This window comes from Argiope bruennichi, chromosome 1 (genome assembly GCF_947563725.1).
Source record: "Argiope bruennichi chromosome 1, qqArgBrue1.1, whole genome shotgun sequence".
NCBI lineage: Eukaryota > Metazoa > Arthropoda > Arachnida > Araneae > Araneidae > Argiope > Argiope bruennichi.
This window is the reverse complement of record NC_079151.1, coordinates 24,923,302-25,211,659: the sequence shown is the minus strand read 5'-3', so window position 1 is coordinate 25,211,659 and position 288,358 is coordinate 24,923,302.

The following is a 288,358-nucleotide window of genomic DNA, read 5'->3' as shown; positions in this document are numbered from 1 at the left end:
TAAAATTGTTTATTAAGCTTTTTTCACCGAATATCTGTTGATAAGGCATATTTTTGGTATACTTTTTGAACTATCAGAGCAGTTCGGAGAAAAAGTTATATCAGCCAAAATTATCTTCAATTATTATTCAAAATAATGATTTGTTTTTTTTAAAATAATTTTTATTTCATACTGAGGATGTATAATGACATTTTTTATGCCCTGATCTTTTATACTTATGTTAAATAAACCACTTTTGCATTGGAACATTTTTTTTTCTAGAAATTTGGAGCTTTGCAATTCTTTCTGATTTTTAATTTTATTATTCAAAGAATAAAACTATTTTTATACTAATTTACTATTATTCTAATACCAGGATAACCTCACCTTGTTGCTTAATATTATTTGTTTAGTATTATTAATATTGTTCAATATAATTAAAACATTATTAAAAGTAATAACTCCAATAAAAACTTATCAATGTATGTCATTTGGAAATCTTATCTAAGTCATTATTCCCAAATCAGAAATAAAGTTCCATAACTCTAAGATTTCTATGAAAAGAACTATAGAACTGTAGAAAAGAGCAACCAGTGATAAACATTGGCATGGTTAAGATATCAACCATGCACCCGATTCACGATTCACATTAGAGAAATTATAATATATATATATATATATATATATATATATATAGAAATGGAAACTATAATTTCTAGAATTCATTTTCTATATATATATATATATATATATAGAAATGGAAACAAAGAAAATGTCTTTGTTTCCATTAATATATTAAACATACATTATCATGAATTTTCTGAATCGCAAGAAGCAAAAGAAGATATCATTTGTTTGGAAAACCTTATTAAATTTGAATTCTCTGAAATAACATAAAATTGAAAGTCAATTACCTTTCCAGAATAAGGACTGCAGCTTCACTTAAAAAGATCTAATTCTAAGTATAATTCGTTAATTTTATATAGATATTATTTCGTAGAATTGAAATTGCAAATTATTTCCCTATGAACAATATAGAATGTGCTGAATTCTAGAAATTTGAAGTAGTTAAGCTAATATTAATTATTCCTGGAATGAAACAATTCTTCAGTGCCAAAATTTCTAAATCTTCTACAAACTCTATTTTTCTTCGCAAACAAAAACAAAAATTTAAGTTTGTCCGCGACTAATAATTACAGTCAATAATAAAAATGATGACACTGATAGATAAAATCGAAAAAGAAAAAAAATCCTCAGGATATTTCACATCATGCAAGTAAATACATGTGAATCAATATAATCACAGGAATAAATATTTCCTTTGCAGAATTTTGAATATTTCTTGAAAGAGATTTAACTTTAACTATGTATTCATTTCACAATTCAAAATTATTTTAAGAAGTATTTATATTTTCAGAGATTTTATCTTTTATTATTCTAGATGGCAGCACGACTCATACGAAGAAAGCAATTATTCTTCAAGTAATTTATTTTCAGACTAAATAACAGTATATATCAATTTTATATTGCTATATATGAACTAAAATATGATTAAAATTAATATTCAACGTTGAAACAAATTTCATGAAACTTTCAGAGCACTTATTACACAACTGATTATATTTATACAGGATGAATTATTTATTATTTCGTTTCCTTTTCATTTATATGAGTTTCGTTCTCTTATATTTATTATTTCACTTCACGATTTGAAAAAAAATTGTGGCTATGAGATAGTAATGATGGAGTACGATATATAAAACTTAAATAAAAAAAAATAATTTCTAAAATTAAAGATAAAGAAGGAAAAAAAAAAGAAAGAAAAAAGAAAACTGTTCTAAGATACGTTCAACGATGTTCCAATCAGTTTGATTTCAAAACTATTGGAAGCCCGAACAAATTTAATTAGATATTAAAGGAATATTCTTTCTGTCTTTTAAAATCCAAGGAAGAAGATAAATTAAAAATCAGACTACTGTAACAGGAGCCTAATATTAAAAGTATTTGAAGCTTTTACATTTTGGCCTTTTCATACTTTCTGTTTAATATGTTCTAATTTATCTATAGAAAATTTCTATAAATATCTTTCGCGGACAAATCATATATGAGAAAGAAATTATAAAATTATAGTCTAATGTACATTGTTTTTAATAATTCATATATTTTTGTTTCGCATAAATAATTTAATATTGATACATCTCAAGAGTAATTTTGAACAAGTTAATTTACATTTGTTACAAGTTAAATTTATGTAATATCTATTATTGCATGAAACAAACTAATAAATAAAAAATTGCCCGTATTATTTATTTATATACCTTTGCAGTTTTTATTTAATTATTGCAGTGTGTAAATATCGATGGAATGGATAAGCAGATTACCCCTATAGTTTTATTGCTATCATATATATTTTCTTGACTACTAAACCTCAGAAAATAAAATCCTTACTAGTAATACTACAACCATTATACAACACCTCCTTAAAATAATTTTAAGTCTCATAGATAACAACATCTTCACAAGATGTTCAATCATTTAACAGCGACTATATTTCTTGATGTCATATAATTTGTGAATGTACGTATGAGGATCAATATCACAGCTCATAAGAGTAAATTGCAATATTATACTCTGTTTTCTCGGAAAAAGATTAGATTTTTCAATAAATTGAATGATATGTGTTCAAAATAGCGTTATTTTAAGTTATATACATTTGCTTTGCTTCCTTAATTTTTATAAGTTTTTGCATATACAATTCCTATTAATCCATTCAATACATTACTCATGCAATTTAATATATAATTCTTTTTTTTTCCTTAGGGGATTTCTTTGTACTCATATCAGGAGATTTTTAAGTAAAATTACTGATAAACTATTTATTTTCATCGCTAGTTAAAAGTTTTTGTTTTTTGATGAAAGAAATCTGTTAACTTATGATAAAAGAAACTGAACTCAAAAAGAATATTATTAATTTTTAAAAAAAGAAAAAGAAAAAACATTCTTAATATATGAAGTATAATGATATTTTTAATTTGATAATTAAATGTTCAATTTGATTTTACTTTCTGTAAGTATTATTCGCCGCTTGTGAATGAAAAAAAAAATATGTAATGGGAGAGTGGAAAATAAATTTATTGCTCCCATTTTTAAAATTCTTAAGAACTCCTTTGCGAAATGTAAAACATAATTAATCATCTTGAGTGAATATTGAAAATGAACTAAAAATGGTGATCAAACAAATTAGCTTTATAAGAAAAAAAAATCACGCTTCGTTAATTAATATAAAAGTGTTTCAAAATTCGTTTTTTTTTTTTTTTTTTTTTTTTTTTTTTTTTTTTTTTTTTAGAAATTGATTGAAACGAAGGAAAACTTTTAAGATATTTTCAGCATTATTGATATTTTATTGTAGTCATCTCAAGAAAGGTTTCCAGTTAATTATAAAATTGAAGGAAGATGGCAGCACTGTTTAGGGTAATCAAATCCACATACAAATAATTAACCACTAGAAAAATAATTTATTTTTGAGGAAAAATGCTTTCTGCCAGTTAAATTTGACTTCTTATTCAATTTCTTTTGCTTAATTATGTTTTAAGGAAATTTAAGTGAACAAAAAAAAATGACCAAAAACAAAATATTTTGTTCAATATTCAATATTGGCTAGTAAAACAGAATTTTAATATGGATTATTGAATAAAATTAGTAATCAATGCCCTCCGAAGCTTAAATTTCAATTGCTTTTCTTAAAGGAATATCTCTTATTCATTGACATATGGACATAACAATATTTCAGGTATTTCAATTTTATAAGTAAATGCGTGCAAAAAAAGTCGAGTACTATTTACACGCTAAAATAAATTTATAAACTTCTTTTAAATTTATATAATTAATTAAACTAATTGAAAGGCAATTATAATTCATGAAATAACGGAAATTTCAAGAAAATTTAATCTGCATTTAAATATTTATTTTCTGAAATTTAACTTTTAAATAAAATTACAAGAACATTGGTTCCTGATATATTTCCACATTTTAATATAGAAAAATTAAGAATTTACAAGGAAAATCTTGTGAAATTTTTAGTTATAATTAAATTTTTATAAAAATATATTAGTTTAAAATCATTTTAAAACATATTTATATTTAAAACATATATAAACTTAATTCGTCGCACGTGCATGAAGAATTTTGTAATCTACGTTAATAATATGCATACAATTCTTAAAAGACTCTATTATTTCTTTAAATATTTAACAAACAATTTCCAAAAAAACAACAACAACACTTCTAATTTTTTAATGACTCCTCTGAACTATAAATATTTTCTCTGTTCAACTTATTGACAATCTGTTCTTGCCTATTTGACAAAGAATTTAAGAAGATGGAAATTATGAACGAATCTTTTTATAATAAACACTGTGTTGATTGCGCACTTAGGAATTCAACTAACATTAATTACTGATTTTGTCGTCAAATTGCTATGGATATTCTTAGAGCAACGAGCGTATTATGTTCTTGTACAATATTTTCCTAAATAATGCCTTGATGAAGAATCGCTTCATGCTTATTCAATTAGTAGATTTAAGTCGCAAGATCATATGTAACTTAATCGCATCATATGATTTATGCCCTATAAATATATTCAAAATACAACTTGTGTCCTATTAAATATATTCAAAATACAATTTGTTTCCTGTAAATATATTCAAAATACAACTTGTGTCCTATAAATTTATTCAAAATACAACTTGTGTTCTGTATATATATTCAAAATACAACTTGTGTCCTATAAATGTATTCAAAATACAACTTGTGTCCTATAAATATATTCAAAATATAACTGGTTTTATAAGTTTTGTTAACATTAACTTCTCATTTTTGCTAGCAGTTAAGTTAAAAATATATGTTTTCCTTTCTAAACAGTCTTTGCATTTTATATAAAATCAATTATCATGATCGACAGATAATACACATCTATACATTTATATTTTTCACATTGAAACCTGAAAGTTATAAGATCCGTAACATAAATATAAATTACATACATAATAACTAATATAAATTAATCTCATGAATAAAATATACTACATATAACAAAACAATTACAACATTAATCTAGGTATAAAATATTAGACCATTGATAGATTGACATTGACTATGACTAAATCCATCCAGCAATCCGATTCATTAGAATGAATGTTACTAACAAGTCATCAGATCCCGCAACCTGAAATCATCATATATTCTGATTATCATCCACCAATTCTCCTCTCGTTCAGATAACAGAATCGCAGCATTTGAATCGGTTTTGTCATTATCATACTGTACTGATGCTGATGATGTTAGAGCTTTGGCTTGCTGATTATTTGTACAGATACGTGAGTAGAACTCATTTGCAGTCAGCATAGGATGCTGGAAATCGTTAGAGATAGCTTTCCAGTTTGCTTTGATTCTATACAGAGGTTAACCTCATAATTTCGATTGTAAATCGATTAAGTGATGGTTCTGTACTGATTGATATTATGGATAGAGGATTCTGAATAAATATACATACTTATAACAAATTTTTAATACAGATTAATTTTTATTTTTCATGATTTAATATAATTAAAAGAGATCAGTGGTCAACCACCCAACCCAATTAATGATTTCGGTATATTTTTGTAAAGCTATTTTTGGGATATTTAGTTTTACGATTATTAATTGCATTTAAGCATGCTTCATATGAAACTGGAATTACTTCTGTAACAAATTATTTATAACGCAACAATTAATTATGTAAAAATTCAACATTGGAGTTTGGTCTATAATATGCTGGAAAATTAGCATTTTCTTAAATTGTACTTCTAGTTTTTCTATATTTCATTCATTATAAAATAAAAATTATTTTGGGAAATGATCTAAACGCAATGGTATATAAGTGCAAGTACAGAATAGATATATCGTTTCTTGCCAATAAATAGCTCGAAATATAATTCTTAAATATTTAAAATCTATAAATATATTTGAATAAAAATCGGTATTCCTGATAATCATCGCTATTATAATTAAATTTGCATTACAGAATAGATCCTATAGACCGAAAGGTGATAAATCCATCTATGTTTCATATTTTATTCATCCATCTATGTTATTATGTATTAACCATTATTATTATGTTATTATGATTTATCCATCTATGTTTCATATTTTATTCATCCATCTATGTTATTATGTATTAACCATTATTATTATGTTATTATGATTTATCCATCTATGTTTCATATTTTATTCATCCATCTATGTTATTATGTATTAACCATTATTATTATGTTATTATGATTTATCCATCTATGTTACGAATTTATATTCTATGAAAGAGTTAAAAGGATAATTTTAATGTTAAATGTAATAATGTGGCAATTCAAATAAATAAATGAATGAATGAATTTAAGTCCATTATTGTAATACAAATAGTGTAAAATTCTAATTATGGATATATATAAATCAAAAATAACTCAAGAATTCTTCCAATTATTCGGAATTAGACACTGAATCAAATATGCTTTAAACATATTTCGAACAATTTACTCTGCGTTGAAATTCCCGTTTTCGGAATTAATTTTCAGCTTAGTTCTTAAGCTGCCTTTGTATTTCTAGATTAGAATTGAAATATTACCAAAACTTTTTAAATGCAGTTATCAGGTTGTGCCATTTTCTAACTCCTATAAATTCTTTAAAACATGTGAAGGTCAGCCGATTCCAACTTATAAATTCTCCACTCAAATTTTAATGGTAAAATATTGTACAGACTTCAAGAATGTAATCTTTATTTTATAGAAGGGCTTCATTTTGAATTTCTTTAGAAACTACATTTAAAATACTTCCTTTTTTAAATGCACATTTACAAAGTTTAGATAACAGACATGTATTATAAAATAATTGGTTCAAAACTTACATTTGGTAGCCTTTAAAAATTAAAAATCTGATTTCTCACCATTTTTTTTTAATTTGTCACTCAATTTTAATAATTTCAGATGCATCAAAACATCTTTGACGTCTTATTTCGAGCTGAAAAACTTGTTTACTATTTCTGAATGCTATTTTCTCAACCTGAAGAACCCAGTTGAAAAACGAATGAATTGATCCATCCAAATTTCATACTCCAATATTTCCTTTCATTATTTTGGTTGGAATGAATTAATATTGTTTGAGATAGGCAATTAATCACGGAAGGTTTAAATCAAGTGTGTCTCCAGCTTTATTTAGTAGGAATTTTTAGAAAATGATTCATTGAACAATTGCAAATTAAATTGATTTCCGAATGTATTTATGAAATGAGATGCATTTAATTAATAATCTGACTATTTCTTCAGATGTCAATGATATTCCAAAATGCTGCTGTTCGTCTTTAAAACAAACGTGCACTTCACACCTTCTTTCCCAATAATAAGGTAAAAATGAAGTATCTTAAATCAGTTCTTGAAAATACAGTCATTATGAATTCATTAATAATAATCATATAACAGATGTTTAAATATTAACTATACAAGAGCAAAAATAGCAATTTCTAAATTTTAAATATTCGATAGTTTAAATTATAAATATGAGTTATTCATTGGTTTTTTTTTCTTGTGTCCATTTAAATACTAGGGGATCAAATTTAACTGATTTTGGTAAGAATTCGATTCTTTAACAAGCAAAATATTTTAGCCGAAAAAAAAGATGAATGACGGATTATTAAATTCAACTTACCTGGAGATTTCAAGTAACAATCATGTTTATTTAAAAATATATGATCATGAATTGCTCCTTAAAATTGTCATTGCATTGAAAGTGCTCGTATCAAGGTAAATCAGTTTGCATGCAAGTTTTCAACTCGATAATAAAATGTTTTGTATTAGTACAGAGATTGATAATTAAATGAACGGAAACATTAATTGAATTTAAAGATATTTAGCTTAATTATCTTGCATGTGTTAAAATTTTATTAAACGTTCTAATTTTCTTATTTTTTTTAAATTGTTTTAATTTTTTTTTATTTTTTAGGCACCATTAATGGGCAATGCTCCCCATTGTTTTAATAGTAACTAGGCCTGAAATCACAATTTCAAACTTTGTTTGCATTGAGAAAAACTGAATGGTATGTCGCTTAAGAACATTTATTATTACGGTTTATTATATCCTCTTAATTCTAGCATTCAAGTTCAAATACCAGTAGCTATAAGTTCTATAAAATTTGTATCAATTATTTGCTTTTAATGATACAAAAGGGGAATCTTCTATTAGCTAGTTTAGTACATTCATTTCTAAATATCCAGACATTAAAAAGTAGAGTTTTCACGTCGCTTTCATTCTGCTTTACTGGAAGTAAATTTATCCTGGTATTTCAAGAGTAGAGTTGCACGTCGTGATTTTGATATTCATTACAACATTAATCAAATTTTTAAACGCATGCGTAACTAGACATTACATCAAAATCACTCTATTTTACGAAGGTTCTACATACTTATAATCCTTCATAGTGCAATTAAAATTATATTTCGAATTTAAATGCCTTATGAACACGCAAATACTCCAGATAAAATCTATTAAATTATTATCTTAAGATATATACCAATTCATTCAATGTCCCTTCTATTAAACTATAATATGGTTAATTTACATTTGATAAATGTTTAACCCTTTGAAGAGTACTATTTCAAACATTTTTCGTCTTAAAATGCGTGGTTAATCTCCATAACAATAATTGGATACATAATTCACAGAAAAGGACTCTCTATCGACTCCAAATCTTTTCAATAAACTAATCAGACTTAGAGCTCTAAAATTTAATTCTAGAGCTCCAAATCAAGCTTCTAAGTGATGCACAATCTGAAAGGAAACTTTCTAGAATAAAAGATTAAAGCAATTGGTAAACCGAAGAGCAATACGATTGCAAATTTGATTTTTAAGGTTGCGTTTGAAATTTGAAATCTGTAAACATCAAAGAATTCTGCAATTATTTCGTAACTTAAGTTTGCTGAGTTATTTGAATAATAAACTTAAAGTTCAACATTTAAAATGAAATGAATTTTCATATTCGTTGTCTAAACATGGCAAACTGTTTATTTGTTCAAATAACTTCAATGGATTTAATTAGCTATCGTATACATTCTCTTTCAATAGAGGTAAACATATTTTACACTTGTTTTAATAATTACTTTATTACTGCCTAAAGATCGGCTCAACTTATGTATGTTTTTCAGAATCATCCTGTCAGATCGGAATTTATCAGAGTATTTTGTATTTGATATTAAAAAAATCTAAAAATGGAAACGAAAACTAAATTTATTGAGATATATATAAAACATAAGGGTATTTTAATATTAAAATTATGTTCAAATCTTATATGGCTTATCTGGAGAAGAGATATTTGACTTGACAGGTTAAACAATTACATAGTCGGAATATTTTTCATTTTTCATTCAATAATTTTTTTACATTTTTTCTTCAATGGTTTGCAACACAGTATGATATTTTAGTTCTACTTTTTTTCGCTTAATTCGATACAAGTAGCCTCTATACATCTGCATAAGATTACTTTTGTTTTTAAAACACTGCAAAGTTTTGTATGGATTTTTCTTTAAGATGAAAGGTGGTAATCGAGGCTTTATGGCTTCATTTTTATGAATCCACTTCATCGTATTAAATTTAAATATTTGGAACTGCAATTTGCTTTTACATGAGTTTTTCGAAAAGTTTAACATTTGCATACATACTAGATGATTCTTGGATATTCACTCAACATTTTCTGTCGTATAAAAATTCATACAAAGGTAGTTGTTTCACAAATTATCACCGATAACTTTTGAAGTTAATAAAGTGATATCACTACAATTCAGCCAAAAAGATTTTTTCAATTGCTTTTTCATCTTTGAAAATTGGAACAAAAAATGTTTATGAAGTTTCTAGTAATTTATGAAACTGTATACACTCGATGCAGTTAAATGTTTGATTTATAATAATTATAAACCAAATATTTTGTAAAATCTATTGTGGCGATGTTTAAAATATATTGAATTCACATGAATTAATTGTATAATTCTAAATTTAAAATCTTAAAGAATTTTATTGAAAATTCTGAATATTTTCGTTTAAATACCGAGTAAAACTATCGCACAACCCACTTTAAAACTATATTAATTGCAAATATCTACAGAAAAAATGAAACTGTACCTTTTAATTTCGTTGAAGATTCTAATGTCATAGGACAGAAAAACGTATTAAAATTATTCATTTGGAGACGGAACTTAAAATTCTGACCTATTTAAATCAGCAACCCTTTAAATCCACAATCTTTGAAGAAAATCAAGGATTTCCAAGATCTCTTTTTAAATTTAATTTAAATGCAAATTATATTTATTCGCTGTTGTAATTTAATATTTCTATAGACATTATTTCACTTCGGTGTTAACTGTGTTACAATAAATTAGGAATTTCCTTTGAAAACTGTATTAAATTTGGTTCACTGTTGACTTAACTATCAAGAAATTAGATCTTGGATCCATTAAAATATGAAATTAAGCTTCTTTACAAAAGCAGAACTAGAATGTTAGTAGTTTGGAAACGATAGAATTCATGTATATTGTATACATGGTATGTGTGGTTTAAGATGATTGAGGTTGAATAATATGTATGGGAAGAAAATAATTCTTCAGATTTTCAGAATAGGGAAATTGAGAAATTGCGATGCTTATCGGCTAATCAGAGCGAAAAGGGTGCTTTGACCACTTTGATAAAATGCATAAGAATTTTAAAAAAATTATTCTTAAACAGCTTGAATAATTAAAAATACATTAAATTCTTGGCTTTATTTCATTATGTCTAATTTTGATATAACTAAGATGTTACAATTCCTTAAATTTGCGATCATTTAATTTTATAATGAAGTTTTTTGGCATTATTATATATTATTATAAAATTATACGTTTTCTGTATTCAAATGTTCCACTTCTAAATAATCATTTTTATTCCTTGTTAATCAAATAAGTTTTAATATAAATTTGAATTTTGAAAATTATTACCGTGAAGTAGTAAGTTATTATCTTCAAATTTCATTTTAAACCACTGATCCTTATTCCATCCTTATATAGACTTTCCTTATTTTAAAGTAAGGCTGAAACACTATGTACAAATCTCCCAAAAATATTGAAGCACTAATTTAACTACGAGATATGAAAATTCGGTGAAAACATTTCTAATTCATTTTGGAGGCAGAAAATATCAACACAACATGAAATTAAATTTGTGTAAATGTACTAAAAAACCTGTAGTAGGTCTACATTAATTCAAAATTATCAGCTATTTCAATCTGAAGAATATTTTACCTATTAAATGATCTAATGTTTATACAAAGAAGCCATGACGAAACAAACTAAGAGTTTAATTGTTATTATTATTCTTAAATGAAAAGAGGACTCAGTGGTAGGAAATTTAATAAATGTTAATAATTATTAAATGGTAATAAATGTTAAAAAGTAATGTGTACCCTTAATCTTATTATTGGAGAAGCTACCAATACACTACCATTTGCAAACATTCATAAGGGCTAAGTGTTTGGAAACTTTCTGGTGGTTGCGAAATGAAAACTATCTTGGATAATTTACATTATATTCTATTTTATTAATTGAATTATTTTCTACTACCTGTAGAAAATACGTTTGTTACAAGAATTTGAGATTTTATGCCTCTAGGAGAGATGTTAGGGGAAATTAAGATTAATAATGTGTTTCAGTATAAGAATTTGTTTCCTAAATAAATTCTTCTCTTCAAATTCGGTAATTTCTTACATTTCTTAATGATATATTTTATTATATTGCATAGTTGATTTATTACAAAGGATTGATTGCATCGAGTAAAAGTGTACTGCATCTCTCTTTCAAGAAGAAACATATAAAGGATACTGTTTAACTTTGGAGTCTTAAAAGTATTTAACTTAATTGATACGCATTTATTAACAATTCAAGAGTAAACAAGTTGTTGAAGTAGTAAGAAACTTGCTTTCGATCTTTATAAAAGTTTCAACAGACTCGAAAGCAATTTTTTAAAAGCAGTTAAACAGTCAACACAGAATTCTTAATTCTTGAAAAAAACTTTATTGTATCGGAAAGTAAGAAGAAAATTTCTGAAAGATAAATGCTTTAGGGGCTAAACATTGTCTTAATAATACACTTATATATTGTAAAATTATTATTTTTTTAGGATAGCTTTTACAATCGATGTTTTTAAAAATATTTAGACTAATATAATCATTTATGCATTGCAAGATAATAAATAATTAAATCACTGAACAAATGGCTTCTTCACATTGTCACACCAATTGATAAACCTTTGTTAATGTAAATGGAATAATTTTATCTTCCTCTATATGTGCGCGTATCAGAAGATATTCATGCAAATTTATATTGTAAAAATAAAAAATAACTAAAAAATAAAATAAATTGACTAACAAAATTGACTAAATTTTATTTATTTAAAAATTAAGTAAAGTTAATGGTTATTTTAACTAATTTCGCATATAGTATATAAAATACTATTTCCATGGAAGCTTCAAAATCACAAGTCTATTTAAATTAAACCAATTAAACTGTGGTATAATTTCCAAATTTTCAGCAAATTAAATTTTTTACATGCATTTTATATTGAAAGTGAGATCTACATCATTGTTTCATCAAATCTTTGTTTTTCTCATTTTTAAATTTATCAAAAATTATAACTTCGTGTATGTTAAATTAATATCGAGTTATCAAATAAAGATACAAATTTTATTAAGTTGGCGTTTAAAAACAATTATCAATTCCAAAGTTTAATTCGTAACAATATATTCTTTTATTGCGCAATAAATTCGAGTTCCTTGCTTTGGTAATTCATTCAGATCAGTTTGAAATTCATGTATAATATTTGCAGATTTGTTATTTTTTTCCATTAAATGAAAAAAAAATGAAAAATCTATTAATCCTTTAGTTTTGATAAACATTTTTAACTGCTTAAATGTTTTTAAGTCCCTACATTTTAACTCTTGTATGAAAATCTCTGTTGGAAACTAGTGACTCGTTAATAACAATTGAAATTTATATTGATATATTTATATTTTTTGACGAACAAACTTGTCACTGAAAGTCTTTAGTAAATAAATAAAATTGAAAACACATTTTTTTTTTTTTTTTTTTTTTTAGAATTAAGAAAAAAGGAAGGCCAAGTTTAGTAGCAAAGTACGTTTAAAGACAATTTTTGATACATTTTTTTAGGTGCCATTTGCCTTTTTATTTAACTGAATTAACTCTTATTTCACGCTTACTTGTAGTTTGCTATGATTTTCAAAAGGAAACCATTTCATTTTTTTCCATTATTTTTTTGGTTATAGAGCAGTTTTAAAAGACAAATCGGTAAAGGATAAAATTAAAATTCTTGAATAAACACTGTAATTAATTGAACTGGATGTTTCTTTAGACACTAAATATTATATACTAATCTAAGCTAATTTCTGCTTGAAAATTAATAGATTTCATACAACGAATATACCCCAGAAGCTCCAACTGTGTTTTTCAATGAAATAGAATGTAATCGTTGAATTATGCTAGAAATTGAGTACATTGAAATTACGATTTCTTTCTTTCTATGCCAGCAGAATTAAGTCTTTTAATTCGTGTAATAATTGCTGTTTTATTAATTGATTAAATTTAATTCAATCAATTGATCTTACCAATATCTCATTAATACAAACGGTAGAGATCGTATCATTCAATTTTTATATTTTTATACTTCATATATGATGAGTAATCAAGACATATTTTTAAATATTTTGAAGATTCTTTATCTTCAAATTATTTAACGAGATTAAATATCTTTATTTTTCTGCATAAAAATCCTTTTCTTGTGCAAACAAAACCTTTTTAAAATATTTTATTTATTCTAAATGTAACTTTGAATCTTTATCGTAGAAATAAACCGATCATTACAATTTCACCCACACTTGTAATCATTAGTCTACACTATGCTAAATGCTAGATATTCAAAAATTTGTATAAAATTTTTAAGTGAAAAAGTAGCCACTATTTTTCCAATTAAAAATTTTACATTCAAGAGCAAATGCTTCAAGGCATAAGATTTGAGGAAATCATTATCAGTTAGGTCAAGACTACTTAATTTAAGCAGATGCGGAAAAGGAATCCGGAAAATCAGTTTCAGAGATATTTTCAACCATTTCGAATGTCTTCTATTAAGCTTAGCTTGGTCCTATAAATTTAGAGATAATCCATTCAAGTTATTAAATAATTAGAAAAAATATTAATTCTAAATATTATAGAATCAATTTTGCAAACCTTCTTCGAATATTCAGTCGTATCTTAAGAACTGGTAATTTATATTTTCAAAAAAATATATCAGAAATAAAGATATTCGTTCATCTTTTATCTCAAGAAAGGGTTTGTCTAAGAGCATAATTTTCTTTATCTGTTAATTCATCGGCTAATTTATGAATCGATTTAAATAAATATTTTCCAATAGCTAGAAGATCTACTCTAAATTAAATAGCTTTCTATTCTATATTTTTTTATAAATTTTTCTCTTTGTTGACATTTCTAATCTCAGCTTTCAATGTCGACAATACTCTCTTTATCGGTCTTTAACTTTCATTGTTTCCCATTTTTCAAACTATATAAACCAGATAAATCGAAGATAATAACTCTACTTTAATTTTCTGGATCAGTTTCTGGATTATTGTATCATTTTATAAGTTAAAAAAGTTTTAAAGTTACGGAAGATGTACTCTTTAAATGACAAAAGAAGTGTGTGAATAAAACAATACTCTGAGTAAAGAGCAAATTCAGAAATAAGTTTTAACCCTTGACCTACGATTTTACATAACCTAATTAAATGATACATTTTATTTGGGACCATTATTTCAATCCTTACAATGACATAAAGGGAACTTGAAATATTGAAGCATTTCCAAGTAATTTTTATGATTTAAATGCCTAATATTTTAACTTAATTGCAGATTTAAACATTAAAAATTCAGCTACTCAATGCGCATGTCAGATATTTTAATGTAAGAGAAGAGGCTAAACATAAATATCCAAATATTAGTAAAATTGTATATCTCTTAATGTGCTTTCAATTCATATGATATGAGGAATTTATATTTAGTAATTTATTTATTTCATTGACGGCCAACAAAGTAGCGAGTTAAAATAATTTTAAAATAATATGTACCCTATTATGAATTTTCGTGGTATGTTGAAACTATAGGATTAGCTGTATCATGTGAAATAGCAACATCATAATTAGTATTGGAAAAGAGAGAGATTTAATTTACCGATTATTTATGCCATAAAAACTTTAGGTAAAAAGTTCTTTCCTCTTCGCATTTTGTCTTATATGCAAAGATTACTTTTAGAAATCAATACTATTATCACCCCGAAATTTACTTGCATTATTTTGATAATGTAATAAATATTTAAAAAGTGAATCGTACACATTTTTAGTATTTGTAATATAACGATAATTTTGAAAATTTCAGGCTTCAATCATTCATTAAAACTATAATTAAATAAAATAACACTTGCATCATATAGTTAAGTTAAATATTCAAAAGAAACAATTTCTCATATGAAAAGAAGCAAGAATTCGCTGTGATTGAACACAAGAAACTAAATAAGCATGTTTACAATGCTGTTTGAATTAAATTACTTTTTTTATGTTTACCAAACATGTGGCGACATCTATGCACAATAAAATTATTTAATTTTTAATTCTTTCCACATATTTAAATATTTATTGGTTTATTAAAATGGTTAACTTTTATAGTGAAATGAAAAATTTGAGAAGGTAGCTATTTTCGAAGAAAATCGTTTCTAGATTTTTAAAATTTTCTTGAGTATTATTACTCATTTCCATTTTGTGTTCTACAAATGTGAGATATAATATAATTGTTGTGAGAATATTAATAATTGTTGGAAATTTATGACATATTTTGATATATTTTTTGCAATTTATATGGAAAAGTATTTTAGATTATTATATAATAACCCAGTGTGTAAATGTTTTTTTTTCTTCTTTTTTAAAAAAATAAACTTCCAAATTCCAAAAACTTGCGCTTCAAAGGTAATTTATAACAGCGCTTTATTTAGTCAATAATGAATTAAAATTGAAGTAAAGAACACAATTTAAAAATAAAAACTAGTAACAACAATTTATATCAGAGTACTCATTGATTATTGTGAAATTAAATTCACCATTTACAAAAATGAAATGCATTATGAAGTTGAATAATTAAATTGTAAAGTTGCAATTTTCCATTAACAATAATACACAGTTTCCAGTTAACAATAATAATCATAAGCATTCTCACAAAATATCTAAAAATATCGTAGAAGTACAAAATTGATAAGCCTAATGCGGAATTTTACATTTATTTTTTTTAATGTAATGTGAATAACTTGAATCATTGAAAATAATGCAGATAATTTGAAAAGTTTTCCTGAATTTAAAAATGTCCCTAAATATATTTATATTACTGTACTAAGTATTTTAGATAAATTTTAGGGCAATATCGAGAAAAACAAATATACGAATTGTCATTATCCAATTGGGCCCATGGCGCCATCTTTTAAAATACTTTTGCACGAAAAATATTTTCCGTTTTGCTCTAATTTGTCATTTGTCAGTCCTGAATGAAAATATAAAATAATAATGGTCTGAAAAATTTCATTTTTCAACGGAAAAATAATACATAAAAATATATGTATAAGTAATCAAATCATTTTCCAAAACCTTGATTGTGACCTGTTTATAAAATTCGAAGCTTGAAATTCTATTTCATCAATATTTTCTACTAATAAGCAAATTTTGTTACATTTTAAATTTATTTGTTAAATTTTAATCAGAACTAAATTTTTCTCTGAGCTATAGAAGTTTTAGTTAAATCATCTTTATATGGAGTGGATAACTCATTTATGAAGGATTTAAAAACTGTCAATGAATGGATAAAGATTTATTGGAAATATACTTTTTCCACTAAATATTACTTTTTCTTCTAGTGATGGTTTAAAAGCATCAATATGACGATAAACTTTCTATGATGCTGGTATTTCAATTACTCGACTGAAGAGACATAAGTCCATTTTTTATTTTTACTTCTTTGAGAATTTAGGCATTATTTTCGTCATCCAATCAAAGCTGAAAATTACGAATCCCTTCTCATTCTTATCCTTTTGTGGCTTTAAAATGCTAATATAATTGAATTAAGCTGATAATGTAATTGATTAATCTAATTGAATTACGATAAGAATCTAATTAAGTAACTGAAATAGATATTTCTAAGCTTTTGCAGTACAGGTTTAAAATGGTTTTGTGCATTTGCAAAAATTTCAACTAATTATCACTCCAATTTTCTCATTTAGCTGTTCCTAGTATGTAAACAGAAAAATTAACTACAATGAACTACTTTCAATATTTGCATGAATTGAGAAAGGGTACAGTATTGTATATTTGGATAATAATAACTATTTTTTATAAAACACTTACAGTTTATATTATATTAAATAGTAAATGATGTCAAAGTATTTAAGGAAAACTAAGTTATTAAAAAATGATTACCCTTATTTGTCCATGAAAATTCCTAAATATATTTTTAAAAACATTCATGTTTAAATCCGAAATGCCAAAGAGAAAATAAATATTGTAGAAATAATAAGTAGGCCGCCAATAAGTATTGTGGAATGATAGTTATTCGATTTTTCTTATCAACAAACTGAAAGTTAACTACAAATACAGAAAACAAATTAGAAAAACGCAATCAGAATGAGAACAATCTCAAAATAAACTATGTTTGTTTAATTCTGAGGCATTTTAAGCTACTCAAAATGTTTTTAATGTGTTGTTATAAACAGATGTTGTCTATCGGGGTCTGTAAGGCAACTTTCTTAACAAAGTTAACTTACATTAAGATCCTATTCAAAACTCTTTAAATATAAAAATGAATAACTGACTTATCACGTTTTTTTATCGATAGAAAATCCATTTCCAAATTCATCCTTTATTGATAATGGTGTTGTTTAGAGTCATTTGAATGGAATTGTGTAATTGGGTATTGAATATTGAAATTCATTTCCAGACTAATCACAGCAATTGCTCATCCATATAAATTATTGATAAATTAATAGGATTACTATTTTAAATGATGCAAAGGATATCTAATCACTATAAACAGAGATAATTAGGGATCATATGTATTGATACATTACTTTTGATTACTTTATGAGCAATTGTATTTAATTTTATTGCATTTTCATTAATAAAATATATAACCTCAAAAGACCATTTCATCAACTTCGAGTTATACGTATTTTTCATAACATCATAAAAGCAATTTTAATATATTAAAGTGTCTAAAAATTGAAATTAAAAAAAAATTCATCTTGAGAGATGAATTTAAGAACGCTGCTATTTAAAAGGAACTCTAAAATATTTGTACAATTTTCTTCAAAATTTGAGAAGTGAGATGTTTGTTTAAATGCTTTTACCTCTGTGTTTGAGACAATTATTAATAAAACTAATAGCACACATATATGATACAATATTAAACAATATTTACAATATTTTATATTATTATTGAATATAAATGATACAATACAATATCGCATAATATTGTTGTTGTGTCTTACTGTATTGTCTTATGGCACTTTGTATTAGACAAGCCCTCTGAAGAATTTTCAGAAAGAAAATCACTGATTTTAAGCCGAGATAGCTTCTCTTGTTTTCAGTAAGAACATCTAGGAACAAGAATACATCTTAGCTACTCATGCGTTACAACCCTTTTTACGGTGCAGGCTTGATTTATACATTTCATTCCTTCAACCACAATGAAGATGATACACACCTTATTTGCTTGCACAGCCCCTTTTTACAGGGGAGCTCTTTCAGACACCACACAGATGGATCACAGGGTTGAGTACAACCTTGCCCGAACCATGACTCAAACACAGAAAACCCAGATTATGGGGAAGACTCGATATCCCTATGTCCGTTCTCCGTCGTACAAAATTGTGCTACTTGAGATATGGGAAAAGAAAAAAAAAATATTTCAAATTATCTGTCAACCTAAACGTAGCCCATTCACGTTAAAACATTATGCATCAATTTCAGTTATAGCATTTCTTTCTTATCAGTTTGCTGCTACTTTAAAAAATATTTTGAAAATTTGAAGTACTTTCTTTACTACATGTATGTTACCACTATTTATAATAGTTATATAATAAAATGAAACTATTCTTAGTCTGTGATTAGAAGAAAATATACTTAAATATACTATTGAAATAAGACAAATTGTTTGGTTATCAATCTGTCACCATTAAATAGAAAATTATCTAAAAGATTTTGATCCATATTTTAATATATATTAGAAGCGCTTTTATAAGACAATAGTTTCCGAAGTTGTTTTTCAAACGTATAAATAACGAAAAAACATAATTTCCATAAAGTGATTAATGGCTTTCTTACGGATTATTAATTGATATGATGTCGATAATTATTGCGTAGTTGAAAGGGTTTAGCATGAATATTTTTCGATTATATGTTATATACTCGCTTAAAAGAGCATCGATTATAAGGAAGAAGCGAGATGAACTCTTCATTTTTTTTATATATAAGATGTATATTTTTATATCATTTCTTAAATGTTCTGAAGATACCATTAACATTCAAACATTTCATTATCAAAACAAAATTTTATCACATATTTTATTATTGTTTTATAATAAAGACATTATTTAAATTTTAGTCAAAAGCATGTTAATAGAGTTAAATTCCTTTTACTTAGAATCTTTTAAATTATTTTGATTTAAATTACGATTCTGAATAAGAAAATAAATAGTCCTCCAAAATAGGTTTCTCCGAAAATTTATGTTTTAGATTTACAACCTTTTTTTTTTTATGTTTAAAGAAAAATAGATTTTTTAGTTCAAGGTAATGTAGTAGAATCAACTAAATTCAAAAATAAACAAAAACTACTTTTAGAGAAAAGAAGGAAGCTTTATTTTGAAGCACTTAAATAATAAATGAAATCTATCTCAGCTAGTTAACTCTAAAAAGTTTAACATATTTGTTGTTGGATCTAAAGTAATTTCCATCGCAAACTTTGATTCTTCATCGTCAAAAAATTACATCAAGTAAATGTTCTTTTCCACCGAAAGAGAGCATTATCAAGTGCAATTTTGTTTTCTGCGTAACAAAATGTTTTCCGATCTCAAGTAATTTAATTTTTTTGTGGTTTTTCTGAAGCACTTACAGATTTTATAAAGAAAAGTTTACTTTGATATTTGCATTTTCAGAGGCAATTTTGATTATCTTCCGATATCTTAAGTGATAAAATATTTGTATATAGTTGATGCATTTTTAAAATATCAGTAACTATTTTCGAACATTTGTTGCAGTGCTTATCCAACCTAAAGATACTTTAAATTTCAGAGCAATAGAAAAGAAATCAACTTTGAATTCTTTAAGAAGAAATTCTAATACATTTTAATATTTTTAGGTGCATAAATACCTAGAAATTTTTGAAAATACACAATTCAAAAACTTTTCATATCAATAACTTGTCTTACTGTAGCAGAATAACTATTATTGATAGGATGTTTTGCTTAGACAATTGTATGTCTTCTCTGCTATTTGATTTAATGAAATATTCCATTTTGAAAATTCTTTGAATTGCAATTTATGTTTATGATTTCAGCAAATCTATATACAAAATTTTTATACATTATGATACATTGTGACACATTGCTATATATATATGTGTGTGTGTGTGCATGTGTGTGTGTGTGTGTGCATGTGTGTGTGTGTGTGTGTGTGTGTGTGTGTGTGTGTGTGTGTAAAACATATTTTAACAGTTGCGTGGGTGAATAGAAGAAATTTTTGAAATTTTTAATTTCGATTTATTTTATTCCGGAGGCATAATTTATACAGATAAAAGGCGGTAAGGGCTACGTCAGTCTATTTCGTGACACAAGAACACAAGAGAGAAATTTTTCCCATCAATCATTTAACTATGAGATTTTTATAGTGATTTCTTTGGTACGTGTCGATTTAGATAAGAGAATTTAAGGTATTTTTACAACAACATAGGTATTTTTACATACACATATATTGCAAGCATTAGAGACTTTTATCCCTTCACTCAGATCGGGAATGCTTGCAGAATTAAGTAAATAAAAAAGTGGGAATTGGATATGGAAATAAGCTAATATTTTAGATTGAACTTAATGTGGGTTAAAATGAGATTAAAATTAGGAAATTAACTAAGACTTAAATTAGATTAAGATATATCATTACATATATATATATATATATATATATATATATATATATATATATATATATATATATATATATATATATATATATATATATATATATATATATATATAACATTCCTATAGACATAGTGTTTAATTCATATAATCATGGAAGGAAAAAAAATCGAAAATTTTAATCGAAATCATGAATAACCATTATATGCTCTTTTTTTATTTTAATGCTTCCTTCTCTATTTAAGGTTTGCTAATAATATGATTTCATAAAATCATTTTGAGCTCATCTGAGAAGCACTCCAGTTTCAGACACTATTTCTGGTCATATTTGAAATAATGAAAAAATTTTGAAAATTACAACAATAATAAAACCTCCTTATACCTTCATTAAACATTTCATACGAAGCATGTTTAAAATTTTGATATTCAAATTAAATAACTTATGTGTGAACAATTACATGCCTTTACATAAGAAAAATCACAATGTATTTAGAAATAGAATATTTACTAATATATGATTTGTATATAAGTTCTTGAATATTGAATTAAATGTAATTATATTAAATTAAATAATTTCATCCTAAATATAAATCCAGATATCATTAATATATCCTTTATTCAATCAAGTCAATTCGGAAAGGAGGGAATTTGTTCAAATCAAAGACAAGTAAGGTTATTACGAAAGCAGATCTTTTTCATTGTCTTTCATTCCAAATTCAAAAAAAAAAAAAAAAAAAAAAAAATCGAACATAAAGAATCATAAAGAAAGTAAATTAGGTCAAAATAGAAAAATTAAGCAATAAGAATGTTTTCGGACGAATGGCATGATAGTTACTTTCAATTTAAAATTCTAATATTAATTTTAAATCTTTGTAAACAAAATTATTTTTGTTCTACAAAAAGATTTATCGACACTTTAACTTGCTTAAATATTTATAATTTCAGTTTTATTTCAAATAATATTATAAATATAAAAACATAGTGGATTTTAGAAGAAAAACATTGCAGCAAGGATTTTTTAACACCTAAAGACAAGACATATTACAGCAGGAATGTGTTCCATTTAATAAAAACATTTTGTTGTTGAACATTTAAACTAATAGTTTAATACCATTCACAAATTTGTGATGGAATGAAGATCATTATGATCCGTGCAATGGAAGCAAGAGGATACAGCAAGAGGAACATTGCTTTAATGATCACATTTCATACAAAACAAACATAAACACGAAAGACAAGACAAGACATTAACGCTCACACCTCACAGAACAGCATCTCATCTCATTATCATAACAATCGCAGATCACTAAGGGATGCTTACTAATCAGCTTACCTAATCAGGTAACGCCATCTAGTATTCAAAAGAGAAGATGAAATAAGGGAGTTGGTACAAATTTAATTAAAGACCTGCATCATATGCACCAGATTTACTGCCCCATGAATAATAAATAGTTAAATAACATAGGATAAAGATTTAAGAAGACCAATTGGAGAATTTCAATTCATTTTTAAATCTAAAAATAAAGGTTTTATTTTGTTGTCCATTGCTTTCATTCAATTTCCTTTTATCTATTTATATATACATATTTTAAATTGTCAGCTTGAATGTACATATGCCTTAGTAAGTTGCGATTCAAATCTCTATATAATTCCACAATTTAAAGAATGATTCAAGAAAAGAACTTATAAATGAAATATCCAATTGTCTCTAATGAATCAAGTAACAGATCTTGGAATTTATTCAATAATTGTAATTAGTGACGTTATTCTTTACGATGTTTAATTTACTAATTAACTAAGTATAAACATGTATTAATTGTGCATAAGATGGTCACCTCTTATTCATCAAAAAAGCAAATAAATTTAAAAAAAAGAAGCTAAAAGATACCATATCGAAATTAATAAGCCTTGTGGAAACATATAGAATTTTTTTAAAGTAGGGGAAGGGTTTATAATGGTTGCGATCAGTCATTCATGTATTTATTTAACAAGACAAACACCAAACTGAGATTAAAGAATGGACCTTAAGCAAACATGCCATTCTTTCGTCCCACGCCTTTTCCCACTTTGTTTCGGATTTCGAATTCTAATGCGAGGGTCAAACCTTTTAATATTTTTGATTTCCCTCCAAAAGACTGACCAGAAACATATTGAGAAAGGGGAAGAGTAGCGCTTGTTAGCATTATTATCGAAGCGTAACTTTCTAATAATAAAAGTGAGTTTTGGTATTAGTTTGAGTGGTTTTCCTAACACATATTAATCCCTGAAGCGTTGATTTCATCATTTAATCAGCGATGCGTTATGAGGAAGTTATTAAATAATCAGCAGCTTAAGCGAAGGACACGCTCCGGGTAGACCGGTAATTGGTTGTCCTTTAGTGCACTTTAAATGGGCTGCCATTCATTAAATATGTCAGCAGTGGATAACAAAGAATGTGTCTGTCTTTCCCAATAAGCGCTGTGTGATTGGTCTTTAATTTAGTAGACAGTTCCTAAACTGGTGTTCATTGTAATTCTCGGCACTATAGCATGAATTGTTATATAACCATTTTATTAGATTCTATAATTTAGTAGAAATAACCAATATTTAGAATAACTCCATTAAATTTCATAGAATAGAATGTTAATACAATGACCCGTATAGATTTCACATTATTTGGTAGTTATTTAATACTGTTAATCAACTGCAACAGATAGTTAACGATACATTTATATTACAAACAAATATTACGAATTAAGGAAATTCTTATTTATGATTATCCTTTACCGCAGTAAAAATAATGAATGTAATAGAATCACAACACAATATATGTATACCAATAAATAAAGTTAAATACTGTAGAAATTTTAAGGAAAAAGTTTTCTTTTTTTTCATATTTTAAGTACAAATATATATATAAAAAAATACAGCTCTGAAATGATAGTAGCATTCTGACCGAAACAGGAAAAAAAATGAAAAAAGTAAAGAGAGAAATAGCAATAAAGATATGGGATAGTAAGTATTATTATATAATATTCATTATTATTCTCTGCAAATATTTTCCAATTTGTGTAAAAGGGATAATTCAAGCAGTTTATATTTAATTTGTGTCGGAATATTTCTCGATAACATTGGTTTTATAAAATATACATCGAAAATATAATGATTTTTTAAAATTATTACATAAACCGAACAAATGTTTTAGTAAAACTAGTTACGAAAATTGTCTAGAATCCGGAATTTCCGTTAGAAAAATACAAACACATGCAGGATGGTTTTACTTTTAAGAATTGAAAATAATTAATAAACAAAATATTTTATTTTTTATTCAATTAATAAAATATTTATGTGTTTTTATTGAAGAGAACACTGAACACAATGCGGCTGCGCCTCAAAAAATTGTGCACGTGTTTTTTTTTTTTTTTTTTTAATTTGATAGAATATATATCTTCTTTGTATAAGTAAAACATAATTTTTTTGGAATACATAAATCGAAATGAACCTCCAATACTATCTTTATTTTTGAACCCAAAGACAGATTTATATCCATCCCACAAGAATATTTCATATAATCTACTATTAAATCTCTTACTAATATAATAATATTTATTTCTTTTACTGAAGACGCATTTATTGATTTCTTTTAAATATCAAAGAATGAAAATGTATGGTACCTTTTTCTAACTAAGGTAGAAATTTTAAGGACATGCCTTTATTTTTCTCTTTTTTTTTCATATTCTTTAAAAAGAATTTTTGGACAACGTATATTTCGAAAAAAGCTATGGTAATGATGTATAGATGCAGAATAATAATATAGGAAAATTATTTTCGAATTTAAGCAAGCTTATCGATTTGATTTAACAATATTGTTAATTACTCAATACATGAATAATTTTCCTCTCTTTTTTCGTATTGCCAATGTCAAAATGCTAGTTTATTCTCTGTCACTTTAATATAACTCCAATTTTAGATTGAAAATTACACATACTTGATATTAAACTCTACGTCAATTTTTCTTTAAGCTTCTTTTAAATGTTCAAAAAAGAATGATTAGAAGATTAGATGGAATCTTAAAATAATAATATGTTTTGGAAATTTGAAATTTCATTTGAAATTCAACAATTAAATAAGAATAAAAATTATAAGAATAAGATTTTTTGATATAAATAGCGTAAAGTTTGTTTATCTTATTGATCTAATTATACATCGACGAATTAAAAGTAAGAATTTACGATATATTCCATTCACCACAAATTTCTTTTTCATTTCTGTGTGCATTAAAAAATAATAAGATAGTTTTGCTCGAGCTTAAGATTTTGTAAGGAAGAATTTGTCACTTAATTTGACATAATGAAATACATAATCAATAAGGAAAGAATATATATATATATATATATATATATATATATATATATATATATATATATATATATATATATATATATATATATATATATATATACATATATATATATATATATATATATATATATATATATATATATATATATATATATATATATATACATATATATATATATATATATATATATATATATATATATATATATATATATATATATATATACATACATATATATATATATATATATATATATATATATATATATATATATATATATATATACATATATATATATATATATATATACATATATATATATATATATATATATATATATATATATATATATATATATATATATATATATATATATATATATATATATATATATATATATATATATATATATATATATATATATATATATATATTTCAGAATACAGAATCACACAAAAAATTGAAAAATGGTTTTCTTTGCATTCAATTTTTCTTTCTTTCCGAAAAGCTTTATAAGACCACTTCATCAAAATCCATTTAATCTTTAGTATTCAAAAATATTTATTATCAATTTATACTTTATATTTTACTATCAAAAAATTTTTATGTCAAAAATAATTTATCTTAATACATTATATTCAGTATCTATAAGCAGTTGCCTATGCAGATCACTACAAATCCTAAAAAAACTAACTACATTTTATAACAAAACCACAATGTTTATTTTTTTTCTAATATCAAAGGGCTCTTTTCTAATTTCATTAGAGGGTATTTAAGGACAAATTAAATAACAGTACATATAAGTGTTAAATTTTTTTGTATAAACGTTAGTTTTAAAATAGCCACTCCAGAATTTGGGGGATACAAGTAATTTTTAATCAAAATTAGGTAGTATTTTATAATCTAGTAACATTTAAGTCAGTTTCTAATTCGATAAAGCTTTCTAAGAAAGCTATTTGCATTTTATGTAGTGTTAATTTTATAATATAACACAGACAAAACCGATACTATCAGTGCTATGAATACTGTCAATAGCAATATTTAAATTCTCAGGTGAATACTCTCGAAATTCAGTAAGTTTAATGAAATCTTCCCTTTAATGAAACTTTAATTTTTCTACCTATAGTTACGTGACAAGGGTAATGTTAAATAGGAGTCTTGATGTTACTCTTACTATCATTCTTGATTTCTTTCAATTTTAAGCTTATTAAAAGATGCTAATTTGATACTCATCTTTCTAATAAAAAAATATTTCAGGAGTGTAAAGGGCTTTTAATATTTGCAGATGTTTTGCATTACAAATATTCAGACATTCATTATTATTTTAGATTATTTTGTTGCTCTAAATTATTTTTTGAAATATAATAAGTGAGCTTTTAGTCTAAAAGTGAAAACTTTAATTTTCTGACGAATTGAATTTATAGAAATAATTATGTTCTAATTAGATATTTTCTCTATAAATTAACTATTAATAGATTCGAATTAAATAGCTGTATAATAACTTGCGTCAATGTCGCTTCAATATCTATTCGGAAATTCTATGAAGCTAAAGAATAATAATGCGAAAACTGGTGTCTCCCAAGAGAACAGACGCATCACAATGATTAATTTAGTATCTTTTAACAAATTTATTTTTAAATTGTTAAATAACTCTTTTATGAAATCATTCTTTGGTTCATAAAATATTTTTGTAGCTTACTTGCATTACACGAAACGATGGACAAAATTGTTCATTAATTGTAAGAATTTTATTGAAAATACTTGGAAAATATCTTGGTAAATAAGAAAATATCTTTATTAAAATAATTTTCTCCTAAAGTTCAGATTATTAATATGTATTAAATAATACTATGTATGCTATCACTACTAATCACCGCTAAGAATTATATGCAAGAAAAAGTTGTTTGCAACCTTTAACATTTCTTGAGAAATTCCTTAATTTTTAAAAATCATGTTTTGAAAATGTATTTCAGTTTGGATGGTTTAATTTTTGATAAAACACTCAATAATTTGAGATAAAAGTGTTAAAGACTTTGAGAATCGCTCACCGTTCAATATTACAGCTGCTATTCTGAAAAATTTATGTATTTTCAAATTCGTTTTATACTAAATTGTATTAATATTTTTTATATATCTTCTTCTGCCATCGCCTGAAATAAATTACCAATTTCGAAACTACGGCTGCAGTCATATTCGCCATTTGTTTTTCTAGTGTAGCTCTTGCAATAGTTCTGGTAAAGTGTTTTCTCCCTAAATGTAAGGAAGTACTACTATGAGATTTTCATATTTATCTGATTTACCCTTTATTATGGCTTTTTCATATCTATTTTATACAAAAATTTAGAATATAAATGTAATTCATTATAATTCAGATTTTGTAATTGTTGAGGGAAAATAAGAAGTTGGCAATTAAAAAACCAACAGCTGATCTTTTTTTTTTTTTTTTTACGTTCTCTTTAGTTATTCAGGGACATTTATATTCACTAATCATATTAGATATAACTTGATTTGCTATGCTTACATCCCCCTACGAAATTTTAAGATAGGTGCAGTATTTACACGAACTTCTCAATTTTCGACCTTTTGGATCCAAATACCATCTTAACATCAAAAATTGGTTATCCTCGATTAAAAGTTTGACATATAACGAAATCACATACAAGTAATATATTTCGTAGAATATGATCTCAAAATCGTGAACCTCCATTCTGGGAATCTCTCGCATTATGTGGGACTTATGTTTACATATTGTGCAGATATATTTAAGCTAAAAAAGATTTTTAAATAAGATTTATAAAAGTTTATACCTTTTAAGGATATTTTTAGAATAGAAAAATATATTTTATTTAGTCAAGAAATTAATGCATTAATGAAACGCCAAATGTTTCTCATTTTCCAGAAAAGATGCATTTATAAATCATGTATAATCATGTAATAGGACATCAATGCCGTGGGGGCTGAATTATAGGCATGTTATTGTTATATAATTTTGCTTCTAGTTTCTCTCACGCAAATAGGTTATTCTAAAGCTCATGTTAAGGAAAACTTATAATTAATATTTTAATTTATTTCAATAAATCAATATATTTATATTAAAATTATTGATTTATTGAACCAATTAATTGCTTAGGATACAATTCAATGTTCCAGAGGTATAACTACGTAGACATTGATTATTTACAATATGTATTGCTGGCATTATTTAATAAAAGAATATGTCAGTAAATACAAGATATTAATGCACTTATAAATAGTTCCGAGACATTAAAAAATATTTAATAATGTGTTTTCTTGCTTTACTGTACGTGAATTCTTCTACATATCCAAATCTTGTCTACATAAATTTATAATATTCAGGAGTGCATTTTCAAATTAAATTTACTTTAAATGCCTTTGACACTTTTTGTCCTTAGCAGAATTCATAATTTTCATTTATTTCAATAAAAATAATTGTAAATTAAAGAACAAAAATAAACTTTCAATTCCCATCTACTTATATACAATGTCAAAATTCCTAAATATATTATTAAAAAGTATATTAAATTGATAATAAGTTTCATAGATAATCTAATAATGATTATGTAATGTTAATAAATTATTTGGATTTCCCAAACTCATACATTCCCTTTCCCTAATGGGAATTAAGATAACTGAATACACTTACAACTTGGCCAAAACCCAAAGTTTCAAAACATCTACTCTGAAGATGATGCTCTCTAAGATAATACAGTTAGCCTTAATGGTTGAAACTTGGACATGAAAGACAGTGTTTCGTAGAATGAAAAATCACCCCTACCTCAAAAATAATATTCTAAAATGCTTGTTAGGATGCAAACTCAAAATTTATATTAATGGGGTAGATATTCCAATTACTTAGACTTACTTCTAAATGAAAGTAACTGCATGATTCTTTATCTACAGTAATATTTGATAATGATAGGAAATAATGATTTGAAATATTTACAGAGAACTTTTTCCTTGGTGATGTATTAGTAAATTAATGAAGAATATTTGCATGAAAATTGAAAATGAAAGATGATAGTTACTATATTAAAATAAGTGTTAATGAATAATTTTGTTTCTAAAGTTACAATATTAGATGAGGATAAATACCTTTATTTCACAATTCAAAAATTTATCTTAAGATATTGCTTATTTTTCAATAAAGATGTGAAATTGTTATAATTGGTTAATATATTATGTCATATGAAAAATGAAATGCACTTCTATATAATTTACTTTTTTTGTTTTTTAAAAAAAGGAAAAAATTCAGAATAAAGGAAATAATTTATCTACTTGCATTTCTATTTTGACTTTTATTACGACATTCGATTTCAGTCATCTGATTATGACACATAGAGAATAATTTGCACATAAAAACTGACTTTGATTCATTGAGAATTTGTATTTTGATGGCCATGTTGAATTGCTTAAATATTGTTTTATGATCCTTTCAGTGTTGCTTATTTTATGGTACAGTGCCATATTTCATCTAACATTGCATACAGCATTTGTTTCAAAAATTTGTGCAAATGTTTTAATGTATAATCTGATTAAAAATACAAATGTCTATTTATTTAAAGGTTTTTTCTGAACACTTTTGATGAATATCATAAAAGATTTGAGAGGTTTATTGTCCCTTTTAAAATAAAAAAAAAAGAATATGCGTGTTAAATATAAATCATCCTTGTTTCTCCTTTGAACTTTCTTTTACTTTCTGAATATTTTGAACAAAATCCATCTTTTCATAAATGGACCAGAAATTCACTGAAACTGGAAATAGCAATTATTCCATTTTCTGGTAGAAAATATTTTAATCAGCAATAAATAAAAATTAAAGATTTTTTTTAATTGATAGTATTTAATAAAATTAATTTCAGATATATGCATACTTAAGAATTTTTTTTTCTATTTTAACACTATCCACATTTGGATCATTATCATCACACTCAATAATTTCATTACTGATTACATAAGTTTGGTTTTCTGCCAGCAGATATCTTAATATTTAAGCGGAAAAGATTTAAACGATAGATTTCAACTACATTTTTCTATTGTTGTGGGGTGGGGGATCAAACTACTTTTTAAGAGATTAATAGGCCAAATTCACTACACTGTCTTTTTTTTAATTACTTCAAATTTCGCTTGAAAAATATGGTATGTCACTTTGAAATATTATGTCCCATGCTTTGGAATGCTATGTCACATTGAAATATTATACAATATGAATCAAATGTAAGAATATAATTCTTAGTGAGAACCATCACATGAAAATAATTTGAAATAACCAAATTTTGTGCAGACAGAATTATTTTACTTAACATGTAAGAGATATAAGTTTCGTTTTCTTAAGGTGAAATAGAAATTATTTCATGAAATAATTTATTTACAGAATTTATTAATAGAAATTTTATTGCATGATTAGTCTTGAAAATTCTCTTCGAAAATTATGATATGAATATATTTTTGTTCTACCTCAGGATTATAGCATGTAGAAATGCAAATAAATTTGAATAAAACTAATGAAATTGCACTATACATAAATTTTAATCTATTTAATTAAAAACATAAAAATTTAATGTGTATAAGAAATGGAAAGTAAATATGTGCATAATAAATGGTTTTCGATCTTTTCGCATGATCGGATGTCAAACAATAAAATCTAACGCTCATTTTACTTTTTTATTGTACTATTTACTAGTATAGTTTTAATCAAATGAAAAAAAAAATCAGTTAAGAATATGAAAAGAGAGATTAATGTATGCATTTTTAACGAATTTAAGCATACTTTGATAAATAGCTTGGGAGAATCATAACCATTATTTTGGGAGGCATCTGAATTCGAACGATTAGAAAATATAATTATGTTTCAAATGAAACAACTTAATAGCTTGATCTTTTGAAATGACTGGTAGATATATATGAACTAAGTTATGTTATTTGGAATATTAGATTTAAAGGAAACAAACTTTTGTTTTCGGATAATGCCACCGTAATGTCAATGATAATGCAATATTCACAAATATCTTCTAACTTAAATTTTTTTTAAAAAAATATTTTGGAAATATGAACTGGCCCATGAATATATGTATATCAAAACATTTATCAGACTGTTTTGATGAATAGAGGAGTAGAAAATGAAACAAGACTTTAATTCAAAACATTTTCACATGAGGTAACTAAATTTCTATGGATCCAAAAATTTTGAATCATATGGATTTGTGATATTGTTTTAAGATGTTGAAAGTTAATGCATGAGACACAGAATGCTAAACAAAAATTCTTAGGTTCTACACAGAAGTGAAACTGAAAATGAAGGAAAAAAAAAGTTGAACATACTGCATACATCAGTTCAATCAATACATATATTCTATAAAATGTATCTCTTTTTTTTCAAATAATTATTGATGAAGATAAACATTTAAAGCACGTGCGAAAACATAATATTTATATTTGTACTTCAAAGTAAATTATTGCAATTAAAAATGTCAGTATCTCAATGGAAAATTAAAAAAAAACACGTTGGCAATACGACATTAATTGCTATTATTTATATTTGGATACCAGTTATTTTTTCTTTTATTTTCTTCAAACTGCAAATATAACAAATATTCTAAATGGCTGCTGGGATAATAAAAATATCATCAATGCAATAAATTCAGCACAAACAGACTTTAGATTACTAACATCTGCATATTTTTTTATTGTTTGAATAATACCAATTACTTCAAAGACAAAAATGTTGTCTTTTTTTGTCAAATAGTCCGCATTTTTACAATTTAGAGTTTATTCAAAATCAGAAACACAATCTTTAAAATGTCACCGTGAATCTGAATTACTTCCGTCACTGCCATTAACAGAAATTCCCTAGTCTTGAATCTCAGATTTCAAATAGCGGGCAATTTTCTTCGAAATCTTTGTCAAAATAATTTATTCTCGTTCGAAATGTATTATCTGTTCTAAATGCTTGGAAACTTAGAGGACAAAAAATTCTATCTTCACATGAACTTTGATTAATGATTTCAAAGAGCAAATAGCCAGAATAGCATTGGGAAATTGCCTAATCATCTTAAATGTTTCTTGAGGAAAGTATTTTTACAAGGAAGAGTAACATAATTTTTTTTCCTTTGGACGCTGGGAAATTTAAAAAAAAAAAAAAAAATGCAGAGACTGAATTTAACCACAATGTCAATTAAGAGTCAAATGTGGTGACTCTGAGACTGGTTATGTATTTCTTATTTCAGTTTTTACCCTTTTTTTCATACTTAATCTGGATTTACGTTTCTTTTGTAATTTGATTCCCCCCCCCTAAATAAAAGAAACTCCTCCAAAAAATTATCTAGTATATAAAAATAACTCTTTTCATGTCCTACTTCAATGATTTAAAAAATGCAATCTGCTTTTTCGATATCTAATTTTCGATTTTATTTTGTTGATTTTTATTTTTTAACTTTGGAATGGAAAAAAAATTAATATTATGTGTGATTCTCCTTTGGGTTTAATAATGAAATAAAAATGATAAGAATATTTTACATAGATTCTCGATTGTTAATCTTACTGTGCATGATTTTAATAATATGCAGTGTCCTAAATTTTAAAAATTCATATCATTTTAATTTGGTGGAATTAATTTATGAAGTATTTATGCATGATTATTATAGGGAGAACTGTAGGATTGTTTTTGAAATTATACCAATAACTATATAATTATTTCGAGTAAGAATTGAAGTCGAAAAATTCTTATTTAATTTTATATCTAAACTGTGATATCTACAAAGATAATTTATGTATCTATAAAAACGTCTTAAAACCTATTAGATTTTGGGTTCATTCCTTTCTAATATTTCCTTCAACTTTTATATTAAAAATTACCATTACTTAAAAAAATATATTAGCGTCAGAAATAAAATGCATTTTTTAAGGATTTTAAATAATAATACTGTAATGTAGGCTATTCAATTAAAAATGATAATAAGTTTATAAAAAAATTATCAATCCTTATTTTCCAAATTTATGTGGTTTTTCTCAAAATCTTTTTCATTTGTCCCACCATTTTTACCGTCTTCAAACACATACTGGAAGCCTGTTGACATGCCCTTTAAAATCGTCTCTACGGTATTTTCCATTACCTTTGAAGATGGAAAATTTTTAACTCAGACTTGTTTCTTCATATTCAAGAAAAGAAAAATCGCATGTTGCTATATCAGGGCCATATGGGTGATGCGGATTCATGTAACGTTGATTTGTTTGTTATTTTCACACTAACATATGTGATGCGCATTTTTTTCTGGAAGCACTGTGTGAATGACAGCCAATGAAATGTTCAATCTTTCAGATAGGTTTTTTTAATGTAATTTAACTATCTTCGCCTCGTAGCAGCTGAGCTTATGTTTATTTCCATTCATTGCTTAATGCGGTCTCCTTCCTTTGAATTTGATTGTCTTCACTGTTTAATATGTGGAACAGTTTTATAGCTGGCTTGTAGGGACGGACAGATTTCAATAAGCCTTTTGTAGCAGCATATATGGCTCACATCCCGAATGATTTCTGTTAGCGAAAATGAACCGGCTGCGTATAACATATTTTTTTGGTTTGCAATAAATGAAAACAAAAAGTCCTTAGCCAGCTGTCAAGGCAGCAGTGACTCTAAAATAGTAAAATGTTACCATTGATTTTTTATTTCATTCTTCCAGTTGCATCTGTAATATTAATTGATGTTAAAAAATCACTTTAAAAATTTATGATCATTCCTTACTGAATGGGCCTTGTAAATAAATTTCCAAATATCAATAACAAATTTCTATTATTTTTTTAATATCTTCTCTATAATCAAACAATGAATCAGCTTACTGTATATTGTGTTTATCATTCGCTTAAAGTCTTCCCCATAATTGTTTCCTGATTCCTAAAATATCACAAGTCATTTAAATATAGAAGAATCTTTTCCTGGGTTCAAGAAAATGTAATTTATCAGAAATTCCATTCACAAAGAAAACGCTTTACTAGTGACGATATTCTAAAAGAAAGATATTTAATTATTCATATTTAAAAACGCATCGTAGTAAAAGATTACGCGAACCAAAATGGAATCTTTTGAAAAATGAGTAATTAGGTTTTGACTCTTCATTATTTCAGTTATTTTCGATTGGGGTTAATGATGGTAATCGTATTAAGTCCAATTCAAAGCCTTTCGTCTTTTTTTGTTGCTAAATAGAAAATATGAAAAGGAATTCACTTATAAACATTCACTTAATTCAATAGATTTATCTGTCACTTTAAGCCAGAATTTTTCGTCAATTACTCCCGTTTCCTACAATCGATTGAATCGCTTCTCTTTAGTTTCTTCCATTTGTATGTAATTTAAGGCACCGCAACGAATGGAGTTTTAAAGAAAAATATAATGGTTTTTATCGTGAAGGAATTATTCTCCGCTTTGGTCATTTTAAACACATTTTTGAATTGACTTAATTGTTAGTTCAAAAAACAATGAAAACTACAATACGTAGTAAATTATCTGTTGTAAATCGGACTTGGTATTTTAAAATTTTTATATAATAAAATGGAAACAAAAGCTCTGCTTTTCATGAACTTTTAACAACCCTGTAAGCTATAAATTATATAAAACCTTTCAAATGCTTAAAATATTTCTGAGATAATTTAAAAATTCTACAAGACATTTTTTCTATAATGATATTTATTATATTCTATTCTTCTTGTTAGTTATTTCCTTATTATAATTAGAATATCATTAACTATTATAACATCATATGAATTTTGTTTATTTTTTTTTATCGCTATAACCCATCTTTTAATGTTATTCTAATAGGTAACATTTAAATTTTGTTTCATTATTTTCATGAATGCTTTTTAAAATGTATTTAAAATTGTTTCCAAGTTTCTCTTAACCCTTAACTGGGGACGTGCGGTCTGTGAGACCGCTAGCGATGGATTTTTGGTCACCCCTATTCTATTTTTAGCTCAATTGAATGGATTGACCCTGTAGCTTCCTGTTTTGTGACCTTCAATACACGTGCACTTTTTCAACCGATTTCAGCGGATCCTTTTTTATATAATTCAGTTATTTCTTTAAGCGCGGTCTCTAATTGTACAGAAGAGTTTTTCGATGAAAGATCGCATACAACTGATTCTCATATATAAGTTCAAACATAATTAATATTTCTAATAATAATGTATTTTGAAAAATTTGTAAAATATATTAATATACCAAGATATATATATATATATATATATACAGAATTTATAGGGTGGTTTTTATACTAGTTCTTAACCCGTATGTTTAAAATGCCCAAAAAAACCGTGCTCTGAAAGTCCCACAAGCCGAAAAAAAAAGGCCAATTTTAACCCTTGCCAATTTTTTATTTTTCATATAATTGTTGAATTTTACATTATATTGTCTTCTATATACTTTCATATACTGTAAAATTAAATCTGATTTAAAAAGTAAAAATTAATATGGTTTTTCAAGAATATTATTTATTGCAACATGTAATTTGAGAAGAAAATGTATGTTCCAATGCATTTACTTTTTTCAATGATAATATATCTTGAAACATTTTTAAAACATATCTTTATATCAAGAAAAATGTCTGCAAAATATATTGGCAGTTTTTCATACTAATGCATTCATTAGAAAATTTAATTTGAGCATAAATGAAATGCGGTCTTAGACCGCACCTCCCCAGTTAAGTCCTAAAATTTCATCTCCCCAGTTAAGGGTTAATGAATATTAAATATTGTAGCAGCTTAAAATTACCATTTTTATTTTTTAATAGAAACTTATATACCAGTATTATTTTCTTTTCTCTTATTTCCAAATATTACCAAATTTTCGCCAAGAATTTTCCATAGCATTTCTTTAGAAATTTATTCGTAGTTAAGAATGTTATCTATTTTTTTATTATTTCAGCGTGAGAATCCGAAAGATAGAATTTATAATACACATATATTTTTTTTATATACTTAACTGCCGACTCTCCACTCAGAGGCATAGTTGTGTTTACAATATTTAAATTCAACTTTTTAACATCCAAAAAATCAAAATCTAATTTCCGCACTAAAGAAAATGAAAGATTGCAATTATTAGCTCTTTAAGAGATTTTTCCAACCACTTCTTGCTTAATGTTGTTAAACTTCCATTCTTCAAAGATTGATAATTACTCTAGAATTTATAAAGAATGTCCTGCATATATACATGCTCTTTTACTGTAAGTTTATGAAATTATCTAAAACTTTTGAAGTGTTAAATTTTTAGCTGAAAAATATTTTCATAGTATATAAGTAATATTTATAATGTTGTGAATCTAAGTGAATTATATATAACTCAGATTCCCAAAATTACAAATATTTCTTAAAAATACAACTGATGGATATAGAAATATATATTGTTAATTATTCTGCATAAGTTGTTTGATAATTTACAAAATTCATTCTGTTTCAAAAAATACAAAATCTATTTACTTAAGTTAATCGGCATTAATAATCTGTTTCAGTTGATGATGTTCCCTGGCTATTACTTTTTTTTTAATTCTGAAATAAATTAAACTATGCATCATTCCTGCAGATTAAACATAATATAGATGACCAATTTAAAATTCAAGTATTCTGATAAATGTTCAATATATAAGTATTAAGTTCATAGACATCAGCCGATAACATTTATATGAATTTCGTTATCGTTCTTAGGATATACATTTACTTAGGCATGCTTCAGTTTCTTCATACAGCGTTGTGTCTTCGACTTTCAACTTTCCTAGTAAAATTCATACTTATTAAAACGAAGGAAAATGAAATTTCTCGAAAAATATTTATCAAAATGATAATAAATTCATAAAAATGTTTTCAACATATTATGCATCTTATATTCTTACTGTTTTTAAGAATATTTCTACTAAATTCATTGTATTTTTATATGATAATGTGGCAATATTAGCATAGAAATGATGCAAAACGCTTATGTTTACATCAAATTAGCTGTATGCAAAAAAAAAAAAAAAAAAAATCAACGAAATTTTTTTTTAGTCGGAAGTAATGTTTATTTCTTTATATTCAAAAGTCCATAATTAAATAAAAACCAAATTCTCCAAAACAGATATGTAATTTATATATGATATGCAATTAAGAATTTTATTACTATTAAATATATCTTATCCAATATTCTTTAAAAAATTGATAATAAATTTAATAAAATTAAAATTAAACGCCATTCATCAAATGTCTGTAAAATAATTCTAAACATTTCATTGCATTTCATCTGCTACTTAAACTCTGGATGTATTTAAATACATTATTGATAAAACATAATATTTACATATTAATTATTGTGAAGAGTTTTTAGTGTAAATCTTTGCTTAATATATTTTTATAGTTTTATTAGTTATTAATCTATGTGATATTTGTTTATGGTAAAATATATATTATTATTCCTGATATCAATTATCAAAGTTGATTAATTTTGTTTTTGAATTTTTTTTCAAATATTTCTTGGTCCCATCAGATGTTGCTATCATTCGACTCCTTTTCATCTTCATTCTATCATTCATCTTTGAATTTTACTCTGTATTAGAAAACATACTGCTCTTTCTACTTTATCTCATTGATTTTAAGGACGCATTTTGCTTAAATATAGTTTACTAAAGATTTATCAAAATTGATTTACCACTTATATCATTTTTCGTAAGTCTATTTATGCGAAGTAATTTTTTCTAAAGTGTTTGTTATAGGTATTTAATTTATAATAACAATAATGATAATTTTTTATTAATTATCCACAGTGATTATTCTTTTATTCTTAAAAAATCATTTAAGCCTCAAAACAATAGCTTCATCTAAATAAAAAATGAATCTAAGCTCAAAATTCGAAATGGTATTTTTATAAAAAACATCACAATGTCAAAATAAAATTATTCAGGAATAAATAAAAAGATTTATAATAAATAAAAAGAAACATGAAAATAATTAGAAATAACAAACGTCTATTGCATTTTCTATTGTTTCGCCAGTAATAGGGTTTACTTATTATATATTAGATATATATTACTATTTATTATATGTTAGATTGAAATTATATTTTCAAAGATGATTTTATACTATAACAGAGATAGGCATTTGTAATATATATTCAAAAGAACAAAGCGTAAATCATCATAAATTTTAACTTATTTTCACAGTGCGACTTTAATCTGAAAAACATCAAGCATTTTCTCCTGTAATTTAATTCACATACATGAACAATTTCTGTGCATGATTGAAAATATTTTAAATAAACAGATTTGAAATTTCCATTAAACATTTCAGTACTTATGTTGTTATAAATGTGTTACAATTAAATGTAATTAACATTGTTGGAGATATTTCTCAGATATGAAAACAAACTAAATATTTCAGAAAAACAATCAATTTAGAGTTTGAAGTTTCAGATAATTTAAGTAAATATAAATATTTTAAGTCGAATCATCGAAGCAATTGTTTCAAAATTATCTTAAGTGTCATTGAAAGCAGTTAATGTCAATAACTGCATTTTGTAAGTCGATACCAAACCAGTTTATCAGAAAATGCAGAGTTTTGCATTTTTTCATTCATTCTACAAAGCACAATATTATGAAACAGCGGATTGAATTCTTTTAATAATTAATTTCCCTTTAGTTTGAGCAAGGTTAACTGTGAGGAGACAAATATTTTTCTCTAATTTGATATTATTCGTGATATTCAATGATATAAATCTTCGAATGTAATTATTTTGAAAAAATCTTTGGGAAGAAAAGCATTTTGCATTTATCAAACCATTAATTCATGTTTTTTATACGTCTGAGTAATTATTCTACCATTTTCGTTAAACACTGAAAATGAAAAAAATACCACTATCGAAATTCTGGAGAATTAATTATTTCTGGAAAAAGCAAAACTATTAAATAACAACATGGAAAAAATATATATTAATTTTAGCGAAATGCGAAAAAATAGAAAAGGCAATACAAGAATTTTTGAGTTTACTCAAAACTTTCGAGGATTTAATAATATGATTATCATCGTATATTTTTTTCGGTTTCATTGTGCTAAATGAGTTTGAAGTCAGTCTGAATTTTGCATAATTTGTTAATTATTTATATGAAAAGGAAATGAAATTCATCCGATTTTCAACTAGCTTTGTTGGCTAGCTAGCAATATTGGCATTTTGAGATATGTAATTACATATATTATACAATATGTAAGGACTGATCAACAAGCATATTATTATATAAAATGGCAAACTGCTTTGTTTCTCTAAGAGATTTTAACAGACAATATCGTTTGCAAATTTCTATTTTCTTAAATTTATTTTAAATAATTATGAGGACTTTAATGCTACCCTCTCTTATTCTTAGTTAGTCTAATAATCAACAATCAACTAAGGTAGTCTATCAATAACAATCTAACAATAAACAACTAAGTCTAAGTCTTATTCTAATCAGCAATTCATTTTGAATTAAAGTATGTGAAAGCAATTTAAAAAAAAACAAAGTGCTTTTATGGTAATTCAAATGCTTTGAAAATATTTCAAAATTTATTCATTGATCAATATAAAACACTCCTTAGTGACTTTTGGATTATCTGAAATATTTAAATTTAATCGAGACTTAAACAAAGATCATGTCTTTGAAATATATATATATATATATATATATATATATATATATATATATATATATATATATATATATATATATATATATATATATATATATATATATATATATATATATATATATATATATATGATAAATAAAAAAAAATGTGTTTGTATCTTGCAAAAGAGTAATATTTAATCCTTTTGAGTTTTCTTTAAAATTATAATAAGATTGTTTTTACACAAAAAAAAGAGAATTGTGTCATATGTTAAATATAACATTCTCTCGTAATGGATCATATTTAAATAACATTTATTATTTACTTTCGAGGCCTGAAATGATTTTTATTCACCGATCATACTAGCAACAACTAATTTAATACCTTTATTTATTTTATTTATATTGCCCAACTGCTGGTAAAAAACATTTTTTAATCACTGGTGATTTATTTTCACAGTTCTCCACATGTGACATTGAACAAAGAGTCATCAAAATAAGTGCTTTATGAAGCAAATAATATATTTATTTCTCTTAAAATTATATATTTAAACCAAAATGATGAAAATTTAGCAATATAAATTCTTGAATGATGTTGTCATCATTTAAATTCTGACAACTATTCAGGCCACGTTTACTTATTAGCTCCCATTAACAACACGTGTTTTAAAAGATTTTAAGGAAAAAGATCTCATTAAAAATTTACGATCTTATAAAATATGTGCTCAATTCTTTTTTCTTCAATAAGAAAATATAACGATGGTACTTTTGTATCCAGTTGACTCTCCAAAATTCAGTTTTTTTTCTTAATTTATTTATTTATTAAAATTAACTAGTATTATCAGCAAATGTTTTCCCCGAAAGAAATGTTTAAGCAAAAACAAATCATACAAATTTGGAATATTGTTAAGTTTATTCTTTAAAGTACCTTTTTAATCTTGAAATCTCTTTTGTAAGGGAAAATTTTTCTCACTTCTCATATTTTCCACAATAGCTAATCCTTGAAAAAAGCTATATTGTTTTATTACTGAAAAAAGCTTAGAATTCCAATGAAATTTCAGAATTTATAAAATAATAAAAGAGATATTTTAAATAAAAGCTTAAATATTTTAACTCATAATTCACGTACTTAGAAGTGCTTCACTTACTTAACTCATAATTCACTTCACTTACTTTTCTTATCACTTACTTAGAAGAGCTTTTGTTCATCAGTAATTTTTTTTAATTTTTATTTCGTCACTATTATAAAAATTAAAATGGTAAATTGTGTTTAACAGTTTCGTTATAATCTTATGAAAATGCAATGATACGAAATTCACCCAATTTTTAGTTACGAAATATTACAAAACAAGCAAGGTTTCAAAAACACTTAAAAAATAATATCATTATTTATTTTGCTATTTTATTAAAACTCTGTATTAAAGCAATTTTCAATATCGTGTTGATACACACATGAAATGCAGCGTTCAATGTACGTAATTTAAGGTATGAAGCAAATTTTTAATATGAAATCAACTTTGCTTCTTATTGGAAAATATTCAAATGCTATACTCTGTATAACACCTTTTTTCTTTTTTTTTCCAAACTAATCTAAAAACCAATTTGCATACCAAAAGGAATCAACATCCGAAAGTAAGACAGCTTTGCTAAATGATTTATTTCGGGAAAAGAAATTATTAGAAGTGAAAATGTCAGAAAAAATAAATATTTCATAATTGCTTTTAAAATTGCAGAAAATTCAAACTTTGACGAAAATTTTAAAAGCAATATTAGAGAATATTTTTGTTTAAGATGATAATCTGTATTATTTTATTATTTAAACGACTATTTCTGAAGTTCGTCGATTTAATTTCGTAAATTTCTTTAATTATTTGAGGACTATTTTACTTAATTTTAAATTATAGAATGAATTCTCGTAAATACCAAAGAAAATATTTGAGTCGCAAACCATCACATCCATCTTTTAACTTATACTTTCATGGCGTCAGTATTCCAAAAGTTATTGATACATGTGTAATTTTGATCTCCTATGGGCACTTTTTGTAATTCAATCAATATTAAAGTGATAATATGTTTAATAACTGTTATTATACGGAACTTGCTTGTATTTTCTAGTTACAGAATTGACCAAATAATAAGATTTTCGATGTTTTGTTTTAAATCCAATTCATTGGAGATAAATAATTTGCCTCTAAAAATTGCGTTCGCAGATAAATTTTGTGCATCCAATCAACAAAGCTCAAGTTGAAAACCTTAATTATTTTTCTGTTCATTCACCGTATTGGTGAACAGTTTTTTCACTAACAAATATTATCCAAGTGAAGTTTGTTGTAATTTAGTAAAGGTAAAAATGGATCAGATCTCGCCAATGCCTTCTCATTTTGTCTACAGAATTCAATTTCTCTCAATCTCGAAGTATGCTAAGAAAGGAAAAATGGATACAAAAGAATATTAGGAAAGAGATATAATCAGTCAAATACGAGTTAAAAAAGGTTGCTCATATCAAGCAGAACGCAAAATTTTCTGTAATGATTCATTCTTCTATGTTTGAAAAACTCTGAATGAAAAATTCTAAAATGTATGAGAGACCTCAAAAGAACTTTTTCCGCCGTTGGGGCTATGCTGATTAATTTAAATTATTGTGCCAGTATTTTGGAGAGAACTACGGTTTGTGCTGGAATTGTAATTACTGGATACAATACAACTCCATCCGTAGGTGATGTGTTCTGTCGTAGATATTGAGTTGGACACTCTCACCATTATTTCATTCACCATGGGAGCGAGAACCAATCACTCTTCCGGAACTTATCACCCCTATTTCTGGGAATACCCTCGATGGAGGACAAAAATGAAGAAAAATAGATTTCAAAGATTTTTTTATTATCACATTTCAATAAGAACAATATTTTAAGACCGAAACATTGGATAAGGATGCTCCTTATAATTTTGATAACTCAATAATCGAATCAAAATTATATATAGTAGTCAAAAGAAATAAAAAAATAATTATTAATATTATTTGACTAAATTTGTATAATTCTTACATTAAAATTTATAATAACATTTAAGTAATTACCTACATTAAATAATTAACTAATGCATTAAAATTTAAACATCATATTAAGAGAAGAATTAATAAAAAAATTTCTGCACACTACTATGTATAAGTATATGTAGTTTATTTAGAAACAAATGGTAAAATAAAGAAAATTCGTTTTGCGATCTCTTCATATTGCATGAATCAAATAATTTATAAATATTTAAAATTTTCTGCTAAAGATTTTACCCTAATTTGCTTTTTACACAACGGTTTCAAAGTGATTTGTGTTCAAAGTTTTTCTTAAATGACAAATAAAGTCTCTCTCATTAGAATTACACACGAAGAATATATCCGGAATGGAAAAAAAAAAAGAAATTCTTTACTTGATAATATTATTTTCCACATCTGGTCAAGAAGCACTTAGCATATTCTCAGGTATTATGTGTACTCGATTATATGAATGGAATTTTTGTACGCATGCGTTGTCATGTATATGATTAAAAATTTATTATTTCACTTTGATATTTTAAACTACTATTTAATGGTACACCACATGTTTGGATTTGTCTATTTATACTTTTCAGTACAAGGGGATTTAATAAAAAACATACATATTTTTGAAGAATGCTTCCCCTTTCCTATTCGTGCAAAACTAAGAAGATTCGATTGGAAGGTTTCGGTGCACTCATTATACATTCAGGATATGGCACCCTCAGATGTTCATCAGTTTGGTATTTATTATGTGGTCCCTCGGCAGTCAAAATTTTGACGATAAAATCAAATGTGTTCAGAAAGAAAAAAGAGGGGATTTTCGAGCTGATACAACTCTGAGACAAATGCTTCAACACGATTGACAGAAATGTGAAAAACTGGTAATATTTTGCTTCCATTTTAATAATATCATCTATTGCATTTTTTATTAATTTATTCGAAAGTGTTTTTGTTTTGTTTTAATGCCACCTAACAGAAAGCTTAATATGATAATTTCAAAGTATGCCTTGCTGATATGTCCGCCTAATAACACTAGTCTCAATCGCATGTAGGATATCTCTGACTACTTAATGCCTTATTTAATACTTGTCACGACCTTTAACTCTGTATCATCCTTTCGTATACCATACCCCTAAGAAATCAGTAATAGTTTGTAGATGAGATTATACGCCGTAATTTAGATAATTTATGATTTCATTTAGTGCTGTTGAATATAATTTAGAACCTTAATTAGTGTAGGTTTTGTACATAATGAAATTAAGGCCAAATGTTATATGAAGGAATTAATTAATGAAACATTTATTTTCTTAAAAGAATAAATTAAAAAAATGTAGAAGAGGGTACAGAATTCAGACAGCGTTTCTTTTAATCATAGTAAAAGGTATATTCTAATGAAATAGGAATATTTATAAGAACATAGTTTTGAATAAATTGCTTCATTTCCCTTAAATTTCCTTATTGCAAAGTATGTAAACATATTTTAATTTATTCCAGAAATACCACTGCATTTTTCGTCGCATTTTGCTAATTCCATACTGTTTCTATTGAGGAATTAAGCAAAACATTCCTCTAATAATATTTGATTTAAATGAATTCTTTGTTTTAATTATAAAAAACAATTTCATAAAAACTAAAATTTCAATTTGATTTTTTTTTTTGGAATTTTTTGGAAAAGATCAGACGTACTCTGTCATATAAATTTTAGAGAAACCTACAATACATAAGAAAGTTTTTTAAAGGTTATTTGTTTTATGAAATTTTTCCTCGCCATTATGGCTTAATGCGATTAAATATTTTTGCTTTAATTTATAAATATTTCAGTTTTTCTTTTAATATTATTTTAGATAGAATTTTGTAAAATATGGTAGCTTTTCAATCTACGAAGTATTTGCAATTACTATACTTAATTTATATAAATTTTATTTTGCATGTAAAAACCAATTTTTGAAATTGAATGAATCAAAAGCACTTTAACAAATGAGAAGGTTTTTTTTTTTTTTTTTTGAAAAAAGTTCATTAAACCTAACATATAACTGTAATATGATTTTTAGGCTCTGGTAATAACTAATTACTGTCTATAGAAAGTTGGCAAATTCTAAAAAATTGCTTAAGGTAGAAAAAAGAAACTTGAAAAATTAAAATATATACAAATAAGATCAATTAAATATTACAATGAAAAGTAACCTCAGAAAGGTTTAATTCAAAGGAAGGAAAATTAATTAATAAGTAAAAAAAATATTGGAAGTAGAAAGTAATCTTACTAAAATCATGATGTATGAATAGATTAACTTTAAAATTTCATCATGTTCTCTTAAGCACTTGAAAACAAAATATTCTTCAAATCTCAGATCAATAAAGAACTAGGGAAAATTAACTGCTTCATGTAACAATTTTAGTATTATGTTTCTTAAACATCTAATAAATCTAATGAACGTCTATACAGTAATTAAGTTAATTTAGTTGAAGTAAAGAAGCTTATGAGTTGATTGCTATCGTAATCAAAATAAAAAAAATCATAACAATAAATCATAATAATAAAAATCAAATCTATCACGGATATTTTTAATGTTTTTAATGTTTTTCATTTGTTTTGGCTCAGTAAGCAATAACTATAATTTGCAGAGGAATTTAATGTGAAACGGCACAGTCTTTTAATGAAACGATGTAACTATTGACTATGGATGGAAACATGGGAAATGAAATATTTTTGTTACTTTATTTCTAATAAAACAAATATTTTTATCGTTTCGACTGAAGCATTTGTTACTTCAAATGATGTTTTCTACTATTTTCGCATTATATGTATAATTTTTTCCCCGTTTCATACAATGTTTACTCATTTATCTTTTGTACCTTTAAGAGATATGTATTAATTATAAGTGAAGTATATACACTTGAGAAAACCAACAAGATTTTTTTTTTTTTGATTCAGCACGAGAAATAATGCATTAGATTTATCGTACTGATTAGAAATGTCCAGATGCATTAAACATATTAGGCTTTCATTTTTAAAATATCAAATTTGACAAGACAATAAAATATTTTATTTAGAGCATTATTGTATAGATGCGTTGTGTTCATGTATTGTTTTCATGATATATTTTAAATTTTGCATCTCTTTATACAAACACTGGCATTTAAGTATTCAAAATTAGATATGTAAATACTTTTTATCAACTTGCGTATCTTTCTATGGACTCTTCAATAATATATATTTACATTATGCTTACTCATAAGTATGTTAGCTCTTGAGCCATAATGCATAACTAACATAAGTTAAGTTATGTTAAAATAGCTTTTGAAAATTTGGAAAATTACATATCTATATCTTTTAGAATTTCAAAAGTTCTATATTTAATAAAACAAAAAAAAAATCTTGAATACAATATAAGATTTACTTTTAGATCAAAACTATATTGCAGTCATAAAATGTGAATCAGATGAAAAAAATGTAAATATATATTGTAATATTTCTTTTTCCAAACAATATTTAAGAAAAGATAGCAGATATTTCAATGTAACGAGACATTAAAAATCTCTAATATTTTTATTTTTATTTAGAATATGATAAATTTTACAAACTAATTTAAATTTCAAATATCTTTAATTAGTGAACAGGAATGTATATGTAAGAAAGTTCTCAAAGTTATGCAATCATATTCTTATTATTATCATGATACGACTAAATGTAACCATAAATCCAACATTACTTAGTTCTAAAAAGATATAATTTGTAAGGAAAGCTGTTGATGTCAAAAGAGTTCTTTTGAAGGATTATGGGTTCTTTTATTCTTCTTCTTATTTTTTTCAAATGAGCATTTCATAAGTAGAATGCGATAAAGAGAACTATTTCAAGAACTACTTGAAAGATATGTTAAATCCTATGTAGACTACGCTAATGAATAATTTATTTTACTTTCAGAGCTAAATTGCTAAATTTTACTTCTCATTGCTAAATTGAGCAAATCAGACACATTCATAATGATCGCCTATCTGTTAAAATAATAGGATTATTTCAAACTATATGATACATTATAAGTTTCGATTGCCGATACGTACCATCACATAATAACTAAAAAAAATCATTAAAGAGGGAACGAATAAAAATTAAATCTTCTATGGCTGGCCCCCTCGGTTCATAAAACCTTATCATTCAAGAAAAATAAAATAATTCAGCAATCTGATCGTTGTTTAAAGGGGTCTCAATATTAGAATAGAAATCATTAATCAATTACTCAAATTAATATGCCCTGTCAAAACAGAAAGAAAACTTTTATTAAGTTTATTATTTCTCATTCTCATTTTTAAAATCTCCTGGTTTTTGAAGAGAAAGTAGTTGTGACTCCAATGCATAATCACTGAGAGCATCATCGTTACGTTAAAAAAAGTTCATTATACAGTTATTGAAGAGTTTGCATTCAAAGCAGTGATTTAAATTCGGTGGTTTTCCTTTTGATAAAATTTTCATCTCTTAAGTAGAAAAAAAATATATTATAAAACTAAAAATTATTTTAATCTGTCGTAAAAAATATATGTAAATATAGAGTAAAACTTTCCAGTTGGTATTCAATTTATATTGCAGAAGAGAAAGAAAGATAAATATGTCTCCAAACTGTAATCAGAAAATTCTGCTGTTGCTTATTGCAGAAACTGATTCTAAATACCTTCTTACAGATATTGACAAAAACTATGCAAAACTTGACAAAGCTTTTAAAGAATGAATAGTAGAAAAAGGAAAAATTCGACGAAGACATGGATAAAGTTACTGGATTTTTTAGGGGTCAATCATTACTTCACATTGATTAACAAACATAATATTTCGTTTGATATATTACATTGCATGAATCGAAAAGATTAAATTCTCCTTCTTTTTTTAAAATGAAACCAGCTGCTCATGAAAGAAAAAAAAGGATGGTATGTCAAATCGAAAGGCAAAAAACTCTTAAGCATTATTTGATTAAATTAATACTCTTTACTATTATTTTTAATTTATATTAAAGATAAGAAATAAGATGAGAAAATGACTTAATTACCTTAATTAACTGTCCTCAAGATGTTTGAATTAATTGTCATCATAGTTTGAATGTACTATTTGATGAAAGTTCATGTTTTATAGTCAATTACTTTTATCACACGATATTAAAAATAAATATATGACAAAAAGTAATAATAAATTTTTACACTGGTAATTTAGGACATGAGGGTTTCTTTGCTGTTCAAACTACAAATGTAGTTTTTTTCTGGGCAATGAAAGTTTCTATAATAGTTTCTATGGTTGAAGATAATTTTTTACAATTATATTTTTAAATAAAACTATTTATTTTCTTCATAATTATGAGAAACTCAGATAAATATTTTAATAAATTAGCATAATAAACCGGAAATTCCCCGAACACCCCTAAACAATTCATAGATAATCTTGTATTTCATTACTTAGATGATATTAATATTGTGTCATATATAAGCAAGAACTCATGCATAGATGGATTAAAATAGCATTGTTTTTCATGTGAACTGTCAGTTTTATTTGAAATTCAAGAACAAAATATATGCATAATAAAGTAGGAAAGGAATTAACATTAAATGTATCATTATAATCAAAAATTGCTTAAGTTTTATGAAAAGAAAATTAATTTGAACTTTAATAAAAAGATCTCATAAAAGGTAATTAAAATTTTACGTAGTCATCACTGACAAACATCTAAACAATTTTATCATGAATGGAACATTTTCATTGAGTCTCTCATGCGAAAATATTTTGGACAACATTTTGCTGAGCGATTGGAACCCAAATTTGAGCTGCAATTGTAGTCATATGATAGCATATCGATATTCATTCATTTAAGTTATGACGTTTACATGTATTCAAAAATACAAAGGGATAAACTTTCATTTTTTTTTTTTTTTTGAAAAATTGGGTTCAAAATTTGATGGGAATCTACTTGTTAGAATCTATTTGTTAGATTAGATACTCTCCTGTACGTGCAAAATTTTATCTAGCTTTTAACGTTTTATGGTTATCGACTTCATATATTTTCAAATAACCACCGAGGCAGACTTTTTTTCATTAAAAAATGTGATCGAAATCTATAATTTAGGTTTAAAATGGATATATCAAAATCCTTCTATCTAGCTCAGTGTTTTTATCTTATTATGTTCACCAAAAACATACATGAAGTCAAAGCTTGGTTTTCAAATTGAGGAATGTCTGATTACAATATTTTCTCTATATTGTTATTATCTATTTTCTCTATATAACTATTGTCTATAACTACTTTACTTTCTCTTTCTTTTTAGAGTATGAGAAGTAAAAGGGCAAAATGTGTGCCCCTTAAAAAATGAGAAACATAAACTAATGAAGAATAAATGAAGACTCTAACACAATCACCAAGATGCCGCTACAAGCAAAACAATAACAAAAGTAATAAATAACACGAAGAGCTCTCTAACATACTAAAACTCTTAAAAAATAAAGAAATTCTTTTGAAAATTTTAATCTAATTTAATACTTAGAAATTCCTACATCAAAAATATTTTAAAATAAATGGGGAAAACAGAATTGGCTGAAAATTGGTTAAAATTAAAGAGTTAATAGTTGAAATTGAAAAGTTAAAGCAGCTCTTAAGCTGTTTAACTTTTTAATTTCGCATAAGAATAAATTTATGACTTCTTAAAGTTTTCAAGGCCCATCTACTGCAGGCCTATAAGTTTGCCATCATCAATTTAATATCTTATTAATATTAAATACTACTAAACTCTTTTCCCCTTTTTATTTCTTTTCTGCATTTTAAAATCAGAACTATTAATAATATCATTCAGTATTTTACTAAATCCTGACATAAGCAGGAGCATGCTACTAAATCTTGTTTGAAACATTGCAATATTCAATAACATTAGCGTTTCTTTCAAACTGTCTTTACAACTGTAAAACCGATGGTAATAATTTTGCCGCTCTCGAATCTATTGAATTTTTATCTTCACCTCATTAATATTTTCATTTTATTCATATGAGATTTATATGAATAAAAATGAAAGCTATTTGCAACGGATGAAAATGTGAAAATGGTTCAATTTCTGATTATTCCAAAATAATCTAAGTTATACTGAGTAAAGAATGGAAATAATGTTTTGATTATCAAAAGTGTAAAACTATTAAATAACAAGTAATTTCTTTCAGCTACATGAATTTTCTCAGATCAGATTTGACATTAATTCATTCCAATAATATATGTATCACTTTTTTGAAATCTGTTCATCGAAAGTGGTAAAAAAAGTATATTTTTATGGATAAATACTTAAATTTAACAATTCAACAATATATAATTTATTACCAGCAAAATACATTTTTGAATATAGCAATTTTTTAATTTTCGCAAATTGAAATAAAATTTTTTTTGCTTAATATTTAAAATGGAATAAAAATAAATGAAAAATAATATCTATACTTTTATATGGCAAATAAGAAAAACGAGGCTAGCGTTGATAACAATGATTTAAAAATCCCGGAAATTATTGCATTAATATTCATGATATTTCTTTTTCGAAGATAGAAAAAATAAATTCCAGCTAAATCCAATTCTACACCTGATAGAATGGAACAAGAAAGGAAAATTCACAATGGAACAGGAAATCGATTCTAGTCATTTAGCACATATAAGGCGACGAGTTACTTTAATGACCATCCTTTAACTTTTTATTTTCTTTTCAAAAACAGTTCTTACCCCCTTCTCTCCACAATCTTTAGAATTCTTCGAAATTAGAACAGTTACAATTTGAAAAGGAGCAACTTGCTTCAGTCTGTTTGGAACTAAACGGAGGAAATCGAAAGAAGGAAAAAAGCCATTTGCTAGTAGAACGATTATTTCAGTAGAAAACATTTTTAGCTTGCAATGGAGCACGAAAACGGAATCAAACTGATGAATTCTTTGATACGAGATAAAAGCTGAAAGAAATAAGAACTTCGCGAGAGAATATAATCCTTAACTCAAGAATTTGAAACTTTCTGACAGAAGACAAAGTTTTCCTTCGGTGTGATCATGTTAAATCTTTTGTTTGGAGAGAGGAATTAGTTCCAGCTGGGTGGATCTTTCTCATTTTACACAGTTCCTTGTAAGAGTTCCCCACGCGGGATTGAGTATTTTCGGATGCTATTTTGATATCGAACATAGTTTTACTTGTGTCGGGAGACGAAACAACAGGAACGCAATTTTCTGTTTTCATAGATCCTGTGGACACTTATCAAGTGAAATAATTAAAGCGTAACAGTTGACTCCAAATGTAGTCTTTGACTGGAAATTATTTCCGTTTCCTGAAGTGACTGCTCCGACTTATTTTTATTTTATCGATCGCTCTAGTTTCTCTCATTTAATACTCGACTTCATTTGTTATGCTAGATTCGCTACGAAATTAAATATAAATTGATAATATTATTCCGTAGTATTTGATTACGCAGAAGAAATAATGAAATAAATAAATTAAATATAAATTGATAATATTATTCCGTAGTATTTGATTACGCAGAAGAAATAATGAAATAAATAAATTAAATATAAATTGATAACACTATTTCGTAGTATATTGATTACGCAAAAGGAAGAATGAAATAAATAAATTAAATATAATTTGATAATATTATTTCGTGGTGCATTGATTACGCGAAAAAAAGAATGAAATAAATAAATTAAATATAAATTGATAATATTATTTCGTAATATATTGATTGATAAAGCAAATGAAAGAATTAAAGAAGCGATGCAAGTATGGCAAAATCATTAATTATGTTTAAATGTTTGACTAAAATTGCATCGAATCCAATCGCATAAAAGTATAAATCTCAATTATATAAATCTTCTATTTATATTTATTTCATTAAAAGATGTTATAAACTTTTCATGCCATCTGAAATTGTTTCCCCAGAGGAACCTTAGAAAAATATATCCGTAACTATTTCGCCATCCTCTCCTGTCCTCAAAAATTTCTCTCCAGCGGTCCTCTGTTTTTTCCTGCATATAATGTTGTTTTTTCTGAAAAGATTAGTATATATATATATGTGTGTGTGTGTGTGTGTGTGTGTGTATACTAATTGTATTATACCCTGTATAGTATAATATATTAGTACAGATATCTTTGTAGAGATTAGAACAAACAAAAATAAAAACTCAAACAAGGAAACATTTACAAAGCGTTTGAAACGCTTAAAAGTTTTAAAATCTGGAAGAATGCTTGAAGCACGTTTCGGCCACCCTGCAGAAGTTTCATTTGAACGCGCCAGGCGCGTTCAGACGACGAAGAGTATAATCCGTAACTGGAGGAGGGAATCAAAATGACTCCGCGTTGTTTATTAGCTCTGATTATCACTTGATATTTTGTCCTTGAATACAATCATCTCCTCAGTACCTACAAGTTGTTCTTTGAGCATTATGTTGGCAAAAATCTAAGTATGACCAAGTGCGTATAACCGAGTTTTCTTTTTGAAAGTTTTTGTTGTCAAAGTTTTTGGGAGTCATTCACTGCATGTCTCTGAAACTGCTTTCATTTTTATTAATTAAAAAAAGAATAAAGAAATATTCTTAAAAAAATATTTTAAAATACTGTATTCTTCATATCCTTTTGTTATATTCTAACAGTTATTAATATTAGTGTAATTAACTGAATACTCATAAAAAAATTGTTCAGGTTTTTCTTATAACATCTTTCCAACTTTTAAAATTATAACATACTATCCGCCTTTGGCGACCAGCCGGTTCGCCAATCTTAATGTTCGTTAAAATTTTGATAATTAAATATTTTATGCAATTCCTACTTTAATAGCTTCTTCATTAATTTCCTTTATTCTGTTTTATTTTAATTCAAAAGTACTTCAGAATGAATCTGAAAGATCGATTAATTAACAATGTTTAATTTTAAATGCATCAAACATTAAGAAAATAAACAGAATCGTTTGAAATAATCCGCCGAAAAATGTTACCCCTAGCCTCATTACTGTTGGGAGAAAAAAAAACTGAAGCCTTACTCATTTGGCGGTGGGGAAAATGGAAGATTTTTTTGGCGGGAAAGTTAGTGTTTAATTAATAATTAAAATTCTAATTAAAAATTCGAAAAAAAGGAACCCCAGGTGCACATTCCCAACCTCCAAGGTATACATGTACCAAATTTAGTAGCTGTAGGTCAAACGGTCTGGCCTGTACACACATACACACACACACACATTGAGCTTTATTATAAGTATATAAATAACATTTTTAATATTAATATTTTTTTATTGTTTTTGGCAACTGCATGATTTTCAGAATGCATTGTGTTTCCGAAATAAATTGCAATGCTGTTTACGAAAGACAAAAAAAGTAAAATAACGATGCAGTCGTTTTGACTCCATGTCTCTTGCCGCGTGAAAAATGCATGGGATTATGGTATAAATATAATTTAAAATCGGTTAAATTTACATTTCAAATGTCCATATATAGTCAAAATTTATTTCCAATCATGTGGTACTAATGTGCAGCCTTTAACATCTCCTTGCTAAAGACAGAAATAAAAAAGAAGCAAATTAAGCGATATCACTTCCATAATTAGATTTATAAATCAAGACTATTCTCCTGAAATAACATCTAATTGCATTATTCAGGAGCAAACAGATTCGGAAGTCTCTGCTTTAGTTGTGAATAGAAACTGGGTGTTGATTTTAAGCTGTATAATTTACAATTAAGAATTTAAGTAGATATTTTACCACTTATAATTGGGGTTTTAAGTACTGATATTTTCTTTTTGAAGTATAGGCGTATTTGCTCCCTCATTGTTTGTATAGATCAAATAATCCAGATTTTATGAATCAATGTCTATCTGAAAACTTATAATTAATCTTCTGACACTTTTGCCTTTGAACGATCTTATAAATCACCGAATAATCTGTTAGATCTTTGAATACAAATTGATTTTTGGAATTAATCTTTAATGAGTGCTAATAGCCTTTTCATAAAAATCGTTCTCCGTTCCTTTGTAAGATTAATTATCATAAATTAACTCTGTTCTATCCGAATTAAATTCTTAAGAAGTACATTCAAACTGCTCAATTTTAATACACTTGATTGCAGCCATTGATTGCTGATTGAAAATTTTAGAAAGAAAGAAATCATTATAAAATGTGAATTTAACTGCAGTTTAATAAAAAAATAAGAATTTAAAAATTACTAAATTATTTTCTTTCTCGTTCCTTTTTTCTTTGAAATATTTGAAATTTTAATTTATCCTGTAATTTTTCTTCATAAGATAAAAATAAAACGTTGGTTATATGCATAAATTTAGAGTTATAACTCTTTTTTAATTTTCTTTTACATATAATTTATTTAAAATGGGAAAAATAATTATTTAATCAAGAACCAATGAAATATTTGATCAAATCAAGATTTAGTTATTTAACAAATTTTAGGAGAAAAGATTTTCTTAACATTTAAGTTATTAATGTTTTATCAAATTGCTAAAAAACTCAAATATAATTTCCTAGAATAATTTACATCAAATTTTGTATATTCTAGAAATTTTAACATGAAAATTCTGTAAGGTTCATGAAAATTATTATAGTAATTATAAATGTTTAATGAAGCTGTTTGACCATGTTTATTTTTATTATAGCATTAAAAAATAGTTTTATTTAACAATGTGACATTTTATTTAAAATTCATATATTTTAATATTTTTCTTGTTTTATCGTAAATATTTTAAGGAAAAAATGAGCTTTATATTGATATAACTATCGAAATGGAAAATATACCCTGCTTAAGTAAAGTTCTAAAATCCCTTGATATATTTTTACTGCGTGAATTTCATTTCCTTGAGTAACTATACATATATATTAATCTTTAAAAACGGCTACATCATTTTTTTATATTAAGAATCATTTTAACAAGATTTTAAAGTAAGTATTGACGATACTTACAATGTTTCTTTATAATGTGCCTATTTAATTTTAAATTTTTAATTTGATACATGTTACAAAAAACGTTGAAAAACAATTTCATCCCTTTAAGATGTTAAGTTTCAGTTTCCAAAATTTGGGGAAAACAATTTAGAAACTGCTTCAGAAACGAAAAAATATATTGGAATATGTAAGAGTCAGAAAAAGAAATTTTGATCTTATTGAAATCCTCATAATTGCATTTTTTTTTCATTTGTCAATATATTAAATATTTCGAAATTTAATATTTCAAAAAAATTATATCCGAATACTATTCATGTAATTATTATTCTGTAGTGTGTAATTTCTCCCTTATTAAATTAAAGAGGAAATTTGTCGATATCATAAAATCCATTCTGCACTCGAAGAATTATCTTACTCTGTATTCCGAAATATTTTAAATTCATTATATATTTAAGTCATCCTTGAATTAGAATAATACTACAGAAACTGCTATTGCTATTATTAATTAATTCTTAAAGACAAATAATAAAATATGCTTATTGGGCAAAGCTTCAGGGCTTATTTTACATCTTATTTTGTCATCCAAGATTTTATAAATGCTAAGAAATAAAATATCAACTATCAGTATGTAAAACAATTTCAATTAATACAATTTTATGAAAGATATTATAAAAATTTATCGTGATATAGAAGTCCGTTTCTCTTATTTATAAATAATGAAGATTTTTGAAATAGACAGTTCTATATAATTGTTCCTCAAACAAATTTTGTTTCATATAAATGCAGTCAAAAACATATATAAATTTTTACTGTGAGAGGGAAATGAAACTCTTTCCGATTAAAAAGCAATGGACATAAAAGTTTAGTCAGAATATTTGTTTTGTGAGTGAATAAAATCTGTTGATTATCACTTGATTTTATCAGCTTAATCAAAAATAGCTAGCCTTAACACTAACCTTTTTAGCAAAAAATAGCTTACTATTTTAGTTTTATTGAGATAATTGTGTTTTTATCTCATTCGAGGGCTACAACTGTTTATTTTTGGCTGGTTAGCTGGTTTAAAATTCCAGAAGTGGAGACCCAAGCAGCAAAAGATCGTTGGCCAACCATTGGCCAAGCATCGCCCCACGGAAAGAGCGAGATTGGGGCGAGATCGGAGGCGATCTCGCCCCGACGTTGGTCATGTCCCCCGGCGGTCCGCCGCGCGATGGTCGCCCGACTTGTTTTCGACGAATTTGCCGATCCTTTTTCGACTTGTTGTTATCACGGGCGACGTTATACCAAGCATTTCGCGACCTGTTTTATCAATGGGCGACCCAATACCAATCATTTCCCGATGTGTTTTAACAATCGGCGACCCAATACCAATCATTTCCCGATGTGTTTTAACAATCGGCGACCCAATACCAATCATTTCCCGATGTGTTTTAACAATCGGCGACCCAATACCAATCATTTCCCGATGTGTTTTAACAATCGGCGACCCAATACCAATCATTTCCCCTTGTGTTTTAGCAATGGGCGACCCAATACCAATCATTTCGCGACCTGTTTTATCAATGGGCGACCCAATACCAATCATTTCCCGATGTGTTTTAACAATCGGCGACCAAATACCAATCATTTCCCCTGTGTTTTAACAATCGGCGACCCAATACCAATCATTTCCCCATGTGTTTTAGCAATGGGCGACCCAATACCAATCATTTCCCCATGTATTTTAGCAATGGGCAACTAAATGCCACTCAATAGGAAATTTATTTCTGAACACTTGCTGGTGTCAAATTGAAATATTAGTTTAATGGTTATTCAATTTTCTCAAACTCTAGAAACTAGTGTCATAATATTTAAAACTATCATACTTTCAAAATTTTGTCAAAAGCCTGAAAATACGAGATATTTTGAATAGTTTACTTTTCTTTTTTACCTATTAATAATAGTGTTTGTTATTTATTTTGATAAATTTAAAATTCCATAAAATACTTGTTTTCGATAAAAATTCATGGAAAATGTCATTCTAACAATTCTTCCAACTTTTTTTTAACTATTATTATAGCATAGATTTTACCACAATTTTACCCTATAAAATGTTTAAATGACATTTTTTTACTGTTCTTTAAAAAAAATAAACAAATGTTAAAATTATCTGAAATAATTTTAAATTTGATCCCCTGAACATCTATCTACATATAAGATTTATTTCCTTCATTGATATTTCCTATTTATTTTCATTGTTTAATGCATGGGAAGAAATGTTAACATAATCATAGTTTCAATTATATAATTAATCAGTATGATTTTAACTGATATTAGAAATTTAAAAGTAGATGTATTATATATATTGCCTATATCATTTGTTTTTAAAAGCTATTTTATAAAAATTCGAAACAGAAAAATATATAATTCCTATTTAAAAAAAATATATATTTTTTTTTACTATACACACTTTTATATTGCTTAATGTGAGCAATAAACAAATAATTCCTAAAGAATAATGAATAAAACACAAATTCCTATTTTAACACCCTAAAATTTAATGCATTGGTTAAAAATAGTTTCAAACACTAAATTATATAATTCCTATTATATGTTTCTTCAATAGAAAATATTTTACAAGCACAAATTAATAAGTTACTTCAAATTTCTAATATTTTCATAATTTATGTTTAGTGAGGTTTAGATTCGTAGAAAAATAACAAAATTTGATCAATGTTAAACCCCGAATATTTCACAAATATGTTTCATAAAAATTCCATATACAAAAATGTAACGCTTCTTTCAATTTTACTGATTCTATTTACTACTGATTTTACAAAATTACTTCATGAAGACATTTTATACCTTATTATAAATTTTAGTGTTAGCTAATGTCCAATAGATATCATTTTACAAGCACAAAATAATAATTTACTTCAAATTTCTAATATTTTTTTATTATCTATGATTAGTTTGTTTTTATGGCACAAGAATTAAATTTGATCTTTGATTAACACTGAATATTTCTCAAAAATTCCATACACAAAAATGCAGCACTTCTTTCAATTCTACAAAATTCCTTATATTTACTATTAACATGTAAAGTTTCTTCAAGTTGTAGAAATTTTACACATTATAAATGTTAGTGTCGGTTGATGTCCAACATACAACATTTTACAAGCACAAATTAATAATTTACTTCAAATTTCTAATATTTTCTTGATCTATATTTAGTTGTTTGGTTTTGTAGCACAAGAACCAAATTTAATTAATGATTAACACTGAATATTTCACAAAAATTCCATACCCAAACATGGAACACTTCTTCCCATTATAGGAAATTTTATTTACTATTAATTTACAGAGTTACTTCATATTGCATTAATTTTAAACCTCATTATAAATGTTAGTGTTAGCTAATATTCAATAAACAGCAATTTACAAGCACAAACTTACTTTTTATTTAATAACTTACTTCAAATTTCTAATATTTTCATAATTTATGTTTAGTGAGGTTTAGATTTGTGGCAAAATAACCAAATTTGATCTATGATTAACTCTGAATATTTGAAAAATATGTTTCACAAAAATTCCATGCACAAAAATACAACACTTCTTTTACTTATACGAAATCTTATTATTAACTTACAAAGTTACTTTATGGTGTAGAAATTTTATACCTTATTACAAATGTTAGTGTTAGCTAATGTCCAATTGATAACATTTTACAAGCACAAATTAACAATTTACTTCAAATTTCTATTTTTTTTTAAATCTATGATTAGTTTGGTTTTGTTTCATGGCACAAGAACCAAATTTGATCTATGATTAACTCTGAATATTTTACAAAAACTCCATACCTAAAAATGTAAACACTACTTTCAATTATACAAAATTTCTTTAGACAAATATTTTTTTAATTATTATTTCCCCCTCTTTATTTTTAGGAGAAAAGAAAAACAACTATGCAAAACAATTTATTTACAAAGACCTTCATTAAATAATATTTTAGAAATACAAAGTAAAATAATAATTTACTTGAAATTTTTTACTGAATTTTCTGTAATGACTTATACACCCAAGCAAAATCCTGAAACTATGACTTATAATTTAGAAGAATAAATAATATTGACACAAAGTAATTTATAAAAAATTTATTAAAACTTTATTTATTATGTAATACTTGAAGAGTTTGAAATTTCTAAAAATCCACAGACATTTATATAAATATTCTATATATGTATAACTGAATCTTCAGCTACATATAAAAAATTATACATTTATTTATATATTTCATTTTTCCTTTTTGCTGAACCTAGGAAACAATTATAATAGTAATTGAGATTTCGCTTCATTTAAATGTACAAATAAAACATTTGTTGACAAGTGGACATGAGTAATTAACAAGCAAAAGTCTTATAGAACTTCATAAGCATAATATTTTTGTTCTGATACTGGACTGTGTAAGCAAACTTTATGATAATGTTTAGGATAATAAAGAAAAAAAAAACTCATACTAATGGGAGTAAAATTTATGTTACTATTATATGAAATGCGAAATACTTTGAAACTATTCATATAAGAGAACTCAAAAGTGCCTGCATAATCTCAAGTTTTAAAGTTTTTTTTTTTTTTTTTGAAGTTTAAAATAAATACATTCTGCTAAACTTTTTTTTAGCCTCATGTCAAAATAAAAATAATTGCACAAATGTTATTTCAATACCAAAATATAAAAATGTTATTTAATACTTTATTAAACTTCTTTCATAGAAAAATTGTAAATGAAAAGGAAAATTAACTAAGCTAAATAGAATTAAAATCACTTGAATTGTCAGTCTGAAAAAATAATGAGGTTGCCATTAAAAAAATTTATTCAAATTATATAGAAAAATAAAATTTGTACAAAACAAAATTTATGACTTTCTAATTAAGGCAAATAAGTTTTCAGATAAAAAAATCAGAAATTAAAATTTCCCTACTTGTCATTCAAGCCTATCACATTGCAACATTTTGAAGTTTTACTACATTTTTCACGAAAAGACATTACATATTTTGGCACTTAAACACATACATCTGATAAATCCTTGATTGCTTCCACTGCTCTGAGTAATTGCAACTGACCAAAGAGAAATTTTCTGATTTGGAATATCTTCAATTCTAAACAAGTTCTTAGGATATAAAGTGAATTGGGACATATAATTGTTTTAAATTTCCTTCTGATGTTCCAAGTAGGTAGAAACCATACTCCGTCACATTAATTATAACTTCCAATATTTTGCTCTTTCTTGAAGTCAGAAATAGAAACTTGCACAGTAGTTTCCAAAAAAATATTGAGAAATTTTTTTTTGTTTATATTTATAGATCAATTTTAAAATTTATTTTATCTTTAATTGCATTTTCAGTTTTGAAACAAAGGTTGCACAAAATTTTTATTTTATTGAATGAGAGATGTATTTCATACTTTGCCAGGTTGTCATTTGGCATTCTATAGAATGCTTAGAAAATGTATGAAATACAAATTGTTTCATACATTACTGGCTTGTTTTAGGCATTATATACAATGCTTGGGCATTCTATAGAATACTGGATTTCATATTTTGCTGGTAATACATATAAAGAATTATACATATACTTTTCTTCAAGTTCACTCTTCTTTTTGCAGATTTGATGAACCTAAAAAACATATTCCTTAATTAGAATAATGATTGAGCTTTCACTTCTTTTAAAAGTACAAATAAAATATTTGTTGACAATTGGAGATATGTAATTAAGGAGTAAAATAGATATATAGAACTTCATAAGCTTGATAATGTTTTCAATCTGATAAAACTATATAGGGAAATATTATAATAATGTTTAGGACAATAAAGAAAAATAATATAAACTAATGGGTGTAAAATTTGTTACTATTTTATGAAAGGTGAAATAATTATAAACTATTCACATAAGAGTATTCAAATATAACTACATAATTGCAAGTTTTAAAGATTTTTTTTTTTTTTTGAAATTTACAATAAATATATTCTGCTAATCTATTTTTTTTAGCTTTATGTCGAAATAAAAATAATAACACAAATGTTATTGCAAAACCAAAACATAAAAACGTAATTTAATATTTTTTTTTAACTTTTTTCATTAGAAATTGTTGTTAACAAAAGGAAAGGCATTGTAAATGAAATGGAAAAATATCTGCAATAATTTAAGAACAGACACACACACAAAAAAAAGATAGGAAATAAAATCACTTGAAAAGAATACAAACAAGAAAAGAAATGATAATCGTAGCTTACGCCTAACGCTAATAATATCACGTGCAACTCCATGTTAAGCAACGAGTTCGGACGGCTTCAACAAAAATAATCTTTTTTATTCACTATTTAGAATAAATAATATATTATTTACAAATATATAATAATAAAAACTTTACACTTACCAAGTTTCTTGAAATGACAGTATGCGTTGCTGGTTGAATTTCAAAATCCAATACACGCCAGGTGATTCATGGGAAATTTCTAAAATATGTTCGCATAGCGCCACCTAGGAAAAGCAACTTTCCCGACATCGAGGCGACTATGGGCCGATTGCTTTGAGCCGGTCTTTTTCACTAAGTCGCCGTAGGAGTTCGCCCCGATGAAAAAGCGGTCTTCAGAGGCGACAGAAAAAAATATGGTCAAAATCCGATGTCGCGCCAATGCAAAGGTGACATTGGCAAAATACGGGCGGCGTATATCAGATGGCTGCGATGCTTGGCCAATCGTTTAGCGACTTCTCTTGCTGCTTGGGGAAGGTTGTTTAATTCACACCTTTATTATGCATTGAAAAACTTTAACTGTCGTTTCAGATTAAAGATCATGTATACATTTGTGCTTTTCTTGGTATCTTCTTCTTGGAAAAACTTTAACCGTCGTTTCAGATTAAAGATCATGTATACATTTGTGCTTTTCTTGGTTTGTATCAGAGAATGCCACCAGGAGAGTAATATTTATTTTGAGCACTTCTTGTCTAATTGTTCTCTCGCAAGCCGCACTAAATAAGATTGCCGAATATTTCTTGATATGCAAAACGAAAAATGACAGAGATCAATATGTAACTGATCTCAAAATTATACATAAACAGTGATTTCAAATTTATAAGTATTTTGAAACAAAAGAAAATGATTTTACCTATAGTTTTCGAAAAATATCTCGTTTCTTCTAACATTGAAATACTTTTGAAGATTGCTTATATAGATAAATGAATTCAATTTCGTTGAAATTGTTATTTTTTGTTCATTAACGTTAATACATGTTGAAGGATGGTGAGTTAATATTATAATGTGTAGCTTATAAATAAATATAATAATTTTTTATTTGTAAATATTTTTTTTAATTTTAAGTTAAAAATTTGACTTCTTAGAAATGCATTTTCCTGTAAGAAAAGACTAAAATATTTAAAGGTATTTCAAAAGAAGAAAAAATAAAGAAATACATTTTTAAAAGAATGCAAATCTTTTATATTGAAAATTATTCCATTTATTTTAAAAGCTTGATATAATAAATAGCTTGTCACATAACAAAAAAGTATGGATATTTTTAAAACTTAGACATTGTCACAAAACTTTCAGAGACTGAATCTGTTCTTTGTTTTACTCTTTTAATTAGGCAAGATGTCGCTTAACTTCACGCTTAATTATACCGAAAATTGATTCCCGATACTTCAGCGAACTAAAAGTTAGACATGTGTTGAATGTCATATTAACTAATAATGAGTCAGTTATATTCTGAATAAACCAAAAATTAAAGGAGCTGCTGGTTGAGTTAAACAAACATCAATTTTCAATAAAGTTGCTGAAGTCAATGCTATTAATTAATTTTTCTTTTATTAGATACCAAAACATCAAGTAGAGATGTATTTAGAATGTTAAAGTAATTTCTCTTGAAAAAATTAAAATTTATAAATGAAAAGTAAAAAAATTGTAGGCGGTTAAATTTTGAATTTGAGATGTATTTAAATTATTTGTTTCTGAATTTAGTCCTTTTCTCAAAATTTCCTCACATTCATTTTTTGTTTGATATTCATTTTGATAAATCTGTTTGTTCATCTGTCTGCTTTTCATACTGTTTGTTCATACTGATAAAAATTGCAAAGTCAAAGAAAAAAAAACATTTTTGCTGCTTAAATAATTTGTCTCTATATTAGGAAAAAATATTGTATTTTATATAATATACTGACAATATATCACTATAATAAGTAAATACTAATTGTAGTCTTTATTATATACTTTATATTGGAATACTTATTTTTTTCACCTAAAAAAGGCTTTTTAAAACAATATAACGTCCAATTTCTATTTAGAGGGGAATTACATTTCCATACTATAAATAGGTTGTTATATTTCATGGGTCTTTTTTTTTTTTTGGTTTGTTTTAGAAGTCAGTTTGTATTTACTAACTTCTTCCAATTGAAGTAACCATTAACCAAATTTTAAATTCAAGGTGCCATCAGCTTGATTTTTTTAAATTTATGTTTTGAGGTAATAAAGCAATTCTAATGTATTTTTAATTGTTTATTTTATTTTAATATAAATGTATAACATTTTTAAATGACATTTCAATAATTTTTCAAATTTTGATCTTAAAAAATATAAAAATATAAAAACCTTTTTCAAAATGTTTTTTTTTATATTTTTGAAATAATTGTATAGAAATTTAATGAAATACATGCCTTGAATTGAAATTAGTCTTATTCGTTTTTTTTCTCAAAATTTGTTACTTTTAGTAAGTATCATAATTGCATTTTTTCATTTCGAATCTCGCTGTCTTAATTAGTGCTTGTTTTTTTCATCAGTTCTAAAATTTTTGATTTAAAAGAATGAAAGTATGTCTAGAAATATTTTTCTCTGATGAATAAAATATTTTACCAAGATGATAATAATATTTTCCAGCAACTATCCTTGACAACTTATAAATAATAAAAAAATATAGATCTCGACTAATTACTTAACAGCAATGCTATGTAAGTTGGCGAGTCTAGACCAATTTCATTATTTAAATTTAATTTAAGAATACATTTGCAATAATTATTCTTATTTCGTTTTTCACTGATAATTTTAAACATTTTGCTCCTTATATATGCTTCTATTTGCTCAAATTATTTTGTTGAGACTATGCGAGCGAAACTGTTAGGAACGATTTATTTATATGTTAAGAGTTCACCATGGTTTCGAAGAACACGTCAGTAAATTTCAAATGCATATATGTTTCAGTTTTTGTTATTCAATCAACGCGTTCGTCAAAAATTTCTTTATGAAAATGAGCAGTTACGTTAAGATACTAACAACGATATTGAATGTTTGAATCTCAGTTATAAAATGTTTTTTTTTAGAAATTTAGCTCTTTTGAAATTCTTAATTTAGAAAAATCCTCGTCACATGATTCTTTTTTTTATTACTGTAACGAATACCATGTATATAATTGTATATGTCTGTTAAAAGAGATGTTTGTAATGCAATTTACTTTCTAATCTTCTTAGTATTCTATAAAGTTTGTATAGTTAATATAGTTTGATGTCATAGTTAAAAGGCTTTTTATGTTTCTTCAACATATATAGCTAATGATATTTCGGTAGGAAAGATATATTTGCAAATCAGCAGTGTGTCTTTAAAATACGTGAAACTAAAAGAAACAAATACACAGAAATTTATTATATTTAGGAATTCCATATGTACTTTTCAGTATAAAAAACAAATAATTAAAATAAGCATATGGTTAAGCACATAGGGTGCCATTTATGAACATTCATGTCTTTTTTCATGAATTTCTTAATAGATGGCGTTAATTTACAAAATGGCATACCAAAAAATGTAAATTCTGATTTTTATATGCTTTAAAAATATTAGATATTCTAGAGGTTCTCACAATCACTTAAATTTGAAACTTCAGTGATGAGTTATGTTGATATATTAAGGAAATATTCTTAAATTCTTCTCTTCCGATATCCACCATATCTTTGAATATGTTTAAAGAATTACATTTTGTATTATTTTTAAATATATTAGAGAAATTATTTTAAATATTTTAGAGACATTTATTTAATACTAAATTAGATAGTTCAGAAACAATTTTTAATATGTATCGACATTTTTTCCAATTCTGTCTCATATAAAAATCAAGAATTTTATCCACAGAAACGATTATATTTCGATCTGTTAAAAAAGACTTAGTGGTATACAGAAAATTAAGTTCATTTTGCTGCATATTTCATTCTTTATTTTTTCCATGAAAGAATCATTAGAGAATATATAGAATAAATATTTATCTAAATTACGATTAACCGAAATCGCTGAAACTTTTATTTTAGATATTTCATATCAATATTATTGACATTTTCAGAAAAAAAAATGTATAATTCAGCACGCTATTGCATGTAATTTACTTGGAAGGGGAAAAATATATGAGCCTATTTGCATACTATATTTCTGACTTTATTCTGTTTAAATGTATTGACTGGAAAAAATATTTAAATGAAAAATACATGTAAAAAATCCTTGCTGCATATACTTTTAATGTTAATATAATTATGCTCCTTCAAAATGTTTTAAAGAAATACTTCTTTCTTTTTATATCGAGTTAATTGCATTGCCATAAAAATTGGCTGTTCAAATATTTATAAGCAAATATTAGTTAGTTGGTAAGCTTATCTTCCCTATTAGAATAAGATATTATTCAATATTTTTCCGATATTCTGATATATGGTGTTCGGTATTTTGTGTACTGGGCAATATTATGAGATACTATCATAATATTGTTCGTTATTTTGTGCTAAGAGAATTTATATTATACACATTTATTAACTATGTTAAGTAGTCGGAGCAATTATTATGATATTTGTCAATTCAGTGTCTAATATTGTTTTTATTAAAAAATTCTTGAAAGAAGGTAAATATAATAATATGCTTGCTTTTTTTCGCCATTAAATTCAAACGCCTGAATGTTTTTCAGATTTTATCCCATACTTAAACATAATTCGACCAATTAAAGAAATTTTCTGTCATTCAGGTAAGCATGAAAATTGAATCCTTATCTATCTATCTATATATATATATATATATATATATATATATATATATATATATATATATATATATATATATATATATATATATAGTTCATTAAAGAAGTAATAATGTGAGTTCCAAATGTATAAAATAAAGTTATGAATAAAAAAGTTCTAAATATTTGATTAATGCATCTCAAAATGTGATTTTTTTTAATGAAATTCATGTATATATGACAAATTAAGATAAATATATGACATCCAAAATTAATTGCATTAAACATAAATTAAAAATTCAATTGTTGAATTAATTTCAATAATTCTAAGTTTAGTCAATTTTGAGACTTTAAATGCCGCGAATTAATTCTTTTATTTCAGAATATGTTGAAATGATCATTCTTGCAACATTAATGATGATGAAAATATGGCCGTAACTAGCTGCGATATAACCATTCCTGTATTACGTACATCCAATCATTGGATCGGAAGCACTGAAGGATTAAGGTATTTTGCGACCCTAGACAGTTTACATTATGGAGCTTCCTCTTTTGGTTAATTGATCAGGTTAGTTTCACATTTGTATAAATTATTAACATGACACTGACTTATTAACATGATGATGATTCATGTTGATAGTTCATTTTATTAACTTTTTGAAAATATAATAGTTTTTATTTATTTATTATTACTTCAAACTATTGGGAAATAAGTTTCTACGCAATATTAGTGAATCAACTTCTCAAAGATTTATAAAATTCTATAAGGAAGTTAATGTAATGATACATTTAGAGATCTGAACAATTTTACCTTATTTAGGAAATTTCAACATTAACTTCATAAATCTGGTAATTTGCATTTATTTCATATATTCATTCATTTGAAATCATTAAAAATAATATTTTTTTAACAGACTTGGTGATCTTCCAATCTCAGACCGCCGGCTTTAGGCAGCTTTTAATCAGAAATGCGTGGAGGAAATTCGACCCTACACCATTCCTAGATCTTACAAGAAATAGGAACAAACCACTATGCCTTAAGCGTCCAACCAGAATACGAGAAGAAGCCACAATACTGGTTGCGTCCAACCAACGTGCGAGAACAAACCATAAAACCAGAAACGTCTCATCACCATATTTGGGGTGCTCTTCAGCAGGACCAATATCATCAAAAAATGAAAAAACACCTTTTAAAATAAAACAAATGAATGTCATCCAAATTGTTATTAATTTTTTATGTATTAAATAATATACAAGCATAATTTTTAAATGTTGGGCTTTTATGTGCTGTTTTCACATGACTTTTCTATTAGAGCAAAGTACCCAAACAATAATAAATTATTATGTATTTATTTATAAATTTGATTATGATTTGGAATTTTACATATTTTTTATACTATACAAATATTTATATGAAAGGGTGAAAATACTGGTCAGCATATTACAAAAGATAAGTATTAATATCATAAACTAAGGTTCTTAATGGAAGCTTAAAGTTTATTATCATCACTCAGTTCAAAAATTGAAAGGCCAAAATCGTTTTAGCTTCGGGTTAATATGTACATATATTGGAATTAAATTCCAGACTATATGTGTCTTATATTGTATTTGAATATAAATATGAGACACAGTAAAATGAGAAACAGTTGTAATACTGTCTGCCAAAATCTTAAATTGTAAAAAGTGAGACAATATCACATGGTCAATTAATTATGATAAACTACGAAATAAATATGAAGTAATAATGTGTTTAACCTTGCATAGTGCTTATTACAAATTAAAATATTGCGCCTTTCATAATATCACTATGTGATCTGATGTGAACTTCAACGTATATCAATAGAAACAAATAATCTTACTAGAAAAGGAGTATATTTCCAATAAAAGGAATTAACGTTAATTAAATAACAGTTGAAATTTCCAATAATTAATAGTAAATAATATATAATAGTTCCATGAGTACCAGATAAAATGAACTTAAACTAAAGAACAAGCAAAAACCATACTAAATTGATAAATATATAATAAAAATTTCACAGCATAATATTCAAACAATTATGAATCCAAAACATTTGCTTTGCAAAATTACATTGATAAATGCATCGCTTGACTTTCTGTTTTATATAAGACAATGTTTTTAAATTCCTCAGAAAATATATAAATAAATCAATTGCATCTACATTTTATATCATTAATTTTATAAAGATGTTTACATAAAATCAGTACAAAAGGTTCTAACAGCATTGCGAAGTTTATAGATGAGATTCATGCACTTTATAAAAAACAATGCTTTGAAACAAGAGATTATTTGAAATGAAATCCTTTATATTATGTTCTATTACATGAAATATATATTAAAAATACATATAAGCATTTTAGTACATGCTTAATATGCCATATTGATTTGTATCACTAGTTTTAATACAAAAATGTATTAAAACTAGCATTCCCTTATAAACTATGTATTTGCACAACAGTCGTTTTTTTCTAAATATAAAATCGTCAATAAGTTATTCTGCTTATCCATTAGAGTTTCATTTCCGTCATGTAGCTGTTCTACAATACATATAAGTATTATAAATCTACTGATTTATAATACTTCATAAAAATAATAATAAGTATATAAGTATTATAATCTAGAATAATAATAATAAGTAGGATAAGAAATAATTATAAGTATTGTAAATCTACTGATTGGTGGCAATGACGTTTTATATTTTTGCGAAATTTCTTACAAAATAAAAATTGGATTTTCCAGTTAGCATAATCTTTAAAATTTAACAATTTTTTTTATTCGGCTGATTTGTTTCAGTTTCCTGGTCTAAAAATCTTCTGAATACCCGTTCTTAATAATAAAAAATGTATTCTTTGAACAGATTGAATATATGAATACAATTCGTTGCAGCCCTCTTTTACTTATTAAATAAGTAACATTTAGGAAAAAAAATCATACTTACAAGCACAAACTCCCAAAGAAGAGCAGTTCGTTCCTAAACAAGCTGCTCTTATTTAGGAATAAAATCAAAAATGTATTTAGCATGGAATGGCTAAATTAAATTTGCTCAAGGGATGTCGATCTCCAATTCACTGTTAGTCATCTTTTGTGAATGTGGTTTTCTGGAATTCGATCCAACTGTTGAAAAAGAATTTTCGAAATCAAATTCCTTACTAACGCATTATATGTCGTTCCAGTTAAGAATTAGGAAGGAAATTGAAATGCTAGTAGCGTCTGGAATGCTACTGGGCATTTCATGGGAGTAATTCTTTCTCTCCCAGCCTTTTACTTCTTGGGAAATTTCTTATTTTCTGGACAAGCCAATTTTATTTTTACTCGCTACTATGGAGAACTTTTACTATGGAACTTCCAGAACTCTTTTTCTACTCGAAACTTTTCTTACTTAAACATTTCTTTCCCTGTGGAATATTCTAACTAATCTTGCGAAGACAACAATAAACACGATAAGAAGTAGAAGAAATGTTACAGATTTTTTTTTCTGTTGTTTTACATTTTCTCCTGCTATGCATTATAAACACGAATTCACTAATTTTATAACTGAAAATAAAATTGTAATAAATGTGCAATGTTTAATAAACGGGAAAACAAAGTATTTATCGTGGAAGAAAATTAATTAAAAATTATTAAATTAAAAAATGATAATATTATGTTGAAAATTTGTATAATTAATACTTCAAGAGTTTATTCAATTAATTCAGAACAAATATATTAATTTATAAAAAAACTGTTTAATACTTCCAAATTATATTTTTGATGTTTAACAAACGAAAAATTGTAGAATTTGGTTTCTATATTTCTTTCTTTTTTGTAAATATTTGTCTGAAAAATGTAAAGTAGAATTACATATAAGTTTAATTCAAAAATATTCTTGATATTTAAAGTAATATCCCATTTATAATTTTAAATTTATATTTATTTGTCTTGCTTAGAAATTTTGATGGTAGTTTTTGTCTTTGGAAAGCTGGAAATTCATGGAAGAAATTTGATAAGGAATTTCCGTAAGTAATAGAAAGCAAATGTGGTCTGAAATTCGACCATTAAAAACAGTTGATAAATCTTTAAAAACTAGAAATGAACTTCATCAAACGAATGATTATTTCATATTTTTAGAAATAAATGGGAAGATACTTTTTTCAATTCAATAATTTAATTGAAAGTAAAGGAGGGATTTACAATTATTAAAAAAATGTTAAATTCTACTCAATTTTATATATTCACTTTACATTAAATTTACAAAATATCGGAAAGACATTTTTTTTTTTTGAGGATTTCCTTTTAAAACAGCAATTAATAGTATTTTCTGTCCCAAAACTGAAATGAAAGGAAAAGTTTCACTTTTAATTATATAGCTTCACTTCGTCGAAGAAATTTAATCATTTATCATGTTCAACTATTGAAAAAAGCGAAAAACTTTTTTAAGTATCACGATTTCGATTAGATAGCTTTTAAATCTCTAAAGGTTTAATACTTCGAATAACAATTTATGCTTTAATGTTTTCGTATCGAGGTTGTTAGAAGAACATAAAATATGACATCCATTCCCAAATTTACTGTTTCCTCAGGAGAACCAAAGAGCCTATAATTTTTCACTTAATTGAAACTTTTATTTTAAGTGGTAGTTAAGTAGTATGAGGAAATATTAACTGAAGTATTTTAGTTTTGAGTAGTGTGTAAATAGGTAAAGTAAATAATTGAAAAAGGAAGAAAGTAACGAAGGTTTTTGCTATCATAGAGCTTTCTTTTTAATTTTCTGTTTTGTTAAGAATCAATTTTGCAACTTGAAATTAAATTGATTTGAAACACAATTTCAATTATCTTCTGAAAATAAAATTTGTAATGTTGTTTTATAATAGATTTTTTAAAAAAATTTTTTTACAATTAAGGTCTGAAAAGTGAAAACGAGAAAGTTAGCTGAAGCTACATTCCAACATAAAATAACACAATTTAAAAGATTTAGAACATATCACAATAAGCATATTTTATACTTAGATATAATATGATTTTTTTTAAAATATTGGCATGCCTATTGCGATAAATGCTATATGAAAACGATAGAATTTTATATCATTTTGTTGTTTTCTATTTTATATAAGCTATTTAAATTATATTTATTACTTTTATTACTTAGTCAAACATTATTCTTCAAACTATACAAAATATATGTTTCCTTATAAAATATAGGTTTCCTTATGAAATTAACATATACATACTAGTCAATTAACTGTATATTCTAATTAGTATTCACTGCGGGTAATTATTGGAAATTGAAATGCCAATTATCTTGGATTTTTTTTTTTAATCATTGCCATCCTCTAAGCAGAAGATACATATTGGAGGAAAGTATAAAGTATGTTTGGAAACTTAAATGTGTGGAAACTTAAATGTGTGGAAACTTAAATGTACTTCAAACGTACTTACTATAATTTATAATATTGAAAAATTTATGCATACGCTTATACATAATGTACACTTATTGATAAATGAAATATTTGCACTTCTTGTCAAAATAAACAAAGCAATGTAATCATGAAACACTACTTAGTTTTGCTTAATTAATAATTAATTATTGTTTATATTACATTTTTCTAATTATAAAAATGTATGAAAGAAAATGATCTTGTAAGCCATAATCCATCAATTAAGCAAATATATGATTAAATATTGGCTCAAAATTAAAATTCATCAATCTCCAATATTAGTGATATTTTAAATAGGGATAGGAAAATATCTGAATGGATTTAGCATAAAAAATATTATTCGTCTTCAATATTCTATGAATTATCATTTAAAAAAATTACAGTAAGATGTAAATATTTCATCATGCTTAATTGTACTTAATTTGATTGAAACTTTATTGCTACCCCATAAGATCTGTTTGGGATGGCACTTGTCATTCTAGACCGAATCATATAACGACAACAGACGTATTATTTTCACTACCACACCATATCACCTTTACAAAGCTTTTAATTTAAGAAAGTTAGATTTCCTTTAAGTCTAGTTTTAAAAAGTAAGAATATATTGCTCAATCTGAGTCGCATTTGCGATCTTTCGAATCACTGTTAACGTTGTACCCAGTGCGTCAATGAGGATATTTATTATAATAAAAATATTATATAAAAAATGCAATAATTTTTCTGTCTTACTGGAAACTTTTACTTTTGCATTTGTATTGTGGTCATGTTACTGGGCTGCGAACCACAAGGTCCCAAGTTCTTTCCTCGCTCATATCATTCCGCTACAATATATATATATATATATATATATATATATATATATATATATATATATATATATATATATATATATATATATATATATATATATATATATATATATATATATACATATACATACATACAAAAGATAATATATTATCTTTGCATATAATGGCTGCATTGTCAAAACAACTACACTTCTCCAAGCTATAACTCAAGTCCTTGTAGGTTATAATTCATAAAATAGAATTTTAATACAGAAATCCATTGATAGTTGACTATATAACACTAGTGAAACGTGATATCAAAAAGAGGAATTTTATCTTCTGTTATGTTTACGCAAATGAAGAGTTCGATAAAAGAAGAGGGCGGATACTGCTCAAGTAAGTAACTCCTGTTCGTTCAGAATACAAAAATACCTTTTCTGCAATGGAAGAATTCTTGTAGCTGGTAAATGTAGACTGAAGACAATGTAGACAATAAGAAATTTAAATTAGAGTAATAATAAGTTTTTCTGGGAGATAATCAGAAATACTATTATTATAAACTTGAAATTTTTTTGAAAAGCGTAACAAATGAAAACATAATAAAATGATATGAAATTAAAAAAAAAAGATATTATAAACTAAGTACCCTTTTATAAACTAAGTAATACAAGGTATGTATTGTCATCATCGAAATATAACTGCTTTCTTTTCTATTCTTGCTATTCTTTTATAAAATAATACAACATTGCGAATTTGCGTTTTTTAGCATTATTTTATGTGTTTATTGTTTGATATGAATACAATACTTTTTAGAGTTGAATGGGAAAATTATTGAAAGCATTGTATAATCCAATTCCTTCATATAATTCATTGTATAATTGCATAATTCAGTAGAAGTAAAAAATAATTTTTTGAAGAATTTAATAATAATGTCGAAAACAAAAGAAGTGGCATTTCTGGTTTCACTAACACTAAACTAATATTTCTAGATATTTGTCTACTCATATTTCCAAAATTATGCATTCATATATGATTACCAGCTCTGTGATTTATTAAATATCTATGAATTCTAGTCCTCATTATCAAGAGAGTAAGTTTTTCCAAGAAATCTTGAATGTCAGCAATTTCTACGATAGTCTTACCTCCTTGATTAAATATGGTCATAGAATTACATTCATAGGAAACTTAATCTGTAAAGTTAGAAATCCCTGCTTTAAATTGAAGGAACCTGATATAAATAGATTTTAATAGTTTAGCGGTCATACTAGTAAGTTGCGTTTTCTCTGAATGGCCTTGGAACTAATTTCAGAATTATCCGAATGATGTGAAAATTTTTTGAAAAGAAATCCGAATTTAAAAGATATATTACACTAAATTATCTGCATATGTCAAAAGTTTATTACTAATATTTTTATAAAAATACGCGGTGAAAACAATAGCATTACGCTATATTTCCGAAAACAGGAGTGAAATTATAATTAATTTAACATTATTTTCAAACAGATTAAAGAAGTGTAATATTTCAGTTCTTCACATTTTATTGTTTGTTGAAAATTGTTTTGGGAATATATTCAATTAATTTGTTTATATATCTAATTTAATGAACTAAAATCCGGGAAACATGAAACATTAATTTTCTTTTGGAAAATTACAATTACGTCCTCGAATAAATATTAAGAATAATAATAAAAAAAATATTTATTCGTGAACCACTATAAAAAAAGAAAAAAATCTCTCAATTTATAAAAGCTTCATGTTATGGCTATATAATAACGTTTTCCTGATATAATAAGCGAATGTTATGATAAATGAAATGATCAGTAGGTATTCATTTAACCTAATTTAGAGGAATTCGGAATTCTCCGACATTTTTTTGAGTATGTTTTCAACATGAACAAATAATACAAAATATATATATATAAATGAAAAAATTCTGAAATATATTGAAATGTGTAAAATTATAGTAAAATGAATGAAATAAGAAATTATAATAACATGAGTGGAATATATAAAAGATTTGTAAAGTTTTTGAATTGATAATTTAAGATTATAAGAATCAATATAGAAATTTTTAATTTTATACCTTTATATCAAGAATTTTTTTACTATATACTTTTATTTAAATAAGAACTTCTATACAGTTTATCAAAAATATTTAAATTATATATCATATTTTTGTCTATATTAGCAAAACTTGATAAAGAGATGCAAAGGAGTTAAGATAATTATGTTATTTCGCAGAATCCATATCAATATAATGTAATCAGAGATTTTTAAAAAAAATCTATTTATGTAGAAAAAGAGAAATTAGTTTATTGAAACGTGATGGAATATTTATACGCTTTCCTTTCGAGTTCCTAAATTATATATATATATATATATATATATATATATATATATATATATATATATATATATATATATATATATATATATATATATATATATATATATATATATATATATATATATATATATAAAAGATTTTATAAATTTATAAATTTAATTTTTCTGTATAGGAATATTTCATAAGAAAGAGACTTGAGATAAATAAATTTTATTTTTAGAAAAGTAAAAAGCTCATTTTTTTTAAATATACAGATAGTAAGGCCTTTACAGCAAGAAATGTCAAAGAAAACTATAGATGCCAATTTCATTACTGGCGAAATTTATTGCGAAAAATTCTTAAAGGCCATTTGAGACGCTATGTTTGAAAGATCAAGAAATTATAGAATTCCCAATAAATATCTTGTGAGAAGTTCAAAGTTTCCAAATCAAGGGATACGATATTCAGGCGCTTTTTATAAATGGCCAGTATATTTCATTGTAAATTGAGATAACAGACACATTTGAAACCACATTGTAAGCCGGAAAAATTTATTATGCTTCAAACAGTACATTAAATGGGCCGTATCTTTCTAACTTCTTTATGGATAAAGTTGGGACTTATAACAATCATAAACACTTCAAAAAGAGATAGAAACTTCTTCTTATAAGATACTTTTCAGCGTAAAGCAGCATTAAAAATTTAAAAATAGGAAATTTAACTATATTTTGCTGATTTTTTGAGGCATTTTTTATAATCAGAAAACCCATAATGATTTACGATTAAATAAAATAAGTTATTGTGATTTCATGATAATTAGCATATCTAAAACAATAGAAAAAACTTTAATTTAATAATATAATAAATTAATTGTTGTTAGTTTTAAAGTTTCGCAAAAGCAGTTTAGCAATTTTCTCAAAAAAGGAATATATCATAAAGAATGTAAATTTTTATCAGTTGTAATTAATATTTTTGAATCAAAAATTTAGCGAGGTTAATATTTCGGCTATCGCAAGGAGAAGAAATTCTCTTTCAAAATATAAAATGCTCTAATATTCAAGTATTTTGAGAACAGTGAAGTGTAGCGCCTATTAGAAAGATAGCATTTATTTTAATTCCTGACTTCAAGTGCATTTATTTCGATAATGTTGTGAATGATAAAAAGTTACAACAGCAATCATAAAAAAAAATTTCTAATGTATAGAAAATATGATTTAATATATCACGAGAAACTTTACTTTTAATAAATGGTATCTGCAAATTATTTTCTAAATATACCTACAATGAATAATTATTTCAATGAATATATAATATAATATATATTCATTGAAATATGAATTTGAACAAGTGAAAAGAAGTTTTCGATATATATTGAAATTGTAAAACATGTATAATTCAATATTTTAATGGAAGTATGTATCTTTAAGCTTTTCAGAAAATTTTAATTTATATATATTGATAATTTTTGAAGATTAAGTAGAATTATAAAAAAATCTGCCAGTAAGTCAACATTTATTGATAAACAAGTAAAGGATGCATTCTTAATTTTCTCGCTTAAGTTGATGGATGCGATGTGAACCGTTTTGCTTACATGTATTTTCTATGATGAAAATTGCATTAGCCAAAATTTAGAAACGTATAAATGTTACTTAATATAACCCTTTGTATATTCTTTACAATAACATTTCTGAGGAGGTTATTATATTCAATAATACCTATCATTATTTTTTGATATTCTTAAAGTTTATAGAAAGTAATAAATAAAAAAAATAGTTATGTGGGTACAAAAAATGAAAGAATGTGGCAATTTCTACAAAATTTAGCAAAACTATCAAACGATATTCGTGAAAATATCGGTTCAATTACTTTTGAGTAATTTTATACAAGAAAGGAACACTCTCTATTATAATTTAACTTTTCGGTCAATGCTTATCGCATTTCAAATGTTTTGATATAAAGTAATAATTCTAAATCCAAGCTTTTCTTATTTATGTTTCATTTAGGCTTTTAAAATTTACGACAAATGTATTCTAAACTCGATGAATAATCCAGAGCAACTGAATTCAATTTAAAACAGTTTTAATTTTTTTAATCTGCCAATTCTTAAGCAGTCCCCGTGATAACAATAAATGTATCATAATATTTCAAAAAGCAGTTTCAATATATCATTGAAATTTCAATGTGTTAGGTACTAAATTCATATGTCTCATTTGTTGAAAATACGTAACATTACTTCAAAATAAAATTGTAATTAATAAAAATTTAGTCTAGAAGTCGAAATTCAGCTAAGTAAAATTAACATAAATAGAATTATGCTCTTTTTCAACTGCGTTATATTTTTAAATTAAGAATCATTCATCATTTATTAAATCAATCTTAAATTAATAGAAATTCAAAGGAATTTGCTTTAACAAATAGTAATTTTTTTACATATTGTTTCTTGATAAATTGTTATGATATTAAAGCATACAGAACAAATATAATGAAGCTGTTCCAACGGTTTGTTATTCTATGAAAAAAAGTAAGGGAGTGTATTTATGGGAATTAATCCCAAATATAACATCAAAAACATAGTGACGCATCTTTATTCAATGAGTTTACGGCAGAACGAGGGAAATGGTTAACTGTAAGAAATCTTAGATTTCATTTTTTCAATAAAAAGTTTCTTTCCACCATTGGATATGACTTTTAAAGACACAGAATATTTTATTAACAGCATCAAATGGATATAAAAATTGCAGATTACTAAATTTTAAAATGCGATTCAATTTCAAAATGAAAATTTTATTTATCTCAACATCCGATTTCATTTAACTTTCGTTATTCTTGAAAATGGTCATTTAAGAAATATATTTTTAAAGGAAATTTCATTTTCATTCCTTTACATTCTCAAGAAGTAATTAAAAAAACTGCAAACTACATGTTCAAATTCGTTTCCGTTCAATAAATAAAATAAAAGATATGTGAATGTAATGATTTAGTATTTGCAATTAGAGACATTTTTCTTTACTAAGAACACTATTTAAATGAAGGAAATCAAAAATTGCGAATTCATGCAATCAACGAACATCAATTTATTCATGAATGAACATAAAATTAAAAAAAAATATTATAACAATCTACTACAAAATTAAATAACGCCTTAGGGAAGAGAAATGAATTTTTCGTATGCAGCAGTATTATTCTTAATGATAGTGATTATCCATCCGTGCATTCTTCTAGCAAATCCAACAAGAATGTAAAAATAAAACCACTGAAATTAAGCAAATGCATTATTCTTCCGCTATATACTTTTTAACACATTTATTTCAACATCGGATATCTAATGTGACCTCCTTACAATGCAATTAATATTTTAGATTTGTCTTCAGACACATTGGTCATAAATTTATTTAAAAAGTGCAAATGGAGGTGCTTGTTAATCTCATTACCAGTGCGTTAATTTCTAATAATAAGCTTGAATTTTAAAATTAGTACGAGTGACTTTCCTAACATATATTAATCCCCGAAGCGTTGATTTACTGATTAAATCATCGATGCGTTATCAGGAAGTTATTAAATAGTCAGCACTTAAGTGAAGGACACGCTCAGACTAGACTGGTAATTGGTAATCCTATACTGCACATTAAATGAGCTGCCATTCATTAAATATGTCAACAGCCGATAACAAAGAATATAACTGTTCCTTCGTAATAAGCCCTGTATGATTGGTATTAGTTAAGTAGACATTTCCTAAATTGATATTTAATATATCCCTATCAAATTAGCTTGAATACATGCAAGTTGTGCTTTGAATATTCAGAAAATTAGATTCTATTCTATTGTAAACTCTTTGTAAAAATTGATCTAAAATCTGTTGTAATCTGTTAATAGATTTTTTTATAGATTCCATAAAATATTTGAAATTGATGGATAGGGAATCATAACAGAATGAAGTGAAGTGAACTCATTTGATGGGGGAAAAAATTATGCTACACAATTTTATGAAATTTATTAAACATTATTTTAAATAAATATGAATTATTTTTATAGAGTACAAGATTTTATTATAATAAAAGAAAATAATTTCATTAAGTATTGTCAGGTAATAACATATGTAGAGATGGTTATGGTTTTATACTATAATTTGACTATACATGGTTTTCTTTACATCCCATGAATCATTTACAGAATAAAACTAATTGTGGACACTTCAATTTCTAATCCATCTGCAGCTAATTTAAATAATATTCCATAGTTTTAAGGTAAGAGTTTTTGCTTATATTGAAAATATCATTAAAGAATTTTTGTATTAACTGTTTGTAATAACATTTTTTAATTAATTATAATTAACTATCTCTAATAATTTTACACTAGGAAAAAGCGTAGTAATTACATTCTAATATTGTAATTTTCAATTTAATTCTTATTTCATAATCATATTAAAGAAATGGGATATACACTCTAAATCGAATCGAAAATGAAATTCTTTATAGTGTGAAATTTCCGTAATAAATTAGGGGCAGCGGTGGCCTGGTGGCAAGGTCTCGGCTCTTGAGCAGTAGGGCTTCAGGTTCGAGACCCGATTCCACCGAAGAACCGTCGTGTAAAGGAGTCCGTTGCACGTTAAATCCGTCTAGGCCGAACGGCCTCCCACTGGTGTGCGTGGTGTGGAGAGGGAGGTGCCAGCTCAGGTGTCGTCCTCGTCATCTGATCGTACGAGGTCCTCGTACATCAAAATTACGAGGTCTGTCCCAAAATAGCCCTAATGTTGCTTAAAACGGGACGTTAATATAACTAACCCTAACCGTAATAAGTTAAGCTATCGTTTAAGTCTTTTAAACATTCTTAACAATGCAAAATTAATCTTACTAATATAATATGAAACTTATTTGTAAAAAATAATAAATTATATTTTATTATTTATTTTTTACGTTGGCAACATATGGCCACATTTTTTGAAGTAAGATATATTATAGGCTCTATGAAAACAATAACATTATCACTTTACTTCATAAATATAAATTTATGTGAATATTATTAAGTAAAATTGGGATATCTTTACTTATATAACATTATTTTCCTCACTTCTTTGTAATAAATACGCATACACCAGGTGACATTTATGATGGATTTTATTATTTATTATTATTATTACTTGATATTATTTAAATACATTAAATACTTGATTGTATATTATGTTGATACTTTTCAACAAGGAAAAATATAATTTCGATTTTTACTTCGCATCAAAGGGGAAAGAAAATGAGGCTTAAAATTTAAATAGAAGCTCAAAAGAGCAATCTCAAATCAACTGTTAAAATTCAGAATTGGCACGAAAAGGAGCATAACAATACTTAAATTAAGAGGATTATTCTTACTGAAGCTCCATAAAAATATTTATATGCTGTAATTTTAATCAGTCTAGTAATAAGTGAGACTTTGTTGAAGTTCTGTTATACAATTTACAACTTATAGAATTATTTAAGAGTATTTTGTCATACATTATATGAATTTTATATTATTTATTTGAAAATTGATAAAAATACTTTGGAAAAAATATGTTTTATCGAATAAACATGCTATATTTAGAGAATAAAAGAAAGTATTGTCTAAAGCAAGGAAAATCATTGTTGAAAATTGCAAAATAGATTTGTTTTTTATGCAACGGTATAAGTCATAATCCATTACTCCTTCATTAATTTCCCGTCCTGGTCCTTAAATGTCCTCCTGATCGAATTTTCATTGTAAAATGGGGGTTAGTAGATATTTTGCATACTTAAATATTAAAAATAGTCATATTCATGGAAATATTTGGAAGAATAAGTAAATCAGAAAATACATGGGTACTTTTGATTATAGAGTACTTCAAATGCCCTTGGCTTCTTTGTTAAAAATTCCCCAATACGAATTATGAAAATTATGTTGTTATCTACTTTATTAAAATATATCAAAAGTCCCCTTGTATACACAATTGCTTATTTTTAAGAGGGGCCATGACAGAAATATAATTAAAGGACCTTACTCTTGAAAGGGCCACAATCAACTGGCCCTGGAACAAAACTGTTATATAGAAATATCTTCAGATTTTCCCTAATGTTTGAGTTTGGGTTTGCATAGCTTCATTGAAAAGGTTAAACAAACAGGGAATTGTTCACAATTGGCTGTTTACATCAGAGGTTCTGTCAGATTTGGAAGACGAATTTCATTCTCAAGATAGCATTTTGCACAATCTCTACTTGAGTTCATTTCCCTTTTTCATCTAAGCCATGACATGAATTTTCCTCTTTCAATATTACTGGCATAGGTATGTTCCATGATGTTTGTCCTGAATTGTAGATTATCAGTATTTGTCTTCTGTGATTGAGTTTATATATTTTAAAATTCATCAATCATTTATTCTCTGGTTTCAATTCAATCATTTCTAAATTGAACTCCTTTGAGCCAATTCATCTAAAATTTATTGAATATTAAAAATAAACAATACGATATTTCCCCTTTTTAATCATTTTTTATGAATAAAAGGGTTTTTTAACTTCAGAATCAAGTGAAATTGTCTCTAACAAGAAATGATTCACTTGAAAAGTAAATTAAAATGCATTTAAACGCTACTTTATAATATGATCTATGATCCATTTATAAATAATCTGGAGAATTTTAGTAAAATTGATGTTTTCCAGAAATGTAACATCTTCCCACCTAAACCCTTCCTGAAATTAAGATGTAAGAGTGCATTTAATTTATTTTTAAACAAATAGTGTCAACGTACGGATTGCTGCCAAATTTTCTGACATGCAAAATTTTGAAATTTTTGTAGCATTATCCTTAAAGAATTTTGAACATTTTTGTTTATGTAAGAAAATGAGCCTGGAGACTAACTGCCATTAAAAGAGTTTCATTTCTGTTACTTTAAGGCATTAATATATTTCAAAAATGCATCATTTTTTAAAAACAGATAACAACCTTAGTGTTCCTGGCTAACCTAATGATAGTTCTTGTAATAATAATAGATCATTTTGCCTCCTAAAATCTATAGAGTTCCTGTCCCTTAAGGGAATTAAAATAACTGAATACACTTTCATCTTGGCCAAGGCCCAAAGCTTGAAACTTCTATTAGGAAGATAAATGCTCTCTAAGGTAGCACACTCAGTGTTAATGGTTAACGACATGAAAGACAGTATTATATGGAGTCAAACATCACTCTTTCTATAAAAGTAATGCGTTAAAATGTCTAAAAGACGTAAACAGAAAATTTGCATTGATGGAGTGGAGTTTATTAAATGCGACAGTTATATAATAAAGTCTTTTCAGACAAAATTCTTAGGTTTTGGTTTTATACAACTTGCTCTTTAATTTTTGTAACTAAAGAAGAATTTCTGCATACATTCATTTAGTTCCAATATGTTGACAAAGTATCTCTAATATTTCTTGCAAATCATTTGCATTGCAAATATTGATCTTTTTATGGAAAATTATAAAATGTTGTCGGATAATAAGAATATGGATTGTAATAAATGCTAGAAAAAACCATTAAGGCTTTTGTAGCTTATTTAACTAAATCATGCATAATTTGAAGACGATAACAATATTATACTAAACTTATACAGATGTTTAAAATTTTAAGCACACATACAAATAAATGAAAACATAAAAATAAAACTTGTATTATTGAATTGCATTTTTTAATTTAAATTTATTTTAGTGAATTGTATTTTTGGTAATTGGGTTATTAATGTTAAACTTTTGTCCTCTTTGTCTAGGAAAATAATTAAAAGGACTCGAAATATTCCACAATCTATTTAAAAGATGCAACTACAATACATCTGTGGGATATGATGGATTAACTCATAATTTCAGAAATGGATTATTATTTGATTCTTTCTTTTATATAGAAATACAATTCTTCTTGAAATTGTACAATATTCTTGAAATTGAAATGAAAAATTTTAATTACGTTTGAAAGAAATGCTATATTAAATTCTACAAACGGTATTATAGATATACCGTTATACCAATATATAGTATATGATAACTTTAAAAAAACTGTGTTTTCATAAAATCGGAAAGGATTTGCATGATTATACTTCAGAAAAGATTATATCTTACTACCATTTTGCTAATCTATCTACAAAAACATTATAAATAATTGTTTATATGTAAACATATTTAAGATGGACATCCAACGGTAAATAAAAATAATATATATATAACTTGAGACTGTGCATACTAAGTGACTAAACTATAAATGTAGTTCAGTGTAAAAAAAAAAATCTACTCTGTCGCTTCTAAGAACTTTTCTATTTATAAAATGAAGAATCAGCTTCTGGATCTTCTAGACAGCATCATGGATCTGGACATTTTACACCTCATTCTTAATTTTTTTTCAGTGTGCTGTTGTTGACATCTGTCATGACTTATTGAGAGTTATTTGTGAAGAACAACTGATTTTGACTTATTGATGTATTACTTTTGTCGTTATTTTGTATTTTTAAATCCTGCTTCATGTAATTCTCAATATTATTTTTACACGAGAAAGACCATATTTTATTTGAAGTAGCGTATACTGTATTCCTCACAATCTCTTAATATCATATGAATCAAAGCAATGATAATTAAACCATTTATCGTTTATTTCACAAAGGAAATATTCATTTATTTGATGGCTTTTATTAATTATTTATAATATATATTTCACAAATAGCATAACACAATTCGCTGAAAGTTCGCTTTCTTCAAAACAGAACATAGTTCTCGAAACAGGGCCTTAATTAACGGGCATTCTCTAAATTAATTTTTTTATATAACTTCCTAATAAAATTAGGAAATCTTTTGGTAGTGTATTAATTTATTACATGTTTGAATTTAATGGAATTAAAAGGCTATTTTTCTAAAATCAACTCAATAACATAGATTTATAGAAATATATAAAAAAATGCAATTGCAAAAAATTGTATTTAATTAGATTTTAATTTTAATATTTCGTTATGAGAGAAAACGATAGGCTATTTTATATCTTAGAATAGCATGTGTCTTTGAAAGCCACTCGCGATCTATTTTGAGATAGGTTTCAATATTTTCTAAAGTTGCGAAGGTATCTAAGCTGGTATAATTATACCAAACATCCATCTTGTGCCATTACCATTATGAAATAGATTTAATATAATCATAAATGGTATATCTTTAATAATTAATTTCTAATTATTAATAAGTTTCTTTTACAGCTGTATCCTACTGTTTCTCAGATTGTGCATCTTCTTGGATGAAATTTCAAATTTCTCATAAACATTTATCTAAATTAATTTATTATACTTTCTGAGCAAGACAAAATAAGTTTAAATTCGGAATCAAATAAAAATCTAACGTTCTGCAAGAATTCGGGAAACAAAGATCTACAACATAATGTAAATGAATGCTATGGTTATCATTAAAAAATCGATTAAGTAATCAGAAATAGAAAGCTATATTTTAATGATAAAATGTTGAATTTTATCATTAAAATACCATTAAATTACCATTGCAACAAAATTTCGAATTTTTGCCATATAATTGAATAAAGAAGTGTGCTTGTATGCATTAGATTTACTCTCTTTTTCTAAACATCCATTAAATTATTTGTTCGTTTCAATTTCCAAATGCTGTACTGATCATGTAATGCGTGATTTTTGATTACATATATTTGATTCATTAAGCTACTTTTTAATTCAAATGCAATTAATTCATATATTTTAATGTCAAATTACCTACACATATTAAATTTAGAACTGCGTTGTTTTTTAAGAGGAAATAACATGATATATATAATTTATGAATTATATCTGATTAAATCAGCAGTTTTTTTATTTTATTTAAGTAAATCTTTATCGGTTTGTTTAAATTTCAGTTTTTTTTTATATATTTTTAAATTGTATTTAATACTAATTTCAGTTTCTTTCGAAGGTTACTTCTTAAAATGCTGAAATAAAAGAAATAATTTTTTTAATTAAAGCATTATAGCATAAATACAAATTATTCTTTATCATATTAAAAGTGCCTTTTTTTAAATATTTTCAGTGATCTCTCCAAAATATGCATGTCCTTCTTCTAATTCAAGAACTAAAATAATTAATTTATTTTTAGTTATTTCTTTTACTTTAATAATTTTCTTTATATTTCTGCTCATAAAGATCATTGCTAATCGTTTATTTGGAATTTGTTGTGTCTTAAATTTGAAATATCAATAGTTAAATTCATTTGAATTGATCATTTTTCATGTTTATAATCAAGTTTCTTTAACAGGATTATATAAAAGAAAAATTTAGGGATATGCTTTTTTTCTTATAGAAATATTTTGACAAAATATTCATATTTAATATAATGGACAAACTGAAATATTGTTGCCAAACTGAGATCATTTTCAAAACTCCGAGAACTTGTTATAAAAAGTTATAGAACATATTTTTAAAGAAAATAGTATATTTTATATTTTAGTACAGATTCTATTATAAAGATTACTCTCATAAGATGAAACATTTTATTGAAATTGAGGAAGATAAAAATTAAGTCAAAATTATTACACTTCAAAAATATCACTTATCAACATCCCTTAAACACTAAATCACATATACTTTTGAAATGAAATGCCTTCGATAAAAATGTTGAAGTACAATGAATCATTCGTTATAAGGCTCCTACAAATCCATTTTCTCGTTCCCAAAATAAAATATCATCAATCATGGAACTAAAGAAGAATATCTTTCTGAGATCTAATGAGTGCAATTCGTCAGGAAGAAATTCAATCAAAAAGGAAACCCTCTACTGGAGATGATATTTTAAAAGAAAGCTAGTCTATCATTACTCACAATTAAAAACTCATTGGTATAAATGATTATACGGTACCAAAATTGCATTTGTTGAAAAATGAGTAATTAGTTTTTGACTTTCGATTCTTCTTCTCAGTTATTTTCGATTGAGGTTAATGATGGCAACCATGCCGACTCTAATTCTATACTTGCATCTCCTTTCCGCTACAAGAAAGAAATTGTGAAAAGGAATTTTGAGTAAACATCCAATTAATACAACAATATATTCATTTTTCTATTTAAGTCCGAAATTTTAAACTATTATTCTAGATTCTTAACATCGCTCGGGCATTTTAAGAATTATATATATAAGAACAGCCAAAAGTTTATTCTTATATATAAAATTTAAGAAGCCAAAAATAATGGTATTTCTAAAAATAATATTTAATTGGTATATCATATTTGGATTAATTTCTTAATTGTGCAGTTTTGAGAAGCACGCATTATTAATTAAAAACTATTTAAACCCACCTACGTAGGGAATCTTCTTAAAAATATGCACTTATATGTATCAAGATTAAAGCACATTTATTTTTAAAAGGCTTTGTTTATTAGAATAGGGACAGTATTTTTGGTTTTAAAAATATTTAATAATAGTAAAACCTTAAGATATACATCCATGTCATTAAACGTTTGAAAATATTAACTTTTATTATTTTTATCTTTTCTTTAAATACCTGTTTACAATCATTAAATCTTATGTCTGAACTGTTCTTTAATGAATTCGCTTTCATGTCTTAGTAAATTTTCTTAATTTTTTCCACTTTTAATTACTCCTTTATGCTTTCTTTTAGTTATTTTCCTTAATTGTTTAAGAAAGATGATTAATCGAAAATATCTCATTAACTTACATTCATCTATATAATTAATAAATTAATTTTTATTAAAAAATATATTTCCTTTATTTCTTATTCTTACGTTAGTTTTACCTTTTTCAAATACAGAAATAAGTTTCTTTCCATTTAAGTACATTTCAAATTAATACGTTGACTGCCCTGTCACTCATAGTCGGGGAGCAGAAAAAAATATCATTCAGAATAGAGTTTTATGCAAGTAGAACACATTCTATATTTAGTTCATATTTCATAGTTTTAATTTGTGATCCACACCTAATATCACTGCCGAATCTCCGGCATGAATCATGGAAGCAAATATGCTAAATGAAAATAAAAGTTTTCTTACATTCCTAAAATTGGAAATTTAGTAACTTCAGCAATAATTGACGGATAATAAACATACAAAATTCCGTGAATGCTACGCTCTATATGTTTTTCCTTTATTCCTTGATATATCAACTAAATTTAAACTGAATTAAAGTTAGAAATTAAAATCTACTTACATTGCTTTTGAAATCACAAGCAAAATAGTTAATGCATTACTATATTACAGATATATCTTATCATTAACTTAGTATATGTTAAATTTATTATTGAAGATATAAAACAAATCATGTTGATGTGATGTAATCGTTTAAAGAGTAAAGTATATTGTGAATTTTTAAAAATATTGAACTGATATCCTAATATAAATAGCACTTTCAAAGATTTTGCATAGAATCAAATTTGTGCATTTATTCCCAAATACTCGAAATAAATATAATAGACTTTGGAAATATTGCCAATTTTAATCAGAGTAGGGAAGAATTGTTATTATGCGCAGTGTAATATTTTGATATGTAGTTAATATACAGTTGCGATTAAATAAATTTCTTATTCAATAATTGTGAGTAGTTACTGCAAAATTAAGTGCACTCTTTTATAAATGTGTTTGCCTTAGTAAGAAAATGATAAACTATTTTAAAACATGCATTTTGTATTATTTTTATGTAATTTCGAATTTAAGGACTGACTTTAGAGTGCTTTTATGTAATATAGTTCATATTCCAGTAAAGTGCATTTTGAATTATCTCTGCTATAATGCTAATAATATTTCTGAATAAGTAATTCAAACGAAATAAATAAAAAAGCAAACCTATTTATAAGATAAATACACGGATAAAACGGATGAAGAAAGGTGAATAAGAGCGATTTATTTATTATCTGTATCATGATAAAAATCAGCGAAATTAAAAATCATAAATCTATAGTTTAGAATTGCGTTTATTGTTCGAATTTCACTTTTCATCTGTCTATTCTCGCATTAATCTTATAGATAATAAAACATTGATAGTTAATAAACAACCGTACACTCAATTTAATTTTATGCTTCTCATTTAAGTCTAAAGTTAATCGGAAATGATATTATGATAAGCAATATTGTGATGATTGCATTTAAATTCCATAAAAACGAATTTCTTTTCAATCGGTAATATTCAGGAAATTATCGGTATTTAAATTTTATCGATCTTGCATACATATCAAAATTGAATTCTTTTCTATGTGTTCTTACCCTGACATAAAATAAATTTCTGAAAATGATGTAAAAGCAAATATTAATTATTCTTTACGTGTATTTTTCTACACGATTATAACATCTAACATGAATAAAAATTAAATATATATTTTTTAAATGAAGTCATGCTTAAAAAAAGAAAGAAAGAAATTAAAATGTTTGTTTTAACGATACGATGGTATAAATTTTTTTTATAATACTTGACAGAGCCTATAGATTCACTATCTAATATGGAGTAATGATTCAGCGAAGAAATGAAATAAATTGAATAAATTCATTATAAATGAATTCGCTCGAAAAGATAAAATCTTCGCATTTTTCTCAGACTAAATCTAAGAAATATTCTAAGAATTCATATGTTCATTATTCTAATTCTATCTAAAAGAAAGAATTTAAATTTAAAATTTAAGTTATTAAACCAATGAAATAAATCATCATTTTTCTAATATATACACCTACTTTACTATATGCGACTAAATTCACTCTGGGGAAAAAGTAGAAATCAAATTTTGAGTCAATCGATTTAAATTTTGGAGCCACAAAACGTTAATAGATAATCAGTGTTTCTTTCGTTAATTGTTAGTAAAACTTCAACAAAAAATTGTTGAAATATTTTTTCAACTTGTATTTAGGTATATCATTAAATGTTCAACATGCAATGAGATAAAAATTTATTAATTTTCCGAGAACAATATGGCATTTATTACTAAAAGTATCAGTATTTATGTCATTATTTGTATTGAATATCCTTGCGCTGCATATTTCTTGTGGTTCTCTCTAAAGTGAAAATTTATAGTTAATGCAATGCTCTTCCTGGATTTCTCTAGCCACCTTCTTACGTAAGTCTTTGCTGGAAACCACGAATTGGATGACCTTGGGAGGAAGAGAGATAATCTTCATCGATTTAGGATGTGCGACTCAATAAAACAATTAATTAAAACTACATGAAATAAAATATTTCTACAATTCCTGTTTTAAATTAGGAATAAATGTTAAACTAAATCATCTAAAACAATCGAGAAAATAATGGAAATAGAATGCCCTGATATAGGAATTTAATTTTCACAGCTTCGGGAAACTGATTAAAATTTAAAAATTGCTCAAATCTCATTACTGTATGTTAAAAGGATAAAACAAATGTTTTAAGATCGAGAGCTTTTTACAATCTCTGATGGTGCTTTGATTTTCTTTTTTTTTTTTAGCCATTAGAAATTATATTAAAAGAGATGTCTCATATAATATCAAAAGTTAAGTATGAAATAAAAGAAAATCTATTTTAAATTTTAAAATGTGAATCTCAAAATGCATAAAGTAACTGTTACGTAAACCTGCAAGCTAAATTTTATGGCTCTAAGTACGTTAAATACAAACACAAGCAGATACACACATGCATGCACACGTGAGAACTTCCTGTAATAAATATAGTAGGTCGTAATAGGCCAAATATCTTATTTACTCTGATGAAAAAAGAAATGAAAAGTAATAAAATTCAAAGGAATTTACATTTTTTTTTTCTAATTTTAGACCGAATACGAAGAAAGACTAATTCTATATAATTAGGCGTAGTTAGAAACATCTGCAGATTTTTTTTTATCCAGACAATAATTCAGTGGACATAAGCACTTTTAATAAAACTCTCTGTCATTTCAACAATTATATTATTTTGACAAAATTCTCGCTAATAAGTTCACCTTCAATCGTGGTGACACTTAACGGGAATTTCCAGAGATTGTCCAAGGACACTTCTAAGAATATCTGATGCATTTTCGAGGTCCACAATGACCCTTCTACACGTTTTGTCCATATCCATGATTTGTGTAGAAGCATCATTGTCCTCTTTTTTATGTACTTCAAACACAGCTAAAATTTGTCTAAGGACTTCAACGACTAAGGACTGTTTCAAACTATGAAAATTAAGTTGACAGCAGAGATGACAGCCTGGAATTGAACTCTCAGTCAATATAAATATGGCGTACGCGATAAATAAAATGATAAATGCAATTATTTGTGAAAGCTATGTTATTTTTACCATTATCCAATCATTTTCGATGTTTAAACAACTAAATGATACTTATTTTCTTATATTAAATCCAGGATTTAGCTCTCGGATATGAAACATTTAAGTAATCTGAATTTCGAAACGAGATTAAAAAGGAGAAATTGTATTTTTCAGACATATTTTCTATTCATAATAGTCGTTTCAGTTCGAACAAAATCTAAAATTAAACAAAAATAAATTAGAGACGTAAAAAAAAGAGCACCAGATTACAGGAGTCATTTCATGAGAATCAAAATTGAATTTAGAAGAATAAATATCGCTTTTCGACCTTTGGAAATAATGTCGTTTCTTTCGCTTTCAAATATGCTGCATGCATTTTTAATTTAAAACATATCTTGATTCTTTTCAAAAGTAATAGATAAATAAAAGATATAGGAAAATAGAGCAATTTATTTATAAAAAAAATATTGAATCAAGGCCAAGCAATAATTTTTCTGATACTAGATTTGTTTGGAAAATGTTTCGATATAGATGAATGAAGATTTTAATCGAAAACCATATATATAATAGTAATAAAAACCAAGTTAATAGGGAAAACAGTATCAAAATTAAACTAAATAAAATATGTGGATTCTTGTGTGTGTGTGTGTGTGTGTGTGTGTGTGTGTGTGTGTGTGTGTGTGTGTGTGTGTGTGTGTGTGTGTGTGTGTGTGTGTGTGTGTGTGTGTGTGTGTGTGTGTGTGTGTGTGTGTGTTTCCTCAACGAATCAAAGCTCCTATCCGTAATGTTTTAGCTACTAAGCGAAGAAGAAATTTCGAAACAGATTCTCCTAAATTCTGTTAGTACAATGCCGAAGTAAGGCAATTTTATTACTTTAAGTTTTAAGATATGTTTAGGATTATTTTAGTGTGAACCAAATTTGAGAAGATTTTGAAAGACATATTTTATAAGATTAATTGCTTACAATTTCGTTTTTGATAATTTTTACTAGTAATATAAAGATTATTTTATATTTACCGATTTCATTTTAAATATGAATTAAATTAATTCTTTGATATTTTTTTTTTGAAATTTTATTGCTTTAAATGGAGAGAACAAAATGAAAGGAAGTACTTGCTGCAGCAATTGTACTGCACCATTATCTATGCTTAAGTGTTGAATGGATTGTTCAGTAGTCTAATTCTAAGCGGTTAGTCATAACATTACTTTTCGTCTGCGATTCTTTTCTTAAGAGGCCTTTCGATTTAATTACTTTTCTAATTTCAGATTGCAAGATTACTTTTATTCAGTTATTTAAACACTTCATTGATCATATCCGACAAAGTTCTGAAATAACTGTACTGCTTCTTTTTGCTAACCAAAAAATCACATAATTATTTCTGTTACCGAGATAAAAATGGTGTGATTATCATGATATTTTATCCTCAAAGCAATCATCAAATGAAACCGTTTGAAGGGATTTAACTGTCGCATTTAAATTTACTACAAACAGACAATGAACTATTGCATGTTAAAATCAAATAATAGTGATTAGCTTGTTTATATGATATTGCTAAACTGGTTTACTATAATTCGAAATAATGCAAAGGGAAGATTACAAATAATATTGTAGTTGTTTCAAACCTCGCTGCTGTATGTAGTTTTGAATTTTCTGTTTTTTATATTTAAAAAAAATACAAACATGTTGCGCATTACATTGTATCATTATTCGTTTTATATCTTATGCCCTTTTCATACTTAATTCATTTGCATTGAGACGTACACTGAATGTAAAAAAAATATACTTTATTGTTTCAAAATTTAAATTCAAATAAATTTCATATCATTCAATTAAAATCAGTTACTAGAATTTAATAGAATGTAACTTATTGCATGCAAGACGATTTTTTAAAATTTTCTATTTTAGGAAAATACGAAACATCTTATATTTGCTACCAGGCAGTAGTATAAAAACTATTTGGCTTTTAACAGAATATAAAGAAAGAAGCATGGGGTAAGAAAACAATAATAATTGCTAAAAGTCTTGAAAACGTTTGGCGCAGTTTAGCCAAGGTTGGCTCTTGCGCCAATAAAACTCGCAACCAACCAACCAACTTGAAAAAGTTTATATTATTCTTCATGAAAGTTTTGATTGGACGATAAAAAAAAAGTCAATTTGAAATAAAGGGAATTTCTTGCTTGCAATAATAAAAAAATAAATATAATGGAATAGAAAATCAAATGTAATTATTTAGTGTGCATAAATCGGTTTGAGTCTATAGTGATACACTTTATATTTTCTTTTCAAAAGTTAGTTTTACTACCTTCGTTCAACAACTTTTAAAATACTTACAAATTAGAGTAGCTAAGATTTGAAAGGGAACTACCCGCAGCAGTCAGTTCACAACAAAACGAAGGAATTCAAAAGAACGGAAAAGCCATTTGACAGCAAAACGATTATTGCAGTAGAAAACATTTCCCTCTAGAAATGGAACACAAGAACGGGATTTAACCGATGAAGTTTTTGATACGAGATAAAAGTCGAGAGAAATAAAAACTTCACGATAGAGAACATAATCTCAAATTCAAGAATTCCAGACTTTCTGACTGAAGACAAAGCTTTTCCTACATTGCGAGCATGTTTAATCTTTTGCTATGGAAGAAAAATTTTTCCAATCGCCTGGATGTTTTCTCATTTTACACTTTCTTAGGAAGACCTCGCCACCCAGAATGGAGTACCTTTGAATGCTATTTTGATTTCGAACGGAGTGTTGCTTGTGTCGAACTCGCAGCAACAAGAGTCCAATTTTCAGTTTCGTGCATTTACACTAGCACATTTCAAATGAAATGATCAAAGCATAACAGCTGATTCCGACTTCTGCCTTTCGTTCTAAATTATTTCTGGTCTCTGAAATGACTCTTAAAACGTATATTATCGATTGCACTCCGGTATTCTAATAAACATGAGTTTATGTGTGTCTTGTTAGATTTTGTTTGGTAATAAATAATGCGTCAATCTTTGGCTTATGTACATCGATTAGATTAAATTACATAAATATAAATAAAATCACGTAAAAATAAGAATTAATATTTTTTGTAAATTTAATATGATAAAATATGTGTTATGAGTTATCTATAATTAATCAAAGCATATTTTATTTTCAATTATAAACAACTCGCTCTTTTTATTATAATTTCCCGAAGGTCTAAATATTATCATAAAAGAAACTATCATTTAACGCTATAAATAAGATCATTAATTTCATAGAATTTCAAGAAAAAATAATTAATTACACTAAAATAAAATTAATAGTGATAGTTTCATTATCATACTATAATTTGAAGCAGAAATCATGGAGATTTTCTAATATTTATAATATTCCAGAAGTTTTTTTTGTAAAATTGTGTAAACCGAAAAGGAAGGCTAATCATGAGTGATTCAATGATGTTGTTTACATAATTAAGGAATGTTGCATTGTTATCTTTTTGAAAATTTATTATTACCTTTTTATGTCTTTAGTTTCAATTAGCGAATAATCTACTTTATGATTTAGAAAACAATTATATTTGGAATTAATTCTCTCTGAATGCTACATTTCCTCAAATAAAACCTCAGTTTCATTGTTTTAATCTGATTATAGATAGTGTAATTTTGTATATAAAAAAAAATGTTCTTGAACTTCCTTTCTGTCTAAAATTGTGCAATTTCTTCTAGTATTCAATAAATTAATCTGCGAGTGGTATTTTCTATTTGCGTATCATATTACATATAAAACTTTGAAATGAATTGAAATATATGTATTCAATTCATGAGTAGAGTACTTTGAAAACAAACGCACACATGTAAAACGTTTCACAATTTATACCTTGCTAAACTTATTTTTGGAAAAAAATAGATTTTAAAATATATTTCACATTTATTTATGTAATTCTTTCTTTTATTAACATCATTTGACATTTAAATTTTCATAATGAATGTTGTCCAAAAATTCCATTGAAACATTTGACCTTGATTTAAGCATAACATTATTTTTTTATTCAATCAAAATATTTTTTTTTACTGTACAAAAATATATTATATGTTTAAATAAAAAAAAAATTATATTTCAAGAAATGTTTGCCTAATTATTAGTTTTTAATTTAAAATCAATTAAAATTCGAAATTGAAAACAAATCATAAAATTGAACAGGATACTTATAAAACGCTTCATAAATTTTAAAATGTATTAAAAGATTACAAAATAATTCCTTAATTAAATTATGCTTAAATTTATACATTGCCTCAAAATCTTCTGAAACTGTCTAAAATAATTTTATAAAATGCTACTAATAATCATTATTAACATTAAAATAATAATTAAATATAGATGGCAAAGTCCCTGCCTTTATTCCTCTAATATTGCAATTTCATAAGGAACAAGTATAAGTTAAAAGCCATATATCTCTTTATTATAAAAATACCTTTACATTTCTAATTCTGGACCTCTGTATTGGCTTCTAAAAGCTAATGAAGCGCTGCAAATTAATTTTGGAGGATATACTAAAATAATTGCGCACGCTTCTGATTTTTATCTGTTTGTGGCAGCAACTAGCAAGCATAAAATTCAAGATCTGGGTAATAAGGCATTAGAAAAATTTGATTGTTGGAGTAAAGACTCTAAGGTTACTTTTGCGCATGAAAAAACGCAGCTGATTAATTTTGGGGAAAAAAGGCGTTATAACGTAAAAGCGTATTATTCTTATGCAGGTAAACCAATCAAAGAGTTTTTAGGAAGGAGTTTTCTTTATTAGTCTCTTGCCCAGACGATGGGAGTTAACATAGGTAAGTGATTTGGGACAAAATTTGTTTTCTATGGACTTACATCTTTAATTTTCTCTGCATTTTTTTTCTTTCAGCCTTTTTATATGACCAACATGATAGACTTTTCAGATAGATTATTCCTTTTTTTAAATTTCATCTTATGAAAATTGTTGTAAGTATTTAGATTTTAACATTCCATCTGGAGCGAGTGTGTAAAGATACGCTAAAGATAATTTTTCTTCTTATTTTACCACCCGGCATTATGAAAACATGAATTCCTTTCGACAAATTGTTAATCAACATTTGGAATTTTAGTCGTTAATAGAACTCTTCGAATCTGGTTACTTGTGTTTGAAAGATACGAGCGACCATTCATGAGGATTTTTTTTGTATATTCTTTTCTTAGTTTTTTAAATACCAATTAATTGTTTTCAAAATGTTAAGACAGCAATCAACAGAAACTTTATTCATTCGATAACTAATGATGAAAATCAGCATATTTTTTATTTCAAAGCTGGAAAATGCTCTTAAGAAAGAATGCTTGTAGCTTATAGTAACTTATTTTTTTACAAATCGAGCTAATATAAAAATATTGAAAAAGAAAATAGAGTGACTGAAGTGATAAAAAATTGATAAAGTGCCACCAGGTAAAAAAAAAAAAAAAAACCGTATGTTTTTATGTATGTTTAAACGTATGCCTCAAATGTATGCTGTTTATGGAAATTAAAATTAAATTTTAATAATTAACTTCTTTAAATAATATATTTTTTGAAAACGTATCTAGGAAATACGATATACCTTTTATGTTAGCACAGAGGGCTCGCCTGTTGGAAGATTAAAAAGTTCTGGCATTGACTCGCTGTGAAACAAAATTGCATAAATAATTATAAGAAAAGCATCTTTATTTTAGTCCTGATCTGGTGAAAAACCTTAATTAGTGGATTAAAAATCGTAATTACATTTTATTGTAATTTTACATCTATTGATTAGCAAATATTCTATATAATTTATAAATATGTCGTATGATTTATATATGCGCTGGAAGCCACATAAGAGGATTAAACATATTACTTTAATATTTGCCACATTATTTTCCCCTTCTTATTTTCTACTTAAAAATTTCATGAATTCAGTTAAATTAATACTAAGACTACTTTGACCTATCAAATTAGCCGTTTTCCAATTACAGTCTCAATTTAGTAGTTAACCCTTTCATAGGCGGCGGTCGCAAAAAAAGGGATTGGTTTTAAAAATTTCTGTAAAAAAAAAAAAAAAAACTGTTGTTTTTAAAACTTAAAACACTGTTGGAAAAGGGCAAATTGGGCAAAAGTGCTATTTTAATGAATAACTGCCAACCCGGGCAATTTTATATTGTTTTTGGTACTAATTTTATATTAAAAATACTTAAGTTTTTGCCTGAAATGTGGATTTTTTTTTTTTTTTTTTGAGTTTTTAAGAATTGAAATTTTATTTAAGTCAGCCACCCACTTTCTTACAATGTCCATGAGGTTTTAAATCATAATTCTTTTCAAGATCCAAATTAGTTTAAGAACGAACCCAAGTGGTTGATTTCTGGGTGGTCTCATTTGGGGACACCGCCATGTACGGCATTTGTTTCTTCGCTCGCTTATCTTCTATTTTGTCGCCTCTTGTATCTGCGAGAAAGCTATAACTTGATATGTTTCAGAGAAAGGCGCGATGCAGATTTATGTGTTAGAGAGGAAGGGGTTGTTTATGTCTTCGAAAAAAGACCACCCATAGTTGAAGCCAGAAAACATTACACAATTCAGATGTGTAGTTCTTTCCAGATGACTTCTTATTTTTAACACTCATGCTCTGCTTAATTTTTTTCCTTAAAGTTTCGAAAAAATGTGCATAAAACACGATTAATGTGCAAAACGTGCAATGTGCCATTGTGTGTTAGACAAAGACATTCCTACATGTTTCGAAAGATTCCATGCCAAATAATGATGTATTCTTAATTTTTTTTATTAAATTTGATATTCATCTATTTAAAAATATATATATTATTTATAAAAAATATATTTATAAATATAATATTATTTATAAAAAATATATTTAGAAATATTGTATTATTTATAAAGATATATATTTTCAGCATTTTAATTAGATAGTTCTTATTCTTAATTGATATTGTGTACTAAATTACCATAGTTTCTATTTTTTTATATATATAAGACATAATTTGGAAATTTCGTATTAAACATATCATAATTTGTATTTTAATATTTTAAATCTTTCAAATTACCTAAAACATAAATATAAATGTTTATTAGCCTAAAATATTTATAATAACTGCTATTATCATAAAATATTTGCGCAATTATTTCGCAAGATTTTTGTATATAGGGATTGCTCTAGACGCGCGGCGCCCTCAAACAAGGACACTATCCCCTGTGGAAGGAGAGGTAATAAAAAATGATTGCAAAATCTATGTCTACAAGACCTATTAATGATATTGATTGGGTTTGTTCATCATATTTCAAAAATTTTAATGACCCGCCCTGAAAGGGTTATTTGCTGGTAAGTTTAATGCTAATTTATTAATAGATTAATTAGTTCATATTAAAACAATATATTTTTAAACATATTTTAAATAATTAATAGGATTTAAAATTTATAATTCTTACATATCTTTTAATGACGTATAAAATATAAATGAAATTTGTTTTAATTCATTTTGAATGATATAATCTTTACTCCATAAAGGCATTATAAATGTCTTTTATATATAAATGTTCAGCAAACTTTAACTTTTTATAATATGTATACAACTTGCATTTAAATATTTATAAAATATCTTGCTGATAGCGAAAGAATAACTTGCTAAAAGCAATATATATATATATATATATATATATATATATATATATATATATATATATATATATATATATATATATATATATTAAGAATTAAAAACGTTTCTAATAAGTTAATTCAAGTACATTAACAAGTCACTGTTGTCCGTTAGTTGAATACATAATTAAGGCAAAATGAAACGTAATTACTGCAATTGATTATGTGACCTTATTTCTATAAAATAAATGTGAGTTGAAGTTTTAGAAATTTAAACAGCGAAGTTCTAAGTATACATTACATTTTACCAAATAAACGATCCATCGCATTGCTTTTAAACAACGAATATCAGTGAAACTTACAAACAGTAAGTAAACAAAATTATTTCACGGGTATTTTCCTTTTTATAAACTGATAACTATATTTACTTATATTTTCTATTTATAAACTAGTATTTACATCTCCTATTTGTATTGTTGTTCAACTAAAACATTAGAATTTCTTTTTCTTAGAGTCATTAAGTTTCGGTAATACAAATCGCTCTATAGATAGTTTCAATCTGCGATTCTATCGTATTACTCTTCATGTAATGACTTGATTGAAAACTAAATATCCTATTAATACTGACCTTGGAAAATGATGGAAAATATTATTGTACAAGTAAGGGAAGAAAGAATATTTTACATTTTCGTCATAATCCATGTCCTAAAATTCGAATGAAATTTAAAGTATATGTGTTTATAGTGTTAAATGACCTTCAACTTCATTAAAGGTCACAGGTTATCATGGATTTCTTTTGTCCAGGATAGAAGCTTGTAGTTGTTCCTTCTGTTCGACATTTACTTGTACACATTAATCCATTCGTAACGAGACTCTTCACTGTTTATTAAGGCAAGTTTAAGACGAAATTTTCACATTTAAAATCACAAACATTCAACGACGAGTAGCCGATTTTCTTTAGATGTTCAAATAGGTTCGGAAGCAAATTTAGAACTGAATGACTAAATTGAATTTGCTCGAGAAATGCCGATTCCCCTATTCACAACTCGAAGCCTTTTAAGAATGTGGTTTTCTGGAATTCGATCCGACTATTAAAAAAGAACTTTCAAAATCAAATTCCTTCGTAACACATTTTAGATGTAGCAGCAGTTAAGAATTGGAAGGGAAATTGAAATGCGAGTCTTTTCCGTGTAGTGCCTGGACACCTCGTAGAGGCAATTTTTCTTCTCTCTGACTTTCACTACTTCGGAAGTTTCTTATTTTGTGGCCGAGGTATTTTTATTTCTACTCACTGCTATCTCATGAGCTTTTTTTTCTCCTCTGAACGTTTCTGGCTCGGATATTTCTTTAGTTTTATAAGATTCGAGCTAATCTTTCGAAGACAGCGACAAACACGGAAAGAAGTTGAAAAAGTGTTAAGATTGTTTCGTACCGCTTTAATTTTCTTCTGTATTTGTAGTATTATACCGAGTTCATCGAGTTATTTTTAATGAAGTTTATTTGAAAATTTAAACTATTGCTTTAAAACAAAGCATTGTCTTTATTACTTGTGAGGAATAAATATAACTTAAAACAGAATATAAAATTTGAAAATTGATTTTAACCGCCTTGTTATGAATATTATTCTCCAAATATTCATAACATTATATGTAATATATATTATTCTCTAATTGTTTGTAAAGAACAATGTAATAAATACAATAGATTCAGTGAAATAAATAAATTTAATGCAATTACTCAGTAATACAATAAAATTAATTAAATAATTGGCTATAATTTCTATTCTTATCGAACTGAATAAAATAAAAAAAAAAATCGAAAAGCATTTCAGATTAATCAACAATTAATGAGAAAATTATCTGAACTAAATTGAGGAATAATTAATAGTGGTTATTTTTATTTCTAAATATGTGATTTGTGTTTTTTTTATTGAAAGATGACTAAATATGAATATACATTAAAAAGACTAGCATAAATTAGGAATATTTATTTATTGACACAAGTGTTTAAATAAATACAACGTAAACGTAAGACTTTATTGACTTATTTACTCTGCCAGCTCAAATCAGAAAGCACAAACCGTTTCATGGATATGGTATATACATTATGTTCATTTTAAACCTTTGTGTTCTTCTATTTTCTATTATGTTTATATTATTTATTTTTGAAGCATTCGTACATTATTAAGGAAGTCACATTTCTTTGCAACCAAATGAAAAGAAACAAATGAATTTCATTCCATTGTAAATAAATGTTTTTGAAATTTTCTACAGAAGTTCCTTTTGAATATGAAATACAAAAAACATTAAGCCTGGAAATTCTTGAAATCAAGTTCCTCCAGATCCAAATATTCTATTTGAATTTCCATATTTATATGTATAATAATATATATTTAAATATGGATAATTGAATTTAAACTATTTTCTCAATTTCAAGATAAGCATAATCTTTTCGTTATACTGATTCCAATCAGATTCCATTATTGCTATTAACATTTACCCTGAAATTTAAAAATTCGAAGATACAATTGAAAAATGCACTTCCGCGCATATTCTTTAGATCAAATAAAGAAAAATACTATATATATATACAATTAGATTTTTTAACCATCAAGATTTATCAATTCATATTTCTAGGCTGAGGAAATAATTTATTTAACAAAATCTCCAAATTTATCTAAAAATAGAAGAAAACATTCAAGAAAAAACCTAAATTCATTCATATAAAAAATAATAATATCATTCATTCCAAAATTAAATTAGCCTCTGAATAAACAGTGAATTTTGAAGAAGTAAACATATTATTTTAAAAATGGTGTCCAACTGTTCTTGCATTTTTCTAATTCTTCAAAATATATGATTAAACTAAAAGCAAGAGTATTAAGAAAATACATTGATTTTTTGCTCTGTACTTTTTCAATGTGTTATATTTCTAGGCTGAGGAAAAAATTTATCTAAGAAAAGAAACTATCCAAATTTATCTAAAAAAATAAAAGTTTAAGGGAAAAAAGAACGAAAAGTCCAAGAAAATAATAACCTAAATTTATTCATATAAAGATATTAAAAAAAATATTAAATAAATTTCAAAATTAAATAAGCCTATGAAGAAACATTGAATTTTGAAAAAAAAGTAAATGTATTACTTTCAAGGCTGGGATGAATTATTCGTGCATTTTTCTAACTAGTAAAAATGTATGATAAAATTAAAACCATGGGTAAAGTGAAAACACATAAATCTTTTACTCTATGCTTTTCCAATGTGTTGTATTTCTAACTTGAGGAAACAATTTATCAAAAAAAAAAAAAATCCCCAAATTTATCAAAAAAAAAAAAAAATCACCAAATTTATCAAAAAAAAAAAAAAAAAGGAAAAACCTAAATTCATTCATTCAAAATATAAGAGTGGTTATTACTATTCCTTCCAAAATTAAATACGCCTTTGAAGAAATATATTGAATTTTTATAAAAAGTAATCGCATTATTTTCAAGGCTGCGATTAACTATTAACCAGTTAAAATATAAGATAAATCTTTTGCTATATACTTTTATAACTTAGTTTAAGATACATAATTATAATAGGAGTTCAAAATCTAATAATAATTTTGAATTCTTTCCAAAAGCCAGGATTATTGGAAAAGTGGGAAAGGAAGTGCCTGTGGGTATCATTACTGAACCGAGAGCTTTTAATAATAAAAGTGAGTTTTGGAATTAGTTTAAGTGGTTTCTCTAACATATATTAATCCCTGAAGTGTTGATTTAGAGATTCAATCACCGATGCGTTATCAGGAAGTTATTAAATGGTTAGAAATTTATGCGAATGGCACGCACCAAATAGACCAATAATTTGTAACCCTTTACTGTATATTAATTGGAGCCCATTCATCAAATATGCCAGCATTAGATAACAAAGAATATATCTGTATTTCGTTATAAGAGTCGTATGATTGGTCTTTATTAGACGTTTTATGAACGGGTATTTAATATCTATCTCTTTCTGTATTGTTTCTGTTGATTTCGTTATGTAATTTGATAACTGGCTTGAATAGGTACATGAAGTGTGTCGGATTGTCAGATAATTCAATTCAATGCTTTTACAGCATCCCTTCGTTTAACTGGTTGAACTGAATTCCATAAATAGTAGACTATTCTGAAGTTATTTCTGTGGATTTCATTATGTAATCTGATAACTGTATGCATGGTTAACATCCTACAATAGAATAATGAGGATTGAATTCACATTAATGTATTTCAAAATGTTATTAATGCATTTTGATATGAAGTAACTGATCAGTTGATATTAAATATTAACTTCATTAATATAGTATAAAAGGTTATGTTAGTAGAATTGCACTAAACAGCAGATATTAACCTTCTGACAGCGTATTTTTTTAAAAATCACTATTTAGATACGATGTTTACAAATAAGTTCAAATATTTTCAAACAAAGTGAACTGATATTATATGTTAGTAGATAATAATATGATATAATAAAAATATGTAATCATAAAAATGAACACTCTAAACTGCAAAAAACACGGGATGCAATAGAAAATGTACTCATTACCAACCCGCTGAAAACGCGGGTAAAACAGCTGGAGGATTAAGACCCTTTTGATACTAATTGAGAACGAGTCTTGAAAAAGCTGCTTTTTCTCCATATTTTCAAAAATAAAAATAAATTAATTGAATTCAGAAGTTAGTTTTCTGCAATAATTGAATACATTTAGTCTTTGAATTTTTAATTTTTTTCTACAATGAAGTTAACATAAAAAGTAAGAAACAAATGCAAATATGATAAAAATAATTTATTAATCACAAAATAATATATGTTAATTTTTTGAATAAGACACAAATAGATAAATATAAATAACATAAAATAAGTACTTACTTGTTTGCATAGCAATACATAATGTTTCCTTTAATTTGTTTTATTGTTTATGTGCAGCATTTCTGAAGAACAGTCTATGAATTATAATCTAAGGACTATATATAGTATTTTAAAAAGATATTTTTTACTTAAAAGTTTCTCCCTTTTTGAATATATGTCTTTAAGTTTAAAAAAAACATCGTTTGCTTTGAAAATCTTTAAATTTCTAATTACCTCTAAAACCTCTGTATTGCTATGCTTTATGTGGAATTTAATTTTCATTTGCTATCTATCATGAGAAAATGATACTATGTAGCATAATTGTTTCTCATTTTTTTATCTTCATGTTCCTTTCCCTTTGGAATACTAAAATTAAAATTGTATTTCATTCGGTTTCTTTTTTTTAATATATGAACAATTTTTAATCAAAAAGGGAAAATTACCATTCGTAAATACGATTTCAAAATTAATATGAAAATGGCAATCATGAAATTCGAGTTCTTATTTCAATTTATCTCATTTTTTTTAATGAAAAACATCTAAATTTAGAATATTATACAAGGAAACAAAAATTATGTATAGATTTTTTTTTTCTATTATAATAAGAAAATAATGCAAAAAATATATTTTATCAAATCGCATGTGATGAAAAAAGGTATGGATGCATATTTTTATGAAATAAGATTACTGAAGTTAAATTTATCGGTATTTTGCTTATTCACTCAAATAGGGAACTCTAATCTCATTAACAACTGTACTTTTAGTGTTATTGCAATTCTTCATCCCAAAAAGTTAGTAAATAATTAAAGCTAAGGAAATCGGCATTAGCGAGAATAGTAATTTAATATTTCTAGGGAAATGCTAAGTATAATTATTTTCATAAAAATTGGCTTCAACATTTTTTTTTTATTTACATAGTGCATTTATCATATTACTTTCATCGAAAGAAACAACCAAATAATCTTGGATTTTTAAAGGTGGTTGATGAGAATTAGAGCTTAAAAACTGGTATTATCTGTTGAAAATGTTTTAATGTGATTTTGCCATTTACGGGGAGTTGATATCTTCTTTTGAAATATTATATGATTATTAAAGAATCATAGAACTATAATTTTCAAAATATTAGATTATTCTAAGCATTAGGTTAGATCACTAATAATAACCATTATCATAAAAATGACCTTCACCATTTTTGTGATTATTTACATAGTGCATTTACCATATTATTTTCATCGAAAACAACACAATCTTGGATGTATTATGAGTGGTTGATGAGCATTAGAGTTCAAAATAACAATATAATCTTTTATGGAAAATTGTTTAATGTTATTTTGATCTGTAAATGGCAAAGATATTTTCTTTAAAATTTTATCGGTTTACTAAATAATCATAGGACAATAATTTTCTAAGTTTTAGGATATTATATATATTTTTGCTTGGTTGCTATTTAAATAAACTTTTTTACTGTTTTTTTCCAAAATAATTTCACGATAATTATTTTAATTTTTAGATTAGTGTTATGGTTTTAAAATATATAAATTTTTTGAGGACACATTTTGTTATTTTTTTCAAAATATAGAATTTTCAAAGACGAAAATTCTAGATATTCAAGTTTTCACTAAATTTTTTTTACAAGAAACATTTTTATTTTTATTTTTACAGACATATTGCGAATCTAAATGTTTTTAATGCTTCGTGACATGTTTCTTCATTATTTTTTAAGTAATTGAAATTTCTACAAAAGGATATGGTCTCCGCAATACACAATCGGGTATCGTAAAAAATTCGGGTATCGTAGAGAATAATAGAATGACACCATGAAAATTGATTCTCCAGATATGGTAAAGGAATAATATTTAACTATTATAAAATTTGCATTATATTTATTGCAATAATACCAAGTAATTACATTAATTAAGATTTCAGTCATATAAATGGCATTTTAAAAAATGCCAATTAAATTTGAATATGATTGGTTCACAGTCCCACATTGTTCTTCTTTTCATAAAATTTCTTCTCTGAATGATATATATATATATGCATCTTTATCTAGATATAAAGTGCGGCAAAAAAATATAATTGCAGATGACTGATATTTTCTTTTCATCATTCATCTTCATTCTCATTTTTGTAAATATTCTTTTTTATACATCTCATAACAATAAAGAAATTAATCATCAAAATGGTTTTCTTCATTACACAATCTCAAGTGCATTAATAATAGAAATTTGAATCTATTATGAACATTTAGAAACGAAATCAACTTAAGTTTATATAATATATAATAAATCTTCATTTATAATTACATTGTCAGTTGTGATCCTCTACTGTATACATGTGCAGAATTAGAATTATTTTAATTTTGGGACCTCTAATTTTAGCAGCGTAATTCAGCGGATTACTGACCTAATTTAAAGAAAAATACTGTTGCAATCTTATGAATAAGATGGAGCGGGGCATTTTATTTGTAAGAGAAAAGCACTTTTAAAATTCACTTACTCTCTTGTAATTCATGTTTTAGTTTTGTTTGATATTCTTTTACTTCATTTTTAACATCTTTTTGATTCCTATTTTTTATGTTATATTATCGTGTAATGGGTTTTCTTGTAAATCAGAAAATGTTGCGGGTATATATTTCATTATTCATTTTCACCATTTCATCATTCTTCATTTTGTAGTGCTTTAGCAGAATTTATGCCTCCTGATTATTTCTTCATTCAAATTAATTAAATTACATTGGTTCTATGAAGAAGCATAAAATATGATGAAGTTTTTCGAAAATTCGTCTCATTACACAGGGGTGTATTTTCACAATTAACAATTAAAATATAAGTTCATTCCATTTGTCCACATTAATATTGGATGTGTATCTGTACCTAAATTTCTTTGGACCGTTTCTTTGTACCGTTTTTTTGAACAGCGATGTTTTTATCTAATATTAAATAAAATTTATTGAAAATTTCATAAGCAAATACGTGTAATTAAAGTTTGTTTATCCAAGATTTAAAGATTATATTTTAAAAGAAATGAAAGAAGTCAGATCAAATAAAACTCCACGAAAATACGAATAAAGTGTTTTCTTGTGATGTTGTTGATCGTCGGATAATTTCATAAAAAAATAATATGATAGTGCAATTTTCAGTAGTATTGCCATAGTAAAAAGATATTAAAGTCAGAAATATTTTTGTGTTCAGATATCTGCCCAAATTTCAGGAATTTATAAACAAAAATATAAAAAAAGTTCTACAGTATTCTATAGGTGATACTTCTTCGATAAACACGAATATAAAAATCTGGAGAAAGAAAATATTTCGGCATGAATCATTTTAAATGCTATAATGTTTTAATAGTAATTTTTATTAATTGCGTAATGCACTCTTTTCTTAAGATTACAATTTTATAGTAACTAAATTTTTCATAAAATATCTCATCCATATTTTTCCTTGAAATTTGTGAATTTCTAAATATGAAAATTAAAAGAAAAGTAATTAAAAACAATAGTTCTAATTCATTCAATCAATGTTAATCATTTTTCAATTAGGTAATAATTACAAATACAATTAGTTTACCTCTTATATCATATTTTTAATTCAGCATTCACTATAAGCTTTTGATATTTGATATAACCTGCTTATAAATTTAAAATAAAATTCTTCAGAGCATATATGAATATTTTTAATATTTAAAATTGCCTGTTCTAACCAGTTAATAGTTTTCATTAGTGTATCATTGAGAGCCTTTAAATGTAGATGTCTATGGGTTAGAAATTTTTGTGCTGATTAAAAAATACAGACTTTTACATATCATTTTAAATAGAATTAAATGCTTATTTCAATGCAAAATGCAAAATTCAAATATTTGCAATACAAAAAAGTTATTCTTATTTTAATATGAATAACATACAAAGTGATGAAATGGATTGTAATTTCAAACTTTCCTGGCAAATCACTGTCCATGTTCTGGGAACTAATCAAATGTTATTAACTGTTAGCAGTAGCTGACATCATGTTTAAAGTTGGAACAAGTCATTATTTTGTTTTTTCTGCAGAAGTAAGACTATTTTTTATGTAATTAAATTGCAAGTTAGAAGTTTTGTTAAACTTTTTAACATATAGTTGGAATATTTGTAAATATTTCTTATATTTAGTCAAGAATTGATGACATCAAATAAAACAATATATTGGTCTCCTAGAAAGACAACTAAGATTATTGTGATACATGAATGTAGCCTTTACTATGCTGAAATTGCAAGATAGGTGGATGGTTCAGTGACTACATCTGGAATCCGAAAATTTTATTTACGATATCAGGTGACGAATTCAATAAAAAAACAAAGCCGGAAATGTCTGAAAAAGGTGAACCACAACTGTTGATGACAGAAAAATAAAAGACTATGTTTCCAAGATAGAAGAATGTCATCAGCGGCCATCAGAAGCCAATTGATTGATGTTGGCATTTATGTCAATTCAAGGACAATCAGGATAAAATTATTAAATGTTGGATTAAGAAGTAGAATTGAACGAAAAAATCCTTATCTCAATTTAAGCAGCGTATAAAAAGATTACAGTGGTCAAAGGAAAGCATTAATTGGTCAGATGATCAGTAATTACAAGTTATTCGGAGTGATGAAGCAAACAATTGTTACTCGATAGTGATGGTGAAAATAGGTAAGATATAGAATAGGCGAAGAAATACATCCTGACATCATTCAGACAACTATGATGAATTCATTTAATGTTATGATTTAGTAATGCATGTCAGTAGACGATGTTGGTCTCCTTCATGTTATCGATGGGACATGAAATGCAAGAAAATACATTGATACTATTCTAAAGTCAACCTTTACACCTCCCATCAGTGATCTATTTCCAACAAGGCATAATTTATTTTTCAGCAGGATTCAGCTCCTTGCTACGCAGCAAAAATGTCGAAATAGTGTTTTAGAACAAAGAGCATTGCTATCATGGCCAGAAAACCGTCCTGACCTCAAAATTATTGAGAACTTATGACATCATTTGAAATTTCTTGTAATATGAAGCAGTCATCAAATAAAATCGAATTAATTGAGGCTATAAATGTTTCCTGGCATCCTGTAATAACATAGGAAGAGCTTAAAACTCTAGTCAGTTCAATGAAATATCGAAGCTTTAATAAAAAATAAAGGCTATCCTACTAAGTACTGATACATTGCGGTCAGCATCATCTAATGTATGTCGATAATTATTGCCACTTAACTTTTTTGTATTGCAAATATTTGAATTTTATTTGTAGTATTGAAATCAGCATTAGATTCTCTTTAAAATGATATACAAGAGTTTGCATTTTGTAAAACGTTACATTATATATAAGCATATACAGCTAAAAAACATAAAAATTTCCGAAAGTGGCCATAATTTTTGCCACCACTGTATAAATTGATTTTGGATAGAAATAAAATAAGCAGATATTCTAACATTTAAAAAAGTACTTTCAGAACTAAACCACGACAAAAAAAATTCATCTTGCTTTTTCTTAGATATAAATATAAAGATATAAATAAATTTAAAAAATATAGCATTTTTAAACACATAATAAATTTTATTTTTCTAGGTATTTTAATTTTTTTTTCCATAAGGATAATAAATCAGTTTTTCCTTCCAAAGCCAATAGATTTTCTATCCCTTAGGAGAATTAAAATAGTAGAATGTACTTCCTTCTTGGCCAATGCCCAAAACTTGAAAACAACTACGTTCAAGATAAATGCTCTTTAAGATAGCACAGTTCTGACTTTAGAGGCCAAAAGGTACTTTTATATGTAGTCAATATTATCCTTGCTTTAAAATTAATGTGTGAGAAAAAACCAAAAATGAAATATAAAAATTTGGAATACTCATATTTTAATTTCTAATTAGGTACTGAATACTTCTTTCAATTCTATCTAACAATACAGTTACATTAGTCCATTCAATGAAGATGTTTTATAATAATATGTCAAAATGATAAAGAAAAATCAATAATATGTTTATAAATATATTATATTGATTTTGGGGGGAAAATTTACGAAAATTATATTTCTAACAGTTTGAAATTAAGAAAAATTTAAGCTAAATGTATTCTAGAGTATAGGATAATTTTAAATGATTAAAATATTTTAATTGAATACATAAACCTGCTCAAATCTTTCCAACTAAAGGAAAATTGTTCGCTAAAATTCGGTATATTTTTAAAAGTTACACACACACACACACACACACACACACACACACACACACACACACACACACACACACACACACACACACACACACACACACACACACACACACAATAAAAAAAAAAAAAACTCATCAGTGCTCCAAAAAATACTATTTCATTTGTTGTGTAACAGATTGCAGTAGGATACATTTTACCATGAATTCTGCTATAAAATATTATTAAATTGGGCATTTTTTTTCTGATAGCATGATTGCGTTTATTTGATAAAATTCAAAAATAATTCAAATTATGGATTCATGTTTTAAAGCGAATAAGAATAGATTTAAAAAGTATAAATATTAATGATTATAAAATTCAAATAGTCAAAAAAAAAAGGAAATAATAATACCTCAAATTGCATAATATCTGCATGATTTTGCTCTCTATTAGCGGTTTCAGTATTAAATATAAAATGCACTCGATCCAAATACCTGCCATTCGTGTTAAAAGAAAAATAAAGAATAATGTCTTCATATTTAAAGAATTCAGGTACTTTTGACCAATCGTATAATCTGCCTAGTTAGCATCTACACGGATTCGCATTGATTATGGAAAGAAAAAGATATTTTTTTAAAGAATAAAGGGAAATCTTAAAAGAAAAATCGTTTTGATTTTATATTAAATATACTTTTACTAACTACTTACGTTGACATATATTTTGTACATGGCTGAATATTATTTGTACATGGCATTTAACTATGATATGTTGAGAAGTTAACAAGTGATGATGGTATCGAATATCTTAAATACTATTTTATACTTTAAATGTAACTTCTTCAGAAGATTTTTTTCCTTAATATTTCTCTACATTTTTTTATATTATTTATAAACTTTATTTTTTACTTTAAAAAATAAACCACATGTAATTAATTATTAAACCGCATGCGTGTTTTAATAATGAATTTCATATTCCATTCGGTCTGCTCTTGAAAAGTAATTACCATTTTTTAATTTTTTTTATAAAAAAAAACTGAAATTGTGGTCGAGTTTTCCCTGAAAATCCCCTAACAAGACAATCTACCCTTATTTATTAGAAATAATTCTTACTTGAACTTCAGGTGCTTTCTAGGTTGATAAAATAGTAGGAAATCTCAAATACAACTTTTATCACAAGCCGTTAATGATTCAGAAACTTCACAAATATAATGGATGATTTAGAATTTTCGACAACTTGTTATTTTTTAAGTTTTTAAATTAAACATAATGATACCGAAGTCACCCTAATTATTGGCTAGGCACAATTTTTAGGAGAGCAGTATTATTTCGGAGAGCAACTTCAACTACTTAGGAGAATAACAGCACTTGATTGTAGTTGAGTCATTAATTTTTATTAAAGTAAAGAATGACTTTTTTTACTAAATATATCATAAAAAACGAAGAAAAAATTTCATATAATTACAGATTTCGTTTCTGTTTTGAATGCACAAAATTGTACATTATATTAAATAAAATAGCATCAAAATAACTATTTATTTTCAGATTCATCCTTATAGGCATGGATAGGCATTGTGTTTCAAAGATTCTGTTGCATTTCATTAAACTATTTCCTTATTACCTTTGTATTAATTTTTTTTAATATTGACATTGTTTCTAGGTTGAAACTTTCGTCTACCAAAAATAATACTCATGTAAATATCTTTGGATTTTATTGTTTTTAATATTAATGGCTTTTATTGTTTTCAGAATCACAAGAAATACCTCAAGTATATTATAATAATTTAAGTCTGAAATCCATTAACCTCTTCCCAAATATAATCCAAGTTATACATACATTAGGTTAAAAAAATCTGTAATGTTGATAAATTGGTATGAACTGTCCTTTTACAAAGTTAAATTAATCTCATACATACTGTCTTCTATGTCGGTAGAATTAATTGCTCAAATCTCGTATTATGCTTACTTGGAGTTAAAATAATTCTGCTTTCATTTTTTTTAAATATTTTTTCTTGGAATTAATTATTATATTTGTATCACGTCTTGATTAATATTATCATTGAATTAATATAATTGAATTATATTGGCGTTTTTTGGATGTAATCGCTTATCGGATGGGGAAATTACAGATAGATGACTGAACTTTTACTAAGTGTTTCCACTTAGTATTTTATTTAATTATTCTGCTTTCTTTTACTTTCAACTCAATAACATAAATATTTGGTATGTTTTTCAATTTGGACATAGGCATAGTGCTTTTGGATATATTTGTTATTCTATTTTTTAGAATTTCTTTGTATATTAAAATCAAAAGAAATAGGAAAATGTAGATGCACCATTTATACATTTATTATATTTATTGGTACAGACTGTTCTGTAAAAGACTCATTTTTAAAAACTGTTATGTACATATTTTTCATCCAATGCCTTTGTACGAAATAAACATAATAACAAGCATATATTTATATGCCTAGCAAACCAACAAGGATTAATAAAATTGTTTTAATTGTCTTAAAATATTTGTTTCCAAATATTATTTTTAAAACATATTATTTGACTGCATTAATTCTTTTAATGATCAATTTAGATAATTATCTTTATGGAAACTAAACCGCTACTAAAATTAAGAATGTATATAAAAGACATAAAATTTAGATGGCGAATTTCATTATATTTTTTTCCCAGCTAAAATCCAAATATGCCTCTCTAATGAATTATCGTTTATAAAAGTGCTGATGTACAATGTATCATTGCTATAATTTTTCAACACATTCATTTTCATGTTTCTAAAATAAAGTATCATCAATCATACAGGTAAAGAAAAACTCTTTTTGATATCTAATGAATGTAATTCCTTAGAAACAAATTTAAACAAAAATGAAACCCACTACTGGAGTTGATATTTGAAAAGAGTGCTGGTATCTCATTACTTGCAATTAGAATATCATTGGCATAAATGAATATTATGTTTCTAAATTGCGTTTGTTGAAAAATAAGTAATTTGTTTCAGCTTCTTTTTAATTCTTCCTTGAAGTTATTTTTCAATTTCGTTAATGATGACTACCAACCGGATTTTAATTCAAAGCCTTCTACTTATTTTCTGTTACAGAATAGAAACTATGGAAAGGCATTTTAAATTTTTAAAAAGTTATTCATTATGATTTTTTTAAAAATATTTTTCCTCTAACGCTTGGGAATTTTCTTCTAATTTCTCGGGCTTTGTTTCTCAATTCTGCTTTTCCGGCTTCGATAAAGATGTTTTTCATTCATTTACTACTCTTATGTGTTATTTAAGATGCCTAAAGCAGTTGAGTTTCTCAAGTAGAATCTGAGGGCTTTGAATTCTTTTTCTTCTGATATTTTTATGTTAATTACTACTTTCAAAAATGTAAACTATGTTTTAAATCATATTTAAAAATTCGATTTTTAAGAAATTTGTTGAGATAAAGCTTAATTAGGAATTTAATTGCTTTGTATTCTGAATGGAAATGTTATCTTTGCTTTTTACAAAACTTTATAGAGTTTCAAATAGCAAAATAAAGTCGGCTACAGTTATTAAATTATAAAAAAAAATATTTAGAGGAAAGGTTTTTTTTTCAGTTTATTGAATTCCTAAATATGTGAAATTTTTATTTTTTCCTACAAGATTTAATTTAATGAATTAGTTATTATGTCTAGATTAAAATTTACTGAGCTTTAATTTTACTTTAATTCTCATTTTTTTCTCTTTTAGTATTTTTATTCTAGATTTTATGAAGAATGTTGATCATTATGAATTTAGAACTATAATGTAATTATAAAATGTAAATATCCAATATCATTATAAAATGTAAATATTCAATGTCATTATAAAATGAAAATATTCAATATCATTATATATTGATGTCATTATAAAATGAAAATATTCAATATCATTATATATTGATGTCATTATAAAATGAAAATATTCAATATCATTATATATTGATGTCATTATAAAATGAAAATATTCAATATCATTATATATTGATGTCATTATAAAATGAAAATATTCAATATCATTATATATTGATGTCATTATAAATGTCTAATATCATTATAAAGATGAAATAAATGTAAAAAATGTTATTATGATATTAATTTTTATTTACTTCAATTTGCAAATTAATGATACGTTCTATGATCAAAAGTATCCAGTTTATTTCGGATTTACATATTTCTAAAAATGTTTGTTTAAAAGTTTGAATGCACAACACTTGAATTCCAAACATGTTAAGTATAGGCTTTGTTTTGTTTCTATCTCAGTGATGTTTGTTCATGAACTTAACTAAAAAAATGGCTTAGGCTATATCAGTTTCAAGCAGTAAGGTAACAAATGCCATGGAATAGTAATAAGCAGATATACACATAGCAGTAGTATCCCATGCAAAATGTATAAATGGGCAGTATATTGGCAAGGCTTTCATTTGTTTTCAAGGGATTCATATGAAAAGATTTGTGACTTGATAATGGCTATACGACATTAATTAGCAGAATTTGAACACGGAATGTAGCTGGAATTAAAGGGATGGACTAGCATTCCATTTCCGAAATCATGACGTATTCATCATTTCTAGATCCACATTGTGTTCCAAGAATACTAATTTTATGCATAACCACCCAGCATGAACTATGCAGTGGCCGACCGCCTGCAATTAATGACCGAGAACAACGTGCTGTGTGTAAAATTGACATTGTCAACAAATAATGACAGGAATCAATATGGAAAGTGCGAAGGATGTGCCCGTTAGCACATTGCTGGGAGATTGGCTTTGATGGCTGTGGCAGCAGATGACAGTGCCTTTATTAACAGCATGACATCATCTGCAGCGTTTCTCCTTGGCTCATAAGCATATTGGTTAGACTCTAGATACTGAACACCATGGCTAGCTCAGATGAGTCGCGATTTCAATTGGCAACTCTTAATTGTAGTGTTAGCTTAGACCCCATAAAATTATGGACCAAGTTATTAAAAAGGCACTGTGGAAACTGGTGATGGCTCCATAGTGGCTTGGGCTGCTTTTACATGGAATGGACAGAGTTTTCTGGTCCAATTGAACTCATCATTTACTTAAAATGGTTATGTTCAGTCACCTGGAGACTACTGGCAGACATTCACGGATCGAAGTACAAAAAAAAATAATAAATAAATAAATAAATAAATAAATAAATAAAACGGTGTAATAATAATGGATGTCAATGTGACAAGTCACTGGACCACAACTATTCACGATTGGGTTGAAGAACATTCTGAACAATGTCAGTGAATGATTTGGTCATCTAAATTGATCCACAGGAATTCCATCAAACATTTGTTTGGCATAATCAGAAGGTTAGTTCGTACACATAATCCTGCAACGGCAGTACTTTCACAATTATGGACTTCTATAGACGCAGCATGGCTCAATATCTCTGCAGGGGACTTCCAAGGCTTTGTGCTGAGTCCTCTACTTTGAGTTGCTGCACTTCGAGTAGAAGGAAGTTCAACAGGCTATAAGGAGGTATTCCACGCCTTTTGTCACCTCAATGTAAAAAAGATAATAAATATCTTTTATTAATGCTTTTATTTTGAATGAAATGAATGAATTTTTGAATGAAAATATTACTAACAGTAAAAAAACACTAATAAATATCAATATCAGTTTTTTGTGAAATGAGTGAATCTAAATTCCTGCCACTTCATGACTTTCTAGCCAATACCGTAAATGACTTTGAGGTCGAATTTTTTTAAATAATATATATATATATATATATATATATATATATTCTAACACCATTTACCTTAATTATGTTTCCGACTGCGAAGCACTCTCAAGATAGATATCATGATCACAGATGGTTCTCGATATCTGACTTAGGTAAAAAATAACAAATTTCGCCACTGAAAGTTCTCGCTGACTGAGCATTGATCTGATTAATTGAGAAAACATTGATCTAACAAATCGATTCAACCCAAAGAATTGGTATGCAACGAAAAGTATTTGAACATTTTGGTATGATATATATTTATATTCATTCAGTTTTGACAGAAATATTTCTTACATACATTTTTGGCAAAAATGAACCAAAAGAAAGCTAAATATTTAAGTAGAATAGTAAAAAAAATTAAACTGCAGTAAAATGTTGAATAATAACTAATTTCAGAAGAAATGGAAGTTTCTATTACATTTGACACTATAAATCAATTAATATTACTTACGAATCTGTCGCTTTAAAACTTAACAATTTTGACATTTACACCCCGTTCAGAGAAAACCATGATTGTACAAGAAAGCAAATTAGTTTAATTTTTTATAGTTAATAAATATATACATTTAAAGAAAGTGTAAGAAAATGCGTCTCTGATTTAATAAAATTTAGAATCAATTATTCATTGTCCTATGATATGAAGTTGAAAATGATTAAAATAAGTTTAGTTAATAAGCATTTTTTTATTCTTTTATGTATTAAGTTTCTCAGTCTTTCTTATTTTTAATGCTTTCATTAAAAATGACTCAGAAAAGTCATTTGCAAATGCACCAACATATAGTTGAAGAAGCAAGTCAGAATAAGTCAAAATCTGGATTCGACAGCTTTATAGCTTTCAATTCAAGATCAACTCGCATTTCCAGATGTTATCAAGTATGCTTAAGGCTATTCAGCTAATGATCCATTAATTCTGAATCATAGTCGATAACTCCAATTGATTATATAGAGACAATAGGCTTTATGAGATAAGTTTAAGTACGTTAGATGGATATTATTGCATCACGTGCAATTTCTGAAGCACAGAATACACCACAGATGAATTTAAGGATGATAAAAATGAAATCTAAAATAAAAAAAGAGAAAGGTGATAATCTTTTTCTTATTTCTTTCCATTTTATGTATATATTTAATAATTATACATTATTAATAACATATTTAATAATACATAGGGGTTTCTTTATTTATCAGGTTTATGTGTATATTTATTTTAAGCCGATGGATATAGTTAAATATGATAAATTATGCTTGTGAATTGCTTTTATGTACTTAAACAAAAAAGCAATGACGGTAGCTATGGGTGAATGCATATAATACATGTCTAGATACAATTAGATTAAAAAAAATGCTTTAGAACATTTCTGCCAGATCAAAAGTTAAATGCCTTTATATTTATGAAGTTATTTTTGTTCTTAAGAAAAGAAGGTATTTGGTAACAAATGACACCTGTTTTCTATCAACACATTTCCGAAACTTAGAGATTATTCTCCCTTTTAGAATTTTTGATTAATTTAGCTTGATGCTAATTTGACAAAACAGGGCATAAAATTATTTTACATAATTGAATGCTTTCATTCCTTTCTTTCATTTGTTGACTGTAACTATTATATAAAATCGTGGATAGATTTTGTTGACTTTACAAATGAAAATGTATTATATCTTTTCATTATTCAGCTTTAAACATGAAACGAGTTATAAAATTATTTTCAACTGGCGCTCTTTGCTCAAGGGAATAATAAATATCGTATTTCATTAAGTTTTTTATGTCTTTTTTATTATGAAGTAAATTTTGTATTATAATTTTAATATTCTCACTAATTTTTATGAATGCTTCCTTGGGAATAAAATCACGAGGGACAAGGAAACTGCAATATTTTTTTTATTAATATATTAAAAAAGAATATGTCTGAGAATTAGATGAATGTTGAATTCATATAAAAAATGATTAGAAAAATGCTGAATTGATATTCATTTATTTTCATGAAATTTAATAAGATTCCAAAGGTCTGAGAAACTAATAAACAATACTGAATGTAAGTTATTATAAACAGTGTCATAAACACGTTTATTATCTTACAATATTACTTGGGCACTCTCTGTTAGGCAATGTCTATAGTTCTAATACTGAAAATTAGGTAGGTATTTTTTTTTATTTTCTGTGATTTTCAATAAAACTAAAAAAAAATAAAATAATTATCATTTATGATGTATTATGGATATAATATCAAATTGCTTCCTTTACATTCTAATCTAATTTGTAATATTGTGGTAGAATATAACTTTAATTTCAGTGAAAGAAACACTTGTTTCCTTTTTCAGAAAAACTAGTTAATGATGATCAGAACAAGATATAATTTTTTGTTATAATATAATATAATATATTAATGCTTAATATACAACATAAAATATATTTTAAGAGGCATTAAGATCTCCTCGCTTCAAGTAACAATCTCGCAATCGCATGAAAAATGTAAATAAAAAAAAATATCTAAATCCTCACATCGCATCCTTATTATTATAATGAATTATTCTTATAATTTATGTAAATACTCTTTTTAATCGATTCCAAAAATTAAAATGGTATTGCAAAATTGAGATGTATCATATGAAAATGGAATAACTTGATTCTTTCTTTTCTTAAGAGAATATATAGAGGTATGTCATATTGTCTGGAAAAATCCAGTGACTTAATAAGCATTTCCTTTTTTTGTCTAAATGTATTCTACATTTAAGCAGCAAGAAAAAAATAATAAAAGAAAAATACGAATCTGTTTTGTTTTCAGTGTGAATTTCAATATACGAAAAATGAGACCATGAGTAAATGGATGAACATTTACCTTATAAGCTTCTCTCCATGTTGCGGAGATGGTTCTTATGGACTTTAAACTCAACTGCTGTATTAATAGCTATTCGGTTTACCCGTGATCCCAAGGCTGAGCGAAAATGATTTCTTCGTTACTACAAGCATTTCATCACTTATGGACATACTCTTTTAAAAATAAGTCTCAACTTGATTTATGCTTCAGGGGAAAAAACTGTAATCAAGAAAAAATTGTGCTACATATACATAAAAAAAAGCTGATTACATAAATTAAGAAAAAAATGATGAAATTTGAATATAGGTATAATATTTAACCACTTCCATTAAATATAGAGCACGATTTTTGAAGCTTTTAAGTTATTTCAAATTTAACTAAATACAAAATTAAAAAAGGAATACGTTATAAGTTGCTTTTTAATTAAAAGGAACGAGAAAAATTATATGCTTTAAATATTTTCTTGAAAAAATGGGAACTAGATAGCTTTAAATGTCTAAAAATAGTTTTAGATAATCAATAACATAGGTAATTAATATTTCTAGAGTTTTGAAATAAATTCTATACGTTTCGAAATGATATTCCATTTATTTCTTTAATTATATTTTACATCATTAATTGCCAAGCTTATCCTTTATGGTATACAAACTAATTGTTGGATATTTCTCTCGTAGTTACAAAGAAGCGTTACAAAAAAATGAAGGTTTTCTGTAGTATATTTTAACTCTTCCGAACTTATTTAATAAGATTTAATCATAAGACTTCCGATTAAAAATAACATCAATAGGTTTCTACTAATTGCTTGCATCTTTTCACTTACAGTAAGGTAAGCGGCGCAAGAAGAAAATTTTCATTAAAACTCATGGTATTCAATCCTGCAAATGCTTTGAATAGGATTGCTTTAAAAAAACTCTTATGAAAAAAAAATGTTTTTTTCTTTCATGAAATCTTTCATTCGAATCTTTATTAATTTTTAGTGCCTCAGCAATTACTCTAACACCTTCATTAAATATTTAGGATGAAATATGATCCGCTCTTGAATAACTGGCTTAATTATTTCTGACGAAAGCAAATCTATTAAATAAAAATATTAAAAAAAGGAAACATTAATTTCTAAGAAGGATAGGGAAAAAAAAGAAGATAATGGTACAATTTATGACTACGCTCCGGGCAGTTAGTGATTTAATAATTCTCAGCTTATTTCATTATTTTTCCTTAACTTCATTGCATGAAATCCGTTTGGGAAAATAAGGCTGTTTTATGAGTGGTGTGTATATTAATATTTAAAAAAAGAGCCTAAAGTAGATTGTTTCTCCAACATATTTTAATTACGGTACTTGAAAAGGCAGGATATATAAGGAAGATTAGTCAGTAAATAAGCTATAATATTTAAATTAATTTACACTTTTTTCGAATATTATTTTTTTCAGTATAGTAGATTTACCCTTATTTCTTAAATATGCTTTACTCGGAAATTTCTTATTATAATCAGAACTTTATGAATAAATTTTTTATGCCTTCAGCTTTTCTGACATCAGCAACTGGTTTGAAAACGTATGTAATTAACAAAAAGCAACTCTTATTGAAACTACCGGAGCGATTTGAAAATGCTTAGATTGCATATTTGTATTCTCGAAAAATCCGTTAAATCGTTATGTTTTGATTGCATTACATTTTAAAATGTCCATTTTTTTTAAATATCATTTTTTGCTTTGGATTATTTATTAATTGAGTAATATATTTTAGTTCACTTTATGCTTTATAGGAAATAAAAATATAGAAAGTTTCTGTTTGTTTCTTTTTGAAATTTGTAGAGCCGAAATTGTTGAATGAAATTGGCACTATAGTGAGAATAAGTTATATGTTCCAAAACAAAATATTTTGTAATATTTTGGTATTTTTCTTATTTAAAAATAAATTTAGTACATTAATTTACTGTCGTTTGTTTTAATATTGAAAAACTGTCATTACTCCTCAGAATTATTAAGTAACTTTCAGAATTATTAAATAAGTAAACAATTCTAGGCAAATGTCAAATAATATATTAGAAAGGAAGTTATAAACAGTCCGATACGGAAATAAAGCGAAACAAAATGACACAAAAGAAGGACAAATTCATTTGATTATCCAACAATATGAAGAGTACACAGGGGCACAATAAGTTCATTAATGAAATATAATTAATAAATGAACCCATAATAATACTTTTATTTACTTAAGTTAAAGTTACACTATTAAAATTTTGCCTCATATGGAAATGCATTTCGCCTCAAACAATAATTGAATTTATTAAGCAAATTAATTTCTGTCAACCAATATAACATGGATAATGTAATTAGTGTCTCTTTTGATTTATGCAACATATTTTCGTCGATAAAGATTATCTAAAGATTGGTATGGAATATTCCTTTAGGATAAAAGAAAATAAAATCTGAAAGCAACTTCTCAAGATTCCTACTTAATTATTCTTTACCTCAATAACAATAAACAAAACCATGATGATTTCAAAAGCCAAATATAACCTCTGTGGCTTAAAATTTAAATCTTTATTATAAGTAAAAAATTTTTATTCAAAATTTGTGTTAAACTTCAAAAAAGATGCAAGAAGGTTTTTCCAAGCCCCAAATAGAAGTTAAAAAATGGCTATTTCTTGTATACGTCTTAACGCCTTATATAACGTATAATAATTACTTTATGAACAATAATTAGAAGTGAAATGTTTATAGATCGGATTAAAGCTTATTAATATTTTTTTTGTTGCTCTGTTTCTGTTCTTTTAAATAGCCTTTCGTGATTTGTATATTATCCCAGAGAATTACGACAAAAAATATAGTTCAGATATTCGTAAAAGTATGAGTAAAAAAAATTGTCTTTTAATACCTCAGAAAGCTTTACAGATAGAAACATAACACTTTGTATCCTTGTAGAAAAATATAAGAGTGACATTTCTGTGAAAAAAAAATTATTAAAAGGATCAATATAAATTATGCATTATTTGGTAATATCTATATATATCTATATATCTAACTATATATATATATATATATATATATATATATATATATATATATATATATATATATATATATATATATATATATATATATATATATATATATATATATATATATATATATATATATATATATATATATATATATATATATATATTATAAGGATACATACATTAAAATTTCATAATATTTATATCTTTTTATAAAACTTTAATAAAAAATATATTTATTAGATTATAAATATATTTATAGGTTTATTAGGTTTTGTACATGTATTGCGAAATAAGAAGTGGATTAGATGAATTTGAGGAAATTCTGTGTAATTGTATTAAGTAAGAACCTGTATAACTCTTTTATAAATTTTCAGACAATGGATTTTGTTCTGAATATTCTGATTCTGAATATCTTTGCTTATAAGTTTTTTCCCCTTTTAAGAAACTATTTATAATATATTTAAGAATGCTAATTGCTGTTCAAAAGGGCCAATTGATAATAACATTTTGAAGCAAAGCTAAACGTGATGGTTAGATAATGCTATGCCAAAGTTTTGAGCTAAGGTTTGCTGAATCAAAATCACAATTAAATTAATTTTTATTCCAATAGTTATCTTTTACTTAAATTTTTCAATATAACAGTTCCATTCCTTTTCTTTAAAAATTCTTAAATTGTTGATTTTGAATTAAAATTATTTTGGATATAACCTGAACCAAATAAAAAATAAGAATGTAAGGAAGAAAATAAAATATTTACAATATTCTAGAAATTTACTGTCATAATTTGCTTGATGATTCTGTATAAACAACAAATGTTATCTTCAAAGAGTAATTCCGGAATAAATATAAATATAATAATATTTCAGAATAAATATAAATATAATGATATTTCAGAATAAATATAAATATTTATTCCGGAATTATTTTTCTTATTTTTGACAACCTTTAAAAACTGGTAATTTAGTTTACTCTGCAAAACAAATGTATATATTTATTGTCTAAATTAGCTGATTTAAGCCACAAATATCAAGCCAAAAAATTTTTCGGTGAATATAACTTTGTTATACTACTCAGTTAATTATTTTTCATCATCTAAAGAGAAAAAAAAATTAAATCTCCATGAAATATTGTAATCTGATAAAGTTTTCTTTTCTGTCAAAACTTTAACATTTTAAAGACATGCAAGAAAAAAATTTGATAAAGTAATAAAAATAGTTTAAAGTTAATTGCCGCAATAGATAGCATTGGCACAATTTATATTTAGAACTAAATACGAAATTCATAAATTTAAATGAAGACGTTGCAGAAATATTCATTAAATATCAGAGAAAATCTAATTGTTTGAATTTTTTCAAACAATTAGAATTGAACAATTCAAACAATTAGAAATTGAACAATTTCTTTTCGCAATACTAGTCAAAATGATTTTTAAGAAAGATTTGTATTATTATTTAATTAATTTAATATATGAATCTTTTAATAGTGAGAAACTTTTATCAAGGAATAGCCATGTTTTAAATCTAGTCGCATAGAATCTGTGGAGTGAGTATCGTTTCAGTTTTTATGGCTTTTGTAATCACAGAATTTTATAAAAAATCTATACGAACTTAAGCATCTTGATGTTAAATTAATTATATTTGAGAACATATTAAAAATAAACAACCGATTTAATAATAATAATAATATGATTATTAAATCATAGATCTGAAAAAATAATCTTATTGATTTTATTTATTGATTTTATTCAAAATCATTAAATGTGAGAATTGGTATTGCTTCTATCACTTCTGAATTAACTTAATGCACAGTTTCAAAAATATTCCCATTTCAATCGATGACAATTTATATTTCATTTACCTTTAAATATCTGTAAATATTCAACATGTATATAAAATATTTAATAAGATGCTAAATTTTATTGCTCCAGTGAGTTTGAAGATTCTCAGTCTAACTTTTAACTTTGTTTCTGTGTTTAGAGGCTATATATTTTAATGATTCATTGTTTGTAACAGTTCTCTGGTGAAACCCAGATGCTGGAAATGATTTATCGAGCTCTTTGTGCATTTCAGTCTTTTCATGATTAATTATATGAATGTTAATTATTCTAAGTAATTCAAATATAAACAGTTTTCCTAATTGAAATGTACCATTTCTTTGTTTTTTTTAAAGAAAAACGTACTTAAATATTTAAGAAAATAAATATTGAATTTGTTATTTTTAAAAAAGCATAATTTTTGAAAAGCATAAAGAAAAACGTACTTAAATATTTAAAAAAATAAATATTGAATTTGTTATTTTTGAAAAAGCATAATTTTAAAATTATAATACAAGGAGAAGTTTCAGCAATTACTTTTCAAAATGCATTATTTTCTAATACATATCAGTGATATTAATGCAACTAAAAAATTTTTTTTCTCAGGATTTAAAAAAAAAAAAAATGTTTATTCTGTATTTAGTAAATTGTTAGAATTGTATTGCTTCTAAAGTTCAAAATCAAAGGAAATGTGACAAATTAATTATTAATAATTTGAAAATAAAAAAAATGCTGAATTAATATGAACAATTTATTTTTGTAATTTCATCTTTTTCACTCATAAAAGATAAACGATATAATAATTTATTAAATATCAGATCAATAAAATACCAAAGCGAGCTATGTTAATAGAATATTTCTTCTTTATTATTGTATTTGGAAGGCATTCAGTAAAATCTAATGATCGTCCATGTAGTAATTAAGTTATTTTTACGGATATAAAAAAGTGTAGAAGTTGATCACCTTCATAATCTTCTAATGCTTCGCAAAAATAACGAAAAAATAAAGGCTGAATCTTGATAGTGTTATAAGATAGAAAAAAATGTCAAATATCAAATTTGTCACTTATTTATTATTTTTTTCTCTTTTTTGTACATTTTGTTTCGTCTGGATCATCAACAGCTGTAATTGGCAGAGGAATTTAACGCCAAAACGATTTTTATTTAAAAAAAAGTATGATGTTACTTTCATTCTCAGAATAAAAAAAAAAAAAAAAATAGAATAAAAAAAAAAACTTTTTTATGACACCTGACTTCTAAATTGCCAATATTTTCACGACTCGGCACTTTCATGTCATCCTGTAATAAACTACACTCAATTTATTCCTCTGTAATCAAAATAATATAGCGACGGATTTTGTCTTATATTTGCATATGTTGGCTTGTATAGTTTTCCGTTATATCAATAATTATTTTCTTATCTAAATTGTATATGATATATATGGATGATTTAAAAGAATTATGTGAAAGAAAGGCTTCATTCTTTATCAGAATTTAAGCCTGGAGTTTAAAAAAAAAAGATAATTTATTGAGTAATTTTAGGGTGATACGAGGGGATAACTTTTTAAAGAAGATTATACATTTTTTAAGCATGTTCTTTAATGAAAGGTAATGCCTTATAAAGACATAAAATTATTTTTGGAAAATCTCAACTGCTGCAATTTTCACACAAATATAATTGTAGTAGTATAATGAGATAACGGCTTTTCGATAGGTATGTAACAATTTAACTTTCGGGTTGAAAAATAATGTTTGATCTATGAAAATTTTAGCGTCATACCATTATAACATCAATTAGCAATTTATTATGACATTATAACAATTGATTATAGCATTGATTTGTAGCATCAAATCATATAACCCATCATTCTTATCATTATTAATTTATTTAATCGTTAAATTTTATTATTTAATAATTCACTGCATTTTGTTTGATGTATTGATATTTGAGTATATAAATTTTAAAGCTAGAAATTCATTGCGTGAATATTTTTTGAATTCGATAGGTTCTTTCATTGGAAAGGGGTCTCATCTACTTTTAGAGAAAATTTCAATATCCTGAAAATAAGGACTATCATCAAAAGTAATATAAAAGATTTAGTGACAAGAAATGTGAAAATGCAGGCCAAATAAATTTCAAGCTTTTGCTGTTATCATACGGTAATGTTTTTTCGATATTAGCATTGTAGGAACTTCAATTTGTAGATTTTTTTTTCAAGAAAAGTTTGAAAAAGTCGGGAATGCGTAAAGGAGTTTTATCTGCTCAGTGGCAACTGCATTTTATCGATTGCTTAATACATGCTTATTTATTTATTTTATTATACAAACATTTATTTAAACTAAAACTTGTAAACTAAATAAAATAAATTAACATTAATATATAAACAGCTAAATATTGAATTAAAATTTTAGGAGTGGCTTAAAATTCACAATTATAGGAAACGTAAATGAACTTAAAGTGAATGCACAAATGTTAACGAATTCTACGAAATAAATTACTAGCCAATATTTTTGCATGAAAATTAAAATTTAAATTCCTATCATATTTTTCTGCACTACGTACATTTCAAAATTCATAGTTTGCATATTGATGGTGAGTGCGTTTGTTTTTAAAATGACCTTAGAATGATTGAAAATATAAGGTGACTTTTGAACTCATAAAATTTTTCATGATTTGAAGTTTCAAAGAGGAATTATTTTCCATTTTGTAATGATTCATTGCTCTCGTTTCCAAAATTTGTTAAATCTTTTGATACTGAAAGTTTTGATAACCTTTGAATTTCACGAATAATAATTGATTGGACACTTGCTGATCTATGAATCAATCAATCCTTACCTTTATTTGTTGCACATAATCTCCCAGATTTCCATTTTGTGTGTAGATAAGGCTAGCTAAATAGATTACTTTGATTAATTAATAATAGCCAAACTTTCAGAAATGAGCTTACCTTCAGCTTTCAACTGCCAAATCTCAGCCATTTGTTTGATGTTTTTCAATTGCCAAAACAAATTCTAAAAAACTTGTAATTGTATATAAACTTTTAGAGCAGACAATATTTTTAGTCCAAAAAAGTAGTATTATATAAAATTAAATAGTTGTGTCTTGATTAAAACATTTTAAAAGAGTCTTTGAATATGATTAAAGGGTTTTGTTTTTTATCTCTTATCACAATTCTAAGCCTTATAAATCCAATGACATATAACTAATATTTAAATTTCTGCCTGCATTTGCTTTCATTCCATTAATTGAAAGAATACGGGCCTCTCCAACAACTATATTGTAGAAGCAAATAATATTGATTTAATAATTTGCTAGTAATATTGATAAAAATTAATATTCAAAGAGTTAGATGAAAAATTCAGTTACTTGAATTCTTTCATTAAAACTCAAAGTTTTAACAGAATGTAAACCCAATTCATTATTCATGACATTTTTTAGCTGCATACTAACGTTTATACCAATTACACAATTCAAATGTATTAATATTTATGAAATACTTCGTCGTGAATTATCGAAAAGAAATTTATATAGTGCTGCAAAACTGCTCAGAATACAATTTCACCGAAATTCAGAAATTATTAGATAATATTAGTTCTCTAAAACTATACTCGTCTTAGTTAATTGTTTAATATTGATATATCTGAGATTCAAATGATATAAGAAGTAATTTTTTTAAAAAAATATAAGATGTCGATCAAAATTCGATTAGTTAAAGATTAAAAGAAATCAATTAAAATTTAATATAGAGGGTGATCAAGTAATAACATGAGGTGTTCGGAGCTCTGTAGTGTGTGTTATGTACTGGACGAAATATAACAAAATTTGGCCACCATACACATAAAAATATGCGGTTTTGATTTATCGCGAAAAAAAAAAATAATACCAAAAAACGCCGACAGGGGAAACCTGACCATGCAAGTATATAATATGTGGAAAAAGAACATAGAACTGCCAATGGAAATAGTAAATAGCAACACATCAATTACCAATGAAAAACGTTTATTATAGTAACTAACAAATTTGGTTCAAGGTGACACCAACTTGATGTTCCAATAACTGCATGCGGTACATGTGGCTCGCAGCTTATAAGCATTTATTTGTCTGACATGTAACGTTATTTGATCTTTCGTCAGGAACATGTCCTTGATACACAACGCCTTTCAAGTGAACCACAACCGCCTCTCAATCAGAAATTGACAAGATTCTTATAAGTGTCATCAGTTAACGGGTGTTATTTTTTAATTTAACTTACCGCAATCTTAACGGCTAAAATTTCAGAATCTTATGCAATATCTTCTTCATCGTCGAGAAGGGGTATTTGTTCATTGTGATATTTACTGAACCTACACTGCTGATAACCTGCTTATTAGCTATTGTCTGATCCATAAACGACAGTGGCAACTCTTCAACTTGTTCCTGCTTGATACTTTCACATCCTTGGCCTGGTTGTGCCCCAAGAAACTTCAACCATTCTTCTTAAGTTAGTTATGGTCTCTTAACTCTTTTAACCGCCGATATTCACGAAGAGCAGCACTGGCATTTTCATCCCGCTGATAAAAGAGCACAACTAATAAGGCGCGTTCACGTAGTGACAACGCAATCGAAGGTGCAAATTCTTGGAAAATGTCATAAATTCTCGCAACCCTTCTTTTTATCCTCGATATCATGTCACAAAGTACCCGTATAAGCAAATTACATAATAAAGTTTTCAATCACAGCGCCAGGAGGTCCGCTATTGGCTTTTTCTGGTAATAATTTTTTTCCACTGATAAGTCGAAACCGCATATTTTAATGAGTATCGTGGCCAAATTTTGTTATATTTCGCCCAGTACATAACACGCTACAAGGCTCCGAACACCTCCTGTTATTTCTTGATCACCCTTTACATAGTGATATTCAGTTACCTCTAAATTGAGAATAGCATTGGAAATTTTTAAATATATTAATAATAACAACAACTATTTTCTTCCTTAACTGCATGCGATAACAATAAATATAATACAGTACAAATAGAAGACAATCACCCATTTCTATCAGGTACAGTTAAAAAAAAGAAGAGTGCGCTAATATTCGATTATACTGTCTCAAAAAAATTAATATGAATATTCGCAAGCGACTTATTTGAGGCAAGCGGCAATCAGTTTCCAACTAATTCTAACTCCACACTTGGTAGAACTAAATGTAAGAAATTAGACATACTAGAAAAATTGGGAACTGATTAGTCTTTTAACATATATAAAATTCTAATGAAAGCAGATTCATAGCAACTTTTTACTTTTTTTTTATTTCGTTTCAAAACCAGGTTTTACTTTCTTCTTTATCCAATCTTTAAAATGCTTCCCCATTAGAATCGCTGCAATTTAATAAAGAATTACCTCCTGCAGACTGGTACAAGATGGGTTAAACACGAAAGGGTGAAAAGCCCATTTGACAGCAAGACGATTATTTGAGTTGAAAACCTTTTCTGCTGACAATGAATTAAGTAAACGGCAGGAAACTGATGAAGTCTTTGATGTGAGATAAAAGACATATCACAAGAGAGGATATAATCTCTAACTGAAAAATTGAAACTTTTTGACAGAAGATTAAGTTTGCTTTAGATATGAGCATACTTAATCATCTCTTCCGGGCGAAGAATTAGTTTCTAATTCTTTGAATATTTCTCATTTGAAATAGATACTTGGAAATATTTCTCATATGGGACAGAACATTTTTGGATTTTATTTTAATACCGAGCAGAATTATTATTTTTGACGCATTGGAAACAATATGGTTGCAACTTTCTATTTTTATATTTTTTTTCTGAATTAATTGGAATTATGATCAGCAAAACAATTAGTTCCTAATGCAGTCTTTGATTGAAAAGTATTTCTTTTCCATAATAAACACTTTTACATGTTATTGATTTCTCTTGATTGATTTAGTCAGTAGTACTTTGAAAGCATTTTTTTTCCAATTTTGTTTCTAAATTAAGTAATTCCGTTTCAGTAACTCACTATGAGTGATGAGGTAGAAACTCTATTTTAGGATGTCTAAAAATATCTATGAATATTTTATGTAAATTGCAACTGGATGCTCTTTAATTCAACTTTGTATACTAATTGAGTCAGTAAATTTGGAATACTTCTATAATTATTTTCAGTGATTTGAAAATTTGATAAAATTTGAAAAATGATGAAATCAGAAAATGTTTATCATTATATTGTTTCTGATAAAGATCTCAGGCGCATATTCAAAATCTGAATTTACACAGAAACAACCAATCATACCTTATCTGATTTTGTATTTTTCAAGAATATTAGAGGGTGCTCATTTGCGCAAGTGTCCATAATTATTGATAATCATAAGAAGAATGAAGTTTCATCTACTTATATCTGATTCAATTTTGTTGAGGTATTTACAATTTCATAAAATTATTTCCATTTGTACAAAAGAAAATCGGAAGAAGTCCTATAACTTCTTAATTAAAATATTTCAATCATAGACGATTTCGGAAACAGTGACCTTGAATCTCGAAGGAAGGAGAGTCTGGCTTGATTCTGAGGGTCATATGAATGTCACAAAAATGCTGAGAAGCTACAGCAATCACATTAATTCCAGTTGTAATGGATGGGTGTTATTCTTTATTGGTTATTGGAATTATAGCACTGTTTAGTCAGCACGGTCTTCCTCAGAAGTTGTCGCTAACGATTCAGCACTTCTCTTATAAAATGCTTTCTACTAAATATTTCTCGAAGTTGCAAATACACTTATGAGAATTACAATACTTGCAGAAATAAATATAAAGGAAACTGATATTTCCAAAAATTCATTGTTATTTAGAAGCATTCGTATTAATTTTTCGCTAAATACATTGTGAAAAGTTCGGAAGCAACATAAAAATTTCTTAGATTCTAGCAGCTGCGTGTTATGATTAGATTGAACGCTAAAATTGGATGAAGGAATTAACACTATACTGCAAGTCAAAAGGCATTTCTGATCTAATATAGAATTGGAATACAATTTTTTTCTCTGTTAAATTTTAGGTTTTTTTTTTTTCAGAACAAAAAGTAACATCTAAATATAATCAAAAGATTTATATTATTGAAATAAGAACGTTATCATGTTTTTGCTGTTCCGTATGTAATTAGTGCTTAAAAAGTTAATAAAAGTTTACTTACACCTATTTTTTTTTCTTTGATCAGGAACAAATAATTATTCTACTGATAAGTCAACTCAAACGAAAGGCTCAAAAATAAAAGCATAGAATTACTAAATAGAGTTTGGTCGGGAAATGTCAATTCTGCATTAGTAATTAGTCAATATTAATGAATATGAATTTCTGGAATTAGATCTGAGGTTTGAGAAGAAATATCGAAATCTATCTTTTATTAACATGACTTTGATGTCATTATCATTAAGAATTTGGAGGAAAATCCAAGTGCGCTCGTGTTTAAATACAGAATTGATATACTACGGACGATTCATTTTTTAGAATTTTGCATTCATTATTATTATATGCAATAAACAAGATACTGAATAATTAATTAAGTAATCAAAGAAATTTCAAAATCTCTTTTAATATCAAAATTTAAAGCAAGTAATAAAAATGAAGTTATACCTCAATTAAAATAAATAATTAATTTTTCATTTATTTGTCTAATAATCTGTCATTTATTTGTTAAATGATTTTGATAGCATAGACCCTACCATAGACAACATATATCACTCGAAATTCGAGATTCTTTGCATAATTCACTTCATTTGATATAATTTTCTAAAAAAAATTCACCGTTGGGTTACAAACTAAGCCAAAACAGCTATTTCTAGATGTTTATCCGAATCAAACATGACTAATAACAGTTTAATTATGTTAATTTACTAAAATTATTTATGAAATTATTAAATGTACTATTTATTAATTTTTTAAAAAAATTTATTAGTTATTCTGATTTACTATAAACATCTTTTCAAAACTTAATAAAGCAAAAAAGAATTATGATAAAGCATTTTGTTTCAGCTGAAGGTTATTTAAAGGTCTGCGACCTATTTTAATGATTCACTTTTCGAACTCAGAGGCATAAATAGTACACAGATTAATGGTCCTTTAATCTGAAATTAGACTATCAGCTCTTAATTACCAAAAACTGAAAATAATTAATTGTTTTTCTAGCCAAATGAAACACTCTAAAGGTTGGAAGTATCCACAATGGCAATTATATGTTCGAACAAAGATAATCTTTTGCAAATAATGTAAAAGAAAGAAATCCATCGTTAACAACAAATTAATTCACCTTTAATGTGAAACTATTTCTTGGGAATTTGAATTTCATTAAATTAGAAAAAAAATCAAATTATTTCTTCCTAAAAGGCATTTTACAGCTTGAATCAATCGTGTTTGTAATTTAAAAATAATGAATAGAGGAACTCCACAGGTAATTAATTAGTTTCTTTTCGTTAAAAATTGCATTTACTACTTATTCTTAGCAACAATGGAGGCAAGACCAGCATAAGATATCAATTCAAAATGTACTACTTCCTTAGAGGATTATTTCCTAAGAGGAACAAATTTCACTTAATTAAAAATGTATAAAATAATAATAAATTTTGTTTGAATAATTTAAAAACTTTTGGAAAATTATACTGATTTACTAGATGAAAAAAATTAACCTTATGATTCAGTATTTTATGAATTATTTAACAAAGAAACAAGTAATATAAATTTTTTAAAGTCAATTCCTACTTTCATAAGAATTTAACTCGCATTCTTCATCTTCACATGAAAAATACTGAAATCCTCGCTTTTTATCGATTGAGTTACTCCCTGTTGAGTTCAGAGTTCATTACAACCTGCAGAGTTCATTACAAACTTGCATTAAAAATTAATTAAATTTAATAATTTATGAATTAATATTTGAACAAACTGTATTAACATCAAGTGTCATCCACTGCAAGTTTAAAAAAATATATTTGAACCTGAGTGGATGAATAAAAATTATTTTATTAACGATTGAAAATTTGAACAATATATATAAATATATATAGGGAGAGTGTAAACTAATTGTAGAAATTCAAAAAAGAGGAATTCGTTGTTGTGGCTTATTCTCCAGTTGTCTGACTTCGTCAGACAAGGTCTATTAGACCATTGACCCAAAGAAAGTCGAGGATCAGAAGGAGGGAGGAGTACATATCCTCTCTGGAAAAGAGCAATTCGTAAATATGACTTCATATAAAATTTACCACAATTTAATTGCTTAAATTAATTAAAATGTAGTTTTGTTATTTTTTATTGAAAACGTAATTTTTTTTCATAATTTGCTTCTTAAAAGTATCCCCTAAAGGAAACTTCTTAGTTTAGAGAAGAAGAAAAAAAAATTAACAGGTAGCAACAGAAATATATCTTTGGATGTATCGCTCCCGGAAAACATCTTTTCCCTTGAAAAGTTTGGAGTGAATTATAAAGTCCAACAACAAAATAACCAACTATGAAACACAATGTTTACAAATAATAAGATCTCTTGCAACAGAAACATTTACTGATATTCAGAAGAAACATAGTCTCCTAAATTATTAATTTGTTCTTCATTCTTTTTTATATTCATTCACCGCCGAATGGTAATAAGTTTAATACTCGCAAATGTTTCTCTAAAAGAAGCAAGAATTATATTTTCTACTGCAATGCTACATCAAAAATCATTCTGCTGTTCAAATAAGACGAAGTTTTCAACATATAATCAATGCTATCTTAGGCACAAAAAGTATAAGTTGAAGACAGTGTTTTCATAATATTAGTGACTGGGAAATGTCGAACTAAAAATGTCAGGCAATCGTATTCAACATTGTCAAGACTTTTGGTGGACATGACGAGTAAGCAGATGAAAAGTCGCTGGACAAATAAATAGGTTATCGTTCTTTCTAAAGTATAGTAGCGATGTTAGGACAAATTGCGTACAAAGTTCATCCTGCTAACGGGATTGAATCGTAAATGATGATAATCATAAGGATTCCATCCACTCATTGATTTTCATGTAAACAACAGACGACTATGTTTCAATTAAATTCTGAATATCTAAGAAGAGGGGATAACTTTACTGGCTATTATATATTATCTAATGTGAGTTCTAATATCGGCTATGGACTTTATTCTCTATGTAATGAACCAATGGGGAAGGTTCCCTGGAGCCATGGAGTATAATTAATCCTTTCAATTCAAAGATCATCCGGGAATCTCAAAATGCTTGAATGCCTTGAATCTCCCATTACTCATAAAAAAAGAATGACAGCTCATATTCTTAACGTGTTTGTATATGTTCTGATGTTCATTGAGAATTCTAAGAAAACCTCATTATCCATCAAACGTATTTACGCGAGCATATCCAGCGAAAAAAGCACCCGTTTCGGATTTTCAGGTGTCACATACAATGAAAGGGACATAAATTTCTGGATCCTAATCAGGTATCCTGGTGTATCATCAGGCGTAGTTTAGTTGAACAGGCATTTGGGGTCTTTTATCAATGATATATTTAATGCTCAAACCCTTAAGTGCGTGAGCAATAGTAAAGGTAGTTCCGAAAATATTTATTGTTATGTTACTCTTTGTTTTTCCGACATGATCTACGAGTAATTGATATTTGAAATGAATAAATATAAATTGCTTTGAAATGAAATTTCTCTCAATATTCAAAATAAAAGATATGTGGTCCATTTAATTGCATAAAGTGCTCTATTTAATTTATTGCTAGTCATTAAATTTTTTTCTAAGGGAAAATTTGTGAAAATTTAATTTAAAATATTCATTGAAACCGATGCAGAAATGGTGGACACAAATTAACGAAAAATTAAGTGCTTTGATTGGGAGATATAAGATGCAAGATTTTCCTTTTTTCTACACTTATCCATTTGTGGAAACATATTTTTAATATGATTGAAGTAATTGATTTTTTCAATTAAAAAGCAATTAAAACACTTAACAGTTTTCGCTGTTTAGTAGCAATTAATTTTCGTAGTAATCGAAATTTAATACGATTGCATTTTTAACGTTAAAAGTTTCTTTTATAATTAACTCATTTAGCAACGTTTTAATGAGTACAATAAATTAATCCAATAATGTTTTGATTGGAATTAAAAGTTTCTATATCAGAAATTTTAACAGTGTGATAGTGTTGGCTATTTCATATCGATATATGCTTCAAGAAAAGAATTTACTTTTTCATTATATTTTTGAAACTTTTCAAATGAGTTTATCTCTCAGTTTCTAGAATTTATTTTTTTCCTCCAAACTTATTTTTCCCATTCTCGTTAAGTTGAGTAAGATCTTAAAAAAATAGAAATGTTTGAGAACATGCAGTCTAATTATAATTTCTAAAAAAAAGAAGTGTATTGTGTAGTTTCAGAAAATCTTAATTGGGTCCTCGAATAAATATTATGATATATAATAATCTTTCATCCATTTGCATATGAAAACACGCAAAAATTATGTACATGTAAGCCCGTCACATATACATATATATATATTTGCAAATGTATATTTGAAGAAATTCTTCAGTGAAGAAATTGAAATAAATGCCAATTTCCTCATATGTTTATTTTGTATAAATACATGCATTAAATAATTTTATTACGCTTTCTTTCATTTGTTTTATTGCAAACAAATAGTATAAATATGACATAAAATATATTCAGGAAAGAATCATTAGTTTGAAACAGACATGTCTAATTATTACCAATTTTTTTCTTAGTTTTTATAAAATAATTTATGCAGTTAACATGCCCCTTCAATATATTGAAATGTCGATATATATCTTATATGATAATTTTCGAAAAAAATTCTTTTCAATAAGGACAAAAAAAAAACTGTTGAAACGACAAAAGTATCAGAACAATTTCAAATATCATTCGACTCTGTCTTAATTCCCATTGCATAAATTATTATCAATAAAGACTGATATTCCACATTTATTTTTACATTTAAATAATTAATTCAACGGCAAAACTTCAAAGCTAGAATCTCATACTATTTTGATACTTACTTTTAAGTATGATCATATATGAAAAAAATTAATTAAATATAACGAAAATTGCATGATATGAATAATATAACATCCTATATGAATATGTGATTCATTTATAATTTTTTAGGATAAATCATTTATTTAAAATACGAGAACGTACTTGCATTTTGCCGAATTCCTGCCACAAGATATAACTACTGTATTCGGATGGCATTTCCATAAATTTGTAATTTGCATAAAATTTTTAATATGTGAAGAGTAGTAAATAAATAGCCTTTAAAATATTGAAAACTAAAAAATGTTTTTTTTTTTTTTTTTTCATATTTCAGTTCATATTTTTACTTTTTTTTTATGTAGTTTTTTGACATCTTAAATTTCATAATTTTTTCTAATTTAAAAGTCTTGTCCGCCAGAATTTTTTATCAGTTAGTACACATAATAAATTGTTTCGCCAAATTGCCATATTTTGATTTTGAGCTATAAGATTTAATATTTATATTCATAATTCGAAAGTTTTTCTGATTACTTATTCTCTCATTTAGTATAGTGTTGTGATTTCATAGATGAATAATAATTAAATGTGAGTTGAAAGCGTACATTTGTAGTAATAGCAGTATTCTTGTTATTATGGTATGTAGTATTTTTTGTTAATTAAGCACAATTTTTATAATATATTTTTTTCGTTTCCTCCATTAAAATTAAATTTCGAATACAAAACATGTCAATTCTTAGTAAGAATAATGCAATAATCTATAAATAGATACTCAAGTCAGAAAATTGCAAATATTATTAATAAATCATGCTTTTATACCATATGCATTTTTTACAAAGTAATTATCTCGATTTTCTATAAAATTAATGGATACTTGCATTAAAAAAAGACTATTAAAACATTCTAATCTAAACTAAACATTCTAAATTTCAAATTATATGTCTTAAAGGCAATAAGTGAAGATACATTAATTTTTATGTATTTCTTAACTAATTAGGAATTTTAACTATTTCTTTAACCAAAAGGCTATTAAGAAGAGAAACATTCACCACCATGCATGTCAATTTATAATTATTTCGAGTAAGATTATGTTATACATTCTAAATATAGAAGTTAGGTTCTGTTAGAACGTATTTTTTTCTATAAGTGAAAGAGATCATTAATGCTAATTATATCACATAATTAATTCCGCAAATACGGGAATATGAAGATCATTTTGAATATTTTTAGACAGTATAATATTTTTTTAATCATGGGAAGAATGCATTAACTACTTTTATTTATTTTCTTTCCTTTTATTTTTAAATGCATTTATTTCCTTCTAACTGAAATGCTGATAATGCGGAATTAACTGATTTTAATAACAAAAGTCTTTGCTTATGTAATTATGTTTTAACATTGTTGTACAAAACCTTGCTACATTCTTAAAAAACAAAGCTTAAAGATGTAAATGGGAAACGGAATTTAATGAATGGGGAAGATAAAACAAGACGGAATTAAAAGCAAAACAAAATTGAAAATAATATTTTTGAACCGAGCAATATAATGAGGCAGTTTTTATTACCTCTTACCATTGTAACAAGATATAGATATAAAAGTATGGCTCATTACTGTTTGTGACGTCTTTAAAATAAAATTTTATAATTGCAGATGATATCAGAATAAATGTATTAAATAAAAATGCATGAAATTTGTATGCGCAGCTTGATTTAAAAAACCAGTTTAAATTAGACGGAAAATATATAGATAGATACAAATAGACAGAAAAATATCGTTTATTCTAAAAGAATGCCTGCAACATAATTATTTATAGATTTATTATTTTCAAAGATTCTATCCTTCTATTGTCACGAAGCCGGATTTATTTATATGCAAACATTTCTCAGAAAACAAGCACTTGGGCTGCGGTGGCTTGGTGGTAAAGTCTCTGCTTTGGAGCTGGATGGTGTTCAGTTCGAGACCCAATTCCACCGAAGAACCGTCGTGTAAGTGGCTCTGGTGTACATTAAATGTCCGGTCCGAACGCCCTCGTATGGCGTGATGTGGAGAGGGGGTGGGGCTACTAATTCAGTTGTCGAACTCGTCATCAGCCCGCGGTACAAAATTCAAAGGTCCGTCCCAAAATAACGTTTGTACTATTTTAAAACGGGATGCTAATATAACTGAAGTAAGTAATTTTTATGCATTCATTATGAAGATTCAACCTTTATTTTAACTGTCGTGATTATGTATGAAAAATTTCTTTAAAGTCTATAATATTTTTGAACAAAATTTGATTATAATCAATAAGGATGTTCTGATTTCTATAATACTATTCATGGATTTCATTTTCAATTATATAGGAAGTATAAAATATTTAGAGCAATAATTTCTTAAAATGAGAATGTTAGTCATTACATGGAATCAGATACTTTTATATATGTTGTAAGTCCTAAAAACAATCATATATTTTGTGAAAATACTCTGCAAAATATCAATCCAGTGGCAAATAAATCATTGAGGCAAGGCAACGTCATCTGGTGGCATACAATTATATCTTCTAGAATGTTTTTTTTTTCTTTTGCGTAATCAAAAATGAACTGTCACAAAACTTTTAGCAAGCCTTTGTATTACTTTGTAGTGCCATAGTATAGTTGAGAAAATATTGAACCAAACCTATTCAGCAGAAGGAATTATATAGTGGACAAAATATTTATGTATTTCACTTTTCATAGTAAAAATAGCTTATTACTATACTTTGTAGCACACATACATTGTACAATATTTTTATGATATAAAACAATATTTTCAATGTTGCATAATATTGTTTAATATTGAATATTATTTTATAATATCGTACAATATTGTGCTACAGGCTATGCTACCTGGGATAGTGCAATGTGTACACAAAATTATTATGTATACGAAACAGTGATTTTTAAATAAATATCGTAAGGCGTGGATTGGAGTAAATAGATACAATAGTGACAATTATTCAATACATTGTTCGTTTTTCAAAACAAGCTGTGAAGCGAGGAATCATAATTATTCACAGAATTAAGCAACATTTCTTTTGGTATTGCTCTATTATAACATTCAAAGTAATAATTAATGGAAGATAAAAATGTATTTTCTTGTCTTACTGGTGTAAAGAAAAATAGGAAAAGAACATCGATAAGCCATTACTGCATCGAGAGCGTTATTTTATTCACAACATAAATATAGTGTCTTATCAGAATTAAAATATACATTTGACTGCATGATCGATTTACATTTTGAAGATGTTATTATAGAATGTTACTCAGTTTATAAAATATAATAATTTTTGGTTTCATTCCACTAAATACAAATAGAGAAGAATACATATGTATATAGATACTTTCCATTCCAATATTAAAAGTTTTAATAGATACCAAAACTAATAAGTAATTATGAATATTATGACATTTAAAAACATTCATTAAATACGTGGTTTTGATAAAGTTTTATTAACACGGGCTTTGAATTCACAACTTATAAAATTTTGTTTGTCTTATAGACCAAGTATGCTTGTCAACATGAGACTCAAAGAAGTGATAATATCCAGTATCATAAAACCATGAACATATCCAAACTACGATTAATATCTTGCCTAACGGATGAAAAGTACTTTATTCATACATGAAAAATGGTTGAATCATAAAAAAAAAAGAAAAGAAACATTTGTATTTAGAAACAGTAAAAAACCTTTGGGTATAATGTAAATTGACTGGCATTATTACGATGAGATGAAGACTAATATTAGGAAGGAATAATAAAATAATATTCATTGTTTTTTTTTTTTTTTTTTTTTTTTTTTTAATTTCCGGAGGGAAATGGGTAATGCACTTGAAAACTTTTAAGAGTAAACAGAAAAGAAATACAGAGCTTTAGAGTGTTGGAAGGAATTTCAATATTTATAATCGAAATTATCGCTATTAGTATAATGATGCTTAAGCTATTGAAAATTAACTTGGATTTTTTATAAGATCATCTTTCAAATTCTAGATCATCTTATTCTAACTGAAGTCCTCACTAGAAAATAGGAAAACCGTTAACAAATTCAAGAAGAAAAGTAAAAGTAAACCCTAACTTCGAATTATATTGGATAAGAGTTCATCATGGATTTAAATGGAAAAAAAGGAGTTGGTGAGCTTATGAAACAGAACAAACAAACGAGGTGGAAAAAATATTCACACATACTGATTATCAAATTAAATAGTGACACTAAATTGGAATTTGAGAATGAATAGCATCAAGGATAGTATACGCGAATTAATAGTCATTGGATCAATAAGTTCTTTGAAAGGGTCAACTTTCTACTCTTTTAATCGGTTATGAAATTATTCCATTGGGGAAAATCCAAGCTTTTATGTTTGGTGTTGGGCTTTGGTTACACATAAACAATCAGAGGACAAGAATGAAAAAGCGTGTTCTCACTTTGAACATAAAATTATTTTTGTCTAAAACCTTGGGAAATAAAGATATAGAAAGATATAGTTGTCTTTGTTCAGATATTTAAGCAAAATTGCTAAATTTTGTTTTGTTTATGTTTTTTTTATTATATATATATATATATATATATATATATATATATATATATATATATATATATATATATATATATATATATATATATATATATATATATATATATATATATATATATAATTACTGGAAGCAATCAAATTGCAGAATAAATAAGAAAGCAATAACGATTTATTTGAGATCAATAAATCTTGTCCTTAGAAACTTTTAGAAGACTCTATCAATTTTGTTTGAGATTGCAGATAGTTCAATTTTTTCATTTGAACTATTAATGATTAAATTAATAAAGTATGATTTTGAAAATTTTCACTACGAATGAATTTCTTCCATGATAGAGTTACAAAAGTGAGCAATGTACACACACAAAGTGAGGAATCATCATCGAACAAAAATTATAATCCTAACAAAAAATTATGTTTAATATCTCTGAAACAAGTCTTCCCAAGATAAAGATCTATGTAACCTATGTAACAATGTAAAATCTATGTAACAATTTTTTCCAAGTTTAATTGGAATTGTAGCTGATATAAATTGTCTTTCAACAGAATGAATCTATCGAACATTCGAATTTAACTTTTCTTGACAATTTTACTAAAAGGTTCACATAAAAATATTACCTTCGTATAAACAACGATGTAAGGTTTTTCAAGAAAATAAATCAAGAAGAACAATGAAATCCTAAAATTGGATATGAGCGTATATGTTGAACCAATCATATTGAAGGGCAAAAAAATAGCTAGAATAATTCTAGATCAAAGATCGAATGTTCCTGTGCCAATAAAAATATTTTCTGGATCAAAACAAAGAAAGAATCTCGTGGCAAATGTTCCTAGTTTTCTGGCAATATGGGGATTAAATAAAGATATTTTCTTTCGTTTGAGATTCTTTGCTTAATTTTGTTTCAAACAAATTTGAGGAAATCGGGTGAAATTGTTCTATACGTTCGAATGTTTTCTTTTTCGTCTTTTGATGAAAACTGGTACTTAGAGGCAATCTTGAGAATTACAAAGTTTCATTTACAGAATTTTTTTTCAAAAGTGATTTTCTTTTATTATTTTTAGTTTATAAAACTTTCAACGTTCAAAATTAAAAAAAAATCCATTGAATATTTAATTTTATTTAACAGTGGGGTTTTGCTCAATTGATTGATAAATATTTTTTTTTTAATTCTAGTTGATAAAATTTTAAAAATTATTTGATCGTATTGTATCCGGATTTGTAAACTTTTTAGTATGTTCCAAGAAATAAAATGCTTGTCTTAGTCTAAATATATATTTCGTGAATTGATGATGATGTGTCCGCGCTACCACAGAAAAGGGGTGCAGTAGCTTCTGAGAGTAACGACCACTGAGCACCCGAGGGCAGAAGTCTGATTTCTAGCTCATATGGAGATGAAACTCACACATTCGGTTGCGCAACCACTTTTTACATGGGGGAACATTCACACACCTCACATATAGAACACAGAAGGAGAACAACCATGCCCGAACCGGGATTCGAACCCGGGACGCCCAGATCAAGGGGAAGATGCGCTACCCCTATGCAAGGACACCGATGTTTTTTGATTTAATTATCTTTTTAAAAATATTAAAGTATTGGATTAAAATTAATGCAGTTTTTATACAAATGTAAATTAAGCGAAACTTCGGTAAGAATGATGTGATTTTACCTTTATTTCCATGCATTTTATTTTTTTAAAGGTAACGTCAAAGTAGTCCAAACAAAGAAATAGCTAATATACTGTATTAATATAATTTGTAATAATTGAAAAAGTATACATTATAACATTAATTGATATCAAAATAAGTTTTAATTTTATTTTTAAATTTATTTAATTATATTTTTCTTTAATCATAATTTTATTGAATTATATTTTAAATATAATTTTAATAATTATAATTAAAAATACTATATAAAATTACTACACTATATTAATTATCAATATAGAGTTATATTAGTAAAAGTCTAATTTTATTTAATTATGTTTTTAAATTTAATTTTTATTTAATATTTGCCAGGATATTGAAGACATTGAAATTACACATTTTTTGTTGCTTAGAAAATGAAACATAATGATCTAATATTGTTAATGAAGATTTTCGGGATCAGCTAATGATTCGTATTCCTTCCCCTAATAATTGTTTTATTTCTATTCCTGAACTATTGACAATTATGTTTTGTAATTATATTAATTACTTTGTGTAAAAGGTTCCTGAATTAGACAGTTTCATTACTCTACGAAATCTTTTATTTTATGTACTCACATTCCGTTTCGAAGATGAAAATTGTATATAAAAATCAACATAAATTACTTAAACTTTTCATTTTAATATGTATTTACTTCTTTGACAAAGAAGTAAATAAGCAGAATAAAAGCTTAAATTCATTATACAATTTTCATTATTCCGGCATCTTGATACATTGCATTATTAAAACTAATTTTTAAGCGCACAATTTTTTTTCATTTATTTTAGTTTTGTCAAAAAAATTAAATATTTTTCATGCTAATTCCAAAGGATTAATTACATTTTTTTCTGTCATATATCTGTTTTTCAGATCGAGACCTTTTTCATGCTTTCGAAGTTATGGCTTAGATTAAAATATTGTGCTGTTTTAATTTTAATTTTGATACATATTGAACTCGTCTTTTTCTTTTATATCATTGTTTTATCCTGAATTATAATATAAATAATTTTCTGAAAAGGCTTATTTTTCTTCTAGCCTTCATCATTTGTGTGCAATTATGATTAAGTTCCACTTTTCATAGATAACGCTATTCCATTTTTTTTATATCCAGTCAATCTATGGTGTAATAATCTATGGTGCAAATAGCAACAAGGAAAATTTCCTCTCATATTGCATTTTTACACTTTGAAATTTGCTAAATCTCTTCAACAATAAATTTGTAACACTTTAGTTTCGAAGTAAACTAGTTACCACTAATTTGAAAGACTTTTTTTTTTTTTAATGCCAAGTCCTTGAACTATTTTTTTTCAGTTTTATTTTGAATAAAAAAGAAATGTTACAAAGTGTTTACAAATTCTTCTTTAAATAAAGCTTCAGACACATTTATATCATTTACTTTTACACCAGCTGATAGAAATAAAATCTTTTTAATGTCAGTAAAACCTTTTTATACCTTCTGGCCGAGATTACAATATTTTCTATTATCACAATTCACTTATACATTTTTCTTTTTTGTATGGCATCATTTACTTTTTTAAATAGCTAAAATTATATAAAAAAGTATATTTGTGATTATAATTTTAAAATCAGGGATTCAGTCTGTGGAAACACTATATGCATCAACTCCTAATCATTGCAAACTGCTCATTTGTGCTCTGATTACGAATGTTTGTTCATTGTCGATTTAAAAGTTTTTTGGCACTCATTTAAAAAGAGTGGAAATGGAGGGGATGGAATTGAAGGAGAATAGTGCTCAGAAACCTTGTTATTGTTATATATCGTGTGAAATAATACATTAGCATAAAAGTATTTGAGGGCAGTATATACATAATTATGACATAGTACATTACGTGACTCACTCTATTGCAAAAATGCATCACATCCATTTGTATTCCTTTCAATCTTTATAAGACTTTTTTCTTATATAGATTGGCGCATTATTAGCAAATGGCGTGTATCAAAAATTTATTTGCATCAAAGATACTTTAGAGATATTTAATTAATTTTTAAATGAAATGTGCCTATTATATTTTTTATCGGGAATTAAAAATTGTACTGTTAAAGCAAATTTATTTTAAAATATGAATTACTCACTTGAAAGATTTTAATTTTTTACATTATTTTCAAAATATGTTAATTTTGTTCCATTTGTCATATTAACAAAATGAATATGTGATGAATAACCATATATAGTTATCATGAATTTCTTTATATCGCCAGTTCTAATTAATATATAGTTATTATATAACAGTAAATCACCTTATGAAAAAAAATTAAAATACGTGAGATCTGTAGGAAAATTTTTAATGTATCACACATAAAGGGCATAACATTTTTATAGCATCACAAATAAGATGCATAAAGTTTTATAGCTTCACAAATAAGGTGCATAGCGTTTTACAACATCTAAAATAAACATCTAGTAAAGTCAATCTAACACCTGGATGCCTCTGTTAAAGCACTGAATCCAATTAACAGATAATCCAGCATATTCAATAAAACCTATCACCCGGAATAGATAGGCATACATCAAACGCTAGTTAAGAAAATGCCTACTGAGCTAAATGCTAATCATGCAATGCTTATTGAGAAGGATAGATAAGTTCTTAATTTTGCACTCATGATATATATACTGAATGGTATCTGATTAAATGTATACTGTTAGATTATCAACAACATCTGTTTATCACATTTCCTTAATTTAACTTGATTACAACTTTCTGATGAAGCATCAATAATTAAATCTTTAAATTAATGCTTCAAGGATCTCTATATATTAAGAATACTCAAACTAAGCAAATCATTCAAACTAATTACAAAACACATTCTTAATAATTCGTTTCCACTATATGTAATGATATTATCCACTTGTGTAATAATATTATATATGCTCTTCCATTTCAAATGTCTTAAACCAGGATTTGAAGAAAAATAAAATATAAAATATGTTTTACATTAATTATTACTGAAATTAGTTTCCTGATTTGAAAGTAAGTGGTAAATAAAGCAAATGGGTTGATTTAAGAATAATGAATTTGTCATACTTTATAGTTTTAATTTTCTCTTGCCATTTGACATTAAAAATATAGAAACGGATGACTACCATTCAAATTTAGTTGTGACTATAATTATGTTGACCCTTTTGAGATTTAATTGGTTTATATATTTTCATTATTAACTTAAAAATTTGTTTTGAAACGAAGCATTTCTCTTATCAGAAACAAAAAAAATTGGAATTCTTTTATTATTATTATTTATTAGCCTTTATTTATTTATTGTTGAAAGCCGGTATTTCAAAATTCTATTTAAAGGCTAATTCGAGTCTTAAATAAGACTATAGAATTATTTGAAAATTAATCGTTCCAAGTGAATATGATTTAAATGATTTTAATAAACTTTATTAATTCGTTCTTTAAAAAATGACTCTTTTATTAGAAGAGGGACAAACATAAAAGTTTTTCTTTCTAGTCCGATACATTTTCATATTGATGGCAAACTGCTTAATCTTATGTAAAACAGTAGTGCCTAAAAATAAATGAAAACCTCGCTGCTTATGCATTTTACTTACCATAACGAAAATCCAGGGTAAATGAAGCTGTTAAAAAAACTTTCATCAAAATAGTTAGAAAGAACGAATTAAAGTGCTCTAATTTTTCCGCCTATTACATTTCCGGAAAAATACAGTAAATTGAAGTGGAAAATTCACGAAATATTGCCATAATAATAATAATAAAATCCTTAATCCGTTGGACGTATTGAAGCATTTGCTTATCAGTGGTTCACTAAAATATTCAGAAAAAAAAACTTTCGAAGACATTAGAAATATACTTCAACTTTAGTTTTCTCTTCCATAAATTTAATATCTACCTGGAACAGGATCATAGAATTATTGGATTCATGGCCATGTTTATCTAAATGATACTATAACTTGCATCATGAGGTTAAACACAAAGGAAGCTAAATTAATATGTCATACAAAATTAATAATCTCGAATTAAATCCTAATGACACAAATTTTTTATTGTTGTTTACAGATTTCTGTAAAATCTTAATTATTGTATATATGTAATGAGACTTGCAGAATTATATAAATTCAATAATCAAGATTGCATATTTCTATTTGAGAGGAAACTAATCTATCAGGTGATGGGGCTTTCTAGTTATTTATTATCTAATAAATAATTTAATAAGTAAATGAAAAAAAAATACCATTTCTCATTTTTTTAGAAATTAATATTAGGATAATATGACAATAAAATTATAATCTGGAAATAATCTGCTCTTTAGTGTATTAAAATGAGGAATGCAACATATTTAATCTTTCTCTTAAACTAAATATTATTACGCAATGAAAAAAAGAAAATTAAAACACATTTTTACTGAATAATGTGAAAACTACATCATTCAACTTTTTATCAACCCATTTGCTAATTATGGGTTCCATCAAAATGAATTTTAATTTGTTTGTCTGTGTGAATTATAAATGAAAAGTTATATGATCCTGAAATTGAAATGAAAGCCTCGATATAGGATTTTTTTTTTTTTTTTTTTTTTTTACATTCTGAGAATTTCCCAATGGTTTCGAAATATTGAAACATACCTAACAAGAGTAAAGACTTCTCAAATTTTTCAAAGAGAATTTTAAATTTAAATTAAAATAAAAATCTTGTAGAAATAATCATCTAAAGTCATTGGGAATCTTTAGAAAATTTTTCAAAATTGTAAATATATTTAGAACTATTTTAAAATTCCATTTGATTTTTTTTATTTTAGTGCATTTTTATAAAGATAGTTATTTACAAAACAAATAAAAGAAAGTCACAAAAATATATTTTTTTTATAAAATTTTAATGAAGTATGATATAAGGAATGGCCATAACATCTACTGTTCGACCATATATAACAAAATGTGCCCTATATTCTATTCCTTCAGTTAAATTCAAAATGCGGTAAAAAATTATTCTAATTTCATTTATTGTCTGGAATGCAGCTGTGCCCACGCAGTTTACTAAATCAGTTAGTTGGAAAGGTTGCTTAAGTCAACAGTTAATTTAAGAAACAATTTTTGCAAACCATGCTTTAATCTTAGAGGTTCAGAAAATGTCAAGTTCGGTACTTATACATGAACTAATTCGATCATTAAGTATATTTAAACCAACTACTGAAGTATTAAAAAAGAAATTTAAAATTGGTAAAATGTTAAAAAAAAATAGGCATTTCGGACAAAAATTGTCTTCTAAAATTTGCCATCAAAATAATTACTCTATAACTGATATTATTTATAATCTTCTTTAAATATGTTTAAAATAAGTATTTAGGAATTAAAAATAAAATAAAAAGTGATTTATGAAAAAATAATTCTTCAAAATAAAATAATTTAAATGCTAGATTTATAGCAAATCAATTATAAATTAATTATGCTATTAAATAATTAATTTTAAATATTTTAGCTTAATTTGAATTATTACTTAGAATTCCTTGAAACGACAAATTATATTTTAGCCAAATTTCGAAAAGGATATAAACATGATTGGCAAAATACATAAAACTATCAACACTAAGGCACATTCGCTAAATAAATCAGAAGCTTGAAATTCGCGACTTCCAGCTCCTTCCTAAATTCAGAAAATTTAATGAATCATCCACTTTTAATGAAGCAGGATGTTACCACCTTTCAAATACACTTGTTTTACCACCAGTCATAGTGAATAGGAATTTTAACGTTCTTTTCAAGGCAAACTTTTGTATCTTACTAATTTAATTAAATACTCTGATTTTTGAGACATTTATGAAGGTGAAAGGAAAGTATTTCTGGAAGATAAGATGATTTTAATGTTTTAAGATATTTCACTTTAACTCAAGCGTCAATCATGTTTAAGCTACAGTTATTTTGCCTGCTCCATGTTAGCTTGAAAACAATATTAACAATAATTCATTCTCAATGGGTTTATGGTTCCACGTTTTGCTTAGTTACTAAATTATTTATTATTTAAAATTAATTGCTTAATTCGTGGTAATGACAATTATTGATTAATTGAAATGCAAATTAAGTAATTTTTTTATTTGTTATGTCACAAAAAGCGTCATTAAATTCTTATTCGTATACTTTCTACTTAACTATTTAAGATTAATCAATATGTGTTTTGTTAGGTTACTGCGTTTTTTTTACATTTCAAATATTAAGAGGAATGTAATATACATTGTAGAATTAAGATGTTTGTGAATACATCATTCCAATTGTAACTTAGTCATCTATACGAATTTACATTCCTGTTTTTATTCATTTCTAAATGTGATAAATAGTCATAGTCTTAGACAAAGTTGTATTTTTACAAAAATATATTCAAGATATTCTTTTCATTGACCTTTTGGATCCTGGTTGTCAGGAGGAGAGCAAATTGATATTTAGAAGACAGATTTTACTGAGGATTCAGTGCCGTTCTTAGAGAGGAAGAATGTTTTTAGCCATATTAGCTTAGTTTATTTTCCTGACCTACTCGCTATTTTCAACTTCTGTAAGTGACTATTTTAACCCTTGGTTCATATTTTTTCATTTGTCTTTGTTGTTTCACTTTTCAGTCTGTGAGAGGCTGAATGGATTGCTGGAATTTTTTTCCTGATAAAGTTCATTAGTTTTGGATATTATCATTTTTCAATCACTTTGATTAATTTGGTGTGTATTAGGCGAATTATAATGATTGTGTTTCGATTTTTCAAAGAAGAGGAGATCTAAATAGAAAAATAATGAAGATCTGATAGTTCATTGCGTGGCTCATGTGATGCTCTTGAATGCCCTGCATAACTGTTTTCTAAATAAACATAGTTAAAATAAATGTCGTTATAATTATTTTGTAAATGCTAAAATAAAACAATTCAGTATTGAGTGTAAAAAGGAGCATAATATATTTGAGCAGAATTCAGTAAATTAATAAATAGATATTATATTTGTCATATAAATCAAGAAAACGGCAAAATAAGATAAATAAAGATTTAATACTTTTAGATTTTACTTTTAAAAACCTATGTTTTAATTGATGAGATTAAAATAAGTTTGATAAAAACTAATTCAAAACATCAATTTTTCTAAAAAAAACTATTATTTAAAGAGACACTGTAATTATTCGAAAATTGGATATCGGTGCATCGTGTATAGAACTTTCCATCAATAAAATATTCCTTTTATATGGTTACAAATAATAATTGTAATTGGACAAAAATATTATGTCTGAAAACAATACCTTTTTTTTTCCTGTCAGCATTTTTTTTTCTTTTGATATCATTTATGCAAGTTTTTTAGCAGTTAATTGCTTATTATATGGGAAAAACAGTGATATAAGATCCCATATTGTCTTCATAATCAGCTTTTACTATTATTGCAGCATTGATTATCTTTTTTTGTGTAATTTCGCTCAACAATAATTAAATGTTTTTTATTGCATCATATAAGTTCTTGTTAAGCAAATAAGTGAATTCGAACTTATAATTAGAGTTGATATCCAAGATACTCGAAATTATATAAATAATAATAATTCTTCTTTAATAATTCTTCGGTTCTTTGATAAAGCTCTTCTTTTTCCCTATATGAAATCAACCAAATATAAATTTTGGAATAGTATATTTTGAATAGATATCTTGAGGGAATGTTTGAATTACTGAATAAATATCCCAGTACAAAGAAATTCCGCTGTTCGTGCAACGCTAAAATGTTAATCTTTTTAAACCCCATTTGTTTGATGCTGTTTAAAAATGTCGTTACCCAGCATTAATGATTAATATAAGAACTATTTTTTAAATTCAATTCTCATTCATCGTTTGCATATTTTTATAAGCAATTTTAGATATTTCTTTAAAATTTAAGATAATTATTTTAGAATATTCTTAATAAGTATAAATTCTGCATCCCAGATTTGTGGAAATATCTCTGTTTTACTAATTGTTTCATGCTAATAATTCTTATATATTATTAAACTATTCTGTACAATTTCTTGTATTCTTCAAACAATATTTTAATAACTTTTGATGCGCATTTCAATCATAAAATATATTTCATGAAAGATATATTTCATGAAAAGATTTCTATATAATCATTATATTTCTTGTAATTCGTTGGTATAATTTAATTTGCAATTTTCTTAGCTAGCTTGTTAACTTCAGTTTCTCTTCTGAATCATCTGGAATATAAAATCCTAATTAAAGTGTTATCGTGGACTGAGTTTTCTGGAAAAATGGAATAACTTTTCCTGTAAAAATTCCAATTTTGCCTCCATTACTTTATTCTTTTGGCAGAGCTCGTGATTCCTGCATGCATTTTTCTTCATTCAAATTAATTAGATTAAATCCATCTTTCTTTCAAATGAAATGCAGGCCATAATAAAATTTATAAATATAATTCTCATTAGAAATGTGCTAATCCTCGGGATTTGCTGTTACGAAGTTACTTGACTTTTTTGTCCTCTTTTACAATGAACATATAATTGTGGCTAAAAATGTAATGTAAATTAATATTTAGACTATCTGCTGTCTGTAGCTATATGGGGTTTGTAGTTGTATAATCATAATGTTTAATTTGAATTATGATTCAAAATTATTAAAAAGTTAATTCTTTTGAAAGAGCATATTTTTTCTGCAATAAAGAATACTCTTTTTATTTTTGATAGTATTTTCAGATTTCAAAATTTCTGTATTTTATGTTGAAATTTTTAAATTTATATTCTTAATGTTTTCATTGTAGTTCGAAATTTTTCTAATTTTTGATTAATATTATATTGAAATGTTCCAGTGGTCCAGATTATATGAGAATTCACAAACTTTAAGCCAATGTCACGGATATATTGGAGTATTAGCGAGTTATAACTACTTCGTAAAGAATAAAATACAGAACTGCAGTAAGATTTAAAAAGCAATTCTAAAGTGATGTTTATTTAGCATTTTTCTGAGAGTTTAAACACGTAATTGTTTCAAATTTTAATTTAATGGGAATTAAATTGCCAGTAGAATCTAAATTATGACCCAAAATTTCTCAACTTAATTATTTCAATTTGTTCGATCATTTTTGATGTGTAATTAGATTGTAAAATGGTCTTAAGCATATTTATAAAATAATATTCAAAATAAAAATAGCAACATAAGTTTTTCTTATCTATTGGGCAAATTATAAATTCTAGAGCATTTTGAGAAAGGATAAATCAATAAAAAGATTATTCTTCGGGTTGTCATGCATTGTCAAGCATTTTCCATTTTTCTCGATTACATCAATTTTATTGTAATTAAGAGGTACCTTTCAATAATTAGAAAAATGAAACATTGAGAATACTGTTGAGAATTATATTACAAAAAAAAAACATCGTCTTAAAAGGACAATAACTTTTTGTAAGTACATCATTTTTTTTTTAAATAGAGAATATATTTTGGGAATGAAGGAAAACGGATCCTACAGAAATAATAAAGAGTTTTGCGTACCAAGTTTATATATCTTCTCTCTCCGAAGGAGATTAAAATAACTGAATAATAATAAATCTAAAAGGAATTATAATTTGGCCAAGGTCCAAAATTTGAAAACAACTACACCGAAGATAAATATCCTTTAAAATAGTGAAACCAGTCTTAATGGCTTGAGACATGAAAGACATAATTATAATTAGTCAACATTACATTTATTTCAAGAGAACTGCATGAAATATTCTATAAGATGCAAATTGAAAATTTATTAAAACAAAGCTGATGTGTTTTGAGAAATTTTATCGATAAAATATTCCATAGTTTCTGAAGAATGGAGAAAGCTGCATTTCAGGGAAATTTATACTTAAAAAATAATCAACATTTACTTATATTCGGAATCACTTCTAATCATGAAAATCACAAACATAAATGGAAATTTAAAAATTATATTTCAAATTTAATCATGATTTAAGGGAACTAAGGTTCCTAGAACAGAATATTAATAGAAAATAAATTTTGAACAAAATCACAATCGGTTCAGTAATATCAAATAATCAAAACGACTTTATCTTTTTGAAAATGCACTTAAAAATGGGCATAAATTATCGTAATTTGGATAAGATTCCTTTATGTTGAGTTTTTTCATATTTTCTTTTTAATAAGTCCTGTTTCGTTATCATTTATGATTATTGAAACAATTCATGAAATTTATATTCTTTTGTTGAGTGACATTTAAACAGTAAGTTTTACATTTTAAATAACTATATTACAGTTTACTGTTCTTAAGACTTTATTATATACTGAGGATTTCATCTTATTGATTTTCGTAATTTCTAATGTCAATAAATGAAACGTTTTTTATATTTTAAACATTCAAAACGTAAATTGTAATACTTTTCAAATATTTTCCAATGTTTGTCTTTTACTTTCTATAATTTTACTATATTGACACAAAAATTAAAATATTGAACATTGATTTTTAAAACATTCCAATGTTTTATTTATAATGTTCATAAAATTACTGTACAAATACAGATCCGTGTGATAATTTTATTAAAAATAAATTATAAACGGTATATATTATTCTTTCAGAATTTCTGAACCAACTTCACATATATGATATCATCCAAGAACTATTAATGTCCAATATAAAAACAATGTTTGTAAAGCAAAGTAATCACCTTAAAATGTTTAAATATTTAGACATTCTTTCTGACGTGTAAAATGTACTTACAGGAGTTAATATTCTTATGTTTAAATATAATTTTATGTGTTTTAAATTAAATTTATCTCAGGATTCTCCACATTTTTCTTGGTAATGAATTTTCTTCTGTCTCTTGTCAGTCGTTCGTTTTAAATTATTGTCACATCCATTTTCTCTTTTACAAAATATAATGTCATCGGACATAGAAGTGAAGATAAATTTCTCAGCTCTAATAAATAAAATTCATCAGATAGAAATTCAGTCAAAAATTATTCTAGAAAAATCAATTGAAAGCGATATTGTATAACAGAGCTAATAACTCTCAATCATAAGTAAAATTCATCGATATGAATAAAATATGTGAAGTCGAAATTCCTATTGTTTAAAGATGATTAAAACATTTTTGAATTTTGATATCTGCTCAATTCATTGCATTATGTCTGGCTTTTGGTATAAAATAAAAACGATAAAATGGAAGTTTTAAAGCGTTTACTAAATCCAGATTATCTTACAATTTTTCTATTTAAGTCCGCATGTCTCTTGTAAAAGTTATTCCAATATTGAGTAAGTTATTTTTTGTCTTTAGTTGATTCATTCAGAGGTAGTTTAAACAGATTAAACCATCAACGAACTTTCTCCTCTCTGATATACTTCTCCAAATATTTTTTTAAGAATATCTGCCTTTTTAGATATTTCTGAGATTTTAACAAAGTCAATGCAGTGCAACTAAGGTTATTTAAACACTTAGTATTGTTTAACAAAAATAACGAAAGGTAAGGGTGAATGTGCTGTTGAAATCCAGTCTGTAAATATGCATTTTAATTCATGATGTGCATAAAATGTATTATTTGCTTTTAATTTCTCAAAAGGAATAAATTGTGCAAGCAACGATGTATTTCATTCAAAATAAAAGGTGACCAAGAATTATTAATGTTTTTCTGTAATAATTGTTTTAGAAAAAAAGTAGATTATCCGCATGAAATATTACATACATACAATTGTGCGCTGTTGGTTATTTATTACTATTTATAGTACTATTATTATTTGCTTTTATATTTTATTCAAACGGTTCAATAAATGATTGAAGATCGATAATTAGAAACAAACTAAACGGTCAATTGGCTATTGAAATATTAGTAGATATTATTAAAATATTGAACTTTTTGTACACAAATTAAACAACAAATGTTAAATAATAATAAATTTAATATTTCCCTGGTTATACATTGGAATGGGTTAAATGACTTAATGCAATATATTTTAAAATAAATATTTGTGGAAATGTATCAATAAATTTTTATTGATACATTTAATCATAACTAAATACATTCTCTTTCCAGAAATTGATACATTTAATCATAACTAAATACATTCTCTTTCCAGAAATCCACAAATATTTATTTTAAAATATATTGCATTAAGTCATTTAACCCATTCCAATGTATAACCAGGGAAATATTAAATTTATTATTATTTAACATTTGTTGTTTAATTTGTGTACAAAAAGTTCAATATTTTAATAATATCTACTACTATTTCAATAGCCAATTGACCGTTTAGTTTGTTTCTAATTATCGATCTTCAATCATTTATTGAACCGTTTGAATAAAATATAAAAGCAAATAATAATAGTACTATAAATAGTAATAAATAACCAACAGAATTATTCAATAAAAATTGAATAATTCTGTAAAATTTACATTCGTTTATCTGATTGAGGATGGGCATTGCAAATCTTTATGGGAATCTAATTTATAAATTTGCATACATTGTAAAATGCAAAATATAATGGAACTTCGACAGGGTATTATTTCACATGATTTATATAATCAGTTTATATTTCGATAAATATTGCAATGATAAGAGCTATGTAAAAAACGCTGATCTTTCAATATTCCCATATCCCATACTTCGAAACAAAATACTTATTGCTTGTAAATTATTATTTTCTTTATTTCACTATTCTTCATTCCGAGATGGTTAAAAACTTTGGTTTTTCCTATATATTAATGTTAATTAAATAATTCTGTGGACGAGAAAAATATTATAATCCGTTTGTATTAATTCTCTATTAATAAAGATTAATGTGTGTGTATGTGCATATTGGTTCTCTGCATGTCAAATTATTTGACCGACATCTTTCAAATTTCAAACATGTATATTTTGGGATGTAAAAATGTACGCATGGATGTTATGTTCTATAAAATTTTAATTAATTAAGAATTAAACTCAATGTTAGTGTTTTTCCGGATAATTTCCAAAACTATTATTGACTAAAAATATGTTTTTTTTTATACTATTGCAAAATTTAACAAATATATTTCATAATAAATGTAATGGCTGTACGAATTGTGCCTGCATTTTGGCATTTTTTGAAAATTGTTTTTGTTTATTTTCTTATAATATATAACAACGCTGTTCTAAATTCAAATCGTTTACCTTGTTTTGTCAACTATTTAATGATGTGATTTTCTTCCATTATTGGAAGCTAAAAGAGGATGATTATATTTATTATCTTTGCAGTTTACAATAACGCCAAACTTAGAAGATTAATGAGTAGCATAATTACGTTTCTAATAGCATTTTATGATGCCATGATGGCATTGATATACACAATGAACAAAGCATATACAAAATAATTGAAACAACACAGTTTTAATGTCTGATGATTTGATGGAATCATAAATATGAAGTTATCTTCAAACTATTCAACTGAAATAAAATATATTGATTTTCTCCGCTTAAACAGCTAGTCACCAAAGACGAATAATAAGGAATAAATTTTCATACAAACATTTTTAAAAAAAAGCAAATATTCAAACATTGTCGTAAATAAAATTTCATACTTTTAGCTTTGATACCCTTAAAATGTTTAAAATCAAAGCATTAACTACATATTAGTAAATATACAATTAATTAGCATTATATACAGCGCCATAAAGTTAAATGGAGTTTAAACTCAATACATCCATTGCATTCTCCTAACTATACAAATTAATTCGCATGGTTTGAGGAGTCATAAAGTTAAATAAATCACCTAAAGTAACTGTCAGGATAAGTTAAGAGCTATATTTGATGGTTTTGTAGGGTAATAGATGTGACATTAGATTTGCTCACTTCAAGACAAACTAACATTTAGATATGATATCAAATAGGCCTCAGGATATTTAGTTAATAACGCATTAATCATGGAATGTCAGAACCTTGTAATTCCAATTGACTAAATAGAGATAATAAGTTTCAAGTCATGATCCTGCTTAAGGCATACGCATTGCTGCGACAACATATTAATTCTTTTGTGCTCAGTTTAATATTTACGAATTGACACTCAGAAGAAATAAAAAATTTTAATATATAAATAAACATACTCTGATAATAATTTACCATATATTTTAAGATTATTTACACACATATATTGATGTATAAATGCATATCATAAAAATAATCGTAAGTATTTTAAACAAGATAAAATTTATATATATATATATATATATATAGATAGATTATAAAGTTTTTAACCTCGTTTTTATTTTATTTCCTTTATATTTAATATTTAATATTTGGATAGAAATGTGATATATGTGAATTGAAGATTTAATGTTTTTAATTATATTTAATAGTGTGTTTAATTTATTTTAATTTTCTTGTTACTTTGTTCGCTTGCGTTTATTATTCAATTGTAAATTAACACTGGAATTGGATAAATCATTTCTTCCTTTACTCTGTCATCAATCGGCTAAATAACATTAGTCTTCATTTAAATGGTGGTATTTTCTTGTTTGAATACTTTCTAATTGCATAATACAAGCAAATTTGTATCATGCAAATAAATATATTACCGGTTCTACTTGGTCAATGTGTTTCAGTCCATTTAGTATTGACTTCTATCCAAAAAAAAAAAAAATGAATTAGAAACAACACTACTAGAGAAACCATTATGAAAAATTATTTGATGTCGGGAATTTCTTTTAACTTCACAAAAACATATATTCGGAAGTTGCTGCAGAATTTCCACATGTCTTTATTTATGTTATAAACTTCTGTTATTTCTAGGTTTTTATAAGGTTTGCTGCTAACCTTATAAATGTGCATTGCGCCCATAAGAATGACAATTTTGTTCTTTTCTATATTATAAATATCTGCAGTTATATCATCTGTAATGTTAAAACTTGAAGTTTTATCTCTTTGTTTACTATTTAATCAGAAAGGTTTGGCTTATTTTTGCTCGTGGTATAGAGTATAGTGATATTTTGTCTTAGCAGACGATAACCCATTTTTCCATTATGAAATTATTGGATGTACCTCTAGATTCATTTACAAAAATATTTCAAACTCGTTTTCTTAAAGATCACAGATTTAGATATCAATTTTCTCCATTCGGATTCTTTTTCAGGGTAAATAAATTGTTTTAGATCAGTTGAAGTTATAGTATAATATAAAATTATAATTTTTATTCATTATTTTGATAGTTCCATATTTAGATGGCTAAAAAAAGAATTAATTGTTGTTTAGGTGAACAATTTTCATGCTGATAAAAAATGCCTGAATTTTTAAGCATTTTCTCCATATTTCATGAAAGGGATAATGTTTAACTGACAACTACTGTTTTATTAAACTAATGTTTTATTAACCTCTAGCTTACGACTGGTACAACAGTTGTACAAGATTTTTTTTTTTTTACCTTTGCTTACGGCTCGGTGCAAGAGTTGTACCGTAGCCGCTCGTCGGCTACGGTTGTACTAGTAACGAGTTTGAATTTCGTCCCCCACTTGAACTTTCTAGTTGAACCCTAATTGCAGCGTAAAATCGCTTCCCTTTTGTGTCGCACCCCTTAGGGTCAGGAGATTTCGTCCAGCAGTTGTTATTATCATTTGTTGGCGCTAATGAGTCTTGTGAACCCTGCTTTGGCGGCATTTTTTTTAAAAGTGGAATGAGTTTGCATAATTTCATTTGTGGGAAATACTCGTTGAAAACTTTCATCTTTCCCCCTATTTTTTTAATTTTATGTATTCCTTAATATTTTAACTTAATATAATTTTGTAACTTTATAATAATTCTAAGTAAACCATATATAATCTTACTTTTTAAAAATTACTTGTCTTAAATCTGGTGAATACCTACGTATTAGTAAATTTTTCTGCAGAAAAATAATTTTCCTTATAATTTAGGTATTTATTGTCTGCAAAATTGAACATAGTTTTCAAAAATACTACACTGCAATAAGTAATTGAAATTCTCGGCAAAAAAAAAAAAAAAAAAAAATCACTATAAATTGTAAGAATCGACAATAGAATAGGAAAACGTTACTGGTAATTATACTGAAAACCGTTCAAACTATGTTAGGAATAAAAATTATATTCGATTTCTATGGGAACAATATAATATTGTAAAATCATTTAAAGGTGTTTTTAATTTACAAAACAGCAGATAATTGTTATCTATGTGATGCAAGAAGAGATGTGAATACTTTTAAAAAGAAGATATAAAGAATTAGGATCTTAGTACATTATATATAAATCGTTACATTTTATTAAAATTGATGAATTAAAATTATAAAAATGGAATAAAATTCACAATGCAGTGTTCAAGCGTTGTCAGTTAAATTCACAGCTTCAGTAATGCTTGAGAAATTGATTTAATTTTAAATATAATCGAAAAATTGCAAAATTATTGTTTAATGTACTAAACTATTCAGCAGATATCGTATTTGCAATCTATTTATTATTGCAAATTCTCCTACAGAATTGCTGAAATAATTTTCAGGGGAAAAAATAAAATAAAACTGAGATTAAAAGCCTTCTCTAGGGTTCGGACGAGCCGAAACCACAAAAAAAAGCAACCCGCTTTCTACGAAGGGGACAGATGACCCATTAACTCTACGGGTGGTTGAAATCGAAGAGGTTCTTTTCAACAAACGCCTTTAAAAGAAGGGGAAAGCATCATCTAGTTTCTCTCACTGAATGCCCGCATTCAAAGTAACTTTTTCGAGTTTGGGTTGCCGAAGCTTAAAGGTTAAAATAACGAATAATTGAAATAATTTATTTTTACTATTTTTAAATGAATTGTTAATTAGCAAATACGAATTTAGATAAATAGAATAAAAAATGAAAGGAATTAATCATTAATACAATTCTTAAAAGTAGTAGAATAAACGTAATACGGAAAAATGCTTTTCAAAAAAATAAATTCCTTACTAACAAAATCATAAAATATTTATAAAATAACATTATATCGTCCTTTCGCATAAGCAGCATGAATATATTTTGGATTAAATAGATAGAAACAGAATAACAGGATTAAGAAATTCATTCGATAGATATTGTTAGAATATTAAAAGTATATAATATTAGATATTGCATTTTCTATATCTATTCTGTAGATGTAGAAAGAATAGTTTACATATACATGCAAAATAGAATATCATAATATTCAGAACTTTTATTAAATCTCATATATAATCAGTTTTATAAAAAAAAAATAATAATGTTTGTGAATGTTAATGTTATTCTAGAAAAAAAAATCTCTAGATAAATTTTTAAAAAAATGTCACCAACAAGAGAATTAAAAAAAAAAAAAAAATGTTGATAGAGAGGACGTGAGAATGTGAAAAATATCCTATTTTAGAATTTAAAAAGTAAAATAAATTTTTAAGAAATCAAAATTGAATTTGGATGATTATATGACTTTCTTCAGTCTTTGGTAAATATGATTTCTTTCTGCTTCGAATACGGTTTATAAATTTTTAAAGTTAATATTAATCTTGATTCCTCACAAGTCGGTTGGTGAAATTTCTTACATAAAAAGTTAAAAAAAATAATAATAAAATGATTTTTGTAGAAACACTGCCGAACTAGAAGTATTCCTGACAGCTAATATAGTAGATTTAACGCTGTCTATAAATGCTGTTTGAAATCTAAAATAAATCTTTCTTCAAGATTTATCTGTAAGATATATCTCTGAAAAACAGTGGTTTGTCATTTGATTAGATTCTTTGCAATGTATTTTGTCTTTTAAAATGATCAATCTTTTCACCTATCAAATTAAATTTGTCTGGATAGTATTAGTAGTGACACTCCCTTCCCCAAAATAGAACATTAAAAACTCCCTTGAAGGTTCTTTTGATAATAAAGAGAAATAATAAAGAACCCTACAGTCGTGTAAGTGCGTATCGAAAGAAAATCAGTTCCAATAGCAATAAAAATGTTCTAAGACATTTCGATCTGATCAAAGGTTAAATATCTATTTGTTGCAAAAGTGTTTTTTTTTTAAGCAAGGAAGGAATGCCGTAATAAATGGCAGCTGATTCCTGGCAATATATTTCCGAAACAAAGAGATTTTTCTTCAATCTAGCTTATTCAATTTCGTTTAGGGCTGATCAGATAAAAACATTGTGTTCAATTGTTTAACAAGTTTAAATTCTAGCCGTCTCTTACTTTCGTTGAAAATTTATACTCGTGTCGTATCAGGTTTATTAGCAGATTTTATACGAAAAAAAATGTGCAACTTTCTATTTTCATTTTGAGATTGAGTAACTTTAATTCAAGTTCAATTTATTGATGCGACTCAATATAATGCATTCAACTATAATTTAAAAAAATAATAAAATAATAGTTTTTGGCAAATTTCTCAGCTGATTTTCATATTACTCCTAATTAACTAAACACATTTTCGAGGTTCTGGATTTTAGAAATAAATGTTTTCAATCAAATTTTAAGGTTTCTTGAACTCTAATTCTGCACATGAAGTGCAAAAGTCATAACAATACTATTTTCTTAAAGTCTATGTCAGTTAAAAGTTTCAAATGGATAAATGTTTCCAGAAACAAAATTGCGAATTATTTTACATACATATTGTTACGGATTCCACTGCTACTACTAAGTCTATAAAGTCACGAGTTCACTTGTACTAAGTGTATGGTTTGAAAACACAATCAGCAGGCCTCGGTAGAAAACAACGACGATATTTATTTAACACAAAGACACTAACGCAAAGACGAAGGATGCATAGACAATAAATATGCAGGATAGCACACTAAAGCAAACAGTAGTCCACAAGTAGTATTCGACCACATCACACAAAGCGGCCAAATAGAATTCAGCAGAAGATTTGATCCTCGGGAAGCAAGAAAGAACATGCTGGGGCACTTTTTGTTAAATTTTTTTTTTCCTGCTACTTGTATGTTTTTTCCTTTTTGAGAGTTCTTGTATAGTTTATATTATGTTATTCTATTTTTCGTTTAAATTGGAGATTGTATTTCTTCTGTAATTTATTGTTTTACTTCTGTAAAAAAATTTCATCTCTTAGGAAATTATTGCAGTGGATTTTCGGGTCACGAGGGGTTAATATTGTTGGATAAAAAGTCAGACCCTCTCACAGAAAAATATCCCTTTTTGTGAATCCCTGCCTGAGGGTGACCCTTGAGAAAGTATTCAGGCCAGATTGGCTTTTATTTTGGTTTAAGTTGGATTCTATGTTTTTTTTTTTTTTCATTTTTACTTGTATATTAGTATATTACTAATTAGATTAGGTTCATTTGCGTTTTAGTAATAGCTGCATTAACGATCTCTAAATACAATATATATATATATATATATATATATATATATATATATATATATATATATATATATATATATATATATATATATATATATATATAGTCACGAGGAATCATTATTAGACTTAATGTCTGTATGTCCTCACAGAAAAAATCCCTTTATTTGAATCCCTGCCTGAGGGTGACCCTTGAAAAAGTCTTCAGGCCGGATTCTTTTTTAATATTTTTTAATAATTTTTTTGGTTTAATTTTTATTTGGTTTTTGTTTTTCCTATTAACTTGATTCTAATACTTTTGTATCAATTCATCTGTGTTTTAGAAGTAGCTGCAATTGCGCTCTCTAAATACTATGAAGTTCCTTTTTTGTTTTAGTTTAAATAGGTAATAAATTTTAGTTGCGATTTCGAAACTGTTTTGTTTCGTTTTCATTTTAGTTTCGTTTTCAAACTTTTTCTTACTAGTCACGAGGAATCATTATTAGACTTAATGTCTGTATGTCCTCACAGAAAAAATCCCTTTATTTGAATCCCTGCCTGAGGGTGACCCTTGAAAAAGTCTTCAGGCCGGATTCTTTTTTAATATTTTTTAATAATTTTTTTGGTTTAATTTTTATTTGGTTTTTGTTTTTCCTATTAACTTGATTCTAATACTTTTGTATCAATTCATCTGTGTTTTAGAAGTAGCTGCAATTGCGCTCTCTAAATACTATGAAGTTCCTTTTTGGTTTTAGTTTAAATAGGTAATAAATTTTAGTTGCGATTTCGAAACTGTTTTGTTTCGTTTTCATTTTAGTTTCGTTTTCAAACTTTTTCTTACTAGTCACGAGGAATCATTATTAGACTTAATGTCTGTATGTCCTCACAGAAAAAATCCCTTTATTTGAATCCCTGCCTGAGGGTGACCCTTGAAAAAGTCTTCAGGCCGGATTCTTTTTTAATATTTTTTAATAATTTTTTTGGTTTAATTTTTATTTGGTTTTTGTTTTTCCTATTAACTTGATTCTAATACTTTTGTATCAATTCATCTGTGTTTTAGAAGTAGCTGCAATTGCGCTCTCTAAATACTATGAAGTTCCTTTTTGGTTTTAGTTTAAATAGGTAATAAATTTTAGTTGCGATTTCGAAACTGTTTTGTTTCGTTTTCATTTTAGTTTCGTTTTCAAACTTTTTCTTACTTTAGATTGGTTATATATATATATATATATATATATATATATATATATATATATATATATATATATATATATATATATATATATATATATATATATATATATATATATATATATGTAATGGTATTTTGATGATTTTATTATTAATGTAAAGACTAGGAAAACTGAGGTGTCACTTGCAAAATTCTTTTAAATTAAACTTACTCAGACACCACTATAAGGTATAGATGTGTGCAAAAGTGTCCTCATGCGCTTCCACATATTGAGGTTGAGGGAAAATTGTAATGCTATTTTAAACTCTCAAGTTAACCAAATTAATTTCAAAACTTTATCTTATTTTAGCCCATAGTAACTTCATTCTAAAAATATTCTCTTATTTCATGATCCAATACCACTTTCGGTTTAATTAATTCCTCTGAAAAAATAATGCGCAATCACTTCTACGTATTAAATGAAACTGATATTCTCGGTACTCTTTAAAAGGTGACAAAGGTCACCACGTGTATTGAATTGGCGTGTAGCCAGAAATCCTATGTTATAAAGGACTAGTGATCATTTGCTTTTGTTCCGCGCTGCGTCTGCTTGCAAATAAATTGCTTCCTCGAGATGGATATTAAAGAGAAGGAAAAATACAACGTCTCGTCTATGTCTTCAAACCTGCACTCTGCTTCTACCAAAATAATGTTACATATTATTTAGCCGACAGGATGCGAAATCTGTTATATATATATATATATATATATATATATATATATATATATATATATATATATATATATATATAAGGGGTTGTAGCATTTAATGTAGATACACTATCGAATTATTATGATCTTGCCCCAAATCCTATTGTTTTAATTCCAATATCTTTTCACTTCATTGTTCAATTATATCTGCAGAAAATGCTACAAGTCATTTTGCGATCTGAATTGTCTTATCCACTTATGAACAAATGAATGAGTCTGTCGCTAACATTCGCCCTCTGGTGTCACTTTTAATATTAAAACTTATTTCCCCAACGTTCCTTGAATTGCTGGATTTTGCAAATGTACTCGTATACGCTTTCTCTTTATAGCTCTTTTTTCATATGCTTCAAATATTTTTCTACTTTTTATGGTTTAATTTTTATTTGTTATTTCTATAGTTACATTTTATATGGTTACTTCCACTTTTGCTTATATTGGTGGGCGTGTTTGTGCTCATGCATGAGTGTGTACTTTTGATTACATTATAAATATAATTTGCTTTTTGATTAGTTTTTATTTAGTGAAAATTCTATCATTCTAAAATTTTAACACTGAAAATTTTCTGAAGTATCTGTTAATATTCTGTTAAAATGCTAAAAGGGAAATATGCTCTGTACTGAAATTATCCTTTCATAAAAGTTAAGTATTAGAAATTAATTAAGTAAAAGAAATACATTTATTTTTGTTGCAAGTTAAGTATAAAAAAAAAAGAAATTTCAAGATATCATAATTAAAAGAGATAAGCATTTTCAAATCTCTTTTAGCCTCCAAATTTCTTTTGATTTCATATAACCACTGTTTATTGTTTACTTTATTGCACTAATTTATTTATAATGTCCTTGTGTTTATTAACAATTTGAAAGAAATCATAATTGATGGAAAAATTGTGAAAAAAAATCGATAAAAACATTGCAAATTAATCTTAAATATTATAATCTATTTGCTGTGTAGATTTCTTTGCTCATTATGCGTATCTGAGAATATCAACATCGCAGTAATTAATGTTCGCTGAAACAACAATGCTCACAATTAGTTTTATTTCTTTATATTAATAGACGGGTCACACACACACACACTAGTTTCCTTAAGCCTATTTCTCATAATAAAGTAAAGGGAAAAAAATCATGAAATAAACTGAGAATTATTAAATCACTAACTACCCTAAGCGAAATCATAAATTGTACCATTATCTTCATTTTTTCGCCGCTTCTCTGAAATTAATATTCTTTTTTTTTAATATTCTTATTGAATAGATTTGCTTTGGTTAAAAATAATTAAGCCAGATAGTCGGGAGTGGATCATATTTCATTCTGAATATTTAATGAAGGCGCCAAAGTAATTACTTAAGCACTAAAAATTAAGAAATATTCGTATGAATGACTTGATGAATGTAAAAGGGAGCTTTTTTTCCAAAGAGTCTTTTTTCACAGTAATTGCAATCAAATTATTTGTAGAATTGAATATCACTGGTTTTTTAAGAATCACTTTTTTTCCTTCTAGTTAGCCTGGCTTAAAGAATATTCAGAATTTTCGTTATTAGAAAAAATTTAATTTAACTTTATTAAAAAGGATTGAGAAAATAAAAGGAAACTACTTAAAAGATGAAATTTCTTCAAAACATATGATCTTTAATGCTCTGCAGAATACGTAAGAACTGATAGATTTGTCAATTTTAATGCTGCTTCCTGGCCTTTCTTAATGCGAGTATTCATTAAAAGAAATACATAAATTTCATTTCAAAATTAATGGCTTTTAACTTGAAAATTCTTGGAACGTTAGTAAGCATTTACTTGATTTTTACTTGTTATTTTTGTCCCTTTATTTTTTTTATTAAAAACAATATCAAACTAAATTGTTTTCTTTTCAACCATTCTGCTGTTGATTAGCATCTATAAGCATTATTCATTTAAATTATAATTATATTTTTTTACATTTACAGTACAATAATTCAAATATTGTTTGTTTAATATCAGTAAATAGGAAGAAGAAAACTAGTAATGTAAAAAATAGTTTTAAATTATATTTTTATTGAATGATATTATTATAAAACTTTCAGAATATTAAAATTCATTTCGTAGATATAATGAAAATCAAAACCGCAGTTTAAGCATTAATTATTCATTCAGACCTGAATAATTTATTGCTTGTTGTGACTACGACTGTATTCATGTAATAAATTATTATTACATGACTACAGTCGTAAATGTAATAAATTATTCCGGTTATATTCATATATTATTTCAATAGGTTATATTACTATCTTGAAACAGTAATTCATGATTAAAAATAAATATCTATATGGTGAAAATTAATTAAGAATGTTTTGCTAATAATTTTGTCTGTTCATGTTCGTATCAATAATTGTACTACTGTATACAGCCCCTTGGATTTCGAAAGTTAAGTTAATGTAATAAAAGTTAATAAAGTAATAAAATAATAATGTAATAAAAGTTAATATAGTAATAAAATAATAATGTAATAAAAGTTAAGTTAAAAGTAAAGTTACTTCATAAGTTAATTAGCAGAAAAAAGAGGTTTTTTTCCACATTTTATTTTGTAAAATTATCTAAAACCTTATTAAAATGAGTTAAATGTTTCTAATACCGCTGCGAACTGTTCTCTGGTATATCCAAATCAAGATTCAAGAAATAATATTCGTAAGTTAAGATAATTCATAAGTTCCAGACAACACGTAAATGAAGAAAAACGATATAACATTCAAAAAAGAAATAAACGAGAGAAAAGGCTGAAAATATTTCAATGTACGAATGTACTACAGAAGGAATATTAGCACATTTCAAAATAGAAGGGTGTGATACAAGTGAGAATGCAAATTTTCCTCTTCACGACCGATAATAGTGTGAAGAATGTTTAGATACAACCAAATATCATGAAGAGGAGCTACTTTACCCTGAAATATCCGAAATAGTAGGAATATCAAACTACTGTTTAATGATGAAAAGAAATTAGTCTTGAGAGAATTACCAAAATAAAAGCTTAAAATGTTTTATGAAGAAAGAGGAATTTTAACTTTCTTCGTAAATTTAATTAATCTTAAAACTGTGATATATCTAGGATACAAATGTAAATATATATTTATAATGAACTAAAGATAAAAATGTATAATTATTTTAATATATTTTACCAAATTATGTGATCATTTTTTAAAAATAAAATTACGTGATAAAAAAACTATTTTTTTTTTCCTGAATCTCTATTAAATTTATATATATATATAAAAAATCAGTTATCAAAATTAAAACAAATTAAATATAGTTTTGTCAGTCTTATATAATAATTTGAAAACCTATTTTGAGTCATTCTAAAGCGCAATTAATATATTTGAATGCTTATATTAAGGCAGATAAAATCTTATAGCAAACTTTTGTAATGTTATTTCTAAGAAAAAAAATAAAATGAACTTTTTAATTCATTAGTTAAATTTATTTGCAATCTATCTATCCATCTATACAATTATATATATATATATATAATATGAATTTTCAATAGAATAAATTTTAACGTAGCTGATTTGTTTTATTTTATTCATTTATTACTTTTTTCGAAAACGCATTTTGTTTGACATAGCATGGGCAGTTATGGCTTTTACCACAATAAACTCACCAATTCAACCAACCAATCCAGATATTCAAAAAAAGAAAATTAGAAATTAGAAATATGCAGTATTTAAATTTCAGTATCAGTACTATCAGTATTTAAATTGTACTTCCGTTTAGTCTCAGAGTATGAAATTAATAATGAATATCAAATGTATATAGTTTAATATTAACGAAGTTATTTATTAACTAACAGAAATAAACGAAAGTTTGACAATTTCTTACAAAAAGCAAAATTCATATAATTAAAAAAAAAATTATAAATTTTTTTTGAGAACAAACTTTTTATTACTTTTCTATCTGAAAGATATCTTGTTAAAATAATTTTTTTCTCCCATAGTCAAGAAAAGCAATTTAATCAGCAAATGGAGTTTCTTGAGAAAACGATATTTTAACTAAGTTTCAAAAGTACATAAAAACAGCTCTGCAGTTTTTATTTTTAAATTTATAGCTTAATATATCTTAGATTTTTTTTATCATAGATTTTTGTTTCTTTATGGGTAATAAAGAATGAAATGTGAATTATTACAAACCTTATTTAGGATTTGTTTTCTTAAATGTGCCTTTTTCCTGTTATTTTTAAAAATTTATGGCAAAATTTCATGTCTGTTCATATTTTTTCACAATGCAATTATATACTCGTAGATAGAAACATCTTAATAGAAGATATAAATTTTTTTTTCAATCGAAACAAATAATTACTATAATACTAAGATTTTTAACTCAAAATTATTATAATACACACATTTTAAAACAATCACTCCTTAGATGTTGAAAGCAATGTTATAAGGGAATTAAGCTGTAATGAACATCATAAGAACCATCACAAAAAAAAAGAGACAAAAACAGAAAAAAATGTATTATAAATATGATTAATAATCTGTTTGATTTCCGTCTCTCACGCGCTCATGCTTTTATAATTATATTCTAATCATTCTAATGTTGATACATAATTATCTATTTTCATTTTTCTGTAAATTAAAAAACATATATATGTGTACTTTTTAATGTTTTTGAAGTCGTAATATTTATAGAGATTATAATTATCTACTTACGCATTGTATTTCAAGTAAGCTTGTTTGAAACAGAGTAGGAAATTGTTAATTAACAGGAAGCATTCGATTGAACAGGAATATAAGAAACACTTTTTTATATAAAATAACCTCTATTAAAGTTCTAGTTTGCTAAAATATCATGAGTTGATTATAATTTAATCAAGCAAAAATTAGATAATTTCTTTGTCAAAAGAAAATGCATGAAAAATATGAAAAAAAAATTATTCAGTAGAAAAGGATAAACGAGTGATACTTTCCTAACATTAAATTTCCAATTAAAAAATAATATCCTTATGATACTTTAAAATAAAATGCAATTACAATTGCTAAAAATCTATAACTCCATAGTACAAATAAATAAAGAGAAAGTAATCAGAATCAATATATCTACTAGGTTTCTGAAATAATTGTTTATATTAAAGAAAGGCATAATATCTTATAACATTGATTCTTTTATATATTATGTAAAAACGTTATTAAAATTTAATAAACAGTTAAAAGTGTCTTTCAATTATCCGAAATCGATTCTTTCCGCAACTACTGAAAACTTTTCTTCAAGTCTCTGTATTTCACCAGATATTTCTAAATCCCTTAAAGAATTTTTAAGGGATTTAGAAAGAAACTATTTTAATTAAAAAACTATTTTTATTGTCACTAATAAGGTACATTTTACTAAACCATTAGACATATTACATTTCATTCAACATTCACCTTAAAAATTACATTCGTGAATTTTCATTAAACATAATATTATCCTGATTAAGAAAAAATATGTCTGTGATGTCTGTAAACTATATGTTTTCTTTCAAATTTATATTTGATCATTTTAGTTGATTTACGAAGCACTTTCAAACTCTGATTCATGTTATGATCCAGCAGTTTAAAAATGTTTTGATATCTCTGAAGAATAAAATTTATATTGAAGTATTTAACTCCATGGTTTGGGATAAAGATTTGAGATATAGTGGTGTATTTTCGTCTCCAAGTTGGATATAATATTGGTAAATTAATATTGGCACTTAGAACACAGTTTCCATCTAAACGCCATGGAATTAGATGATGTGACGGTCATATTATTCCATATGTTTATGCACGGTAGGAGTAATTCTCTTATGCTTACTGGAGTACTGAGATTTTTTTTTGGGGGGGGGATAGGGATTTGTAATTTTCTTATTCCTCTGACAAAGTTCAAAATATGGGAATGGAAGAGAAAACCATGATTCAATTTTCACTCTAAAATATATTTCACAAATCTAAATTAAATTTTACTTACCAATATTATTAATTAATAGCTTATTAATTAATAATACGTCTAGAATTATATTATTACCTAAAATCTATTAGGAATAATTGGATTTTAGTGCCTAATAGAGACAAAAAAATGTCAAAAATATTTCCAATTTTGTTTCCTTTAGATTCATACATCCCGAAAATATATGCTTGTTTGCTCCTTCAGAAGGATTAACACATATTCTGTGGATCATTTTAAACATTTCCTTATTTTTAAATATAAATATGCTAAATTTTATAAAATATTTTCTCAGACTTGAAATATTTGATTTAAGTGTATATGGAATGCAATATTAGGGATTTAAGTGAATATAGGATAAATTCAGAAAAATGAAGAATTATAAATTCATTAATGGAAATGAAGGTTAATTGGATTTTTAATATTCAGTAAAATTTGCCACTTAAAGCTCAACTCTGTTAATCCTGGAAAATTTTAGCTCCATTTTTAAGTTGATTTAAAAGTCAATTTAATTTCATGAACAAACGCATTTCATGTAACTTTGTAGTCACCCAATTACCTTTCCCATAATTATTTCCTCCTATAAAACAAAATGTTCTGTATATTTTATTATCTGAATCTCAAATATAATTTTTACTTTTTATCTCAGATAGATTAATAACTTTAAGAAAGTTTTAGTTATGACTCAGATACAGATTTCACACCAAAGAAGTTAACAATCAGCGAAGAAAATATTTTTTCTCACCTTTTAAAGTTATTTGTGTGATTTATTTCTTTGAAATTAAAAAATTCCAAACGGTTTTTGCACCACAAAATGCTTATTAACCAAAATTTAATTTTGAAATATTGAATAATAAAATTTTATCCTTCTGACATGAGAACCCATATCTTCTACTTTAGATAACAATTGTAACATCTTTTGACAAATTGACAAGAATATGTAAATGATGTTGAAAATTATTATAAATCACATCTCTACGAGTGTTTTGCAATTAGTTAAGTTAAATGTTTAATTTAAATTTCTAAATTTCTTCTTCAGGAATAATAATAATAATTATATCAGGAATAATAATAATAATTTTCAGGAATATATGAAATATTCCTGAAAATTCATTATTATAATGCATGTATTAAAGGAAATTTTGATATTCAGCACTGATAAGAAATAAGTTATTCGTATCATCAATCCTTCTATAGAATGGGGTATTATTAACATCTTTATGAATAAGTTGAATGTAAAAATGCATTAATTTTTCTTCAAAAGAAATATGTGATTCAAATTTCTCTTTCAGTGATTATTAAATAAATCTAACTTTATAATATATCTATTATAAGATACAATTGAAATAATTATTGCTCCACTTAATTTCAAAATTTCCACCAAACATTCAGCATCATTTCTAAGACGATAAACCGTATATTTTAATGATTAATTGTTTATGGCAAACAATTCTATGTGAAGAAGCAGGCGCCAGAAATGATTTATTGAAGCGTATGTATGTTTCAGGCTTCTATAATTAATTAAATAAATGCTTATTACGCGTACCTAAAATCTATGATGTTTTTCGATTCATCAAAGACGTGGAACTATCTTATTATTGCATTAGAAAAATTTTACTGTTTTAATTTTTTAATTAATTAGTAGAAAATTAGCAAACTAAGCATGTGAAAGTCAAACATAATTTCAAATGTATGATGCAAGAACATTTGAAGCAACTTATAACGTATATGCTTAAATCAAAATATATCATTAATGCGGTTCAAAATGATAATTATTATTTAAAATTATATTTGCATATTTCAGATCTAAAAACTGTTTCTATAGATAGTTCATATAATGCCATAGGCAGAATGTCTCTAAAATGTTCATGTGAAAGTAGGAGGATTTATTAGTTAGTATTTATTGGAAGAAAATTTTGATAAATCAATTGGAAAATAATATGAATTGCATCTTGTTGCCATTTTCCATTAATGTGATTCAAAGCGATAATTAATATTTTAAAATATATTTGCATATTTCAGATCTAATAAACTATTTTTATATATAGTTCATATAATGATATAATCATTGTGTCTCTAAAATACTGATGTGAACTAAAGATGATTAATTAGTTATTATTTATTTGAAGAAAATTTTGATAAGAAATAAAAATTCAGAAAATAATATGAATTGCTTCTTGTTACAAAATTACATTAATGCAATTCAACGAGAAAATTATTGTTTAAAATTATATTTGAAGATTACTTATATTTAAGATGTAATAAACTATGTTCACTGATATATATAATGTCACATTCAATGTGTCTCTAAAATGCAGATATGTGCTAAAGATGAATATTAGATGTTATTTATTTCAAGAAAATTTTGATGAGAAATAAAAATTTGGAAAATAATATGAATTAAATCTTGTTCAAACAGTTACTTTAAAGGAAAATGGCATAGCCTTTCATTAAATCTGAGATCAATAAAAAAAACCCAAGTAAATTGCCTTGAAAGAATCATGATTTTTTTAGTTACTTGTTCTGAGGGCATCCAGTGCAATATAATGATCTTCTATAGAGTAATTAAGTTACATTTGCAGAGGGAGAAAACTGAGCGAGTTGATTACCATCGAAGACTTTAAATGGCTTCAAAAGTAATCGAAGGAGAAGAAAAGTAAAGCTAAACAACAAAAAAGAAAGGGGGAAAAAGAATGACAAATTTGTCACTTTGTCAGTTTTTATTTTCTTCATATTTTCTTATTTTGTTTCGTATGGCTTAGCAACAGCTGCCATTAGCAGTAAAATTTAACGCCAGATGTCACAACTTTGTGCATAAAAAAATCTGCTACTCTTTGAATTTTGGAAGAAAAATTAAATAACGGCGTTTCTTATATTATATGATTCATAAATAAACTGAATTTGTTATCTTCTGCTGATTTTAAGTTCTGGTAATATAAACTGCAAAAAATCCCTTCTGTAATCAATTATGTATACTCTTGTAATAATATTTTCCCTTTGATTTATAATGTTTCATTAGTGCATTTTCATATATTTCAACTTGTTTTGATATTTGCAATGTAAGAGAAATATGTAGGATTTTTGAAATTTTTTAAATAATATTGCTATTTATTATGATTCGTGCTTACTATTTGTAATAATAATTTTATGAAACAGCGTTCATTTTTTTCAAACGCTGCAATTGAAATAAATGTATTTTTAATGGATGAAAAGCTTTAAACAGAATTTTAATAATCGATATGAAACTTCCAATTATAAATTCTCATCTGATACTACAAGCTAATACAATGATGGAAAATAATTTTTTTTGTGACTTTCATATTTTTTATATGAACTGATGCATTAGATATAATGGAATCGTTTATTTGAAATGATTTTTGTTTTTGGTTCACTGACTCACTAAAGTGTTTGGATAGTTTAAATTATATTAGATTGCTTTTTTCGTTGAAAATTTTAAAACTTTATTATTCATAAAGTTCCGAATGCATTCTTGATTTCTTATTATCTAATGATGGGAAAGATTATTTTCTAAAATTGAAAGATTACTATTCTTTTAAAGATACCTTATTCATTTTAAAAATGAGTTTCAGAGACTTTTTAATTAATGAATTCTCATAGGTATTGTACACGTTCTAGTGTTAAGAACTATTTAAAAGCAAGTCAAATTAACTTACACAATATTTCAGCATACAACTACTCGATGTTAAGTTTTTTGCAAACATGAAATTAAGCATGATTTGCCTATATTATTTTTCACTACTAAAAGTTTTCAAATTTCTAATTACCAAAGGTTCTTTATATTGTTTAAAAGTATCTTAGATTACATTATGGGTTTATTTATTAATTTGCTTCATTTATGTTTTTATTTTTACATAAATTTCAGTTGGAATAGTTTTTTATTAAAGACGTGTAGAAAATAGAAATAAACTAATTTGTAATAAGAGTATATAATATAGTCTTAATTATATAAAACAAATCTAAAAAAAAATACGAAGATGTAATCTTGATACCAGGTGTGTTTAAGTAAAAGTTAATGAAATAAAACGAATTCCCATAATTAGAAAATTTAGACATAAAGATTTATAAAAATGCACAGTTCAAGAAATACAATATTAAAGAAATAGTCAGTACAATAAATAAATTACATATTCATACCCCTGGGTAGAAATTATAGCTTCTAATGAAATGATGTTCTTATAAACAAATTGCAGTTTTTAATTCATATTTCACACTTTTATATGTAAGTTATATTAATCGTGTAGATAGATCCTTTGGGAAATAAGTTTTGATGGTAGATAATTGGACTAAAATATTTTTTTTTAATTTGATGCTAAATAATATAAAGAATTTAAATTTGAAATCCATTTGATATCCAGAAAATGTTTTAGGATGGAGAGTCCTTTGCGCTGAATAAAATAATAAAATTGTGATGTTTTTATTACTAATATGAATATAGCGAGGCTCAAAAATAAGAGAAAATATTGAAATTTTGCTAGTTTGAACAAGTTTTTTAATCATTTCATTTCTTCCCTTAAATATAAATGTTTGCAGTCACTTTATTAACGCTATATTAAAATTATAAATAAAAATATATGAAAAACGATATATGATTCTTTAAGTAAATTAACATTTTTCTGGTGCGGTAGAATATTTCATTCTTAATATTCATTTATGCAAAATCGATTAAAAAAAAGATCTATAGAATAACAATCTGCAATTTATGAATAGTTACCTATGCCCTCATTCGGCGATCAACGACTCTTTTTTTATTTGTATTTGGTTGTCGGCCAAATATCCAGTTTTGTAATCGATACGCCACATTTTCACCAATCAATCATTTTCCTCTTATAAATAGACTCCTTATTTATTTTTAAGAAATATAAAATGAGAAGCCTTTTATTTTATACTTCTTATTAGCTTGTATCTACTTAGCAAATCAAAATCATTATTGTCTTTGATTGAAGAAGGATATATTAAAAATTCCCGTTTTTATATTCAAAGTTAAAAGCAGAAATTCAGTATTATTAGTTCATATGTATTAAGAAATTCTGTAGCATGCTGTTGCGTTTCTAGTTTTAACTGACCGAAAAACAAATTAATATCTAAAAACTTAATATTGTTATTCAGGAATTGACACTTATTTTAATGAAACAAGGCTAATGTTTACAAGGAAAAAATTTGGTGTCAAAGTAACATCTTTCAGATATTTTGATATTAAATTTTTATTAAATCTTTTTAACTATATTAGATGTATAAATAGCTTATAGAATTGATTTACTAATCCGAAATGAAAGCCATTCACAAAAATTCATATATTTTGTGAACAAAAGCAGTAATGAATGAAAATGTTTACTTTTGTCAATATATTATTTTTCGGAATTATCTTACGAAATATTTAAAGAAAACACAAAAAAGTATAAATAACTAAAATAATTTAGAAAAGATTTTTAAATTTGTTGTCAATATTGCAAAGAACGTATTCTTGCAAAATGCATAAAATGAATCCCACTAAAGCATTTCCTCAATCACAGTTCACTTATTACAATGGATTTTTAACACTGATTATCAAACAGTCTCTCCTTCCGAATGTTTTATAAGAGAATTTAGCATTAAAATCTTATCCTCATACTTTAATGGACATCATAGAAAAACAGGATTATTATCTGAAAGGAGGTTCAACAATTGTTATCAGAAAATTGAAATTGAATAAAAAATAAATTGGTTTTAAATTACTTGTTATAAATTATGAAAGTAATATTTGTTTCGAAATATAGTTAGACGGGAGAAACTTTATTGAGCCCTGATAAAAACAAAGGGGTTTCTTTAATGATTTCTGTGAAAAGTTTAAAATAAGATTTTCATATATATTTGCTTTTTTTCTATGCAACCATTGTTTAGTAAAAAAAATGATAAAGAATTAAAACCAATCATTTCACGTATACAAAAAAATGATTTTTTTTGAGAAAATAAATAGATGTCCAATAAAAATGTTTGCAAGATTTATTAAATAAGTATACAAATGTCTCCAGCATATGAAAGATTGATAAAATTAACAATACCTGAGGTGAAAGATTTGGAATCATTAATTAAAAATTTATTTTGAAAAAAATTATAACTGTCCTTCCATAACTTAAAAAAAAAATTACAATAGCTGCTAAATATGAGAAAGATGAAAAATATTTGTTTTTCAATCGGTAAAATAACTCAGTTTTGTGTGCATTTCAAAATAATTTCACATGTATTTCTTTATGAAATAAAATTTACATTATGTTTACAATGAAATTCATGATAAATTCTTTTCATTTCAACTTCATTTCTTGTCATAAAAATATTTTTATACTTGAAAAAAAAAAACTCTATAAAATAGAAAAGTGAAATTGAGAGAATACAGGGTTTTTAGATTGCTTTTTCTCTTTCTTTCCCCATGATGGTTCTCTCTGCCAAATAAATTGCACAGAAGATTGTTAAAATGAATTCATTTTCTATTCATACGAAAAGTATTTTCTACACCATTATTATTTGCATTATTATAATTCAACAAAATATTACAAATAAGTAAAATTTTTAAAATCAGCGATATTCAAATTAAGGAAAATATTCTCAAATCGAATGTGAAAGTGAAGTGACGAAAATAATTTTCTTTCCAAATTTAATGATTGAAAAGACGTTAAGTTAAAAGTAAAAGTTATTAATTCTTTATTTTTTTAAATTACAATCAAAAATAGAACGATATGATAAGTAAAGATAATATCACCTTAATAATCTTGAAACAATTAATATTAAATATTTGTAAGTGGTTTTTGGCGGGGGGAGATTGTAAAATCAATTGAAGCGAATTTGAATTTTTAACCTGAAAGAATTAATTAAACGAAAATCTTATAATGGAATATAGATTTGATTTCGATAATTTAGTCCACAAATTAGATAGTGATTTTAACAAATATTCCAATAATTTTCGTTTTTCCTGAAAGACATGCTTCAATCGTTTCCTTCCTTAAACTTCAAAAGTTTTCTAAATCAGAGCCTTTACGATTGGAAAAGAATTTTTTTCCCCCATCTGCAACTACAAAATAGCAGGAACTCGAAAGAACCGAGGAAGTTATTTGCTAGCTGAACGATTATTTCAATAGAAAACCTTTTCAGCTACTAATGGAGCAGGGAAACGGAATCAAACTCAAGAAATATTTGAAATGCAGTAAAACCGTAAAGGAATAAAAGCTGTGACAAGAAATATAGTCTCTAAGTCAAAATTTCAATCCTTCTGACAGCAGAAAATATTATTTGCTGTGAACGCAATCATTTGTTTCGGAGAAGAATTTATTTCCAACCCATCGAATTTTCCTGATTTTACACTCTCGCCTCGCAAGTGTTTTTCACACAGGAATGGGTCAATTCGGATACTATTTGGATTTCGAACAAAATTTTACAATTATTTGAAGTAGATTTTACAGGGTACAATTTTCTGTTTTCATACTTTATATGGACACTTCAATAATAAAACAGTAGCTATTTACACCTAGCTGCTCTCTTACTTTTTACTTTTGAAACTTTCCAGTCATTAACCGATTTTATAAATTGATAGTTCAATAAACGTGAATCTTGTGAGATTTCTTATAGTTTTAGTACGAATTAGTATGAATTACGCTAATGCATATTAATGATAAAAATGCCATATAAAATAATTGCATTTTCAGAGATCTGTAGTTATTTTGTAATTGTACTTGTAAGTCAAATTCTCCTTAAATAGGATTTAAGGATAATTTGAACTCATTATTAGTGAGTAGAATTTCGATTTTGCGTTTTACGAGTTTTTTTTTTCATACAAATGTAACAACAGAAACAATTTTTTTTCCTTTAGAAATCAAAAGTACCTATTTAAAAGAGTATGAGTACATAATTTAGGCATTTTTATAAGCATCTTCTGAGCCTGTGCTTTTTGCATAGAAGATGTCTATAAACAAATGTTGCATTCGGATTAACCTGTGTCAAAAGAATTATTGTATGAGAAACTTCGTCAAAGGTATGACCCTTTCACTTCGTACTTCAAGCGATATCATATTAAAAGATAGGATCACTGTGACCGCGGAGAATTGGGCGATCCACTTTATTATGCCAAAAGCAACCCTCTCACCTCACCTTTTCATCTTACCAAACTCACCCACGACCTCAAACCAATTTGGTGGATCAATGTTATGGGAAATCAGATGTCCAAAACAAAAATTAGAAATCTTGTGCGCTTTCTGCAAGACAGCGAAGAATTGATCTCCTCAAATCCAAACTCTGAATAAATTTTTGTATCGCCCCTCAATCAGCCCTTCTCCAAGAAATATTATCTTCGTCAAAATTCCTGAACTCATACTCTCCACCGAACACTCCCATTTTCAAAATTGTATTATATATAGTTATTATTTTGTACACTATATGTAAACTTTAAAATTTTTTTCTTCTTAAAAAATATTTTTACATATATCCATTCAACCGACAGAGATTCTTAGAGATTCTAGGTTCGGGGATATTCTGTGGTGAAAAGAAAAAGAATGTTAATGTAATTTTTATAATATGATGTTATTCGCTTATTTTTTGCAATGTATCATGATTTATTACTATTAGATCCTTATTCACATCTTTAAATAGTATTAACATTAATGCTATAGAATAGAACAAAGGGAGTCGTTGTCCAAACACACGGAATCCTTAAATGCAGAAGAAATAAATCAAAAGTGTTACAGTATTTACTAAATCAAATAATATTGGCTTCTAATAGTGTATAATTAAATTTGCTGATCGGCTAAGCTTATATGTCTTGATCATATATGGTTGTCGGTAAGTTTATTTCAAAAATCAGCAAACCACCTTCATGGAAGGAAATGCCCTCATTTTTAGTAATTTCTAACTATATACAAAATACTCTTTACTTAAAAATCAGCTCATACATTAGAAAAAAGAAAGTAGGCTTAACTGACCCGGTTTGAAAATATAGAACTTCTAGTTATATTAAGAACATCAATGAAATATGTAATGGATTTGACTGTTTATTCAATAAGTAGCGAGTAAGAAGAAATTATTTTGCCTTTGAATCAATACAGACCGAAACAGGAACCGGAACCGTTAATTCTCTGTGGAAGTTCGCAAACAGATTTAACATAGGATGACTTAAGTGAATTTGCTAGAGAAATGACGATCTTCTACGTCATATTATCCTTCTTCTGTGAATGCGGCTTTCTAAGTCAATCTGACTGCTAAAAAAAGAACATTGAGAATCAAATTACTTCCTGATGCATTTTAGATGTTGCTTCGGATAAGTATTGGGTGGGGAATTGAAATGAAGTCGTGTCTGAATAGCGTCTGGACAACTTCGGAGGTGGTAATTTCTCCTGTCTCAGACTTTTACTACTTCGGAAGTTTCTCATTTTGTGGCTAAGATCGTTTTATTTCTATTCCTCACTATTGCGGCTGCTGTTGTTCTCCGAAAGTATTCAGACTTAAATCTTCCTTTTAGCTTTGATAGATTCTAGCTAAATTTGCGAAGACAGCGACAAGCACTGGAAATTGTAGTGGAAGCTGTTAAGATTCTTTTGTACCATTTCAAATTTCCTTTTGCTTTGCATTATTTAGAAAAAAGAAGATAGAATTATCTGCAAAGAAATGTTTCAGTCAGAAGAGAATTATCCATTCGGTTTTTTTTTAAATCAATATATTTAATTCCTTCGTTGGTTTCAAAATTTTATTTTAGAATCATCAGATTGTCATCATTTATGTAATATTTTAGAAATATTAAGTTAAATGGCAAATTACATTTTTAAAGGGAAATAATAAGTCTAAGAGCCTATGATTTTTCATAATAAAAACTTACATTTTAAAATATTTGATTGTGTTGAAAAAGTAGATTACTACGATTTTTGATGAAAATGTCGATTATATTCTATTCCATATTAATAAACTTAAGAGTGTTTGCTATCAAAAATAACTAAAATTTTGCATCTATGTTAAGGCATTAGGAAGTTGCATTCATTTTTATACTTTCAAAATATGCATTTTAGGGGTATTTTACATCTTTAAATGGTATTTTTAAAAGTACTTTTGTAAATTCTTCTTATGAAAAAAATTAACTGCCATTATTACGATTTTTAGATTACTTATAATAGATATTAAAATTGTTTAAATGACAAATATTTATCTATTATGATAATATTCAGTTCGGTTTAAGGATTAGCATTTTAATTCCCACGAAAGAAAATATATGTAATGGCCATGCTTCAGTACAAAATGGCATTGTCTACAAAACACACTTAGAAACTTTGAAAAAAAAATGAGATTTATATACAATAAAAAAACATCCATATTCTTTGCAATCACAAAAATCTCTTTTCTCAAAAGATTTTAATAATTTGAAATTTCTTAATTTTTAAATGTTTCACCATTTCAGAAATATGACAATTGCACCGTTGAATACAAATCTCCAATGCCTTCTACTCATAAAGAATGTTAAAAGAAATTTAAGTGAGTCACAACGTATCAAATAACGAAGGAATTAAATTTCTGTTTTGGTAAACAAGAAAATAAATGAATTAAAATTTTAATATAATTTTTCTTCAATTCTTTATATACAAGAAAAAGAATATTACAAAAAGAAACACTTGATTAATGCATCTCGAATTTGAATAAATGTTTACGTACTAGTATTACAATGTTTTAATACTTTCGATCTAACGAAAACTATTCATGTTCAAAATGAGTATATGCTAAGGAACTGATATTTATTCAAAAAATATCCTATTAGGAATATATCTGTTAGATTAAATTTAGTTCAATTTGATTTTAAAATCATATTTAAATTTAAGAAAATAATTGTGAATGATTTTATAACTTTAAACAATGTGAATCAACAAAAAATTAGAAACATTTAGCAGTTAAAGTTCAAAGGTCACGTACATTCATTGATCATTTCATTGAAAGTTTCGAATTGATCTCCCTCCCCTACTAAATATTGTCTTTTAAATAAGGTCTCTAATCCTTTGACCTTGAAGTGAAGATTAAATTACAAGGTTGAAATGTATTTTAATTAATCCTAAGTTTGTTTTTTTTCAAAAAACTTTCTTTTTCATGAGCTCTGATTTATTTGGAAAATATATATAGAAACGAAAATTATTTTGGGGATACGAGCAGGCTTTTTCCTCTTACCATACTATAAATAACGATTAATAAATTGCCTCATCCAATAATCCTTCTTGAATATTTACTCACCATTTTATTTTAAAAGTGCACTTTTATCTGAACTTACGAGGATAAGGGCGAAATTAAAAATATATTATTTTTTCTGGTTGTGATTAAAATTTTCTTGTCCATATAAACTTGTAACATTCAACAATAAAATACACCAAAACATTTATCTTATTTAGTAAAGAGAATTGTTTTGATATTTATTTAAATTTATAGTCACCTTGGAATAAATAAATAGCCCGTTGAGATTATGAATGTCATTTTTTTTATGAAAACAAAATTATATGTTATAAAAATTGTTAATAAAAAGCCATAATTTTATGATTTCAGGAATCAACGTAGCTTTAATATATTTATAATGCGAACACTTATACTTTGCTCTTCCATATGTATAAAATATGATTTCTGTATTTTCAGAAATAAAAAAGCTCATCCTTTTTCCTAAATCTTCGATAATCAATTTACAACAATACTTAAATTCCTAATCTATAATTAAAAATAAAATTTATGATAGCAAATGGATTCCTGCACAGAATGAAGCAAATTTCAAAAAAGATAGAAGATAAGTCATTAGAAAAAGAGGAATACGTTACTTAATAAGCTAAAAAAATATTTTTTTTTTCATTATTATAATTGGTATAATAAAAAAGATAAAACCAAATAACAAAAGATGTGTGTTCTAGGATAGTCAACTATCTGTATTTATTGAAAAATTACTATTCTTGTAATTTTGTAGAACGTAAAATTCTTTTCCAAGAATTCTCTTGTAAGGAGAAATTTAATAAAAGTTCCTTAAAATTGTGTGGAAGAAAAAGAATTTCAAGGAATAACATTTTATAACCTGGTATAAAAATACCCTTTTCTTTTTGCTATTTTAACGTAAAATCTTGTAATTTTCTTATTTTTTTCCATTATAATAATTGCCGTGCTTTCAAAATCTTTCTTTAGAAATTTTTTTTAAGACATATTTTATAGAATAGATGTAGTTAAAAATATTAGATGAGAATTTACTTTTTCCAATGTTTTTTTTTTATAAATTTTGGTATTATTGATCATAAACTAATATTTATACTGAAAAATTATAAATATTTAATTTTATGTTCATTTAGCATATTAGGTACGGCATTTGTAATCTAACTTGTTATCGAAACATTATAAAAATGTTTTGGCTGGTACTTTATTTTAAATTTTAAAGTTAAATTGATTTTGTTTTAAATTTAAAAATCAATTTATTAATTTCCTTTTAAAATTTAAAATCCAAATACTTAATTTTTTTTTCTTGGCGGATTTCTTATTGATTGACAAAAGTCATTCTTTTAAATTCGAGTTTAACAACTGATATTAAAACACGCTGCACATAAAATATCGTATTACATTTTAAAATTTATGGCGTATTTGATTTGAATAAAAAGCTTACCAGATATATATACTGTTTATTGAAATTTGTTGCATAATTATGGATTTGACTAATTTTTCTTAAAAAAAAAATTTGATGCATTAAATGAATTTTCAGATCAGTACAAGTATTTTATATTAAGTTTCCGAACGGAAAATATTTCGTCATCGGAAAATATCTTTACATAAAAAGTATTTTATAAAGAACGAACAAGAGTTTAACTGTAAAACACTTCAATTCTTTGATAAAGTGTTTCTTAAGGAAAAGTATTGTAATACTTTTTTAGGGTAAGGTATGTGTTGTTACATATCAGTTTACACTGAGATAAAAAAGCTAACAAAGTGTGTTTTCTTTTCTTACCACCTTTCGACAAATTTGTTTTTATTGTATAATTTTGATATCATTAGATTCATTATACTTGCACAGAGGTAAAAGAAAATTAGCAAACACTTTCCTTTAGCACCTTCTGAACAGTTTTGTGCATGATTTTGGTATCACTAGATCCTGATGGCCATCTTAAAGGAATTTTTTAAATGTTTCTGATATGTTAAGAGAGCCACCTGGTTAGATTAAACCGTTTATATTTTTTATAGTAAGATTTTCTTTCCCCATTCGATAGTATGTTTGAGGAAAAAAGTATGTAAATGGAAGGAAAAAGTGTTTCACTAACACTTTAAGAAGGGAAAATTGTTGCAGCATCTCTAAGTGAAAAAATTTTGCTATATATCAAGACCACATAAAAGATTTATTTGGGGGATAATTTTGGTATCATTGGATTCGTTGACTTACATGAAAATATGAAAAAAAAAAGTTTAGTCAATTATGAGAACCAAAAATCCAATTTAAACCTTCCAAGTCTTTTGACAGAAACACCCGATATGTATTTAAGATAAAATCGTTGCAGAAAATAAATATCAAGTCTACGTCTTTCCTAAAAAAGTTATTCTGAAGGGTAGAATACCACACCTAAAGACAACTAATTAGAATCAGCCTTTGTTATTAATTATATAAAATTCATGGATATGTTAATATATCATGAATTTAAATTAGAAAATTGGCTTCTGAAATTGTCCCTACAGTCCGATATAACTTGGAAATTTCTGGTCTTACAAACGTAAAAATGACATTCCTTCTCTTTCATCCAAAGACACAATAATTCTCTTTCAAAGATATTCGCCGTCTACACTTTAAAATTGTTTTTACAGGTTTTATTACAACTCAGCATGATTTCATATATATATTTTTTTTTATTGAATTCGATAATTCAAACGATACAATCAACTAAATAATTGTGTTTCTTGTTACATTAACTCTAAATGTCACTTTTATAAGCATTTTCATGACACTGACTGGGAACAATGACAATAACGTTAGTCATTTGGTGTATATTTTTAAACTTAATAAATTTCATTCAGAAAATAAAAATGACTATGCAGCCTATCTGTAATTTTACATTTCTCAATTTTAAGAAATCAGTTTTCATTTCATTGTGATTACTATTAAAATTTATTTCGATCAAATTTCGATCACATTTCAACAGATTTTAAATTTTATCTAGAATGCTGAGATTATAATAGTCCACAAGAAATTAAAAATTAAAAGTAAAAATATTTTTTGATTCAATTTAAGATGCCCATTTAAATGGAAATCATGTTTAGATAATTATTGATAACATACACAGTGACAATCACAACAAATGTGAAATATCGCATTACTGATATTAGTGTATGCATATGCACATAATATATATATATATATATATATATATATATATATATATATAAAGAGAGAGAGAGAGAGAGGGATGAAATAATAAATTACAGACCGCCTTTATATTTCTTCGGGCATGGGATACCAGTTTTAGACAAGCAAACCAAAACTATTTATTTCTAAAAGTGATACGATATCATGGTCACTATTCATTCATCTTTAAAGTAGGATTAAAGTTAGAGCTTTTCTTTACAATGTTAAACGAAACTTTTAGTACATATATAAAGTTATTTTTTTACATTTAATAATTCACAAGATAATTATTAATCCATACATTATAAATTAAAGTACAGATAAAAACTTGACAATATGTAATTGAACTTTACGTCTGCGTTCATTTCGTCTATACAAAATGTTTTTGTTCAATGTAGGTTTTGTTTGGAGTTACAAACAACCCCAACTCATCTATGTAGTCCATAAAGAAAATCATTTTTTTTTAATATCGTAAATTTTTGTTCTAGAATGAACAAGTTTGAAATTGTACGGAGCAACTGGGTGCTTGGAATATTTCAAATTCTAGCACTCAGACGAATATAAGCAAAGGTATAAGATTATTGGCCTAAATCTTTGGTACTATACTTTCTTATGAATACACCCTTCTATAAAAAGATATTATATTAAGAAAAGTTTGGAAACTTCTCCTAATTGGAAAGCCAAATAAAGAAGAAAAGGAAAAACTCCAAAAATTAATAAAGAAGCAAAGTAAATCTATTGTAATTGAAATATCGAATATGTTTCAACGCGTTTAATCTTCTAATTCATTTTTTGTAAGACTGGTAGATCTAAATCACTACGATTGCGTCAGCAACGCAGCGCAAGAATGTATGATTTTTTTCTCCTTGCTTACTTTTATTGTAACTCTTAATCTTACGATATCAATAAAAGAAAAAAAAAGAGGAGTTCAATGTAGATAGTCAGGGAAATGACTAATGCATAGAATGTAGATTTCAAAGTTGAGCACATATATATATTTAAGACTTCATAAATAAAGTGCATTTGAAATAAATTTACAAATGTATTTCATATCAAACTGATATTCCCTAAGAACTTTGTTATTATTTTTCTTCATATTTAGATATTACAATATTAGTGATGTAGGAAGATGAACAATTTAACATATTTTGTCATAATAATAACTTTTTATTTTATCTTAATACACACTAATTAATTTTCAGAAAACAAACTAGTATTGTATAAATATTTAATAAATCATATTGATATTATTGAAGATAAACAGTTTCTTTATAGATATAAGCAAAAAAAAAAAATATTAAAAAAAATTAAAAAATTCGAGTGAAATCAGAGGGTTTTCGTTAGAAAAAAACTTAATATTGAGATAGAAATACTGAAATTACACAAATTGAAATTATAAATTTATAATAGTAGTTGAGATATTTCGAATGTTTAATTGTAAGATTTTACTACATTTAAATTTTATACTAATTATTTTGCTATAATATAAAGTGTATTGATAAATCCTTAAAGGTATTAAAAGTTTTGAAGAAATTTCTATCGTTAACAATATTCTTTTTTAACAAGCAGTACTTTCAAGAATTATATACAGATTTTTTAATTTTCAATTATTGATTAACTTGCATTATTAATTTCAAAAAAGTAAAATACATAGTATAATTATTGGTTAACTTGTATAATTAAGAGACCTTATCTGTAAAATCATTATCCTACACTTTAAATTGGGGCAGCATATTTTTCTTCTTTTCTCATAGGAGCAAATATTTCGGAACTTTTCAAAATTTTTCTACTATGCCATCATTTATCTGAAAAATGTTCTGTGTTTCAATGAACATTTCAAAATGGCTCTAAAATAAATCGCACATTATATGAATGATGGATAAAAATGAAATAAAAAATGCGCCTTCGTAAATAATTTTTTTTAATTGTGGAAGTTAAAAAAAAATATAATTGGAGACCATAAAAAAAGAAATATATATATATATATATATATATATATATATATTTTAAAAAATTCAGATATTTTAATTTAAAGGAAAAGTGCACTAATTTCTTTTTGTCTGTCAATAGGAATATGGTGTACATAAAGTTTTAATAAATGTTGAGAAATTAAATTTTTAATTATAAAGACAATTTACAAACACTCCATTTGCATGTTGAATTATGAGAAAATAGCCTTCTGACTGATCAAAATTATTCAATAAATACACCTTTTTTGCAAAGCCGTTTTTTAGTTTTTTTAGATATTATCTTTTTGTTATTTTTATAAATTTATTAATGCACTCTTTTAACAGTTAGATTTACATTTGAAAGTTTTGCTTTAAAGACAAAGATATGTTTGAAATTCTTTGACAGAATTTCATTTTTGGAAAGACAGTTGCCACTGCCAGATGAGAATGAACTTACCAGACCCTTTCTAGAATTTAATTTTCCTTCCGTTTTCTATTTTTCTAGATCTTATTAAATTATACAAATGCCAAAAGGCATAAAAAAGAAAGGACATGCAACTTAATGCTATTACAAGATAAGTTCTAAAATTCTTTAAGAGCAGAATGAAAGTTTTTAGAATGTTCTATTTAGGGCAAGTAATATTTTTTTTTTCTTAAAAAAGACCTTTGTTTGATTTAAAACATTCAACACAATTCGATTTCCAGGAAAATTAGAAATACTTATTTGGTAAAAGAAAAGAAAAGTTATTTAAAGAAACAGCGTTAAAGGTGAAATCTATTAATTAACTTGTGGATTAGAACTTTTTTTCTGTTTTTGTACATTTCCTAGCAAGATTTTTCATTAAAATAAATAACAAAGAAAAACATATATATTTTTTTATTTTTAGTACGCACAATTTTTTACTAATCATTAAAAACAATTTCACTTATTTTTAAGAGAAAAGTGAATGCAAATTATATACTATTTCAAATGAAATGTCGAAATTTTAAATACGGTTAATCTAAAAAATAATAATAATTGTTAAAAATACAAAAATAGTTAGAGCTAAAAGTAAAACTGCCAATTGAATCTCACAGTTATTTTTGAACTAGTTTTTTCTCAAAATGAATTAAAATTGCAAATAAATTAAGAAATTGTGCACTTTTTTTATTTCAATATAGGGATTAAAATCTATATATTCCCTCAATAATTCCTTAGAATGTTAATATTCCTTTGAAATTACAAAAGTAATTAATATAAATTTGCTAATTACAAGACAAGATAATTGCAATCATTTTAATTGAATAAAACAAATCGACATATTATGAACCCGTCATTTTTAACGAATCACATCCAAATAAATTTTTAATTTTTTGTAACTATTTTATACAATTTATTTCGACATAGATGCTGTCTATATATAATATTCATTCCAAATATTAAACATAACATTTTCATGATGTATGTAGAAAAATAATCTTGCTTTTTCTTGAATTTGCATGGAATTCATTTCTGCAATTACACAGACCAGCATACCTGCATTGATCCAGTGTTATTCAATTGATTTCTATTAAATTTTGACGAGGATTGAAGCTGCATAAAACAGCAATTCCGTAATTAATAAACAACTTGATTTCAGCAATTTCGTTCAAAATAAAATTCAGATCTCACTTTTTTTTTTTTACAAATTTGAAGAATGTTTCTCAGAAAAAATATGATTATTTAATTGTGCTGTGAAATATATTTACAATTTTCATTATATGTGTACTCATTTTAAAATACTAGTTAAATTTATTTTATAAAAAAAGACCGTGAAAAAGTTATATGAATGAACTATTTTAACTGTTTAATAACATAATTTCAAAACTAAAAGCAACTTTTACATAAATTCAAGTATTTCCCCTACTGGACAACTAATCTTTCATAAAAAAGTATTGGGGCGTTTCAATCGCATCTTTTCTTAGCTTCAATATCAATAATTGATAAGGAAATAGCAGGGCTAAATTTGTTTCGAATATAAGCTTTGAATCTTAAAGATTATATTCGAAGGAATCTTATTAAAGTTTAAAAAATTCAATATTTCCCCATATCCAATGGGTAAAAAAATTTCCTGATACCAAAAAAAAAAATAAAAAAAAAAATTGTTAACCTTAGATATTTTACATTTCAACATAAAGCTTTAATAAACATCGTAACACAACAAATTACAATTTCAACTCTGAAATTTTTTGAGAGATTGTTAAAGATTTATAAACCCATACATTCATAGAAAGAATTAATTGGATGATCTTATAATTCATAAATAAGTTGAATGAAATATTTCATATTACATAAATAATATTTTCAAAATAATTATAAGATAAATAGTTTAATAGATATAAATTTATTGTGTCTTACAGTTACAGTTATGCTATTAATTGGGAAAATTTCATTTTACAATCTATAAAATAATGATGGTTAAATTTAAAAAAATCGCATATTTGATATCAAGCGCCCATGTAATATCAAAGGAATGATGGAAACAAAAATCGGCGCAGACAACAATAGTGAGTGACCGGGTTACTATCGCAACGTATTTTTTACAAATCATATTAAAAATAAATTGTCATTTGTTTTGTTACGAAATTCGTAATTCGAAATTTATAATATACACAGAATATTGAATATTACCCATAACTTCTTCTAAGTTTTGAATGCTATGTAGCGTTGCTAAAATGTTGTATCAATATTTTAGAACATTTTGAGTTAATAAGAATGTATCTGCAATAAAATTCTAGGTGCTAATTTTTTAAAAAAAATTTAAATGCATTGAAGCTCAGATACACAAAGATTGCGAAATTTTAAACATAGTAAACCTTCGTAATGTATTCCATAATATTTATTACCTACTCCTACTGGTTGAATATATATTTTTTTTTGTATTTAGAGAGTACTGAAGCTCAGATACGCACAGATTACCAAATTTCAATCATAGTAGACCTTTTAAAATATATTCCATAGTATTTATTACAAATGGTGGTATTTCATCATTTAGAACTGCATTCAGACATGCTCGCCACACAGAAAATTTTCTTATAGACTTGATCAAGCATGATTATTGTCTGTTTAAGATTACACATTCGTATTTCAATATAATTTTTAAATTTATAGAACCTCTTACTTATGAATGCTAGCAATCTTCCAGAGGGAATTCAGATTTAGGTATGAGAAACTTCGACACAGTAGTTACTTTTTGAGGTTTTAATGGATAACAAATGGCGTGGAGTTTACTCACTCTACTGATGATGGGACGTGCCTCCATAGGATGGGATCCACAGTGAGGACATCTAGGACTCAATCATAGTTCTCGCAAATACTGTTCCGGATGTTCAGTATTATTTATATGTGCTTCAGGGGGGTTCAATGTATTGGTACAAAAAAATTTTTTTTTACTTCCCCAAGTATGATTATTGGGTGTTTGAAATTACAATTTTTTTATTTCAAAACATTTTTTTTAATTTATCAAACCTCTGCATTAATTTATCTTACCTTATTTTTGATGTTAGCAATCTTCCCAGAGGGAACTCAGATATAGGTATGAGACACTTATACATAGCAGTTGCTTCTCGAGTTTCTGGTGGATAGCAAATGGTGTGGAATTCACTGACCTTCCCAAAGGCAAGATGTGCCTCCTACAGGAGGGGTTGTACCTTGGCCAGTGATAAATTCTAAAACTCAAATATAGTTATCACCACTATTGTCACCAATACTATCCATGTGTCTCAAGGTAGTTCGGAATATTCGATTGAGATTATGACTGCTATGAGCTCATTTAAAGTAACCCATATTTTAATATAAATTTATTTATTTTATATTAAAATATGGAAATAATAATAAATTAATATAAATAATATTAAAGTTATTTATATAAATAATAATTTTTATTATTTATATAAATTTCTTTATTCTCTCTGTCTTTCTGTATATATATATATATATATATATATATATATATATATATATATATATATATATATATATATATATATATATATATATATATATATATATATACAGAGAGAGAGAGAGAGAGATAAAGAGAGAAATTAATATTTTAAAACCTTTCCCAAAATAATGTATAATTCACTCAGATAACTTTTAGAGCTTTTGTATTTGCCCTTGTTATAAGCACACAATTCTTCAAATGCTATTGAATCTGCAAATCTATTGATTTCGAAACTTGTATTAAAGGATTACTCAGCATAATTGACACTTTAAATCTAAAGCTATCGTTTACAGTTTAGAAGAGAGTTAACTGTGCTATCAGACTTGATCTCACATCAAAATCATCTAACATGTAGAGATTCTATCAAATGCGCTTCAGGATATTTAGTTAATGATGCATTAATAACGAAATGCCATGCACTCAATAATTCCAATTGATTAGTTCGGGACAACAGCTTTATAATCAATATTTGAGCACTTTGAAGTAGATTCACTTGAGAGGTTGAATATAAGGCCTAATCATTCTCAAGTCATACAAAAAGTAATCGGTAACTCTTAAAAAAATCCTTAGCTTTCATAAGCGGATATATTCTGAGCTAATTCTATCATATTCTAAAACTCATCTATATGATAAAATATAATACTTATATTGATAAAATATTTATTTAAGAAAAAATCGTAATGTTCTTTATTCCTTGGAAATACATTGCCGAAATAAGTAAAATCCCTCCCATTCCCTAATTTTTTTTTTTTTTTAAATTTAGTATGTAGCAAGTTTAAGAGAGAACTCATCATGTAAAATTCTTTAACAGGTCCAAATGATTTTATTACCTTATTTTGTTTGGAAATCAAATCTGTTATTTAAGTTTAGAAATAATTGGTTTTTGTTTGCCTATTTTACTAGGAAAAATGCATGTATAATAACCTTTCATTCTTTTGAGATCATGTAACTGAAGAAGGAAACAAACAAGACAGCTTTCTTTGTTATTAATTTTTTATGAAACGTTTTGCTAAAATGCTAATAAACATCTTATTCTACCACGTTAAAAGAGATTTTCAAAACAATTATAATAATAAAATGATTTAATATTTTCCAGGATTGAATTAATATCCTTATTCATAACCCTGACTCGTAACACATATTCGTTTCGGTGAAATGTATCATAATTCAAAATAATATAATATGCTTCATAAAATGCAAATTGTAAAATACTTAACTAAAGTTCTTGATAATATTTCATGAAAAATGAATGCAAATTGTATACAGAACAAACTGAATAAGATTCACTGAATTCAATTTGAATGGAATTCAAAAGCTTTTGAATATTAATAGAATCAGTTCTATGTATCAGATAATAATATCAAATACAAAAATAAAAAATATAGTAAAAAGAAATAACTTTAGAAACAATTTACATTTTAATAAAAAATTATAATGTAATATGGAATGTGATGATTTATATTTATGCATGATTCTTTTACATGTGGTTGAAACATAACGTAAATTAAGAACATCTATAAATATTTTCTATAAGGAATTCGAGTATGTCTTCAATATAATAAATTTTTAAATTGTGATAAAGTATATATTTTGATAAGAAACCATAGTAATTTCTTTTTATTTTGTCATATAATTTCATCTTATATTTTCACATATTTTCTATAAAGCCTCCACTAAATTTTCTTCTACAAATGTGATCCACTATTCTATTGAAGGAGAGAAAGAAATCGTGATTTATTTTACTAAAAGAAAAATTTGAGAAATTATATCGGCAAATAAGTAGAGCAAACAATGAAATTATTTCTTAATTACCCACTATGTTTTACAAGGTTTGTTTTAAATGTCCTTATGAAGTATAACAATTTGTAGTTGTAATTGAATGAATAAATATAAATTGAATGAGTTGTTAATACTGCAGTAGGAAATGAGTTGTAGTTATAAATGAATAAGTATTTGAAATAATATATAAAGAAAAAACATTGACCTTTTTTCCTTCATTTGCCCACATGTTAGAATCTTAAAATTCTTCTTTTCATTAGGAACTGAAAGCTCGAATACTTTATCAAATTATTTGTTGATATGACTCACATAAAAAATTGGCAATAGCTACATTTAGTTTAATTGAAATTCATTTTTACTTCTCCCGAAATTGCCTTAAATTGTTGCATAAGAATGGGAGAATTTCAATGTAATACTGCACAAATAAATTATAATAAAAAAAGAGATGATTCAAAATAACTATTTATAACTTCAATTTTCCCATTTTTTTTAAATCAAAGTAACATATTGAAAAATATATTTGAGTATATAGAAATGTGTTAAGGAGGACGTTTCAATAAAATTATTTATTATTATAACAGAAGCATTTAAAAGGCATATATTGCTAAATACTGCATGTCATATTTTCCTTTCCCACCTAAAGTCCTTTACAAATGGCAACGGTTATAATTTTATTATGTGTTTTCTTTTTTATAATGTACTCTCTTTTTAATAATTGCTTGGCTTTTGTTATTAGATTATTTTGATAAACATCTATTGTCGGTCACTGATGATGAAGTTGATGAAGCCCCAGTATTCACAAATTCCTGTTTTTGAAACTTTTCTAATATTTCTGTTTATCTATCTACATTGTATTATTTTCTTTGTCTTAAAATTAAAACATTTCATTCTTTTGATTGCGGCATATATATAAACATATTTCTTTAAAAGAGAATAATCAAATAATTTCATGGAAAATAAATAAAGAAGTATATGTTTATTTCTTAAAACTGGTTTCGAAACAAAAATAAATTGAAAATATTAAAAAAAAAATCCTAAAAAATTATTGCGTCAAATATAATCAGTATTTGAAATATAATTTATTAAAGCTTATTATAACAGAAAAAATCTAATTTGTATTTATTTGTGAAAATGTCTTTTTAAAAGTTTTAATATTCCCGAAGTTTCATGAGAGAATTTAATGCAACATATTTGACTTTCTTCCATGAAATTCTAAGAAAAACGTAGAAATAAATTACCTTGAATAAAATTGGTGAACTACAATGTAGCCTACACCATAAATCGTCTAGGAGGAAATTTCTCATCAATATACAAAAATATTGATGAGAAAATTGAGAAAAACCTCTTAAATTTATTCAGAGTAATTCGTCAAGAAAAGAAAAAAAAAAGGCGAAAAGGAAATTCTAGACTGGACATAATATTTAAAAAGCTATCTACCATCTCATTACCCGCGATTAAAAATTCATTGGCATAAATTATTGTACGCTACCGAAATTATATTTAATGAAACACTAGTAATTAGTTTTAGACTTTTGATTTTCTCCTGCAGTTATTTTCGAAGAAATTTAAGGCTGGCAAGTGTTCTAAGTCAGTTCCAGCACCTTCCATCCATTTTCTGATGCAAAACAGAAACATGAAAAGGAATTTTGCGTAAACATTCAATTAATTCGGAAGGTTTCTCGTTTTTTTTTCCCCGATTTTTCGTTCTTTTATTTCTCTTCATGATGTCAATTTAGTTTTACTTCTTTCGATTACTCTCATTAAATGTAGTTTAAGAGCTCATGATTTGTGGTAGTACTGGAAAAAGATCAAACGAGGCTTAGCATCGACGAATTCTTTTCACAGACGCTCTTTTCGCGCATTTTTAAATATCGTTAATTGCAATGTGTACAACTATATAAAGCTTTCCAAGGCTTACACAATTAATTAAAATTTCGTTGTGTGACAAATAGATAAAATATTAATTCATTCAGTTTTAGAAACATTTTTATCTAAATAAAAACTGTAAATGCAGGTTTCAAACATTTAATAATGTTCAAGCATCGCAAAATTCAACACTAGGATTGAACGTTTAAGAATTATTCTTTAAATAAAGAAAAAAAATATTTGTTTATCAATTTACCATTGGAACATATTACTGAGAAAAAGAATGAAGCAAATGATTACCCCTGGATAATTAATTACAGAACAGGAAACATATTTCTTAAAATGTGAGCCAAATAATCTGTTTATTATATAATTTAAAATATTTTATATATTGAACTTATCTTTTATATGTTTCAATTTATAAAAAAATTACGTGTTTCATATTTTTGCATTCTAAATGTTACAAAAGCTTAGTTTATCTTTTCAATAATGAACTTCAGGTCTTCCTAATTTATCTTAAATGAGACTATATCATTAAAGACAGTGACAGATTTGCTTTAGATGACAGAATACCACAATGCTTGTGAGAATGAAATTAAATTTGATTTTGTTTGTTTGTTTGTTTCTTATGGCACTTGCCACTGACAAGCCCGCTGTTACGAAGACAGCGATTTAAGCCTGAGGGGGACGTCTCTTATTTTTTTTTATAGCAGCGCCAACTAGGGCCAAGAGTACGACTTTGCCACTCACGCATCACTCATTCGCTTGCACAACCCTTTTTTACAGGAGGGCACATTCACACATCTCACAGATAGAACAACAGAAGAACAACCATGCTCAAACCGGGACTCGAACCCGGGACGCCCAGATCACGGGGAAGACGCGCTACCCCTATGCCAGGACGCCGGCAAATTTGATTTTAAAATGCACATTTGGGTTTATCAATATGTGCTTTACCGAATAGAATTAAGAAAATAATTAAACTTGTAAAAATATTTCAAAGCATGAACAAAGCTGCTTAATATTTGAAATGCGATTATCTTAGATACTAAATGCATAATTACTATAAAAATCTTGTTGTTTAACGACTGATAGATAATTCCCATCGAAACTCAATCTTAAAACTCTCTTTTGTTCTCTTACTAAATAGTTTGAAATCATAAAAGTATTAATAGCACAAAAGATGAAAATTTCGATTTCCTGAAAAAGACAGACATTTTTTTCAATCAAATGTCTGAATTATAGATTTGAAGGTATAAACATAACTGACATGAATGTAATTAAGTGTCATAATTTGAAAGATTTTAGCTTTTAATTTTTCAGTTTATTTCCAAATAAAAAGATTGGATAAGATTATATTATGTTAAATTACATCATATATTTTTTATAATATAACTCTTTGTGTGATCATCTTTTTAAATGTTTATTAAGAACTCAAAATTTACTTAAATTACATTTATTTTTAATTGTTAGTAATTTTAAAGTTCTATTTAGAAGTATTTTGGAGTGTTTGATTGCACGCTATAATTATGAGAGTAAATAGTAAATCGAAGAATACTATTAACAAAAAGTCATTGTCGCTAATTCAAAGAACATTACTAACAAAAATGCATCGTTGCTCAATTAAAAAAACATTATTAACAAAAACACATTGGTGTTGAATTAAAGAACATTACTAAAAAAAGCATAGTTCCTATATCAAAGAACATTACTAAAAAAGGCATTGTTTCTAAATTTAAGAACATTATTAACAAAAAAAAAAGGTTTTGTAGCTAAATCAAAGAACAATAAATATTTTTTGCAGTAACAATTAAAAATTTGTATAGCAACCACATTAGATATTGATAAGCTATTTTATCATTTGTGTTATATAGTATGAATGTCTTGCTCCTTTTAAAACAATCAATACAAGTATGGATCTCTGAAATTTTACATATTGCAGGTAAATAAGAAAGCAAAGAAGAAAAAGGGATATTGCTGCCTTTCTGTGCATCTAAATTAATTGGAATGGATTTCGTTTATGCCGTTTCGGAACATACGAATTCAACTCGGTTTTACACTGATAAATAAATTAGATTCTCTGTAAATTACTGAAACTTTCAAGCATGAAGTAAAATATATTAATAAGTGCAATATTCATTAGGACACAATTCATGGAAGTTGAATAATTTAATTAAATTTCATTTGAGATCTCTAAAATCGGATGAAACTCAAGCGTCAGCAAATTAAGCATATCAATATCTAATGACGTTTTGAAAATGATAATGGCTTGTCGAAGTGTTACGTCGCTGAATACAATTAATCCAATTATTCCCTGCAAAATTTTATAACCAAATGCTTGAAATAACCGAGGAAACGGAAACCGCTAAAAATATCCCAAGGCATTAAAATTTGTGCAAATATCGAATATCCCTAATACAACTTGTACAATTAAGTCTGTTAAATGAATACTTAACTGTGATAATTGAGAGAGTGCACACAGAAGCAAAATGAAGCGGTACGATTTATTTGAATTAAATGAATATTTGAAATATCATAATAATTATCTGCACTTAATGATATATTTGGATAAAGATTTCCAAGATAATAATGAATAATGAGTTCTATTCAAGATAATAACTTCTCTATTACAAGGAAACTATCCAGAGGAAATTGATAAATTATTTAAGAGTGATTCAGATTAATGTGAAATAAATATTATTTATTCAATATTTTCAAAAAACAGATTTAGCTATAAATTGTTCATCTAGAAATGAAATTAATAAAAAAAATTATATATATACATATATATATATATATATATATATATATATATATATATATATATATATATATATATATATATATATATATATATATATATATATATATATATATATATATATATATATATATATATATATATATATGAAGGAAAATAAATAATTAAATAATTTTAAGTGAAACAAATGGATTAATCACAATAACTGTTAGAAAAATGAACATTTTATATAACCTTAAAATTCAATTTTTCTGTGAAGTATTAAGAAACTAAACAAATCATCTTAAAATATTTATATTGAAATAAATTAATTCTTTTAAAATACTATGTCTGATCCGATTTGATTTTTATTAAAACTATTGTGTAAAATGCATCGTAACAGATATTTTTTCAGAGTTATTAATTTGCATGTTTCGGTAAAACAAAGAAATTTCGTTTCTCTTAATTGATCAGCGTTCTCACTATTGATCAGCGTATTCAACTGATTTTTTTTTACTTGATTCTAAATAAATTAAGCAAGACGACAACCATAATTGAAAGAATTTAACTATTCGAAACAAAATAGTCAACAGTTCCCACAATTCATCATCATAATATATGTAAGCGGTTAATTTAATTTATTTACGATTATGTTAGCAATTATTAATGATAACCTGTCGAACAATTAATTGGTATGTCGAAAATTATTGGTAATTTTGAGGTAAATAGCTAAATAATAATCGACTAAGTAAAACCATCTTTGAATGTGTGACAGCACATATAATGGTCTTGAGAAAACATTTATCAGTTTCACATCAAATGAGAGTTTTTTAATATCAGGTATTTTGAAGCGCTACATGTACAACTATTGCAGGATTTCCATTATGCATGACGTATTATTCGTTATACCATGTGGAATTAGCTGAATCATGGAAATTTACATATTTAAATCTACAGTTTTCAAAGAACGTACTTTTTTATTGCAATTTTTTTTGTTGTTGGTTGCCATCAAATAGATATAAAAATTGCAGAACTACTTACATAGTGCGAATATTCCTTATACCATGAGCAAAATGGCAAACTCCAATTTACCTTTCTACCAAACTTTCAGACGATTATGTTTTACTACTTGGAAGAGAACACACACACTGTTTTATTCATTTCCAGAAGTTGGAAGCATCTTTTATGTTGCTGTTATATAACAAATGCCATGTTTTTTTGGAAAGATAGATTATTTTTTATTGCAATTTCTTTTGTTGTTGATTGCCATCAAATAGATATAAAAATTGCCGAACTACTTGCATAGTGCGAATATTTCTTATACCATGAGCACTATTTGTTATGTCAAAAGCAGCTTCATTTATGTTTTTAATTCTATCATCTTAGTGCAATTATTTTCTTTATAATAATTTGCTTTTCGTAATTTGGTATACCTTTTTGAACTACATGATGACATTTGATTCATATCTGTGATTTAATGTTCCGAAAATTTAGAGAAAATATTTTATGACAGAAAAAAAAAGGTTTTCAAACATCTTTCTAAAGAATAGTTTCAAAAAAGCAATTTTTGAAACATTAAAACACATTGTTGATGTATAATAAGAAGGATGTTTTTAATTTGTTTTTTTTTTTCACCACTTAGGCTAGTAGTTTATAATCCATTATTAAAAATATCATAGAATCTTAAAAATACTTCGGTAATTTACTTCTAGTTTCATGAATTTAAGATTTAATTCTATAAATTGATTTTCGAAAATTAAGTTCTAAATATCTTAAACCGTAAATTGTTATCAAGGATATGCAGATGTAAAAAATGTATATTTTATTATGAAAAAGTGTTACATTTGATTAAAATATTTTATCTCCAGAAACAAGAAATATATCAAACTGAATTAAAATAACGGAAATAACGATATTTGAATCTCGAGAATACTGCAGATTGCCTTATTTGTTTTAAATTGCAAACCATTTACACTTAATCTTTAGTTGTAAGACAATTAAATCAGCAAGCCAATGGATACGGAGTGACCCAAAGATAAATGGCACACTTTAAATAAAGTGATAAAGGATTGGATTAAGAAGGACTATAGAGGATTAGCGATTAAGGAGAACTGTCAGATAGAAAGAAATCGACGGTCAGAATAAGTAAAAAGAACAAACAGAGCAGTTCGAAATTTCATTTTACGATCAATTAGCATTGAAAGAGCTAGCAAAATATAGTTCTGGCTATTTGGTTAACAAAGCTGTAATTACCAAGTTCCATAAATTTGGCAATTCAGATCAATTAAATAATATCAAAGCTATTAGGAGAATATCTTAGAAAAATTGAAGCACAGTTGTGTTGCCTCATGTGATTCTTTATCTAAATAAATTTGAAACTAATATTTGTTCAGAAGAAAATTTTAAATAAATATAATTTTTTATGACTTTGATAATTATTATTTTTTTATTATTAACTTGCATGTTTAATTAATGTTAAACAAAGATTGCTCAATATTTTTTCCTATAAATTCAAGAACTTATTGATAATGTTTTAGCATGTTAGTCTCCATTACATGCATCACAATTATTTTATAAAATTATTTACGAATTACTGATAAAAATAATAATTCAATGAAAATGTATCATATATTGAAGGAAGAAAGTCTTTTCATGAAAACTTCTAAATATAAAACCAATAAATTTTTATATTGTTATGCTATAATCAATAAATATTACTAAAAATCTTTTAAAAAATATTATTTTGATTATTTAAATATCATCAATAGAAAATGATGTACATAAGTTCGTTAAACTATTTATAGTTCAACATATGCATAAATACATGCAAATCAGTTCCATGCACAGCTTAAGTAAATAAGTATATAAAACAGTCATTTTCAAAATTAAATTTAGTATAATTTTGCTTGTCGAAAGTGTAATCTCCAAATTTTCAAGCATTTATTTCGTATAAAAATGTATAAATTAATTATAGATATTTTGAAATGCATCTTCAAAGGCATAAATGTTATGAAGGTTAAAACAGTTTTGTCTGCAAGATATAAATTTGCATAAAATCTATACAATATATTTGTTAAATAGGGAATATGTGAAACAAAAATTAATTGTGCTTTCATTCTTCACATAAATTTAGAATGTGAAGGAAAATATTGAAGTTCAAATTTCAGAGAAAGCTTTAAAAAGTCAAACATTTAATTTTTAATAGAAAATTTTTCACATTAAAAAAAAAAGATTTTTTTATGAGAAAATTTCAGTACTTTATTGTCATGAGTTGCCAGAGTAACAACTCATTTTGATACTTTGATAAATTCTTTTATTTTATCATAGTATCAAATTTTCTGATGTATCTCTAAATTAAATCAAATCATTAAATACTCAATTATTCTATTACGTAAGTTCATTAAATATTTCAGATGTAATAGATAAAATAAAGAAAATGATAATTAAAAAAAGAAGAGAGTTCCATTAAATACTTCGGATCTAATGGCCAATGAAAAACAAATGAAGAGAAATTATATAAAATACATTAAAATGCAATGGAAGAAAAATATTTTTGCAACTTACGTAATTGCAGAACAGTGCTATTTTGATGAATAGCGTACGCATAATATTTAAAATAATACTTTAAGGAAAGAAATACTTCGAATGAATTCTTCAGTATCAACTGAAATTTTATTTAAATTTGGAACCAATGTATATTGAGTTTCAAAATAAAAATCCTTCGACACTGCGATTTCAATTTGCCAATTAGTATTGAAAGATAAAATTGCAACTATAATACACATTTAAATAAAGAAAATTAATATTTTTTTCATGAAAAAAGAAAGAAATTAAGAATTACGAAGCTCCGTTGTTGAGTATGAATGTATATCACAGCAAAACAAATCATATAATAAAAAATATGAAGAACTTCTTTGATCAAAAGTTAAACCTCGTATAAATATAAGAAATAATAATTTTTCCTCTACTAAGTAAGCAAAGAATTTTTCAATAAATATTTCTTGTTTTCTGGCGATATATTGAAAAAAAAGAGATTTTTTTTCCCTCTTCCATCCATTTTTTTATTTATTTTAGTTCGAACGAAACAGAAGAAAATAAAGCGAACAATTGTTTAACAACTTTAAGTGTCTCCAATTTCTTCTTTTATTTGGAAACTCGTAATATTATCAAAACTCGAGAAGGATTAGATTTTGTTTGCCGACATCACTCGGGAAATAAAATGTGTATCATCCTTTCATTATTTTGAGATTACGTAGCCTTAAGACGACAGAAATGATAAAAACTTCATGTGTTGTCGAATTTTTACGAAATGATTCTCTTTGTTTAAGGGCTTACTGGAAGGTTTACTACTTTGCTTAAAGACTATCTATTATCACACTGTAACTGGTATATATATATATATATATATATATATATATATATATATATATATATATATATATATATATATATATATTAATTTCTACTCTAATAAATTCATGGGAAATCAAACAATGATGCTAAAATAGTTGCAATATTGTTGAAACCAATATTTATTAATAGTTAAACAATAACAATTAAAATATTAGATGTTTTTTAAATTCAAATAGATGTTTCATAAAATGTATTAAAATTCAAAAATTTGTATAGAATGTTTTTTCGTATTTTTAATGAAAGAAAAATCCCATGATTTTAAATAATTTAATTTTCAATACAAATAATTTATAATAATATTTAACAATAATTTATCTCCTGTTTAAAGATCAGTAATTAATATATTATAAAAACTCTACAGAAGTACGGCATATAAGAAAAGTGACACTTACAAGAAAACATTTAATACGGTTAATAAAAATTTATGAATTATTTGCAAAAATTTGAAAATTTGTGAATAAAAAAATATAGGGATTATTATTATGTTTTAGGTGATAAATGAATTATACAAGAATATTGCAATGACTCTTATATTTTGAAATGCAATGAATAACTTGGACTTATTGAAATAGTAAGCTTCCTTTTATATGTATATTTCCATTTAAAAGAATATTACTTAATTTTAAAGTTTAACTAATTAATTTACCGCATTCATTAGACGATGCTGAATGGAATATACTCCATTTTCAAAGTTCCGCCTTATTTATTTTTGATGAGAGCAATAATTTCAATAAAAATATTTTAAAAAAATATTATATTTAGAGAAGGATTGGAAAATAGAATGAATTGCACAATTAAATATTTAATACAGGGTACTAAATATTTTAATAATTTACAATTTATTTCATATGTTGTTGTTTTTTTTTGTTTTTATTGCTGATGAGAATTATTCTTGTGAAAACCAATTAGCATTACATGGTGATAATTAATTAATTTTTGTATTAATATTAATTAACAATTAAAAATTAATAAATATTCTCCCTACACAAGTATCGGTGAGGAGGGTTAGGTGCACTAGGCCTCACAGAACCGAAGGCTTTTAAAATATGTAGCAAAATATATTTTTGTCTTCCGTGAAAACATTCTATCTTCACGATAGCAGCATTCAAAACCAGTTGGGAGTTGAAAATAGGCATTTTGAGAATTGTCCACTGATTCTTATTATTCCATTACAATTACATTAAATAGAAGAAAAAAATTATATAGTTTTTAAATTTTGGTAAACTATTCTTTCGATTATTAGGAACTGAGAATTGGAAGATTTCTCGGCTCAAGGGAGCTTCCACTTTTATCCCCTGCCACGAAAGTACCAAAATGTCGAAATGTAAATGGGTTGTACCTAGATTGTAAAACAAATTATAAACTACGATTTTTCGTAAATATTAACTTTTTAATGACTATTTTATGCGTACTAATATACTTACAAATAATTGCACTTTGCATACTAGTATGTTTATTATTAATTACAATTACGGAAGCCGGTCTTCCTGGTCTAGGGGTAAAACTTCTTCCCAGCGATCAGGGATTGCTCATCATCCTGTGTTCTGCTGTGAGGTGTGTGAAAGAGCCCCCCCCCCCATGTAAAGAGGGATTGTGCAATTGAGTGTCATCTTCATATGCACTATACGTCAGACTTCTATCCTCGAGTGCTCAAGGGGACCCTCAAAAGCTACTGCACATTTCTCTCCCCGATGTCTTGGCCTTTTTTTAACTAGGTGTTCAATCCAAAAGGGATAAGCAGAAGCAACAACAACAATTATGGCAAACTGAAGTGGCTGATAAATTATCCGCCACACGCTTTCAAGACACTTTTATGGAAAATACTATCTAAGAAATCTTTATAACTCTAAGGAATATTTCGGTAATAATAATAGAGAAACTGGACATTTCAAATGCAGACGATTACTCTCTTTCCAGTTTTGAAATCAAACCACAGTTGCTGATTTGTATTAGAAACAATAGCTAAAATCGCTTTGAAGAAGTAAAAATTTCAGGTAAAGTAGATTTAATCAACAAAGGAAATAAATCTCAGCACTGACTAAAATATTTTGAATCAGTAAGACTTCCATTCAGAAATCAGTATTATTTCCATTTTAATCTAAAAGTTTTTAATCTCTCGTTGTATCTTCCTATAAATGCATACCTTCAGTTTTGCTTTGGTTAAACCACGAAATTCATCACAAAGATATTTGAAGATTTATATTTTTTTGGTAAAGTCTTGAAAATATACATTCACATTCAAAGGGAAGTGGTGGAAATCATCTTAATTTTTAATCAATCAGATCTTATCTTTGAATATTTTGAACTCTCGGATCTTCTTGATTGGCTATTTTTACTTGATATAATGGCGTTTATGTCTCGGTTGTCTCTTTCAAAAAGAAGTCTGTGAGATTTCGTATAACATTTCTGCTGACCGAATAATGAAGAAATCAGTTTCAGATAATCTCAAATTTAGCATTTGTGATTTGAATATGAAAGTTTATTCAGGTTAAAATGAAGATTTTCTAACAAATAATATACTAAAAAATAATTTCTTCATTATTGTTTATTATTTCAAGTTCATAAATATGTTTATCGAATTAATATAAATTATGGTTTTTTGAACAGATATGTACTAAATCTAAAAAAAATTGTGATTTGGGATAAAATTGTACATGATGGATTTTTATTATTTTTCTAACGATCAGCATAAAAAAAATGTTTAAAAAATCATTATTTTCTTTAATCTTTTTACGACATTTTTTTTCATCCCATAGGTTTCTTTGCTTTAATTATCACAACAAATGTATATAATTAACCGGATTGAAATCATTCTTATTTTTCTTCTACAGTCTCAGATCAACTTAAATTACGATTCTATTTTCTATAAACTTTTAATATAACTTATATAATTATTTCCATAATTCTTCAATTTTTTTTTATTTTCCCATTTAAATTATTGCAAGTTTCTATTAATTTTAGTTAAATGTGAGCTTATGGATTTAATGCTCAAATATTAAACCATTGGTATTTTTTATCTAAAATTTGTATCCATATTTCATTTTTATAGTAGGAGATAAACAAATTCAGTAGGGAATTAAAGATTCATTTCCGTTTTTGAAGTTATTAGAAAGTTTAAAGAAATAAATTTTAGAAAAGATTTATGATTTAGAGAAGTATATTCTGTTTCTTCTTAGAGAACCAAGTTTTAGTATTTTTTTTTTTTTTTGAGACCATAAAAGGCTTTATTTTAGTTTTTAGTCTTTGGCAGTAGCTTAATCAGCAAATGGAACGACCAGAAAATATTGTTTAAGCCATGCAGAAGAAATCCACAAACATAAAAAAAAAAAAAAAAAAAAAAAACATTTTATATATTTTGTTGTTAAGTTAATCTCTCGAAGTATCTTACATTTTTTACGTGGCTGTTTTTTCTGAGAAATTTTTCAAAACAAACTTTACGATTTCTCTACAGAAATTAATCAATAAAACAAGGGCACATTTCTCTAATAAATTACTTTCAATTTAATAAGATAAAATCTTCGTTTTTTCAATCCTTTTAAAAATTAATGCTAAATTGTTAAAGTCAATAATTATTTTTATATACATATAAGATTATAAACAAATTAAAATAGCCGAAAATAGCCAATTGATAATTTTTCCCTTGATAAAAATTACTTTATTTTGTATTAAACTAAAGATCATTAATAGCGGCATATCAATTAGAATGCATACTGAGATGTATAAAATTGCATGAAAATACATGTTACTCAAGTTAAATAATTAGTACCAGAAAGATATATTGAGGAGATACAACAAGAGGAGTTTCTGAATATAATTAACGATATGTATTTATATCATTAAAATTTAATTTTTTTATCATGGGAGCATATATTAACTCACAACAATTAAATAAATTACCGAATTTTTAAAAAAATAACGTGTCATATTTTATAATCACTAAATGCATATTTTTTTTCACTCAATTTTTTCAATGCATACACCAATTTCTTATGAGATGTCATATCTGCAGAAATACAGAAATCACTGATATGAAAATTCTTGCATATGCTTATTTTATATTCGTCAAGAAAGAAAACCCAAGATTTCTCTGATTTGTCTTTCATTTTATTTTTATATCGAGATGATCTAAAATATATAAATTTCTACATCGAAAATAGAAGGTTTTAACAATTATTTGATATATTTATGTAATTAATGGAAATCTAAAGAATCTCAATGCAATCTTCACATATTTCTCCTATTACGTGCATGACTTATGGGCATTGAATACTGAAACATGAATACGCACATTGAAATTTATTGCTTTCCCTTAATATCCTACTCTGTTATTATGTTGCAAGGCTAACTAAAGCTAAAGCGTATATCATTATACTTAGTAGTAAGGAGAATATGATATTTCGAGCTTATGTCATGCCCATCTGTAAGCCTAATGGCAATAACATAAAACCACATATGGAAATTCCCTACTTCTTAACTGCTTTATTTAATACATGTCATAACTCTTGACACAGAATCATACTTTCTATTGTTGAATTCCCGAAAGACCATTATTAGTTTGTAAATAGGGTAGGGATTTGTCGCTGAAGCAATTAGAGAACATGCATTCTGGAAAGATATTTTTATAAACGTATCGATAATTTATTTGTATTTAAATTAATTTACTTTTGTTCTGCATTTGTTCGATAAAAATAATATATTTTGAGAATAAATATAACTGTATTGTAAATATAACTGATAATTTAATTACTTTTATTTTATATTTTCTCATTTTCATATACATTTATGATGAAATTGTTTCATAAGATATATTTTTCAATGAAAATATCTTATTTATATTAATAATTAGATTTTAGATTTAGGTAAGAACCTTAATTTATATGTGGTAATCATATTTATCTCTAATTTTGTATATTTATACCGGTAAAAGAAATTAGAGCTTTCAAAGCATCCTAGTTAAAAATCGAGAAACTATATTAAAAAGGATTTTATGTTTTCTAAAAGTCCAAATTATATGACCATTGTGGAAAAAATTAGTAGAAATTGCAAACCCCCCATAAAGTATTTTTATGAAACAACATGGAATGCTTTGCATGTTTTAAAATGACCGTAGCATAAATGAGTTACCTTTTAAATACGGAGTTGATATTTAAAAAATGTTAATAAAATTTTATTTTTTTTTAAATTGATTGGTGAAACACATTATGTAATTTAGTTGAAATTTGTTTAAGAGACTCCATTTTACAAATTTCTTTCACTTCCTTAATTGCACGAAACCCAAATTTCAAGAAATTGGTAAAAATCATATTTTACTAAAGATTTTAAGTTAAGATTTAAGTTATAATTGAGTTTATAAAAAATATGTATATTTTTTCAAAAGAAATTTTTAAAAACATTCTTTTTATGATATTTATTTCAGAACCTTGCAGTTCTCAGTTAGATAGCCTTCTAAATCAATATGTTTAACATAATTGTATAAAATATCTCAATTTAATTATTGCTAAAATTGTGAATTGCAAATTTGAAATTTCTATATATTTTCTAAAATGCCATATTTTGATGCTATTTTATCATATTTATATTTTTTTACACATGATTCTTCTTTCTATTATGCCATTGAAAATATTTAACATATTAGTAGAAAAAATCTGTAGTAATATTTCTTTTTTAAATTATGAAGCAATTGTTTCAATTCAAATATAAACACATTTTATGGATAATTTCTTTAATGCCTTATAAAAAGACATGTTTTACATATATAGATTTCTTTTAACGATTTTCTTTCAACCGATAAAATCAAATTACCTTCAATGAAATTGTTTGTAATTACTGCTATATTGTAATTTCAAAAACAAAAAAAAAACATTACAGTTCACCGTTCTGTTCAGTATTTTGATAACTAATATATAAAATAGTTAAAATATGTGCAATGAATAGACTGAAACTTTAAAATAAAAATATAATAAATATCGAAAATAAGATCGTTATAATAAAGATCGTTTTATAAAGCAATGCATAAAGCTATGAATTTGCTAAATAACATTCATTTCAGTTAAGATAACATCAGAACTTTCGGTTTCATTTCTCAAAATGTCTTTCCAGAAATATTTCAAATACTAATTTTTATTACTGCTCATTGTTTTAGATTTTCCCTTGTCTAAAGGAATAAATAATTTTACTAGAGCCATTTTTGATCAGAAATTTATTTCTCTATTTCAGGCAATAATTTATACTTTTTGATAGAGTTCTCAGGCGATAACAATACATTTTTTCTCAGAGTCTCAATATGTGAATTATCCATTGTAAGTGTAAATGTGCATAAACGTATTCTACTCAAAGATATAAATAATATTATATGCTTTGTAAATGTTCGTCTGTTAAATTATATACCGTTCTAAGTAATTTTATTGTAAAAAAAATTCAATAGCAAAAATTAGACAAAATTTAAAGGATTTAATTTTCTAAAAAAAAAAAAATACTTTACAGCACAATGCAACCTTACATTAAAACTGTTACTATGTTAGAACAATATTAAGTATTTCTTATAAATTTGTGTTCATGTTTTTGTCGCAAATTTTTGATTAAGGAAATCGCAATGGTTTTCGACAGATAATCGGCTGGAATAATTCTAATTTTAATTCAAAATTGTAATAAAAATCCCTTATATATTAAGAATTGTTAAAAAGATTTGGGCATCCACCCTAGGAATTGTTGACTAACTTCTGATTTCTAATATAATCTTGAATTCATTTTGTTGTTATTGTCTACTCATAGTAAAAAGATAGAAAAGTTGAAAATTATTTTTCTTTTGTCTTGCAAGCAACGGGCAATTTTTGAAATCTTGTTCTGAAAAATGAAAAAATTCAAAATATTAAAATAAGCTAAATTTTTTTTTAGATTTTTTTTTCTGTATTATTCTATTTATCATCATTCAGCCATATTATGCAGAAATAATTATCCACTATTACTTCGATTAATGTCTTAAATCTTCAATGTTTACAGAGTGACAGCTTTAAATGTGTTCCAATAAATTACTTGTATGCTTTTCAAAATATATGTATACTTCTAGTTAAAAAAATTGTTTAAATGACAAAGGAAATCGAGCTGTTTGAGTCATTGAAATTTTAAATATAGATAATTTTTATTGTAGACTTTTTTTTATTATTAAACATTGTTAGCAAAATAATCCTAGCATAAAAACTGATGAAACTTTGAATTTCATTTTTCTGTGTCAATCAAAGACAACTTCGATGAAGCGCTATCTGTTAAATAGTGAAATCGCCAATTAAAGACCACTGAAATGGCTAAATTTGCCTAAATAGTGGTTTTAAAACTTCAAATCGCTATCAAAAATCAGAGAACTGTGGGTAATGTTTTTAAGGAAATGGTAGCGTGGCGAGAATATTTCACTTAAAATGACTGATAGTGCAAGAGAATGTATATAATAATTATGGTTTAATTTTCCCCCTAAAATTACATTTATTGACTCAAACAGCATAATTTAATATTTTAGATTCTTCAGATCATTTTTCCAACTGACAGTATATCGCGTTTTTGCCAAGATTTTGAAAATAATTATTATTTTTCTATTAGAGTGGACACACTGCGTATTAATTAATGCCTTTCGCAGATATCAATTTAGGATTTGACATATAAATCAGCAAGTTCATTTTAGTCTTTTAAATCTTATGAATGTCAAATTGTATAATTAGAGAGTAAATAAATTTTTGAATAACAAAATGATGCACAGCATTAAAATCTCATTTTTAGTATATCATGATTCTTTCACTTTAAAATAAGTATATTATTTTTCATCTTTAAACAAATTCAACGGATAATGCATTTTAAGGTTACAGATCAGTTGAGAAGAGTAAAAAAAAATCAAATTTTTATTTTAATATTTATTATAAATCTTAGCACTTCTTAGAAACTTCTTTAAATGCCTTACTAAAAAAAGTAAGACGGTGAGAGAAAAGAAATCCAGCTTTTACTCAGATTTTCTACTCTGTGGGAACAGGAAAACAAAATTACATGGCGATCTGAAATTTCTGATTTGGCATGCAAAAGTAAGTCGTTTTAGCAATAAAGTGCAGGATTGGAAATGCAAAGTGGAAGGAAGATGAAAGCTACAGATGGCTCTTTCCCAGTGAATTAAATAAAACGATGTAAATAGAATTTATAAAAATAGATTTTAGGTAATACAGATTTAAAAGACTGTGGCAACCCAGTTACGGAATAAAGACTGAAACACATATGTAACACAAATGCGAATCCCCTGATCATTTTGTTCCCTTAAAATTTTGTTATCTGGGCTGCATCCTACCTATCGTAGCATTTGTAATGCTGCGCGCTGTTTGTAACAATAATACAATTACCCAAATAAATGAAACGGTATACTATTGCAAATTTTTATTCGATTTTATTTTTATACTTAGAGAAATACATCGACACTGAAATAGTATGTGAATGTTATATAAAATACTAATACACAAATGTGAAAAATAATTAAGAGATATCGGAAAAAAGGATATTATTATCACTTTTTAACTAAAAAATAATCCTTCTCAGTTTTCTCTAAATCATTTCGGACTTCTCATGATTCAATATATCGATATTTTCTTTCATTTCCTTGTAACATACTGTAAAGTATTTCGGAATTAGTTTTTGTTATCTGCAAAAAATATTAAAATAAATAAATAAAAAAGAGAAAAAAAAGGAAAACAAAAAACAAAAAAAAGGACAAAATAAGAAAAGAATTAAAAAAAAAAATATTCTAATATATTTCAGTTAATATATTTTAAATGCTATATATCTAATCAATAAAATTTTCATTTTGATTCAAATATGATATGCAATGTTTGATTATATTAGACCCAAAAAAATTCTCATAATACAAGTTTTTGCTATTTAAAAGGATTTAATTTTAAAGAAATTTTTACTTCCATGGAATAAATAAATTAGAAGCCTTTTTTAACCTGGATATGTGAAATCAATGTGTTTTGTTTTGATTATAATACGACATTTGACGTAGAATTTTTGAATTTTTTAAAACTTTGAATTAAGACAATATTATTAGCATTCGATTTGAAACAAGAAAATGATATTATTTATAAATAATGCAATTTACTGATTAATATATTCAAAAATTAAAAATATATTAATTCTTTAAGTTTAGTTTTAAAAGTATTTTCGAGCTGCATTAATTTAACTATCTATATTCTTGTGTATTTCGTGATCCCATTAAAACTTTTGATGAAAATAGATAATAGCGAATAAATATAATAAAAATACTACTATTTACAGTACTTTCGTCATTTTTTCCTGTCACAGTAAAAGCAAAACAAGAACATTTATAGAATACACATTTATAAATTTTGCTTGGAGAATTCAGACATTTTGGAGAGTTTTATATTGTATTACAAATTTAGTGTTCTAGATTAGAAAGTATTAAAATTAGATTCAAAGTAATCATAAAAAATAGTTAACAGTTCTAAAATAAGTTGAACAGTGATTGCTGACTTCAGATTATGGTCTAAAACTTTAGCATATTTTTGAGTATCTTCTCTTTCATATTCACAACAATTTTCTATTAATTTAAATGTAGATTCATACAAATGATCTAATTAAAAATAGTGATTATTTTTTAAAAAATCGTCCTGATTGCCATTTTAACTATTATTAATTGAAATATTATTATTAATGAAAATATTCTGATTTTGGGAAAAAATTTCATAGATTATTTTATAACAAATAAAATAAAATAAGGATGTTAAATGACTTTCAAACTACTTGGTTTCAGCCATTTTACGATAAGATATGCTTTGAAAAATATAGAACATGAATATATTTATAAAGATAATGATATCTAAGCAATAATTCAATAAACTGCAATTAATCACGAATGTGTAAATTTTTAATCTCAGAAAAACTGAATAAATCATTAAAAGTGAATCGATGGAAATATCATTTATTTTGTATCCCACATTCAATAATTGAAATGACGTGACATAAAAAGGAATATTACATTCGATATCTGAAATAACGAATGAGAAATGATTTCAATACCTCACTTGAGATTCAGTAAGAAGAAAAGAATAATGTGAGCTAGAAAGATATTAACGTCTTAAAAGTCTTGAAAAGTTTTATATTAATATTCATGAACGTTCTGTTTGGACGACTCAAAAATCAATTCCATCTATATCGAATTTCACATCTAATAATATTAAACCAAAGGAAAAAAAATCTACAGCCGTTTAGAGTATCGATTTCTTTTTTTCATTTAGCTCATATAAGGTGGCGAGTTGCTTTAATTGCCACACTTAATTCTTTCCTTTAAAAAAATAGTTCCCCTTACATAACATTGATATTTTTTTCTCAAATTAAACAATTATTATTTAAAAAGGCAAGACCTGCTGCAATTTAATCACTTCGAATGGACGGACTTGAAAAAAAAAGAAAAAAAAACATTTGTAAAATAAATAATTATTTCATTCGAGAACAATTTGTGATAGGAAATTGTGTGAAAAAAAATATTAATCCCTACTGATATTTATCAATGAAGTACTTTAACTTCTGACTGCGTAATTTTTTTGAAATAACTATTTAGATGCCATGTTTCAATAACTTCAGATATTTTTCAAAGTAAATTGATACTATATGCTATACAATTATAATAAAAATTTGTAATCGTAAAATTAAACACTCGAATTTACGAAAACACGGGATGCAATAGAAAATGCACTGATTGCCAACCCAAGGAAATCGCGGGATGGACTGTTGGAGGGTTAAAGAGTAACGACTAACTCACAATGACGCAAATGTCCTATTGCTACTTTTGGCTCTAAGATTTATTATTCGAAATGTAGATCTATTTGGACCTTAAGAATAGGTGGACCTTCAGATCTATTTTTGTTTTATTGATTATAATTTTTGGATTTTTAATATTTTAAATATATTTTGCCAAAATTTCTTTGAAATAATTTGTTTCTCATATTTACCTTACCAAAGAGCTTTCCTAAAAATTGCATTATTTAAGTTAAGAAAGTTTGGTGAGGGGGAAAAATATGTTTTCTTCTTGCCTTAAATATACAACTAAAATGTTAAAATTACACTTCATTTATCTGCAATTAATAAAACTTAATAGTTCTTAATGATGTATCATTTTATTATATATTAAAATATAATATATTTATCAATATTTAACATGGAAAGCGCATATTGATTAATTATATAAAATAATTATTTAAATAGCTTTTTGACAAATGATGTAAAAGCCTATTTCGTTAATTTTAGAGGGTTTGTTTAAGTATTTTATAATAAAACAATATATTAAATATTGTATTATAGAGGGATTAAACTTTAAAGAAAATTTCGGAAACATCTGTCTTGATTATGAATCAATTTGGGCTGCGGATATCTAACCTGCGTCAATTACATTGCTGCTTAAAATTAATGTTGCAAATTTTGTCTTGAATAGATTTATTTATTCAAAAATATTATATGTATATATAGAAAAATACATCCTCAATGTTATAATCTATTTCATGAATTTTCTATTCTTTAAGTAAGCTTTTACAGTAATTGCAGTATTTTAAGTAATTTTTTATGTTAGCCAAATCAAATGGTGTGTTGGATAACGGAAATTGAAATTTTTGAAATTAATTGGTAAATAACTATACTCTCTTTAAAAAAATGATATGCTTTTAGACTATTCTTATATTTTATGAATAATTAATGTAGTTATGTAAAAGAATTATTGAAATTTTATGATAAAATAAGAACAAATATTGGTAAAATAAAAATAAATTAGAACTGCAATAAAATATAATATAATTGCATTCTATTTCAGAAATTAAATTATTTACAATTAAGACTATTTTTGGAACGAAGAAGTTACATTTTATAAATTAAATACCTTTCTTTGCTTAGATTATTAGAAATATTTGACGTTATAGAAGAAAATTTTTCTTAAAAGTTTTTACCCTGCACGATGTATTACTAAGATCATATGAAACATGCAGCATTGTTGCAGTAAATTATACAATATATATATATATATATATATATATATATATATATATATATATATATATATATATATATATATATATATATATATATATATATATATATATATATATATATATATATATATATATATATATATATATATATATATATATATATATATATATATATATATATATATATATATATATATTTTATGAAGCAACATTTTGTTTGCATTCAGATATAATGAAATTTAAAATATATTGAATGATATAAATTTAATTTCTGATTGTATTTGCTTCAAAATAAAAGTATTTCAATGAAGGATTTAAAAACATTCAATTTTCACAATTTTATATAAAAATGATGAAGTTCATTAATAATATGGTTAAAGAGATTAAATTCTTTTAGCATGGAATTAATCTTTCTAAGCCTTTTCATTCAAAATTTATATGTACATAAATGTGTCCGAAAAAAAAATTATTTTTATCAGATATGGCAGTGGAGCAGAAAGTGATGTTCTTCCTATGATAGTCCTGTGCGCTTGATTTCCCCTGATACAGCCTTTGAAATTTTGTATGAAGATGCGTGTGGCACTGACATATCTAGGGCATGTTTTCCACTTTTTTCTACAACAGTGAATGTATAGTAAACTTTTAAAAATAAATGCGCCATTTTTAGTTCAAAAGAATAATATCAAAAAGCGTCATATACTTCCTATTAAAGATTATTTAGAGCTAAATTGATAATTAGAAATAAAATTCATAATTAGACTTATTTAAATAAAAAAACAACCGATTATTTTATAAGGATGTAATGTCATATATTTACTTGAAAACTTCACCATAAAAAACTAATTTCTATTTACCTTTTTAATGATATACATTTTCCAAACAGTGAAGAACTTTAAATAGGAGGATTAACTGTTAAAGCCTTCACTATTTCAAGATTGATTTCACACTATCCCATTAAATGATGTACTTTATAAGGAAAATAGAGGGGCAATTAGACTCAAATATTTTAGAAATAAACCTTAAATTTTAATAATAGTGATTTGCAGGTGAGAGGGCATGTTGATGTAACCATAAGGACTTTTTTGATCTCAAATCAAATATCATTTTCAATCTTCAGTACACTGAAAATAGCTGGCTAAAATTTTTTAATAATCGTTTTTGAATATCAGTGGAATTATCCATAGTTTTTTCGTGAATTTCACAAGCAGGCATTACTTTATTCTTGCATATATGATACGAATATTAGGAAATTTAAAAGGAAGAAAATTAAGAGGACTTGATTCCATTAATAAATGAATCAAACAATATCTCATACTTATTAGATATTTCTAATTTCATTTCTGTCTTTTTTTACTATATTTAATCAAAATATATTTATTTTATATGAATATAAGGGAAATGTTAGGGGGATATTAGCATTTTTCGAATAAAAATCTTAAGTTGTTAAAAAAATTTTAATAGATGAATCTCCATAATTGGAAAATTATTTTTTTATTCAAATGAAATGAATAAAATAATATTTCATCCCTTAATAAAGTTTCTCAAATAATATAAATTCAATTTTTTTTAAATTACCATTTAACTCTACTGAAATGACATAACTCTTCGTAATGTGCATTTGTTTGTGCAATATTTTCCCTCTCCATGAATTTATTTCCAAAACAAGGTTACTCAGAAGTTAGACAAGTTTAAGATTTCATACAGAAGACTAAATTACCTCTCTATACTTAATAAAATGTTAATTATATCTATTTAGACAGAGAAGAAATATATTTATAATAAAACAACTTTAGAATAAATATATAAACTGTCTACTATTAATTTGATTTCCAATATATAAAAATTTTATTAATTTTGAACTACATGTGTTTCATTTCCGAATTAAATTCAAACATCTTTTGTTTGAATTCCGAGCTAAATTTATTTCGCATTATATCAAAATTTGCCACTTATTCTGCACTAAAAATTGAAAAACACAGACGCTTCCTCTTTGCCTCTGATTTGTAGGAATATATTTCTTTTAAAAAAAATTCTCCCTCATGAATGTAACATAATTAGCAAGTAAACTGCACAATTAATGCAAGGGCTTCTTCGCCCGACGCGGAGTTTTGGATAAGCGGCATTTAGCATTATCCTGCTGAAACATGCCATCATTCACCAGATAGAAGTGGCCGTGTAAGTAGATACCTATCCGCAACGAAGGATAAGCACGCGCGACTATTCAGGGTACTATCCACAGTAATTAATAGACATAAAGAATGCCAAGGAAATATGCTCCAGACCATCACAGGCATGCCTTCATCCTTCCAGCGTCCAAACAATTCACCTGACAAAAAAAATCAACCTTTTTCCATTGTTCTATAATCCAATACTTGTATTGTAATGCTGACGTTTCTTGCAACGCCCATTTTTCAATATGGATGCTGAAATCATACGTTTCCTTCGAAGGTCAATACGCAACAAAGGGCACTAACGGTTGTCTTGGTTAGTTTTCGGGTGCATTTCGGATTCATTTGGGCCATCAATGTATCTATGATAGGGCGTCGATCACCTCTATCAAGCGACCCTCGACCCTGTTATTAATGGTCCGTGGTCCTCAGTATGCACACATAAACTACACACTCTCTTGATTCTTCCATTTATAGTACACCTTCATTATAGCATGCTATGAATACTTCACTATGAATTCGCGTGCTCATGTCATTTTCAAGATTTAATGCACACAATAATCGTGTGACCATGACATCTGCTAACCGGACATTCACTATGAAACTACCTTTATATGCCTTCCGTCAAACATGTTTCTCGGTTGTACCAGTGATTGACCAACTGTGTTTAAGTCAACCTGCCTGATGTTGTTATACAACAGCGAAGAATAATTCTATACAATTGGAACTTTCATAATAGGTTAAATGAGGAAAATATTATTACACATTTATGATATTATGCCAGTACTGAACATATGAAGAAATATAAATTTATATTAATAAAATAAAATAATCTAAATTCATGAGAATTCTTTTTTAACTTAAGGTTAATCAGAAATAATAGATTAATAGATAGACAGAAATGAATAGATTTTTTTTTTTCATATTTCGATTCTCTTTTCCCAAATTCTTTAAAACACTTTCCTAATGGCGTAAATTTAAGATAATAATATTAAAAATTTCTTTTCATAGCGGTTTTGTCTTGATAAGTTATATTATCACAGTTTATCAACAAATTATCTAGTCAAAGTATCTTCGAAAAGCAAATGTTTCACATAAGTGGACACCCATCAATCACTTGGGACGTCAAAAAGAGCAATTTATTCCTCTAATAATCTAACATTTCTTCTTCGTCCGAAAATGAGAAGTGCATACTGTCATTTGCTTTAACATTTTTTATATATTTAAAAATTCTTTATTATTCCTTTCAAACTTTCTATAAAATAAAATGAAGCACTATCTATTTTAATTACACTTCATTTAAAATAAAAACTGCTTAAGGCTTGGGATTTAGACATAATTTTTATATGATATTATTTATTTATTTGTTTATATTAAATTGTAACATGAAGTATGCAAGTTTTCTAACTTTAAAGTAAACAATTTCTTAAATGAGATTTCTTTGTGAAAGATAATAATTTAATTCATTTCTGAATGTTGCATGAGAATCTTTTGTAATTTACATATGTTAAATGAAAATACAGCATAAATTGCTTTCTAAAAAGTTAACTCAACAATCAGTATTCCTTGCTGAATCAAAATACTTAGTTTCTAAACTGTTTTTTTTTACTTGTCATTAAATTTAGATTTTCTAATTTCACCTATTTTTAATCTGGTATCTGAGATACATAAATTTCGATATAGTGTTAAAAAGTTACTGTTGAAAGTCATTTCATCCAGGATTTTCATTTCATTTTGTAAAGGAAGTTTATTAAGGCTTAATATTTGTGATGAAGTTTCAAGTCATATATCTATTTAATAGAATGTATGCCTCAAGTTGTAAAGATACAAAATGAGTAAAATTTTAAAATTAGAAATAATATTTTTCATAACTGCTGTTGAATATTAGAAAAAAAAAGTCATTTTTCGAGTCTCCAATTAAGATATATACTGACACTAACACTTTTAAATTTATTTTCTGTAATTTCAATCAAATCTAATCTAAAATTTCAGTACGCAAAATGATATTTATTTTCAATCATATTTTTAAAAAAAAGAATATATACATATCATTTCCTCAGAAATTTCTCAGTTTACAGAAATAAAATACTGAAGGCATTTCGATTAAAAATCGAAAATAACGAAAGTGAAATGCGATTCTGTGACTTTCGAGGGAATGACAGAAAATAATTGAAATGAAAAGTGATTAAAACAGGAAGAGAATTCGTATATATATATATTTAAATAATACCATTTCCAAAATATGGTAAGTCACATTCTAATAAATTAAAATTGAAATAAGCCCATTAAAATTATTAAACACAATTTTGTCTAATTTCAACTTGCCCGAGATAAGTCATGCTCATCTCTCTTTTTTTTTTTCCCTTCATATATGACTTTCTGAAATTAAATCCGATTCTTTAAAAAAAAATAATAACCCCCCCCCCCAAGTATTTCAGTCAAATTTCTTCCCAAGTATTTTAAAAAATTCTACAATTAAAAATTGAGTATAAAATTTATTTATATGTTTTAAAGCTAACATTTGGAAATGCTGAGGCGGATAAATTTTCTGCTATAAAACTTACACTTTATCGAAAGGTTCTTATTTTATGGTCAAGGAAATCTTCTTTTTATTCAAACTCAGAATGTTTTTTAGACACAAAACTTTCTCTGACTAGAAAGTTTATCCCTTAAAAGGATTCCATTTAATTTAGCAAAACCAGGGGAAAATATGGAAATAACAAAACTGTTGGGATTCTACTTTAATATTTAAAGTGTTCTCTACATTTTGGGGAAATATCATTTCCATTTTAGAATTTGAAAGTTGAAATTAATATAATAAATAAGTAGATTAATCTTCCATTGACCAAAAAAATGGCTTTTGAAATTTTTTATCTCAAAATTTGAAATAAAGAATACAATCTATTTTATCCATTTGAAGTTTTTATCAGGTTATTTTTATCTACAGATCACTTACTCATACATTTTGTTACAAATTGTTGCAAAGAGCCTACTAATAAAATTAATTCTACAGATATTCCACAAATGGTTTAAAAATTAAGCTAACGTGCTTTCGATTTATATTTTTCGAACACATCACATCGAATTATTCTTAGTTATTATGCAATTAATTTTTAATCCTAACTAAAATTAATCATGTATTTTATTCAATTCACAGATTCTTTCGAAAGTTATATGATTCGCTTTAGTAGTCTATTTACAGAAATGAGATTCGAAATTGTGTGGTGTTTGACAGTTTCACTAACTTATCTCATGCATAAACCTTAAATTAAAAGTAGTTGAAGAGTTAATAATGATGCCTGCTTATCAACTGTTTTGGAAATTTCAATAAACTGGACATTTTGTAAACAGTGAGTAACACTTGAAAACTGTAATGATTAGTGGGAGATTTACATGACTATGCGGAGATATAAAAGAGCATTTTGTAGGGCGTTTATGAAACCGCACACAATGATAGATGTCAAGAGACAAACTGCTTTTGGAATTGATAAATAGTCATCTAAGCTACGTAATAGAAAGCCGAGAGACAAGTCTTTCAAAAGTAACAGAGGGCTGATGTCGGCTTAAAGTGTATGTAGTACAAGCAAATTGTATTTAATATTAGTAAAAGCACTTATTGAGGGATTAAAGTATACTTAATTTTAAACATCCCCATCTATAGATAAGTATTAATTAAAAGTTAATGAATCTCTACTCTTCCATGCATGTATTTTTAAAATTAAAACCTACTTCTTTGTCTACATTTCAAAGAAAGGCAATTAAAAGCATGTGAATTGAAAGAACTGTGCATTGAAAGGTTATTAACTTTACCTACTATTAGCATCAACAATATTTTAGAATCAAATTATTACATTCATTACACGTTGTTAGAAATAAAAATAATAGACGAAATATATTCGTTAAAATAAATAAATGATTTTTTAAAAATATAATGAGCTAATGGCATTGATTTTGTATAAATCGTATTAACTTGTCGAACAAAGAAATGGGAAGAAAAGACCCCTCTTGAAGCAGCACTTGTTCAAGATCACTTAAAGAGCTTCACGGAAGATTTAGGAAGGCACGTGTCTTTTTACATAGTTCTAAAACGTTTTATTTCCTTAATGTAGAGGTATACATTTGGCCACTCTGTTTGCTCCAAATAAGTCCTTAACAATACTAGCTCAGTGATATGTAACATTCACATCTATTGGCATGAACTAACAGATGAAAATGGACAGTCCGTACTAGTATCATACCTTAATATGATCCATATATTTCCGGTATGATATGTAACATTCGCATCTATTGGCATGAACTAATAGATAAAAATGGACAGTCCATACTAGTATCATACTTTGATATGATCTATATATTTCCGATATATATCATTTTTTCACATATAATATTGAACTTTGATATAATATATGGAAAAAGGATCTTGTCACTACCCTTCCTAACAGTGAAAGTGGTTCCATGAGATGTGACGAATTAGAGAGATTCCAGTTCAAATATTGGTTTCATTTCCTCTTAAACTCTTAAGAAGGTTCATAACAACTGGTACCGTCTTCACTCCATATCTCTTTGCTGTGCAATATCTTATAAATTTTTAGTTGCAGCAGGTTTGATTCCGTAGATGTTGTATCAGTTGAACAAAGACATGTGTATCAAATGTTGTATTAGTTGTGCTACTAGACATCTGAAAAGTGTGACAAAACGAATACATCAGTGGAGCTCGAAAATGGATGAAATTTCTTGTATATGAATGAGAAAACATTACTTTATAGTTGTGGTGCAGATTTAGCATGACACAAGATGCACCATAAGGATGCATACTTAAATCAGATAATCGAGGGAAAGTTTTTGAGCATTTGCAGTTCTTCGAGAAAATTTAGAATTTCCTGTACCAATTTAACTACCATTAATTTAAAAGTGAAAAATTAGTAACAAATATATACAACAAAATAAGTTATACTATATATATATATTAAATTACACATGTGTGTGTGTATGCGTAATCAAAAAATACCACACAATTATAAAAAATGAAAAGTTGTGAAACTCAAAATATAAATCAAACACCTTGTACAGCTCTAAGTAAAGACGTCCAAATCTACATTTAAAAACAAGTATTCGATTTAATAAACAAAGTAATAAATTTTATTCGATGATTTACACATGATTTCTCTAAAAAATTATTGAATAATTAATTTAAAATATAGCGAATTAAAAATGTTTCCCAACATTAGGCCTTCTGCCATTGTTGAATTATGGATCGACTTGTTATCATTAAAAAAATTTGTACAAATATTAAACCTATATTAATTTTATTTTTATTTGAATTTTATAGTTTGAGAAGCAAATGAAGTTAGGTTTTCCATTTAGCGGAACGCTATGGCATAAAGGGATATCATCACATGGGCATAATAACTTTTCAGCGTAAATTCTTTGAAGCGTTCAGATAATCATTACTATCTATATATAGGTAAAATAGTTGTAATTACTGTTAGTATCAGTAAACAGACATTTCTCTGTCGTCGATTAATAATGACACATACAATACGTATTGTCTTCTTAAATGCAAGCTTTGATTGTGACGATATCATCACACGTTATAATGGCTCATATTCTCATTCTCGTTGCAGACCGCAGACGCACATAATGGATCCCCCTCCTTCTGCAAGAATGTACTAGAAAATAAATTATATTGGAATAATAAAAACTGGAAGGTGTGGAACATATTTTCTTAAAACTGAAATTAGGATTGAATCTGATCCCAGAGTCTTGGGATTTCATTATGAGACAAATTAAACATTTCAAAGCATAAGCGTACGTAAAATAATACCATCTTCTCGTTTTTCTGCATTTTTAAAGAATAACATGGAAGATTTCTCCGATATTCAATGCCACCTTAATCGATAATATCGAAAACTAGCAAACTATCCAAATTTTCAGAGTAAGACACAATAGATTTCACTGACTTCTGAAAAATTACCAATTTTATTAAAAAAATTAGTGATAAGTATACATTTTACATTAAATTTAAATAACTATACCTAAAAACTAAATAATTATACTGTGCATTCCATTCTTCTCAATAGATGGAACTCTCAATATTACATTCGAACATTCAAGGAATAAATATATATTGTGAAATAAAATCGTACATTCAAAAACAAGGAATTGGTCATTAAAATAAAATGTGTGGAAATTACTTGTTTCATCTAACTCTTAGAAACTAAGAGTAATTTAATTAGAAGAAAATATTTTTTTTAAACTAAAGATTCCATTTCACAACCTCAATTAGCCGTATTTACGCTCTTAAGACTAAACTTAAAAGAGAATTTTCACAAGTAATTAGCTAGTTTCACTTCGTTGCAGACTACAATTACTTAAAGTTTTCCACTATTAGAAGAAACTGAAAGAATTGCTTTAAATATTGATTTTTCGATTAAACGGCTTTAAATTTTTAAAGATTTAATGATTCAGATAACGGTTTTCGTATAAGTACTTTACATCCATGGAAGTTAGACGAGTGTAAAATATGACATCTATTTCTGAATTTACTGCTTTTCCAGGAAATCCCATGAAGCTATAATTTGCACTTAATTGGAACCTGTATTTTAAGTGGTAGTTAAGTGTAATGAGAGAATTTTAATTGAAGGATTTAAAAGCCCTGGAAAGTGTATATATTCAAATGCGAAGCAAAATAATACTATCCAGCATCTCGTAAAAGGGATATTAGTTGTATATTTGAAACGTTTTCTTTGAAATTTTTCTCTTAGGTTTTCCTTTGAGAGGATAATGATGGATAATCTATATATTAAAATATGAATGCTTAAAAATAGATTAAAAATTAATTTAAATGAACCTTACATAAGATGCATTCTTTTATATCTTTTAAACAGAAAAAAAACTGTGTATAATAAATCTTCATACTTATTTAACCTATTTATTTTCTCCAAAGATTACACATTTAACATTTTTATTCGTCTCAGTTGGTTCCAAAAATTTATTTTATCCACGATTGAGAAAAGTGTATTTGTAATGAATGACATTGAACCAGCACATTGAACGAAATAGCTTTTATTGGTAGGACACTAATATGTAATCTGTAAAGTAATACTTTATTATAATTTTTTTAAATTAAAAGTTTCTCTTTACTACGATATCTAAGATTATTAAATGCAATATTTTAAAAATATATATGTTATTGGCTGTTTAAGAAATACACGCTTAAAATTTAAACCTTCCAATTTTACTTTACTTAATAATTAAATATTGCTTTTTTTTATCTTATATGTTTACATATGATTTGATATATTTACATAGTGGCATGTAAATAACAAAAGAATAAGTAATGTTATATTAAGAAATTTTTATTTTAGATAATTCAATTAAAAAAATAATCGAATTAAAAAAACAGAAAAAAGGATCATTTATAAATTAAATAAATATCAACTTTTAGATATACTGAAGATGATATAAGACTTTTCTATCAACTAGTCAACTAGATTGTTTGTCACAGAAAAATTTTGTCATTCCATCATTCTTTCATAGTAGAGTTGATTATTTTCGCATTTACTTCACGTTATGATACTTCTCACTCTTTCGAAGAAACAGCATCCCTCTTTAGATGGAGTCTCCGAATACGGTTGCATGGCACAGAATAAATTGGCACACTTTTGAACTACGTTTTTTTTTCGAACATAAATTTTGATCAAATCACAATATCGTGTTTGAAAGAATATAGTTTGTTTCATTCAAGTAACTCTTTCATTTGTAGCTTAGGATGATAATAAAGTTTAGCTTTCAACACATGAATTGTTGTTATTTGGCGTCTTTGATGAGCTTCAACACAACAATTTCCTTCTTTCATAAATTTCGAATGTTTTCATGTCACATCGTATTAGACAATAACTTCTTTAAAGGTTTTTTCAGAAAAGTTCACTTTGCGAAACAGTGGGAAGAGCATACGGAAACACTTACTTTTGTTTGCAAAGGACATTGTCTTTTGTCATAATACTTTTATTTTTTGTCTGATACTTTTAAATTTGAACCTTTGCTAGGTACTCATTCTATTTTGCATACGTCGTTAATTGGACCAGAAAATCTAGTTTTGTTTTATCAGGCTAAGGCAGAACAACATCCAATGGAGTGTTGACCATATTTTCATGAATTAAAAAGAAAAAAAGTATCCTCTTTGATTTTTTTAGCTCAGCAGAAATAATGATTATTTCTTGCTTTAAAGATCATAATTTCATTTACAGAAAATTCCGTGCTAAAATTCTTACCATTCCGCCTCTCAAAATTGTTGTAGGATCCTATCAGATCGATATTTAAACGCCTTGGTCTACTGCATATTCTGGAAGGCAGAGGTGTTATCTATCATCTAATAATTTTTTTCTATTCAAATTGGGATTGATTATATGTGCATTTATTTCACGCTTTTGACACTATTTTTATTATAATACTATAATATTAAAACTATTATACCATATTATAATATGATATAATCTTAGATTTAGTTCAATAATATTAACGTCATATTTTTAAATCACCGCTAAGGCTATTTTGGGACTGGCCTCGTAGTTTTGAACTGCTTTCAGATGGGGAGGATGGGACCTGAGCTGGCGTCCCTCTTTTCACACCACATCACACCGGGGCGGGGGACGTTTTGCCGGACGGATTTGGCGTGCACCAGACCCGCTTACGAGAATGTTCTTAGGCGGAATCGGGTCCCGTAGCTGAAACTCTCTGTTCCGAAGCCGACATCTTACCACCAGACCACTGCGGTCCCAATATAATGTTAAAGCTATAATGCTATAATAGTATAACAAAGCGATTACACGAAATGAAAATTATTTAATAAGTACTTATTAAATTGTTAATTAAATTAAAATTTAATCAATAATCATGTTGGTTCTGACATATACGCATCTATATTAGTAAAATCAGATTATAAAACTAAGCTTTACTATATAAGGAAGCATTGAGAAATGCAAATGGCGACACAGATTATGCACGAATACCCTCTGAATGTGTGTAAAACATGCAATGAAAATAAATTGATTTTTTTTTCTCTTTGTTAATAATTGCATAGTGAATTGCCCTTCAGTCATTTGAAGTTCTTGTTGCTTTAAAGGGTATTTGCAACAGTTTCTGAGCGCTGCATTTTCAAAAATAAACCTTGTGTTTCTAATAGCGATTATTTTTAAGAGTTAAAATTCGCTTCTTTGCGGAATGGTATTTGAATTGGCGTCTGCCAACAAATATTTGCGTGTTTCTGTCAAAATATGATGAATACTATATTTTAGCACAGGCATTGATGATGTTTAAATACATTATTTTATTGATCTTCGCTGACTCTTCAAATGAACTCACCAAACAGCCTTAATGCCAGTTAAATGTACAGTTTTGGACGAATTCGGAAATTTATGAACTATAACTATGAAGTAGGAATTATTATGAAACTTCAAAACTTATAATTAGGAAGTTTTTTTGCATAAGTGGAAATTATTGTTAAATGTCAGTTGCCCATTCCTTGTTATCATAACATTGCTATATTTTCTCAACTCTATTAAACAAAATACCCATCAATACTGCTCCAATATTTTCACGATTTCATACAGCATTCAGAAATCGAACAGTATCGTGGGTATGCTGTTAACAATTTGTGCAAACATTTTTTAACCTTGATCTTGATCTTACCCTAGCCCATTGCGGCTTCCTTTATGGTCTGACTTATCCTCTATATTCCTCAGAAATTAATAATGTGATTTAGAATCCTATTAACAGAAAGTTATGAATAAAAGTGTTCTATTGAAAGATATTGAAAAAAAAACATATATATTTGAATAACTAGAACAAACTTTAAATTCATTTTTAAAGCAATAAGGAAAGTACCACAATGAGCCAAACTGAAACTATTAATTTTTAACATTAACCATCACGTTAATGAATATTCAATTATTGTAATGTGGCAAAATTGAGTCTTTATTTAGGATTACAAGTTGTGTGGGCCAATAAGCGATATTAATTATTTATATTCCTTATTTATATCATAAATTTCCTCTAGTAATTCATCGATGTCAGCAATAACATTTTCGACAACTAGTACCTATTAGGAAATAAAATACAGATTTATAATGAATTAATGCATTTATATTAGTGTGAAATTTAAACCGTAATATCAGATGTACCTGCTTCAACTAGAATCAGAGTATCCTATTTCATTTGTTGAGTACGCGGATATTTATGGTAGATATCCTGTATGTATGCTATCCACATCTGTTCAAAGGATTATTAATAGTTGAAAAGGGTTTTAATAAATATGAAACTTATGGCTGACTATGATAAGTAATCAAACTATTAAAATATGTTGAAATTACGAGAGATTTGCCTGCGGGATTTGTAAGAGTGGGTTTATGAAATTGTAACTCATTTTAGAAATGTAACTTGTAATCAGTATTAGATCTTTTATTTGCACAGATAGTTATTTTATGAATAACTTTCAATACATATAAAAAACTCACAATTATACTATATACTGCTCTTTTACCAACTATCAAGTTTATGACGATGATTGTAAGAGGAATTCTTACTGGAAATCGCAAATAAATCTTGAAACACAAAATAAATCATATACAATTCAAACTACAATGCAGGATTAACTTTTGTTTCCAATCATTGAAAGAGCTATACTGTTCTAATTATCTTCCGCGTTGAACGGTTTTCTTAGATCCTCGTTTGAAATTGAAGCTTAGGAATCAATTAAATATGATTTTTTGTATCCGTTAGCCACATTTTTATTTTCTTAAAACCAATTTTACTTTCAACATCTGTATTTACTAATGATTTATCTCACTATTACTTTTTATCATCCTCTAGATAAAGGGATTTCATTTATGATTAAATCCAAGGGTGTTTTTTTTATTTATCACATATTTTGCAATTATTGTCTGAACTTTGAGCCATACAATATTTCCACATCTTTAGGCTTTAGTTATTTCTAGACATATTGATTTTCTTTTCTCATTTTAAACGAATACTTCTTTGTCTGAAGCAATATTGTAAAACACGCTAAATGAGAATTACAATTTTTTAATTACATTTCAGTGGGTCCTCTCACATTTTGGTTAAAATGGTAATGGGATAGCGGATAACATAGCTAAGATTGCCTCAGCTGACATATTTCATGGTGATGCAACATAAACTTATTTTGATATCTCTTCTATCAAAAAGAGTCGAGTGCATTTTGGAGAGTCTCACCTGCTCACCTTTGGTACTTTGGTAAGAGTCCCGCTTGGTGTCACCGTCTAATATCTCAAGAAAACAGCAAACGGCTCTCTCTCGTTTTTTGAGTGGACATTACAAATCTCTCACCTTCCAACACGGACGGAGGATGTTTGCTGAATGTCGGTGCAAGGCAGATCTAGCCTATCCCAATCATATTCTTAAAAGTTTAAATTTTGTAATTTTTGAGATTTTAAGGGATCCGCTATTGTTTATGGACTTTTTAGAGATTTATGGTTTCATGGAAGTGGTATAGCGCAGCTATACGACCTGGCATCAGAAACAACAACAACAATATTTCATTACTGCTAATCAATCAAATAATTCTTAATTCTTTCATGAAATTTAATTTAGCAACATTAAACAGAAAAAAAATCAGTAAAGTTCGTTCCATGTTGCACTAATTATAAGTTTTATCCAAAAATATTCATCAAAAGTCAATATTTGTAAGCAAATATTTTTCTTTTCAAGGCTGTACGGTTGCCTCAGAAGAAAATTCCGAACTCCTTTTACCCATACTAGTTTGAATGCCCGTACTTTTTATAAATTTGAATAAACTCTAAGGAATCCTCCATAATCAGACTACTCTAAAATAAATAGAAAATGTTTATGAAAATTATTGACCAGTATCATGATCAAAATATACTTTGATGACTTTTGATGAAAATTTGCTTTATTTATTATTAATTGCTAAACTCGCAAAAAGAGGTATTAATCTTTAAAAAATAAATCAAAGCCACTTATAAGTGATGAATTTATTTTATATCATTCTGAAACACAATAAAATATTTTAAAGATGATTGAGTTTCATTTTGAAATTCAACCTATTAGAAATGAAATGAATAGATAATAAAGAATATGTGCAAAAAAAGACATCTTTTCAGTTTCAATTCTATTTATGAAGATTGATTAATAGAGGACAATATTTAAATTTTATAAAAGTTGAAAACGCTTAATCTGCTGGATATACGATTCAAATTCTCCCTTAAAAATTGAGTTTTGCATTCAAAAAAATGAAACCTTAATCAAATATATTTGTCATTTAATACAGTGATTAATAAAAGGAATTAAATAAATTAAAGCAAATAATCTTCAGAGAAATAACAGAAATCATTTGAAAAGGATGAACTTTCAACGACATATAGTTATTCATTAAGGCTTTAATAATTCTTTTAAAGTTACATTCATTTGCGTGGTTGCTAAATCCTCGAATTCGATAAATCCAATTATTTGCCATAAGACTTTCAATCCCAATGTTTAAATAATAAGAATTCCAGGAAATAAGTGAAATCCCTAAGGCAATTACATTTTAGCAAATATATAATATGCATGATTCAACCTTTATAATCGAATCATTGTTAAATACATATAAAAAAAATAATTTTCGGATTTCAAATACGTGATAATATAAAACAGTAAAAATTGTTTGATTCAATGGATAATTAATCTATTCAGACTTTATTCGTTATTCAACAATGAGCAAATAACGTTTCTTTAAAAAAGGTATTATATCTAACTCTAGAGAAACTAAATCGCAAGTGTGGGTGGTTGACAGAGCTTCAAAATAATTATTTAACAATTCCTGATTGGTCATTCCGAGGAAATTCCGAGAATCATTCAAACAATATGTAGAAAATTTGCATAAGAGTTATGTGATAATTAAATAGTACTAATACTGTATAAAAAGAATATTATATCCTTGTAATTATACAATTTAGCATCAATTGCTAAAAAGGTTTATTTATTTAATTTTATTTTGGATTTTATTGTTAATGTTAGGAAATAAGTTTGAGAAATACAAAAATAATTACTAAAATGCACACCTTTTTATTCCATTTCAGGTAATAAAAATTTCACAAATAAAAATATATATGTAATAGATATTTGGTAAAATGTAATTGCCTTAAGAATTTCACTAATTTCCGGAAATTATTATTTAAACATGGGGAGAAAATCTTATGACAAATAATTGGATTCACCGAGTTCATTGATTTAGCAAACATATCCAATTTTTTAGCAAGATGATATTGGACGTTCATCCTTTTCAAATAATTTCTATTATTTGTCTGAAAATTAAATACCTTAAATTATTTAATATCTTATATATATATAACAGCTAAAGACAATAACAAGGAAATGCTATCTAAGTTTTTACATATTGATACCTCACTATCCCACGTTCCTGTATCAATTAGAAAATTTTAGTTTACATTAGAAAAAGTTGAAACTTAAAATAAACTATCGATACGTTTTTAGATTGCTCAATAAATTTGATCAAATTTAAGATTCTAAGAAAATCATTAAATCTTATTTGTATTTACAATTTGCAATAACGTTTCACTGCTCGATGTTTTAATTATTTTTATCGCAATTTCTTATTTTTAACGCATGCAGGATTTTAATAACATTTATAAATTCTTCAAAAGAAAATTTAATGTTATGCTTTTGAGAAAGAAAACACTTCGTTTCGAAACAGCTTTGAAAATAAAATATAAAAATACGGCTAAGTCAGTTAATTCTAGGAAGTTTCAACATATTTATTGCTGCACCTTAAGTTTTTATCCATCATCGACTTTGATATTTCATCGTGAAAATTAACTATCAAGACATTTTTTCACAAGATAAAGAAAATTATCTAGTGCAATTTTATTTTGAAAATAACAAAGTGTTTTCCAAGCTCGAGTAATTTAATTTCTTCTTGTGGGTTCTCCGAAGCAATTATAAATTTTGCAAAGTATTGAAGTTTGCTTCACATTTTAATCTTGGAAAGAACTTCTCCTTGTCTTTCAGATTCTGAAATTATAATAAAAATAACGCTAAAGTTCACACAATTTTAAAATATTAGAAAATATTTTGGAAAGTTGGTTGAAACTTCCTTGAAAGCAATATACTTTGAACTTTGAAGTGTTGAAAAAACATATTTTTTCATTCTCTAAGACGGCGCGTAAATTTAAAAAAAAGATTTAAAGAAATTTTTAAACATAAAATTATAAGAAATTAGCAGTATAATAGTAGTTTTAAACATAAAATTATAAGAAATTAGTAGTATAATAGTAGTTTTAAACATAAAATTATAAGAAATTAGTAGTATAATAGTAGTTTTAAACATAAAATTAATTCTGCTTTCAAGAACTGCTAATTAGCAACGAGATAATTCTTGTTTTGATCGTAAGTCTGAAGAAAAGGCAGACAATTTGCAATATGCATTTAAAAAAGCGGTCGAAGTTTGTGAAATGGATCTCAAAAATATCATGGGGCTTTAAACAACAACTTGCACGAACTAAAGTTTGAATTTATTCCAAGGTCATCCAATAATGTAAGATAGTGTTCAGTTTTCTTAATCAACTTTAATAGATATTTCAAATAATTTGATGTGTTATTAATATCATTGGTACTGTAAAAATATTTCTTATCATAAGCTTGTTGCTACATCTAATATTTCTCTTAGAAAATGGCAACCACTTGTGGATTTTGATTTCCAAAATGTGAAATATTGTCAAGTATGCAAAATACTGATTCTCTGCCTTTTAATTTTAATGTGAATTATATGCACTATCTTATGTTAATGCTACATAGCAGCAATAATCGAGGATCAAACTGAGGCGTTAATTCTATGATTGTTAAATTCAGCTTCTTTTAAAACCTCCACTCATTCTGTTGACAAAGAAATCAAATGAAAATGAATGTTTGTTTACTAGAATAGCACACACACACACACACACACACACACACACACACACACATATATATATATATATATATATATATATATATATATATATATATATATATATATATATATATATATATATATATATATATATATATATATATATATATATATATATATATATATATATATATATATATATATATATATATATATTCATATATATATATATATATATATATATATATATATATATATATATATATATATATATATATATATATATATTCATATATATATATATATATATATATATATATATATATATATATATATATATATATATATATATATATATATTCATATATATATATATATATATATATATATATATATATATATATATATATATATATATATATATATATATATATATATATATATATATATATATATATATATATATATATATATATTCATATATATATATATATATATATATATATATATATATATATATATATATATATATTCATATATATATATATATATATATATATATATATATATATATATATATATATATATATATATATATATATATATATATATATATATATATATATATATATATATATATATATATATATATATATATATATATAATTACATATGAACTGCATTAATTCCTTTCTATTAGCAATAAAAGTAATTAAGAAATTATAATTCAAGCAATAATTTTTAATGCGATAAAAAGAAATAACCACTTTAGACGTAAAATAGATGTTGACAACAAAAAAAATTAGATTCCCGCACTTAATATATATTTTAAGTGTTATCCTAAAGATTATTGCTCGAAATAAATGTGTTGAAATGCTGTATTTTTTATGACTTGAAATAATATAACTGAATACAATGTAAATTCTAAAGAAAAGGCATTATATGAGCTATAAAGCAAATTTTACAAATTAACAGTTGAAAATCAATTATTTACATAGAATACTGGTATTGTTTCATCTCTATAGACAATGCTCAAACAAGAAATATGCTTTGTCCTAATGGCTCGATTAAACGATAAGATTTCTTTTTTCAGGAAAATAAAAGTATTTCACATTCTAAAATATTTAAAAAATGAAGATATATAGTGTTGTTAAGCAAATTACATTACTTTTTAAAGAGAACGATCTTGATTGTTATGGCGTTTAGGGATGAAATATGAAAACTAGGAATATAAACTGAAAATTTAATTTTTTTAATAAAAGGATGAAGCATGCAATTAAACTTCATTGACAGTTATTCAATATGATGTAAAGAAGATGTTAATAAATCATATGCATTCAAGGTTTCTAAATGCATTTATGGTTCTTTAAATGCGGAATAAATTTAATACTGAAAGCAAGCTCTGAAAAAAAAAAAACGTTTCAAAGAAATACTTTTCTTTAATTAAAACTTTGCAATACATCTCTGCCATTAATTAAGAGAAGTAAATCTCCTTTTCCAAAAGAACTTCCAAGCTGTGAATTAATAAGGAGAACATTCGTTAGGAATGAAATATATTATTTGTGGTTATTTTTATCATACAAATTTCTTAAAGCTATACATTCTGTAAGAAAATTTGCTATTCTATTCAAAACATATCTTTAAATAAAGTCTGATATTACACAGATAAGAAATGCTTCAGAATTTTGAAGATAATTTTAATCAGAGTCTTAATGTTATCTTGTAATCGCGATGGTATCTCCTAAAAATTCTCTTTTTACATATATATACATTGTTTTCATTTTCATTTAGATTAACAGTTAGATTTTAGGTTGGACAGTTATATTGAATGATTTTCATTCCTTTCTAATATATTTTAAAAAAGAATTTTTTCTTTAGCTTAGCAAATTTTGAAAGTTTAGGAGCTTTAATTTGGTTTCTTAAGATATTTATCTATAGATCATATTTTATAAACTCTGAATTTTTTTGTCTTTAATGAATGTAATTTGTTATGAAATCAAATTAAAAGTGTGTATTTCAAAGACATCTTTATTGTTTCAGGAAGTCTCATTTTTGAGCAAAAAAATTATTAAAAAATATAGAATCGAAATTTTTATTAATTTATTATATAGTGTTATAAAATTTTTGTTGAACTAAAAGCTCCGAAAAATGTCTTTGACCGGCACTCAGGATTCCTACCAATCCTCCAAGCTAGGATTTAAAAAAGCGATGGTAAATTTGGTAAATAATTAAATAAAGTTTTCTGAGATGAAAATAGTGCTATAATTTGCTGATAAGTAGAAAATTCATTTTTGCAAACCTTGCATTTTTTCATATTTCTATAAACCTATGATAAGACCTATTATTGTTAAAGTTGCCTTAAATATCACTACGATATTTCTACTAAGTTATCTTCATAGTGATTTCTGTTGAACCAGAGTTATTTCCGTGGCCTTAATTCAAAGGACGCTTGTTTGAACTATCACAAGGAACATCATTAACCTCAAACTTCTAATTAACTCAAGAAAATTATTCACAAATTTATATAGAATCAAGTTTAAAAATGTCACTTAAGAACTCTTTTGTGGTTGGTCAGTTAAAAATTGAACTATTCGGACCATCTTATTTAACATCAAAAAAGTTTTACACACATAGGCTATTTGTTAGAAATCAGAATTATCATGTTGAAATCTGCCGCATCTTGGAGTACAAAGTCAAATACGTAAATATATAATTAAGTTTTATTTATAGTTAAATGCTAGCAAATACATAATGTAAAATTTGTCTTGAACATGTCAGGCACCAATTTTAAATCTATGATTAATAAAATCGTCCCTATTGTATAAATTATATAGTACTCGAGCTCTGAACAAAAATGCTGTCCAGTGTTGTTTTAAAATGAATTTCACTCCTTCTTGTAGAAAAATTAGAGATTGTGTACAAAAAATTGAAAAAAAAATGATTTATTAAAGCATTATTATTCATTCATTGCATACGATTATATAAATTGAACATAATCAGTTCTATTATATAATTTAAAACAGAAATAACCACTGATTCTTAAAAAAAACAAGCATAAAATTGTTCAGGAAGTGAGTGGCTAATTATACATATATGAAATAATTACAATTGTTTATCGCATAGTTGCTTAACATAGGAAAATACAAAATAAGGCATTTAGTTAATGGATTTTATTTGCATTCGGACATACGCTTCTTAAATTAGTTATTTCTACTGCGTAATCGCAAAATAATGATGAATGGAAAAAAGGCTTTAAAATATGAAGTCTAAAAAATAAAATGCTAAAGAATTTTTCAACTTTTAATAATACTTTTTCATTCACAAAATACTTTTATTAATAACGTAAATTAGATATTTAAAAACAAATATTTGAACCATAAAACGTATTCGCAAATTGTTAATAAAAATAGAATTCTCGCAATTAATTTCATTTACAATTACTATTCAAAATAAAAATCTTCTCTAATCTTCTTTAAATATAATCTCTTTGATGTAACTGACTAATTTATTATTTGATAATTCATGCAAATTTATATCATGAAATTAAACAATTTCGATTGATTATATTTTCAATTTAATTACATTTTTATGATAAAATTTATAATTAAATTAAACATTTTAAAGTACACTTTTGTTAAAATAAATAAATTCGCACCAAAAAAATTACATAAAATATTTTACAATATACCTAGTTATGTAATAATAAATAATTATTGTGCTTTTCTGCCCAAACTAATTATAAAAGTGTAGAATATTACAAAGTCAAGAAAGAAAAAGAAAAAAGAAAAGAAAAAAAAAACATTCCCGAAATATATGAATAATTCAAATGTCAGTTCATTCCATCCTTTTAAAAATTAAAAAATTGCCTTGAGCAACCAATTTTTATACTCTCATCTCACAATACCATACCCTCATCTTTAATAATCTTGAATATTCATTCTTGCATTTTTCTCACAACTGAAATAGAAAGGTAACTAAACCACTTAACGGAATAAAATCACTAAACCAAAGACATTATCTTTTCGTCCCTCCGTTTTAAGCCATTCACCATTGAGTTTCAAGTTTGAATTCAAAATCAGGGAATTATTATATAAATGATACGACTTTTAATTTCCACTCAGGGATTTGTTCAAAAGTTTTAAATACGCATAATCATTACAAAAATAAATATACAAAAAATTACATTAATTAATTAATAATTTACGAAATAAATGCAAATTTTATAACTGGAGACTGGTTAAGTGGTTTATACATTAATTCTTGGTGTTCAAACTTATCCATCGATGCGTTATCAGGAATATGTTAAGCGAAGAAAGGTGCAAAAATTGGTACTAAACTTACCCCATAATATTTTTATTTTCAGTTGAAATATTTTCTTAGTTATAATTCCAACATCTTTGGAACATTTCATTCTTTAAAAAGGCATATAAAAAATTAAGAAAATCCTTGTTTAAATCTAAAAAAATGTAATTTAATTTCCCAGTTTCCTGTATTGTATCATTCTGTTTCTGTATAACTGAACATTCTTTTTAAAAACTTGTTTCTTCTTTTCTAACGACATCACAATGAAAAGTGTTAGGGGTAATTTAGAATATCACCCGATCTTTCAGGAGAAAAATCCAAAAATCGGAATTGCATCTTAATCATACTTTTTTATTTTTATCTTACAAATCCGGCAAATATTTAAAATGTAACTCTGAAATACTCATTGTAGAAAATTAACAATGGGTTTTAGAAAAAAATGTTAAGTATAATTTGCTTTGCTAGACAAATTTTGCATGTTTCCGCATTTGCATTATTTTATATTCTTTGAACATAACCCACGCTGTTATAAATTCCATGAATACTTCTTGGAATACTCACGAAAGCATTTGAAAATTTTGACTGTTAAATCCTTAGCATATTTATTATTTATAAAAGGGTTTTTAAAAATTAAGAGATTATAAAACATGATTTAATAAGCAGACAGTAAAACGCGATGCGTGGTTGGAGTTCAAACTTTGTAAAACATGACTCTGTTTTCCATTAATTCGTATTATGTTATCTGGGAGCAAGATAAGTAAAAAAAACGATTTCATTTAAAATTACTTGCAATATAATGAATGGAAAGCGAAAATTTCGTCAGTGCTCAAATGAAGCAATCTTTGCATCTTCATATGATGGTAAATAAGAAATGATAAAAATGATCATGATGAAGATGAAAGAATCCATTATGATGGAAAATAAGAAAAAGCAAATTCAAACTGCAATATAATTCTTAATTATTATTTGCTCAGTGTCTTAAAAATTTTTGGGAAAGGAACCGTACTAAATTATTTTCGTATATAAATGTTTTTTCGAAGTTCTATTTTTTTAAAAAAAAATAGTTAATTATGTCAGAAAAGTAAAACTGAAATGTTCAGGAATGAAGAATTTCTTTGAAATATATTCGACCATTCGACTAAACATTTCAGTCAATACTTAATATTTTATCTACATCTGTATGTTGCAAAAATTTATTTGATTTTTATAAGACAGAAATCACTAAATTTCATTCATTGAAAATCTGTTTGCAATTACATATGAAACACGATTTGAATTTGAATAGAAAAAAAGTTTAATAGAGCAAAGAAAGTGCTTCATGTTCAAAATAAAGCTATTATAAATTCACGCTATTCAAAATATGGATTTATTACAATTTAATAATATTTGGATAAGACACTTGTTGAAAAAATATTGTGCCTAAATTACATATGTAAAACTTTCTGAAAATTCATGTTCGGATGAATGGCAAGATTCATTTTGATTAATCAGATTTATATATTGTATTTCTTTATACGAAGAAGAGAAGACACTCATCCGTATTCTCTTCTTCGTATAAAGAAAGCATATTAATACGATCGTGCATAATTTAATATTATATTGTATGATTTTTACAATTAAAAGTGATATGCTTATAGTATTTATTTTCTAGACACATGGCTTCACACAAAAAATATGCTGCGATTATTATTTTAAAGTCTAATTTCAACTGGAATTTCAGAGATGTCCGTTTCTAATTCTTTTAATCGTGTCATATGCTTTCAAACTACTTTATTTATTTTCTTTATACATTTTCAGATTTAGGGAAATTGTCCTTTGATATACAAAATATATATTGCAACAAATGACCCTTGACAGGCATCATCGTTTATGCAAGTATGAAACATTTGACTATGAGCCTTCTCCAAGCAAAAAAGCATTAAAACTCAGTCTAATGGAAATAAATCTTTTCACTTTTTCTGATGAAGATTTGTAATATTTTTAACTATCTACTTTTTAGTATTTTAAAAATTTAAGATATTGATTTTGTTTGAATTAATAAGATTTCATAAAGATGGAATAATTAAATGCTATTTTTGAAATAATAAACATTAATTATAAAAATATTTCTTGCAACAAAAGTTCAATCTTCCATAATACATATATATGAGACACTGTATAGCGGAAGAATAAATGCTTAAAAGAAATTGTATTATTTTGCATAATACTGAAGATTTTAATTATGTTTTTAGATGCATTTTAAATACTTAGTAAAATTATAATTTTATTAGAAATATTCAAATGTATTGATACATGAATTCACAAGAATTGAAGTAAATGTGTTCATTAAAAAAATTCTAAGGATTCAGCAATAAGAAATCATCATCCACAGAATTGTTAAAGTATAATATATAATTCGCTGTAAATTTTCTAGAACAGTTACTCCCTGGTTACAAAATAAGATATCATCAATCAAAAAACAGAACTTTCGTTTTGTGGCATCTAATGAACGCAATTCGTTCACGAAGAAATTGACGGAAAAAGGAAACGTTGTACTATATACGAGTACTCGTATGATATTTTAAAGGATATCCACTATGTCATTATTCACAATTAAAACTCATCCGCATGGATGATTATACGGTACTGAAATTGTATTTAATGAAGGATGAGTAATTAGTTCTTGACTTTTTATTCTTTCCTCCAATTATTGAAGTTAATGATGGTAGCTATCCGGATTGCGTTTCAATTCTATCTATTTTATGTTACAAATAGAAAGAAAGAAAAGGATCATTAAGTAAACAAACAATTAATTTCAGTTCCAATTTTTCGTCCTATGCTCTATTTCATTGATCTTGATTAAGTGATTTTTCTTTAAATAATATGGAATTCAAATAGTTTAAAGCAATTTGGTCTTTGAATAGCGAATAAACAGATTTTATTGCTTACTAATTCATTTCATTAGAACACACTCTCTACTCATTTTTGATATCGTTCAGATAAATAAGTTTAAAACATTTGTCATACGTAGTGTTAAATTGAATATTAACATATTTTACTTCAAGATTTCCAAAAAAAATTGTTTCCAGAATAGAAGAATAACTTCAAATGTTTTCAAATACGTAATAATAATTATGAATCAAAGAATGCTTCACTGAATTTATATTTTTAAAAATAATTTTAGTAATCAAACTTTTTAACATAGTTACAAAACAGGAAGTAATTATTTACGAATTTTAAGTTACTGCATGATAATATTCGAATACATTTAGATTAGGGAATAAATGCTAAACACAGATAATAAGAAAACAGAATTGAAGTTAATATCATAGATGAAAAAAACATAACTCAATTCAATAATGTTTTCCTTTAACAATAAGCAACTAAATAACGTTTTCATGAAATTTTCTTAAAAACTTATACATTATTAGAGTTATCAAATTCAATAATAAGAGGTTTTTTTCAAACACAGTTGTTATGGAAAATGAAAATAAATATGTGAATATATACATTAGCTTACGACATAGATACTTCCCTACCCACAAAGTGCAACATATTCTTCAAATATCTTACAACATTGGGAAGATTTGGGTATATTAATTCATTTTAACCCTACATGAAGTAGAAAAAGTTTCTGTGTTTTAAATGCAAACTTATTTGGCAAGAAAGAGTTCGTTATTATGCTAGTATGTATATATGTTACTATGCCTCGTGGGATATGTGCGGAATAACTGAATAAAATGATATCAGCTGTCTGTATGAAATGAAAAGTGAAAATTAATTTAAAAAATGGAATTTTAGCAAAATAGAACAATTAATTTCATTTGTTTCAAACTGTTTTCTAATAAATTTCAAAATGATAAAACTTTTGATTTGTGTGTATTTATAACAGTTAATTAAAAATTAATGGGAGCAACATGGCTGATAAATATATCACTACGCTGGCTTTAGAGAAAGAATAACTAACTTCTGTTAAAACCGCAATGTTTGGAGAAAATATTTCGGATTCCCTAAAATCTTTGATTTTATTGAAAGCCATAAAATAGGAAGTTATCGAGACATAGAGAAAGGGAAGCATCGAGACATAGAGTTAAGATTTATACTTAAAAATTACTGCTGCTCCAGATTATCAAATAAATTTAGATCAAACTGAAATTTTATTTGACGTATCAATGAGCCTAAAAGCCAGCATATATCTTTCACTTACAAGCTGATTTTAAGCCTGATATGAAATTTAAAAATAAACCAGAAGACAAATTTATAAGAGGTTAAAATACCACTAATGGAATTATTTTTAATTTGAAAAAACTAAAAACATTTATTGCAAAATAGCTCTAATGTCTCATATTTTCTCTTTCCTTTTTTTAATTTCTTAAAATATAATAAACTCCCCTAACATTCCTTCAATGTCTAGCCTAGTTTTTTGATACTTCTGAACATCATAATTCATATTTTTTATCACGCTTGTATTTCTTTATAATAACTTATCATTGTGCAAAACTTATCAGGTGAATGACCTTCTGTATCCTTTACAGAACCATATGTCAAAGAAATAAGAATATCCTTTGAGCTTCATTTATGTTGATGTGTTTTTCAAATTTAACTGAATATTTCGTTTCAGATTTCCCAAATGTATTTAACTTAGTAAAGAAGATGCCATGTTTAGTTAAAAATTTTTATGTTTAATTTCCTTTGCAATCTAATTTTTGCATGTTTCTTTAGATGCTTTATTTAATATTCTGCGGATATTACTCATGATAATATAATTTTCATAAATACTCATTGGAACAATCATAAAAAAGTTTGAAAATTGTAAATTCTGAACCATTAGAAAATTTATTCTTAAAAAAAAAAAGAGTTTCAAATTTTTGATAATAAAAATGGAAAATATATATATATATATATATATATATATATATATATATATATATATATATATATATATAACATGTAGATAAGTAGAAATTAGTGTAGTGTACGCCCGGAAAACAAACTTTCAAAAGCTAGATGGCCAGACAGCGATTTCTAATTATCTGCATATATAAGATGAAGAAGTTTTATACTATTTGAAATTGCGTGTAATACATTGCATGAATGGTGAGTTAGTTTAGTTATATTAACGTCCCGTTGTAAAGCAACATTAAGACTCTTTTGGGGCGGATCTCGTAATTTTGAACCGTGGTCTGATGACGAGGACGACATCTGAGCTGGTACCCCTTCTCCACACCACACCAGTGGGAGGCCGTTTAGCCCTGTCGGATTTAACGTGCAGTAGACACCCTTTCACGACGGTTCTTCAATGGAATCGAGTCTCGAATCTGAAACCCTAATGCTCACGAGCAGAGACCTTACCACCAGGCCACCGCGGCCAGCATGAATGTTGCAAACCACTGCAGAGTTAATTGGTGGATCATCCAGTTCAAAGCAAATGAAATGGTAGAAAGAGATTTGAAATTTTCATTTCCTCATAACTCTCCTACTATCAATAATAGAAAGAAAATCCCAACTGATTAGATTATTAGACCTCATCACAGTGCACATATTTTGTAATGGTAACATTTTGATAATTTCAATTTCTTTAGATTCTATTTAACCTAAAATCGCAGCACTTGGCTTGAAAACTCTCACCAATTACTTTCCTTTCTTATTTTTTCATTCTTATAGCTGCCTAGAAAATGTATGGATGAAATTGCAATTTTCTTTTCTTTGTAATTTCTAGCAAAAAGTAGTCTGTAATGAAATGTTTAGAGAAAATAAAAATATTCAAGGACTATTTTTTCCCCCAATACTTTCGCTTTTAGCTTCTATGCAAATATACTGCTTTCAAGCCGTATTGGAATTCTTGATTGAACTTGATGATTACTTTTTGTGTGTTTTTACCGAATAATAAAGACTTTTAAAGACATGTCTGCAGCGCAGTTCTAGTCAGTAATGCTTGGAATTGAAAGAAATATCATTAAACGTGTACAATAGAATGCTGGATTATTTCATAAAATGATATTTTAATTATGTGTTGATCTCCAGGATAAACAGAAATATCGAGGAGAGACGAAATTAAATTTATCCTCTGTGGAACTATATGTAACTACTTTTAGAAAAAGAATCTGCCGCGCATGCACACACTCACTAACATATGCAATTATCAGCACGGACGCTTACACGCATGTTGGAAATGATTTCCTGAAAATAGGAACGGAAAAAATGACTCCCGGAATACAACAAAGCAACATGAAGAAAATGAACGATGGTAAATGAATAGCATACGTTTTTCTATCAAGATTGCATTTATGAAAATTTGGAAGCTCTAAAATGAGGAATATGTTTCGTCGAATCATAAGAAAAAAAATATATATAACAAAAATAAAATTTATGTATGACATCAAACAGTTAATTTACACTCTCTAAACTGTAGAATTTGTAAAATAAGACAATATAAGATTTCTCATAAAATCATATTCATGCAAAAAAAATTAAACATCAAATACCCTTAAATATTAAAGTGAGATTTCATGCAAACTTACATAAAGCAGCAATGAATACTATTTTTTATTATATTCAAATTCTCGATAATCCAACCTGTATTATCGAGTGAAGCTAAAATTTTGAACTGTAAAACAAACTATTGGGACAAGAAGGCAGAATAAAAATTAACAAAATAATTACATCAATAACTCTTTTATTTATTCCATATTATTTCAAATAAATGTATTATTCTGAAATAATACTACTTCATTACAAAACGTAGAAATTTTCATAAATTTGTATTTTATTTTAATGTGGGGCGCATTCAAAACAATAAATTCAATGAAATTAAAATTTAAACATGCTAAAATCCTAAAATCATTACTTAAAGAAAAGGTATTTTTCAAAATAATAATTTAAATAGAATTTAATAATTGAAACTATAACTTATACTCTCTTGGCTGTAATTATTTGACGTTTAGATTAATATCAGTACTGAAAAAAATTGACTAGTATGTCCCTAAAAGTGTTTTTGATAGATATTTACTAATTAAAGGTAAATAATTGGCTGATGAAACACAAATTGCGTTACTTAATTAAAAAAACTGAACATAACAATGCACAACAGTGCATGATCATAACAATACATAACAATCTAAGCGAATTCATAGCGTGCATAACTCTAATTATGCATCTGTTCTTTTTAATTAAGTGATCGCTGGTGCTGAATTTACGAATTTTATTCATACTACCCAATTAATTATCATTGTTGTAGAATTTTTGTCACATTGCATGCTAATAATATTACATGAAATGTGGCTTAAATAAGCAGAGGTAAAAATAAATTAATAACAATGGAAAAATGAAGTTAGACGTAAGAAAATATTTATTTTCAAGCAAATTTATGACATAATATATTGGACAGGAATTCTTCTCAACATTTAGAGGCATAAAAGGTATTTATCACAAAATTTTCCCCCATTTTCATGCTTTTTTTTCTATACAACGATAAAATTATTTGATATCTATGGCGCAATTAAATTTATATAAATTTATGTATGCAAATCTGTAAATGTGGAAAATAAAATTCATAGAATTGTTCTAAATTATTAAGTACCTAAGCATTATTCACTACTTAACTAAAAGGAATTTTATAATAAGAAAATCAATCATATCGATTAATTAGTAAACATTTATTTATTACATTTTTAATGAATATAAAAATCATTTTAATTAATTAATCTTAAATTCAAATAACGAAAATTTTAAATGAAAAAGAATGAAGGTAAACAAATCAGAAATTCATTCCCACGGTTTCATTTACAAATAAAGAAAACAAGAAACGAATATATAAAATTTAGAAATATACGATAAGAAATTTCGTTTAGAAATGATATATTAATTTAAGACTCATTGGAAAAAATTATATTTTTCACAATGAAAATAATAATAATGTTGTTGTTTTTTTTAGTACCTTATCCATAATAGGTATTGGTTAATCTAATTCATAAATCGCCAGATAAATATGAGACGAATTCAACAGACATTTTCCCCATAAAAATTTTAATTATTTAATTTTAAACTAATAATTCACAGTGCAATTACTTAACTAATGAATATAAATATCCTAATTATTTATTAAAATATTGTATCTATATACTCAAAATAACTCAATTTTTTGAAATTAATTAAAAACTAAAGAATATGAACTAATTTTGGATAAGTTTGAATTAAATTTTATAGTTAAGTCTTTATAAATGAATGTTTATTCAATAATTATCAGATTTTTTACAGACTTAGTGTATTAGCTACAAAGAGTTATTTTAATTAGGTACTTTTCCGTTAGCCGGGCGAAATCGAAAAATCGCCAAATAATGTAGAATTCCGTCAAATTCGCGTTTGGTTCACAATTGGTGACATTTGCGCCTGGCTAACGGAAAAATATAATTAATTATATGATTAATTATTCATCGTTATCTTTACTTAATTGAACTTTAAATAAAGATTCCTTTGAGAATCGTAAAAATATTTTTACGTAATTTTCATAAATAATAACTTATTCATAATTTTAAAAATATTTAGGGAAAATTAGTGAACTGTTTAACAGACATAAATTCGAAATCATCAAAACCAAACTGTTTATTAATTTATCTATGCAACTAGATTTGAAACGATTAGTATTTCTTTGTACTTTTCGAAGGATATAAGAAATTTAATACATAGATTACAATATGTAATATTAGAGTTTTACTATGTTAAAAAAAGAATATGTTTATTTTTCATATTTATTAAAATTTCTTAATGTTCCAATCGGTCTTTAAGTGAGATTTTATAGTAAAAACTTTCACCTGTAAAAAGTAAAATAAAATAAATAATAAAAAACTAAAAGCTGGTTTGTATACCAATTGATTTTCTGGTATACTAATACAAAATGGAACAATGACATAATATGTATAATATTGTCTGACTTTTATAATATAACTAGCCGCCTTTGGCGACCAGCCGGTTCGCCAATCTTAATGTTCGTTAAAATTTTCATAATTAAATATTTTATGCAATTCCTACTTTAATAGCTTCTTCATCAAAATATTTTAAAACTTCAAATTTTGATAGGCATATAATTCACTCATAATATTATAAACGCCTTCAGTCATAACGTAATATGTATCTCTCTCATTTTCTGTTGGCTCCCATAGAATTCATACTTTAAATTAAAGTGGAAAGGATTAATCTGCAATTAATATAGTAATATTTTTTACTGAAACAAAGTATTTTTTTTTTTGTAATATGATTATTGAAAACAGTCACTGAGTGTTTAAACTTTATGGGCACTAAAGAATATCTTTCTTAATTTATGTAATAGTTCAAAAATTTGTCAACAAAATTTTCTCAGATTCATAATGACCAGATTGATCAATTAACAATGTTTAATTTTAAATGCATCAAACACTAAAAAAAACAAAAACGAATCGTTTAAAATAATCGGTCGAAAACAGGTTAAAAAAAACTACTTAAAAGACGATGGTCTTAAAACTATAAGCATACACAAAAAATATGTAACTAACATAAATACACTTTAATTACAAAAGCATGCAACTAATCTAAAAATAATTTAAATCGTCCGTTGATATTGGTTGTCATGTCAACAATCAGAACACAATGCGCATGCGTGAATTTACAACTCTAGTTACGGTAACGCAAATGCGTAAGTTTTTCTAAGCCAGTTGGGGTAACGCTATGCAGATTAGAAATTTTTATTTCCTTTATTCTGTTTTATTTTAATTCAAAAGTATTTCAGAATTAATCTGAAAGATCGATTAATTAACAATGTTTAATTTTAAATGCATCAAACATTACGAAAATAAACAGAATCCTTTGAAATAATCACCCGAAAAATCTTAAGCCTAGCCTCATTACTGTTGGGGGGAAAAAACTGAACTCTTACTCATTTGGTGGTAGGGAAAATGAATAATTTTTTGTCGAGAAAGTTAGCTTTTAATTAATAACTAAAATTCTAATTAAAAATTCAAAAAAAGGGACCCCAGGTGCACATTCCCGACCTCTAAGGTATACATGTACCAAATTTAGTAGCTGTAGGTCAAATGGTCTTTTCTGTGGAGCGCCAACACACACACACACACACATTGAACTTTATATATAAGTATAGATGTTTTTTTAAAGCAAGCCAAGAGGGGAAAAAACTATTCTAAAAAATTGGGTAAAGAAGGTGTTCTTATTAAATAAGTAATTTTTTAAAAAAATGAAACGAAGAAGGGGAAAAGTTATTCTATAAAATTGTGTAAAGCAGATGTTCTGTCGTAGGAACTTCTTTTCCCTTTCCAGCTGTGTTGCCATAGAAACCGGCGCACAGCTGTTTACACGTTTATGTTTATCTATTCAGATTTTATAACATCTAATCAGAGTAACGGTGAAAATCAGTGTGTTCGTGTTCGTCAATAAATGATAATTTTTTTAATAACATGATTAACGAAAACAGAGTCACTGAGCATTTAAACCTTATGGGAACTAAAAAATATCTTTCTTAATTTATGTAATATCTCAAGAATTTGTCGACCAGCCGGTTCGCCAATCTTAATGTTCGTTAAAATTTTTATATTTAAATATTTTATGCAATTCCTACTTTAATAGCTTCTTCATCAAAATATTCTAAAACTTCAAATTTTGATAGTCCTATAATTCACTCATAATATTATAAAGGCCTTCAGTCATAACGTAATATGTTTCTCTCTAATTTTCTGTTAGCACCCGTAGAATTTATGCTTTAAATTAAAGTGGAAAGAATTAATCTGCAATTAATATAATAAATTTTTTTACTGAAACAAAGAATTTTTTTATAATCTGATTAATGAAAACAGAGTCACTCAGCGTTTAAACTTTATGGGCACTAAAGAATATCTTTTTCAATTTACGTATTATCTCAAGAATTTGTCAACAAAATTTTCTTAGATTCATCATGAGCAGATCGGTTCATTAACAATGTTTACTTTTAAATGCATCAAACACTAAGAAAATGAAACGAATCGTTTAAAATAGACGGTTTAAAACAGGTTTTAAAAAAACTACTTAAAAAACGATGGACTTAAAACTATAAGCATATACAAAAAATATATAACTAACATAAATACATTTTAATTACAAAAGCATGCAACGAACCTAAAAAAAATTTAAATCCAGTCCGCATCCGTTATAATAATTCGTCAACACAATGCGGAATTCAGAACACAAAGCGAATGCGTGAATTTTCAACGCCAGTTACGTAACGCAAATACGTGGGTTTTTTTTCTACGCCAGTTGGGGTAACGCTATGCGGATTAGAAATTTTTAATTTCCTTTATTCTGTTTTATTTTAATTCAAAAGTACTTCAGAATGAATCTGAAGGATCGATTAATTAACAATGTTTAATTTTAAATGCATCAAACATTAAGAAAATAAACAGAATCGTTTGAAATAATCCGCCGAAAGATACTAACCCTAGCCTCGTTACTGTTGGGAGAAAAAAAAAAAAAAAAAAAAAAAAATCGAAAGCCTTGCTCATTTGGCGGTGGCGAAAATGGAAGATTTTTTTGGCGGAAAAGTTGGCGGTGGGGAAAATGGATTTTTTTGGTGGGAAAGTTAGTTTTTAATTAATAATTAAAATTCTAATTAATATTTCGAAAAAAAATGACCCCAGGTGCACATTCCCGACCTCTCAGGTATACATGTACCAAATTTGATAGCTGTATGTCAAATGACCTGGCCTATAGAGCGCCAACACACACACACACACACACATATTGAGCTTTATTATAAGTATAGATTAACTGTGATATGGTTTAGGAGTTTCATCTGATCAGCAAGATAATTTGGCAGAAATTCATAATTTGGACACAAATACCTTAGTTAGCCAAGCTGTGTTTTTAAGATAGAGTATTCACTTATTAACCATGTAATAGATAGAAAATTCCCCCTAATATTTTTTCAATCTCCAGGATCCAAAACATTAAATTTCTTTACCTTAAAGAATTTAGACAACAGAGATATAAGTTTTCTTCTTGTTATTAAGCTTTACAGGAGGTACAACATATTTATTCCACATTCTTTGTTGGCACTCCTAATGGGTTTGTAGGAAACAGGAGGGATTTTACTAACTTTCTTTATATGTGATAGCTCATAAAGCATTTATAAAGTTGCATCAGCAATAATATAGAATGCTTGTCATAAATAAATTTAGAATTTCTTTTACGTATTTTTTATAATTAGAATGTAATTTATATCAAATTAAATAATAAAAAATGTTAATTTTTCAAAAATCAAAATTGTTAATATTTTAAATTGAACTTCAAAAGATAACGTTTGCCAGCCTGGAAATATATTTTATTAGCAGAATTTAAATTAAAAAGAAAGATAATATTGGTTTTGAAACAAGCTGGAATTGGTTAATATATGGGACAATAGTAAAATATGAATACAGTTTTAAAAATATGAAAAACAATCATTATTTTCCTTTACAGTGTTTTTAAAATTAAATTTCAAAAAGCCATTTTGAAAAGTAAAAGACAAAAGTAATGATCTTCGCAATGTCCATCAATAAAGTATATGAGTACTGTCATAATTCTCAGTATATGTTATTAAAGTCAAGTAAATTGTGTCATCTGATTTAATAATATGCCTGTTTAAAATACCTGTAAATTTATTTCAGTAAATTGAAATCTTATTTCATTCCGTAAGATTTCCATATTTTCCTTTTAACTGTTATCCTATAAATCGATTTTTAAACTATATAACATTCCAAAAATAATCATAAAAAATATTTAATTTGAGGTAAAACAGCAAGAGATATCTGATAAAAAGTATGAAATATATCTCAATGTAAAGTAGAAATTGAGTTAGTTCGTTTTTATAGCTTTTTTTCATTGCTTTTATAAAAGTCAAATTACAATTTTCTTTTAAGTATTTTGAAAAATAGAAAATGAAAATGAAAACTGAAGTACAAAATATTTCTCAAAGTATGAATTTGAAAGTAAAACTTTCTACAGATTTACTAGTTTCATTTTTTTCTTGCCTATAATATCCACCTATAAATTAATATTCTCCTGTATTGCCTCGCCTTCCTTGTCATAGCTAGCATCATGCTAGCTGAATGTCAGAAGAACACTTTTATCTATACCGGATGGATTACATATTTCATATCGTTTAGGAAATATTTGGTTGATTGAACAACCATTAAAACGTCATTTGGGCCTCATTTCACTGATCGTTATTGCTTAATATTTAACCAAACAGGAGAATATAATGATCTAATTTAATGTACAAGAACTATTCACTCCTGAACGAAAATGTATTATCCAATCGGCAAACGTCAACTATAAGGTGTGGTTAAGAGGTCTAGGATATTTTTTACCATGCATCTTCTAGTCTATTCTGTGCTGATTACATCCCAACAGTATTCCTATTCTATACTAAGAACAGTTTTGTTTGCATTAATATCGTCTTGATTCTAAAAGGGTACTGTCTCACCATTAGGAAATTGTTTGTTTAGGCAGACAGGGTATTATAGAGAATGACGTTAACCAAACAGTGGTCTATTTAAATATTCACACACATGTTTCAATAATATTTTGTAGAATTGATGTAAGCAAATGGACCACTGTAATGTGAGCTGGAAATTTACATTTATGTTCAAGATAATGTTATTGGTCAAATATGTGTTTGTTATTATGTCATCATAATGATGACTTCAGTTAGTTAATATGGATACCATTACTATCCAGGTATTTAAGAATGCACTAAATTATTTAACTAACAATTTAATTCACTGATTCAACATAATGTTATTGTTTTGTTCCAATAGAATCCATGCAATTATATGAAAATAGTAATGTGTTTTAACTATTAGTAATTTCAATGCTATATACATCATTATTTTCAAATTCTCATGGTAGCTCTGACCTTACCATTGCAACAGGTTATCGCGATAAAGCTGCTTGTGTAAACTCCTTTCCTTTCTTAAATTATTCCTGTTCTTTTTAATTTAAATTTCCAAGGGAAGATATTTGGTTATTCATTGATGGTATATAAGCCTAGAGAGTATTGGGGGTTTATCGCAAATAATTTGTTTGATGATATAATTTTTTTGACTTTGAGAGACTTTTGTTGCAATAATTGTGAACAAACTTAATTGCAAATAAAAGTCAAAACATGCATTAGTAACTTATATAAAGTATTTTGTACATTTATAGAATGTTAAATATTTATTAATAGATTTTTGACAAAGTTCAAAAATATTAGCCCCATTGAGTGAAATAAAATCGCACGGTATGATTTTGTATTGTTTTGTCTGTGATTCATAAAATATGAAGAACTGAAATTGTATTTAAAACCAGTTGCAATATTGAGAGGTATTCATATGAGATAGCATTCTATAAAATAAATAAATAAAAATAATTTACTGAGAAAAGCTTACTTTTTTAATTTATAACAGTCACTTCAAACTTCAAAATCAGTAATTTGCATAGAAATACGAAACCTTAAAAAATATTTATATTCAACGCTGAAAAAAATTGATTTTTCATTCTTTTTAATTAAAGGAAATTGATTTTTTTCAAGTAAAATGTTTATTCTCCCGAAATTCTAATTTTGATTTTCATAATAAATCAAAAGTTCGAAAAAATGAATATTTCATACGAAATAAAGGATAGTCCGTTTATCAACAACTAAAGAAAAATAATTCTTCGACATCAAAACCAATCATAGATCATTTAAAGTTTATGTTGCTCTTAATTGCTTTAAACTTTATGGATAAATTTCTTGAAGGATAAATTAGCGGAGCAGATTATTCCGTATAAGGTTTAAAACATCAGCGATTAAAAATGAAATGTGGCATTGAACGTAGAAAGAAAAGGGAGTGAGGTTGATTAGTGTTTGAAATCTATAATGTTTTTAGGAAAAAAAATAGTTGAGATAGACACTTTAAAAGTAGAAATTTTTCATTTAATTGACTTATATATGCTCTAACTTATACGTTATAACTTTAGCAATTTTAAAATAATCAGTATTTTGGCTTTTTGAATTAAACATGCTGAGGAATCATGAGTAAGAATTCCCCATATGAAATAAAAAATAGTATTTATAAACAGTTACTTGAGCTTTTATCAGAAAACATAAAGAAAAGAATCCTCATACTTGAGTGCCAGGATATATCTTTGGCCAATCAGATTCATCAGTAAACAAAAAAAGAAATTCCAAACACTTCTAATTGATTGGAGGTTAAATGCCCTTATATATATAAAAACTTTTTTCAGCTGCAAAACAAAGACGGAATTGTGTAATCGATGGTTCCTGTTTTCTGGCAATACATTGCGGAATAAAAGATTTTTTCTCTTCCCTCTAGATTTTTCTTATATTGCAAACAAATATGAGAAAACATTGTGTAAAAATGTTTAACATTTAAATGCTGCCATTTTTTTCTTTGAAAAATGGTACAAATATTTGAATTCTAGAAGTATTAGTTATTATTTTCCAATTTTATTTGGAAAAATAAAATGTTTTAAGTTCTTTCTTTAGTTTAGTATTATTCAGTTGTAAGACAGCAGAAAGAAGAGAAAAATAATGTTCTTTCATTTTTTTTTTCTGAAAACAAAGCACTTTATTTAAGAAATGAATAAACTATTTTTTGTTATCATTTGCTCTAGAAATTAGAGAATCTTATTTTATATCCTTGGTTAGATGATATTTTAAAAATCACGTTGGCCTCTTTTTAAAATATGAAAGTGTAAGAAATAATCATAAAAAATGTAAAATATTATTTATAAATCGTTCAGTATGTAAGAAGAACATAAATATGATTCAATCAACACAAAACTTGTCTAAAATTCTTAAATTATTAAAATTTAAAGAATCAAGAAAAAAAAAACTATTTTTTTGTGAGTATCTAGTAAGAAAGTGATCTAGTGTAAGAAATAATCATAAAAAATGTGAAACATTATTTATAAATCGTTCAGTATGTAAGAAGAATATAAATATGATTCAATCAATACAAAACTTATCCAAAATTCTTAAATTATTAAAATTTAAAGAATCAGAAAAAAAAAATTTTTGTGAGTATCTAGTAAGAAAGTGATCTAGTATAAGAAATAATCATAAAAAATGTGAAACATTATTTATAAATCGTTCAGTATGTAAGAAGAATATAAATATGATTCAATCAATACAAAACTTGTCTAAAATTCTTATATTATTCAAATTTAAAGAATAAAGAAAAAAAAAACTAATTTTTTTTATGAGTATCTAGTAAGAAAGTGATCAAGTGTAAGAAATAATCATAAAAAATGTGAAACATTATTTATAAATCGTTCAGTATGTAAGAAGAATATAAATATGATTCAATCAACACAAAACTTGTCTAAAATTCTTAAATTATTAAAATTTAAAGAATAAGGAAAAAAAAACTATTTTTTTGTGAGTATCTAGTAAGAAAGTGATCTAGTGTAAGAAATAATCATAAAAATGTGAAACATTATTTATAAATCGTTCAGTATGTAAGAAGAATATAAATATGATTCAATCAATACAAAACTTGTCTAAAATTCTTATTTTATTAAAATTTAAAGAATAAAGAAAAAAAAACTAATTTTTTTATGAGTATCTAGTAAGAAAGTGATCTAGTGTAAGAAATAATCATAAAAAATGTGAAACATTATTTATAAATCGTTCAGTATGTAAGAAGAATATAAATATGATTCAATCAATACAAAACTTGTGTAAAATTCTTAAATTATTAAAATATAAAGAATAAAGAAAAAAAAACTAATTTTTTTATGAGTATCTAGTTTTAAAGTAACTAAAAGTTTAATTTAAACAAGAAAGAGTGTGTTTCAATTTCAAAACTGCATATATTAATATATTTCAGTAATGCAAGATCAATAGTAATATATGAAGAAATAATAAAAATATACAGCATCATATCAAATGTATTGAACTGCCAATAATAATTTCTTTGCAGCTTTTACCTTTCTCGTTTTAGACAAATATGAAAAGAAGTTTTAAATTTCAATTGATTCTACTTTTTAAACTTTTTTTATTAAATAGATTATTGCTTTTTTTATCAAAAATTCACGAATGGAAGTAATTTGATGTGAAAAAAACTATGCAATACTTGGTATAAATGACAAAGTCATTCTTCTTATCTGGGCTGACTTTAACATTCATTTATAGTCAGATATACATGCTCATTGAATTATTTGAATGGAATCTTATTTAAATCATTTTTATTTATAGGTATCAAATTTATTTTTTCTTGAAAAACTGTGTTTTGAATTATGCGCTATGAAACTACTTGAATGCAATTTTGTTCATGTAAATGCAATCATTGTTGATTCTTTTTGTCAAGTACAATTAAATTTCAGTGTTGTAAAATTCTTTCTCTCATTTACGATATTCAAAATTTTTTTTTATACAACAAAGATAATTTTTGCTGAACATTATCGTAAAATGGGTGTAATTACAAAGTTACAATTTTACGTCCTGTTCAATTTGTCCACCTAATACCATGAGATTTAAACATTTGTTGTATCTATCCCGCTTTTAACTACTATATTTAATACACGCCATAACTCTTGACTCAAAATTAACGTTTTCTGTGTGGAAATGTTCGATGATGATTATTAGCCAGTGAACAGGGTAATTTACACAATTAACGATTTTAATAAGTATAACAATATATAAAAATCATTAACGTTTACATTACTGTTCATCTGATTGCATTAATTAAAGAAATTACCCACTTAACGATGGAAAGGACAATAAAAATACCCCGTTATCTAATTCCCCTTCTTCTTCTTTATACATAGAGAATATTTTTTATTGAAGATAGGAAAAATTAAAATAATAACTTCGCATACTAATTTTTAAGAAATAGTACTCTGAATATTTATAACATGATATCATCATATATCGATATCTATCTATCTTTAACCAATTCCAGTAGTTTTTTACAAAGACATTGCTTCCATATATACAATTTTCAATAAAATTAATTGTATTTATCTACGATTTAAAAAATATATTACTTTTATACGCGAAAATGTAATTCATTTTTTGTGGCATTTATTTCATTTATGCGTGGAAATATAATTTATTTTTTGTGTATACCTGTTAAATGTATACCTGCCTTTTTTAATGAGTATAATTGCTTTTCAGATTTCGATTTTAGTGAATTAAATGTAACTATATATATATCTTCGTTAAATAATGATTGATGTTCTATCCTTGCGGAAATGTCTTTCTGAACACAAAATAACAATATATAAAGAGAGTATATATAATTCTATAGCAAAAAAAAAAAAAAAAAAAAAAAACCATCAACAACAACAACAATAATAATAATACTGTTTGGAAATTAGTAATTTTTTTTTATGATGATGTATTGCAAATTTGCTTTATTAAATCTTATTTTATGTACCAGGAACATATTTCCGAAGAAATTTACTAAAAGAGTTTTCATCATTCGAATTAGGTTGAATTTCATAATTTATGTTTTAATATTTATTACCAAACACTTGCAATGTATCTTATTATTGATAGAAATATATTTAGTGGTACAGTGACCATTTGATTATTTCGAATCTAATTTTTATCTATATTTCTAAGATAGCAAGATCTTCTTTTAATGACTAATTATAGTGTGTGATTGTTTTTCGGTTGAAAAGCAGACTTCGTAAATAATTTTATTTAACTATTTGTGTATTTTATTCATTTGTAATTAAAGCATGATTTATAAGTATCTCATACATCGAGAAATGGCCAAAACATGATACCAAAAATGTACTTCAGTTTATTGTATAACAAACTGCAAACTTATTATGAACTATATTACAAACTAAGTGCATTATTTTAAAGAAAGTTTTTAAAATACAGCACAAAGGAAACCTCAAAAGACTTTCTTAATTAAATTGTATTGTTTCGTATGATACGCAATTAAATTTATTGCAAATCAACCATACCTTGCCACCTCTTGGGAAGCTCTGATTAAGCGGGCAAGAATTATATTTACCTTAATCATATTAGATATACAAAATATAATAATTATCCTGAGCAAAAATTCTATAAAAATAAAAAAATAAAAATCTTTATTTGAAAGCATTTTTTTTAAATATCTGGATGTTTTTCAGAATAAAAATTGTTTAATAAAGAAGGAGCGTGATTACACAATTTCTTTATTTTTTGATTCTTCACGAAAAAAAATTCCAATTCAAAATTAAAATTTTATCATTTTTGTAATTAACCCTATAGAATGGATACTTAAATTTTATTATTGAAATAAAGTGGCATATATGATTGTCTGAAGAAAATTCAACTATTTGTTGGAGAAATAATTTAATTTTAGTCTCTTTTTTTATTCGATTCAAACCTTAAAATATTATTAATTGCAGTAAATAATACCGCTCCTTTATTAATAAACCCTTTTTTTAACATTCTTTTTAAATATCATTATACATTTGAAAATGAGATGCTGAATAAGGATCAATGATTTAAATAAAGTGCACGATGTTTAAAGAAATTAAATTTCTAAATTATGAACAAGTTAAATATGAAATTGTAGTCTTGTCATTCAGTAACTTAAAAGCATAAAAAAAACCCACAAAACCACAAATAACATTAACAGCTCATTAAATTTTTGATCAACAAAATATTAAAATAAATTATCTTGCCTTGTAATATACTTTATTTTAAATATCATTTCCTAAAAGCATCCAGTAAAATGTAATGATTTCTTTATAGAAATTAAATTACTTTTGTTGAAGCTTTAAAAAATGGTCATTTTAATCTTCAAATGGATATTAAAAGTAAAAGAAGAAGAAAAAGTCAGAAACGAAATGACGTTATTGCATTACATAACATTACCTACAACCCCGTTTCTAAAAGCTGCAGGCTGTCTTTCATCTTAGATGGATAGTGCCGAAAAAATAATTTAAAAGGGAAAAAAGAGAACATGCCAAATTTTTCATTATATTTTATTTTTATTAATGTATTTTTTGTATTTATTTGTTTTCTTTATTTGAGATAAGCGATAGCTATAATTAGCAGAGAAATTGAACGTCGAATGACACAACCTTTACTGAAATTATTGCTTTTTCTTTTAATAATGAAAGAAAAATATATTTATAAATATATTTTTAAAAAAATCACTTTTAAATAAACATAAATGTTTATTAAATTTCGATTTTATGAAGAAAAAAAAATTATAAAGCTTTAAGCATCCATTTTTTTTTTTTTTTTTTTTTTTTTTTTTACCTACGCGTTTTATTTAAGTAACAAATAGCAGCCGTTTCCATATTTCAAACGATTTTCTTAATTGTTTTATGGGAAATTAAAGCATTTCTGGTATCTTAAATATAAAATATAAGATCCTTAAATCATTTTTATTACAACTTTGTTTGCTAAGAAATTGATAATTTTTTATTCTTGGCAGTATTTATGATTGTATCAGACAATAGAAAAATGATTTTTTATAACTATTTCGCACAGTTATTGCAACTCATATAATGTTTTAAATAATGTGATTTTAAATAAATATCTTTAAATATGATTAGATGTTGAATTACCCATCTTGGAAAAGGATTATTTAAATATCTTTAATACTTCAAATATTTTTTTATAAAAATGCATGATTATGTATAATTTTAATTCTAATTTTAATAATCAGATGTTCTCTCCTCTGAAGAAGTTATCCAGATATTTCAAGCATTATCTTTAAAAAGAAAAAATAAATTTATAGAATTTTTAAAACAATTAGTTATTAATGTTCTTCAAGATATGTCTGTTGTTTTATTTTACAGAAGGATTTCAGTGTAATGAAAAAAAAAATATTATAGAAATTTTTTTATTGTATTTTGAAAAATTTAAATAACTATTTTAGTGATAATAAAATATTTAAATAGAAATTGAATCAGTCTTAACCTCCCCCCCCCATTTACTTATTTTGTCAGTTGGGAGATATTTGAAATTTTATACATAATACAGATGTCTCGATTTTTTTTTTCTTTTCAGGAAGATTTTACGTAATGTATAATGAATTTATGTAAAGATATTACTTCGAAATTCATATTCACTTCTATATTTTATATAGAAATCCATTTTAATAATATTCCATTCCTATCGTAGCAAAAGTTTTCTTATTAAAGTATCTGAAATCTCAAGAGGTCTATCAGTTTTAAATGCATTCAGGAATTTATGACTTTTTGATTATCTGTGCAATGCGAAATATTTATAACGATTCAGCCCTTCAGAATTTAGTTGCGGTTTGCAGTTACGGATTTTATTGAAATACCTCGTTTTTCTTTCGCATGAAATACATTTCTAAATTTATATTTTATATTTTAACTTGGATTTTATCTTACTGCTATCCATTGAATTTTTGAAAATTTAAAGAAAGAAATCTCTAAATTTTAATGTTAATTGAAAATTGCCGGCGTCATGACCACGTCTTCCCCGTGATCTGTTAGTACCGGGTTTATAGTGAAGCTTTATAAGCCAGATAACAGCTACTAGACATGAATAATTACTTTTGTTTTGTGGTCTTGTTACTCGGCTACAAAACCGAAAACATTGCAAGTTTGGTCAATAGCTACATTGGTGACCCGATGGCGCAAAATACGCAACCTTAATACAACTGTTGTGACGCCCTGTACCAGAAGTAAATAAAATAAAAAAAGTTGTTAAAAATCAGCCAATAAATAAAACGAAGCTGATAAATAATCAATGAATAAAAAAATGAAGCTGATAAAAAATCCGCCAATAAATTTAAAAAATGAAGCTGATAAATAATGAAATAATAAAAAATGGATAAGGCGCAACAGACAATATCATCGCTAATAACAGCAAAAAAAAATGTTTTTCTTACTTCCAATTCACTGGAGGGTGAGTAATGTGGTGACGCTTTATAAGCCAGATAACAGCTACGAGACATGAGTAATTACTTTTACTCGGATACAAACTTAAAAATATTGCGAGTTCGGTCCTCGCTATAACCAATAGCAATAGGTTCGAGTCCTGGTTCATTCATGGATGTTCTTTACCCTGTGTTCTATCTATGAAGTGTGTGATCGAGCCTCTCTGTATAAAGGATTTGTGCAAGCTAGTGTGTGAGTATCGTCTTCATATGAGTTAGAAGTCAGACTTTTGCCTTCGGCTGCTCAGAGGTCTTTACCCTCAGAAACTATTGCATCTCCTTTCCATTGTAACGCGGACACAACATCATCATCAATTGCAAACTGAATTATAAATATATATAAACAGAGAGAGAGAGAAGTAAAACATCCTTAAGGAATGGTCATATGCCGGTTTTTAAATTTGATTGAAAACAAGAACCTAATGAAAATTCTGGAAAAATTAATCGTTCTACCATTATATAAGAAGTGATAATGAACATTTCATTTCATACAACTTTTCTATGCAAGTATTTTTTTATCATTGAGAATATATCTAGGATTTTATGAAGTCTTTAAATTTTAACAGTCATCAAAAATCAATTTTTATTTTTTATATTACTTTGATTTTTTTAAAATATTTATAATAGTAATTCGTTAAATATGTCCATAAATTGTTCATAAAGGATACCTTCTTTGCGCATTACGCAAAAATAGGAATTAAAGTTTTCCTAAAAGATTCGAATTTTTATGACGTAAGCATTATTTAAATATTGAAGTAAATTTAAATTTCGGTAGACATATGAAGTACATCAATTATTATAGGATTATTATATAAAGAAATAATAAATTAATACACGGTATGTTAAAAGCCATTTCAAAGGAATTCATTCAATTATGCCGAAATACAGTGTGCTAACAAACAAAAAAAAAATCCAATGATCGTCTTAAAAGTTATTTGAACTTCAAGGTTAAAAATAAAGTATATTTTGGAATTTGATGCAAATCCAAAACTTTGCATTAAATGCATTTAATATTTATATGTTGTGATTTCTAAATTAAAGAAAATGATACCATATTTTGGGACTTTTATTTTAACACTATATTTTTTAAATTGTTGCCAAAATCAAAGAACTATTCCTTCAGACGCAAATTTTGTACCATTTTCATTTTTTTTCATTTCAAAATATTGCAACTAAGAGTCTTATAAATTTTATTTAAAATTACTAAGGTAATTCTCTCATTCGCCTTAATTTTCGAGAGTAATTTAGAAATTTTTCTTCACTGCTTATTCTTTGTTTGGGAAATCTGTGTCCGAGTTTTCCAGTCACATTCCCTAAACAAAATATTGAATGTGCAGATTTTAACAATTTCAATTTGGTATGAAAACTTATAATTCTTTTACATGTTATGAAATAACTTCCACGTTTAATTTCAAAAGATTTTACAATTTTTAGTTATTTCGTATTGTATATTATCTTATCATAAGAAAGAATACTATGATATATCTTTATCTAATTTCGCATATGATTTCTTAATTATAATGAATATTTCCTTTGAATTTTGTTAAATAGTTCTAACTCTGAATATGTTTCATAATTCATATCTTAGGCAATTCGAGATTCGATGCGTTTCTTATTGTTTCAAAATTCTTCCTTTGTTCTTGAATCTATAGTAAAATATATCAGACAATTTTTTAAACATTTTTCTGATTTATAAAAAAAAAGATTAGAAGAAATTAATTTATTAGGCTAGAAAAAAACGGAACCTTTTTCGTTACTTTCTTTTTACTGAAGGACAAACTGTATTTGGTTAAGCCACATCTCCCTTTCCTTTTATCACATACGTTATCATCTGTTGAAAATAACTATACATAAAACTCCGTTTGGCGGTCAACTCACAAATAAAACATGAAAGCATTGGCAACGGTCTCCTTAAAACTCTCTAGCGTATTGTTTAAGTAAAGTTTTATATCCCATCCCTAAACAACAGTGGTCCTTAGGTGGCAGAGAACGTCTTGTATGGCACTATAATACAGTAGTTACAAATATTAATCTTTGATATAAATTTATAATTTTTAATGAATTTTTGTGTGATCCTTGGGGATCAATCCTTGGCAATTTTGTGCATTATATGCATTTCTTCCCAAGCGATTGAGACCATAATTCGACACAGTTGTCGTTACAATATCACATTCCTAATGCAATATATTTTATTGCAGTTTTGAGTAAATTCGTTTTCATGCTTCTGAAATTACAGACCAAAATACCTTCAACTTCCAGTTGGATTTTAATCAGAATTTGAAAGGTGTTGAATTTGATACAATATAGATATTAAATCTGTTAATTTTGTCATTTAGATGTCCTTGTTTTGTAATATCGTGTTAAATTATATTAGCTATACAGGCAGACTTTCTATGCATACATTTTACCCAAAATTTGGAGGAAATATAGAGGAAAGTGTATTGAATACGATAATATTTGAAAAAGGCATTTAAAAGCATCCGATTATTTTCCACCCTTACCTCGTATATTCACATACAAATTTCCTTAGATATTTTATTTAAAACATGATATTGTGAACATGCAATTTTTATGATAATTGCAAATACATATTTGAAAAAGATTCAGAATAACAAATTGGTAGATATATCAAGAAACATTTAATGTTTCATTTCCTTTTTCTAATGGAATTATTAAAGCTGGGGTACGGTACTATTAAAGAAATTAATGTAATTCATTGATGGTTTTCTAATGTGTAATCGAAAATTATTCTTTTTTTCCAAATAAGAATATGAATATTAATTAAATTCATTCATCATCTGCGATATATATGCTGAATGTTTATTGCTTTTTCTGAAATGCCTAAACGAAAAAATGATTCATACTCGCATTACAATTAAATTTTCTTCTTGTATAAAAAAGAAACTAGAAGTGCTGATAAAGGAAAAAGCATTTGAAGAAATACTGAAATTTTCTAGAAATATTTTTGACCATTTCATGAACATATAATAATTCTACGATGAAGGGAATGTAATAGATGAGAATTACATAAAATAGTTATTAGCATTTTTTAGATAAATATTATGTTGAATTCACTAGTTTTCTTTTGTTTTCATGTTTATTTTGAAAAACATTCTTTGAAGTAACACAAACAGCCAGTTGTTTTATGTTTAAATAATTAGTAAAGATTATTATTTAAAAGGTCTAAAGTATATTGAAAAACATGTATTTTCTCCTTTTGTACAAAACTTCAAGTGCATTGTAATAAATCTTAAATCTAATTTTCTATTTTATATATAATAGAATATATCATTTGTAAATATGTAATTTTCTTTATATTGTTTCTTCTTTTTACATATCAGTGATTTGTCAACTTATTTCGACATATTTATATTTAAAATATCTTCATTTTGAATATATTAACATCGATTATATGAAAATATTTTCCTATAAACATATACATCCGAAAAAGAGATTTTTCTATTCAGAAGTTCAAACTGAATTAAGCAAAATAATCAATATAATTATCCTTGAATAAAATTTCTAGCTATATTTTAATGAGCTATTTTTGCTCAATTTTATAAAATATATTTTTAGGAAGTTTTAAAGAAAAAAATTAGATATAAAATTCAAGTATGTGATAGTAATTTTCTTCACTTACCTTTTAATATTATTTCTTTCACAGTATTTCCTACTGAACTTTTAATATAGACAACTCAGTTGTAGTTTAACTGCTTCAGTTTTGTATGTAGTAATCTATTATAATGAATAATAATGAAATATTCCATTATAAACATTAAGACAGAGGAATATAATCATACAAATCGTGTTTCAAACCTGATAATGCTGATAAAGTTATTACAACACGTAGTAAATACGGAAATGTAATTAAACAACACCAGATGATTCTAATAATGGCAAATTAGAGATTAGTCGTCAAATTTAGGAAGTTAACGGAACTATCTGGGAAAAGAGATACTAAAGGAAATTGAATTGTATTCCCCTGCCATTAATACGATGATCATTTATAGCTGTAAAGAAGTTTATTGAGTCATTCTATAGTCTGATGCATAACTATTATTTTAAGTATAAGTTTTATTTGAATTAGTCCTAAAGATTGATTAGTAAATTTTTTCAAAGTTATGGAATTTTTATTTGTAAATATAGCAGATTTTTTTGAATGGTGGTGAACACGTAATAATTAATAAGAACAAATCAAAAGAACATAATATAATATTTCTGCATTATGCAGTTCTAAAATTGGTACTCAGAAATTGTTGAAAAATTATTTTTTTCCGATTGATATTTCTTTCAAACTTTTACATTTCCACACTTGTTTGGTGTGCCCCGCTTTTAAGGGTTAAATAATTTTTCAACAAAATATACGCAGAAAGAAATTATATATATATATATATATATATATATATATATATATATATATATATATATATATATATATATATATATATATATATATATATATATATATATATATATATATATATATATATATATATATATATATATATATATATATATATATATATATATATATATATATATATATATATATATATATATATATATATTTATAGTTTTTAAGTTAAAGGAAGCATATCGCATATCTAAAGAAATAAAGTCTAATATTTCATCATCAAAACATTTGAAATTTAAAGAAAAAATAATAAAATTTAAAAAATAATTTTCAAATTTAAAGAATTATTCAACTTATGGTTAGCACCTTTTGAAAAAAATATGCAAATTAAATGGTTTTGTTTCTATTATATTAGATGCGAAGTTCTTCATTCCTTTTTAAATTTAGATTTTGTATTTTCTGTTCTTCCTTTATCTCACTTCTGAACTATATAGTACTTCGAGCTCCTCGAAATTCCAATACTTAAGCTAAAATGTGATTGCTGACGTTTCGTGAAAAACTAATTTAGAAGAAACGGGGTTGGGAAAACAAGCAGATAAAACGAGCATTGTTTCAAGCAATTTGGTACGTCTTTTGCTTTTTTTTGGAGTCGAAACAAATAACCAAAAGTGAAAAAAAATAATGTATCATTGTTTGTTCCCGTTTATGAACTGCAAGGTTCTTCATGCTTCTTGAAATTCCAATACTTAGGCTAAAATGTGATTGCTAAAGTTTCGCAAAATCTAATTTAAAGGAGATGTCATTTAAGAAACATGGGAGATAAAACAGACATTGTTTCATGCGATTTATTACAATTCTTCCTTTTTTGGAATTCCAAAAAATAAACAAACGAGGAAAAATAGCTTACCATTGTTTATTCTCGTATTTGATTTGCAAAGTTCATCGTGCTGCTTGAAATTCCAGTACCTAGGTAAAAATATAATTTCTAAATTTTATGCATTTTTAATTAATAGGAAATGACGTTGAAGAAGCTTGGAAGTTTAAAGAACATTATTTCAGACGATTTATTACGTACTTTCTTTTTTGGAAAGACAACGAATCAGTGAAAACGAAAGAAATATTACTATTGTTCATTATTTAAATTTAAAAACGTTACCGTTTTTCAAAGAATAACTATTTACAAAATGTACTGCGGTCCCTTTGAAATCAAGTGTTATTCTTCTAACTGCTAATGTTATTTCCTGAATAAATTTTAAATATACATATAAGATTAAAATTAAAATTATAATAATTGCACTTCTGTAGAATCAGAGCTTATAGAATTTAAAACTTTTTTTTTCTGTCGGTGCACAAATGGAGAAAAAATTTCGAATGCCAAAGTATGTTATTTAAAAACTGCTGACAAATCAGTTAAATAATTTTAATGAAAAAGAGCCTGTCGAAAGTAATTAAAATATTTGTCCTCAATTGGTGAAAAGCGTTTTCACGACACAAATTTTAATATTATTGGAAAGCATACACTTGAATATAACGATCAGTTATTATTTAAATTATAAATTAACTATACACACTTTTGAATAAGTGTTGAAACTGTTGATCTTTTCTAATAATGAAACAAGACTGACATTCATTTTCAAATGCTTAACAGTTCCTTTTAAAATAACAACATAACTTTTTTATAATGACTCTATTTTATTGCTTATATTCGAAAATCCTACTTCCAATTATCACGATTCGCTGCATTCGATGTAATAAAACCTTGTACAAAAAAAGAAAAGAAAAAAATCAGTATAAAGTATAATGTGAGTGATAACGAAGATAGTTACTCAAATGCGTATTCGTTTAATACAGTAAAGTCCTAATACACGTGAATTGGAAGTAGTGTTGTTCTTTTTTTTTACCACACCTTAAGTTCTATAAGTGCAAAATAAAATAAAAAAAAATCTAGATATTTTTTTGAATATGTATTTGTTTAATGCAGTAAAGTCGCAATTTATATAAACTCGAAGTTACATGTTGTTTTTTTTTAAATCTCTATCGACGTTGTAGAATAGCAAGATTCAATAATAAAAATAAATTAAAATTGATAAGAACATTTAACTTTTCTCAAAACAATGCTAGAATTTGATTACATTGCTAATGTAACAATAAAAGTTTGTCAATATTATCTATAATTTGTATTTGGAATTTGATATTTTGATATCAATGAGTTATTAAATTCGAATCTCAAATAACCGACAGTCACTAAGCTTATAGAAATGTTTGAGCAAATTGCTGTTTAGTAAGTCGACATCCAGATTGAGCAGGACAGAAAATGATAATCGAAACATCTGCGAACGTTTCGAATCGGTTGAAAATGGATTTATTTGTTTAAATTTGAGGGATAAAATATATATTTGTTTGTTAGGAAGGATTTCTTAAAATGAAAAATATTGTTCAGTTATCAGCATAATAATCTTTTTGATTCAATATAATAACTTTCTTAAAATACTGTTATTATATTAAGCACTATTTTGCATAGATATATAAGTGAAATATATAATCTTTTATATATATATATATATCTTCTAACTAAGCAATTGTTTCCATGCATTTTTAATTCATTAAATCCGTAAGTACTTAATGTAATATAATGATTTTCTCGTTTTTCATCATTCCAACAAATTGCATCATTGCAGCATGTTTATAACACCATTTTAGCTGCTAGGATGAATAATAAATTGAAGTAAAAAATAAATCACAATAAAAATTTCGATTCATTTAAAGAATTCGCAATATCCTTAAAATAGCTTTTGAAATAAAACAGAAATGGGTGAATAAAAAATTAGAAGCCCCCTCTTAAGTGCAATGAATTCATAAGAAAACAGTATAACATTAAAAGATTCCTATAACGATGGTATTTTTAACACACAGAGTTTGCGTTTAACGTGTAATGTTTTGAATGATTGTTTTTGCTTCTGAACATATATTACGCGTAATGGTGACGATTGATAATAAGAGAAAATAAAATAAAATATCTATGTGTCGTCAAAAGTGACCTCGCAACTTACATTGCCTCTGCAAAATCATTACATCATCCATCATCAATATATCTCATCAGATTTAAAGAAGGTAATACAATATAAGCTGGCCTGACCAAAAAAATGTCTTCCCATAATCGTAAACAGCCCAAATTATACATATAACAATTGCATAGGAACATAGGAAATAACAATTGCTACTGTCTTGTTCTATAGTATTGGCTTGAGCACACTATACTGTCTCATGTGTCACTGATAGAAGGTGAAAGAACAATCTTGATTCTTCACCAATTATTAAAAAATGAGATAAGATTTTATATGGATATCTTTTAAAGTATAACACGTTTTTTTTTTTCTTTTTTTTTAATCTTAGTTGCGTTTAGACAAGACTTTAGTTTTCAACTTCACAGAGTTAAATTATTTTGTTTTGTTTTTTTCTGTGCAAAATGTGAAAGCATTTTGCTTTTAGTTGCATTCAAATGTTCTATTTTGCTTAACAAAATAAGATGCGTAATGGGAATCTCTGTTTATTCAATCAGCAGAGTTCAAGATAAAATGAATTCTTATTTGCATCCATAAATACCAGAACAGAAGCAGCTGTGTCTCCGAATCGAAAACAAATTTAACGTAGAATGACTAAATTGAATTTTCTCTAGAAATGGTGATTCCCAGTTCATTGTTCACAGTCTTTTGTCAATGTGGCTTTATGGAATTTGATCTTATTGTGTAACCAAAGAGCTTTCGAAATCAAATTCCTTCCTAATAATTTTAAAAGTCACTACATTTGGAAATTGGGAGAAAAATTAAAATAAGATTTGTGCCTGTAGAATACCTGGATGTCCCATGCAAGTATTTTTCCTCTTTCAGGCAGTCATTACTTATTATGTTCTGCGTTTGTGCAAAATTTTATTCCTACTCAATCACAACTCAAATTCTTTTGCTCTTAATATTTTCTAACTTATCTTTCTCTCTCTGGTACAAATTAACTGATCTTTCAAAATCAAATTCCTTCCTAATGCATTTTAGATGCCACTACAGTTAGAAATTGGGAGAAAAATTGAAATGCGAACTATGTTAGTAAAATACTTGGATGTCTCATGTATTTTCTCTCTTTCAGACATTAACTACCTTGAATGTTTTGCCTTTGTGCAAAATTTTACATCGATTCACTAATAGCTCAAAGTTTTTTCCCCTGAATACATTTCTAATTTAACTATCTTTTTTTTTCTGGTACAAACTGACTAATCTTACGGATGCAGCTACAAACACGGACAGAACTTGAGAAAGCTATTAAGATTCCTTTGCTCTGTTACTAGTTTCTTCAGGTCTGCATTGTGGAAATGAAAATATTTCTTTTTTTTGAAAATGTATTTTGAAAGGTGAAGTTGAACTTTCAACAGAAGATACCGATTCTATTATATGAGCTAAATAATTTACTGAGCAATAGCTAAAAGTTTAAAATGCATTTGTAACTCACTAAATTTCAAAAGAGAATTTTTTTAAAATTCATTTTAATGAATTCAAAATCAATAAAAAGAAGAATAAAACATATTTTCTTTAGCTTTAAATGCTCTTCGTTATTTTAAAAACTTCGAAAATTCTATATTTAAACTTCAATTAAAATATCAGAAAGATGAATAGAATTATAAAAAGAATGCAGTTTCAATTATCAGTTTCTTCAACTCATTTACTTTTCTATTAATATTTGATGATAAAATTTAAAATTATACCGTAGGACTTCTTCAAATATCATAAGGTACTATTGAAAAACAATTAACTTTAGTGTTTATTTAAATCATTGATTTAAAACTCAATTTATATTCACTTAAGAAAATTCAGAACCGTTATACAGATTGGACTTCGCTTATAAGCTGAATGACACAATATAAAAGATTTTTAAAAATTTATTTTCAGATTTATAACGTCATCAAATAACTTACAGAAATGTGATATACTAATTTACTCATCAGAAAATTAATTATTTTTCTAAAATGACTAAGATTTGAATAAGGGATTTCCGCTAAAATTAATGAATTAAAAATCAATGCATATAAGAATTAAACCAATTTTTTCAACATATAATATATTTAATTACGACAATGGCTTCTTAACTTATATATTTAAACTTCAAGTAAAATATTATAAAGAAGCAAAGGAAAATTCCTTCAATATCATATTCTTCAATGAATATACTTTTCTGCTAATAATTGAAAAATACTTATTTCCTGTTTTAACATAGGGCTTTTTAAAACATTACTGATATTATGCCAATTTGGATTGATTCTACTGTCATTAAAACGTAGTGGCAATCCCGACTCTATTGCTCCTTAACATTTTTAGCCCAAATGTGTCTTAACTGGATTCATTGTATTAGAAGGCAATATTGTCTTAATAGGATCGATTTGCCCTCTAATGTAGCATATTTTTTAGCCCAAATGTGCACTTAATTAGATATTACTGTAATTGATATCAGTAATAATTAGATATCAGTATACTTGCATAAAAAGGCGACATTTGCCAATGTGATCAATACAAACTCTAATGTATCATATTTTACCTCCAAATTTGCACTTAATTGTATATCAGTTTCATTTATTGCATAAGAACACAGCGTTTGCCAATAGGATAAATCCCAACTATAACGTACAGGTTCATGTTTAGACTAAATACGCAATCATGTGGCTAAAATCCAATGATTGCATATTTAGTGACCAATGATGATACTTTTTAGTATAAGTGGACACTGTACTGGCTTACAAAAAATAGTAGCACATACTACTAGCAATGGTTACAATGAATGCAATCATTGTGCCAATTGATGATAATCTAAAAAATATCTAGCTTTCTTTTTAAATTAGTTAAATATAATTGTTTCCATGAAATGTATTGGTACGTTTTCCCTAACTTGGTTCAACCTAAATTCATTCTTTAAAATCTAAAAGAGATTATCATTTCAGTACAAAATCACGAAATCTTTTTATTACGAACCGAATTTGTAAGTGTTTTGTTTTTTTCAATTTCCATCTTTTATTGTTCAATTTCAGCATTGAAGGAGCTAGGAATATATAACAGGAGATATTTTGAGAGTGTCATTTTCTAAAAATCAATTGATGAAACTTTAAAAATAAGTCGTGATCTCATCCTCACTAATAATTCCTTTGAATCAAAAGAAAAGAGCTTTAAATTACCCATTCCAAACAGTCAAATAAGACTCAAATTAAGGAATTTCTCATTACTACCAAACTGAAGAATTTTACACAATTTAGGAAACGAACGATACGTTTAATATCACTAAATGAGGAAAAACAGAACGAATACTTTTTTTTCTTCCAAACAGTTCCATTCTACAATCTCAATTAGCCGTAATACGCTCTGAAAAGAAAATATTTTCAAGTAATTGATTAGTTTCTCTTCGTTGAAGAAACACAATTATTTACCATTTTCTACTATTAAAATGACAAGAAAGGAATGTTTTATTCACTTATTTCCTTATTAAAGGACTTTGAATTATCTCAGAGTTTAATGTTTCGGATAACAGTTTACGCTTTAGTACTTTGCAATCATTGAAGTTAAAAGAACATAAAATGTGACATCTATTTCTAAATTTTCTATTTTCTTGGAAGAATAAGAAGTCTCACTTAATTAAAGCGTGTACTTTAATTGGTTATTATGTATCAATTGAGAATTATTATTGAGCAATTTAAGATTTCCAGGAAATTTATTTTATCGTGAAATTTATGGTAAATGAAAAATGACAATGTCGCTTACTTCGTCCTCATTTTTTTCTTGTTTATCCTAAACTATACTTTCTTATTTACAAAATTGTTGAATTATATCTTTAAATATAACAGGTTAAAATATCATATTTCTGAATATTATTATATAAGACAGTATAAACATATTCAAATCAATATATATTCCGTATGAAATACCAAAATTTAATATAAAATTAAATGGATTTAATTGATTGTTGAAATGTAATATTAATTATCTATTAAATACAAAAATCTATAAAATTTCATTTTATCTGGAGTTTTTCTGTTCTATAAACCACACAACAGAAGGAGTGAGATTGTTCCAAATAGGTTAAAGACGCTCTAATACATTTCCTTTGGATTCTAATGAGGAGCAGTGAATGTCAGTAGTTTTGCAGATTATTATGAATCAGGAAATTCTACATGAATCAGCAGAGTTGTAAACTTACTGTTATTGTCTCATAATCACTCTATTTGACTTAATCTCATTTTATTTCAATCAATTACTTATGAGGTCATGTTTTCTAACTTATTATTTTGCGCATCAGTTTATAATGAGCATAAACTGATACACAAAATAATTATCATTCAACTATCATATTATCATTCAACTTATTTAGTGTTTATGGTTTCTTTTTATCCATTATCATAGCTTTTAGCTATGTTCTTTAATTTAATTTTATTTTATAATTATCAATTATCATACTAGATAATACACCATTAAAATTATTCCAAATTTAAAATTACTTTTAAATAAATTTAGGGGTTTCAGAAAAACTGGTTTGATTGAAACTGTTAATCAATCTTAAATTTGGTCTTTAAATCGATCTTTATTAGGTTTTCTTGTTTGCATGTATAGCAATATATATGAATAAATTGAGTTATCTCAACTCATTATTTTTTATATATAAAAATTTTAAATTTCAGTTAAATACGTAGATTAATATAACGTTCTGTGCAAGAAAATGCAAGCTAAATGTCCTCGATTCTATTTTATTTATTGCTGGTTATATGTTCAGAATTTATTTTCGAATATGATGCGCCAAATATACGGTATCGGCTAAAGTCTTGCTAATGAAATCTTCTTTAAAATTTCGTCCATATCAAAGTGCATAATCTGTTCAATCGTATAGACTTGTCAAATTGCATATTCTCTAAGAAACTATTATTGAGAAAAATATTGCATTGAATCATATTTTGAGAAAATCAGATCAAGTTGTAAAAGCATTACCTTTTAAGGAATAAAATGGAGAATTTGAAAAAGTATGTATTTTAAAATGATAAAATAGAAATGGAAATAATGTCCTTATGACGAATATATTTGCTGGATGACAAATATTTCCATCTTGACACAATCTTCTTAAAATGTTTCTCTTAACTAAAAAGACAAAGCGCGTTCTGTAATTCATGAATTCTAAATTTATTGAAATCCCAAGCAGCAAGAGAAGTCGCTAAACGATTGGCCAAGCATCGCAGCCATCTGATATACGCCGCCCGTATTTTGCCAATGTCACCTTTGCATTGGCGCGACATCGGATTTTGACCATATTTTTTTCTGTCGCCTCTGAAGATCGTTTTTTCATCGGGGCGAACTCCTACGGCGACTTAGTGAAAAAGACCGGCTCAAAGCAATCGGCCCATAGTCGCCTCGATGTCGGGAAAGTTGCTTTTCCTAGGTGGCGCTATGCAAACATATTTTAGAAATTTCCCATGAATCACCTGGCGTGTATTGGATTTTGAAATTCAACCAGCAACGCATACTGTCATTTCAAGAAACTTGGTAAGTGTAAAGTTTTTATTATTATATATTTGTAAATAATATATTATTTATTCTAAATAGTGAATAAAAAAGATTATTTTTGTTGAAGCCGTTCGAACTCGTTGCTTAACATGGAGTTGCACGTGATATTATTAGCGTTAGGCGTAAGCTACGATTATCATTTCTTTTCTTGTTTGTATTCTTTTCAAGTGATTTTATTTCCTATCTTTTTTTTGTGTGTGTGTCTGTTCTTAAATTATTGCAGATATTTTTCCATTTCATTTACAATGCCTTTCCTTTTGTTAACAACAATTTCTAATGAAAAAAGTTTTAAAAAAAATATTAAATTACGTTCTTATGTTTTGGTTTTGCAATAACATTTGTGTTATTATTTTTATTTCGACATAAAGCTAAAAAAATAGATTAGCAGAATATATTTATTGTAAATTTCAAAAAAAAAAAAAAAAAATCTTTAAAACTTGCAATTATGTAGTTATATTTGAATACTCTTATGTGAATAGTTTATAATTATTTCACCTTTCATAAAATAGTAACATAAATTTTACACCCATTAGTTTATATTATTTTTCTCTATTGTCCTAAACATTATTATAATATTTGCCTATATAGTTCATTATCAGATTGAAAACATTATCAAGCTTATGAAGTTCTATATATCTATTTTACTCCTTAATTGCATATCTCCAATTGTCAACAAATATTTTATTTGTACTTTTAAAAGAAGTGAAAGCTCAATCATTATTCTAATTAAGGAATATGTTTTTTAGGTTCATCAAATCTGCAAAAAGAAGAGTGAACTTGAAGAAAAGTATATGTATAATTCTTTATATGTATTACCAGCAAAATATGAAATCCAGTATTCTATAGAATGGCCAAGCATTGTATATAATGCCTAAAACAAGCCAGTAATGTATGAAACAATTTGCATTTCATACATTTTCTAAGCATTCTATAGAATGCCAAATGACAACCTGGCAAAGTATGAAATACATCTCTCATTCAATGAAATAAAAATTTTGTGCAACCTTTGTTTCAAAACTGAAAATGCAATTAAAGATAAAATAAATTTTAAAATTGATCTATAAATATAAACAAAAAAAAAATTCTCACTATTTTTTTGGAAACTACTGTGCAAGTTTCTATTCCTGACTTCAAGAAAGAGCAAAATATTGGAAGTTATAATTAATGTGACGGAGTATGGTTTCTACCTACTTGGAACATCAGAAGGAAATTTAAAACAATTATATGTCCCAATTCACTTTATATCCTAAGAACTTGTTTAGAATTGAAGATATTCCAAATCAGAAAATTTCTCTCTGGTCAGTTGCAATTACTCAGAGCAGTGGAAGCAATCAAGGATTTATCAGATGTATGTGTTTAAGTGCCAAAATATGTAATGTCTTTTCGTGAAAAATGTAGTAAAACTTCAAAATGTTGCAATGTGATAGGCTTGAATGACAAGTAGGTAAATTTTAATTTCTGATTTTTTTTATCTGAAAACTTATTTGCCTTAATTAGAAAGGCATAAATTTTGTTTTGTACAAATTTTATTTTTCTATATAATTTGAATAAATTTTTTTAATGGCAACCTCATTATTTTTTCAGACTGACAGTTCAAGTGATTTTAATTCTATTTAGCTTAGTTAATTTTCCTTTTCATTTACAATTTTTCTATGAAAGAAGTTTAATAAAGTATTAAATAACATTTTTATATTTTGGTATTGAAATAACATTTGTGTAATTATTTTTATTTTGACATGAGGCTAAAAAAAAGTTTAGCAGAATGTATTTATTTTAAACTTCAAAAAAAAATCTTTAAAACTTGAGATTATGCAGGCACTTTTGAGTTCTCTTATATGAATAGTTTCAAAGTATTTCGCATTTCATATAACAGTAACATAAATTTTACTCCCATTAGTTTGAGTTTTTTTTTTCTTTATTATCCTAAACATTATTATAAAGTTTGCTTGAACAGTCCAGTATCAGAACAAAAATATTATGCTTATGAAGTTCTATAAAAACTTTTGCTTGTTAATTACTCATCTCCACTTGTCAACAAATGTTTTATTTGTACTTTTAAATGAAGCGAAATCTCAATTACTATTATAATTGTTTTCTAGGTTCAGCAAAAAGGAAAAATGAAATGTATAAATAAATGTATAATTTTTTATATGTAGCTGAAGATTCATTTATACATATATAGAATATTTATATAAATGTGTGTGGATTTTTAGAAATTTCAAACTCTTCAAGTATTACATAATAAATAAAGTTTAAATAAATTTTTTATAAATTACTTTGTGCCAATATTATTTATTCTTCTAAATTATAAGTCATAGTTTCAATATTTTGCTTGGGTGTATAAGTCATTACAGAAAATTCAGTAAAAAATTTCAAGTGAATTATTATTTTACTTTGTATTTCTAAAATATTATTTAATGAAGGTCTTTGTAAATAAATTGTTTTGCATAGTTGTTTTTCATTTCTCCTAAAAATAAAGAGGGGAAAATAATAATTAAAAAAATATTTGTCTAAAGAAATTTTGTATAATTGAAAGTAGTGTTTACATTTTTAGGTATGGAGTTTTTGTAAAATATTCAGAGTTAATCATAGATCAAATTTGGTTCTTGTGCCATGAAACAAAACCAAACTAATCATAGATTTTAAAAAAAATTAGAAATTTGAAGTAAATTGTTAATTTGTGCTTGTAAAATGTTATCAATTGGACATTAGCTAACACTAACATTTGTAATAAGGTATAAAATTTCTACACCATAAAGTAACTTTGTAAGTTAATAATAAGATTTCGTATAAGTGAAAGAAGTGTTGTATTTTTGTGCATGGAATTTTTGTGAAACATATTTTTCAAATATTCAGAGTTAATCATAGATCAAATTTGGTTATTTTGCCACAAATCTAAACCTCACTAAACATAAATTATGAAAATATTAGAAATTTGAAGTAAGTTATTAAATAAGAAGTAAGTTTGTGCTTGTAAATTGTTGTTTATTGAATATTAGCTAACACTAACATTTATAATGAGGTTTAAAATTAATGCAATATGAAGTAACTCTGTAAATTAATAGTAAATAAAATTTCCTATAATGGGAAGAAGTGTTCCATGTTTGGGTATGGAATTTTTGTGAAATATTCAGTGTTAATCATTAATTAAATTTGGTTCTTGTGCTACAAAACCAAACAACTAAATATAGATCAAGAAAATATTAGAAATTTGAAGTAAATTATTAATTTGTGCTTGTAAAATGTTGTATGTTGGACATCAACCGACACTAACATTTATAATGTGTAAAATTTCTACAACTTGAAGAAACTTTACATGTTAATAGTAAATATAAGGAATTTTGTAGAATTGAAAGAAGTGCTGCATTTTTGTGTATGGAATTTTTGAGAAATATTCAGTGTTAATCAAAGATCAAATTTAATTCTTGTGTCATAAAACCAAACTAATCATAGATAATAAAAAAAATATTAGAAATTTGAAGTAAATTATTATTTTGTGCTTGTAAAATGTTATCTATTGGACATTAGCTAACACTAAAATTTATAATGAGGTATAAAATTTCTTCATGAAGTAATTTTGTAAAATCAATAGTAAATAGAATCAGTAAAATTGAAAGAAGCGTTACATTTTTGTATATGGAATTTTTATGAAACATATTTGTGAAATATTCGGGGTTTAACATTGATCAAATTTTGTTATTTTGCTACGAATCTAAACCTCACTAAACATAAATTATGAAAATATTAGAAATTTGAAGTAACTTATTAATTTGTGCTTGAAAAATATTTTCTATTGAAGAAACATATAATAGGAATTATATAATTTAGTGTTTGAAACTATTTTTAACCAATGCATTAAATTTTAGGGTGTTAAAATAGGAATTTGTGTTTTATTCATTATTCTTTAGGAATTATTTGTTTATTGCTCACATTAAGCAATATAAAAGTGTGTATAGTAAATATATATATATATATATATATATATATATATATATATTTAATAGGAATTATATATTTTTCTGTTTCGAATTTTTATAAAATAGCTTTTAAAACAAATGATATAGGCAATATATATAATACATCTACTTTTAAATTTCTAATATCAGTTAAAATCATACTGATTAATTATATAATTGAAACTATGATTATGTTAACATTTCTTCCCATGCATTAAACAATGAAAATAAATAGGAAATTTCAATGAAGGAAATAAATCTTATATGTAGGGGATATATTCAGGGGATCAAATTTAAAATTATTTCAGATAATTTTAACATTTGTTTATTTTTTTTAAAGAGCAGTAAAAAAATGTCATTTAAACATTTTATAGGGTAAAATTGTGGTAAAATCTATGCTATAATAATAGTTTAAAAAAAGTTGGAAGAATTGTTAGAATGACATTTTCCATGAATTTTTATCGAAAACAAGTATTTTATGGAATTTTAAATTTATCAAAATAAATAACAAACACTATTATTAATAGGTAAAAAAGAAAAGTAAACTATTCAAAATATCTCGTATTTTCAGGCTTTTGACAAAATTTTGAAAGTATGATAGTTTTAAATATTATGACACTAGTTTCTAGAGTTTGAGAAAATTGAATAACCATTAAACTAATATTTCAATTTGACACCAGCAAGTGTTCAGAAATAAATTGCCTATTGATTGGCATTTGGTTGCCCATTGCTAAAATACATGGGGAAATGATTGGTATTGGGTCGCCCATTGCTAAAACACATGGGGAAATGATTGGTATTGGGTCGCCGATTGTTAAAACACATCGGGAAATGATTGGTATTGGGTCGCCCATTGATAAAACAGGTCGCGAAATGATTGGTATTGGGTCGCCCATTGCTAAAACACATGGGGAAATGATTGGTATTGGGTCGCTGATAGTTAAAACACATCGGGAAATGATTGGTATTGGGTCGCCCATTGTTAAAACACATCGGGAAATGATTGGTATTGGGTCGCCGATTGTTAAAACACATCGGGAAATGATTGGTATTGGGTCGCCCATTGATAAAACAGGTAGCGAAATGCTTGGTATAACGTCGCCCGTGATAATAACAAGTCGCCAAAGGATCGGCAAATTCGTCGAAAACAAGTCGGGGCGACCATCGCGCGGCGAACCGCCGGGGGACATGACCAATGTCGGGGCGAGATCGCCTACGATCTCGCCCCAATCTCGCTCGTTCCGTGGGGCGATGCTTGGCCAATGGTTGGCCAACGATCTTTTGCTGCTTGGGATACAATTTTTAAACTTTTGTAAAAATTCTAAGCTGTCAAAATCTTTCAATTAGAATATCAAAAGCTTTTTCATCTATTTTTACCTATTGTTCCATGCTAATCCATTATTGTTATTTTCTTTCAGTGTCCCAGTGCACTTATGTATATTGTTACAAACCAGTAATGTTTCTTCCCAGCACGGTTAGTTATATCACCGGAAAGACTGATTTATAATCATCTTTATTGGATGCTGCTCCGGTGCCGAGCCAATAACCCCAGAGCTTGGCGACAAAATGGATAATGCTGGTAACTTCAAGAATTTTTACGATCCGACCAATAGGAACTGAGATACACCTGATTAGTCTAGAAGGTTCTAGGCCCGCCTCCCGGGAACTATCAAAGGACAGTAGTCTCAAGCTGTATTGATCCAGATCAGAAGCGTAGTCGAAGTCGTAGACAAGTAACGAGTCTCCGAGAGGATGGCGAAGCAACAACGGAATGAAAGCATTATGTGAAACCTAAGCTATTGTTGAACCGAGCTGTTTGCTGACTCCTGTTGTCTATTGTAGTGGAAGTAAATCCGTAACAATATTTTGATATTATAACGCAAGTGAAATTACGTAAATAGCATGATTTTTCAATATGGATTCTAATTACTATATTTTTAAGCCATAAAATTGCTATTTCATCAGATAAAAAAGTTAATTTATTATGCGTTTTGAAATTCGCAAGGCAACATTTAAATGTCTTGATTTCTAGATGCACTAAATCAGCTATGAAAAATAATAATAATACCGAACCCCATATTTCATTTTAAATCTCAAAATGGTAGATGTTAATGAAGATCTACTATATATTATTAAATTTATGTTAACATATAATCAGTTTTCATAGAAAAAAAACTATATGGAATGTGAATGAAATACAAATAAGTGACGAATGTGTATCATTATGCATATTTCATATAAATTTGCCGGTTTTTTTCTTTTTGGACAACAAATTATCTGATCACTGATCTATTCATAGTAATTTTATGTCTTTTAAACTACAATTTATTTTCCTTGCTTTTATTATTTCGGCTATTTGTATAGAAATAATTGCATTATATAAACTCAGTTGTGAAGTTTATAATAATAACTGATAATCACAGATCATTCATTGAAAGCAATATTTACCTGGATATAGCATTCTACGACTGCAATTTGCTTCTTAAAAACGCACTCGACCAGTCAAACCTTATTTCCACTACAAAATTATAAAAATAACGTGATCTCGTCATTATGATCACGTTAAGCATTTCATTTTTCAAAATGATACCGTATAGAAATTACCACGTTAAGAAAATTTAGAAACTGACATAGGAAGTAAAAGCAGCAAGAATATCTTGTGATTCAATGGAAAGGCATGATGGAATAGATTTGTTTGATTATCTTATAAATTACTTCAAAATAAATAAACTAAAAAAAAATAAACGGAAATCAGTTTTTTTTATGTATGTCAGAAAAAAATGACAATTATTTATAAAGAAACTCACTTTATAAGCAGAAGAATATATATATATATATTAAAAACATAAGGATCACCTTTAACCTTTTATTAAGTAAAAATACATTTCAGATTTTTTTTTCTTTTACTCTTAATTGGCATTTAGCAAAATCACGCGAAATTTTTTTTCATCATTTTTTTTTCGAAAGGGGACTTTATAATACTGACACTTCGTTTTTTTTAACTCCACAATTTCTCACCTTGTATTCAAAACAGATTTTATTCGAAATGTCAAAAGAACGCTATTTAGAATGTTATTTTGAAACAGTACACGGATTGGTAACTCATATATTTTAATAAAAGACAAGAAATTTTTAGAAATTTTTTTCAGAAATATTTCTTTACAAATATTTAATTTTAAATCTTAAATACTATTTATCATCGAACTTGCTTTAACACCAAGTGGCAGAAATATTTCTTGTTGTTTATTGTTTTAGCATGTTAAATACAAACTAGAATTTCCAGATATATCTATTAGATTTAAAAGAGAACAAGATAAATATGTTTTTCCAAAAGATTAAAAATATTTTCTAAATTAAATTAATGTTTTTCCTTTCATAATTCGATGAACCATGAATTATGAAAGGAACCGTCCATGAAATGTTCCTTTAAAATGATATTTTTGTAATTTTTCAGAAAACTTTCCCAAAATCAAAACTATTTTTTTTTCTATGAATTCCCTATTCGCAACATATAAGCAGTGTTTAGTAAAAATACTTAAAAACATTCTTCAAAACTTTTTTTGCTCAGTTGGGCTTTTAATACGTTCAAGAGTTTTTTAAAATATAAATAGACATTATTTTTCTTAGATATTTTATTTTTCTTACCGTCCATGATTTCTTCACATAGAATTATACTTAAAATTCAACGGGACAATTACAAAGAAAAAGTATAATCAATATTATAGAAATAAAATACTACCTAAAATCTGATGAAATACCTAATTTATTAAGCCTTAGAGTAATGAACATCGTTTCATAAAAACTCGACAGTACACAAGGCTTTTCTCATTTCTTTCGTCTTAAAGCTACATAATCTCAAAATAATGAAAGGATGTTAAACATTTTATTCTTAGAGTGGAGTCGGCAAACAAAACTAATCCTTTCCTGGGTATAAATAATAGTACAAATTTTCAAAGAAAAAGAAGAGAACGGAAGCATTTAAACTTGTTAAACAATTTTACATGATCTTTTCGTAGATTTGCTCCAAACAAAATTAAACAAAAAATATAAAAAAAGGGAGACTCATTGTTTCGAAAGTGTATTGCCAGAAAACAAGGAACATTTATTAGGAAATTCCTTCTTTGCTTAGAAACAAGAAAATATTTTTTATAGGCATTACGAACATTTAACCTTTGATCGAGTAGAAGTGTTGTAGATCTTTTTTTTTCCTGCCTTGTTCTTGAATCTGATTGGCGCAATGTATTGCGTATAAATTTTCTGTATTTTCTTCTTCTTATTCTGAAAAAATATCAAGTAATTGTTTTATGCTACCTGTTTTTTTTTCTTTGTGGACCTCTTGCTGCCTAGAAAAAATTGATATGAATGACTTAGAGACTGATTATTTTTTAACGCATTATACAGGGTGATTATAATTAATGTTTTTACTTTGAAATGGTCATAAAAGAGAAACTACTGAACCAAATGTTATCAAAATTGGTAATAAATTGAATTAGGTCATGAGAATTTCTTTTCTGCCGAAAACAGTTCAAAAACTCACCACCAGGGGAGAAATGGCGCTGTATCAATATTCTTAAGCAAAATAGGACATGAAGACACCTATTTAAAATGTGTTTTATCGTTTCAATGCTTGTTATATCAAAGAAAACTGTTTATGGTGATAATCTAAACAATTTGGCTGAACTGAAAGATACGATACACCGACATATGCGTAACATTCCACCTGATATGCTAAGACTACTGTTGAGAATGCCGTAATACGATTGAACTTGCTTTCAGGAAATGGTGGATGCCACATTGAACATACTTTGTAACAAGTTTCAGAAACAATCAAACACATTTTAAATTGGTGTCTTCTTGTCCTATTTTGTTAAATATTGCATAAAGTACCATTTCACCCATGGTGGTGAGTTTTTGAACTTTTTTTGCAGAAAAGAAATTACCATGACTTTCTTTAAATTATTACCAAGTTTGTTAACATTTGGTTCAGTAGTTTTCCTTTTATGACCATTTAAAAATGGAACTTTAAATAAAACTACCCTGTATATTTATTGACTGTAAAGATAATGAAACGAGTAACAAATATTTTTGTTATATATGTATATATGTTATTTTGTAATATATATGTTATAACTGTATTTTATATTTAAAAAAAATTAATTATTTTCATTGGTGCTATCATTATGCTAATTTTCAGAATATCTTTTGCTCTAATTTATTATAAATTGATCTATTTTACTCTTTTCTTTCACCTCTTCATACAATGAAATTTAATTTGTACCTTTATCGTAATTCGATATCGTCACGTTCAAGCATTTTTAGTCAGTATAAATAAATATTCGTGAAATAACAGTAGCAATCAGCAAATAACAATTAAATTCTGATAATTTGAAATTTATGCAAAAATTTTCAAATTAAATTTAGTTAACTCATTTTTCTCTATTTAATTCTTGTTTTGAAAGAAGATTTTATTGGATTTAAATTGGATATGTTACTTGCACAATTAACAATTTATTATAAAAAAACCTAATTAAAAACAAAACAAAAAAATTAATGAGAAAACAATAGGGAAACAAAATTATGAGAAATGAGATATTCAAGAAAAAAAAGTTAATAATAATTATTTCAATATTTTATATTTAAAAATTAGACTCAATATCGATATAAATGAAAATAATGGAAGTATTTAGTTGATTTATAGATTTTTCTGTTAAAGTTTTCTGCAGAATCAATTCTATTTGTTTCTTGTTTGCTTCGTTATAAACTTCTAAGTTTACATTTCCTTTAAAGGAAATTTCTCCCCATTTTCACCAAAAAGAACTCCACCAGAAACTGTCTCCTTCACAAGCCTCTCTGGTCCTGAGTGGTCGATAAAAATTAGCTTTCCTCTGGTTTTTAAGATGATTATTGATTCCAGAATTTGAATATTAATAATGAAAGAGCTATCGGTTTTATTATGTAACAATCATCTAAGACATTTTTCTAAAAATGAACGATTATGTTATTTATAAAATATAAAAAAGAAACTAATTAAACTAACTTAGAATTCTTATATTTTAATTCGAGAGAGATAAGGGCAGAAAAATGATGACAGTGTTCAAAAATTATATGTTATGTTCATAATAATGATTATGCTTAATTCATGTTTTAAACTTACTGACCTTTAATTCTACTTAAAAATGATATAAGCAATATGCATAAAAATTTCCCCATGCCAACAATAGGTATTTTAAAAATCTTGGATCCAAATAAAATTCTGTGAAATATAAAATTTTCAGAAAAATTATAGATGAATAGTTATACGCTGAAAAAAGGAGTTCATTCAATTATGCATTATTGACATACAAACAAGTTTACCAAAATATTTTTTCTTCTAAGCAAGTAACTTAAAAGCAAAATGTAAATTCTAATATACAAAAGTTTCTTCTGTACTTAACAAATGTCCTAGGATACACATCAGATCATTATTTATCAGAATATAAGAAATGTATGCATTTCAAAAATAATATGCTCCAAATCATCATTGCAATATGCAAATACTTCGTACCTTCAAAATTTTCTCACATTTTATTGAAATATAATCTTTTAAAAATATCTCCTTGGAATTAAATGACAGTTATGATGAATTATAGGTATGAAATAAAAAATGTTAGAAATGTGTTCATATATTATGCTTTGAAATAAATAACATGCTTATATTATGAAACGGACTTTCTTCGCATATTTGATTATCGCCAACGCTAATAAGTGTAAATTAAGTGTTATATTTCACAATATGACCAGTTGTTTAGTATTCTTTTGGTCATTACAATTGATATTTTTTTTTATGATTTTCTGGTATTTAAAAACTTGGATATTTTACTACATTTTTACAGATTTTATTATGAACTTTGTGATTACAAAAATAATGAATGTATAACTTCTATTTAGAAATATATATTTTCCTTAATTAAGGTAATAATACAATTGGGTATAACCCTTCATTAAAACGTCTGGTATTTAATCCTACAAATGGTTTGAATGCTATCACTATGATAACGAGTCTGGAGAAATAACTCTTCTTTTCAACCCATCATTTGATTTATACACATATTTCTTAGCTTTCAGTATGTAGATAATTACTCCAGCAATGTCATTAAATATTCATAATAAAATATAATCCACTTCCAAATTTATGGTGCAATTATTTCAAACGAGAAGGAATCTATTCAAAGAGAATATTAAGTAAAAAAAATTAATATCAAGTAAGAATTTCGAAAAAAAGGGATACTAATGCAATTTTTGCCTTTACCGAGGTAGCTAGTGATTGAATAATTTACAACATATTTTCCAATTTTTTTCCTTATGTTTATTGTGGGAAATTTGTTTGAAGAAACAGATTTATGCATTATGTGCGATAGGACTATTCGTATTAAGAGAGGAAAGTATTTTTTAGTTTTCCAATAAACTTTAACTGTTGTAATGTTATTATTCTGGGATATATAAGAAAAATTAATGAAGAAATAGAGTATGCGTGGGATATTTAGAAATAATTTGCATTAATCTGTTATGAATATTTTTATGATTTTCTCATTATCACAGCATATGCTTTTCCTAGAAATTACTATCAATCTAGAGGGCTTTCAGAATAATTTTTACTTTTATTAGCAAACCTTTTTTTTTTCTATTAAGATCTAACAATTCAAAATTAAATTATGGTATTGTGATTGTGCTTCCCCATTAATGCTTCAGCCTTTTCTATTTGTTCATTGTTTCATTGTCCAATATGCTCGTCACTATTCCCACTCTAAAGATACAACAGCATTTAATTCTTATTTTATGCATTGCCATAAATTAAATGCTAATCTGAATTTCAAATGAGCATATTCAAATTAGCGCACAAATGATAACTGAAATATTTTCACTTATCATTAATAATGGGAAGAGTTGTAAAACTAGTTTAAATTTTAATGGTAGTTATCAAAATTTCATGTTGGTAAACGAAACTCTTTTACTGAAGTAATACTGAAAGTATCATTAATTTTGCTCAATGTCATTTTTTATTACATATTTTTTCTTGTGATTTTTGTTGTTGTTGTTGTTTTCTTTTTTAACTTAAAAATACATTTTGCACTGAAAGAAGTTTAGAACGTAAAACTCTTGAAAACTCTCAAAAATTGAACAAATTTTAATAATCCCTTTCCACTCGAGTATGAAATATTTTCTTTATAAAATTCAACTATATAACTAAAAGCCTTGAAATATCTGCGTATTATAGTAATTATGTGTTCACTTTTCAAAATATCTTATATTCATAAGATGCATAATTCTATGATAACAAGAAATAATGGAAACAAAATAGAAAGTTTTGATTTCTAAGAGTAAATGGTACTTTTTATTCTTTCCAAAACTTTCTTTTCTTTCTTTTTAATTTAAACATGAAATAAGATTTATGGGTCATTTTTGGATTCTTGAAAACACCTTATGCCAAATTATTTTCGAACATGTATTTTAAAGTGTACGAATTTTGCGAATTTGATACAATTTAACTATTTTAACATTTTACATATTACATTTAATTATTTTAACAATTACTAATGTAAATGCTACTGAAACTTGAAAAAAAAATAGAAAATAATGGATATGAATTTTTTCGTATTTCTACCTTAGAAAAATACGCACAATGCTTTGAAAATATGTAAAACGAACATAAAGCGCAATTAATTGATGAACATTAACAAAATAATTGTTAAAAGGCATAGAAACACAATGGCTGGAATTTTGCTGTTAATATTTTTGAAACGATTATGAACCGCTTTATACAATATCGATTTAAATTCTGATGTAAAATATTGCCATAATTTTCTATACAATTGATAAAATGCCGTATACATCTCTATACAATACGAATAACGCACAATGAATCTCTATACAACTGAATGAGTATGAAAATTCGCTTTACTGCATATTGACATGAAATCAATCAGATTAGAAAAAAATTAATGTCTATTAAATAAATCCGTTTTATTTTATAAGGTATTCAACAGAAGTGTTCAAAGAAAAAGTTTTCACATAAGAAATCATTTAATTTATTTGATTTTTTTCCCTTTATTTCCAACTGAATATATTGACATTTTCTGGTGTTAAAGCATTTTGAGAATGACTAAATCATTCAAATGGCATCTTCATATATACATATATGTATATATATAGCCTATTCCAACACATTGTTAGAAATTGAATGTTTCTTCTTCATATATTGGACTACTATTCTGTTTCAGACCTAATCCATGCTCGTGACATAACGCTTACTAGAAAGGGGAATATGATAGTTCCAATTTATGCCTTGTCCATCTATCAGAATAATAACAGTAACCCTAACCGCATGTGGGGGTCTCTCTAGCTACTAACTGCCTTATTTAATACATGTCATAATCTTGGACCCTGAATCATCCTTTCCTATGTCCAATTCCCGAAAGACCATTATTGGCTTGTGAATGGGGTCAGACATTATAGTTGAGGCCTCTAATGGCATATTTATAAATAGTGCATGAATTTATGTATATATATATATATATCAAGAGAATATTTTTTAAATGAATGTTCATCAAATTAATCATATTCAATAAAACATTGCATTTTCTATACATAAATAATATATATACTTATAGCAGCTATAAATGAATTATGGCTAAAATTTCTATGAACACATGGAATAATATATTTACACTATTTAACATAATTTTGATCATGTTTTATAATAACCAACATCTTTCCACAAAAAGATTGAAAGATAATTAATGTAAAAATTTAATGGCATTTATGCTAATTTTTTTAAAAAAAATATTTTTAACTGAATTTTAGAATAAAATTCGTTTTTTAAATATGTATTTTTTTTTGTAAATATACTTTTTATTTTATTAGATACTTACCGCCTTTGGAGTTCACCAATCTTAATGCTAGTTAAAATTTTCAATCGAATATTTCATCTAATTGTCTATTAATAGGTTCTTCATAAAAGTATCTGTAATCTTCAAATTTTAATTGTCATGTAATTAACTCATACTGTTATAAAGAGCTTAAGCCAAAATAAATTATATATATTTCTCTAATTTTTTGTCACCTCCCGTAAAATTTCAACTTTAACTTAAAGTGGTAATTTATAAACTGCAATTAATTATTATTTTTTTTAGTAAAACCATGGATTAAAAAAAAAAAATGAGTTTTGAAAACAGAGTAGTTCAGCACCTATGTGCAATACAGAATAATTTTCGTAATTTATGTACTATCTGAAAGTACTATTCAACAAACATTTCTATTATTCATCATAAAATTCAGATTTAGTTTTATTTTCAAAAAGATTTAAAATGCGTTAATTATAATATTTTATTTTTATTCGGTCAATAAAATTTCATCAAACATTATGGAGTCTAAATTTTATACAGCTTTTTGGTCTAATATTCTGAGCTAAGGGCTCATATTCTGAGAAATATAATTGACACTTCAATTTCTAAATAAATAATAAAACGTTTCTATTTTCTGCTAAAAAATCTGACATATTTATCACGTTTTGAATAGAATAGTTAAGAACAATCAACATTTTCATAATCTTAGGCCAATCAGTCAAGCCCTGGGTCCTGATTGCGGTATCGTTTTTGAGGTGGTCCATGAAGTGGTCTAAAATCGCTCATTCTATTAAATAGCTACATTCAGATTTTCATAAATCAGTTAACTTTAGTGATTTATTTAGTTGATTATAATGCATTTTTTTATTTAAAATATTAGTGTTTGAAAATTATTTTGCTAAATATGATTCACAGAGTAGAGGATCTAGATGAAATCTAAACTTACGTAATTTATTAGAGCATTTATTGACTGAAGTTAATAAAGTATAAATATTTACTTCATTTAGACCATTTTAACAGACATATTTATATTTGTAACGGTTTACTAATTAGCCTTCGGGCCTTGAATTGAAAGATTATATTAAATCATTTTTTCCATTAATGGAAGCTGATTTATTGAATTAATAATATAGATATTGTAAGAAATCATAGAGGACTTTGTTTTGAATTTTTTTTTTAGAAATTATCATTTTTTATTTCATACAGGCATGAGCTGAAAATTATACTTTTCTTGGTTTGCAGTAATATTTATTCATTTTAGCTTTTGTCAATTTGATGACAACTCGTTGTTAAAAGCCAATTTTTTCCCATCCATGAAAAACGTGCTCGTATGGATTAAATTTTATTTTTATTTTATTCAAAATAAATTGTTGAAAAATGTGGTTAAATTTTCTTAAAAAAATTCCTTAAAAAAGAAGAACTTAATTTATAAATTAAAATATTTGTATCATTAAAAAGATAATCTTTTAAATTTCAACTTCATATAAAAATCATTTTTATTCTATACTATTTTCGGAAGCTATCACGAAAAAACAACGAAATTTCGCTTATTTTGTAATTAATTAAAGTTCTAATTAAAATTTTTAAAAATCTCTCCGATGTGCACATTTCCCACCTCCAAGAGGTACACGTCTGCTAAATTTTGTAGTTATAGGTCAAACTGTCTGGCCTATACAGCGCAAATACACATACAAAAACATATTGAGCTTTATTATAAGTATAGATAATAACAAAGTGTGATGATTTTGAAACAGTTAAATATTTTAAATAATAAATATATATTTTTATTTTATTTATAAACATTAAAAACCTTTATATTTATTTGAAAAAAAAATTATTATTTGTATCTACGAACTTTTGAAAAATATATTTCCAATAAATCAAATGATTTTAAATAAAAAAATGCTTTATTTGAAAGAACTTTTTTTATATTATTCTTATAAGCCAGATTTAAACATATAAAATTGATATGAAATATTTTACAAATCTTATAATTCTAGGTTAAGAAAAGTTTGGTAATTTTTATTTATATACACTCAGTATTTCAAATATGTTTAAAATACATGTTTAGCTACTTTAACTAGATCTTCAGACAACTAAATAAGAGTTTCCTTCATATCTCTAATATATCTCTGACAATTAGATTCATTGTTTTTTCGGAATTTCTTAAACTATATTGAAATTAAGTTATGCATTGGAAAGGAGGGAGATTCATGCATAGAATTTAAATGTATTCCTTGTTGGTATTTAGGGAACAAAGGAATTGCATTTCATTTTCTTATCTTTTTAAATATTATTAAATGTAATCATTTCATTAACATTTTTCTGGCTCCATTAATTTTAAATATTTTGAATGTCAAATCATTTGTCTCAAATGTATTCATACCTTATTGAAAATTTTGATTTTAAAGTGAATATCAAATTTTTAAATTAAATAGCTGAAATTTAAGAATATTTTAGCCATGAAGCTTATGTCATGTGTTTACTTATTAATAATTTGTTTAATGATATAATGCTGATCTAATTTGTTAATATGAAAGCACGAACAGCTGATCAGTCATTTAGAAGGTAAATTTCATTTAATTTTCCAATCTATCGAATTTCTTCTGGTAAAATATTCGAAATGACACTTTGTACAAAAAGATCTTTATATAGAAAATGCAAAAACGAATAATAGTACTTAAGAATATGATTCTTTTCAGATTTATGTTATACCATAAACAATACATTAATTTATGGCATGTAAAGCAAACCAAATAAAACATTGAATTGCAAATTTAAAAAAAATACAATAACTAAATTATATAAATAAAATAAAATAGGAAGTAAAATATAAAGAATACTCATATGGCAATAAAATATAAAGAATAATCCAAAAATATAAGAAAATCATATGGCAATAAATATACATAACAGGAGAAAAATATTATCAAAGTTTTGGAAGCAAAGTGCAAAATAGTTTAATTACCAAACAGTCTTCTCTTTGCAGCTTCCTCTATGGCAACTTTTTGTAAGTTTCCATTAGAAACGATCATTATTATTCTTTGTTTTAAATATTTCCATAGCAAGAGAAATCAATTGATTTTATTTCAAAGTTATTTTATTTCATATGTATATCTAATTGAATGAAGTTACGGCTTACTTTTTATTAATATAGAGGAAATAAATTTCTCGATTTCTTTTCAAGAATGTGTTTTGACAATTCTTCGCCTTAATATCAATTGAATTTCTGTATGTTGATTCTCCACAAACGATCTTTTGTAACATCTTTTGCAATCGTGTGCGTGGATGTGTAATGCACCAATTAGAATCTTTCTCTCTAAGTAAAACTTTCAATGCCATAAAAATGAAAATAGTTTATAAATAATATAATAATTTTTAATATAATAACATAATAATTTTTTCTATCAGAGAAACTAGGAACATTAAATGATATAAAATTTCTTTCAAATATTCAATTTCATCCAAATAGGAAAAAGCTTATTTAACAAAAGAAATGCTCACATTATAGTTTTCTGAAACTCCATAAATACAGAAAGTTAAATTGTTATATTTGCAAATGTTACAAATGTTCCTAAATAATTTGCATAGTACAAAAACTTTGCATTGGCAAGCTATATTAATTATACTAAATAAGAAGTACAATTTTTATATGGTTTCAGTTCTTTTTCAAAGAAACGGAAGAAGAGAATTCAAAAACTTACATTCCAAGCAATTTATTTCTAGTATGAAAATAGTAATTTTCTGATATAAAATCATTCTTGATTAAGATTGACTGGTTTCATTGCCAAAATATTAGAATGAATTTAAGGTAATTTCTAGGTGTCAATTCGGAAACCTGTGTAGTTTTTGTAAGAATTGATCTAATTTTGTAGATAGCTTTGAATTTGTATTTCAGTAATAATATAAACGTAGAACATAAATTACACAGAAATTATACTAAATATAAATCGGTGACAAAATTAAATCGATGCTATAAACCAACTTAATCTTAACGAGAATTCTAGAATCTACACAGAAAGTATATAGAATCTGCTCCAAATAAAAGTTTTAAAAAATTAAAGAAATATAGTAAATAAAATATGGAAATGCCTTTCAAGTGCCAAAATAGATCAATTTCAACAGTATACAATAGTATACTGAATTAATAACGGCATGTAAACTCTCATATAGTGAAAAAATTCCGATTCCAAACATATGAAAACTAGAAAAAATGGTTCAATTAATTGCGGAATAATTCCCCTTTTTTTTATGGAATGGAAGTTACAGCAATATTTTTCCATCATATGTCTGCCTTCTGCCTTTATATCGTTGTTCCATTATTTTGATGTTCCTGTAAGAAGACCGATAAAGATCATCATTAAAATAACCTAGAGTTCCCCGAAATCGGTATACGTAATTATGTAGAAAATACATCTTTATTAGCATTCAATTTTTCATAACATTTTAGCATAATTTGCAAATTTTCTTAACAGTTCTTCTCAGTTTTGTTATTACCAAAGGAATCTTATTAATTAAAATTAGACAAGACCAAGCAGAATACTCAATACTGTAGGAAAAGTGAGTTAATTAGTTATCACTAATCTTGAAAGAAAGCTTTTAAGGATATGAATTAAGTAGTTTAGTTAAGAATGAACTACTTACTGGCAAAACTTCATCATGTCTGTGGGTTCATTTAAATGAAAAAAACAAAACAAATTACTCATTAAATATCTAATTAATATATTAGAGAAGCAAATTAATTTACTTACATCACTCTTCATAATTAATATTGGAATTTGAAGACAGGTAGCAAAATCTAATGATCACCATATTGTAATTAAATTACCTTTGCTAAAGGAGAAAGATGTGAAGGATGATCATCATCATGTTATTTAAATGTTTATTAGTAGTAATGGAAGGGGAAAAAATGATACTAAATAGCGTTATTAGAAGAAAAAAAAATGTCAAAACTGTCACGTTTTGAATATTTGTTTATTTTGTTTTATCAAGATAAGCGGCAGTTGTAATTGACAGAAGAATTTAGCATCAATCGTTTTCTTAAAAATGTAGTTTTAATCTGAGTTATGAAAGTAAAAATAATAAACATCTTTTATTGTATCTGACATCTAAATAAGCTCATAATTTTTATCGTCTGTATTTCATTTGCAGATATTATAAAATATAACCAATTAATTAGTCTATTAACTTCATACCATGACATTAACAATTTATCCGCATTCCAATTGGCGATTTAATTAATGTTGGGTAAAAATTAATTTTATATTTTAAATATATACGGTATATACTAAACAATCTGTATTAGAAACTAGATTTCCTTTGATAATAAAGGGAAAAACAACCAAATAGATTGTCGCAAAAGGAAGGTCTGCGCATAGTCAGTGTGGCTCAGAGATAAAGCACGTACTTGGAAAGCACACGCTCGAGGGTTTGAATCCAAGTCAAGTCGTATTAATTTAAAGGTTGAACTTTAATTTGAATTTCTCATTATTCATTTTTTAATGTTATAGAGGCTTCTAGAACTTTCTATAACCTCCTTTATAATCCTAGTTTCTTCTGTAAAGATATAAATTATGAGTTCCACAAGAAGTGGAATCAATTCTTAGCCTGCATGTTACGAGTTACTTAAAGCTAATAAACTTGATGTAGTGTTACTTTGTGAATTGTTATTCTTGGCATCTTCGTGATAATATAAGAGATTAAATTACGTTAGAAAATATTGATCATTCTTTTAAATAAATTATTATTCTTTTATCTGGTAATCATATATTTATATAAAAATTATAATAAATATTTATACAATCCTTATACCCCATGAATAATTGCAATAATATATATATATATATACTTTTGCTTTCAAGAATTTGTTTTATTAATTTGGATTTATAACTATTTGGAGTTATATTTATTTCATTAAAGTTTATGTTAATGTTACTAAAGAATTGAAATAATGAATTATCTCAATAAATAATTTCTGCCTTATTTAGTACCTACGTAATTACTGTTCAATTATATAGAAGTCCAGATGCAGCCATTTTAACTGAGACTTTTGAAATTTCGAAACATGCGAATTGTTTGCAATAACGTACTTAATAAAACGTAACCGTTTGTAATAAAAGTAATAATGTATCGATTATTTCATTTTTTCAAGTTCTGATTTCAGATACTAGCTGCATTTTAAATATTTTGTTAAGCTTAAAGTTTTATCTGAGAAAACATATTTTTATTTTATATTTTGGTTGTTCCTTTGAATTAAAGCTTTACTTTGTGCTAGAAATTTCATCTTAAAATAAACTTAAAGCTTTTATACAATCTTAAAAGTTTTGCTATTGATAAAAAGATATGAAAGAACTCTTTGTAGAATTAATATAATTGGGCTTTTGTTTATTAGAAACAAAAGACTATAAAATTTTGTAGAGACTAATTCAATCAAATATAATTCAAAAATATTAGTTGAAAGCTCATAGCAACGATATCTAAATGAATAATCTAAATTTTTAATCTTTGAAAATGTGTCTATCATTTTTTGATGTCATATAACTTTTCCAAGGATATAAATTTCTTCTATAATTACTTAACATTAGTAACATTTCTTCATTTTCTTATTCGTTGTTTGATAAATATTTGCGTTTTTGTGTGCATGTTTGTTCAAGGGACGGAAAGAGAAGTTATGAACGGTTTAAACTTTAATAAATTGCAATGCGATATTTGAAACCTGAGGCAAATTTTCATTTCACTAAAGATAGGAAATATTTCATATATTATATATTTGGAATTTTTTCGAAGCATTTACTAGTCTTCCTTTTTGTTAAATCGTCTTGCATTAGCTTCAATCGAACAGATTTTCATCAGTATAAACAAAATATATTTTAAAAAATAAGAACGAATTGTAGATTATTTTTACTATTCCTAGAAATTTATAATAATTAGCTATAAAGGTTTCTTATAATTATTAAAAATTGGAATTCAGTTAGTATTTTATATCTTTGAATATCTGTGTTCTAAAAATAGCAATAAAAATGCCAAATTAGAAATATATTTTTTTTTATTTATTCTTCTAAACAGATGTAAGATAATAGTAAAAAATGAAGAAGAAAAGAAACATCTTTATTTTATTGCTCTGAAGTCTATCCTGAATATTTGAACAAATAATTGAATTAAATTAAAACTGCTAAAAATATATAGCCCCCATTTATGAAATGTTCTTTCACAAATACTTTAGTACCGCATTACTCTTTATAAATATTCTTTGTGTCGTACAACTACATTTCTGTATTCTCAATTTTCCTTAGCAGGGAAAAATGTGTTTTACTTCGACCTTAAATGTTTATAGAAATTTAAAAAGCAAAATAGAAGTCAATCTCATATAAAGGCAGCCATTGCTAGACAATTTGACAATACTTACACTTTTCAAATGAAAAATAACATTCTTTCATTCTTTTTGTCATGAAATCAGAATATATTTCTATTTTATAGACTTTCAAACACTCTAGTTTTTATAATAATCTTTAAAGTATTCAATAACACAAAATACTTGATCTAAGTAAGGAAATATTTCATAGAACATTTTACAATATTTTATCGATATTGAATAGAATTTTTAATATTTCCATATCAGAACTTTTCAGATAGTAAGAAATATATCCTGAAATAAAAGGAAATATAATGAAATTTCATTCATCCGATATTAAAAAATTAAAATAAAAGGGTCTTTAAATTATTAAAACAATTTTGGAATAATTTGATTGATTTAACAAATACCTATGCCTTATGTCCCATACCTAAAAAGATCTGAAGCACAATAGAAAAATGAATTTTGCACCTTAATATTAATTTCAGTAAAATATGAAAGAACTATGTGACAGAGGAAGAAAATAATATCTTACATCTTGAAAAGTTTTATATTAATATTCATGAACTTTCTATTTGGATGACGGGGAAAT